General features: G+C 54.5%; 5 protein-coding genes across 14 annotated transcripts in view; 3 read left to right on the top strand and 2 right to left on the bottom strand.

The window, feature by feature from the left end:
• Positions 1-23,020: 23,020 nt before the first annotated feature.
• Positions 23,021-151,776, bottom strand: KDM4B (lysine demethylase 4B). 2 transcript variants are annotated; one of them, XM_033854605.2, is made up of 24 exons: positions 151,678-151,776; positions 127,989-128,095; positions 117,318-117,483; positions 111,257-111,446; positions 110,248-110,363; positions 103,340-103,533; positions 81,309-81,358; positions 77,236-77,339; positions 72,744-72,881; positions 55,804-56,000; positions 47,858-47,959; positions 47,309-47,508; positions 39,180-39,622; positions 38,623-38,743; positions 36,459-36,637; positions 33,960-34,182; positions 32,217-32,293; positions 31,874-31,929; positions 31,584-31,692; positions 27,216-27,401; positions 26,970-27,134; positions 26,404-26,523; positions 25,822-25,914; positions 23,021-24,852 (listed from the first exon to the last, which is right to left on the bottom strand). In XM_033854605.2, exons 1-24 carry the CDS (start codon positions 151,711-151,713, stop codon positions 24,676-24,678), a joined length of 3,549 nt encoding a protein of 1,182 aa, XP_033710496.1. In that variant the 5' UTR covers positions 151,714-151,776; the 3' UTR covers positions 23,021-24,675. The 2 variants fall into 2 exon arrangements, with proteins under 2 accessions (XP_033710496.1, XP_033710495.1); XM_033854604.2 differs by lacking the exons at positions 117,318-117,483; positions 127,989-128,095; positions 151,678-151,776 and having other exon boundaries at positions 111,271-111,289.
• Positions 151,777-165,055: 13,279 nt separating this feature from the next.
• UHRF1 (ubiquitin like with PHD and ring finger domains 1) lies at positions 165,056-197,877 on the bottom strand. Of its 4 annotated transcripts, XM_033854608.2 has the most exons (17): positions 197,722-197,876; positions 196,257-196,423; positions 187,559-187,834; positions 186,774-186,934; positions 183,957-184,172; positions 179,505-179,605; positions 179,226-179,412; positions 178,554-178,677; positions 178,355-178,462; positions 177,989-178,093; positions 176,816-176,922; positions 174,413-174,575; positions 174,203-174,340; positions 172,177-172,318; positions 171,930-172,075; positions 170,072-170,170; positions 165,056-166,570 (listed from the first exon to the last, which is right to left on the bottom strand). In XM_033854608.2, exons 2-17 carry the CDS (start codon positions 196,407-196,409, stop codon positions 166,424-166,426), a joined length of 2,373 nt encoding a protein of 790 aa, XP_033710499.1. In that variant the 5' UTR covers positions 196,410-196,423; positions 197,722-197,876; the 3' UTR covers positions 165,056-166,423. The 4 variants fall into 4 exon arrangements, 3 of the variants coding, with proteins under 3 accessions (XP_033710499.1, XP_033710497.1, XP_033710498.1); XM_033854606.2 differs by having other exon boundaries at positions 174,203-174,575; XM_033854607.2 differs by lacking the exon at positions 197,722-197,876 and adding an exon at positions 197,061-197,203 and having other exon boundaries at positions 174,203-174,575.
• A 3,263-nt stretch (positions 197,878-201,140) lies between these two features.
• Positions 201,141-212,701, top strand: ARRDC5 (arrestin domain containing 5). The gene is made up of 3 exons (XM_033855180.2): positions 201,141-201,490; positions 202,949-203,157; positions 212,174-212,701. Exons 1-3 carry the CDS (start codon positions 201,142-201,144, stop codon positions 212,699-212,701), a joined length of 1,086 nt encoding a protein of 361 aa, XP_033711071.2. The 5' UTR covers position 201,141.
• Positions 212,702-228,851: 16,150 nt separating this feature from the next.
• Positions 228,852-252,576, top strand: PLIN3 (perilipin 3). Of its 3 annotated transcripts, none has more exons than XM_033854610.2 (8): positions 228,852-228,947; positions 231,514-231,595; positions 235,379-235,577; positions 235,744-235,826; positions 240,549-240,846; positions 246,798-246,997; positions 248,795-248,920; positions 251,776-252,576. In XM_033854610.2, exons 2-8 carry the CDS (start codon positions 231,530-231,532, stop codon positions 252,118-252,120), a joined length of 1,317 nt encoding a protein of 438 aa, XP_033710501.1. In that variant the 5' UTR covers positions 228,852-228,947; positions 231,514-231,529; the 3' UTR covers positions 252,121-252,576. The 3 variants fall into 3 exon arrangements, with proteins under 3 accessions (XP_033710501.1, XP_033710503.1, XP_033710502.1); XM_033854612.2 differs by having other exon boundaries at positions 251,779-252,576; XM_033854611.2 differs by lacking the exon at positions 228,852-228,947 and adding an exon at positions 231,244-231,377.
• A 4,929-nt stretch (positions 252,577-257,505) lies between these two features.
• The window catches only part of TICAM1 (TIR domain containing adaptor molecule 1), a 27,549-nt gene continuing 1,844 nt past the window's right edge, over positions 257,506-283,210 (top strand). The window contains exons 1-3 of one of the 4 annotated variants that reach the window (XM_033854615.2): positions 257,506-257,660; positions 271,649-273,918; positions 279,392-283,210. The exon at positions 279,392-283,210 is cut by the window's right edge and continues 1,844 nt beyond it. In XM_033854615.2, the coding sequence (XP_033710506.1) occupies positions 271,791-273,914 (2,124 nt within the window). In that variant the 5' untranslated portion in view covers positions 257,506-257,660; positions 271,649-271,790 and the 3' untranslated portion in view covers positions 273,915-273,918; positions 279,392-283,210. Of the gene's footprint in view, positions 257,665-259,459; positions 262,684-271,648; positions 274,397-279,391 lie in introns of those variants that run through there. The other 3 variants (XM_073803393.1, XM_033854613.2, XM_033854614.2) reach the window with 3 other exon arrangements.

The raw sequence follows: 283,210 nt of genomic DNA on the forward strand, positions 1-283,210 counted from the left end.
TGGGTCCTCAGCACCCAGCAGAGGCCTGGCACATAGTAGTTGCACAATAAGTATCTGTTGACTAGGTGAATGAATTGTTACTGAACCGATTTTGGGTCCCCTCGCCCGTGCACAGCAAAGCCAGTCTACTGGGTTTTGGTTGAAACTGGCAGGACTCTCCTGGGTACAAAATCCCCTCTGTGTCCCCTGCTTCTCGTTTGGGAAAGCTCTAGTCTCCTAGGCTTTCCCCGAGTTCCAAAGAGCTGGCACAGCAGTTATTAATTAGGGAAGTAAGGGGATGCAGAATCAAAGGAAAAACAGTCAAGCAAGAAAAGTAATAATAGCTTAAACAATACTTCAGTGACAAAACAGTGTCTTCGTTCCTCCTCAAGGGATATACATAACAACCTGACACGATATCTTTGAGCTGTTTTGCAGAAACTAAGACCCCCACCCAGGTGGAGGATGGTGACTACATGCTGACCACAAGCACTAGACCCCAGACTGGCTGGAACCAGAAGGCTGATGACTGAAATTCCTGAAACATCACCCTGTTACCTCCCCACCAACCAATCAGAAGAAGGTCCACAAGCTGATCCTACACCCCACACCCCACACCCCTAACGTTGCCTTTAAAAGCCCTTCCCCGAAAGCCACTGGGGAGTTCGGGTCTTTTGAGCATGAACTGCCCATTCTCCTCACTTGGCACCTACAATAAACACTGTACTCTCCTTGCCTCACCATGTTACCAAATTGACCTTGGGTCCGTTTGCCTGCCACGCAGCAATGCCAATCTACTGACACCGGGTTGTGGCCCACAGCCAGCAAGGAACTGAGGCCCTCAGTCCCACAGCCCACGAGGACTGAATCCTGCCAACAGCCATGGAGGAAGCTTGGAAGCAGCTCCTTGCCAGTTGAGCCTTTAGATGAGGTGGCAGCCCCTGACCGACACCTTGTTATAACCCGTAAGACCCTCAGGCAGGGCACCTACTTGAGCTGCACCCAGAGCCCTGCCCACAGAGATTGTGAGATAAGAAATATTGTTTTTCAAGCTGTTAAGTTCTGGGATTACTAGTTATGCAGCAATAGCTGACTGATACACTGACCACAGTGTCAGATGCACAGAAGGGGGCTCAATGGTTTTGATGATTCCTGTCATTGTGGCAGTGATGAGCCCACTCCTGAGGAATAGATGTTCTGACGGGGGACCCCAGACCACCACAACCCTCCCTTCAAAGAGCCTGCAGCAAGTCCCACAGCAGAGTCGTCATTTGGGACCTAAGCAGTCATGTTTAATTGCACCTGGCTTCCATTCCAGGGAGCCTCTCGCTGCATGTGGCTTCAGGGAGCCATGATGCCCTCTTTCAGTGAAGGATCTGGTCCTCCCCGACCCCTTACAAAGGTGTGTGAGGAGCAGTCCTGGGTTGAGGCTGGGTCACCCTCTCCTGGGGCTTTGAAACTGGAACAGGTGACAGGAGGGGAGGGAGACATCATGAGGCCATGCAGCAAACCTGACTGCCCCTTATTTCCATTCTGTAAGTCCCCCTCCATATCCTACCACTCAATCCCATCCCCTCCAAGACAGCCAGAAGTGGTTTCTGTCACTTGCCCCCAAACAATCCTGTGAGATACAAGCCCATCCTAATCACAGGGTTCAGTGACCAGGAGACAGAAGCCAAGTGGACCCTAAATATTCCTGCACCATGGGGCTGCAAGTGGCTCTGAGGGAGGCAGGGGGCCCTAAATGATCCCAATCTGCAGAGAAGAAAGGGCATCCCCTGTGGCAGCACCAGCCAGTCCCAAGTCCAAGAGGCTGGCTCAGGGCAGAACTGGACACAGTCTCCTGCTATTACACTGCATTTTCTCATCTTGAGCCCTCCTCCTTCAGCCTCCTACATTTATTTTTTTCTAAATTGACGTTACTATTGCACCAGGATAAAAACAACCCCCAATGGTGGCCCAGGTTTTTTTTTTTAATAATCTAAATAATGTTTTGGATTTTTTAAGTGGGAAGAAAAAAACTAATTACATCTTTGAGGGAGGAAAATCGTAAATCACGGAGCTACAGTGACAACATGGGGGACCCAGGCCAGGACCGCAAGACGGCAACAACTTCTTATCTCATTACAGTTTAATTAAGAATTATGTTTGAGCATCTTCTGTTTCATTATCATCGGGCCCAGCTTACTTCTAATCTTTTTCTACCCGGCGTACAGGAGGGTCTGGTCCAAGATGCGCGCTAATGAATTTACAATTCTCTCTTTGGGGAACTTTAATAAAATTAGCCCGTGAAGAAGATGAACACAGATATGGTAAACTTCTGGAGGGAACATTTGCTTTCAATTACAGGAGTTCTGGAGTAAAGGGCCAAGGGGGTCCCCAGGGGGACTGTGGAAGCAGCAGGAAGGATGCCAGCGGGCCCTGCTGTGTGATCCGGGCCACACTTCACTCCCCTGGCAGAGGAAGGTAGGCGCTCATGAGTTTCCCTGTAGATTGAGCATCTGCTGTATACCAGGCCCCAGGCTGGGTGCCCCAGATACAGGGAGGCACCTTTGGGGGAGCAGGCAGATGAGACAAACGCTATTATCAAGTACAAATAATTGTATAAGCATGGCTATGAGAATTTCTCCAAAGGCGAGCACAGGAAGGATGCAGGAAGCTGGACCAGGGGGTTCAAACTGGATGGGGGCATCAGGAGAGGCTTCTGGAGGAGGTGGCATTTAAGCTGAGACCCAAAGGATGAGCTGGAGTTGGCCAGGAGAACGGGGGGTGGAAGGGGCTCCAGGGAGCAGCCCAGGGAAAGGCCTGCAAGGTGGAAGGGGCTTGGTGCCTTTGAAGAATTTGGGGGTGAAGAGTGTGGCGTGGAACAAGGTCCAAGAGGTGAAGGCAGTGGATGCTGGACCTTGAAACTGACACTGAGGAGTCTTTCCTAAGAAGAATAGGGGGCCTTGTGGAAGAGGGTGTGGAAGTCCCAAAAAGCACTATTTACTAGAACTTTCTGCAGTGATGGAAATGGTCTCTATCTGTGCTGTTCAATACAGTAGCTTCTAGATACACATGGCCATTGAACACATAAAATGTGACCAGCATGACTGAAGAGCTGGATTTTCAATTCTATTTAATTTGAATTAATTTGAATTTAAATAGTCACATGTGAGCACAGCGAATGGAGTCAATAGTTCATTGTAACTTTGTATGGAATATACTCTATAAAGATATCAAATTACTATGTGGTACACCTGAAACCAATATAGTATTTTAGGTCAACCATACTTCAATTTAAAATAAATAAATAGCGACTTCCCTGGTGGCACAGTGGTTAAGAATCTGCCTGCCAATGCAGGGGACACGGGCTTGAGCCCTGGTCCGGGAAGATCCCACATGTCGCGGAGCAACAAAGCCCGTGCGCCACAACTACTGAGCCTGCGTTCTACAGCCGGCAAGCCACAACTACTGCGCCCGTGTGCCACAACTACTGAGGTCTCAAGCCATAACTACTGAGCCTGCGTGCCACAACTACTGAAGCCCATGTTCCACAACAAGAGAAGCCACCGCAATGAGAAGCCTGCACACTGCAACGAAGAGTAGCCCCCACTGGCTGCAACTAGAGAAAGTCCACGTGCAGAAACAAAGACCCAATGCAGCCAAAAAATAAATAAATAAAAAGACATACATTGAAGATATGCACTCTTTACTGTATGGAAAGCCTCAGTTAATTTTTTTTTTGTTTTTGGAAAAAGAGAGTGATCTGATGCCAAAAAAGCACATGAAAAGATGTTCAGCATCATTAGACATTAGGGAAACGTAAACTAAAACCACAATGAGGGGCTTCCCTGGTGGCGCAGCGGTTGAGGGTCCGCCTGCCGATGCAGGGGACACGGGTTCGCGCCCCGGTCCGGGAAGATCCCACATGCCGCGGAGCGGCTGGGCCCATGAGCCATGGCCACTGAGCCTGCACGTCCGGAGCCTGTGCGCCGCAACGGGAGAGGCCACAACAGTGAGAGGCCCACGTACAGCAAAAAAAAAAAAAAAACTAAAACCACAATGAGATACCATTACACGTATTAGAAGAGCTAAAACAGAAAATGGTGACGATACCAGATGCTGGGGAGGCTGCAGGAAAACTGGATCTCTCACTTGTTACTGGTGGGGATGTAAAATGGTAGAGCGACTTTGGACCTCGGATCGGCAATTTCTTTAAAAACCAAACATGTGGCTGCCATACAGCTTGACAAATGCATTCCTGGGCATTTATCCCAGAGCAATGAAAACATATGTTCATACCAAAAAGTGTACACAAATATTCATAACAGCTCCACTCATACGAGCAAAATACTGGAAACCAAATGTCCTTCAGTGATTGAACGGGTGAACACATGTTGGCAAACCAATACCTGGAATATTACTCAGCCATAAAAAGGGAAAACTGATCGATACACACAGCAACCTGCACAGACCTCAGGGCAGTCACGCAGAGCAAAGACAGTCGATCACGGAAGGTTATGTGCCGTCTGATTTCATTTATACAATATTCTCAAAATGACAAAACCAAAGAGATGGAGAGCAGATTAGTGTTTCCTGGGGGCAGGGGAGCACAGGTGGGGTTAATATAAAAAACTGGCGTGAGAACATGACCCAGCAATCCCACTCCTGGGCATAGACCCAGACAAAACTATAATTCGAAAAGATACATGCACCCTTATGTTCAGAGCAAGACTGTTCACGATAGCCAAGACATGGAAACAACCTAAATGTCCATCGACAGATGAATGGGTAAAGAAGATGTGGTACATATATACAATGGAATACTACTCAGCCATAAAAAAGAATGAAATAACACCATTTGCAGCAACATGGATGGACCTAGAGATTATCATATGAGTGAAGTAAGTCAGACGGAGAAAGACAAATACCATATGCTATCGCTTATATGTGGAATCTAAAATATGACACAAATGAACTTATCTATGAAACAGAAATAGACTCACAGACATAGAGAACAGCCAAAGGGGAGAGGGGATGGGGAAGGGAAGGATTGGGAGTTTGGTGTTAGCAGATGTAAACTATTATATATAGGATGGATAAACAACAAGGTCCTAGGGACTTTCCTGGTGGCGCAGTGGTTACGAATCCGCCTGCCAGTGCAGGGGACGGGTTTGAGCCCTGGTCTGGGAAGATCCCACATGCCGTGGAGCAACTAAGCCTGTGAGCCACAACTAGTGAAGTCCATACGCCTAGAGTCCGTGCTCCGCAACAAGAGAAGCCACCGCAATGAGAAGCTTGTGCACTGCAACGAAGAGTAGCCCCTGCTCGCCGCAACTAGAAAGAGCCCGCGTGCAGCAACAGAGACCCAACGCAGCCAAAAAAAAAAAAACCAAGGTCCTACTGTATAAAACAGTGAATTATATTCAATATCCTGTGATAAACCATAATGGAAAAGAATATGAAAAGAATATATATATGTATAAATGAGTCACTTTGCTGTACAGCAGAAATTAACACAATATTGTCAATCAACTATACTTCCATAAAATTAAAAAAAAAAAAAGAAATATTATGAGAGAATTGCTTTGTGGAGTTGGAGAAGTAGAAGTCCTGGATCTTGACAGTGTTGATGGGTACACAAATCCATCTATGGAATAAAACTGCATACACACACACACACACAGGTCAAAAAAACAATGAGATCTGAACATCATCATCTAATTAACAGTACTATCCCAATGTCAATTTCCTGGATTTGATATTGCCCTAGAGCCATAAAAGATGTCAGCACTGAGGGAAGCTGGGTGAAGGGTACACAGGACTGTATGTACTATTTTTGCAACTTCCTGTCCATCTATAATTATTATTAAAAAAAAAGTTAAAAACCCAAAAGATTAGATCTGATTAGCAATGGGTTAAGAAACAGAGGCTCTTGGCAAGACTAATAGAACCTCACGTGTGTGTGTGTGTGTGTGTGTGTGTGTGTGTGTGCGCCAAAAGTCCCTGTGATTATTAGCACCATAAAATCAAAGAGGCAGAGAGAGGTGTGTGCAGAGAGAGGGTGCAATATGTTGGGAGAAAAATATGCCAAAATTGTCCCCAACAGTTGATGGTTTCTTTTACTTTACTTAAAGATTCGCGCATAGCTGAAGACTAAAACTGTACGGACCATAGGATAAAACAAATTGCATATTTTGTTTTCTAAGATAAATTCCTCAGTGAATGCCTGCAATTATGTGTTTCAAATTCTGGCACCTGATTTGTGTGGATGTTCTGTCTGGTGGTTGGTAGCATCTTGGATCCTAGATTGCTTAGGAAGGCTCAGAGCTCCAGGGGCTGGGAGCTTTCCAACTTGTCCTAGTCGGCTTGAGCTGCCATAACAAAATACCATCGACTGGGCGGCTTAATTCCTCACAGTTTTGGAGGCTGGAAGTCCGAGATCAGGGTGCCAGCATGGTTGGGTTCTGGCAAGAGCCCTCTCCCTGGCTTGCAGATGGCCTCTTTCTTGCTGTGTCCTCACATGGCCCAGAGAGAGAGAGAGAGAGAGAGCGCTGGTCCCTTCAGCTCCTTAGAAGGACACTAATCCCATCATGGGGGCATCACCCTCATGACCTCATCCAAACCCAATTACCTCTAAAAGGCTCCACCTCCAAATACCATTACACTGGGGATTAGTGTTTCAAAATAGGGATTCGGGAGTGGGGGATGGACACATTCAGTCCATGGCAGAATTCACCCTGAAATAGAATCACAGGCCCACATTCCCGCCCTCTTCCAAGGGCTGTCCCTGGGGCCCAGGAAACCACCTCTGAAAACAAAAACAAAACAAAACAAAACACCCTGGGATGTGGGGTTTCCAGGACAAGCCTGAATGGAGATCAAAGCCGCTCTGAGGGGCTTCCCTGGTGGCACAGTGGTTAAGAATCCACCTGCCAATGCAGGGGACACGGGTTCAAGCCCTGGTCCGGGAAGATCCCACATGCCTCAGAGCAACTAAGCCCGTGCACCACAACTACTGAGACTGCGCTCTAGAGCCTGCATGCCACAACTACTGAAGCCCGTGCACCTAGAGCCTGTGCTCTGCACACAACAAGAGAAGCCACCGCAATGAGAAGCCCGTGCAACGCAACAGAGTAGCCCTCGCTCATCGCAACTAGAGAAAGCCCCACGCACAGCAACGAAGACTCAATGCAGCCAAAATAAATAAATTAATTAATTTTTTTAAAAAAAATTTAAAAAAAACAAAGCTGCTCTGAGTACAGAGAAACTGGATCTCATGTTCTGTTGGTGAGAATGTATAATGGTACAGCCCCTGTGGGACACAGCTCAGCAGCTTCTTAAAACACAAAACACTTACCATACGATCCAGCAATTGTACTCCTGGGCATTTATCCCAGAGAAATAAAAACTTATGTCCTTGCAAAAACCTGGACATGAGTGTTTGTTGCTGCTTTATTCGTAATAGACAAAAACTGGGAACAACCCCGATGTCCTGCAACAGGGATTCACCCATTAAGCAAACCATGGTCCATCCACACCAGGGAATACTACTCAGTAAAGAAAAGGCACAGACGCTTAGATGAACCTCAAGGGCATTACTCCGAGTAAAAACAGCAATCTCAAAGCACAACGTACTGTACTCTTGCCTTTATACAACATTCTTGAAATAACCAAAATTACAGAGATGGAGGAGAGATCTTTGTGGATATGGAACAGATCTGTATCCAGATGGTGGTTACAAGAGTCAACACACGTGTGTGATACAATTGCACAGAATGAGACACAATGTACCCATGTCAGTTTCCTGGTTTGGATATTATACTAAGGGTGGGTTATGTAAGATACATATAATCATATACATAATTGTATACTGTTTCTCTCTGTACAATCTTGGCAACTTCCTTTGGATCTAGAATCATTCCAAAATAAAAAGTTAAAAAAAAAAAAAGAATGGGCTGAGGTCTGTGATCTTATATATGACAAATCTTCCCAGCAGCAAAGACCCACCCGAGATCACATGACTCCCTGGGAGACCCCAAGCACTAAGAGTGAGGCAGCTTGGGGACCTCTGCAGAAGCCACTGCCCCATCTGCCCATAAGGGGCGCACGGAACTTCAAGAGTTAGGAACCGACGCCTCCTGGATTGCCCATGACCCTGGCAGAAGCTGAATTGAAACAATCAGCCTTACCAACCACAGGTGGGCAGAAGCACGATCTACATTCGCTGACTGTTCTCACCATGCTCCAGGGCCCCGGCGAGCGGCCACGAGGCACACATGTGCAGTGTGATGGGGGCAGAGTGATGGGCACCTCCAATGATTCACGTGTGCTGCGCCCAGACACACGGAGACCATGGACCGCTTGCCCGAAAGCCTATTCTGGCAAGTCCTGCCTCCAGGCCTTTGCTCGGGCTGGTCCTTCTGCCTGATAGCCCTTCTCCTGTCCCACCAAGCCTTTTCTGGCTTGCATCCGGGTCTACAGATGCATCTTCCTCTAAGGATTTCAGACTAAGATTTCAGACCTTCGCACAGTCAATCAACACACCCACAGATTGAGATCTAAGCAGTGAACACAGCTGTCCTCGGCAACCAGGGCACACAGAGAGAAGGGTACATAACACAGCAAAATCAGGGGGCAGGGCAGGCTTCCTGGAGGAGGTGACCTCCAATTGAGAGCCAAAGGAGAAACAGGAGAGAGATAGGTAAAGATGAGGGGTCCAGCATCCCAGGCAGAGGGAACAGCAAGTGCAAAGGTCCGGAGGAGGTGAGTTTGGGGGCCTGCAAGTCTTGCCTGGAGTATAAAAGCAGAGAAACAGGGGGGTGACGCCACCCAGATAGTGACATAGTTCATTCCCGACTTTGCTCCCTGTCACAAAAACAACTAACAGCTATTCATGGAGAAGGAACCATTGAGAATATCCTAGAACATCCAGTTAAGGCTGAGCATATCCTGCGCCACAGAGACCAAGACAGGCTGCATCAGAGGGTAAGAGAAACAGCGGCATACCAACCGCATTGCCCCTCCCCCCAGCCAGCACAGTACCAACCGAGCGGGCTCCTCCAGTGGGCTCAGAGAACCCAGGGTGGACATCCAGCTCCCCCAGCGTTGTGGGTTGCTTCTTGGGAGCCCCCGCTTTGGTCTCGCCCCACGGAGACTGCAGGGGCCTCTTCGGGGCTTGACCGCGGGGAATAGGACCAAGATGGAGAAGGGGGGAGGGGCTTGCAACAATCAGCCCTGGGATCTTGGCAAACAGAGTTCCTACCTGCGGCGTCCAAGTAGTCATCTCAGCCAGCAGCTTTGCTCATCTGCAGAACCAGGATGGTGACAGTGTGACCAAGGAACTTAGCGGGATGCAGGTCTGCCTGACGTGGACCCTCAAAGGAGGAGCCCTGCGGGCCCTGGAGCTTGGTCTGGCCCCCTCCTGCTCAGGCAGGGATGCTAATTAATAGCCCCGCCCACCACTGCGTGGTGCTGGGGCGGGGGCCCTGTGGACCAGAAGGCCTGACTGGTAACAGCTGGGGGGCTGTGAAACCCAGCAAGGCTGGAGGGGAGGGTCTGGTAGGCAGAGCTGATGGTCTGCAGAGCAAAGCCAGTGGCCCCGTACATACATACAAGGGAACCGCCATAACACTATAGGTGGATATCTCCACAAAAACTTTTCAAGCCAGGAGAGAATGGGATGACAGATTCAAAATATTGAAAGAAAAAAAAAAATGTCAACCAAGAATTCTGTATCCGGCAAAGCTGTCCTTCAGAAATGAAGAAGAGATAAAGACACCCACAAAATGGACAACAGCTGAGGGAGTTATCACCGGGACACCTGCCTTACAAGAAATGTTAAAGGGAGTTAAGTGGCAACAAAAGCTACTAATGGGAAAAAAAAAAAAAAAAAAAAGCTACTAATGGGGCTTCCCTGGTGGCGCAGTGGTTGAGGGTCCGCCTGCCGATGCAGGGGACACGGGTTTGTGCCCCAGTCCGGGAGGATCCCACTTGCCGCGGAGCGGCTGGGCCCGTGAGCCATGGCCGCTGAGCCTGTGCGTCCGGAGCCTGTGCTCCGCAACGGGAGAGGCCACAACAGTGAGAGGTTCGCGTACCGAAAAAAAAAAAAAAAGATACTAATGAACATCATTAAAGCATAAGGAGGTAGCATACAACTCACTGGTAATGGTAAAAATACGGTCAAAGATTCTGTGATATGGTAAGGCTGTGTGTAATTCACATAAAAGTTGAGTTTAAAAATTAAAAAGCAAATGTAAAAAAATAATCACAACTATAATAATCTTTTATTGGATACACAATATAAAAAATATGTAAACTGTAACTTGAAAGGTGAAGGGGAAAGTAAAAGTGTAAAGCTTAGGAATGCTATCTAGGTTCAGTTATTTTCGGTTTAAAAGTAGCTGTTACAGTTTGAAGACACTTTATGTAAGCCTTGTGGTAATGAAAGGGGAAAAACCTGTCGTAGTTACACACAAGAACCGGATAAAGAAATCAAAGCGTATTGATACCAAGGCCTCAAAACACACAAAAAGACAGCTGGTTAAGAAGCAAGATCTAAAAAAGAGCTAGAAAACGATGAACAAATTGGCAATAGTGAGTCCTTACCTGTCAATAACGATTTTAAACGGAGATGGATTAAAAGCAGAGAGGTGGGGGGCAGGGGAAGGCCCATAGGGACCACATGCTGAAGGCCCTTTTAAGCTATGTTCATAATATCAATAGTTTGGACTTTATCCTGGGGGCAATGGAGAGCCAAGGAAGGTTACTGAGTAATGGAGGGGCACTACCAGCTTTGTGGTGTCGATGGCTCTCTGTCACTCTTGGGTTGTGGTGTACGCGCTTGACAGGGGGTTCAAGATACAGCAGCATCTCTGGCTGCTTCAAGCTCTGATCGCCTCACCCCACCTGACACAGCGGTATCTTTGTACCTTTGACACCACTCTCCCCAGAGAACTCCTGTCCTCCAAAGCCTGGTTCCTTCAGCAGCTCCCCAACCAGCCTTCTGGGGTCCCCACTGCAGTCTGCTCTGGCCTCCCCAAGCTCTGACCCCAAAGGACTAGAGGTGTCTGGTTCTAGCTTGATCTCCCCCAGTCTGGGGGCTCCACAGGAGCCAGCCTGAGGCCCCAATTTCAACCAGCACAGGAAGGACATAGGGGGACATGGTTATATAACTATTGCATAAAGAAATGACTGACCAGAAATTTGCCTGTTATTGTGTGAGCCAAGGAGGAGAACATTAGCTTTGTGACCTTGGGCACAGCTCTTGACCTCTCTGAGCCTCAGAGCATGAAGGAGGCCCACCCGTCGGGGGTCAGCAAACATTTTTTGTAAAGTGCCAGAGAATAAATATTTTAGGCTTGATGGGCCAGAGGGTCTCTGTCACAACTTCTCAGCAATGTCCCTGTCATTCGAAGACAGCCACAGATAATACACAAACAAATGGGCATGGCCGTGTTTCAGTAAAACTTTACTTATGACACAAAAATGGGAATTTCATACAATTGTCATGTGTGGTGATGTATTAGTCACCTCTTGGTTTTTAAAAATTCATTTAAGAATGTAAAAACAGGGCTTCCCTGGTGGCGCAGTGGTTGAGAGTCCGCCTGCCGATGCAGGGGACACGGGTTCGTGCCCCGGTCCAGGAAGATCCCACATGCAGCGGAGCGGCTGGGCCCGTGAGCCATGGCCGTTGAGCCTGCGCGTCCGGAGCCTGTGCTCCGCAACGGGAGAGGCCACAACAGTGAGAGGCCCACGTACCGCAAAAAAAAAAAAAAAGAGAGAATGTAAAAACAGGACTTGCCTGGCAGTTCAGTGGTTAAGACTCCGCACTTCCAATGCAAGGGGCGCGGTTTCGTTCCCTGGTCGGGGAACTAAGATCCCACATGCCAAGGGGCACGGCCAAAAAAAAAAAAGAATGTAAAAACACCCTTACTCCCCAGGCCATACAGAAACAGACATGGGGCTGGATCTGGCTGGTGGGCTAGGGTTTGCCAACCCCTGTTCTACTTGTTTGGGTGGTGGTAACCCAGGTGTCTCTCTCTATATGCAAAACCATCAAGTTGTACTCTTAAGGTTGTAGCATCATTTTATAGTTAAGTGATAACTCAATTTGTAAAAGCAAAAGGGAAAAATAAATGCGGGTAATTCTATGGGGATTTTCTAGAGAAACAAACAAGGAACAAGGCCAAATTTCATTAGAACTGAGATTTCATCTTCGTGAAAACAGTCTCAAGACAGTGACTGCATCTCCCTGGGGACGTGTGGACATCTGTCAACACACAGAGAACAGCGTGTAGGGGGGCCCCCCGCCAAAATGTGATAGGGTCTGACCTCTGAGAGGAGGGTCCTGGCTGAGGAAACAGGCAGGAGGTGGAGAAAGATTTAGCTTTATGCCTAGTGTTCAGTGGCATATTTGCATTTGATGTGTGCAATTAAAAATGAATACAGACCCAGGACAATTGAAAACATACATTCATTCACGAACTTGCCCACAAAAAGGAGAGGAGCCCTGACACTCGCTACAGCGTGGATGGACCCTGAGAACACGATGCTCAGTGAGAGAAGCCAGACACAGGATACACAGCGTGTGATTCCATTGATGGGAAACGTCCAGAACAGGCAGATCCACAGAAATGGAGAGTGGATTCGTGGTTGTCAGGGGCTGGGGGAGGGGGAAAGGGGATGATGCTAATGGGGACGGGGTTTCTTTCTGGGGTGATAAAATGTTCTGGAATTCGAGGCGATGGCTGCACAACCTTGTAAATACAATAAAAGCCACTGAACTGTACACTTTAAAAGGCTGAGCTTGCTGACATGTGACATATCCCCATATAAACTCTGAAAGGAAAACGGTGAAATCAGAATAAGCCTTGCGCCTGAGTTAACTGTATGATGCCAATTTGGTTTGGATAAGGTAGAACAGCTCCGTAACATAGGATGATAGGGGAGCTTGGGTGAAAGGGACATAGGACTTCTCTGTACTATTTCTGGTAACTTTTTTTGTCTTAAGCTATTTCAAAATAAAAGGTAATAATTATTATTATTATTATGGAAATAGATCTGAGATTCGGCCAGGTCTGTCTGTTCCCCGGAACAGCCTCTGGGCAGCGGAGGGTGAACCAGATCAGGAGGACAAATGGCCCCCAGACCCGCCCCCGCCCCGCTCACCTCGCCAACCCCCACCCCCTGCCAGGAACAGAGGACCCAGGACCTTAAAATGGAAACACTCAGACACGCAGCAAACACCTTTTAATGCAACAGCCCAAATGGCATGAGGAGATTATTAGTTTTCTGTAAGATTTGATTCAATTAATTAGTTCCCAAATATCTGCCTATCCATGCAAGCAAAGGCAAACAGAGATAAATCCCAGCCCGGCCTTGCTTCATCTTTTAAAGGCAATTAACTCTTCATTATTAGCTTTTAATTAGGGAGTAATAATGGCCTCATTAATACGCTTTATTATACTTGTCACCAGGCAGCTGTTCTGAACGGATTCTGTTATCAGATGGTCATGACCCTGGTGTCAATATGTTTAATCCAGCGGAGGCAGGGGTTCAAGGGCTGCTCTCCACCCCTTTCCCGGGGGATGCAGGGCTAGTCCATCAGCCGCGCCTAGTGTTTTTTTTTTTTTTTTTTTTGCGGTACGCGGGCCTCTCACTGCCGTGGCCTCTCCCGTTGCGGAGCACAGGCTCCGAACGCGCAGGCTCAGCGGCCATGGCTCACGGGCCCAGCAGCTCCGCGGCTTGTGGGATCTTCCCGGACAGGGGCACAAACCCACGTCGCCCGCATCGGCAGGCGGACTCCCAACCACTGCGCCACCAGGGAAGCCCCCCCTAGTTTTACTATCGTGGCCCTTCAGGGGATTCACAGGGTCTCCTGACTCCCACTCTAGGCTGATCCTAACATTTCCCCACTCAGAATCCTTCCAGAGATCCCAGTCCTCTTCCAGCAAAATGCACAAAACCAAGCTCCTCCCTGGGGCAAGCTCCCTCTGTCTCCTCCCGCCCTCCCATCACTCACCCTGTTCCAGCCGCACTGGTGGCTGTGAATGTCCCTGGCCCGCCCGTGCATTGTCCCTCCTCTGCTCTGCAATTAGACACAAGGTTAATCATTGCAACTTTCTTTGAAAGAGCTCCATGCTGGAAACCCCAGCTGGAGAAGGTTCAGTAAGAAGCAGTGAAAGCTGAGGATAATAGTCTCATGAAATACCCACAAGCGGCTGTGGGTATGAATGAATTCACGTGGCTTCACTTGCAATCACGTATGTCCACTGACTGGTGAGCATACAAAAGAAACTGTGGTCCAGACCTGTGTGGAATACTATACAGCTACGAAAAAGGAACTCCCTGCTGAAACACGCAATGAGGGTGGATCTCAAGTGCACTGTGCTGAGACAAAGAAGCCAGACACACATGGCTACATTCTGCAGGATTCCATTTACAGAAAGTTCTAGAACAGGTCACACTAATCTAGAGGAGTAGAAAACAGATCAACAGTTGCCTTGGAGCTTGGAGGGTGATGAGGCAATACTGTGGAGGGAGGGAGATGTTCTATATCATGTTTTGGGTGGTGGTTATTCATGAGAATGCATTTGCCAAACTTATAGAACTGTGAGAGTGAAGATATGTTTATGGTACGTAAATGATGGCTTAATAAAAAAGAAATTTAAAAATTGTATCAGTGGCTTGGAAGTGGTTCATTGAGGTGTAAAAGATGCTGTTAGCGTGAGTGGTAGTTACAGGTCAGCCCAAACAGGAAACAGAGAATCTGTATGTGCCAGGACTCATCAAGTCGCGAGCGTGAGGAATTCTCACAAGCACTGGAAAGAGTGTGAATGGAAAGTACAGCAATCGACTGGCATTTATTAGCTCTGTGGTCACTCGAGCCCTGTGCCTGGTGTCAGCGGTTAGGAAATGCTCTTGAAAGATGATGTGGGGCCCCTAGCAATCTGAGCCACAAAAAAATATAACAGAACCGGACGAAATACTTTTCAAACAAAACTCAGTGACCTTTGGGCTCAACCAAACGTTTTTATCCCACTCTCAAACTTGAGCGAAATAAGGCAATTATTGTTGTGAACTGGTTGTTAAACACAGCCATTATGAAAAATAAAATTACATAAACTTCCAATGAAATAAATTATATTAAAAACAAAGCAATAAATATTCAAAACTCATCACTTGCTACTTATTTTACCGTGTTTTGCTATCATGTGTGTTCTTCAGGTTTTTTATATTTATTGTATCTGGTGGAAACACTATAATGGTGGGCTACTGTGCTTCTTTTTATGATTCTGCAATCAGTGACATCAGGTTGCTAGCTTGAATTCAGCCATGGTGACAGTATTTACACCCTGTAAATAAGCAAATACTACCAATCTAAAGAATGAAGGAATGAATGAAGGATGTCAAGGACATCTCTCAGCCTCTCTATTGTAAAATGGCTGCTGTGGCTCTGGCCATCATGCCCACATTCCATATGGGAGGAAGAGGTAAGAGGAATGGGAAAAAAGGGCAGCACCAGCCTTGACTGTCCCTTTCACGAGGAAGTAAAAAACTTCTCCAGAATTCCCTGCCTATGTCTCATTGCCCAGAACCATGTCATATGACCATATATAGCTGCAAGGGAGGCTGGGAAGGCAAGTACTTTGACTTCCCAGCCTTTAATGTAAAGGAGGAGGACAAGGGAGAAGCAACTGGGGATGTCTGCTGGGTTTTTCCACCAACAACATCTGCCTTGTTTAATCACTAAAAACTTTTTCTCTAAGGAAGGATCTTTACAATTAAGTATTTCTTTGTGAGACACAGGGTAGCCAGGGGAAGGCGAGGTGGGGTGGGTACTCAAGGGCCACCAGCTTGGGGGACAACCAGGAGGAGCTCTGGCTACATAAATAGGTGGTTGCTCATAAACTACAAATTCCACACAGCTTTATACAGCAAAAACAGCCAGTAGCAGTGACTTGCCTTCTCATGGGGACACAGCAATGAAAATGATTATGAAACCAGTCCCATCACCCTCTTCAAGCTGTGCAGCGGCAACAAGACTCTGTCCACTGAAGGACGCAGGCATTCCTGGGAAAAAGGGCTCATGTGCATTTTTGAAACATGCTTATTGAGATATTTCTCTGCAACACTGATCATGCTGCCCACGTCTGCGGCTGTTATTTCAGACGGCTGCTCACCAGGAGTGTGACCGGGAGGTGTTCAGCCACTCGGGAAGCCCGGGGCAATCCCTTTGGGGCTGCCATTCCTAACTCTGAGAACAAATTGGGGTTTCTTAAGAAAACGGAGCTCCGTCACCAGAGGTCTGAGCCTTCGGTGATGATTTTCTTTTCCTGCTGGAGAAGAAGATGGATGATTCATCATGGGGGTATATTTTAAAGCCACATCTAAACACTTCAGCAGACACAAATGTGGGATTCTTTGCAGCGTTAACGCATCCAAACTTGGGGTGTGGAGTGTGTGGTCCTTCCCCAAATGGCAAGGACCAGTTTTTTCCAGCCTGCAGTGATAGACAGGGGTCTTTGGCAAGACATGCCTGCATTTTCCCCGTCCTAGTTTGAGTTGATGTCCAGCCACCAGCCGTTTGCTGACAGTCTCACTACTCAGTAATTATGGGCTTGGTTTTTCTAATTTCACAGAATCAAATAAGAGAAGGGTAAGCCTGGGTGTGGCCCCTGACCCACAGCTCAGCCAGTGACGCGGGGCTGGATGGATACAGCACGGTGAAAGATTGAACATCAAATCAGCCCTCTCACTGGCAGGAAATGGTCATCGGGGAATTTTAAAATACTGTGTTTCAAGACAGTTCTGACAAAAGGCTTTTAATCATCTGAAAGGATGCTCAACCTGACTCATTATAAAAGGAATAAATGTTAAGGCCATGATCAGATATAGCTTTTTACCGATCCGATAGATGGGGATCACAGGCTAGGTGAGAGCTTTCATCCTGGAAGGTACGGGGAGGAGGCATCCTCCTCCAATGCACGTCGGGGTGCACAAGGTATTTGGGGGGGGTCACCTGGCTGCAGGAATTAAAAGTAAAACGACAGAAGCTTCCACACATCAGTCCTCCCCTCCCCACCCCCGTTTTTAGATATTTATTCTAGAGAAACATGCACACGTGAGTAATAACAAAACTGCTTTGCTATAGCATAGCTCATAATTGGGAAAAATTGGAAATAACCTCCGAGTCCATCAATAGGGTATTGATTAAACAAATTAACAGTCCATCTGCACTATGGAATATTACTTTTTACCAAAGAACAGGGCAATTCTTTGTGTAAAAATGTGGACCCTTCTCCAACCAGTCATTCATGCCCCTGCTCTACCCTAACTGCCCCTTTTCAGGGTCAGCAGGGACCCCCACGCTGTTAAACCCAAAGAATGGTCATTCTGATTCCACCTGATCCAGCCCCCATCATTACCTATCTGGACCAACTCACTTGCCTCCACCCTGGTTCCAGGCTCCTGCCCTGGCCAACTACAGTCTGTCCTCCCCGCCGCAGCCACCAGAGGGAGCCTGTGGGCACCTGAATAAGGTCCTGCCCCTCCTTTGCCCCAGCCCTCCAGGACTCCCACCTTCCTGGGGGTAAAAGCCCGAGTCCTCCCCATGGCCCACAAGGCCCTGCACGACCTGCCCCGTCCCCTCCCTGCCCTCTCCTCCTCCCTCTCTCCCCCTCGCTCACTCTGCTCCAGAAACACGGGCCTCCTCACTGTCCCTCCGATGAACCAGTTACGGTCCTGCCCCAGGGCCTTTGCACAGGCTATGCCCTGCACGGGAGCTCTCTTCCCCTAGATGTACACCTGACTCACTCCCTCACTTCCTTCAGGTCTTTGCTCAAATGTCACCTTCTCAGTGAGACTCTGAACATTCTATATAAAATAGTAACCCGACTCTCCACCCTCATCTCTCTTACTTTCTTTTCTTCATGTAGCATTTATAGTCTTCTAACCTGTTCCATAGTTTGGTTATTCACACTATCTGCCTCTCCTGAGAGGCAGTGAGCTCCCATGGACAGGATTTTTTTTTTGCCTATCTTCTTCCCCCGTATAGCCCAAGCTCCCAGAACAGAGCCAGGACAGCAAAGGCCCTCCGCCAGCATTTGCTGAGTGACTGAATGTGAACGGTTTGAACGTAAACTTTCACCCCTACGTTAACTGATCAGAATTCATCTGTAAGGAAGAGCTGTCCCTTCTCCGCCAGTCCATGTATGTATTAATTCAGTTATTTATTCTATTCTATTAGGTTATAATCCAATACTATCATTTATTTTATTGTTCAAATTCTTCTAGTGTTGGTTATTGGGAGTGGCTTTGGTTTGAGTTCTGTGTCCCATATATATATTTATAAAATTTTTTAGTATTTCCTTCCTTTCTGGCAACTCAAGATGCACCAGACTTGTGTTTTGCCTGCCCCAGGCATAAAGTTAATGGCTTCTCCAAGGAGTTCTGGTTCCGTTTTTTAGAGAATGGTACTTAGAAACCAAAGTCCAGGTGCCAGGTGTGCTCGTTGCTATCGGGGCATCAGAGTATCCAAGCATACACACACACCTATATTTACTATTTACTTCTGTGTCTAACTGTACTATCTGACTCTATCTACCTACCTACCTATCTATCTATCTATCTATCTATCTAATCTTTCTCTCTATATTGAGGACCATGAATTAATACTGGGACTTCTGATTCCAGCTAGCACAAGGTTTGTTCTAGCTTCCCATCCTCTTGACTTCCTTGTAATTGCTTTCTCTGAGAGGAACCTGGCTCTCATCACCTACAATTTATTTACTCATTTGTTCAACCCCGGGATTCAGATAAATGAGCTACAGCATAGCTTACCTGGGAGAACCAGTTTCTACTGGAATACAGCATTGGTGTATAGGTATCTTTGTTTCTAGCCTAACAGTATCCAGTCAAAACACTGTTTTCCAAGTTACTTTGATCAGCTCCTTTCTCTCTCCCTCCCCCTTCATTTAGAGCACAGTTGGGTTCATGTGTTACTGTTTTCCATTTTTGGGGTTCCCACCACATTCTGGTTGACGTCAGTTAGTTATTGTTTGGGGTATGTGAGACAGGACCGTGATTGTAAGAGTCAGAGCTATTTCAAAAAGGTGTACTCAGAGCGAGTCACCCCACTTCACTCCAGCTACTGTTTCCCCTTCCCCCTAATTCTTTTATACCCTCTCCCACCAGCCCTTGTAGGTCACCAACCATGTTCCTCAGGATCCATCTGCCTGTCAGGCCCATGGGGGGTGCTGATGGCACCGAGACTGTGTCCTTATGCTCACGGGGCTCACGATCAAGTAGGGGGATGGTCATGGGACCAGAGAGCTACAGCAGGGGTCCCTGGGGCTGTGGTGGGGGAGGAGACCGGAGTGGCTTGCCTGGGGCCTCCCCCCCACAAAACACTCTCACACCCTACTTCCCGGAACCTGTGACTATGACCTTATTTGGAAAAAGTGCCTTTGCAGATGTAACTACGTTAAGGGTTCTGAGATGATGAGGCGGTCCTGGATTATCCGGGTGGCCCTAAATCCAGTGACTGGCGTGCTTGTACGAGAAAGGCTGAGGGAGATCGGAGACAGAGAAAAGACACGGACACATAGAGAGACGGCCGTGTGAAGACATAGGGTGGAGAGGGATGCGGCCACAGCCAAGGGACACCTGGGGAAACCAGAAGCTGCAAGAGGCAGGAAGGATTCTCCCCTGGAGCATCCGGAGAGAGTGTGGCCCTGTGACAGCTTGGTCTCGGACTTCCGACCTCCTCCAGGACCGGAAGGAATAAATGTCTGTTGTTTTAAGCCACCAGTTAATGGTCCTTTGAAACTAAGCTGGGGGCAACAGAGCAGTGGAGGCCACCTGGAAGAGGAGGGAGGGAGGCTGTCTTGCCTGGGAGGTCCCTCCCCATCCCCCGGAAGCTGCTGGGAGGGGAGCCATCTGTCCCCGTCACCTCAGGGAGACGTCAGGCACCCACTCACTTCTCCCGGCCTCGCCTCCGCCGGCCGCTGTGTCACCCCTCAGGCTGGCCGTCCGTGGCAGCAAATAATTCTTATTTTCTCCATTAAGGGAGCAAAAGCACGAAGTAATCTAACCCATAGATAACGCTCCCTAGCACAGGTGCCGGAGCTCCGAGGTGAGTCCCCCAGCCCAGCCGAGAGCTGCAGGGCTCTCTGAGCCTGGCTTCCAGGCCTTGGGGTCTTTGGGAGCTTTTCTCCCTGGTGGTGATCTCGGGGCTGTGACTCTGTGTCCCCGAGCAGGCTCGCCGGGGGGGGGGGGGGGGGAGCCGGAATGGGTGGCCAGGAGAGTAGGGGGGGACAGCTGGTGACGGGGAGATGGGGCAGCAGGCATGCAGATTTCAGCACTGTCATAAAAGCCGTGAATCGTGACAGCGGGGGTTAGAGCCAGGACTCGCAGGCCGCAGAGGCCAAGGGAGGCCTAAATTCGCTGTCCTTCTCTGCACTGGGGTGACCTGAGGGGGTGGGGGCAGTCTGAGGGGTTGAACACAGTGGGTGTTTGGTCCTCCTGCCAGCAATCAGCAGGATGAGCAGAGATGTTCCAGGTGTGGAGGAAACAGCCCCCAGTGGATGGATGACGATTGGATGGAAGGGCCCAGGCCAAAGTCCCTTTCTTCTCACTGAGCTCTTTGTGGGGTGGGGGTGGGGGGGGGGGGTGCGCTAGGTACAGAGCGCCTAATCAGGGGCCTTTGAGGGACAAGGTGGATCTGGGCACTGAGGGATGCCCCATGAGAGAACGATTCTGTCGCAGGAACAGAGCGGGTATATGGAGGCTGTCACCTCTCACTGTCTCTAAGTCTGAAATGAGCACAAATTTTTTCTGTAAAGGGCCAAATACTCTATGTCTAGCTTTTGGGCTGCCAGGTGGTCTCTGCTCAGCCCTCCCTTGTAGAGCAAAAGCCGCCATAGACGGTACTCAATGAATGGGCGAGCCTGTGCCAATAAAACTTTATTTATAAAAACAAGTGGAGGACTGGATTTGGACTGAGGGCTGTAGGTTGCGGGGACCTTGCCCTAAGAGGCTGCGGTATTCAACACCACGCACCCCTGGCCCAAATCTGATCGACCTCCCTTGAGGGGTCGGGTCTAAACATCACCTCTTTAGGATCCTGACATCCCATCTGACAGGTCTCTGAGACCACGGCTTACCCTCTGTCTCTGCCCTCCTCCTTGTCCTTTAGGACACATGTCAAAGCTGTATATAGGGTCCCTTACATTTCCATCATTTGCCTGCTTTCCTGAACTCTAAATTCCAGAGAAGCAGCGACCGTGTGCCCCCTCTTCCTCAGCCACCTTCCAGGTCCTGGCACAGGGCGGTTGATATTGGCCACCTGATAAATGACTCAAACTCCAGGGCTGGGCACAGAGCCCAGCACCACATGGACCCCACCGCTCCATGTGGCCGCACGGTTGGGGATCCAGCCTGGTGTCTTAGCCCTGGCCTCAGTCCACGATGGCCTGTCCCGAACTGCCTCCCCATTTTATGACGTTTCAGAGAGCGCTGGGAACAGCGGGCCATCTATAGCCTTGCTGAGATCACCTGGGTCAGCCACTTGCACTGCTGTTGTCTGTGGCCCCCTCCTTGGGGCTGAGGACCGACCATGTCCGCCAGGCCCCAGGCAGGCTCAGAACATGCTGACTCACCTGGTCGATGTCACAGAGACTCCCCCGCAGCAATGGGGAAACTGAGTCCCGGTGGCTCTGTTGAGGGCGCTGGAAGCAGCATCTCTATGAAAGGGGGTCTGGGAAGTGGGGTGATGGTGGCAATGACTGGATGGAGATTTCAGGACACAGCACCCTGAAGGACACCCGTTCTGCAGAAGAAACACCGAGGCCCAGGGGGGCGCCCTGTCCACGGCCCCATGCTCCTGACTTCCCCCACGTCACTGTCTTGCACAGACACTCCAGGGCCCACCTATCCAGTAAGTATATCCCCTGGGTGTTGATGTCTCCTAAAGGCCCTCCTCTGGCCCTCGGCCCCATGTCCAGCCATGTACCTTCATATGGGGGGGATCGTGCTCAAAGCTGAGCTCCTGGCCTCTCCCCACCCCGAGCCTACCCATCTCAGGTCATGGCAAAAGCCATCTATCCAGATGCTCAGCGCAGCCCCCTCTGTCCTGGTCCCCAGCTCCCACCTCACCCTACGGTCTGTCCTCCTCTCAGTAGCCAGAGGGCGCCTGTGAGCAACTGTCAGGCCCCGCCCCTCCTCCTTGGCCCACAGCCCTCCAGGGTCCCACCTCCCTGGGGGTAAAAACCCAAGTCCTCCCCGCGGCCCACAAGGCCCTGCACGGCCTGCCCCATCCCCTCCCTGCCCTCCCCTCCTCCATGTCTCCCCCTCGCTCACTCTGCTCCTGACACACGGGCCTCCTCACTGTCCCTCCAAACATCCAGGCCCGGTGCTGCCCCAGGGCCTCTGCACGGGCCGTGTCCCAAGAAGTCCCCATGGCTCAACCTCTCATCTCCTTCAGGACTCCCAGTTCTTCACATCACAGCCGACATCCCATTTTACGTACTGTCTAACTCTCCCACTGGTGACACACCTACTGCTGTATCCCCAGTATTGGCTGGACAAGCGACACGGTCATGAATACGGGGGTCCCAGCCTCACCCCACTGTGGGAGACCCCACTGTCTCCCATATGCCCAGCGGCCGCCCACCACAAGATACGCTCCCCGGCTCAGATGTCACAAGAACTGGGTTGAGGCTGGGAGGGCCGGGGGAGAGGGTGGCCGCAGGCCCCTGACAAGCAAGGGGTGGGTCAGACGAAGAGGGTCCCTGAGTGCCTCTGATGCTGGGGGCCTGTGTGGGGCCAAGCTTCAGATGTCCAGCTCAGGAAGGAAACTTCTTCCACCCTGGAGGCGGGGAGCAGGGGCTGCGGTGCCAGGCCGCGTGCCCCACCCCCCGCCCCGCCTCCGGGTAGGCTCCACGCCTGTTCCATCCTGGAGGGGGAGACCGGAGCCCACCCCTGCCAGAGAACGCCGACCGCCGACCGCCGACCGCCTTCCCGGCGCCCACTCAGAAAAGAAGACACTGCAAAGACCTGGAGCTGTAATTCGCAGTGCTCGCGAGCCTTTAATTCATTATGAACCTAGAGGCAGGGGAATTAGGCAAAAATACAGCGCGCATCCTTAATCTCAGGTGGGAAAAACACCAGGGTGGGTGGGTTTGTTTTTTGCTTTCGCACACAGACACGGATGTTATCTTCGTGGGGGAAGTGTGCGTTCCCCTTTGCTGTGAGACCACCTGTCTGCACGAGTTGTCTGGGAACCCACGACCGACGGACGGGGTGCAGCAACCCAGAGGGACCGGCCACGGGGGCCGGCCCACCGCCCAACCCAGGGCCGCAGGGGCGTCTGCCCGCTTCCTTTTATTCTCTTTACAATATAAATAGCATTTTCAAACTACATATGAACACAGTGACAGCGCCCTGGGGCAGGGGCTGCTGCATGCAGAGGAAACCCAGACATTCCGCCGACGCCCCTGGCACCTCCCGCCCCACCCGCCCCTCCGGGTCACCTGCCCCCTCCCCATCAAGGAAGTTGCTCTCCACTTCCCTTACATGGTTCTCTCTGGCCTGGCAACCGTTAGAGCCTCTTTTTTTAAATTAAAAAAAGTTCTATACAAGCAAATGACGCCCTCAATCCCCCTACAGGGGACAGCGGGGCAGCTGAGAGGCGGGGGGCTAAGAAGCACGTTTTTGCCTGGAAACTCAACCCACAACCCTTACGAGGCAGATTTCCTCTGAGCTGAAAACGATTCCCTCGCGCTCTCTCTCTCCTGGACACACAAATCCACGCGTCACGGAGAGGATACAGGATGTGCCAGCCCCTCGGGTTCCGGGGAAGACCCCCTGCACACCTGGGCCGTAGCCGGACCCCCCGAGAACCGCCCACCCGAGGCCTCAGCTGGGGGATGGGTCTCCCGAGGGGAAGAAGCAAAAGATGGAGCCACCAGAGGAGAGAGCATTTATTTTGCAAAAGGCCACGCAGACAAGGGGCAGGCCACCCAGGGAGCTGCCGGTCTCCTCCCATTGGGCGCTGGCGGCGGTGCCAGCCACCTGGACCTTCTCGATCTCACGACTGGGAGAGAGTGAGTGACCAGGCGCCACCGTCCGGGATCCCTGGGTGCCCCCAGGCCTCACCGCAGCTACAGTGCATCCCCGCCACTCACAGACCAGCGAGACCAGAAAACACAACAAACGAAAAGACGAGCTGCCTTCATCTCCCGCAGCAATCTTGGTTCTGAGAAAAAGGACATTTTGTCTTGTTGTTTTTAAAGCCACAAATCTAGAAAACAACTTTGGGGCTTGTTTTTCCGTTTCTTTCCTTCTCTTCTTGCGTTTTTTTTAAACAATAGGTATTTATAGAAAGAACCTCACAAAGGTGATTTATGTACAGAAGTCACAATCTCAAAGGCTGCTCAGGAGGCAGGCAATGCAGTAGCACCTTTTCGAGAAGAAGAGCTTACGTGGTTTACGAATCTGGGTTGAGGGGGTGGCGCGTGCCCCCGCCGGCCCCCCAGAGCCCACGTGGCCCTGCTCCCTGAGTCCGGGGGCGCGTGTGGCGTCCTGCTCGCTCCTGTCGCCGAGGTAGCCTCTCGGGCCACGGAGGCGAGGACAGGGATTCACAGCAAGCAAATGCCTGGGCCCGCCGCGCCTGCCTTGCTGGGCCAAGGGGTCGCCGGGCGGCCGGCTGTCCTAGAACGGGGCTCCGGGCCAGCACTGCGCCTGCAGGAGGCTCTCCATGAAGGCCGGGTAGTCCGGGTTCCGCCCCGAGTCCTCCGCGGCGCGAGGGGTGCCCACCCGCGGGCGCTTGGCGGCCTTCACCTCTTCTCCCGAGAAGACATTTTCCTGCGGGGCCCCCGTGGTGACCGACTGCAGGAGATCAGACGGCACTGGGGTTAGTGCGGATGGGGTGCTGTGGCCTTTAGGTCTGTGTCCCCCCCCCAGAGTCCTGTGTTGAAGCCCTACCCTGCCACAGTGTGATGGTATCAGGAAGTGATGAGGTCATGAGGGTGCAGCCCTTGCGAATGGGATCAGTGCCCTTATAAAGGGATCCCAGAGAGCTCTCTCTTGCTCTCTCTCTCCACCATGTGAGCACACCAGAAGGCAGGTGTCTGTAAGCCAGGATCCAGCCCTCACCAGGCGCCGAATCTGCTGATACCTTGATCTTGAACTTCCAGCCTCCAGGACTGTGAGAGATAGCTTGTCGTGTAAATTCCAGTCTGTAATATTTTGTTATCACAGCCGGAACAGACTGAAATACAGGCTCCGCTCGGGGGCCTGGCTGGAGGAGATGCCTGCCCTGCTGGGGGTCAAGGGCCCTGGGCTGCTGACCCTCAGCCAATGACAATGTTCTGAGAAACAACGCTCACTGAGTGAGCCCCCCATCAGGCAGAGGAGGGGCCCTAAGCTCCCAGTCACTGGCTCCCTAGCAGGACGGGCGCCCTGCCATCCACAGAGTGCAGGAGGCAAGGCCAGGGTGTATACAGGCCACTCGTCTGCCTGGCAGCTCCTGTCCGTCCCCCAAGGGAACCTGGCATCTGAGACCCCCACCAGCTCTGACTCAGCTCTTCCACCCATGGCCACAGCCCCCAATCCTCAAAACCTTGGATTAAACACAAAAGAAAGAAGACAGTGAAAGGCTGTGAGAAGAGGCCAGTCTCCCCTGTTCCTTTGTGCATTGCTGACCTGCAGCTCAGATCCATGTGCAGGCGCTTCTGTCTCCTCCTCGCCGGCCGGGCTGACCCTCCCATCCCAGACCAGGCAAAGGCCGAGGCAGGAGGTCAAGGCCACCTGACGGGTCACTCTCCCAGGCAGCAGCGCTCACCCCCAGCCACTTACCAGCCGGGACCGGACCCTCTTGGGGAGCTCCTCGTCCAGGGTGAAGATGTCACCACGCTTCACTGTCAGCTGGGACCCATCCTCGAACTCCACCTGCCAAGGGGACACAGTTCAGCTTGCTGGCTGCTCAGCCTGGCTGGCTGAGGCCCGACACCCGCACTCTCACGGCCTGCTTGCCAGACAAGCCACGGGAAGCAACACAGGGTCAGCAGCTATCATCTTTCCCGCTGGGATACGGGTGGTTTCTCGTCAAAGATTCCACCCCTTTCAATAATTTCTTTTCCACAATTACGGTGAGAAGCTCACAACCAACTTGGTTTTTAAAAAAAAACAAGGGCACTGAATTGTACGCTTAAAAATTGGTTAAAACAGTAGATTTTATGTTATGTATGTTCTACCCCCCCCCCCCACACACACACATCGGGAAGACACCTCCAAAGGGGATAATATTGGACAGTTGGACAACCTTCCAGCTTGTGCTGACCTTCTCAGTTAGTGGGCAAACGCCATCATCCCCAGCAGGACCTCTTCGAGGGCCCCGCCCCAGCCCATCCCTGTACCTGGTAGACAGGACCCCCTCACCTGGTAGATGTGACTGGTCACAGAGGAAATGAACTTGGCCCTGTAGATGTTGCCATCAGTCCACCGGAGCTCAACAAACTCGCCCTCAGGTGGGGGACCCAGCCGGGCACAGTCTCTACTCTGTGGAAGGAAGGACAGGCGGAGGGTAAGGGGCGCCCTCGGCCTCGGTCACCGCGCTCGCCTGGGCTAAGAAAGGTCCCATCTGGTAGATTTTGCCACCAGGAAGAAGGCAGTGCTCTCAGCTTGAACTATCAAGGGGAGCTGTGGGCAGGTGCCCAGGCCGGGGGTGCCGTGGCCATCCCAGCCCTGGGGTATCACCTGCCTGCAGGCGTATCTAGACTGGCCTGGCTCTCTGCTGTTTCTACAGAAACAGGTGGCGCTTTCTAGCAGGGGCCCTACAGCCTGGGCCTGTCCATCAGGGACAATGGTGACCCTGGATGCAGGGGACCCCTGTGAGGGATCCGGCTACCTCCCTTCCTAAGGGCAACGCTTGCCCTGCGCCTGTGCCCGCCCCTCGCCCCACCCACCGCCACTGGCCCTGCCCCTTTCGGCCCTGCGCTGCTCACCGTGATGCTCTCTGGGTACAGGTTATCGCTGTAAGACCCGTCGTCAAAGTTCACTTCGTAAAAGGTCTGCGTGGTGGTGCCGATGACGCGGCACCGGTAGTAAAGCCCGTTGCGGTTCTTGGTGATGACCACCTGCCCTAAGGACACGGCCCTCAGGATCTGGACCTGGAGGCGGAGGGGGTGTCAGAACACAGCGGGGCGGGTGGGCGGACAGGGAAACAGGGCGGAGGGCAGGAGGGCACTCACAGTGTGACCCCCCGACTTGTGCTTGAAGCAGGTGATGGAGACAACGTAGGGCCAGTCGTCTGGCTCCATGAGGACGCCAGCGGCGTGGGCGCAGGTCACGTGGAAGGAGGTGGAGCAGTGCTCGCAGGAGCACTGGATGCAGGCGCCCGACACCTTCTTCATCCGCTTCCGGCAGTACACACATTTCTGCGGGGAAACGGCGGTGGGAATGGGGCTCTGGCCGGTGCCTCTGCCCCCGCCCCCGCCCCCGCCCCCTGGGGCTGGGAGGCCTCCTGCCGGGCCCCCAGGTCTGTCTCCTGGGAGTGACTCTGAGACCCAGGGCTGGAGTGCGGAGTCCCGGCAGCCGGCCTTGAGTGGAGGCATCCTGGGAGAGTCTTGACCGCGATGTAGAGCCCCCCACAAACCACCCCAGGCCCACCAACCCGGCCTGCAGCTGCCCCCCAGGAGCACTTCCAAGACTGGAATAGGCACCAACAATTACACAGTGAAGCGTGATTCATCCATGAAAAGGAGACAGGCACTGACACTCGCTACCACGTGGATGGACCCTGAGAACACGATGCTCAGCGAGAGAAGCCAGGCACAGAAGGACACACAGGGTGTGATTCCACTGATGGGAAATGTCCAGAACAGGCAGGTAGATCCACAGAGACAGCCAGTGCGTTAGGGGTTGTCAGGGGCTGAGGGAGGGAGATGGCAGTCACCCGATAGGGAGGGGGTTTCTTTCTGGGGTGATGGAATGTTCTGGAACTAGATAGAGGTGATGGTTGCCTAACTCTGTGAATGTAGTAAAAGGAAAATGTTCTCTTTAAAATGGGGCATTTTTTTTTAAAGAAAATAAATATATAAATAAAATGGGGGATTTTATCTTAATTTTGAATGAGAGACGCTGCAGTGTAGCCCTTCATAAGGAGGGGCAGAGGGCCCACACCGTGGGAACGCCCTGCCGGGGTGACCTGCTCTGCTGGGCATCAGCTCCCAGGCCGCCGATGTGCACCTACGCCCACGCCCTGCCACCACTCAGCAACCACCAGCCCGTCACTCTGGGCGTTTAATAAGCGGGCCTTCACCGCTTTGTAAACCGCATTCAAAAGCCAGAGAAGCCCCACAGCAAAGGCGCTGCAGGAGTGCTGCCCGGCGCCAATCGATGGCAATGGTATCTCATTATTAAACCGTCGATGCCTGATGCTCCAGCCGGCCCGCGGGGACAGGTGCAGCAGCACAACACGGCCCTTGAGGACTGTGCTCTGCGTGGCTCCACGGGGAGCGGAAGGTGGAGCACAGCTGCCCTGGCGACCGGGCCGCGACCCCACAGCCGAGGCCCGGGAGAAACCTGACAGCCAGGCCTGACACGCAGCTCGTTCAATCCAGCCTCCGGGGGCAGCTCATTATTCCGAGTTTACACGTCATGAGGAATACGGGCCAGGCCCCCATCGGGCCATTTATCAAGGGCTGAGCTCAGGGCTGCCTTAAGGGTGAGTCCCGTGTCTGGGACTCCCTCACTGGAGGCAGTGAGGCGGGGGTGGGGATGGGGGGTGGTACAGGGTGGGGTGTGGACATTGGTGGAGAACAGTGGCCAAGAGGAGGCCAAGGGCTGCGGCTGGGTGTGCCATCAGCCATGGAGGCCGCAAGGCACCATGTCCTATGTCTCCGGCCTCCCCTCTTCCCCACCGGCCCCTGCCGTCATCCCTCACTGCCTGCCTGCCAGCCCACCCTCCCTCCCATCAGGATGTGACACCGGCCTCTACACCTCACGGCAGGGCCAACGAGAGGGCAGAGCTGGTTCAGGGCACCCGCCCCGGCAGCCTCGCAACCTGACCTGGCCTGGTGAGAGGGTGAGCACGAGGCTCAGGCCGCCGGCAGGCTGGGGCCACCCCCGCTCACCAGGACCAGTGGCCAGGGAGTCACGGGGACAGAAAGTTGGGCGGGTGACCAGGCGTGACCGTCCCCGAGCCTGCGGCCTGCACATGGCCCCAGGGAGGCAGGCGGGCGCCGGGCACGCAGGAGTTAACCACCGGCTTCCGTGCGAGGCTCCATTAGGCGATACAAGCGAGCCTGGTGTAAAAGGATTTTTAATTCATCGTTACAAGTGCTGGTAATGAAGAGGCTGCAAGCTGGAAATGTCAGATGGTCCATAACGCGTCTGGGAGGGAGGCTCTATCACGGCAGAGCGCACCGCACCATCACTCCACCTGAATAATGAGGCCTTTCCCGCCCGTGCTCCTGGAGGAATCACCCGCAGGCGCCAGCCTCTTCCTAACGCCCGTCCTTGCTGGGCGGGGCTGGCGCTGGCCCCAGTGTCCCCCGTTTCCTGACCAAGCCCCGTCCGTCCCCTCCCACATGGCTCCAGCTGGCTGCCCACTCAGCCCTGCCCGGGGGCCCCGCACCTGTGGGCTCCGCGGTCGGTGTCTCTGTGCCTTCGCTGGGACTCCCCGCTGGGTTCAGTGCCCGCAGCCCCATTTCTTTGCCTCCTGCCCACTAGAGGCCTGGAGGAGCGTCACTAGCCAGGCCTGCGCCAGGCAGCTGGGAAATAAACCAGGCAGGAAAAGCAGCCAGGATGCTGTCCATACCCCTGGGCCAAGGACCTAGCTCCCAGATGCCACAAGACACATCCCATCACCCACATGTCCCCCACATGGCCACCTGCAAACTCACAGGTGGTGATGACCTGAGAGCACATGCTGGTGCTCAGATGGCATGATTAGCGCTTTCTGTTGTGGCCCAGCTGATGCTCCCCACACAGGGGACTGTTAGCAGCCCCATTTTACGGAGGGGAAGGCTGAGGCACAGAGAGGTCAAGGAATCTGTCCAGTGTCACACAACTGGCTGGTGGCCAAGCTGGGAAGGGAAGCCAGTGTTTGCTCACTGTCTGCCTACTGCCCACTGAGCCAAAGGCTCTCCCAGATGGGGGAGGGGTGTGTGTGTGACCAGCAAGAGCGGGAGGCATGAGCCTTGCAAGACCACACCTGCCCAAGGATGGCCGTGCTCCTTAGAGGGGCCAGTGATGGTACTCCTACAACTTAGGAGCAAAAAAGCCACCAGCCCAGTTCAAAAATAGGCAAAGGACTTGAATAGACGTTTCCCTAAAGAAAACATATAGAGGGGGCTTCCCTGGTGGCTCAGTGGTTAAGAATCTGCCTGCCAATGCAGGGAACACGGCTTCGAGCGCTGTCCGGGAAGATCTCACATGCCGCAGAGCAGCTAAGCCTGTACGCCACAACTACTGAGCCTGCGCTCTAGAGCCCGTGAGCCACAACTACTGAGCTTGCATGCCACAACTACTGAAGCCCGTGCACCTAGAGCCTGTGCTCCGCAAGGAGAAGCCCATGCACCACAATGAAGAGCAGCCCGTTTGCTGCAGCTAGAGAAAGGCTGTGCGCAGCAACGAAGACCCAACGTAGCCAAAAATAAATAAATTTAAAAAGAAAGAAAACATACAGATGGCCAACAGGTACACGAACAGATGTCAACATCACTTAATCATCAGGGAAATGCAAATCAAAACCACCTGTTAGAATGTCTATCATCAAGAAGACAAGAGGTATTGTTGAGGATAGAAAGAAAAGGGAACCCACATGCACTGTTGGTGGGAATGTAAATTGGTGTAGCTGCTGTGGAGAACAGTATGGTGGTTCCTCAAAAAATTAAAAATAGAACTACCATACCATCTGGCAATTTCACTCCTGAGTTTTTGTCTGAAGGAAAAAAAATCACTATCTTGAAAAGACACCTACACCCCCATGTTCACTGCAGCATCGTTTTACAACAGCCAAGACCTGGAAGCAACCTAAGTGTCCCTTGACAGAAAACGGATAAAGAAGATGTGATGCAGAAATACAATGGAATATTACTCAGCTATGAAAGAGAAGGCAATCCTGCCATTTGCAGCAATGTGAATGGATGTTGAGAACATTCTGCTCCGTGAAAAAAGCCAGACACAGAAGGACCCATGCTGCGTGGTTCCACTTCCACAAGGCATAGGAAACAAACTCACAGAAGCAGACAGCAGAGTGATGGTCGCAAGGGTGGGGGAGGGGAAATAGGGAGCTGCCGTTTAACGTGTGAGAAGTTTCAGTTAGGCATGATGAAGACATTCTAGAGCCCTGCTCGATGACTGTAACTGGATTGGGTACTTAAAATTCTGTTTGGCGGCATATCGCAGCTTAGGCAAGAAAGAACTGGGCAGAGTGCGGGTGGCTTCCTCTGTGTGAAAAGCTGGAAATAGAGACGGGGAGGGGCGCCCTGCTTTTCTCCGGGTACCCCCATGGCTATTCAAAGAGTAACTGCTGGCCAAACTGAAATGCGACTTCTGCTTCCCTGGCAGCTACCCTGCATCCCTGGGGCCTAGGGACTCTCCAGGGCCCCTACCAGCTTCCACCGCTGCTCGGGGATGGCGCTGATGTCCACGGGGTGGCGCTCCATCACGTTCAGGAACCGCACTTCCGGGACGGCGATGGCGCAGATCACGTGGATCCATCTGGGGGGGGCGGAGCGGGTGGGGTCAGGGGTCACAGGTGCGCTCCGTCCCCTTGGGGTCATCTCACGATTGTGCGCACCGGCTGGCCAGGCCGAGGGGACCTCATCTGCTCCTGCCGGTCCGGCCCCCGCCCCGAATCGCCCCTCAGGACACCCCAGGAGGAGAGTCCCTTCTAACGCACCTCCTGTCAGTCGTCATCTGCAGGGCGCCTCCCCGAAGGTTGCACAGGCAGCACTCCTACAGGGACCAGACAACAGCCAGGTGAGGGGTGTGCAGGGCGGCGCCGCCCGCCTGCTGCTCCGGGACCTGCTCCGTCCCCCGCCCACGGTCCTTACATTTCAAACTAGCGGCCACAGGAAGCGATGGGCCGAGAGAGTGCGTCGGGCTCCACCCGAGACCCAGGGAGGTGAGGCCGCCAGCCCAAGGTCACCCTGCGGGATCGGGCGAGCCCGGGGCCCAGGACCGGCTCCCCCACGGGCCGCGCCGGCTTTCAGAGCACCACCCCAGCTGCAGGGGCGAGTTACCGCAGTCCAGGCGTGGGCCGCGCACCGAGAACACGTCCAGCCCTCGTTGACCAGCTCTGGGCGGATGCCGTAGCAACCTGGAAGACAGGGGCCAGCGTATCTGTCACCGCGGCTGCCCGCGGGCTGCACGGAGCCCCCTCCCGCCCCTGGGGCGGGGTGAAGGGCGGCTGCGGCACTGAGGGTAATTGTGCTCACCAACCGCTCTACCTCAATCCGGGCCACTGCACACAGAGCCGGAGAAAGTCTGGAAGCTGACGCGGGGAAGGAGAGCTGGCCCCCAAGCGGGAGCCCTGCCGGGTCTGGAGGCTCAGCCTGGCCCTCGCCCCCCACCCCAGTCTGGGAGGCTCGCCCAGGCTCTTCTGAGCTGAGAGAGAGGAAGGTGGCCGAGCGGTGGTGTGAGATGCAAGGTGGGCCTCGGGGAACCCCGAGTTCAGAGCAGCAGAGCTGGGCCCAGAGTCCACTGTTTCCAAAAGCGCAGCCGGAGGCTCTGGGTTACCAAGGTGTTGGCTTTGGGATGTGGTCCGGGTTTACAGTCGCAGAGGGAGCATGGGGGAGGGGGCATGGAGGAGGGGCGGAGGACCATGCCTCAGAGCAAGGGCAGAAGGCACAGCCTGCCCCAGGACCCTGCCTCACCCGGGGTCACTGAGCCAGCCGGGGGCGGGAGGGGGCCCCCGCTCAGTCCTGCGGGGACCCTGAGCCAGCCGGGGCTCGCTACCCACCAAACGGGCTCTGTGGGCTAGAGGGGCCATTGGCCAGTGCTGAGAGGTCCCTGGGGAAAGGACAGGGAGAAAGCAAGGCAGCGGGAAGGGGGCACCCTGAGGGACGGCAAGGTACCCGAGAGCCCACACCTGGCCCCCTGCTCCATCCCCTGGGGCCCTCAGCCAAGGTCAGGCCTGGGGGTGTCCCCCTCTGTCTGGTGCCAGGGCTCAAGGAAGATGCCTGTGCTGAGGACTCTGCCTCCCAAGGGCAATGAAGGAGGCTCCTCTCCCCCTGCGTGGCTGGACCTCAGGCCCCTCGAGAGCGGCAGGGTGGTGAGCTTGGCTGCTGCCCACCCCCTCCCCCCCAACCCCGACCCCGGGGGGCCCATCTGCCCAGGAGCACGTCTCACAGCCGGGCCCGGCCGGGCAGAGCAGACGGGTTCCCAGCCAAGAGACAGAGTGAGCTCCGGGCAGGCCTCTGCAGGGCGGGCGCTGGACAGAGATGTACACACGCAAAATTAAGCGGCTCCAGGAAGCTTTCTCCCTGTCCTGGGAGCTTAATCTCACATTCGCTGCCCCCTCCCACCCAAGAAGGGGACAGACATCCATCTTCCTGTCTCAGGCTATGGTTGGGACTTCAGGGTTTGGGGGAGGGTAGTCACCGATGGCAGAGATAAATCCGACCCCTGAACCACTCTAGAACCTCAGCTCTAGCATCAGTTCCAACTCCGGCCCCAAAGTGTGGAGTTTAAAAGCGTCACAGCCCCTGACAGGTACCTGATCTCCTGCGGCCTCCCAGGCCCTGGGCGGGGAGGGCAGGCCTCGGTGGAACCTCCCAGAAGGAGGCTGACCAGGCAGTCCTGCCTTGGCCAGGGGGAAGGGCAGGACACCTGCCCCCAAAGGTCAAGACCCCCACCCCATGACGCCAGGTCCCGCTATAGGCCCGAAGCAGCAGCCAGAGGAAGGGGCGAGGGTGGCCGTCTCGGGAGGGTGAAGCGGGGCTGTGTGGTGGACCCCTCGGCTCTCCCCGCTCCCTAGCACTCACTGGCATGGACCTGCAGGCAGCACTTAGCACAGGAGATCAGCAGGCTGGTCCCGTCATCGCCGATGTAGGAATTGGCGGGGAGTGGCTCTGTGTTCTCCCCGCTGGAGGTGAAGCACATCTCGGGGATCAGCGGCCGTGTCTTCTGACCGCTTTTGGAAGGCGGTGTGGCCGAGGGGCCCTCCCCGAGGGAGGCCTGGGGAGTCTCCTTCTCGGTCTGTAGGGACTGCAAGAGGAGGGCCGCCATCAGTGGAGAGCCCAGCGTGGGGCGGGCAGGGACCCCTGACATCCTTGAGTCTATCCTCTGCCCCTCCGTCCCCAAGCAGCACGCCCCAGGCTGCTCTTTGCCGCACTAGCACCCCTACCAGGACACCTGCAACTGCCCCACCATGGGTGTCCCTGACGTACCCTCCCAGCCCCCAACCCTGCTTCAGAAGCCCCCGAGAGATCCTCCCCAAAGGCAGTCAGACTCTGTCCCATCCACCCAGAAGCCCTCCCACTTAGGGTTACTTGCAGACAGCACAGACACTGCCCTGCTGCCCTCACCCCTCTCGCCCTCATCCCACTGCCCCTGGCTCGCTCTGCTCCGGCCACAAGGGCCCCCTCACGGTTCCTCCCAAACGCCAGGCGTGGTCCTGCCCTGGGGCCTTTGTATGTGCCGTTCCCACCGCCTGGGGCGCTCAGATCTCTGCTCACATAACCAGCGGGCCCCCAGGCCTTCCTTGCTCTGTCTGTCCTCGTGGTCCTGACCATCACCTGATGCCGTGTTATCTGTGTATCTATGTGGGGCGTTCTCCCCACCTGTGACTCACACGCGCCCCATGACGGCTGTACCCCAGTCCCCCCAAATCCAATCAGATGAAGAGACTGTGATGAAAACATCCTGCCCATGGCACCGGCATCCAGCAACACTGGGCCTGTCACAGGGTGGTGGGGCTCCCAGATGAGCCTCCCCAGCACCCAGTGACAGAAGGACTCTGACCGGCTCAGGGCATAAGGAAAGAGGCCACCAGAGACCACTGGCCTGATGCACTGTGTGTGTGTGGTGGTGGGGCCCTGGGGCGCCCCATGTGGCAACTTGGATTAGGGGACCGGCTGGTTTCCAAACAGGCAGAATGTCCAGCCACAGCCCTTCCCATGATATGGGACAAGCGAAGCCTGGTCCCCGACTCTGAGGGCTCCGGACTGCGGAAGCGGCAGCCCCGCAAGTCCCACTGATACCGTGGACGTGATTAAGCTGAGTCACAATGCTTCACTTAGCAACCGGGATTAAGGAGATTCGCCTCTTAAGCCAGTGTTCCCAGTGATGACTTCCAGCGGCGAGGGGGTGCCTAGAGAAGACGTCTATCTGGACGTTTCGTCTTACTTGTTTCCACGACCAGATGTTGGCTCACTTAGGGACCACAGGTCCTGGCAGCTCTGAGTGGCAGAGCCCTCGAGATGGGTGTGCTGCCCTCAGCATGGGGCACAGAGCTCGGCTAGCTCAGCTAATACGTGGAAGATGCCAGGCACTAGGCTGGAAGCCGGGGACCCCAAAACAAGTGAGACCCGGCCCTGTCCTCCAAGGGCTGATAAACAGAGGGCAGGAGCAAGAGCAGAGGCGGGTGGGGGAAGCTGGGGGGCATGCCAGAGTCAGCTTGGGATAGCAGGTCCAGGAAGGCTTCCTGGAAGAGGTGGCAGCTGAGTGGAATCAAAGAGTGAACAGAAATCCATCTGGCGAGGGAGAGGCCTGGGTGGGTGTGTGGGAGATGCTGGGGGACAGCACGGAGCATGCTATGTGTGCGTGCGGGGGCAGATATCACAGGAGAGGATGGCTGTGGGGCATGTGCAGAGGCCGGGGGCCGTGGTGAGCCTGGCGGGCTTTCCAGCTGGGCCCTGCGTGGCTGTGGTGAGGTGCTAACAGGAAGGGCAGGAGGCAGGCAGTGGTCAGGGCTGGGGGAGGGGGACATGGCAGGAAACCGGTTAAGGAGGAAACCGGGAGGACGTGGTGGTGGATGGTACAGGGCAGAGTACGGGGAAAGGCCACGATCACAACTTGGAAACTCAGGACAGAGCTGGCGGCCGCGTGGCGCCAGGCCATGCGTGGGTCTTCGCCCAGCCCCAGCCCCCCACCGCCAGCCCCTGTTCACCACGCAGGCGCCTACCTGGACCCACCCCCGGGCCCCCTGCCTGCGCTGCCCCCTGGGCTGGGCTGAGGGCCTCTCAGAGGACAGCCATCTGAGATGCTTCCTTGCACTCTCATCCTCTTTGAGGCACATTGATAAATTACCTTCCAATGAAACGCAGACCCTGGGCTCTCTCCCCGCAGCCCTCACAGGGGCCTTCCGTCGGGCTCTCCACCGAGCCCGCTGTGGCTCCAACAGCAAATGGGTTCTTGGTCCCCATCACCCTCCCTTCAGGGGGAAGGGACTCCCTTCAGGCAGAGCGAGCCCTGGCGCCACCGGGAGCAGGCGGATGCTGCCCGGCCCGGCATGGCCTGGGGGTCCCTCAGCACCGGCTCACCTGGCTGTACGGGTAGAAGAGGGTGCAGATGGCACAGTAGGGCTCCGTCAGGGCGGCCGCCGCGTTGAACTTCCTCTCAGCCTGGAAGCTGGCCGCCTTGTTCTTCCACTGCAGGGACAGCAAAGACCTCAAGGCCTCGGGGTCACCCACGTCCTCGTCCCCAGAGAAAGGGAAGGCTTCTGGAGTAAAGTGGGAGGGGGGAGGAGCTTCAGCACCCAGGGCCCCACCCCACCCAGTGCGCGCTCGAGGGGATGGGTCCCCGCTTCTCGGCCCCTGAGCCCCTCCGCAGGGAGGTGCCCTGGCCCCCCTCAGCTCAGGGCTGATCCCATCTGGGGACAGGAGATGGGATGGTCAGGCCTTGGCAGGTCAGGCACAGACTCCCCTGGGAGTCGGGCAGGGGCACTGCTGCCCCAATGTCCTGTAAGATGGAGGCCACTGACAGATGTCCCTCCCATCACCTGTCACCGTGCTGGCCTCCGCCGGCCTCGACTCCCAGATCACTGTCTGCAATCCCCCACATCCCATTCCTGCACTTCCTTAGGACACAGGGGTGCCATCTGCCCTGGCATCAGCGTCAGCAGTCCCCAGGAACCTGCCCAAGGAGCAGGGTCCTCATCCCTGGGGCCCCAACCTTCCCAGCAGCTGGGCCAGCATGGCTGGTACCACAGCCGTCCCAGCTGTAAGGCCAGAGGCTGCCTCAATGCACGGGGACCCTGGGGCCGCATCTGATCTCCAGAGAGGCCCCTCCTGCTCCCAGAGCTCCAGCCCGAGACCCGCTTCTAGAACCCTCCGCGTCCTCGCCCTCAAATTAGGTTCAGAATCAAAGAAGCCACCCAGGCACTTTTCACACTCCGCGTGCGTCTTAAACGGAAGGCTGAAGCGGAAGATGATAAATGGGCTTAGCAGGATTTCTGCACGTAAGACAATCACTCCGACTTTCAGCCGAGTGTTAAATAGAAGCTTCTCCGTCTCTGCCCCTCCAGCTCCAGTGCCACCGCCTCTTATTCCAACTTCTCCCAGGCGCACGCTGGCTTCAGGCAGGCAGGGTCACTTCTGTTGGGACTGGCCGCTCCCCAGTCCGGTGCTGACTTTCCCTGAGGGCAGCTTGGCCTCAGGTCAGAGATCAGAGCCCGGAGCATCGTGAGTCACAGGTGTCTGCGGGGTGACGGCCAAGGGCGAGGTTTCCTCTGTTCTCGAAGCAGCTTCTCCCACTTCGGGGTCACGCGGCCCTGTCTCCGGTGCAGGGAGCGCAGGGCCAGGACGTCTCTGCTGGAAATGGACTTGGAAATGGGCCAGTTCCGGGCCCCATGCTGCTCCATGATCCTCTAACTCTGAATCCATTTCTCAAGTCTCTCCCTGGGGGATGTGGCCGGCACCTCTACCATCGTTCGTTGCTGCCCTCTGGAAACGCTCTGCGCCAGGCATCCAAACAGATCCCGAGGCTGTGAGAGGATGAGGTGTGGTCCTCGCTCACCTGGAGGGCCAGGAAGGGACACAAACGCACAAGGGCCACGGCAAGTGTGCTGGGGGTCGTGGGCAGGAGCCTCTGCTGACGGCATCTTCTCAGTTCTCACAGGATAAGGAGGGGGCAGAGGTTACCATGGAGACTGTGAAAGCATCGCACCAGGAGCTCTGGGTGACAACTGGCCTCGGCGTTCCCAGCATTCCCAGCACCCACCGTGTGCCTGGCACTAGGCCACACGCTTCACAGGCCTCAGCCCCGTGCACCTCCCTGGCAGGACCCCTTGAGGGGGGCCAGAAGACCCCATTTTACAGATGGGAAAACCGAGTCACAGAAAGGCAAATGGCACCACGGTCCCCGGCTCCGGGCAGTGGGCTGGGGTGTGAGCCCAGGTGGCTGCACCTGCCCCTCAGAGGCCCCACTCGACATCTGAGGCCCTGGGCCCAGTAGAGCAAGCGCCCCCGGGGAAATGGAGCAAACAAGGGCAGGGCAGAGGCCTGGGGGCAGCCGGGCCTGACTCGGGAGCTGTGGGCTGGGCAGGGGGCACCTCGGCCCCACAGCATTTGGGGAGGGTCTGAGGCTGTGCCGGGGAGGGGTCTGCAGGCCCGACTTCGGCTGGGGGTGGCGGGAGTGAGCAAGCCGGGCGGGTGGCAGAGGAAGGCAGGGCAGGGGCGCAGCAGAGCCAGGGGCACCCTTGCTCACCCTCGTCACTTGAGGCCTCCTGCTTGACCACAGACAGCGGGGACCGGGTGGGTGGCCTGCCCAGAGGGTGGCGCCGGCTCTTCTTGATCTCCATCTTCAACTTGGAAAAGGTCGACGGAGCCTAAAATGGCACAGGAGGCCTCTGTGGGAGCAGCTCTGGGGCCGGAAGTAGAGGCGGTGGAGCCCAGCTCAGAGGGACCCCAGTGTCCTCAGTCAGGGGCAAAAGACCCCAGGAAGCGGGCAGCCAACACCCACAGTGGTTTCTTTTCTTTTCTTTTTTTTTTTTAATATTCATTTGTTTATTTGGCTGTGCCGGGTCCTCGATGTGGCACGTGGGATCTAGTTCCCTGACCAGGGATCAAACCCAGGCCCCCTGCCTTGGGAACGCAGTTTTAACCACTGGACCACCAGGGAAGTTCCCCCAACGGTGGTTTCTAAACCACGTACGTGCCGTTGGCCTCCGGGACAGGATCCACAGGGGCCGTTTGGATGAGCGGGGCTGTGGCCAGCACGTGGGGCAGGGGGACCCCCGGCCCCAGGGACCCAGTGCCCCCTACCTGCACCTCGCCGGCTCCGCTCTCCTCCTCGGGCCCCGTCAGCTCCATGGGGGCCACCTGCTCCTTCCAGGTGGGGCCCTTCTGGGCAAAGTGCTCAGAGGCCTGCTGGCAGGACACGCGGCCCTTGTCGCCTGCCGCCGGGCCGGGCCGCGGCACCACGAACAGCATGGGGATGATGGGGCGCGGCTTCACCTCTGGCTCCTCGCTGGGTGCTTCGGGGGGCACCACGTTGAGAGGTGGTGGCGGGGGGTTCTCCTCGGCGGCCTCAGGGCCGGTGGCCGGTGCCGGGATCTCTAGCAGGGGCACCTCTTCGGTGGGGAACTGGGTGGGCGGGGGCGGCGGCAGCTGGGGCATGAGCGGGTGGTGGAGGTGCAGAGGGCCATAGCTCTTCTTCTTCCGGTCGCTCTTGGCCTTGGCTGGCCGCAGCTTGCCCCTCCCGTCCTCTGTGGGGACAGAAGAGAGATGAGTCAGAGGCGGGGGCCGGGGCACCCCAGGGGCCAGTGGCCAGGCACCCCCTTCGAGCCCCCCAGCCGGAGTGGGAGCCGGCTGCACTAGTTGAGGGCCCCTTCTGGCCCAGACAGGCCTTCCCCCAAGGAACCCGGGCTTCGGGCAGTTGTCACTGCTGCCAGGTCCCCCTGCCAGGCGGCCGAGCCCTGGAGCAGCAGCACCCTGGCCTCAAGAGTCCTGCCACACGCTCAGAGCACCTTCTGGAATGAGCACGGGGCGCCGAGGCGAGCTGTCGGAAAGCAGCTGGGAAGAGACCGGCTCTGAACATCCTTTCTGAGGGGAGGGGGGAGGAGGTGGGATGCATTTTCTTTTCATGTGTCTGAGTTTCCTTTATTTCTACAGTAAACGCACACGGTTTGTGGAATTTTTAAAAAGCAAAACCTTAGACAACAAACCATAAACAAGTGGTTCTACTTGTGTGAAACAGAAGTGCCTGCAGGGCCCGGAAGACGCGAGGGCCGGCGCTGCGGGGCTTCCTGACAGGTGACGGGGTGGGGAGGGAGGTGGACAGGGAGCGTCTTCAGCAGCATCTTAATTCAGGACCACAGCGGGCGTGCAGCTCGTCAAATAAACGGAGATGGGCGGTGTGGTTGGAGGGGTCATGGCCCCCAAAGACGCCCACACTGTAGCCCCGGGACCTGTGCATGCGGAACCTGACATGGCAGCAGGGATCTGCAGATGAGGTTGAGCTGAGGATCCCGAGGCGGACCCCACATACTAATAAGGATCCTTAAAAGCAGGGGATCCAGCTGGGGCCAGGGGAGCCGTGACTACGGAAGAAGCCAGAGAGATGCGGCACTGCTGGCTGTGAGGATGGAGGACGGGGCCGAGAGCCAGGGATGCGGCACCTCTAGAAGCTGGAAAAGGCAGGGAATGACTCTCCCCTGGAGCCTCCAGAGGAGCCAGCCCTGCCCATGCCTGGATTTTAGTCCAGCGGGACCCATGTCGGACTCCTGACCCCTAGAAATGTTGGAGAATAAGACTTGCTTTCAGCCACTGGGTCTCTGTGGTCACATCACACAGCCACTGGGGATGCATGTGGGCGGGGGGCTCCACGAGGCCTGCTGTGCTCAGGGCGAGGTGTGCAGAGCCTCAGGGATGCCCGCCCACAAGGACCAGCGGCTCAGAGCACAGCCTTCGGGCCTTCCCTGCCCACCTGGAGAATGGGCACACGAGCTCAGGCCCTCACTGCCTGTCCCGGGTCCCCACAGGCTCAGGACGTCACATGAGGTGTGCCAGCAGCTGATACCCGGGGACGTACTGGTCATCCTACTGATGGTACCCATGAACCGTTGGTTCCAATGCGTCACAGTCTGGGTCTCTGAGGGCCGGGAAAGTAAGGACAACTCGCAGAAAAGCAGTGGTCCCTCTCCCGGCTAAACCTGTTACCACGTGACACGTGACAGGGTCTGCTGGTCCCCGCGGCATCCACACTTACCTCTTACTATAAAAACCTGTCCGTGTTTCACCCCCGTCCCTCAGCCAAAGATAACGACACAGGTGGGATGATGCTCCCAAGGGCAAGGCCATCACTTAGTCCTTGACCGGCCCTGACCCAGGAAGGGGTCAAGCAAGGGCCCTCCCTCCCTTCCTGCAGGCAGATCCCTGGCCCTGAGCGCTAGGAGGGAGCCGACCCCCACCCGCGGCCCCCACTAGGCAAGCTGCAGAGGCTTGAGCCAGCCTGGCCTTCGTGGAGGGGCCCCTCTGGTCGCTGCAGCCCGCAGGGTCCTGAGCAGGCAGCCGAGCTTTTCAAGAGAGGCTCAGAGGAGGGAGCGCTTGCCAGCGCCCCCCATGCCCTCTGGCCCTGAGCCTTCCAAGGGCAAGGGTGCAGTCAGGATCCCTCCTGTGCCTTTGCCCACCTGGAGGAGCCCAGCACGCTCCCCAGGACCCCCCAACTGACAGCACCCCAGGAACAGTTATCCGGCCGAGGAAAGGAAATGGGCATTCCGCAGACAAAGCTGCTTCTCCACTGCAGATGCTGGACTTGGATGGTCCTGGCCACTAAAGGTCACCTCCCTGTCCCAGGAGACGTGGGAGAGGGGGGATGGGGGGGCGCTGAAAGGTGGGGGGCGGGGAGAGGTGTGGGGTAAACACTGCTCATAAGGTTTGGTGACAGCAGCCCAGCCCCAGGAGGTGACCAAGGGCCCAAGAGATCAGGCTCCTTCCTGCCGCTTCTACTGATTTATAGAAATGGCGCTGAGGCAGCCCAGAGCCCCGTTCTGACACAGCAGCAGGGACTTCCGGAGAAACGGCTTTGTTCTCTAAGGAAATCCACTATGCCCTCCTCCCTGACAGTGCGGCCACCCGAATGGAAGTCCAACGACGGCCTCCCGGGCCTCAGGACAGCAGAGCCTGCGAGCTGCCCCGGCTCCAGATGCTGCTGGGGAAGGACACGTCCCCGGCTCCTTCCTCACGGCCACTAGGCCCTGGGAAGCTGACGGGGGCGCACCCAGAGGACCCTGTTAGAGGACAAGCCCAAGGGCACTAGGGACGCTGGGGGGCCCGGGCCCCATCTGTCCTCACGCCGTGGGGACCACCGCAGGCCTAGGGCAGGCAGGCCGCACTTGGAAAGCCCCTTGGTTGGCCCGCCTGAAGGAGCCTCGAAATGGAGCTGGAACGGTGGCTCGGACCCGAGCCGGGTCCCTCCCCAGCACACAGGGCCTCTCACCACCCCCGGTGTGCAAGGGGGCGCAGAATGGCAGGGAACCCCTCTGCCCCAGCAGGGTTGCTGAGGCCCGTCTGGCACTTGTTTTTCGCGGGGAGGCACAGCCAAGAATCCCCCCACTGCCGACGGATGTTACAGCCGCGCCAGCTTCCGGGGCCCCCATGCCTCCTCTCCCACCAAAGTTCTCCCAGGGGAGAGCAGGGGGCACAGGGCTGCTGCCTGGTTTAGGGACCCTGCCCTGCCTGGCCCAGCCAGCCCGCATCCCTCCTGAGCGGAGCCCAGGCCAGGCCAGGGGACTGTGGCGTGAGTGTCAATGCCCCGCCCAGCCTGCTGCTCACCGCTGGGTGCAGCCGCCCCGGGTCTTGTCCTAAAGCCGTCAAAAAAGGTGCGTGAGGGAGGGGGAAGTGACCCAGGGCGGCTGCACACCCATCCCCGGCCCTGCTCTGCCCTGCGGGGGACCACGTACTCTGGGACCAGCCCTCCTGGGGCCCTGCCGCTGCCCCTGCCACCCCCAGCTCCAGAGCTGCCAGAAGGGACAGTGGCCGTGCTTGGCCAGAGCTGGCCAGGGCCAGGCAGGAGGAGGGAGCCCTTGCGGTCCCAGCAAGCCAGGTGGACACGGGCTGCCTTCCCGCCAGGACCAGGGCTTGCTGTGCCGGAGGCTGCTGATCCCATCCTGGGCCAGGCCACAGGGCAGCTGCTCTTGCAGACCCCTGGCAGTGGGAGCTGGTGGGACCTGGCAGCCAGGAGGGGAAGCAGCCCCCCTCCCCAGGCCAAGGGACCCGCAGCCAGCCGGGCCCCCTCCTGCCCCTGTAGGGTCCGGGCACCTCCATCCTGCCCGCCTCCGCCTACTCCAGTCAGGGAGCTTCCTACGTGAGCAGCGGCGGCAAGCACACGCCCTCCCGACACAAACCTAAAACAAAATGTCCTGTCCTCGCGCCCGAACGCCCCTCACACTCACAGCTCTGAGGGGCAGGAAGCTGGCGTTAAAGGGAATCTAGAAACCACTTTAACGTCTTCCACTCGTTCCCCAGACGTGTTTGCTGTCACCCCCGACTGTGAGCACTTATTTATTTGATGCATTCAGAGCCATCTTCCTCCAAGGGCTTGAGGGACAGCCCCCGACTGGGGCGTGTGGCTCCCCAGCTGTGGCAGCCTCCTTCTGTCCCCTGAAGGGACCCCTTCCCCTCTAGAGGGGCTGATGTTCCGGGAGATGTCCCAACACCCCAACTCCTCCTTCTTGGGAACCAGGCTCTGGAGTGGAACAGGGACGGGGTGTCTGGAAAAGGGAAGCAGCCGGCCGTGAGCAGAGGTGCCTCCTTGGGAACGTCCCCGCTCTGCCTGGGGTCCACAGCCACGTGACACTGAGCCCACCACAGAGCACGGAGCCTGCAGGCCTTTTGGAGAAGCCCTGGGGGTCCTGGGCTGAGGCCCTGGAAGGGGGACAGAGTGGCTGCAGATGCCAGGAAGGAGGGCACACATCCTGCAGGGTTTGGTCTACAGCAGCATGTTTTACTCTCAGTGGACACAGAGACCACCCCCCACCCCGCCCCGTTTAGGTAACAATCTGCTTAGAAAAGGGAAAACCGGAGAGGAACCAGGCCTTCGCCGTGCGTGAGCCTGCGGCCACCTCTTGGGATCCCGAGACACCGAGGCACAGTGTCCCTGTGACGGGGCCGGGTCCAAGCAGGGGGTGACGGGGCATGGGGGTGCGGCTGTCTCTATAAACAGTCGATCGGTTTGGGCGAAGGTTCATTTTAACGCAACTCAATTAACAAAAAGAGAACCATTATTCCTTTGCTAAGTAGTTGGGTAAACAGTGCGGCTACTCTCGCTGGCTGCCCTGCATCCGGCCTCAGGCCGGCAGCCGCTTGCGCCTGCTCGAGAGGGAGGAGAGATGCCCGTGGTCGCAAGGCATCCTTCCCACCCTTCCCAGGAGGGGTCCCGCTAAAACCCTTGTCTCTCAGGACTGTCTGAACTGGTCGGGCCCAGGAGCCCCCGCCCTGGCTGGCCCCCGACGGGCTGACTCCGCTCCTGGGAAAAGCCGCTTCGGGCTGAAGCCAAGACCCTTGGGACAGGCGTCCTCCCACAGGCCCTGAGCGGGGTGTGCGTCCTCTCCTTTTACCCTCCAACAACCCCACTGGCCTGCCGAGGCGGCGTCCAGGGCCCGGTCCCCAGATTTCAACCTGGACTCTTTATTTCCACCTGCTTTTTCTCCCACTTACTCCGCCCCCGTGAGAGCACCGATGCCCCCTGGCAACTTTACAAGGTGCCACCTGGGGCGGCCCGGGTGCAGAGCCCAGCCTGTTCCTGCCCCGCCCCACGCAGCCCACCCTGGGGCAGGGCGGTCACCACCCCAGTCCTTGCCAGTCACACCAGGGACACCTGCCGAGTCTCCCAACCTCTTGGGCCAGAACCCCAACCTAGCCATGTCAACAACCACTGTCCTAACCTCCCTAAAGCTCACCTCCACGGCCTCTGGAGTCAGATGCAAACGCCTCACCTGTTGATGGGACTCGGGGCCCTGGATCCCGGAGCCCACAGCAGAGGGTCCATCATTCATTCACCCACCGCAGCCCATGCTCTGACTCGCCCCACGGAACTGGGGCCCGGAGCACTCACGACACAGGCACAGAGCCGGAAGGACCACGTGCCCCTCCCAGCTGCAGACCACCCGCTCCAAGGGAGCCCCTCTTGGTTTTGGCACGTTTACTCTGTTACAGGCTAAACTGTGTCCCCCAGATTCCTATGTAGAAGTCCTAACCCTGGGGCCTCAGAATGCAGCCACATTGGAAATAGTCATTGCTAATGTCATGAGTTAATAAGATGAGGTCATTAGGGTGGGCCCTCATCCAATGTGACCGGTGTCCTTCTGAAAGGCAAAATGCAGACAGACTGGCACACAGGGAGAGGCCGTGTGAGCGTGAAGGTGGCCGTCTACGAGCCAAGGAGAGAAGCCTGGAACAGACCCTCCCTCGCGGTCTCAGAAGGAACCAGCCTTGCCCACACCCTGACCTCGGACTTCCGGCCTCCAGACCGAGAGACAATGAACCTCGGTTCCTGAAGCCCTGTGTCGGGTACTTTGTCGCACGGCAGCCCCAGCAGATTCGGATGCTTCCCTAAACAGTCCAGTGTCTGCCTGGCGTGTTTTCTGAACTTTAAGTAAACGGGACATGGGGCGTGGGTGCCCGTGTGACATTTGGGGCTGCATGTGAGGGTCACCCCGGGGAAGAGCAGTGGCCTTCACTGCAGCCCCGGACAGTGTCCTTGCTCCTGCCTGCAAGCTGGCCGGTCACGTAGCCCTGACCTCTCCTGACCCCTCTTCCTCGGGCCTTGCTCCCTCCGGCTGCATCGAAATCAACATCCCCCAAGGCCGCTGGCCAGCACCTTTGCAGGGAGCCCCCCTAACACATGCAGCCCCGTATATGTTACAGCTCCTCCTTGTCTTTCAAAAACGTCTCTTAATTTTCTCCATAAAGGTCTTTTATCTTCTGTTAGATCTGCTCCAGCCTGCATCACCCTCTGGATGCTCTCATTATAGGTAGGATTTTCTTCAAAACCATGTGTTCTGTGAACACCCACATGTGACAAGTGTGGGGCGGCTCTGTGTGTCCAGCCCGTTTCTGGCAACTCCGCTAGCTCCCTGCGTCACCAGGCCTCAGCCTCTGGGTCCATTTCCATGGGGTGATTGTGCCTGCGCACAGACTGTGCCGACGCACACCCCCTCCCCGCCCCCCGCCGCCTGTGTCTTGCCTCCCCGGACTGTCCAGACCCTCCCGTGTGGACCGGGCTGTTTCGTGATGCCCACCAGGCAAGTGTCATGCCAGGCTGTCTGGGACAGGCCAGCACGCAATTTACCCAGGAAACTTTCCAGTCTTCCCTGCCTCCAGCTCCTGGGGGCCCCGCAGGGACACCCCCCCTTCCAGCCCGTGGGAACATCAGGGGCATGCGCCTGCCCCTCTCGGTGCCTGGTGGAATGCCACATCATCTGGGACACCAGCCACGAGCACCCCGGGGAGGGCCTGACCCCAAGCCAGGCAGAGCTGTGCCGGCTCACCTGCTCCAAGACACAGTCCCGAAGAGGAACCCTCCAGCAACCTATGGCCTGTGATGGGGGCCCGAGGCACTGCTGCCTGGCAATCTGCCACCAGCCCCCCAGCCCCGCCCGGCCCCTCCTTTACACCTGGGGGGGCAGCTGCTAGGTGCCAACGTGTGAGCAGCTGAAGCTGCAAATTAGGAAAGTGAAACCAGCCGTGGAAAAGAAAAAGGAGCACCATAAAACATGGGAGTGGGGAACGTTCAAACGCTCACGGAGTCATGTTCCGCGACTAACGGGCCCCAGGCAGTGTAAAGGGTACGGTTCTGAGACACACCCACCATGGTGCCCAGATACAGTTTTTTTGTTCAACGCCAGCCTGCAGGTGGGGCATCCCCACCGCAGGCACGTCCAGCATCTGGCTGCAAACAGCAGGCCATCCCCTTTCCCAACTGAGCAGAGAACACCTCTGTTACGGACTATGTCTGTCTCCCCCCAGGTTCATGCTGAACCCTGCCCCGCAGTGGGCTGGTTGGGAGGTGACTGGGTCATGAGGGTGGGGCCCTGGCTAAGGATCAGTGACCTTAGAGGCCAGAGGGCTCACTGGCTCTCTCTTCCCCCTGAGGACATAGTGACAGAGGGTCACATACAAACCGGGAGGTGGGCCCTCGCCAGCACCAGGGCACACCAGCACCCTGATCTCCCAGCCTCCAGCACCGAGGAATAAAGCCCGTTGTTTCAAGCTGCCCACCTGTGGATTCTGTTTCAGCAGCTGGATGGACTTCAGTTTCTGGGAGAAGAGGGACTTCTCACAGCACTCCCAGAATGCACATTTTTAGAAAACGCCCTCCCTGCCCACAAGACACATGGATGGGATTCTGAAGGCGCGGGGCCTGGCCAGCACAGGCACCGAGCAGGACTGACCTTCGGAGCCCTCGGCCTCCCGGCCCTGCGGCAGCGGCTGGGATTCCTCCTCCTCCTCCTCGGGGTCGGCCTCTGGTGTGGCCTCCTCCTTCATGCCGCCACCAGCCTCCTCCAGGAGGGCCGTCCCAGCTGCCCCCTCGCCAGGAGACTTGGGGTCGTCCGGCTTGGGCTTCTTGGGCTGGCTCCGCTTCCGGTGAGACCTGGAGAGGGAGGCTCATCAGACGGGAGGCGAAACAACGGAAGGCAGAAGCCCTGGGCTGTGCGCCCTGTCCAGCAGACAGAGCCCCCCAGGAGGCCCGGGGAAGCGGGGGCCCTGGGTGGGGTTGGCTCCTGGGGGCAGGGGCGGTGGAGGGAGAGAGGCCTGGGGGAGGGGAGGGGATGGCAAGGTGGGTGTCAAGCGCGTGCCGATGGCAGCTGGAGATGGGATGGCGGGACGGACGGGCTCCAGGAGCCTCTGTGTGGTGGGGCGGGAGACACGGGGAGCGTGGGCTCAGATGGAAACAGAAGCTCGTGGAAAATGCCTGCGCGACAGACAAAAGGTGCACTTACGACAGCCCCGGCCTCCTGGTCTGCTCTTTCTTCCTCTCTAGACTTGGTTTCCTCTCCTCCTCAGTCTTTTTCCAGTGTCTGTTTTCTTTCAGACTAATTTGTCTAGAACGTAAATGTCAGGGGGTTTTTCTCTAGGACTTGTGTTAACTCCCTAGACGCTTCGCCGCAGGGCCTCGCGGGGCCCCGGGCTCTCCCTGCATCCTCTCCACCTGCAGGAGCTCCGAGCCCAGAGCCCGCGGTGGCCCCTTCTCTAAGCTGCGCCCCGGCCCCCCTCACCTCCTGCCCACGCCGGCCTCAGGGGCTGCGACAGTCCCCGGACGGGATGGAGGGCGGTCCTCAGGCCCCAAGTGAGAATCCCAGCTGAGGCTGAGCTGTGGCTTCTTAGTGAAAATGAGGGGGAATTGGGATTAAAAAGGAAGAAAGGAAAGCGACAAAGGGAGGGGGGCTGCAGGTTAGTGGCCAGGGCACCCCTGCCGGGTCCTGGTGGGACGTCCTTGCCGGTTCCTGGAAACTTTCCAGGGAGGGGGCAGTGCAGCTTTGAGACCTCAGGAGGTGTGTGACTGGCCCGGGAGCTGATGCAGGGGCCAGGGCGGTGGAGAGGCTCAGCCTTGGGCAGGGGACACCAGGACAGCCACAGGCTCCGGGTCTCACAGCCGAGGGGTTGTTTTGGAGAGAGCTGTTGGCGCTGGCCGTGGCTTCCCTCCCCCAGGGAGCTCTCCATGTGGCCCCAGTGGGGTCAGACACCAAGACCTTATAGGAGACCCTACAGGGTCCCTGGCAGCCGCACCTCCAAGGACCAAGTGCTCACCAAGGGGAAGCAGGGCTGTCTGACTGGGGACGGGTGGGCAGGGAGGCCCCAAGGGCTCCAGATGCCAGGACCCGCATCTCCTCCCAGGGGCGTCTGCAGCAGGACGCTGGGGGCTCACGGCTTCCTTGCTGCCTCCCGGCCCGACGCTGCTGGCCCCTGGGGTGCCTCCTTCTAACTGTCCCCTGACGCTAACCGCTAACCACTGCCGGTCCCTTGCTGCTCAGCTGCCTAACTTGAGGGCCCCTGGCTCTGTGCCCTGAGCCCAGGCAATGCCCGGCACACGACAAGCCCTACTTGATGTCTGCAGCATGAACCACCCTGATGACCAAAGGTGGAAAGCAGGGAGCATTCCAGGGAGGGCGCGTCATGGGCAGAGGCATGGCATCACACACAGCATGGCGTGCAAGGGCGCACTGCGAGGGGGAGGGGTGCAGGAGGACAGGCGGGCGGGGACAGGGCGGGGGAGTCGGCAACAGATGGGGGTGGGAGGGGGCACGAAAGACTCAGGCCTCCCCTGGTACACTCTCCACACCGAGCGAGTTTGGGAAATGCCAGGTGCAGCCCCGACGCGGACACAGGCGGGAAGCTCCGGGCTTTTCCCCAGCTGTCATCGGGAGGCTTCTCTCGGGGTCTGGGAATGCTGCAGGGCCAGGTGCCCACAAGCGAACCCCCACGCTGGCCCCAGCACCCAGCAGAGGGGCATCCTCCTACCGTCAACTCACCTGGCCTCGGTTTCCGGCAGCTGCCCCACTCCTCACCCCCTCTCCGGCCCTCCCCCACCCCCACCAACCCGGAACTGGCCCGGAGGCCACTTCTGCCCCTGCCCGCCTCAGGGTCCCCAGAGAGCCCAGGCCTTCCTCGGCCCCCGACACACCAGTGGGCTCAGAGCTCTGCCCCCAGCACCATACCCCCAGCAACCACTGGGCCGCACCAACGCAGGGACCCCCCCAACCCCCCGAACGGGTGGAACTAGGTGCAGAGACGTAGGCGAAGGGACAGGCCCTACTGCAGAGGGGAAAGTGAGGTGAACGTCGGCATGCAAAGGAGGATCTGTTCTGTGAGAACATAAGCTGGGAAATAACACCGGGGGAATCTGGGGTTGACTTGCTGACAGCTGTGGGGAGCTGTGCGCACACCCTAATCGCAGTCTGGCCGTACAGCATCCTCTGGGCCCACTCCCCAGATGCGACGCCTTCCCCTCTTTTAGCCATTTCTTCTTGTATTGACTTGCATGTGTCTCCTCACGCTGCTGCTGTTTTTTGGTTCTGGCTTCTCTGCTGAGTTGCCAGCACAGACACTTAGGCTGTGGCCATCCTGCCCACCTCAACCCCTCCTGGCTTCTCTCCCATTTTGGTTGTGGTGAGATTCTATATTACATTTTTCTGATCCTGTAAATATAGTTCATCCGTGAGCAACAGAGCTGCTCACACTGCATTCTTTGCTCACTCCTTCTGGAGTCAGTAACGGGCCCCCTCTCTTAGACGCTTAGCTTTCCTGGTTTTCTCCAAGATCTTGGTGTGGCCTCCTAGGCAGGGGTCACATGCTCCTCAATGACACCCTGAGGCCCTCCTCTTATCTTGAGACTGCCTTGGACACTCCTGAGTTGGATCTGGTTTCCTTGATCCCATGTCTTCCTTGGTTGATGCCCTTGTTTAGCTGGAGCACATCCTCCAGCAGCTTTCTCAGAAAGGAGGGGGAACCTGGGACTTTGCTTGTCTCAAAAGATCTTTATTCCCTTCCCATACGAAGTTGGTAATTTGGCTGGGTATTCCTGGGCTGAAATGATTGCTCTCCTGACCTTTAAGACCCTTGTCCTTTGTCTATTAGCTTGTAGCATCATGATCGCCAAGTCCAGTGCTGCTTGGGCCCCGTTGACCTGTTTGTTTGTTCCAGAGGCTTTGCAATCTTCTGTTTAACCTGAGTTGTGAAAAGTCTGCATTCTAGATTTCCTCAAGCTGGCTCCCAACCCACCTCGGACATTTCTTTGCTCTTTTAAAGTTTTTTTTTTAGTTTCGTTGGGTCTTCATTGCTGTGCATGGGCTCCCTCTAGCTGCAGCGAGTGGGGGCCACTCCTCACCACGGTGCGCGGGCCTCTCACCGCAGCGGCCCCCCCTCGTTGTGGAGCACAGGCTCCAGGCGTGTGGATCTCAGCAGTTGTGGCTTGCAGGCTCCAGGGCACAGGCTCAGTAGTTGTGGCGCACAACAAGGCACAGCCTCAACAGTTGTGGCTCAGCTGTTCCGTGGCACGTGGGATCCTCCCGAACCAGGGAACGAACCCGTGCCCCCTGCATTGGCAGGCAGACTCCCAACCACTGCGCCACCAGGGAAGTCCTTTGCTCCCTTTTAAATGTCCAAGAGCCATCTCTTTCCTAAAAGCCTTTTTGTTTATACAGCAGGTTCTTCCATAAATGCCAAGTCACCTGCCCTCTCGCAGAAGTTAGTTTTCTTCTGCTCACTGCATGGCCTCTCCTGTGGGGTCCCGCTTTTTTTTGTTTGAGACTCTTTCACACTGAGTTTCTTCAGGGGTTTAGGGACCCCTGGCTATGACGTACAAGGGACTAAGATGTTCGCTGGTAGCTGTGTGTGAGCAGGGCTCCTAGAAGGGGAGCGGGCAGGTGGGAGCCCTGTCACTTCACGGGGGACCCCCAATATCACATGTGTGGCTTTGTTCCGTTGGGCCACTAGGACCCGGCCCTGCGGTTGGGGATATGTGAGGCTGGCACGTCTGATCTCCCCAGCAGTAGGGCCAGCGCCTTCTGCTGGGGGATGGGGTGGAGGAGGAGGCCCTGAGCTCAGCGATGCCTCCAGCACACCACGGTCCCCGCCCCAGCAGGCGCCCGTGCCTGAGTCCCAGGCCTTGTGGCCTGAACCAGCCCACTCCCCGTCTGCAGGTCCACGGACTCGAGTTTTCTCTGTGCTGCAAAGTCAGGTGTCACTTGCCCCTCTTTTCCTTCCTTCAGAGTCTGCCGATGCTGCTCGTACCCTCTCCTCTTCCCTGTCCCTCCTTTACAGTCGTTTTCATGGTGTTTCAGAGGAGGGTGGACATAAACGTGCACTTTACTTGCCAGGCTTAACGGGATGTCACTTGGCGAAGATGATAAGAATTAGGTATTGGTACTGAGTCCAAATCCCTACACTGATATTTCCAAGATGGGAGCAGGTGTCCTTGGACCTCAGGTGGCAGGAGAGGCAGAGTGAGGGGGCTCACTGAGGGGCCCAGGGCACACAGCCCCTTGGGCATCCCAAGGTGGGGCTGTTGCCCAGAACTTCTGACTCCCCGGGGAGGGATCTGGGGCTTCCTGGCCAGGAGTCGCAGCCCCTTCCTCCAGTGTTCCCTGACCCACGGCGAGTAGGTGTGGCCTTCAGTGGGTTTTCTGGTAAAGTCACAGGGACAACAAGCTCCTGGGGCCGCAGGGGCTGGCAGGCCCCATAGTCATGGCCCCTTCTGAGAGGACAGGAGCTGCACCGGAGGAAAGGGCTCAGGAGCGTGGCAGGGTCAGGGTGGCTGGAAGGAGTGGGTCGGAGGTGCAGTCGTGTACAGCCTGGCCAGGGCATCAGGTACAGGGGGAGAGGCGAGACCAAACTGGCTCCTGGTGGGTCTGGGGGCAGCAGAGGGGGCAGGGATGTGCTCCCTGGCTCCTTGTTTCCATGGTGACCGAGGATGGGAGGTGGAGAGGTGGTGGGCGGGAGCTGCTGGGCTGGGCGAGCAGGGCTAGCGGGCTCTAGCCTCCTGCGTGGGCAGCTGGAGGTCCCGCCAGGGGGAGCAGCAGAAGCTGGGGAGGGACGGGGCCCCGTGGGTCCGGAGAGGAGCACACTTCCCCTCCCCCACTTCCCTCCAAGCCCGGCTGCTCAGATGCTCTGCACAGAGTGCGTGTGAGTGTCCAGCAGAGCGCACACCTGCTGGAACATGTGGGCAACGCGGAGCATTCCTTGAAGCTCTCCTTGAAAATAATCAGGAGCCGAGAAGAAAACGCAGCCTGCATATGGAGGAAGGCTGCTCAGGCAGGCAGGCAGGAGCGGGGGAGGGGAGCAAGGCGAAGACGCCAGCTGGGCAGGGGACCCACCTGGCGGCGATGGCGAGGGGGCCACGCAGCACGGACAAGAAGGTCACAGGTGGCGGGGCCAGTTCACCTGACAAGATCTAGGCGTGGAAGGAAAATCCACGGGAGGGCATCCTCTTCTCCCAAAGGAGCCAACACCTGCCTCTGCTCTCAGGTGACATCTGGGGCGGGGTGCAGGGGGCCATCAGGAAGGCTGGGCCCTCGAGGGGCGGGGGCCTGGCTGAGCCTGTCTGATTGAGGACCAAGGAACGGATGCAGCATCCCAGAGGAGAAGGCAAGGCTGCACAGGGATGGGGGCGCGGGAGGGTGCCCACAGCAGGCGGACGAGGAGCCCACCCCAATGCCAAGCCCTTGGGGAGGGACACTGGGAGATGTCTGGGGACATCTGTGGTGGTCTCACTGGAGGGCTGCTCCTGGCATCAAGTGGGCGGGGGTGGGGAAGCTGCTCAACCCCCCACAGTGCCTGGGACAGCCGCCCACAGAAGATGTCAGCAGTGCCGAGGGGAGACCCTGGTCTAGGAACAGAGCCAGATTCGCCCCCATCCCCTATCCGGCAGGAGTCAAGGATGCTAGGGTGGTGCTGCCCCTCCCCCCAAACCAACTCTCCGACAAGGGAGGCTCGGGGGAGCCGGCAGCCCTGGAGACAAGGCACAGCTGGGCGAGGACAGGTTGGCCAAGTGGCCAGGAGAGAAAGTCACCAGGGACTCCTGAGGGCCACTGCCACTGGGGGTGGGGCGGGGGCAGCGGCTTCCAGCTTGGCATTGGGCCTCCAAATGTGAGTCCCCAGTCAGCCTCTTAGGAGGAAGCCCCCCCAACCAGTGACTTTTTAAAAAGGTGAGGGAGTCAGCCTTCTTTTACATACTAAAGGCTTTAAAGAAAATTGCATCCTTGGGAACACGACTGAATTTGTTATTCAGTCCCAGGTCTGCACACAGGGAGGGGAGGTGGGAGAGAGCGACGTTCCAGAAAGGAGGTGTGCTGTGCAACATGATGAGGGGACAGGGAGGGGGTAAGGGGCTCTTTGTGTACAGAAGGTTCCGGCCAAGGCCCGGCGGCCGGGTCCCGTCCTCTGGGCAGGCTCGCCTGACAGCCTCTAATCCCATTCCATCCTGGACTGATGCCCCAGTCCTTGGCTGTCACTCTGTTGACCAACTAGTCTGAGCCATCACCAGTCAACCATTATGCAAATGCAGGATCACTCTGCTCCCTCCCTCGGGAAAGACCGGGAAAGAGCGGGAGCTGCAGCAGATCAGCCTCACCGAGAAGGTGCTTTTCGTGAGGAACACACAGGAGGGCAGAAAGTCAAAAGGAGAGACAACAAAAGAAATCGGAAAAGAGAGACACCTTCAAGCGGGCTGCCAGGAGCAGATGGGAAAGCACCCTGGAGCTGAGAGAACATTCTCAGAGAGGGGCCTCGGGTGGGGAAAACACACGGATGAAGGTGCGCAGAGAGGAGAACAGGCCCAGCGGGGAGAAGGTTCTGGGCTGGGAGTGACCGCTTGGCCAGGATGATTTCTCCCAGTTTCTGCAGAGCGCTGGGGTGCCACCAAGGATGCACTGCCCAAGGAACACACTGGCCAAGGCCCCACCCCTCAGGGACCAGGTCCTGGGGGAGGCGCCGTCCTTGACCAATGGGAACAAGACCCGCCAGCAGTGACCAAGGGCTACAGATGGAAACCTCGCCCGAGGCCCAGATCCGACTGCAGCCTGTTTGTGCCGCCCACAAGCTAAGCATGATGTTTACGTTTTTAAATGGTTCAAAAGTTAAAAGAGGGCTTCCCTGGTGGCGCAGTGGTTGAGAGTCCGCCTGCCGATGCAGGGGACACGGGTTCGTGCCCTGGTCCGGGAAGATCCCACATGCCGCGGAGCGGCTGGGCCCGTGAGCCACGGCCACTGAGCCTGCGCGTCCGGAGCCTGTGCTCCGGAGAGGAGCCGGGAGAGGCCACAACAGTGAGAGGCCCGTGTACCGCAAAAAAAAAAAAAAAAAAGTTGAAAGAATAATAACACTTTGTGGCATGTGAAAATGATATGAAATTCCCACTCCAGTGTCCATAGATAAAGTTTTATTGAGACTCGCCATGCTCATTGTTTACGGAATGTCTTACTGTCCAGGGCAACCGCCGTGGAGCCAAGTGGTCAAGGGAGAGCCTCCTGAGCCCTTGAAGCCCTAACACCAACACGAGGATGCTCTGGGCCGCCCCGCCCACTCCAGCCATACCCCAGGCCCAGCGAGGACCTGCCGACCGTTCCTTGGGCACCAAGAAGGAATCTGTTTGAAACCTGTCCACAGACAGCTCAGGCCCTGAGAGCCTGGACGTTTCCCAGAGAAAGAGCATGATGGAGTCGGACGCTTCCGAGGCCGCACGGCACTGCCCCTCACTCCCCAGCTCCGCCACCCACATCCCTGTGGCCTCGGCGCAGATGCCAAGAGGGGCAGCCACTCTGCCCTCTCCTTCCCCGCCGGACACCAGGCAGCGGCCGGGCAGGGACCACGCTGGGTGGAAGGTGGGCCGGGAGGGGGGCCTCTGAGATGGAAAGGGGTGGCAGAGGGCGTCCGGGGAACAGGTCTCTGTAGTCACCTCTGCGTCCGCGGATTCAAGCAACACGTTATCCGAGGCACCAGAACAAGCATCTACAGATGCAAAGGGGCAGGGGCGCGGCTCTCATGGAGGGAGCTCGGTGCCTGTGCCCCACGGCTCCTGCCATAGCTCAGAGTCAAGAAGGGCCACGCGGCCCCGACGCAGAAATGGGGCTCTCGCACCGGGGATGGCGCGATAGTGAGCCGGAAGCCTGAGAGGGACAGTGTGTGGGGTCCTGAGAGGGCAAAAAGGGCCCACCTCCCAGGAGCTGGTAGACAAGGAGTAGGTGGGAGCCTGAGTCCCCTGACAACACAGGCAGCGACGGCGGTGAGTCCCCAACAGCCCGCGGAGGAAGTTAGACCTGAGAAACACTCTGCCTCTGAAAGAGGGAGAAGTGGAGGAGGGAGGGGAGGGGGGAGAGAGGAGAGGAGAGAGGTGGGCGACAGCCTGCAGCCCCACCAGCGGGGAACCGTGGGCTGGGCTCGCTGGGTGGCTCACCTGCGCAGGAGCTTGGCCTTGAGCGAGGCCCGGGAGGTGCTCCAGGTGCTCAGCTCGGGGCTGCTCAGGGCCGTGGGCCGTGTGTGGTCCAGCACCGTGAGGTCCTTGCCCTGCTTCCACAGCTCGTAGCGCTCCGGCTGCAGGATGCGCACAAAGACGTCCATGGAGATCTTGACCATGTCCTTCCGGCATGTGCACTGCATGTGGGCAGGAGAGAGACCACTGAGCCCGCGGGCCAGTCACCCCACACCGCGCAGGGCGCCTCGAGCCTACCCCATCCTCCCTAGAAATTCTCTCACGAGACAGGAAAGGGGGTCTTCTCACCCCGATGCGGGGGAAGGTGAGGCTGCTGCATCCCCGCAGTGGGAGCCTCTGGCCTTCCCCACGGAGTCGCAGCCCCCCACCTGACCGTGGTCCACCACGGTGCCCCCAGCCGCTCAGGAGCCGAGGCCACATGCTCTGAGCTTCGGCCGCCTCCAGTCAGTTCAAACCAAAATCTGCCTCCTGTCAGACATGCGTACCCCCGACCAGGTAAAATGCGCATGGAATGTCTTATAACAGCGGTAATTCCAAAGGTTAGTTAGGAAGAGAGAAAAAGCTGTCAGCCCCCAAAGAGCAAACAAGGAAACAAATGTGATCTGGAGAAGGTGCTCCCCCACCCCCGTGTGCCTGCCTTGGGCTTCGGGAGAGGAGGCTGGGGACCCAGGAGACTCAGCACCTGGCCCCAGGGCGCCCGGAACTCGCCTCAAGCCAATGCTGGCCTGGCTAGTAGAGTCCCTTGTGCCTGGGAGCTTCAAGCGTGGGACAAACAAGCATAACGAGGACGGGCTGAAATGGGTCCTTCCTCCCCCTCCTCTGCTGTCTAGACCCTGAAGACGACTCCACATGCAAACCCCGCGTCCCGGGAGCCTGTCCCTCTATGCCACAGGGTCACCGTGGCCCCCAGGACTGGGTCCCGTGCAGGAGGCACTGCAGCCATCCCAGAGGAGTTGGGAGCCAGAGAAGCCAGGCAAGGATTGCAGAAGCCAGGCTCGGGACGGCGAGCCTCGGTCAAGGGGAGGAAATCAGACAGCCCTGGTGTCCTAGTTACCTGCGGGCTAAGGCCAAGAGCGAGAGGAAGGAGAGACTGAGGGGACCACTGGTCTAGGGCAGGGCTGGCGAGCTGCCCACAAAGAACCAAGCAGTATAGATGCTTCCAGGTGTGCGGGTCACGGATCTCTGTTAACAATCTCTCAGCTCTGTCGTCACTTGGGAGCAGCAAGACCGACTCGTAAACAAATGGGTGTAGACGAGTGCAGATAAAACTTTATTTACAAAAAAGGCAGAGGGCCGGATGCGGCACAGGCCGAGGTTTGCCGGCTCTTGGTCTAGACTCTAGAGGACAAAGCATCACCTGGCGGTGGGCAGCCACCTTCTGAGAGATGAGCTTCCCCAGGGATGGCTCCACGAGGGACCTCGGGGTGGACCTGACCCTGGGGGCCGAGCTCGCCTCCCTCTGAAGGGGCACTGTCCTTGCCTCCTTAGGGGGACGAACCTGTCCTGAGCATCGCGACAGAAGGCCGAGGGGCAGTCGCCCCTCAGGGACACCCGCACTGCAGCCCCTGCAGCTCTGACTCTAAACACCCCCGTGTCAGATAAACAGGCTTATCCCTTTTTAAGCCGTTCCCCAAACCACAGCTTAAAAAGCGTCTCCGGGTTTTTTTTTTCCAGGCTGCGTGTGTGTGTGTGTGTGTGTGTGTGTGTGTGTGTGTGTGTGCGCGTGTGTGTGTGTGCACGCGCGTGTATGTATTTAGAATTGCGTATGTGTTCATTTTTCATCCCATGCAATTTCAAAGGACATTATGAACGTGTCTCCGTTTTAAATGCACATCTTGCCTCTGTTTACAACCACCCGTCACTGCCACTTTCTCAAAGGAAATGAAGGAAGCGGAAGGAAAAGACTTAATCGAATGCAGCGATTATGTATCTTGCCCCGAAGAGCCCCTCCCGACTTCCCTCAATTGGCTCAGAAACAGCAGATATTTATGACCCGGAGCCTGAGGCTGCTGGGGGCGGGTCCGTGTCTCCTGCAGCCCCAGTGCCCCCATCCTGCCTGCTCCCAGGCGCATCCGGGAGCTCCGCCTGGGGACAGCAGTAGCCTGACCACACCAAGTGGGAGGGAATATTTATGACCCAGCGACTCCCCGCAAACTCAATTCAGTTAATGAGAAACCTCGCAGCAGAGAAAGGCTGGCGGTGTAATTTGGCTGTGGAGTGGCGAGAGCACAGATGGCGCCCGGGTTCCAGATTCCTGGCTGGCCACCACAGCAGCTTAAGGGATTTGTATCAAGCGGCCTTGCAATTGCTTTTCCTTAAGTAATTAAAAAAAGCACCTGTGTGCGCCGTGGAGGGGATGGAGGGGACCCGGAGCACATTGCCTGTGTCCTGGAGCCCGGCCTGTACCCGGGCTGGGAGCAGGGCTGGGAACACTCACCCTCACGTCTCTGTGGGGTTCTGGCTGCGGTGGGGTTTGTTGCTGGTGGGGACCAAGGTGTGGGGGGCATGGGCACCAGGGAGGAAACGGTGGGAAGAAGCCAAAGCCCCTTGGGTCGTGGGGGACAGGAGGGACAGCCCCCGGTGCAGGACACAGCAACAGTCACCTTCGTGGGCTAAGCCGCTGAGCACCACAGACCCATTGCCTTGTTTCAGCTCACAGTTTGGCAAAAGAATTTGCTAAGACCAGCGAAAAGATCCGGCTACTTAAAAGCAACTTCCAGGGGCTGAGCGCGCCAGACCCCCGCCACGGACCCTGTACCACTGTCTTCTGATTTGTGGCCCCTGCCCAGCAGAACTGCCCCCGCCGCTGTTTCACTTCAGGCCTGCGAGTAAGCACAGGGGCTCTGAGCTGCAGGGCCGTCCTGGAAATGTGGCTCAGGGAGGGCGGGAGGCTGGAGGCTTGGGGCACAACCCTCGGGGCAGCGCCCAGGGAGGGACTGCGTCCTCTCCTCCAGCCCGGCGGGCTCCCAGACCTTCCTGAGGACCTGCTGGAGTCACTGCGGCTGAGTGTCTGCTGCTTGCTCTCCAGCTCCTGAGCTCAGCAGCCCCACCAGCCGGAGACCAGCCGGAGTGTGCTCTCCCTGGGACCTGGCCTGGCCATTAGTTCTGATGGGGAAACCAGGCTCGAAGGGGAGGGAGGAGGCCTGAGGGCCCCCTGCAGCCTGAGCGCACCCCGGGGCCCTCTGTACCTTCAAGACTCAGCCAGCAGAATCGCGTGGGGCAGGGCTCCCGCTCCACGAGCAACTAGGTAATGAGGACGCTGAGCATCCTGTTCAGATCAGCCAAGGCGGGGTGGCTGGTGATCCCATTAGTGCCGAGGGGCCATCTGGGGACAGAAGGAGTAAAGGAAGAGGAGGGGGACTGTGGCGGGGCGGGGGGGACATGCGCTGCACATGGCCTGGGACCCAGCACCAGCCTCTGTGGATGCGAGACAGGCTGTGCTCTCTGTGGGACCCCACCCTGGGCCTGCCTGCCTGGCTGGGGGTCGAGCTCCAGCCCCCATTGGCTCAGCCCCACCCCCAGATTCTGGGCCTGGAACGGTGGTCTCCCCAGGTGATGCGAGCAGAGGGAGGTGGCGCCCCGACGCTCAGAGCAGAACTGGCTCTCTGATGCAGCCGCTCATCAAGGGGGACCTGACAGCCCCAAAAAGTGCACCTCAAAGAGCCCCTGATGGGCCCCCCGTGGAGCTGCTGGCGCCAAGTTAATTAACACGGGAGGAACGAGCTGTTCAAAGTGACAGTGGAGAGGAGACACGAGCTCCGCCCCCGCACCCCCCACAAGAGGAGGGGGGACAGGATGCCCCCCAGAAGCAGACACCAGCTGCCTGCCGAGCAAAAGGCTGGCAAGCAGGGCAAGGGCGCAGCCCTGACAAGCCACGGGCGAGCCAGCGAGGCCCTTTGCTCCCCGGGGATCTCACCCAAGGATGTGAGAAATCCAGACAAAGACCGTCTCTGCTTCATCACAGAGAGAAAAACGTGCGCATGCACACACGCATGCACAGGCCTCAGGAAAACTCTAACCACAGGGCAACCTTTGTGGACCCCCTGGGTAGGTGACAGAGCCACCCGACGGCCCTGTGCGGGGCTGGTGATCCTTGGTCCTAAGCACCGATTCAACTACAGAAACGGTCTTACAATGGATCTGTTGTCAGAAGAAATACAAAACTCACAGTCAAGAATACATTAAAGCCCCAACTGCGACCAAAGACCTTTAGGGAAAGTCAAGGTTATTCATCAAAACCAACCACGGTTCTTTCAATGGAGGGGGGGGGGGTGTCAAAAAATTTTGTAGTATTTGTTTTTCTAAATCTCTTTACTGAGCAAGTATATCATTTAAGTCGGTTGGGGGTGGGCAGATTATGAAATCTGGCCCACCACCTGTTTTTGTAAATAAAGTTTTATTGGCACACAGCCCAGCACACGGCCCTGCCCACGGCCACACTGGTGCTGCTACAGCAGAGCTGAGCAATTACACAGCAACTGGATGGCCCCCAAATCCACAAATATCCACTATCTTGTCCTTTACAGAGTTTGCCAAACCTTGAGTAAGTCACAAAATCATTTTCACAAGGTATCTTGAAGCCCTGACCCCACCAGTGTATCTGTATCTGCAGAGAAGGAATTAGAAGGAGATGAAGGTTAAATGAGATCATAAGGGTGGAGCCCTAATCCTGTAGGACTAGTGTCCTTTTCAGAAGAGTAACAGAGACAGATCTGACCCCTGCCCCCGCTGCCCCCATGTGCGGATACAGCAGGAAGCTGGCGGTCCACATACCAGGACTAGAGTCCTCACGGGAAGCTGACCCCAGTGGCAGCCTGATCTCAGGCTCCCAGACTCCAGAAGTGCGAGGAATAAATGCCTGTTGTTTAAGCCGCCCAGTCCCTGGTACCGTATTTCTGCAGTCTGAGCCGACAGAAGACAGGTGTCTGCCTGGAAACTTACTGCAGTCCCGCTTTTTACTGAGCATAGCAAGCTGCACATCCCCACCACCTGCTGCCAGAATCTGACTCTCACCAGGTGCCAGGAAGCACCTAGAACCTGGCACATGGAGGCCTGGCCTCGGGCTCCACCTCCTCAAGGCTGCACCTGCTTTCACACCTGCAGCCCGAGCCGACCACTCTCAGGGGAACGTGCCCCCCACCAGAGCCCCTGGGGACCTGAGCAGTGGGCCTGGGCCAGCTATGCACACCCCCAGCCGGGCTGGGCCCGGACCCCACTTCAAAGGGGACCCGGGGGCCCAACAAAGGGACCAGCCCCATGCTGTCTGGGGTCGCCAAGTCTCCTTCCTACAGAGGTACCAGCTCCTAACCCCGAGCCTCGGATCTCACACGTTGTGCCGGGGACGGCCATAGGTTTTCTGGTTGGTTTTGGCCGCGCCGCAGCATGCGAGATCTTAGTTCCCTGACCAGGGATCGAACCCATGCCCCCTGCAGTGGAAGCGTGGAGTCTTAACCACTGGACTGCCAGGGAAGTCCCGGTTTTCCGTTTTAATGAACTCAGGTGCTCATAAATGGAGGAACGCGGTAATGAAGTTCCCTGAAATGACACCTAAGGAATGAAGGGGTCAGATCCTTGGTCACCTTCCCAGGGCCTATGGCAGGAGACGCAAAAGGGCCAGCCTTGGGGGTGACTTTCTCTTCTATTTTTCGTGGTGGTAGGTGTGCAGGTGGGCCCTTTTTCTTACTGAACCCATCCCAATACGCTACACCTACCAGCAGTCACATTCTGTACACAGCTCAGAGACACGTCTAAGATGTGGCCCAAGTTCCAGGCAGGATGGATATAAGACTTCCTAGAGTTTCCGAACAGCCTGGCCCGCAGTGGAAGCATACTTTAAGGGCTTCAATTTCCCAAGGTTTGGTTGTTTAAAAAGAAAGGCACCGATCCTAGATTGGATCCAGCAATTGAAACCATAAAATCCCGGAGCAAAATCGTTTCTCACTTTTAGCTCACAGAGTCTGTCTTCCACGTCTGAACCATTACATGCTCCGAACTAATCAGGTTCAAGGGCTGTGGCCTCACGGCCCAGAGCCAGGCCCAGCCCTGCAGCAGCTGACAGTGAGATGGGGAGAAATAAACACACATGAGGGGGCAGGAACACGGGAGCAGAGAAGGGCCACACCCACCCGAGGTCCGCCAGAGCCTTCCTCTTGGCTGCCAGGAACAAGCACCTACTGCGTGCTCTTCTGGTCCTGCTCATGTCAGATGGCAAAGCGGGAGAGAGGAGGCCCAGCAACCAGCCTGAAGACTATTAAACATGGTTCACTGAGATCATCCCCAACAGCTTTGTAGTTGGTGAGGCCGCAGCGCCGACTCCCTGCCCTCGGGGCTCCTGCCTGCCCTGCTGTGTGCGTGTGAGGCCAGCCGGCTGGGTCGGAGGCCTCAGGATCGCAGACCCGACGTGGGAAGGCCGGGCCAGGTGCGGGCCTGTCTTCCAGCCCACGGCTCGCTGCGGCTGGGCCCAGAGTTGCAGACCCCTGAATGTTCGCTGCCCGAGGCACCTCCACGAGGGGCCTCCTCGCACCGTGGAAATGTCCTACGTCTATGTTGTCCCCGAGATCACCACCGGCCCACGTGGCTATGAACTAGTACTTGCTGGTGTGACCGAGGTACAGGACACGTAATTACTTCACTTTAACTAACTTGTGGTTAAAGGGCTGTGCGGGCCGGTGGCTTCGTGCTGGGCAGCGCGGCCGGGCAGCCCCACATCCCTTCTGCTGCCAGCCCCGCAGGCACTGCACCTAAAACCCAGACCGAAACTGTCTCTCCCGTCCACCCCACTTTCTGCTCCTCGGTGTGGACTAACGCTCCTCCCCCACTGCTCCCCAGGGGACAGGGCTCAACAGTGTCCCCCAATGCATGTCCGCCAGGGACCTCAGAATGAGACCTTATTTGGAAAGAGGGTCTTTGCAGACAAGTTGGCCAAGGTGAGGTCACGCTGGAGCAGGGTGGGTTCTAAATCCAGTGACCGAGGCCCTTGTAAGAAGAGCGGAAGTGGGATCCCGACAGGGGGACAGGGTCACATGAAGATGGGCAGAGACTGGAGGGATGCGTCTACAAACCAGGGACACCAAGGATTACCGGCCACGCCAGAGGCTGGAAGGGGCGGGAAGGACCATCCCCTGGAGCCTTCAGCCACACCACACCTCCATCTCAGACTTCTGGCCTCCAGGGCAGGGCAGGGACGCCTTCCTGTTGCTTTCAGCACCCCTCCTCTGCTGATGGCATTTTGTGACCCGAATACACCAAGGTCTAGAACCGCCCCGCCCCCCAAGAAGCCCCTGCTGGTTGACGCTGCCTGCCTGCCCGCTGTGCCCTTCGCGGTCTCCCTGGGTCGGAGTGCTCCTGGGCATCCTGTCCCTCATCTGTGTCCTCTGCACCTCGCCGACTTGTTCCCGTCTCCCAGCAACTTGCCGATGACCGGTGCTGAGCAGATGCTGATGTGGGAGCGACACACATGCTTCCGAGGGAACAATCCCAGGGCCAGGGGGTGCTTCAGCCCACAAAGTGTTAAGCACCCAGAGACGGGGCAGAAACCACCCTCCCAGGAGCCTGCCATCTGTCAGGACCAGAGCCGGCCCCCTGTTTCTGATGTAATTACCCACACGGCAGCGGGGGACGCGATAACAAACCAGTTCATTAGGAAATCCACTGGAAGCCCTCGGAAGCGCTTCATAAACAAAACCATTAGGCACAGGGCTCCCGGGGGCTCCCCCATCCTGGCTGGCGGGGCTGCTTCCCAGGGCTGGGCAAGGTCACAGGCCTTTGATCTGCAGGATGCTGCCCACCACCCCTCCAAGGTCACTCTCTTTCTTCCTCCACACAAAGGAAGCCTCTTCCCTGCTGCACTGTGGCTGCAGCCCGGCAGCCTAGACGGTTCTCCCGCCTGCTGTGAAGGGCCCTCCCACCTCCCCCTCTGCGCCAATGATGCTGAACCCAGGCCCTAGGTGCCAGGCACTTCCCAAGGGCACTCTGCCCGAGGGCCCCACCAGCCCCTCAGCTCTCTCCCTTCACCCACAGCCCCTCCTGCTGACCAGGACCCATGGAGTCCCTCTCTGTTCTCCAGGCTCCGAGGGGAGCCAGCCTGCCTGACCTCTGTAACAACCTCGTCATCCGAAGCCGCAAGACGTTTACCACGGCCAAGAAACGAACTCCATTCACAGGCAGGACGGCAGAAAAGCCCAGATTGAGACTGTGGACTCAACACATGTGGTGTGAGGGAAGTAGAACGAAAAGGAAAAAGCAGGTCACTGCCCTCTGGAGCGGACCTGCAGGTGGCATCCCCGGGCGACACGCGCTGGAGACTGTGGCAGCGTGAAGGTGACCCTCGAGGAACCTCGCCAGCCCAGGGCTCTTACCCAGGGGGAAGCCGTCCCAGGGGACACTGGGCGATGTCTAGGAACACCCGTGGCTATCATGCTGGGGGGGGGGGGGCTCCTGGCATTGAGTGGGTGGGGCAGGGAGGCTGCTCCACACTCCGCAGCGCCCAGGACGGCCCCCAGAGATGGTTCAGCCCCAGGGTCCACAGTGCCGAGGGGGAGAAACTCTGATCTGTGGATTTGAATCACAAGCTCCCCGTTCCACCAGGAAACGTAGCAAAGCCATGTGACAAGGGGCAGCGGGCCCATCAGTGTGAGCGAGCCCGGCGGCAGCCAGCACCCTTCTCCCAGAGCTGTGTGGCCACGTGTCTGCCAGTGGGGACCCCCCAGCGCTGGGAACCCACCAGGGAGGCGGCCGGCGGAAGCTGTACCGTGATGAGTGGGCAGCACCCCCTCCAGAGAGACTGAGGTGCGAGCACTCGTGTGCATTTCCAGGGCCCACCCTCTGGGCGGGAAGCCTGAACATAGTTGCCTGCAACCCAGGCAGACAACCCCAGGCGCGGGGACAGGAGGGGAAGTAGGAAGGAAGAGACAGGGGCTTTGGGCCGAGGGGGCTGGGATGCCCACCCATCGCCCACCTGGGGAGAGCCGAGGTCGGCCACATGCTGAGCCACCGGCTCTCCCAGAACTACAGCGGGCGCCAGCGCTCTGCGGATGCACTCAGAACCCCGTGAAGCCAGGGGAGCAGGGAAGACGCGACGGGCTGGTGTGTTCAATTGCGGGGGAGGGGGAGGCCTGCAACTACGCTTGAGATTCTTTGCAAGCGTTTCCCAAAGAGACAAACAGGAGGCTCATCAGCTGCAAAGCTGTACTGGAGCGGCTTGGGCCACGGGCAACTCCCACCAGCCCTCCCAGCCACGGCAGCGGGGAGCAGGGTGGCCTCTGAACCCCGGCCCGGGGGAAGTCCCTCCCCGAAGGGGCCCGCCAAGCACTCAAGTCCTGCCCACGTCCGAGCTGGCGGGAGCCCCTCTCTGCTCCCAAGGCTGCTCCCCTAGACCCGTCCTCTAGGGTGTTTTCACTCGGGGGACACTGCCCCTAAGGGGGTGAAAACTCCTTCTTGGGGGCAGAAAAGCTTCACTGTCTTTGAACAGACATGTGGTGTACCCACGATGTTAGAATCTCACAGAGGGGCAATGAGAAAGAAAGTGTTAAAGTGTTCTGTGGGTGGGTGGGTGGGGGGTGACAGTGAAAAAGAAGGCGGAAGAACGGCCCGCAACCCGCCCTCTAGACCAGGCTCTCATCCAGGACCTGCCCCAGGGGGCACCAGGCCACGACTGGGGAAGCGAAGGGGCTCCTGGCATTGGGAGGGGGTGGGCCCGGGGATGCCAATGCCCAGGCCGCACGAGGCTGCTGTGCTGTGGGGAGCCCTTGCCTGAGACCCATCCTTCCAGATCCGGTAGCGCCTGTTCTAGATGGTCAGAGTTTAAGCCAACACAAAACCAAGCCGGAAGGCAGAGCCGTGGCACCGTGCTCTCCACTCCGACCCTCACCGCTATGCTACTGTACGCATCTGGGCTTGAAGCCACTGCCAGGGCTGCCAGGGACAGAATGACAGGAAGCTCTGGGGGAGGCTCCAGGGGAAGCACATTTTATACGGCAATTGACTGCGAACCCCGCGCACCGGCCACCACCAGCGCCATAAATCAGGGAGCCAGCAAGGCGCAGCAGTGCGCAGGCCGGCACCGCGGAGGCGGGTGGGCCCGAGGAGCGTCCGGGCTGCAGCTCTGTTCCTGCCCTCCTCCGCCCGGCCCCCACTGTCACCCCACCTTCTGTCACCTCCCCTCGGGCTCCAAGTTAATCGCCCAGAGCAGGCAGCAGCGTTACTGAACAGAAGGCACGCGGTCTGGAGCAGCGGAAACAGTTTGGTTCACATTTCACAGCAGTGAAGTTCAAGGTGGCCCAGGCTGAGGGGCGGGGGGCGATTTTCAGGAGAGGCCCCCCACCCTGGATGCGCAAGTGGGGGGACGTGGGGGCCGCCCCTGGAAGCGCTGCATCTGGGGACGGGCCTCCCCACCTTCCACGATCAGCAGAAGCCATGGGAGCGCAGACTCTCCCGGAGGCTGAGGGCTGGCAGGCGGCGGCCCAGACAGCTGGCGGAAAACCAGCTAAGTGCGCCGGGCTCCTGGCCATTCAAGCCGGCTTCTAAATCTCTCTCGCTCTGTTTAATCCGAAGTCATCTCCTGTACCTTGTGGGGTGGCCGGGATGCCAGTGTGCCCTCGGTGGAGGAAAGAGGCCCTTGTCAGGCTTCACCCGGCGCCACCCACCGGGGGAGCCGGGAGGGACTCGTGAGCTATCCAACGTGGCGTGCAGTCTTATAGGACTAATTTGAGCTCAGACCTAAAAAGGCTGATGTGTGCACACTTTATTTTCTCCAGTGAAGCCGGAGCATCCCTCTGATCTCTCTGGTTAGTAATCCCGCTACAGAGCCTGCCTGGCCGAGCATGTGCCTGGGGAAACGGAGCCCAGGCCTCTGGAGGTGGCCCCTGCAGCCACAGCGGAGCCCCGGACACCCGCCTGGGGGAGGCCGCCAGCCTGCGAGACACGCGCGGACAGAGAGAGCATCTCCCAGAACCCCCAGCTAATTCTCTTAACCTCCCTCTGGTCCTTGCAAGGTCACGAGGCCCAGAGTCAGAGCTTGATGCAGGCAAGAGCCATCAGTAAAGCTGGAGAGACAGAGCGGGGTGGGGGGAGCCCAGGGAGCGGGGGTAGAGGGAAGGGACCGCTCACGCTCTGATCTCAGGCCCTGTAGAGTCCTTGTTTTTAAGGTGTCCCAAATTCCACCCCACAGACCTAATATTGACCAACATTTTGGGCAAATCCCCCACCACACACACACAATGGGATTATACATTCATGATCGAAAACCTAGTTTTTCCACCCAAAATGCCATGCCCATCTTTGCACACCAATAAATAGTGAAACCATTTTTGTGGCTGCATAATATTACATGGTTCACCCAGACCACCAGCCATGGGTATAAATTTTCCACTGTGAAAATCAACGATGCAATCAATGACTGTCCCCATATGAGGAAGGCCTGAGGACCGGCAGAGAGAGACGCACGTGTCCCACTGACGGCAGACACCCTCTGGGAGCTGCCCCCACGGGTCCCCCCAGTGGCCCATAAAGGGGCCTCCCGGTTCCAAAACCCCTTTCCCAATGCTGTCTCCTGCTTCACAGGCTCCCTAGTGTTTGTGGACCAAGGAAGGGAGGTCTGCTTGGTGAGCACGGCATCCCCCGTGGACCCCGTGGACCCCCCCCACACCCTGTGCGCTGATAACCTGGTAATCCAGGCAGTAGGATTTCTTTAACAGCTTCACTGAGCTATAATTCGCATGCCCTACAATCCACCTCCACTCACAGAGCTGTGCATCCATTGCCACAATCAATTTTCGAACCTTTTCATCACCCCAAAAAGAAACCCTGTACCACTTAGCAGTCCTCCCCAGCGCCTGGCAACCACTAACCCACTGTCTCTGTGGATCTGCCTGTTGTGGACAAGTCCTGTCGATGGAATCACTCACTATGTGGCCTTTTGTGTCGGCTTCTCTCACTGAGCATCATGTGTTTGAGGTCCATCCACGGGGCAGCACCGTTCCGGACCAAGGGGGTGGGAATGGAAGGCCAAGTCGTGTGTGTTCTTCTTCCCACATCTCCCAAACTGGAGGATGAAGCCAGCAGGAAGTCCCCGCCCCCTCCTATAGTCTGTAAAAGCCTCCATCTGCCATCCTGTCCCTATAGCTACCGCCTCCTCCTCGGGGGCCCAGAGCAGCCCTGCAGCCTCGCCCCTCCCCCTCGCCCCACGGACTCGGGCGGTCTCTGCCTGCCCCGGCCCCACGGGCTTGGGTTCTAGTTCCTTCCACCGACCCCCACTGCACACGGAGGCCCAGCCCCAGCTCCACTACCAGCTCCGCCATGTGCCCAGAAGCCCAGGAAGCAAGGGGTTCCTCCACGTGCACGGGCTAGGGCCAGGCGGGCCAGAACCCTCGGGCAGCCCTGTCATCAGGGTGCGCTTTCGCAGGAGCTGTTGGGCGCTGGTTTGGGTGTGAGTGTGGATGCCGCCCAGCCCCGAGGACGCTCAGGGTCCACTCGGGACACGGCGCCCCTCCTACCCATGCGGGCAGGGGCCCAGCTCCCTCATACCCCGAACGACCCCAGGATCGGGGGCCTCTCTGCCCACGGGCTTGGTAGAGAACTTCAGATTCCTCGGGGGCAGTCACCTCTCCAACAACTAGTTCCTGAAAGAGGACCGGTTCCTACAGAGCAGATACATCGACGCCCTGCAGAGTCCCGGTTCCCACAACCCTGCTGTCGGCCCAGCCCCCCAACCCCTGCCCCAGAGAAGAGAGGCACGTGGAGATAACGTACCCACAGCCCCAGAGGTCCATCCCTCGCTCCCTGTTAAGTGCGGGTTGTGGCCCTGGCAACAGCTAGCATCTGTCATGCTTAAGGGACTCCAAAACCCAAGGCTGTGGACCACGGCCACGAAAACTGCCTTTCAGTAGGAAAAGGTGGCGGGCAGATGCAAGGGCTCGCACACATGCCCGGGGGAGAGGAACTAAACTGAGCTGACGAAGCCTCACTACCAGAGTCCAAAAAGCACAGCCATACTAACCAACCACCCTCTGCGCCGAAGAGAGAAAGGTCAGCCAGGGCCCTCAGCTAGGGCTGATCCTGTCCCCAGGAGACACACGGCAATGCCTGGGGATGTCTGTGGCTGTCACACTGGAGGCTCGTGGCATCGAGGGGGCGGGGCCGGGGAGGCTGCTCCACACCCCACAGCGCCCGGGACGGCCCCCCAGAGGGTGACCTGGCCCCAAGTGTCACAGCGCCACAGCGGGTGGGAGTGAGGGTGGGCCAGAGTCCGAGGGACCAGGGCCATTTGCACCCAGAGCTCTGCTGGATCCTTATCCATTTCACCCCCTTTGTAGGCGGGGATGGTCGCTGGCCACAAGGAAGGCAGGGCCATTCCCCCTGGCGCCGGGGTGGGGACACGGCGGGCGCCCCCCACTGCAGGGCGCGTCAGGCAGGGAGCAGGTGGCCACGAGGCTTTCCTCCCATGCACAGAGGGCTGATGAGGGTTAGCATCAGCGATGGGGAAGGAAGACCATCCTGGAGAAGAAACTCTACCTCAACTTGACAGTGAACACAGAGTGCAGACTGCAAGTGGGACGAGCGTGCTGTGCTCAGCAGAGAGGGTGGGAGACGGCAGCCCTCTGCAGCCTCTGTCAGGTAGACGGGGACCAGAGGTGCTCCTTCCAAGGGGCTCTGGCAAGAGGCCACAAGCCTATTTTCTCCAGAGTTTTAGAGCCAGGAGGATGCTGGGCACCCCTGTGGCCTGCAGGGCAGACCTGAGCCTGAGGACTGGGCACCCTGCCCGCAGTGGGGAAGTCGGGTGGGCTCTGCAGGGGGCCGGCAGTGGCACATCGGCACTTGGCCTGGCCTGCCGGGCACCAAAGCCACCAGCGCCCTCACTGGATCCTCCGGAACCTCCAGAGACAGTGGCTGGGAGCCAACCTGCTGGAGGGAACAGCCCCTCTGATGCCGGAGACTCTGTGGGCTGCAAAGAAAAGAGCAAAGGAGGTGACCTTCAGCCCTGACGGGCTGGAGCCAGAGCGCCTGCACCCTCGATTCTCTAGACCAGGGACTGCAAACTTCCTAGTAAGGACCAAACGGCAAATATTTTCCACTTTGCAGGCCAGACGGTCCTGTTACCACCACTCAATTCCACCGCTGCAGGCAAGCAGCCCTGCAGGGCACGTGAATGAATGGGCGCATCTGTGCCAATAAAACTACTTATCAACGTGAAACGTGAGTTTCATCTAGTTTTCAATTGTCACACACTCTTCCTTTGATTTTTTTCTCCCCCAGCTCTTTAAAAATCTAAATATCATTCTTTTTGCAGACCATACAAAAATAGTCGACCTGCCAGGTTTGGCCTGTGAGCCCCCGTTTGCCGACCCTGCTCTAGAAGAAAGCCCAGGAACACCTGAAATTCACACAGGCTGGCGAGCGTGAGAGCTTAGCCTTTAATGCGTCAGCAGAGGGAGAATGACAGAAACGGACGGTGCGGGGAGTGAGGGGCTCACTGGGTGCCTGAAGAGGTAACGAACCAACAAGTACAGAAGTCTAGAATCTGGGAAGTGGACGTTCTCTCCCTTGGCTGCATTCCGAGGAATGTGCTGGAAGGGGATGCAGACGGGACGGGGCACTCAGGCTGCAGGGAGAGGCCCCTGCTCAGCGGGAAGGGGCCCTGGTCCCCCCATGCCCCACCCCACCCCCCTCCATTAAGTCCACAGGCCCAGCACCCCGGGAAACGAACAGTCCCCTGCCGCCAATGCCCTCAGCTTGTCCCCTGCGAGGCCAGGCGCCTGGCGACCTCTCCAGCCCAGACTCGTTATGGGGGCAGTGGAGCTTGGAGGTCTGAACCTGCTGTCCCGTTCCACCACCTAAAGGCCTGGAGGCTGACATCAGGTGGCAACGGACGGGTGCCCCGTGGCCAGTGGCCACTCCTGGCAGAAGCCGCCAGGCACCCCAGAACCCGGGCCGGCTCAGAGCAACGCTTGTCACTTGTTCAGTAATTTCACGCTCCGCCGCCTGGCGATATGAGGGTGGAGCCCCATCTAAGGCTGCGCTTCCCAAGTGCCACTTGTTTGTGAACACATGGCTGAACCCAAAATTGCTTTCAATATCCGGGCAATCCCCGCTGGCCCCGCAGCAGGGTCGGCTCCAGCAGCGCCTCCGGGACCAGCCCCGGGGCCAGGCTGATAACTCAATCGCACAAAACTCCCTGCAAACATACCCCTGTGGATCTAAAGGGACAATCCTGACACCCCCGTCTCTCCTCTTGCAGCGAAGCCAGAGGCTCTGCCAAAGACAATCCCCCCACAGTTTCCTGAATTAAGTATAAAAAGCCCAGCACTTTAAATCCCGGGGCGCCTCTCCAGTCTTCCTGGCTACAAAACCCATTTCCTTTTCTCAACTGCACTGACAGCGAAGTTAAGAGAAACAGATCATTAGAAAGACAGAGACGAGCCAGCCCGTCTAGACCGCGCTGCCCAGTGGAGACGTGACGCAAAGCCACCTGTGAAGCTTAATTTTTCACCCCATTCAAACGTGGAAAGAAGCAGGTGACATTTGCTTTAAGGATGGATCTTGTTTAACCCCACCTGTTCAAAAGCATCAGTCTGTAACCCCCCTGAACACCCCTGGTGCGGGGTTTCCTGCTCTTTGCCACGTGCCCTGCCGTGGACTCGGGGTGTTGCACACCACCGGCTCCCCTCCACTCCATCAGGCCACGTCTCCAGGCTGTGACGCCCGATCGTCACGGCCTAGACCCTCTTTTGCAAGGGTCCAAGGTCTGTGAAACACTGAAGGAATCAGGATCCGGGCTCCAAGTCCTCCGGGTCCACACTGCTCCCACTTCCGGGCCTGGGAGAAACCCACCATCTGTCCCAACCCTGGGTCCTAAATCATAATGGCTGAGAAATTCCGCGGAGGAACCCCAAGGCTCTGGTTTGGGAGGCTGGTAGGAAGCTCAGCAGGAGGCCTCTCCTGTCCCATGACCCAAGTACCACACTGGATGCTTGTGAAGAGCTGGGCCCCCTTTTGCAGTGGAGAGAAGGTTAAAGGGACTGAAACCTGAGAGCCGGGGCCGCTTGGTCTGAGCCCAGCTCAGACCTGGGCAGAGCTCGCCGGCTTCCTCCACGGCATGCGTGCTACCAGTCTTGGATAGAAGGCCCCTGGTCCCGGCAGCCAAGGAAGGGCTGGGCCTGCTGCCTGCCCGACAGCCCTCCCAGCAGCTTCTCCCTCCCAGGGCCCTGCCCAGTGCTCAGCCGCTCCCTGGACTCGCCACTACGGGGCCTCGTGCCCCCAAAGCTGCCCGTCAAAACCACAGACAGGTGAGTGCAGGAGAAAAGGAATTTGAGAACGAGCGCTTGGCTCAGATGTCAAATCTATTGGCCAATAATCGGCCCTCTGGGACCAGAACGGCAAATTACTGAGGAAAATCAAAGGAGTCTTCCGGCCTTTCAGTGACCTCTCAATGTGGATAGCAAGGCAACAGGAAGCCCTCAGGCTCGAGCGCAGAGTCTGCTCTGCCAGGGTTCTGCGCCCTCTCTCTCTCCCCCTGTCTTTCTTGCACCCTGCAGCAGAAAAGCCCAGATGGGGAAGCTGGAGGGGGGCAAAGGCGCTGGGGCCCAAGCAGACCCCATGCCCGGCCAGGTGGCCTCCAAGGGGTCAACTAACAAGGAACAAATCTTCCCTGATCCCCAGACGAGGGGGAACACACCTGGGGTCTGCCAGGAGGAGGGGAGACCCGACCCCAGGCCTGCCCAGACTCCCTTACCCTGCCTCCAGGTGAGGAACATTCTGGGGACAAGTTTGCTGAGGATCCAGAAACAGACCCTTATGGAGAATCCCAGCCTCCGGTCGAATATAAACGGCTGCCATCCAGGCCCTGGGCTGGGTGAGCAGGTGGGGGCCGGCCCCCTTTAGACCCTTCCCCAGGGTCTGCGGGCACTCACCTGGGTGGCCACCTTGCCGTAATCAATCCACCGCAGGGTGGCAAAGTTGGTAGATTCTGCGCAGTTGAATCCGTGGTTGAATCCGGCGTGGTAGCCGTAGGGGAACGTGATCATGAACTCCCCAGCCTCCTGCGTGATCTGAGGGGCAAGAGGCCAACAGGTGAGGGGCGAGGCCTGACACAGGGCATCACGGGCTGATGGCAAAGCCACAAGAAGCCACCGAGGAGCACAGCAGGGGGACGTGGGCTCGAGGACATCCCAACAAGTGCCAGGGAGCCTGACTTTAGGAGCCAAGTGACAGGCTGTGGCCTGGTGCTCGCAAGGCTTGGGAAGTAGGTGAGGCGAGTGGCCAGGGCGGCAACTGGCTCCCAGCCCCGCCCCTCACTGAGACCCCACTGGGCCCCGAGGGGACAGTCTGCACTCTCCAGACGGGTGAGCAGCAATGCTAGGATTCTAGGTACTTCTCATTTGGCGGCGGGGTTGGGGGGGGGGGGTCTCCTGCTTTGGGGGTAGGTGGCCTGGCAAGCGTCCATCCACTGTGAGGTGTTCACACGGCGCTGGGGCTGGCGAGGAGGGCTGGTCGGCACTGGCGGAGCTCGGAGCCCTTGGAGCCCAGGGCGGGTTCGAGCCGGTAGCACGGCGCCCAGCCCTCGTGCGAGGAAGGAGCAGGCCCACCCCCAAAACGTCCCCAGAAGCTGTCCTAAGTGGCCCCGCCACTGTGAGCAGAGAATCTGTCCACTACATCCCAAGACATGGGTCCTTCCAAGTGAGGGCAAAGAGACTGAAGTGACACGTCAGTGGGCCGGGAGGACACGTGTCAAGGTCACGACACTGCAGGACGAGCGCGTTTCCAGGCCTATTCAAAATGGTCTGGACGGCCAGACTCTGGTCCAACCTCTGCGACAGAGACCCCAAACCAAGAAGTTGGGCGTGAGGGACCGAGGTGGGGGACCCACAGTGATGCCAGACAGAGGCTTCCAGAGGTGCCAGCCCGAGGCCTGGAGAAGGAGGCTGCAGCCTCCTCGCCGGGCCCCTCCCCACTCTGCACTGACTACCCCCGGCCATCAGCAAGCGCTCCAACAGACCAGTGTCCGGCAGACGGGTGACAAAGAGCAGCGGCCGCCACCCCCACTCGCTGTGTCCCGGGACGTGAGGCGGGGCTGCTGGACTAGAGGCTGTGACGCGGGAGTGACCCTCTGGGGTCAGGAGGGCCAGTCTTCTCCTAGGCTGAGCACGTGGTGCATATCAGGTTGTCTGGAGTTCTGAGAACGGGGCCCAAATGCACCCACCCCCCCGCCCCTCGGCGATGTTTCTCTCTAGGGTTTCACAGACACGGACCGCGCTGCCCATGCTCTGCGTCTGGCCTCTTCCGCTCGGCACATCCTCGGGGTTTATCCGTCCCGCCGGGCACATGGGTCGTCTGCTCCTCTTCGTTCCTAAAGGGGTCTCCTGCTGTGAGGATGTGTTGCTATTTGTTCATCTAGCCTCCTGCTCACAGGCCTGTGGCTGTTCCTGGTCTGAGGCTCTGTGAGCAGAGCTGGGGGCACCTGTGGATTCATCTTCTCCCGGTGGTTGCTTGCACTTCTCCGGAGTAAACAGACTCCGGAGGGGGCACCGTGGGGCCCCAGGAAACTGCCCAGCGGCTCTTCGCAGTGGCCGCCCGTTTTGCACCCACGTGGTGGGAAGGGCGAGTTCCCCCGCCCCCTCGGCGGCATATGGGGTATGGGGTATTCGCACGCAGTGGCCCTGTGGGGTGGGTGTGATGCTCCGGCCCCCTCCCTGAGGTCTGTGGATGCCGCCCACTGCGTCCTGCCGGCGCCTGCGCACGCCTCCTTCTGCAAAGTGTGTCTGCTCGAGCCTTCTGCCCCACTTAGAGGCTCTTCACCACTCTGTCGTAGTTTTCGGGGCCTGCTAATAACCCCAGAGAGAGGAGCAGAAATCGCTGGATTCATCTAAGTAACCAACGAGGAGTTAAACCCCGGCAGGGGAGGGTGGGTGGCGGGAGGTGGCGACCGGGGGTGGGGTGAGGTGGAGGTGGGGAGACTTCCAGAAGCCAACCACGGAGTCAGAAATCAATCAAAACTGACGTAGCCTGGAGAAAAGCCAGTCCTTAAGAACACGGAGATATCTTTCTTTGCAAATAATGAATTGTACCCATCAAGGGAAGTCAGCGTGCATTAAGTAATATTTTTAAATTCCTGTCCAAGTGACAGCCGCATGCGGGGATGAAGCGACAGCAGAAGATGGGGGAGGAGGGGACATGTAGTGTCCCCAGGGCCCAGCGGCCAGCATCCTCGTTCTCAGGAAGGGTCCCCTGGGCCAGCTTCTGCTGCAGGACTCGGAGCCTCGTCAAATGAGATAAGTAAAATTCAGGTTTGGGGATGCGCTTTTAAATGCAATTACTGATGTTCTTATCCTACTTGAGCTGATTCTGTAAAGTGCTATCTCGCTTTCCAGAACGCCTCCGTGCGTGCACTGGCCTGCTTGAGCTCAGGGACGCAGCAGGGTCCCCATCACCGAGCTGGAGCCCCCATGGGGAGAGGCACACTGAGGGCCTGGTCCCCCGCCCGATCCGGCCCATAAATCAAGCCCCAGAACAGGAGACGTGCTCACTTAGAGCAACAAGAAGATTATGTCCCTGTCAGAAAATCTACATCCTGGTGGCTCCATTTCAAACCCACGGTGTCTGTCCTCCGTGTCACCACCATCAACATTATCCCAACAATAAATTAGAGGGCGCTTGGGATGACGGATAGGCCGTGACGCAAAGCAATCAGGAGTGGAGGGAGCGCCAGCCCCAGACGCCAGTCACAGAGGAAGCCCGGCGGTCGGCTGCTTGTGCGAGCTCTCCAAGAATAAATGAGGAAGTCCGTGGCAGATCACAGAAATACACACTTTTAATTATTAAAAAGCTCTGCTATCGATCTGCTTTTTCTTCTAGAAGTAAATACCATTACAAAGATTTATAAGTGGAGTGCGGGGCGTCACTCTGAAGGCCGCCAGGAATTCAGATGAGGGGCTCCACGTGGAGCCTGACGCTGCAGGGCCCGGAGCCTGGTCCTGAGTGAGCCGGCGGCCCACGGAGGGCTCCCTGCTGCTGGACAAGGGCCTTGGGACGAAGCTCTGTCCGGGCCCCGTGGGCAGCCGCGGTGGCTGCGGAGCCTGGCCTCTCTCCAGTCACCAGCAGCCCCTCTGGGCCAGGAGGCCGCCGCCGCCTTGGGTCACGCTCAGGCATTTCGTATACAAGCTGCAGGGCCACACTGGCACTGACCCGGGAGAACGAGGGTGCCCGCCAGCTGACTCCTGCGACCAGCATCCCTCTCCAGGAAGCACCACTCCGGAGAACGTCCGCGACAAAGGGATGCGAGAGCAAGTACCTCTCACTTCCGTGAGCAATGCCGTGATCTGTCTGTGAGGTTCCTGGCAAAGAATGATGTTCCAACCAGAAGACGGGGGCGGGTGGGGTGGGTGGGAAGAGGGAAGCATGGAAAGCTGCGTTTCTCAGAGTGAAATATCCCGCTACCTAATAAGCATGAGCAGCAGCTGCGGCCCCGATAGAAAGGCGAATCCCCGATCTGTGTGCTGATGCTGCAGGCGGTTTGACTGAAACGTCAGAACAGTTTCTGACCTGCTGACACCCTTGGCCAGAGAGAGGCACGAAGGTCCGCCCCCAGAACTCGCTCCTGCGCCTGACGAAGCGCTCTTCGGGGAAACCTGCAGAAGCTGGATTCCCGGACAGTCTCCTCTGCCCCCTGCCCTCGGTGCCACGGCCCACACGCCTGTCCGGTAAGTTCCGGGCACAGGCCTCTCGCCTGGACCCACGCAGGGACCGGGGCGCAGACTCCGCCGTCCAGGAGGGCTGTCTGCGGGGAAGGACTGGCCTGGAATGACGACAGCTGGGCCCACTTCCGGGGCAGAGGCGGCCTGGCCCCGGTGCTCAGCCCCCACCCGCCCGCCCTCCGCAGGCAGTGGGGTCCCTGCCAACCCGGCTCCCAGCGTGGCCTCACCCCTCACAGCCCCACACGGACCAGTGGAGCAGCCTCTGGAGCAGGAAACTGCATGAGTTCACAGCCTTCACGCTGCGAGGGAGCCAGGCGTTTCATTTCTAAACAGGTATTTGCTCTTTCAAAAGCGTCTGCCCGGGCACGGGTGGGCGGGAAGGGACTCCCACGGGGAGCACCGGCTCCTCAGCGCTTCCTGCCAGGTCAGCAGGCGCTGCCCCGACCGTCCACTCCCCAGCCCGGCCTGCAGGACCTGCCGACATTCGGGTCTGGGCGGGAAGGAAAGTCAAGGCCCCTCCTGACGGCCCCTCTTCCATCCTCACTCCCCACCCTGGAAGAGCTGGAGGCTGATGGCCCTGCCCTGGCTTGCCATCGTCCTAGAACCTTCTCCAGGGTTAAGACGCCAGTTTCCTGGGGCACTCGTGGTCACCAGGGCATGGGCCCCAGAAGCCCCTCCACGAGCAGGTGGTCTGTGCTCAGCCCCTACGTACCCGGCTGAATGGGATCCCATACTTCTTGAGGATGATGGGCGAGATGAGGGTCATCTTGTGCCGAAGGAAAGCATCGCAGCCCTGGGAGCTCCCGGGGAAGAAGCCTAGAGCAGAGAAGACCAGCATCAGCCTGGCGGGACGGGGCGGGGCCTGCCCCGTGGGACGGGGCGGCGGGGCAGCCGGGACACCTCTCTCCGGGCAGCCCTTTCCTCTGAGGCCCCGAGGGAATGAAACACACAGGGGACTGCGGGACGGGGTCCTGGGTGACGAGGGGCGCACCCACAGCACACACCCGCGGTCGCAGACAGGGTGCGGCTGCCCAGAGACCGCTGCCCACCCCGAGCTCCCCTCAGACAAAAGCCACCGCGTTGCTTCCACACAGTCACTCGGCCACGTGAGAGCGCAGCCCGGACACAAGACAGGGGAGCTGCTGCTCTTGACCAGACACACGGTGACCACGGTGAGTGGGGTCCCCCACCACCCCCCAACACTGAGGAGTCCGCAACAAAGAGGGGGGCCGCCTGAGTGGCGCAGGCTCTCCACCCACGTGGTCCCACCGCCACCAGGCAGGTGAGGACACGGAGGCCCGGGAGACAACCCGCCCACCCTTGGCCCCAGACACATGGGGCCAACGCAGGCCGCGCCCACAGCCCCTAACCCTCTGTCTGTGCTCACAGCCCCTATGCTCTCTGCCCCACGATGCGCCACGTAACTAATTTACAACAGGGATAGCCTCCGCGAGCCTACGGAAAGCCCACCATCAGCTCTACCTACCCAGAAACCGTGCTTCACTAACGCAGTTCAGGGACGTTCCCACATCGCCTGTTGGCTGCAACTCAAGTCAATGACACGTGTGTCTCGTGGTTAAGAAAAAGCCTGTCCCAGGTTCTGCCCATGGTGGCCAGGCGCCTCAGCTCAAACCCGCACAGAGAGTGGGCACAGGAGGGCTGCCACATGGCTCCTCGAGGTGTGGGATGAGTCCCCACCACAGCGGCACCAGCACGCGCTCCCGAGCGGCCACCTCCCTCTGGGACTGATCCCCAGACGCAGGCAGCCCCAGGGCCCTTCTGGAAGCCGATCCAGACCGGGCCCAGCCTCCAGGCCAGCGCGCACCCTCGACGGGCTGCTGGTTAAAGAGGGCACGTGTGTGTGTATGCACGTGCGCACCCGCGTGGCCCCACCCACACGCCAAGGCTGCAAGAGGCTCCTAACCGCAAGGACACAATGGCAAGGCTCTGGAAGGTGCCAGGGCTGACTGAATCCAGCAACTCTGCTCTGCACTAGAAGCATTTCAATTAGAGTTACGGCTGCCTGCCGCCCGGCCCGCCGGCCTCTCTGCAGTTCCTCTTTTTAATGCACAGTTTAAGTGGCTCTCATTAAAGCTCTAATAAAGAAGCACATTTTAAGTGATTAGCACCAATAACGCGCCAACACATTAATGCTCTCCCCGTGGGCTGCACAACTCTCCCAGCGAGCCCATTCGGAGCACGGCTATTCATTTTCCATATTAATCACAAACCCATTCCACCCATCTCAGTAATGGAGCCCCTGATGCACACCCCCAAAAAGTTTGGAAGAGACGCCTAGGAGGGCAGTGAGTCACTTGCCTTGGAGCCTCCCCCATCCTTCCTCCGAGGAGGGGAGAGCAGTCCTGAGTGAGGGGCTGCAGAGGAAGCAGGAGGCTCCCGCCCCTCCTCCAGAGCTGACAGCCCCTTTCCTGAATTCCAGGAGCTGCTTGACTTAATGAGTCTGGATTTTTCAAGAAGCAAGGACGGGGCGGCCTCCCTGCTAGCCAACTCTTCCTCTCCCAGCCCCGGCCACTGAGCCTCCCTCAGATGCCCAGGAAGCGAGCCAGCATCCAGGTCAGGGCATCAGAAAGGACCCGGCAGCAGCTCCGGCTGCGGGAACGGAGCACAGGGCGAGCTCCAGGGAGAGCGGCTGTGGCACTGTCTGGGCTCGGCGGGGGGCCCCAGAGGATCCTGCATCTGGCTTCTCTTGCTTCTCTAGTTGGCGCTCCAATCACCCAAAACTTTTCTAGTAGAAAAGGCATACTGAGGGAGAACAGCCGGGCATGGCTAAGTGCAACCCCCTCTGAACAGGAAGAACAGAGAAGCTGCAGGCAAGGCCCGGGGGTGTCACGGACGTGGTCCCCAGAGAGCGCCCGCACTGATCCCCGTGGCTCTGCAGGTGTGGGGGGCTGAACAGTGGCCCCCAAGACGTCCATGTCCTGATCCCCGCAACCTGTGGAAGGTCCCCTCAGTGGTAAGAGGAACTCTGCAGACGGGATAAAGTTCAGGCCCCTGACATGGGGATGGGCCTGGACCACCCAGGGGGCTGGTGTCATCCGGAGGGTCCTTATAAGAGGGGGTCAGAGGGACACTCGACCACAGACCAGGGAGACAGAAATGAGAGCGACGCAGCCCCACGCCCAGGATGCAGCTCCTCCAAAAGCCATAGAAGCCAGGAATCGGGTTCTCCTCCGGGGCTTCCTGAAGGAGCCAGCCCTGCGGATGCCTTGACTTTTAGCCCCTAGAGGCTCACTGTGGACTTCTGACCTCCAGAAGTGTAAGAAAATAAATCTGTGGGGTTTTTTAATGAGGTTTTTTTGAGTAGTTTAAGGTTCGCAGCAAAACTGAGGAGATGTGTGTTGTTTTAAGCCACTGAGTTTGTGGTAACTTGTTACATCAACAGGAAGCTAATACAATAGGAAAAGACATTTTAAATTTGCATTTTAAAATACATAATGGGAACAAAATTAATTGGGTTTTATTTTCGAGCTCAGTAAGTAAGTTAAATCAGCCTTTGCCATGCCCGCCTGCACTGGAATTTCTCCCGGGAGAAGCATGTTCCTGAGAGCGGCTCCAGCCCTGTCCACGAGGTCAAGGTCCAAGTTTCCAACATAAAAGGTGACATGACAATGGCCTCTGCAGAGGAACTGGGCCCGGGGGCACCTGCTCAACTCACCTGACAGCCTCCCTCCCACCTGGGACTCTGCCGACCCCGCCAACCTGCTGTGAGAATCTGCTGGGCAGAAAGATGGGCCGTTCCCACCCCCAAGTCAAGTGCAGGCAGGGAGGCGCCCACAGAGGCCGGCAGCCGGCTGGCAGGGAGCCTCACCAACACCAGGCCATGGCTTCGGACGGTTCTGTGGCCACCTGGGGGTGCCAGCTGCCTACTGCTGCCACGGGGGTCGGGGTGGCCTGAGGCCCCGTGCTATCTCCGCGGCAGACTCTCACCCTCACCAGGGTGCTGCCTGAGAGGGAGGGGCTGTTCTTGGCTGCACAGCGAGGGCCCGCCCGCTGGGCCAGCGGGGTCTGTGAACGTCTGTCCAGGCACTGACAGCCGTCCACCCTCAGGACACGGGTCTCCATGGGGACAGGACAGGTGTGAGATGAGAGCAATGGGGGGAACAGCCTGGCCCCCAATCGGGGCACACAGAGGCCTCCGCGCCCCCCAGCCTGGGTGTCTGGATTGTCTCTAAGGATCCCATGCCCTGAGGGCCGGCCTTTACCCGGGTGGTCAGAGCCCCAGTCGCAGCCCGGGACCCTCTCCGACAAATCCTGTCAGCCCAAGAGGCCCTAGCGAGGGTCTCAATCCAGGTGGTGCAGGGAGCCTGGGTGACCCGACCCTGCACGGGATTAGCAGATGGCCCTGCAGTCCCCATGCGGCCGCACGGAACAGGTGCGGACCTCCAAACTGGACTTCTCGTGTTCTAGACTAAGCAAAGAGTCCATAAAGACAGAAAAGGGTGGATGCAGCACCAGGTGCTGGGGGGCAAGGGGAGCACGGGCTGCCCCCAGCCGGCAAAGCCTGCGGTCCTGTCCCGAACTCTGGGCCAAGAGGCTAGAAAATGAGAGTGTTGAAGCGACGGCATCCGTGTGGCTTTCGTGAAGTGACAGACCCACAGCGGGGGTCCACGACCTGACCGCCAGGGAAAGGAGTGGAACACAGCCAGGACACCTGGAGCACATCACCCTCCAGGACACCGACCCCCAGACAATAGCGTGAAGCCGGGGAGGGAGAGGCCGCCAGCCCACCGCCCACCCTGGCCCCAGTGGGCCCCAGGCACCTACCGATTGCCAGACGCTCCAGGCGCTTGCCATGCTCTGGGGGGATGGCGTACCTACGAGAGAAGGGAGGCACGTCAGAGGGGAGAGCGTGTGGCCACTGCACAGCTGAGGGCCCCAGGAGACACGCGGGCCCGGCACAGGGCAGAGCTGGGCGGCTGCGGTCAGCGTAGGGGAGGGGCTGTCGGGGTCGGGGGATGCCACACGGATAGGAAGAGGGGTGAGGTGGAGGCCCAGGACCCAGGACTTGGGGGACAGTGACACACCCTCGGAATGCCAGGAGTGGAGACATTCCCAGTTAGGCGGCTTCGAAAGCAAAGCATAAAGTAAAGAGCACTGGATTGGAACCAAGGAGGAGGATGGAAGCATCCCGGGCTGTCCCCCCAGCCCCAGGAGCCGAGGGGAAAGAAGCTTCAAGAAGGAGCAAGACTTCACTCGTCACCCACTTTCATAAGTTGTATTTTCACACGTTTTTACGTTTGAAAGATGATTGCGGCTGTCATAAATAAAAAAAGATGTAAGGTGAAAGTCTGCAAACAGATGAAGCGAGAGTGTCACCTGCTGATGCGAGCCAGCGTGTCGGGATACCAGAACGCTTTCCTGGCAGAGGGCGGTGCCAGGAGGGACAGCCAGGGGCCAGGGGTCCAGAAGCCCCAACCCAACCGACGTGCCACCCCCAGACCACCCGAGGGCACTTGGGCAAGATGGAAACCTCCAGTTTCTTTTTTTTTTTGGCTACACCACGAGGTATGCGGGGATCTTAGTTCCCCGACCAGGGATCGAACCCTCGCCCCCTGCAGTGGAAGCACAGAGTCTTAACCACTGGACCTCCAAGGAAGTCCAGGAAACCTCCATTTTCAAGCAAAGGCGAGGCATGGTAGCGCCACTGTCCAGAGGAGGAGGGAGGGTGGTAAAGTGTCCAATGATAGAGCTACTAGAGCATCCGAGTCCCGTCCCATCTGGGAGAAACTCCAGGATCCGGCAATCCTGCCCCCTGGGAACACTGGGCCACGTCTGACACATTTCTAGTTGTCATGACTGGGGGAGTGGTCTGGCATCGAGGGAGCGGGGGGGATGCTGCTCCACACCCCACAGTGCCCAGGATGCGCCCTAGTAGAGAATGACCCACCCGATGTCAGCAGTGCTGCAGGGCGCGGGGACCGTGCTCCAGAATAACAACGGCAATCTCTGGAATTCTAGAACGAGGCCACAGGAGGATGTTCCCCACGGCTGCGCCCTCCTCCCCCACAGGGCAGGAAGCCAAATGGGGAGGGACACGGAACATGGAAGATCGCCCAGGCTCGGTAGCTGGCTGAGTCCACTCCAGCTGAAAGGTTTATCGTTACTTTTAATAAAATAAAAGGGGGCAAGGGTAGGAGATAAGGTGAACATTGTGCTGTCTCTAATCTAACAGGATAAAAATAATTAATTTCTGGGCATGTTTCACGGCCCTGGAGGTGGCCGTGGCACCTTCAATTCTGCTGTCGTCAGAGAATTGCCCATTATCCAGACAAAGAGGAGGTGACTCTTTTTTAAATGGCCTTTTATCACTTACATAAAGATGATAAAAATTAATCCCAATCCAAAGCACCTCTGTGGGATTAAGGTCCCCCCACCAAACAGGGAAATGAAACATTCTGTCCCTTCTGGGAAGATGCCCGAGGACAGGAAGGAACTTACGGCTCCAAGGCTGTGATGATTAACGCAATATCGCCAGTCTACAATGCTGCTTTCACTTAATTACAGCCTGTAATTGGGAGTTGTAAAGATAAGATTAATTGAATCTGGTGGATGTTAAAAGTTTAAAACATTGGAACGTGGCTCCTCTGTTATCGGAAAGTACAAACTGCAGGACACTGGGCTGAGTGTTCAGAAGAGCAGCCCCTGGAGAGATTAGAAAGGACTCGTGGATGGGAAGCCGGCAGCCATGGGGGTCATCTGTACCCCGACGGCCAAGAGCACGCTGAGCCTCCCACGGTTTGGAATGACCCGGCGACAGCCTGGGAGATGCTGAGAGGCCCCTGTGCTCCCCCAGCCCACACCCAGGGACTCAGCAAGCTGAAAACCTCAGACTTTGGGGGAAGGCGGGCAGAACTGGGGTCCTGGTCCTTAACGAAACACACGCTGAGCGTGGGCCGTCCATTCAAAGGAGGCAGGGAGGGCGGCAGAGGCTCCAACTGTGCAGTTGTAACGGCTCCCCGAGTTCGGGCGGCAGGTGCCCACAGAGCCCCCTCTCTGCCATGGCCCTCCCCTCCGGGGCCCCAGGCAAGCCCAGAGCAATGGAGGCCCAGGTGAGCCAGCCTCCCAGCAGGGCCGACATTCACCACTGAAGGAAAAGTCCCCAGACAGAGGGGCCTCCATGGCAGAGCCTTGCATAGTCTCCAGCCTGGGGCCGGGGCGCGCTAACCTTGTTACAGCCCCACCTGGCGTCACACCACTGGGTCGGGGCATCCCTGACTCTCAGGCTTGGCTCTGGGAGGAAATAAAAGAAGGCAAAGCAGCTCTTTGGGTTGAGCAGGGCTGCTCGCTAACTCTCGAAGTAGGCAAGCATCTGTCTGGCCATTAGCGAGCAGGTTCTGGGGCCGTAAAACAGAGTCGGTTTTACTGGTCGCCAATATGGGGGCAGTTTGTCTCGCTCCCTGGGAACTCCGTCCCCATCACAAGGTCAAACCTCACGGCCAAAATCAATCTGCTTTGCCCGCCTGCGACCCCAGGCAGCTGCTCTCTGTACGTGGCAGCCCGGGTCGCCTGGGAGGCAAAGGGTGCTTGCATGTTTCCTTGGACAGACGGCCTGCCCAGGTCCACGTCCATCTCACGACTGGGCCGGTGCGAGGTTTCCCAGCCGGCGGTCAGCCCTGCCCAAGCCCACACAGAGCCCCCGTGGCTCCCCCATCCCGCTCACTGCCAGCACGAGGCTGGTTTCCCACGTGTCCTGCTACACGGTGGCCGTCTCCTTGGTCCACCAGCCCCCGCCTCCTCCTGGGCTGACCACATCCCACCCCCAGATGGCCCCCGTCACCATGCTCCTCCCCAGGGACTGGGCTGCAGCTGGGTGCCTCCTGGTGGTCAACTCACTCCAGGCCAGCACAGAAGTCATGGCAGAAGAATCTGGATGTGTCGGATACAGGAAAGGGCAGAGCCACTCCCAGAATCCAGGGAGGGATGGGAGGGACAACAGACCAGGGGCTTCAGGGGGCAGAGTCAGAAATGGGGGAAACCCCTTGGAGGAGTCTGCAGAGGGTCGGGCTGCCCACACGGGGTCACGCAGGTCCCTCCGGCCACAGCACACGAACCCCGGTCTTGAGACCGGCCAGGCAGGCCCCTCTGGACCTTCTCCACGTATGTTACCAGCCCATCATGTGCACCCCTCCCTCTGCCCTTTCTCTCCTCTGGTCAACGTTTTACACAAAGCACTTCTGGATGACACTCAACCAGAAAGTCGTGGAAAATTCGGCGCTGTCAGCTCGGTGTCCCTGGCAACCGCTCCAGGTGACCCCGCAGAGGCTGCAGCAGGACTGGACAGGCTCCATAACTCCGGGTTTAATGTTGTGGAATCGCCGAGGAGGCCGAGAGAGACGAATTCAGGCATCGTTTGCCAGACGCCTTTTTCAGAAAGGCAGTCGTCTGCAAATACCAGGGGCTTCAGCGAGAAAATAAAGCAATCTTAGATCCTCTATACAGCCCAGGAGGTAACGGCAGAGGACACGAGACGCATGCAAAGCCACACAACGGTAAAGAGACCGTCCCAGTCCAGCAGTTTCACTGTTCAAACGACCGGCAGACGGGAAGGCTTCCGGAGGTGACCAGAGTCCAGAGGCCACGTTCCAGAAGGAAGTGACCCCCTGGTCTGGGGAGAGATGGGAGGGCTGGCCCTGCCAGGTGGGCGTCCCCCAGCCTCTCCTTTCCAGGTTTCTTCTTTCACACTTGATGTCTGGAGTAGTGGATGCACCCCCTCCAATCACAGCCACCCCAAAAAAGGCAACGTGGAAACCCGCACACCTGGCATAGGCCAAGAGGGAGGCCTGGGGCCAGAGCGGCCAGCGATCGCGTCCAAGACCTGCGTCCTGACACGTGTGCAGGGGTCGGACATGCTTACAGGGGGCCAGGGACGGACTGAGGCTGGACGCTGGAGGGGTGCAACCCTGGCCAGAGGTGGGCATCCCGCGGGCCCTGCTGAGGCCAGGCCGGAGTCCAGTCACGAAGCTCTGGAAGCCAGGGGGCCGTGGGTGCTGTTTGGGCAGAGGCCTCAGTCCAGCAGGAGGGAGGCTCTTGGGCCCAGAAGCAGAGGTAGTTGAAAGGAAAACACATCCTCTGCGGGCAGGCTCTCGCCTTGGGCAGGGGACAGGCTGAGTCCATCCTCCCAAGACGCTGCCCTGGGAAAGGCTTCCTGTCTGCAGTGGAGGATGCTATTAATGGTGTCATTTTCTTGGTGTTTTGTTTATTCCCCTGGAATGGCTTGATGGATGTGAATAATTATCAGACTATAAAAGCCAGCAAATGTGCTATTTTCTATTGCTCTAAATCATCAAACAAATAAAGTGTGAAACAGCATTTCTGAATATAATTTTCCCCTCTAATGGCTTAGAATTATTATCAAGAACAATGAAAATAAATAAGTAAACGCCTTGTGAGTTAAAAATTAAATGAGTGTGTCAGGAAGAGGAACATGGGCCATCGTGGAGAGCAGGGACCTGCTCGGGGCCATTGGTTCTGCAGAAGAAGCAAGGGGCTTCAGGCTATGCAGGAGCCCGGGCCTCTGGGTGTGGACTCTCACCGCCCAGTGCCCTCTGGCCCAGGGAGTGGGTGTCCGGGACCACCTCCCAGGGGGGAGGGCTGTGCTGAGTGAGGGGTGTGCACCACGGTACCTTGTGCCCAGCTGACCCCCGGGAGGTCCAGGGAGCCCGTGTACCATTGCCCTGAGACGGCCACATGAGACCTCGGGAGGCAAGGTGGGTGGGGCTGGCCGCTGCCCTTCCTCTCCCGGGCCAGGGACAGATAATGCCAGATGGGCCGCTGCCTCTCAGGCCAGCAAGAAAACCTGTGGTCCCAGGGCAAGTTGTCAAGACGAGGAATGGGACACTCCAGTGGAAGGCATCACACCCCCGACGGGGCCCGGTTGCTCAGCTGGCCGGCCACCCTGGGCTACACGACCCGTCAGAGTGTATGGAGTTCCCTGTGAGGAGGGTGTGTTGCCACGGTAACGAGGTAATTCCCACACGCTCCCGCCAGCTGCAAGGGTAATGAGAGTTGATGGGGTCCTGACTCTCAAACCCTGCTGCTCATCCCCGAGAGGCCCCCTTGGCCTCTGCCAGGGCCCTGCAGAACCGTTTTGCTCAGAGCCAGGTATGAAGCGCTATAATACGGACTGTATCTGTTCCCCAAGATGCGTGTGACTCTCCTCCGGGTGACAAGAGCACTCAGGACTTCTTCCATCGTCCAGCCTGACAGCTTCCACCGGCGCGAGGCTCGGCTCCCTGCCCTTCCTCTCTGCTGAGGAGAGCGTGCCAAGAGCAGGGGTCCAGCCAGGAGCCCTTTGGAAATGTCAGTTCAGCCCGACGCGAGTTGGAGGGTGAGGAAGTTAATTTCACAGTGTCTGCACAAGGCCGGGGCAGACAGGCCCCTTGCCGTTTAACATGCTATAATGACAGCGACGGAAACAAGAAGGCAGAGTCCACGGGAAGTGCCGAGACCACATGTCACGTTGGAGGCCACCTGGCACGAGTGAGCCGCCGGCACGGGCCCAGGAGGCCATGGCAGCTCCGAATGCCAGCGGCCCCCAGCACCCCGTGGGCTGGGCATAGGGAAAAACCGTTTTTACTGCAATCCTCAAACACACGCCCTCTCTAGCCATGCGTCAGTGGGACAGTCCTGGCGCGCTGCCCCGTGGTCTGGGCAGCCAAGCAGAACGAGCTGGTCACAGAGCAGGCTTCCCCTCGCCCCCGAGTTGCCCAGGTGCCATCTCTGCGCTGGTTAGAGATGAGCTGGGCCAGAGCAGCCTCTCGCTCTGCTCCTCCGCAGGGAGGAGTGAAGGGCCCAGAGAAGCACAGTCACAGGCGGTCTCCCCTAATGTGATCACCACGGAGACGAGCCACGACCCGTCCAAGCACTGCAGGTGCAGCATTCACATTAAATTCCAAACCATTCTGTATAAAAAGTTCTTAGGACTGCCCTGGTGGCGTGGTGGTTGGGAGTCCAGCTGCCAACGCAAGGGACACGGGTTCGAGCCCTGGTCCAGGAAGATCCTACATGCTACGGAGCAACTAAGCCTGTGCGCCATAGCTACTGAGCCTGCGAGCCACAACTACTGAGCCCGCGTGCCGCAACTACTGAAGCCTGTGCACCTAGAGCCCATGCTCCACAAGAGAAACCACCACAGTGAGAAGCCCGCGCACCACAACGAAGAGTAGCCCCTGCTCGCCACAACTAGAGACAGCCCGTGCACAGCAACGAAGACCCAAAGCAGCCAAAGATAATAAATTTAAAAAAAAAAATTTTTTTTTTTAGAAGAAATACATTAAAAAAAAAAAATTCTTAGCCATCCAGGACTAGGAGGGACCTTCCCACCATCACAGTTCAGAGTGAGGCAGGAGAGGTACTGTGGAAAGTTGGGGGCAAGGCAATCCACAGCACGGCGCTGAAGACACTAGCCAGTATGATAAGTTAAGAAAAAGATATAAGGGGACTAACAATCAAAAGGGAGGAGACAAACTTTTTCATGTCAAGTAGTATAACCTTCTACCAGGGAAAACTAAAAGAATGAGCTGGTGAATTAAGAACTAAACAGTCCAGCAAGGATGCAGAATTAAAAAAATAAATAAAAATCAACAGACAGCCAGGCTTCCTCTGCACCAGAAAGACATTCACAGAAGACTATAAAACCCACTAAGGTGAACCTATCCCTTGTCTAGCGGTCCAGAGGCAGGAATTCCTCACCACAAACGAAGGCAAACATAAACCTGGGCGCGTGCTGGCCACTGACAGAATCGCAGAGTCTGGTCCAGGAGACGGAAGTGCTCTCTGGGAGGCTGACACCGCCGGGAGATGCAGCCCCTCGGTGTCTCTGTCTGGAGTAGGACAGTGCAACAAACACACAGGCAGGCCTCAGAGTCGCGACGGGCTCAGTTCCAGACCACCGCAATAAAGCGAATGCTACAATAAAGCGAGTCACACGAAGTTTTTGGCTTCCCAGTGCATAAAAAAAGTTACGTTCACAGTACTGTACCACACCATAGTCTAACAGTGTGCAATAACAGCATTATGTCTAAAAAAATAGTGCTTTACTGCTGTAAAGTGCTAAGCATCATCTGACAATGCAGGGTTGCCACAAACCTTCCGTTTGTAAAAAATGAAGCATCTAAGAAGCGCAATAAAACAAGGCATGCCTGCACAGCAAAAAAAACCCTTGCCCCTGCCCACATCTTTCAGTAAAGGAGGTAACAGGTGTGACTGTGACATCGCCAGGTGACTCCAGGTACACACGTGGCAGGACTAGTTTGTCAGGTACGAGCAGGCCTCACCATGACAGTTCAAACGTGAAAGACGGACAACTAACAGTCACGCTGACGGCAGGGTTAAAGGGGCACAAGTGGTCACCCGGTACCAGGCTGGAGAAATAAAAGATGTTAGAAAAAGCAGACAGGCTCGTCCTTGAAACATGAGGGAGCAGGTCCGAAGGCCGAGTAGGACAGCCCTGGGACCACCAAGATACCCCGCAGTCCCCTGCCCCACAGGGAGGGGAGGAAGAAGAGCTGTCACCTGCCCAGTCTGCCCGGGAGGGGAGGCTGCAGGGCACCTGGCCCAGGGGAAGAAGGGGAGACTGAGCCCTTTCCTAAATGCTCAGGAGAGCAATCCAGCCTGGTGGGGTGGGTCCCCTCTGCGTCCCCCCCATCCCGTGCACCCCAATCTGGCCACCACTGCACAAAGCTCGACCTGGGTGGCATGGCTCCCTCCCTGAGAGCGACTGAAACTGCCTGACAGCAAAAGGATGCCTGCCCTGTTTCTACCAGGAAATCCCATCTCACCCTCCAAGGAGGCTGTTCTGCAGGGGGCCTCCCCCCTCATTTGTCCAAGTGCCGGGGCCCTTTATGTGACAGATACGAACACTCGCTGGGGAGATAGGATCAGCCCAGGACCAGGGTGGCTTGTCTCCAGGATAGAACCTTATTGAGCTGCGGTGGTTTTATCTTTAATGGATCGTTTTACGGGACAATAGGTGATGGAATTTGGTATCTCACACCAGCAGTGTCAATGATTTCAAGTAATGACATTTTTATTGAAACGTGCAAGAGATAAACAGAGTCCAGGGAGCATCCACTCAGAGAAAATGGGGCGTCTCAGATGGGGATGCCAGCTGACGGGGATGCCAAAGGACCAGCCTGCTGGCAGGACTAGGTGCTCTGCAGCCAGAGGGGCCGCCCAGGCTTCTCAGGGGGCTGGGGAAGGGGGGACGGGCCCTGGGGTCCACACTCGCTGGCTCGCAGGCTGCCCCCACCTCCCCGAGGTTCCCAGGGAAACGGAGTGGGTGAGCATCCTGAAGGCCCCCCAGCTCTAGGGCCCAGTTCACGGGAGCCCATAAGCCCACTTTAATTAAGGAACAGACTTTACAAGGTGAGCAGTGTCGAGCTGCAATGAAATGCTGAAGTGGAGGTACCTGATCCCTGGCCCGGGTTTATTTCAGGCCCGTGAATTCTTTTTGTTATAGATAGGACCGAAAATGCCAAGTCACGTGTGGGCTGGGTTTTGACGTTGCTTTTGAAGCTGTGGGGGGCGCTTCTCAGGTGAGGTTTTAAAAGGCAGGCGGGGGCTTCCCTGGTGGCGCAGAGGTTGGGAACCCGCCTGCCAATGCGGGGGACACGGGTTCGAGCCCTAGTCCAGGAAGTTCCCACGTGCCGCGGAGCAACTAAGCCCGCGAGCCACAACTACTGAGCCTGCGCTCTAGAGCCCGCGAGCCACAACTACTGAAGCCCGCATGCCTAGAGCCCGTGCTCCGCAACAGGAGAAGCCACCGCACAACAACGAAGAGTAGCCCCAACTCACCACAACTAGAGAAGGCCCACGCGCAGCAACGAGGACCCAATGCAGCCAAAAATAAATAAATGAATAAATTTTTTTTTAAAAGGCAAGCACCCATCAACACAATCAAAGCAGCCTCTAGTGGGAGCTGGGGAAGGGCCTTGTGCTGCCAGCGGGGGGGTGGAGGGGTGCGTGCAGGGGGTCCATTTGTGGGGATGCAGTGCCGGTGAGCGCCCGGTGCTGCTGGTAAAGCCACCACTACCTCCCCCTCGTCGAACTGGCCTCAATTGCCACCTGTAAACTGATGGGCAGGCAGCTCCCATTTCGCCCAGGGCCCACGGCCTGCTTATGCTCCCCCGCCCCAGATTTCTTTCTGTTGAAACACACAGGAGGGTGGGAACAGGAAAGAACAGAGGGTGGTCCGCTGAGAGTGCACGAGCAGGACTTAAACAGCACGGGCGACGCCGGGACATGGGGGCTAGCTGCGGGGAACTGGGGAGGGTGGCTGGGAGTCCAGGTCTGCCCTCGGGCTGAGAGAGCCAGGGCAGCTTCAATGCGGGGAGGCGCCAGGCCTATTAGATCACTTCCCGTGTCCTTGATGCTTTTGTGCTCACCAGCATGCACACCCACAGATGCACGAGGCCGCTGAACCTCGTGTGGAGACACACTGACAGTGGAGGCCCCCGGCGATCGGGAGGACAGGCCCGGAACTCTCCCTGCCCCACCAGAGGGGGCCCTGGGTGACCGTGACTTGCCCCTTAGCTACGGGACTGGCTCTGGAGAGCACTCAGGTGACGGTATCTTTACAAGCAGGTCCCGTGACCAGCAGTTCCAGTCTCCACGTGTAAGACCATCAGGGTCTCAGCTGACTGCCAAGAAGGTGAAGGGCACAGGGCCCTCGGGGTCACTCTCGGGGTGGCTCTGGGCCCTGGTGCTTTGAGGAGGGTTAAGCTCACACATGGGTTAAGCAAGGAAGAGCAAACAGACCAAGCCGGAGGGGAGCTGCTGAAAGAGGGCCTTCAGCACGTCTCATCCTGGTGATGAGCCTGCTGGTCCCCACTCCCCAGCTCCCGCTGCTGCGCCCACATGAGGGGAAAACACACCCTTAGCCAGATTTTGAAGCAAAGCTAACAAAGACTCCCTCAACTCACAGATTTGCAGGAATTTCCCTTCTGGGGAGCTGAAATCGGCCGACAGCAACCTCTCCAACACGGGAGAGATCTGCCATGAAAACCAGACCCTGCGCACAGAGCAGGAATCTACAGAATGGAGGGGGAGGGGGAGTGACTCCAGGCCAGGACCGCACCGGCCACAGACCCCCGACACTTCAAGCAACCCCTCATCCAAACACAGCCAGTGGGAGGATCTCAAGATGGGAACAATGCCCGGCGAAGCCACTTCTCTCAGAAGAACTGACGGTTTCTTAGAGTGGTGGGATGGGGAAGGATTCTGGCGACTGGCCTGGTGCTCCAGACTGGAGCCAGGAACGCCGGGTGGGCTGGTTTGGCTCCTGCTGCCCTAAAGCAAAAGTCCTGCAGTCTCACAAGCGGCCTGAGCCAGCAGAGTGCTATATCGTTCCAACCCCAAAGCGCCCACTTTGAACAAAAGACTCCAAAATGAAGGGCCATCTGCTCCTGCCAGACCAAGACAGCAGGCTGTGTGACAGGCCAGCCACGCCTGCGGCCACGAGTAACACACACACAGGAGACGACGGCGCCCACAGAGGCAGGAGGGCTACCCCGACCTGCCTGCCCAGGGCTCCCACACCCATGCCCTGGACCTTCCCTCCCGCGGCTAACATCCCCCTGGAACGGTAGAGTAACATGCGTCTCCCTGCTCCTGGCCTGGCCACCTGCCCTCCAGCGGAGCCCCTCCACGGGCTGCCCTGCTGCCTCTCCTCCCACAGGTCTCAGCCCAGCGCCTTCCCTGCCTCCATCTCGGGGGTCCCGCTGCCGCGTGCCACCCACCTGGCCCTCCATGCCCACTCGGGGGGGGGAGTGGGGGGGCACACCATAAGCTCCTGCCCTGACACACGGTGTCTGCCCTGGAGTGGTTCACGCTGGGTCCAGAGCGGGCACTTGGCCACGGTTTGAGCTGACCCATCTCCTTCTACAACCTTGAAGCCACCTTCGTCCAGCACAACCACGGTAGCAAAGCTACGGCTCACCTGCCCCCTTCCAGCCCCCCTACCCCCGTACACGCAGTCAGACTACGTTTCCCAGGCTCCCGTGCTGGAAGGTGTGGCCACGTGACCTGGCGCTGGCCAATGAGATTGGGCAGAAGCCACGGGCCTGCCTCCCTGGCCCGCCCATCAAAGTTTCAGGAACACGGCCTCCCCCTGCCCCAACTAGACGCCTACGCCCAGGGTGACCTCGGAAGCCGGAAGCCGTGCGCTGAAGGTGGCAGAGCCTCTGGTGGCCTGGGTCCCTGGGTTTCTGCAGCATCTCCTCCATCTCCCACAAGAACCTGCCGTCTTTGATTTCAGCTCGGCAGGGCTTCGTTCAATGATGTTTTGGGGACTCTAAGAAAAGGGTCCACCCTCTCCCACACCTGCAAGCTCAGGCCACCTTTGCCAACTGGGACGCCCCCTGTCCCCACGGGGGAGCGCCTGCCCAGGCACGCACTCCCAGAACCCGCCGCCCCTTTTGATTTGCAGGAGGACACTCCGAGGGGCAGGGCGAAGCAGTGGTCAGGAATGCGGGCTCGCACCCGTAGCCTGGGCCCAGCCCTACCACTCCCCAGCTCTGCGGTCTCAAACCACGGTCTCGCCAGTCTGGTCCCACGTGTGAAGGAGGACGGCGTGGGGCAGTGGGCGAGACCAGGAGTCACTCCAAGCATAGCCTGGCACACAAGCAGCATCGGAACGTGGCCACTGCTACCACCATGTCTTCTCACACTGTCACACTGTCACGTACAGTGACAGATTCTTACACGAGCAGCAGGTAAAAGATGACACGACGTGTGCCCCAAAGTGGAAACGGCCCAAATGTCCACCAGCAGTGGAACACGTAAACAGGTGGAGGCGTGGTCACACAGCAGAAAACGCTGCAGCGTGAAAACGGATAAACTATCACCACGCACGGCAGGGACGAATCCTCCTCGCAGACAGAGCAGAAACGCAAGAGACAAACCAGTCCGTGTGCGTGGGGTTCAAACCCAGCCAGCACTCAGCCGTGTCTCCCAGGGACACAGACACACAAAGACAACGGCCCAGAGAAGCAGTGACACGCGGGCCATCAGAAGCAGCTCTGTGGGGTGGGGGGAATGGGGCCGCAAAGGAAGGGGGGCCGGGACAGAGAACGAGGGGGTTCATTTCCCAGCAGCGTTGACTGGGGAGTCATTCGATAAACTGTATGTATGTATCCATCTTTCAGCCAAGCACAATATTTCACGTATTTTTCTGTACCACGTAACGTCTTAGGATAAAAACATTTACCGAAAAGGGAACACACCATGACAGACATAGTCCTCAGGTGCCCCTGAGGCTCACATCCCTGCTCTCAGTCATTCCAACGTCCCTCTCGGTGCTGCTGGGAGGGGATCTGGCTGTTATAATTAAGGCCCCAAATCAGCAGATCCTATAATGGGAGGTTACTCTGGGTGGGCCTGACCTAATCTGGTGGGCCTTGGAAAGGCATCGGTCCCTAAGTCAGAGGGGTTAAGTGTGAGGGGACCCTCGGTACCAAATGGACCTTCCCCAGAGCTCCGGGTACGGGTCCGGCCCGCCGACACTCGACTCTGCCTCTGAGGCCCTAAACCGAGGCCCTGGCAGGCCCATGCCTGGGCGCTGAGAGCCGGTCACCTCAAGCCGTCTGTCTATGGGATCAGCTATGCAGCAGCAGAGAACTAAGACTGCCCAGCTGGAGGGAGGAGCAAAGAGATCAAAACTACCTGACAGAAGGACGCCAGATCGTCCACATCTGCCCAATTTGGGTACTGGGCACTGTTCTGTTAATTATTCTCTTTCCTTTTCCGAAATTTGAAGTATTAAAAAAAAAAAAGAAAGAAAGAGTACACTCCAAAGAGGACAGTACAGAAAGGGGGGAGGTGTGACTTTCCAGTAGAGACACCTGAGCAGCACGACCTCAGCCAGGGGACCGAGGTCGACACCAGCAGTGATGAGTCATGTTGACGGCAGGCACCCCGAGACAATGGACGAGATGGCCCCTCATGTGTGGTCCTCCTCCCAGCACCCAGAGCCCCAGCTGTGGGAGAAAAACACCAGACAAGTTCCCACTGAGGAAGATTCTACAAAATCTCTGACCACAGTCCTCCTCAAACCCATCAAGGGCATCGAGAACAAGGAAAGTCTGGGAACCCTCCTACACAGCTGGTGGGAATATAAACTGGTGTAGTCACTATGGAAAACAGTATGGAGGTTCCTCAAAAAACTAAAAGTAGAGCTACCATATGATCCTGCAATCCCACTCCTGGGCATATATCCAGAGAAAACTCTAATTCAAAAAGATACATGCACCCCTATGTTCATAACAGCACTATTCACAATAGCCAGGACATGGAAACAATCTGAATACCCATCAACAGATGAATGGATAAAGAAGATGTGGTACATATACACACTGGAATATTACTCAGCCATACAAAAGAATGAAATAATGTCATTTTCAGCAACATAGACGCAACTAGACATTATCATACCAAGTTAAGTAAGTCAGAAAGAGAAAGACATACCATACGCTATCACTTGTATGTGGAATCTAAAATACGACACAAATGAACTTATCTGTGAAACAAAAACAGACTCACAGACATAGAGAACAGACTGGTGGCTGCCGGGGGTGGGGGGGGCGGGGAGGGAAAGATTGGGAGTTTGGGGTTAGCAGATGCAAACTATTACATATAGAATGGATAAACAACAAGGTCCTACTGTATAGCACAGGGAACTATATTCAATATGCTGTGATACACCATAATGGAAAAGAATATGAAAAAGAAAATATATATGTGTAACTGAATCATTTTGCTGTACAGCAGAAATTAACACAACATTGTAAGTCAACCATACTTCAATAAAATAAATTTTAAAAAATTAAAAAGAACAAGGAAAGTCTGAGGAACCATCACAGCCCAGAGGAGCCTGAGGAGATGGGATACCTGAATGTCACAGGGAACCTGGATGGGGTCCTGGGACAGAAGGCGACACCAGGGACAAACAAGGCAAACTGAATGAAGCAGGACCCTAGTCAACAAGAATGTACCCATAAGGTTCATTAACTGCAACAAATGTCCCAGCCTCATGTAAACTAATAAGAAGGCTGGGTGTGGGGTGCATGGGAACTCTCTGTACTGTCTTCTCAGTTTTGCTGTAAAATCTAAAACAGTTCTGAAAAATAAACTCTTTCAAAAGGAGAGAGAGGGAGTACACCACCAAAACAGTGGATAAACAGACCAGCCTGTGACAAACACAGAAGGAACAAGGAAACAGTGCACCGTTCGCACCGGGCACCCTCCGTCATGAACCCTCCCACCCCTGCTCACCAAGAAGCCAATTTCCAAATCCATCAGCTGCACCGCTGCCCGGCTGCCCAGGCTCACGGCAAGGCATCAGAGCATCGGGAATATCAGCAGATCCCCCCACTCAGCCTCATCGGCTCTGGAGGAGAGCATATGGTGAGATTTTCCGTCGCAGAAGGCTGACCTTCCTCTGCCGAGCGGGATGTTAAAATCACTTTGTGTTCCCTGAACAAACACCAACTGTGCCTGTCCCCACCAGCACTGCGAGATTCAAGGAGGCAGCCTGCGGGAACGGACCCTGCTGCCTGGTGAGCGGAGCCCTTGGGGGAGCACTGGGATTCCCAGGTCCACAATCTGCCCCGAGCTGCACGCAGCACAGGTTGTCACCTGACGCAACTGTCTGGCTTTGCTGGGGCAGCACCAGGCTACTGAGTTTAGTGTGGGCGAGGCTGGCAAGAAGCAGTCAGATGTTTGGGCTGATCTGTGATTCAAGCCATGCTGTGTCACGCTGCACAAAAATCCTCTGAAGTTGCCTGTTGTCGCACCCGCCAGGTTAATTAATGACGCAATCCTATCCTCATAGCCTGATGACACAATGCCCCAATTTGAGACTCCAGCATCAGGAGTTAATTTTCAAATGCCACAGCCAGCTTCCAGTTTCAGATTTCCGGCACAATCCTGACAAGCAGAAAGGCTGGGCTGTTGGCATCGGGGACGACAGTGTGGTCCCGACAAGAGCGGACCGAGGGCTCTATGAGGAGGGCGGGGAGGGGTCCCGGGGTGGGGGGGGTAGTAACACGGCTGTGCTTCCCATAAGCCCCCGGGTGCTCAGGCCCTCCTGGGCACGTGCTAAACCACTTCTCCCAACGCTGCGCCAGCGTCCCCGTGCTGCTGAGCTCCAGGGTGTGTGCGCGGCTGCAAAGCCCAGCTGGAAGTGACAGCTCCCAGCAGGGGCTCTCGGTCACCTCGCAGAACGCCAGGTCTCCAGTCTTCTGGGCATGGTCCCCGGGGGTGGCGGACGGGACCCTGGAGGCCAGACTCACGAACTGCCTGAGTGAGGAGACACACTGTCCTTTCCTGACTAGATGCATGCATGTGTGCTGCCACACACACACGTGCACACTCCAGGGTGACCAAGCACCGAGGGCCCCCCGGGTCTGAGAGGGCTTCCAGGATGTGAGACTTCCGGCTCTGAAGCTAGGCAAGTTGTGCTGGTCACCCTAACGCCAAGGTCACCACGCACCCTGGAAGGAGGCAGTGGGCACACGGGTCAGGCACACAGGGAATAAACGACAAGCAGGCCTGCTGCTGTCGCCAGAGCCACCGTCAAAAGAGGTGACGGAGAAGGTGCCCCTTGCTGCCCACAGCCCTTTGCATCAAACAGTGAGTGCACAGCAAGCTCCGGACCAAGGACCCATGAGCCGGGAAGACGGGACTCGGCTGGTTGTGCTGTTTAGGACAACAGCCATCTTCTCTCAGAAGGAGGATCCTTCTGCAGAGACGCGACCACCCCCATCATAAAACCTCCGACGAGCAGCTTCAGGCAAGGCTGCATGGACGGAGGACAGACTCCGCCAGGGATGCTGGGTCTGGTATCTCCGCAAACAGATTCAAGAAAGCTCGGGGCCTTGGACAGCACGACCCTGCCACCTTATCTGTTGTCTTTTAATAAACAGGGGTCCTGACACCTCTCTACTCTCCGGCAGTCTGCTCTCAGGAAGAGCTCTCTGCTCAAAAACATTCTTTTTGTTGCTGGATTTCTGGTCACCATGGCCCAGGAGGCAGGGCAGAGGAAGGAGTCTGCTGGTCTCCCCAGTGTGTTCACGAGGTACACCCCGAGCCTCCCTGCACCATCCCGACGGTCTCTTCCCCCGGCCCCCCAGGTGCTGCGGCCACGTGGAGCTGCTGAGCGAAGCCGCTTGGCTCAGCTGCGGCGCCTCTCCCCCCAGAGACCGAGGAGGACAGGAGGCAGCGCCTCTATCCCACGCTGGCATCCTGTATGGGGACGGGGCGCAGTGCTGGGAAGCTAAGTACCAAAGCCAATCTGTGCAGCCGTCACACTCCCACCAATCTCCACTCCAGACGGTGCCCAGCCAGCCCTCCCGCCGCCGTGGGGCAAGGCGGGGCCGCGCCTGAGTCAGGGAATGGCCCTGCTCCCCGCTGTGCCAGGCTCTCAGAAGCCACGAGGTCACTCAGGGACCTCCTCTGGGAGTCACCAGCGCTCTCCACCACGGGCCTCCGGAGCTGCTGCCTGCGGTCGCTTTGCTCGGCTCCATCAATCACCAGAATTCCCAATTCTGCCACCGGGGACAAAGCAGAGGCCCTGGTGGCCGCCCGGCATTGTGGTCCAGCAGTGCCACCTGTAGCCAGAGCCAGGGAGTCTACGGCCGGGAGGAGGGCGGGAGGCGCCTGTCCCCTGGGGCTCACTGGGGTGATTAATCAATGCCCGCAGGGAGCATGTCTGGGCAGTGGGCTGAAGCCGCCTGGGGTGGGCCTGCAGGGAGGTCCCGAGGGGCCGGGAGGGCACCCATCAAGGGGGAAGGGAGCAGCCCAGCAGTCTCACCCCGCCCCCAAAGGAGCAATAGACCCCTGAATCCTGAGGCCAGCACATCCAGCCTCTCTCCCAAGCTGCAGCCAGAGGCTGCAGGGGCTGGACCACATCTGCACAACAGCTCACGCCCCTCCCGTGCCCCACGGCAGGGAGCACATGCCCTCAAACGTGCACGTGCGCACACACACACATACCCATGCCCACACACGCACACACACTCACACACGCGCAGGCACACCTCCGAAGTACCAAGTGCAGGCTGAGATGACTGCCTGCTGGGTGTCAAGTTTCCCGGCAGCAAAAGAAAGGCTGCCCGTTCCCTCTCCTGTGAAAACCCCTGAGTGAAAATGCCGAAGAAAAACTGTAGGTGCAATGGAATCAAAAGGAGAAATTCTCAACGCACCCTGGTGCAGTGCTCAGGCTTCTTAAAGGTCAGGGAAGGAGCGAAGCTCTGGGAAAGGCTCCCCGGCCCCCTCACCAGCAGCCCCTCCACCGACTGCCCTCAGGGATCCGCCCATCACACCCCAGGACCATCCACGTGCCCTTTGTGGGAGCACAATCCGAGAGACCCTCTCCCCTGCCCCCGCCTCAGGGCACCTGACACCCAGGCCAACAGAAGCCAGAGGGCGGGAGGGGCTGGGGAAGCAGAGAGAAAACCAACTGCGGGACCTGCCTGACGGCCAAGGTCACGGCCCAGACAATCCCCGCGGGGAACACTGTCTGTCCCATCCTGGGGCCCTCTGGTGGCACGTCCTCCACCCACCCGCATGTGGGCACACGGCAGCTGCTGCGTGTGGATACGGAGCCCTGCGTCTGGGCAACAGCGTTAAACGACCCCAGGTGGGTGTGTCACGCGCTCATCTACGGATACAGTTCCTGGTGACATGCTACCCACAGGGACCCGAAGGGGCCGTACCACGGGTGGGTATCGAGGGAGGCCCGGCAGACGGAGCAGCCCCGGGACGGCTGACCCAGCGCCACCCACGGGCTCCAGGGGGTCCTCGGCCCTGCGGGAGGAGGCACTCTGAACCAGGCGGAGCTGCTCTGCCTGCCTCCCCAGGCCCACGACCTCCTGGCCCCGATGACCAACCGTCCGGGCCGCTGCAAGGCTGGGTCTATCTTAAATCCCCGTCTCCAAAGCGATCTGAAGCTCCCACGTGCTGCGGGTATTCTTAGCCTGGCTGCCAGAGAGCGCCGCACAATGCCGGCCTTTCGGAGCAAATGCCATGCTGTTATCGACACCGGGCTGTGCGCGTCACTCTGACACACAAATCACACCACCAAAGTAGCAACAGACCCAGAAAGGCTCCAGAAGACGCCGTAAACCTGAGTAACTCGACACTTTCAAAAAAAAAAAAAGTGCTACTGAAATACCCCGGAACGGTTGTGATCAAGCTACTGCAGACGCAAGAGCATGGTGTGATTCGGGAGACAGACGTGGGAACGGATCTGCCCGAGAGCCCCGCCCCACAGGGTCCAGGGGAAGGCAGGGAGCAGGGGCACCACCTTCCCGGGCATCCTGAGTGGCTCCCTGCACCCCCAGCCCAGGGACAAGAGGACACCTCACCAGCCCCCGCACCCCACCCCTGCAGAGGTCCACGTTGACCCAAGAGGGAGTGCGGCCTCCACACGACGTAAACCTCTGTGCACGGGGGCTCCCAGGGGCTACGGGGTCGCTGTGCTCCCAGAACCCCAGTCTCCTAACAGCAGGGGCCACCCGAGCAAACCAGGGGTGCAGCTCAGGGGGCAGGGGTGCTGCGGGCTGTCCTGGGGGACAGGCAAGCGAGGGGAGCAAGGTGCCGGCCCTGTCACCCAGGGGCCGCTGGCCCTCATGTTCCCAGCACCCTCTCTCTGGGGGACATTCCTCAAACCCAGTCCCACTGTCTTCCATCCGCCCTCGGTCCCAGCCGCTTCTCAGAGGCCCCCAGCCGCTCACTCCTCCCTGCCCCCCCAGAGAACACACAAGGGCCCCAGTCTCCCGAGGCCTCCCCACCCCCGGGCAGGCCTGCATCTGAAAGCCCAACCTTCCTCGCCCAGCAAGTGCGGGGACCCAGCAGCGCCTGCTTGCATACTTGTTCTTTCTTTCTTTTTTTTTTAAGGAAAAGGTGGGTTTTCTCCCCTTTGTACCCCTCTGGCTGGGAGGCCCTGACCAAACCCAGGGCTAAGAGCTCCCACCGCCCAAGGGCAGCGGCTCCGTCTCCCCCTGCTGCTGCTTCCAGGGGGCCTTCAGAATATCACTGCCACTGCCGCTCAGAGGAATCTACGAAAGGATGAAAGAACCTGGGAAATTTCCAGCAGCGCACAGAGCCAAGCCAGAGGGAAGGGCGGGAGCGCCATCTAGCGGCCCTCGGGGGAGCCGCGCTGGGGCAGGACTGGGACAAGGCCACTCAGAGACCCGGGCAGACGTCCCTCCTGCCACCACCCCACCCCATGAGACACGGCCCAGGCCAGCGAGCTGGGCGCAGTAGTGTGCGCGCGCGCGCGCGCACACACACACACACACACACAGGTACCCCACACAGATATCTGACACTCGTCGCACACTGGTACCTGATCCACACATATACACACTTACATACACAATACAAACATATAGATACCTGACAAACACACACACAGATACATCACACACACAACACACACACAGATACCTAACAAACACACACTCACATACACACACATAGGTACCTGAGACACATATACACACTTATACAACACACACATACATACGCTCATATGCATACTCAGACACACACACCCATGTATATACACACACACACTCATACACACTGACACACTCATTTGTATACACACACAAACACAAATATACACACAAACACACACACATACATATACGCAGAAACATACACTCACATACCCCCTCGGACACTCACACACACACACCCTCACATGCACGCACGCAGCCCCAGCCTGCAGATCTATCTGCACGGGGAGCCCGAAGGCCACTCACCGGCACTCAGCCCGCCAGGCCCACGGGGAGGACGCTGCTGTGCGGAGCGGTGGGCAGAGCCCCCAGGGAAGCACCCCACAGGTGTGGGCCTGGCGCAGAGCAAGGTCCCCTCCCGCCAGGCCTGGACTGGGGCCTCCATGCTGTCCCGGCCCAGCCTTGCCATGGGGAGTCAGGGGGACGGGGCGGCCACGCAGTCACTGGGGCCTCCTGGGCAGCTCGGGGACGGCACCCTGACCAGGAAACCCCTCCACTCGGTGCGCAGGACCACACTGCAGGCATGAGGCTCAGGCCTTTGTTCAACCACCATCACCAAATATACCAATCTCTCTCCAAATCTTTCCCCAAAAGCAAATAGTTCCCCACCCAGAGGTTCCAATGATCAAGGGCTCACGTAAAGCCACAGAAGGCCACAAAAGGGGAGGAGTGGACTGAAAACAGGAAGCCCGTGGAATTGTAACAGGATCCCAGCCAACGCACAAAGTAGCACCACGCGAAGGCCAGGGGGTCTCCGGCCAGCAGAATAACGGCCCCAAAGATGGCTGCAGCCTAATCCCAAGACCTGTGGACATATCACCTCACGTGGCAAAGGGGACTTTGCAGGAGGCATTAAGTTAAGGTCCCTGAGACAGGGATGACCCTGGATTACCCGGGGAGCCCGGTGTCATCACAGGGTTCCTCATAAGAGGAGGCAGGAGGGTCAGAGGCAGAGGGAGACGGGAGATGCTGCGCTGCTGGCCGTGAGGATGGAGGAGGGGCCGCGAGCCAGGGATGCGGCGCCTCTAGAAGCTGGAAAAGGCGGGCACCGATGCTCCCCTGGAGGCTCCGGAAGGACCAGCCCTGCCCACGCCCGGATTTAGCCCCGTGAGGCAGTCAGCCTCCTGGCTCCAGGACTGTCAGAGAACCAATGTGAGCTGAGTTAAAGCCGCCAGATCTGCAGTCCTTTGTTACAGCAGCCCTGGAAAACTCACACGTGTCCCCAGCCTTCCCTGCCCATCTGAGTGGGAACCGCTGCCAGACAGCGGGGCAGGGGCTTCACTCGGTCCACGGCAGAGGCGAGGAGAGGGTGGTCACACAGCCGACGGCCGACAGGGAGACCTGGCTTCCCACCCGGGTCCGCTGCTCAGAGGGCCTGCTCCCGCCCCTCAGCAAAGGGCCCCAGAACATCCCTGTTGACTTAAGGGGGTAGGGGGCCCTCCCCCAGGCCGGCAGGCACAGGCTCAGCCACGTGGGGCTCAGCTCTCTGTTGGGACAAGACAGAGGCGCCTTGGCCAGGGTCCGCCTGGGTCCCTGCTGGGTGGCCCCCCCAATACAAAGGTGAGGGTTCACTGGCTGAGCTCCTGAGCACCTCTCTGCTCCCCTGAGCCGCGATGATTATTGTGACAACAGAACCTTCTAACAGCTAGGGAGAGGCAGGGCGATGCGAAGCCCCCGGCTCAGAAGTCTCTGCTAGAAACACAGCGAACAAAGACGGCCTCCTGCCGGCCCCCTGGCAGAAGCTGCGTGTCAGGGGAGTGCTCAGCTGGGAGATTCCAGAACACGACCGCCTTGGCAATCTGCCCCAGCCTGGGGGGCCCATTGCTCACAGAGTGCCCTGCAGGGCCCAGCATGCCCGCCCACACCCTGCAAACGGCTAACACCACCCCCCAATCTGGAGGCCAAGAGGGAGGCGAGGGGAGGCGAGGGGAGGCTCAGGCACAAGGCCGCCCACTCCCCAGGCCCGTGGCCCCAAAGCCCCCAGCACAGCGCGGCCCTGAGAGGCGTTACCGGAAGCCTGGCAGCAGCCACGTTCAGTGTAAGGTGCTCTGAGCGCAAACCACAGGCTCCGGGGATCCGTAAGCGCGTTTCTGGGGGGCGTGCGTGCCCTCAGCTAGCGGGGGCTGGGCCGGCGGAGCCCCCAACCCCGACCTCTGCCTGCCCTGCCCGACAGCCCCAGGTGCAGCCCCAGGAGCCACTACAGCCCCCACCCTCGCCCATTGGGCAGCCCCGCCTCCCTCAGCAGCGGCCGGCGGGGCTGCGGCCGCCCCTCACCAGGACTTGGGCTCCCCGAAGTGCAGGTAGTTGATGCTGTACAGGTCCATGTCCTCCGTGTGCCAGGCGAAGGTGGTCTTCCACATGCCGAAGTACAGGTAGGGGGTGTTGACGCCCTCGATGATGGTGCCGCACTCGCGCTCCACCATGTCCAGGATGGTCCGCAGGTTCCCGATGTTCCACTGGGCCACGTCCTGCATGGCGGCGAGCACACGGTCAGCCTGCCAGCCACCCCGGCCCCCAGCCTCCCCCACCGTCACTCGCCCCCAGACGCCGGCAGTGAGACACCTGCGTCATTCCCTCGGAGCCCGGGCTGCGGTGTGACCCCCTGCCCAGGGCCCAAACAGCATTCTGCCCCACACCTGCCTGCTTCCGAGCCTCGCCCACCCCAGGGGTCCAAAACCCACCCTGGGCGGCGCACACCCGACAGGCACAGGCCCCCTGCCCTGGGCCAGGCGGCCAGGCAACGCTTCCCCTGGACCCCACGTTGAGCTGTGTGTGAATCATGGGCGGGGAAGGCCTTGCTGCGGCCACGCTTGGCGGTGAATAATTCACGTGCCGGGAAGTCAGTGACACAGAGGAGGAAGAACATGCCGAGCGGGGCTCCCAGCGACGTGCCAGACAGGCCTTCCCGCACCTTCCCACAGCGGAGACGGGGACGGCACTCAGAGCCAGGCAAACGAGCGAGGGATCCCCACCCACCAGGCTCATCTATTCCTAACGCCACGAGCAAACAAACCCCGTCTTGTCATAAGAGCTCGTAAAACATGCTTTCATTGACTTCCAGTCCCCGGGGAAGCCTCGGGGCTGCTGAGATGCTGAGTGCATGGCAGCGTTCCTTCATGCCCCAGATCCACCCAGTGCCACCCACCGCGTCCACGTTTTAGGCCCGACTTGGCAGGTCGGTCTTTGCAAGGTGAGCTGTGGCCAGAGCCCAGGACATGGAGGAGGGCCACGATCAGACCCCCACCGCGAGCATGAGAAGCCCAGGGTCGCCTCAAGTGGAAGATGCCCAAGACTGGGGGCACCAGCAACCAGTCGTCTCCCCAAAGCCCTGTCCATTTGCCACCCGCCCCCATCCAGCCCGCATGGACAGGGGACCCGGGGTCTAGACTAAGCTGGGCGATAACTCATCATGGGCCAAGGCATTCTCTGCTCTGGGCCTCAGTTTCCCCTCAGTACAAGGAGACTGTGGTACTAGGTCAGGCACAGCAAACACATGGCGCCAAAGCCCCAAATCCTCTTCCAGAACCCAGGGCAGGCTCACCCACTGAGCTTTGCCTCGGCCCCGCTGAGCTTGCACTGGGCCTTGGAGCCCTTCGCGGGGCCGTCACTACAACCGTCGGCAGCACGTGAGAGCAAACCCAGAGGTTCTCTAGGGACAAGCCTCCAATTTTTGAATTTTTATTTAAAAACAAAATTTGGGGTCCTCAAGAGAATGAGAATATAAGCCATAGACTTGGAGAAAATCTTTGTAAAACATAAACAACTGTTGTCCAAAATATACAAAGAACTCTTAAAACTCAACAATGAGAAAGCAAACAACCCACATAAACACTGGGCCGAAGACCTGAACAGACACTTCACCCAAGAAGATACACTAATGGCAAATCAGCACATGAAAAGATGCTCCCCATCATCAGGGAAATGCACATCGAAACCACAATGAGGTACCACCACACACAGATAAGAATGGCCAAAATCCAGAACACTGATGACACCAAATGCTGGCGAGGATGTGGAGCAACAGGAACCCTCATTCATTGCTGGTGGGAATGCAAAATGCGCCAGCTACTCCGGAAGGCAGGTTACAAAACTAAACATACTCTTACCATACGCTGCAGCAATTACGCTCCTTGGTATTCACCCAAAGGAGTTGAACGAAAACTTATGTGCACACAAAAATCTGCAACGGCTGTTTACAGCAGCCTTATTCGTAATTGCCCAACCTTGGAAGCAACCAAGATGTCCTTCAGTAGGTGAACGGTTAGAATAAACCACGATATATCCAGACAATGGAATGTTATTCAGATCTAAAAAGACATGAGCTGTCAAGCCATGACAAGACACGGAAGACCCGTAAATACTGGGTTGGCCAAAAAGGTCGTTTGGGTTTTTCCATAAGATGTTACATGTGACTAAGTGGAAAAAGCCAATCTGAAAAGATTATATACTGTATGATTCCAGTTATAAGACATTCTGGAAAAAGGCAAAACTATGGAGACAGTAAAAAGATCAGTGGCTGCCAGGGCTTGGGGGAAGTGGAGTGACGAACAGCTGGAGCACAGAGGCCTTTTAGGGCAGTGACACTATTCTGTATGACACCATAACGGCAGAGACTTGCCATTATACACCTGTCCAAAGCCATAGAAGGTATGACACCAAGAGTGAGCCTGAATGTCAACTACGGACCCTAGGATCAGAGTCGCAGACAAGGGACCCAATGTAACAAACACACGGACAAGGCATCAGTGTAGCAAACGCACAGCTCTGGTGGGGACGCTGACAGAGAGCGAGGCTGAGGGTGCAGGGGAGCAAAGCACGTGTGGGGACTCTCTGCACCCTCCTCTCGACTGCGCCGTGAATCTGAAACTGCCCTAGAAAAGATACCTATCTAAAACTAACAACGATTATTATTATTACTATTATTATTCAGGATCCCACCTAGCACCAAGACTACACAGTGGGGGAAAGAACAGTCTTTTCAATAAATAGTGTTGGAACAAATGGTTGTCCACATGAAAAAGAATGAATTTGGACTCCCTCTTCATACCATATAAAAAAACTAACTCAAAATGGATCATAGACCTAAATGTAAGAGCCAAAATTATAAAATTCTTCGAAGAAAACATAGGGGCAAATCTTCACGACCTTGGAACTGGCAAAGGATTCTTAAATAAGACACCCAAAGCACAAGAAATAAAAGAAAAAATAACAGAAAAATTGGACTTTATTAAAATAAAAACTGCCGTGCTTCAAAGAACACAACCAAGAAGGTAAAAAGACAACCCACAGAACGGGAGAAAATACTCACTAATCATTTATCAAGTGAGGGACTTGTATCCTGAATGCATGAAAAATTCTTACAACTCGATAATGAGAAGACAAATAACCCAATTAAATATGGGCAAAAGATCTGAATAAACATTTCTCCAAAGAAGACATACAAATGGTCAATCAGCACATGAAAAGACCCTCAACATCATTACCACCAGGAAATGCAAATCAAAGCTACAATGAGATACTACTTCACACACACCAGGATGGCTAAAATAAAAAATACAGAATATAACGAGTGTGGGTGAGGATATGGAAAAATCACAGCCCTCAGGCTTGCCTGGTGGAAACGGAAAATGGGGCAACTGCTTAGGAAAAAAGTCTGGCAGGTCCTCAAAAAGTTAAACATGGGGTTACCATGTGACCTGCAATTCGCCCCTGGGTAGCTGTCCAAGAGAAATGAAAACACATGTCCACACACAGACTTGCACGTGAATATTCAGAGCAACATTATTCCTAATAGCTAAAAAGTGGAAACAAGCCAAATGTCCATCAGCTGGTGAATGGATAAAGAATATATGGTCCATCCATACAGTGGCATATTATTTGGCCATGAAAAGGAGAGAAGCACTGATACTCACTACAACGTGGGTGGACCCCGAGAACACAATGCTTGCTCAGTGAGAAAGCCAGACACAGAAGGACACACAGTGTGTGATTCCATTCATGCCAAACGTCCAGAACAGGCAAATCCACAGAGACAGACAGTGGGTTCGTCATTGTCAGGGACTGAGAAGGGGGATGGGAGTGACTGCTAACGGGGATGGGGCTTCTTCTGGGGATGGTAAGAATGTTCTAAAATTGTGGTGATGGCTGCACAACTCCGTGAATATACAAAAAAACACTGAATTACACGCTTTAAATGGGCAAATTGTGTGGTATGTGAATTATATCTCAATAACGCTTAAAAAAAACAGTAAGTATGATAATCAACAAATAAATAAAACCAATCCAACTAGCACTAACTTTCCAAAACTCTACATGGAAAAGGACAGGTCATTTGACAATCAGGCATCTGACTCCACGCCCACCTGTACACGAGCACATGAACTTCAGTTATTCCATCCCATCAGGCTGCTGGGGTCTAATTCCCTTCCAAGAAGTCACGATCCATAAACCGAGCAGCAGAGCCGCAAGCTGGGATCGGGCTGGCGGGAGGAGCTGGGCAACACCAACCCCCAGGCACCAAGGTCCACACTGTGGCCAAGTCAAGAGGACAGCTGGCCGAGGTCACAGGGCATAGCCAGCTGGGGCCACCGGTCAGACAGCCTAGATTCTAACACCTGCTTGGGACTGGACACAGAGAGTGGGACTCAGCAAGTTTCCCAGCCACGGAGCCTCGATGTCCCCACTTGGAGTTGCGGGGAAATCGCCTGGTTGCTCTAAGGACTAAACATGGTGTTTAAAGAACAGAGGCGCGGGACTTCCCTGGTGGCCCAGGGGTTAAGAATCCGCCTGAAAATGCAGGGGACACAGGTTCGAGCCCTGGTCTGGGAAGATCCCACAAGCCTTGGGGCAACGAAGCCAGTGCACCACAACTACTGAGCCTGTGCTCTAGAGCCCGCAAGCCGCAACTACTAAGCCTGCAAGCCACAACTACTGAGCCTGTGTGCTGCAACTACTGAGCCCACATGCTGCAACTGCTGAAGCCTGCACACCTAGAGCCCGCGCTCCGCAATGAGACTCCACCGCAATGAGAAGCCCGCGCACCACAACCAAGAGTAGCCCCCGCTCACCGCAACTAGAGAAAGCCCGTGCGCAGCAACGAAGACCCAACGCAGCCAAAAATAAATTAATTTAATTTAATTTAAAAAAAAGAACAGAGGTGCCTTCCTGCCCAGGACTGTGCCAGGCCCTGCCTGCAGAGGCCCAGGGGAAACAGCCCTCCTTGTGTTCAGAGACCAGACGTGTCCCTGGGGACACGCACAGCGGTCCTCCTGCCCGAGCAGCTTCCAGGAGGAGCCGCAAACACAATGAAACCAGAGAGGGTTGGAAGCCCAGCACTGATCCTGGGCTGCCAGGGAGGGTGGTCCAGGCCTCGGCGGCCTGGCATGGGAAATGGGGGCCCTGGAGGTTGGCCCCTCTCCCCGGGCCTGGAGGCCCTTGAAGAAAGCAGAGAAGCAGGGGGAGCAGTAGACAGGCCCCAAGAGGCCCCAGAAAGCCCTGGGGCCACAGCCCCGCCAGGCGCCCCCGTCAACCCGACCCAGGAACTTCTGCACTGGCCCAAGGGCGAGCTGGCCCACGGTGCTAAAACACACCTGTGTAACCACAAAACCTGCCACGAACAAGGTGACCAATCCTGGCATTCAGAGGTGCGTAGCCGGGAGATGGGGGAGGTGCGCCCGGGTGCGGGTGCAGGTGCCGGTGGGAGTCGACGGTTAGGGACCTGGGCTGCAGAGTGTGCAACAGGGCCTCTGGGGCCGCGTCCTCCGAGCAGGTGCAGGCCTGCTCCCAGGGGCTGTGTGCTCGCTGGGAGAAGGCCTGGCCTTGCAGGTCATCTGACCCTTTGGGATCAAGGCCAAGAGTGTGAGCTCAGGGTCCGGGACACACCCACTGAAGGACTGCCATGCGCCCGCCAGGCCCCATGTTATTGATGGGGAAACCGAGGCCCAGGAAGGAGGAAGCAGGACAGGGGCAAACTCGGTCTGGACCCCCGGGGTGAGGGCATCTCCCTGTAGTTCTGGGGGCAGTGGGTGAGCTCACTTCGAGCTTGACCTGCATCTTCCAGGTAACAAACTAATGCCCTCGGCACCATGCACCACAAAGTGGACCCACTAACAGAAGGTCCGGGCCCAGGTCAGCTGGGCTCTGTGAAGCCGGTGAAGCGAAGCACTGGCAGCGATCCGTGCTGGGACCTGAGCGGCAGTCGTGTGTTTCCCACGCCTTTTGGGAATCACAAGCCGCCTGTTCTAACAGGCTCCTCCCCTGGGCGCCAAGGAGGGTCCCAACCCTTCTCAGGAGGGGACTTTATTCCTGCCCCCACCTCCCCGCTACCCAAGAACAGGTGGCAGCTGCCCTCAGGGGAGAAGGGCTGAGCCGACAAGAGTCTTCCCCTCAGGCGACCTTCAGGGGAACAACCGGGGGGAGCACGCAGGGAGGCAGAGGGGGCCCCCGGGGAGTGGAGAGGGCCAGATCCTAGCCCAGGGTACCCCGTGCAGAACGCACCCAGGAGAGATTCAGGCTTCAGAGCTTTGAAATTAACCCCGGTAGATCCATCCCAGGGCTATCCGAGGTCCCATAAATATTTATAAATTGTCCCCCCCAAAACACGGTCCCACTCAAACCTCCCTCTGCTTGATGCCAGCACCCTCGGGGACCTCGGCATCAAGCCTCGACCAGGGCCTGTCTCGCCCTTGGACAGGCCGCGGGCGGCAGAGGCCCAAAGGCCGAGGAGCAGGGCCCTCCCAGCCCAGCAGAGGGACTGGACGTGAGTGGACCCAGGGGTGGCCTGGATGGCTGAGAACTCGGGCTCCCAGGTTTCCAGGAAGATGGAGTGACAGAAACTTGAGAAGAAAAGCACTCAAACAACCGAGAATTTAGAGAGGCCCCTGGGAGAAGGGACGGAACGCTCGATGTCATCTTTTTAGAACTGCGTTGTGGCCGGGCCGCTAGGTCAGCGGCCGAGCGTGGGATCAGGGGCAGGGGCAGCACTATGACCTGGCAGGGAAGATTCTGCAAACCTCTGGCTTCTTCCTTTCATCCTGAGCTGGCACGTGCCTGCAACCAGAGCCCAAAGAGAAGGCCCCGTGGAGCATTCCGTGTCACCCCAGCCTCTGTGGTCCAAGGTGGAGCCCGCTCGCCCCCTCCACACCTCCACATCCACCGGGACGCCTAGGGGCCTCAGTACTTACGTCATCATACAAGGAGCCACTGATGTCAGCCCCATAGATGGGCGACACGAAGGTGAGGTTCTTCCAGTACTTGCGCTCCAGGTCATCGAAGTCCTGGTGCCGGGGGGGTGCAGTACCTGGGGACAAACCGAGCATGTGGGGCTCAGGGCACCTGCCAGACACACCGAGGGAGGGGCTCCACTCAGATACCCGCCCTCCCGGCAAGGGCACGGCCCCGGAGCCCACGGATGAGCTGTGGTGACTGCCAGGCGGTGAGGTGGATGGACGGCGGGGGGGCAGCCCTGCCTGGAACGGTACCCAGGGGTCCCGTCTCGCCAGCTATCAGGGCCTGGGGCCCCCAGGTCAGACCACACGCCAGGGCCACGGGAGCCGGAGGAGGGACCTGGGTTTTGACGGTTCTTGTCCTCCTACCACCCTGCAGACACCGACAGGCACCGTGGTGGCCAGGGACAGCGCATGAGGGGACAGACAACGCCTGCTCTCACAGGACGCTTGTTTGAGAGCAAAGAGACTGCCAGAGATGCACAGAAGACCTCAGCGACTGAGGGGGGCTGGGAGCTACACAGAACAGGGGGAGTGAACAGCGGTGCTGTGTGCCAGGGAGCGTGCCCGCGTGCCATGAGTGCCCACGACGCGCCGGTGAGCTCCCGGGAGTGTGTGCGCATGCCCAAGTGTGCCATGGCGAACCAGGCACTTGGGGAGACGTGCCAGGAAGCCCCTCTCTGGGGAGGTGCTGTCAGAGCCGAGACGTCCTGGGGCGGGGAGGTGCTCCGGGGACAGGGGACACGGGCAGGCCCTGAAGGGCCGGCCCCGCAGCCAGCGCTGAGGGCAGCGTGAGGTGGACAGCGTGGCCCTGGGTCGGGCGAAGGTCTGGATTTTGCCCCTAAGAACCGGGGGACTGTGAACTGGGGGTGCTGAGGCCCACCCAGGGCACACAGAGCGGGCTTTGTGGGGGCTGCGTGCGCCCCGCCCTCCGCACCCCGAGCTGGCGTTTCGCCCGCCACACCACCCAGGCCCGCGTACTTCTCGCTATTGGCCAGGCGCCGGTACTCCCCAACCGTCATGGCCTTCTTCTGGATGTTATACTGCGTGAAGAGGCCCGACTGGCCCGTCACCACCTGCTGGATGGGCGCCGGGATGACCACGTCATCAATGTCGTCGTATGTCTGCCGTGGCTTCCACTCCTTCGGGGGGATGATCTGCGAGACGGAGCGGGAGGGTGGTCAGCGGCGCCTCCCCTGGGCTCGGCCGCTTGGGACTGGGTGAGGGGCAGGGAGAGCCTGGGGGCACCTAGCACCCCCTGTCCGTGTCACCGAGCTCCCAGGAGACCCGGGGCCAGGCCTATCTGGGCACCACCCGGCAGGGTAGGGGGCTGTGCCTGCCTCTGCACGGGGCCAGGGCCTGGAGAAGTGGGAGCAGCCCCAGAGGACGTGCGCGATCACAGAGTGAGCAGATGTGGGCAGGCTGGGCTGTGTGCGCCCCTCGGCCTGGGATGCACTCACTGTGTCCCAGGGGCTCTGCTACCGCGCCCTCTGGCCACCACGTGCCCGGCTCGGGACTCCGCGCAGATGAGGCCCCAGAGCAGAGACCCTGGTGCCGCAGTGCACACTCATTCCAGCGCCCTCGCTCCAGTGACACCTACTGGGGGCGATCGCAGCTCTAGGTGGTGGGGAGACATGGGGACACAAAGGACTCAGGCGAGGGCCTGAGCCCTGACTGGAGGGCGCAGGTGATAAATCCCAGCGAGAAAAGGAAATTGTAGGACAGTAATAAGGGTAAAGTGGGGCTGGGTGAGCCGCCCAGAGGCAGGAGGTGGGGGGCGGGCAGTGGGGGGTGACAATTCCAAGTGGGAGGAGGCCTGAGAAGGTCACACTGCAGCCCCCACCACAGCAGGCGCCACCACACCCCTCCCCCAGCAGGTGGCGGCAACCCGGCCCACCCACCCCACCCCAGGAGGGTGCCACGGATGGGGATGGACCTCCCCCTCCACGTTTCCTCTCCACCAGTCGGGGGTGACCTCTGTGCAAGCCCCACGGGCCCAGGTGGGTGTTTGCAAGCCCCGAACCTCCTTCCAGGGCGTCCAGTGGGCCACCCACCCAACAGCTCTGGGAAAAGGAACTAAACCAACCCATTTTTGGTGCATTAGCCACGCACCCTGGGGGAGCCGAACCCTCTCCCAGCTCAGGGCCACCAGGGAAGCACACGGCGCTGAGGCCCGAGTTGGCCGACAGCTCGGGAGCGGCTAAGTCCACTCACCATCCCCAGGATCCCGCTGTCACATGGGTGCAAAGAAATGTTTTGCTTGGCGACGAAAACACTGACTCTCCAGTTCCTGCTAAAAAGGGTGCTGCCCACCCACAACTAGCACACATGGGGGTGTCCACCCACATAAATCAGTAACAACGACAGCAGCGACGATGAGAAAGTCAGCGCTCCTCACCCGGGCAGTCCCGCCCCACGGGGAACACTGGGCCATGTCTGGGGACGTCTGTGGTTGTCAGGACTGGGGGAGCTCCTGGCATCGCGGAGGTGGGGGCAGGGAGGCTGCTCCACACCCCACAGCACCCAGGACGGCCCCCCAGAGAATGACCTAGCCCTCATGTCAGCAGTGCCAGCAGGACCCTCATTTAGAGTTAGATGGGGACGAGCCCCCTCCCAGAAGACACAGCTGTTCAGTCACAATGCCACAGGCGCCTGGCGTGACAACAGGGTGCTGGGCTCAGCCTGCCCGTCGACCGTTTTGTTAGATTCCCAGTGAGAAATCTGAGGAGTCAGGTGATGAACTAAAACACTCAAGGCTAGAAATGCAAAAAATAAAAAGGAGAGAGGGGGACTTCCCTGGTGGCACAGCGGTTAAGACTCCACGCTCCCAATGCAGGGGACCTGGGTTCAGTCCCTGATCATGGAACTAAGATCCCACACGCATGCTGCAACTAAGAGTTCGCAAGCCACAACTAAGGAGCCCACCTGCTGCAACTAAGACCCGGCGCAACCAAATAAATGAATATTTAAAAAAAAAAAAAAAAAGAAAAGGAGAAGAGGGCCCATGCCTCCAGGATACGGGATGTTCTTGCAGGGAAACGGGTTGTGGGCTGAGGGATCCGGGACCCCGAGCTGCTCTTTAACTACGTGGCTGATGCCTCCTCGTTGCAGAAAAGCCTGAGTTTCCTCCTGGGGAAAGCGCAGTGACCCTGGACCGGCTCCCCCGCCCCAAGTGTGTTGGAGAAACGCCTCCCTAACCAGGCTGCGGGATGAATGGACCACTCCTCAGCCCTCCGCTCTCAGGGGAGAGCCTCGGGCTCAGTCCTGTCCCCTCGGGCTCTGCTGTGTGACATCTGGACACTGGGGAGGAGCCAGCAGATGCTCCCGACACCTGGCTCACACGTGTGAACTGCACTTTCCCAGGCACATGCTAAGCGGGTTCTGGAAAGGCGCATGAACAGAAGGCCACTGGTCTGGAACCCGAAGCTTCTGGAAAAATCCCACGGCCTAACACCCTCAAGTCTCCGCAGAGCAGGATTTGAAAGGAGGCTCTCCAAGCAGAGGACACCTGAAGGATGTCCCCTAAAGGCCCATGAGCATCCCCACTGTGTGGCCCTGGACGGACCCTGACTCGAAGCTGCTAGGGGGCAAGACTCAGCCAAGGCCAGGAGGACCGAGAGGCCACACACCCAAGGGAGCGGCGTGACACCAGGGAGGTGGCCAGCTTGGCGGGCAGCTGGGGCAGGTGTGGGAGACCCTTCTAGAGGGAAGGAAGTGAGGGGCCGGCCTCTGCCCCCCAGAACCAGCTGGACCCAAAGCCATTCTGCTGGCAGCAGGCCTGGAGGCTAAGAAGAGCCAGGGCACCGCCTGGCTGCAGGGCACTGAGAGCACTGACGCCCCTTGACCCCTCCCCAGGACCCTAAGCCACGCCCCTTCCTGGCTCCCTCCCTCCCCCAGCCCTTCCCAAGCAGCCTGAGGGGGAAGGAGCCCAGCTGGACACTGGTCCCAGAGCACACTCAGGGTGGGTGAGGAATGTGACCCACCACCCCGATGGCCCCAGGGTGGGAGCCCCCGTACCCAGAGCCCCCTCAGCTCCGGGCCCCGGCCCAGCCGTGCCTGCTGAGTGCCCACCCCGACCTAGCTGCCCCAGGCCCGACAGAGCTTTTGTCGGGGGGCTATCAAATGTAGCTTTGATGAAAAAAGAAACCTCAACAACACACACACACACACGCACACACACACACACAGAAGGGCGGTCAAGGCTGATGAGACCGGGGTGAGGGGGACCCCAGCAACTACAGAACTCGTTCAGGCCAGCAGGACACCGTGTCCCTTCTCCAAAGAGGCTGGCAGCCCTCAGGGCTGACGGCCCGCGTCGGAAGGAATTGGGGGCACCGAGGGCCGTGGCACGTGCCTCCCTGGACCCGTCTGTCCCCGCAGTAGCCGGGAGGCCCCAAGGGGCTAGAGGCACCTACACGCCGTCCCTGCCTGACGGGAGCAGGGATGCTGGTGCACGCGTGTGTGTCGGCGTGACTGTCCCCACAGGATCTCTCAGCGACAGCGGGGGAGCTGCTCCCAGCAGCCCCTGCCCGCCCTCACCGTGCCCTTCCAGAGAGAATTGCCCTTGCCAGAGAGAAAACAGCAAAGAAAATACCACTTAAGAAGAGTGGAATGGAACATGCAAACAAAGGGCAGAGGGGGACTTCCCTGGTGGCACAGTGGTTAAGAATCCGCCTGCCAATGCAGGGGACATGGGTTCGAGCCCTGGTCCAGGAAGATCCCACATGCTGCGGAGCAACTAAGCCCGTGCGCCACAACTACTGAGCCCTCGTGCCACAACTACTGAAGCCCGCATGCCTGTGCTCCGCAATAAGAGGAGCCACCGCAACGAGAAGCCTGCACACCTCAGCGAAGAGTAGCCTCCGCTCACCACAGCTAGAGAAAGCCCGCACGCAGCAACGAAGACCCAACACAGCCAAAAAAACAAACAAAGGGCAGAGTGAAAATGTGCCCTGAAAACATCTGCCTCACAAAAACATCCAGTCCGAATGGTTTCCCGTCGATTCAAGTAAGTTAGTGGAAAACTGGTCCACGGGAATTAAAGGCTTTAAAGCAGAGGCATGGGGCTCAAAGGAAAGGCAGGAGCCGGCAAAGGAGAAGAAAAGGGAAGGAGCAGAGCCGGGGCGAGGACGTGCAGGGGAGACTCGGTGACGCCACACGAGGCTGCACCCAAAGCAGCCCAGGGACAGAAGGTGCTGGCAACAGCCCAGAAGCCGAAGCCGGAGATGGCAGAGGAGGAGGGAAAGGAGAGGGGCCGGGGGAAGTGGCAGGTGCTGCCAGCGGAGCACTCCACGAGGTTACCAAGACTCCTGGCACAGGGGACAACTTGGATCCAAAAACAGAACTGGCGCTGCATCCCGGCAAACGCGGAACGAGGTGAGGGACAGGACACATTCCAGGTGAACGGGGGCCCCCCACGCCCAGCCCCACGGGCACCAGGCCTCTGAGTCCCCCGCACCGCCCCCAGCTGGGGCACCTGAGGGAAAGGGGCACCTGACAACCGACCCCAGCCAATCGGTCCAGCCCAGAGGGAGGCTCCGAACCTGCAAGAACCTAGGCCCGGGGCTTCCAGAGCCACAGACCCCGATGAGAAGGCTCTGCTGGGTGTGTGCTGTCATGGGGCCCAAGGAACGAAAACCAAGGAGAGGGGAGAGGAGGTAAGATGTTGCAGGCCCACCTCTCTCCTCATCTGCGCGGCTGAGATTAAAGGCATGGATGTCACACAGCCAACCAAACCCGGCAGGGGAGGTGGGCAGAGGAAGGCCAGCACACCTGTCCCCTCGCTGCAGACACCGTCTGGGGACAGACCACCGTGACGCGCGGCCCAATACCACCCACCACCTGCTTCCGTCCAGCCACGGAGCTGATGCTGGCATTCTTTCTGGGTTTTTTTTCATTTTTTGAAAAGAAATTTTTAAATTCTTTTTTACTTTTTAAAATTTTACTTACTTATTTATTTTTTGGCCACCCCATGTGGCTTGTGGGATCCTAGTTCCCCGACCAGGGATCGAACCCAGGCCCTCGGCAGTGAAAGTGCAGAGCCCTCACCACTAGACCACCAGGGAATTCCTTTTTTAAAATTTTTAAATGGTTGAGGGAAAATAACAAACGAAGACTGTTTCAGGACAGGTGAAAATTCTACGAAATGCACATTTCGGTGTCTATAAATCAGGTTTCATGTGCTCACAGCCATGCTTGTGGGGTTGTGGGTCATCCCCGGCCGCAGAGCTGAGTGGTGGCCACAGACAGTCCAGCCCAAGAAGCTGAAAATATTTACTATCTGGCTCTTTGCAGAAAAGGCTTAGCAAACCCCAGCTTAAATAATAGAGGGCTGGATATTAGATAAAGTGCCGGTCATACAGGAAGCAACTAGAAGAACCCAAATCAGGTGACAAATCTCCCAGATTATGTGGTGAGCAGACCCTCACACACACAGGTTCACGTGCACATGAAGAAACTCGGCACCCGTCCCCAAGGTCTGTTCCCCGCACAGAAGAGGCGTGGGCAGGCATGCTATCTGCCGGTGTTCACACACGCACACACGCACATGCACGTCCACGTGTGATGCTCCGTGAAAAGAGACACGAGGAATCAGTGCCGTGCCGCTCCAGGCAGAGGAGCCGGGGTCAGGGTGGGTGGAGGGGGAACTCATTCTCCCTCCTACCCTGTCGCAATGCTTGAACTCGCTTCATACGTGCATTACAGTCTCAAAAAAAATGTGTTTAAGTAGGAATATAAAGGCAAAAAGTAAGCCCTCCCCAGCACCGACTCCCCTGGGACCCCCCTGATGGGGTGAGACGGCTGCTGGTCCCACCATGATGCTCTGTGTCCCACCCAGGATCAGCGCCCCCGGGGACCCCGGTGCCCAGAACTGTGCCTGGCTTGGGGAAAGAACATATGTTCATGGATAAATTAGGTCAGAGGGGCTCAATGAGCAGAGTAACGGGTGCCTCTCGGGCCCCTTGCCCCTGGGTGGGCACAGGGTAGGGGCCGGGGAGAGCTGCACGGGGGCCTGGGGCATCACCCACCTTGGCCAGGCCCGCCCGGTGGGCCCCCTGGGACTCGATGTAGGCCACATATTTGTTGAAGTCCTTAAACTCCTCCATCGTTGGGCGAAACGTCATGATTTTACAACTTGGGTTCTGGGCCCCGTGATCCTCGGACCCCATGGCTGCAGCAGAGAGACGGCCACACCTGCAAGGGAGACAAGAGAGCGTCAGCACCTCCATCACTGCCACGGGCCGGTTCCCTTCTCCCCAGGAGGCACCCAAACTACCCGGCCCCAAGGACAGAGGCCAGGCAGCCGAGCAGGGCCAAGGGGAGCCTGGGGGCCACTTCATCACTCTCTCCGGCACAAAAGACCAAATGACTGCAATGAATTACTAACAGAGGTAGCCCGTTCTAAGAGCCCATGCGATGCTGGAGGCCAGAGCACACATTTCAAACAAGGGGTCTCGGAAATAAAACCTTTTCTTATCAGGGCCTCATCCAGATTCACTGGCATTGACCTCACAGCTGGAATCCAGAGGCAGAAGCACGGGAGGGGCTCGGAAGGTGAGTGAGGTCCTGTGTGTTTCACTAGCAGGGAACCCCTCCTCGGGCGGGGCCGCCACAAGCAGGGGAACAGTGTGTGGGTCCCTCCAGTACTGGCCCGGCTGCTGTCAGCGAACCCAGGCCCCAGTGACCACAGGCTGCCCAAGGCCGGGACCTGGAACCAGGAGAGCAGGAGGTCCGGCCAGAGAGGCTCGTTTCCCGCCGTGTTTCACCCTGGGCTATAACCACGCCTGGCTGACCCAGCACAGAGCGTGGCACGGAGCATGGCGGGGATCGGGCTCCTCTAGGGGACAAGGCTGCAGGCTGGAGAGGCCCCCGCCCGTGCCAAGAGTTACGAGAGTTAGGGGGGCCCAGTGGGGTAGCTGGTGACCCACCCCCATGAGGAAGAGGCTTAGGGGACAGACTCTAGGGAAGGGTCCCTGCTGGGACAAGAGGAGACCAGACTCCCTCCAGGACTGGAAAGAGGTCAGAACCCAAGTGCACGCAGACCCAGAACTTGGAGGACAATTAACCAAGTCCACCTCCCCCCACCCCAAAGTGAGCTGGGGAGTGAGAAAGGCAGGAAGCCCACCAGTCCAGGAAGTAGAGAGTGGGGGGGGGGGTCCATGTCGCCAAGACGCAGCCACTGGCTCCCCAAAGGCGCTCCCCCGGCGGGCGCTAGAGGGCAGCACGAGCCCGGGAATGGGAGCCGAGGCGGGCAGCTGCCTGGGACAGACCTGGAGGCCCAGGCGGATACCAGACCAGGTCCAGGTCCTGACCTCAACCACCCCATGCCTGGGCGCACAGGGCAGCGGGCAGGCAGCTAAGGCCGCGCTCTGAAGGTCACACTCACGGCTGGACTGCTGGGGACCCCGGAGGTCCTGGCACACACGGGGTCACCACTGCATCCGGGCTGGGACCCCTGGGCCCCTCCACCCTGTGTGCACAGGAGCCTCTGTCGCTCCTCCTCGCAGGGCAGCCAAAGCTGCGGTCCACAGGGCAGGCCACGGGTGCCCGGGACCGTGTGACAACAGCTCTGAGGGGGATCACAGGGAACCACCGAGGTCACACGGGTTTATAAAGGGGAAGGGTCATCACAAACCCCCCTGCGGACCAGCAGGCACCAGAGGGCCCAGGCTGCGGCCAGGCTGACCAGCCCTCGGGATGGACCACCACGCCGCCCCCCCCCCCCCCGCTCCCCACCCCACAGCCGGGGCCCAGCGCCTGACTCCCCACCTGAGCCCCCAGAAGCCAGCGGCCCTCTCCCCTCCAGCCCAGACCCAGCCACACGGGGCTCACCCAGGGCCTCTGCTGTCCTGAGGGAGCTCAAGGCCCCGGGGGGACAGGCCCGACCCGATGATCTGGGAACATGGGTGTGGACCTGAGCTGGGCTAAGGGCTGTGAAGGGAGGCACAGGGGCGTAGGGAGGGAGGCCTCCCGGGGCAGGGACCCGGGACAGGACACAGCGGGGACAGGACAGATGACCAGCCACAGCCATCGCTCGCCAGCCTTCCTCGTGCGCCTGCCACCCGAGCTGCCCAGTCCTGTCAACCCCACCTCCCCACCCGCCCAGATTCCCTGTACCCACCACCCCTGCCCGCACAGAGCAGCAGAGGGGGTCCGTGCCGCCCACCCGTCTTGCATGGCCATCAAACCCGTCCTCTGAGGCCTGCAGCCGGAACACGATCACCCGGGTCTCAGCTCCTCGTCCCAAGCCCCCGACGGCCGGGCAAAGGGCCAGAGGCCAGCTCCGCAGCCCACCACGGATGGTGCCCAGATTCGGAAGCGGCGGACACATCAGCGCTTAACAGCCCCGGCCCTGTTCTCCACGTTTTATGTGGGTGGTGTGTCCACTCTGCACAGTTCACGAGGGGGCATCGCGCATGCCTGGAAGCCCGGCTCTGCTGCGACCATGCCAGTCTCCCAACACATCGCCACCCGCTGTGGGTGATGGGCACCAGGACCACCTGCAACAGCAACTCTCCTCTTGGCCAGGCCGGTCCCAGCAGGGGAGGAGGACACAGGCTCCCCCTCAAGGCCAGCTGTGTCACCACGAGAGAGGCCCACCCTGCCACGGATGCTGCCGCCTGCCCTCCCACAAGGCACTGTTGGTGGGAAATGAGGTGGGGCAGGACACCCGTCTCCCCCCCAAGACCAGCCTGTCCTGGGCAGACGGAGGGCAGCCCCGGGGTCCTGCCCACAAGAGTTCTCTCACCCATTAAACATAACCGCAGGAGCGCTTTTCCCTGGGGGGCAGGGGGAGCAAGCAGGTGATACGACAGCAGGTAGAGTTTCCTGCACTGCACCTGGCATGATATGCTCCTCCAGCCACCGCTGTCATCCAGATTCAGCTCAGCAGTGGATCATGTGCAGTTTTCTTTTTTTTTTTTTTTTTGTCTTATTCATGCCGGTTGCAGTAAAGTTTTTAGTAGGTAAATATAAAGAAGAAAATTCAAATGGTTTATAATCCCAACACTCCATAACCCTTGACACGTTTTTTGAAGGAAGGCAAATAAAAATCAGACGTGCACATACTTTAAAAATAACAAAAGGAATGTGCTCTTAACCAGACAGTGCCACGCCCAAAATGCGAGGTTCTAACAACTTCATCGTAAAAAGACAAGCAGCACAATTAAAAAGTGGGCCAACGACTTGAATAGACATTTCTCCAAAGAGGAGACTCAAACGGCCAGTAAGCACATGAAAAGATGCTTGAGGTGATCAGCCATCAGAGGAATGCAAATCTAAACTAGAGTGACACACACCTCCCCCAACTGGGGCGGCTAGAGTGAAAAAGCAGATAACAACAAGTGTTGGTGAGAAACTGGAACCCTGACTCCCAGCTGGTGGGAACGTAAAAATGGGGCAGTCCCCCAAAAAGTTAAACATGGAACTGACCACACAAGCCAGCAACCCCACTCCTAGGTATACATCCAAGAGAAATGAAAACATATGTCCGCACAAAAACTTGTACACAAATGTTCACAGCAGCATGATCCCCAACAGCCAAAAGGTGGAAACAACCCAAGTGTCCATCAACAGATGACAGTACACAAACTGGTCCCTCCACACACGGGCACATCACTCAGCCATAAAAGGGAGAGAAGTACTGACACTCACTACAACATGGATGGACCCTGAGAACACGATGCTCAGCGAGAGAAGCCAGGCACAGAAGGCCACCGCAGGCTAAGAGGTCTGGGTTTCTTTATGGAGTGATGGGAATGTTCCAAAGTTGATTGTGGTAAAGGCTGCAGGACTCTGAATTCGCTAAAAAAATCGTGTGCTGTAAGTGGGAGAACTGGTTGGCGGGTGGATTCTATCTCAATACAGCTGCTACCCCCAGAAAAGAAACAGAGATTAGGGTAGGGGAGAAGGAAAGAAGAAAGTTCTGCACTTGCCAAAAAAAATAATAATAAATAAACAAAACCTCTGGCTGCCTGGCAGCGTGGGCGCCTGGAGCCTTCAACTCCTCAGCCCGCAGAAGGGCTCCCCCAGAGCCAAGCCCCCACCCCATGAGAGACGGAGGACACCCCGCAGCCCGGCCACGGAGGAGGCGTCTGCTGGGTTCCTTCTCTAACAGGAAGTGCGGCCTCCAGAGACACTTGGTGGGTCCCTGTCCCCGCCCCCGCCCCGGCCCAGCCCTTGAAGCCTCTAACAGGAAAGAGAGCGGCCCTTTCTTCCCACTCCTGATTCTGAGGCTGAGCGCAGGCATGCCTATAGGCTGCAACCACTGAATTTTACACATTCTAAATGGATGGAACTGTCTGCTTTGTGAATTACCTCTCAATAAAGCGATGATTTTTCTTAAGTTCTGTGTATGGGGAGACCCTGCACGCCTTGGCCTTCCCGGCCTGACGCTCGCCCAGCCCTCGCAGTCCGCTGCCTGGGACGGATGAGCGTGATCACGCGTGGAGGGGCAGTTCCCCAGCTGTCCTGGACGGCTCCTCCTCACCCAGAGACAGGTGACAGGAGGGCTCCACCCGCTCTCTGGGTCCCAACAAATGAGTCCAGCCCAGAGAGGCCCTCCTGGGCTGCTGCACCGGCACCTCCCCCAGCGGCCTTCAAACTGGGGGACTCACGGGCTGGGCTATGGGGGACACTCTGGCCACCCCCGTGGAGGCTACCACCCGACCTGTGCTGCAGCACGGTGACCAGGTGGGGGGGTCGTTCCCGCCCCAACCTGACAGCTGCTCCTCCCGGGGGCAGAAGGCTCTCCTGATCTGGACTCCGGCCTTGGGCTGATGCCCCCCGCCAGGAGCCCGACAGAGCGAGGTGCGCTGAGCCTGCGAGCCTCAGGGCGGGGGGGGTGAGAGACACCCCAAGGCGTGGGTCTCCCACAGCCGGGTGCACTCTGTCTGTCCGTCCGTGAGCCAGAATTCAGAAATAAGATGACTGGTAAGGGACGCCATTTCCCCAACAGGCAGCCACATCCTCCTGGCTGAGGGGCTCTGGGGACTAAGGGTTTCTGAGGTCCAATGGCAGATGTTTTCCAGAAACTGGATGGCTGGAATCTGCAACTCTGGGGTTTTGACAAGAATACAGTATTCAATATGCAGGACGGTGCGTCCTCTGAAAAGAATGTCACCCTACTAAAAGCTTTACTCTGAGGGGTGCACTGTTTTTGAAAAGGATTCGGGGGCTCTCTGAGCACAAAGTGCCCCCAGTTCTTCTCTGCGGGGCCTGTGCCCCAGCCCCGGGGGCGTCTCTCCCCCAGCTCTTTCCTCCCAGGCCCTCCCCTCCACCTGCCATCAGGTGAAGCCCCAAGCCTTCCCGTGACTCCCAGCCAGCCCCGGGCCCTGCTCCCATCTCAGCCCAGTTCCTGCCACCACAGCCCAGTTCCCAACAGGAGACGATGACTGAGGGGCCCCTGAGCGGGCTCAGGCCCCAGGAGGAGCCAGCACCCCTCCACCAAGACTCAAGAGGAAACCCACCGTGAAGGCAGCACGGGAGGCCCCCAGCCCCTGTCCCCGGCCCCCGGGTGTGGGCCTGGCACTCCATCCCCGTGTCCCGAGAGCAGCTCATCAAGTGCCCTCATACAGGGAAAAGCTTGGCGGTAGAACGTCCTCCACTTCATCCTTCTCTGCTGGGAGCACCCCCTACGCCCCAGGTTCCCTGCAAGCTGGGCATGCTCCCTGATCACACAGAGCCTGAAGCCCAGGGGGCGCTCGGGGCAACTAGTGCTGCCCCACCGTACCCGCCAGCCCCAGTGTCAGAGAACACTTTGTCCCCCCTGCCCCCTGGCCTGTGGAGCCAGATCGGCGTTGGGAGGGGGGTGTCATCGTGCTGGCCCCACGGAGCAGGAGAGAACGGGCCGGGGGTGGAGCACAGGCTCCAGGAGCAGCCCGCGAAGGACGCAAGGATGCCAGCCTTGATCTGGCTCTACCCCATGGAACTGGCTGGACTGAAACAGCCACAGTGACGAGAGGGACAAAGCAGGCAGAGAGCCCAGACCCAGGAAGGCGGGAGGCCAAGGTCAGAAGGGCCAACTGAGAAATGTGAGGACAAGAGATGTGAGGAAGGCAGCTTGGCCGGACGGGCTGTGTGGGCACGGCGGGGAGTGGATGGGTAGCCCCGCGCACAAGGCCAGGACCATGCTAACATTTATCTGAGCAACGCCGACTCCGAAAGGCACAAAGGAAGAATCGCCCGCAGCCCTGCACGTTGGTTCCCTACTGCTGCCGAAAGAATCTCCACAAACCTAGTGGCTGAAACAGCACAACTTCATCTCCGAGTTCTGGAGGCCAGGAGTCCCTCCCGGATCTCAAGTGGGCTGTGCTCTTTCTGAGGCTTCCCGCCTTTTCCAGCTTCTAGAGGCGCCGCATCCCTGGCTCGAGGCCCCTTCCTGCATCCTCACAGCATCTCCGGTCTCTCTCTGCCTCTCTTCTCTGACCACTGCTTCCATCACCACATCCCCTTCTCTGACTCTGACTCCCCTGCCTCCCTCTTAGAAGGACCCCTGTGATGACATTGGACCGCCTGGCTAATCCAGGGTGAGCACCCATCTCCAGATCTTTAACTTCATCCAGGCTGCAGAGTCCCTCTCATGTCAGGGAGCATCTTCACAGGTTCCACAATTAGGGTGTGGGCACCTCAAGGAGCGCTATTCCCTCTGCCTCAAAAGCCACGTGAAAAATCCATCACACAAAGAGATAAGTAACAGTCACCATGCCCCTCCCACAGGGGACCGCTGCTGTGAGATGCGTCCTGGAAAGACAAGCACATCTGCCTAGTCGCTCAGACAAAAGCACAGTTTCGAGAAGAGGACGAAGGGGACCAAGCGATACCCAGTGGGCTGCAACATGACCCCCACGTCCTCCCCACGACTCAGACATGCATAGCGCTCCAGAGCACAGAGCCTGGAGCCACCCTCTGGCTGCAGAGCTGACTCATGGGCACAGCCAGAGGCCCCAGTGATGCCGAAGGAGCCCTTTCTGGCCGCTCGCACCCCAGACAACCTTGGCCTGCATCTTCACGTTGGTGCCAATGCTCACACCTCGTCAGCCCCCAAGACACTCGGCCGAGCTGTGGGGAGGAGCCAGGAGGCGTGAACCACAAGCTGGGTTGCATGATGGCCTGGGGAGCCCCCGGGAGCCCCATCCCCAGGAGGCCTGGGCATGGGAAGGGCAGGCCCTGGGAATCCCCAGGGGCCCGGCTCGGCCCAATCCCCTCACACTGCCAGAGCCCCTTCACTAATCCCAGAGCAAGTGTGCGACACCTGGGGACCACGACGATCAGGGCCACGCTTTTGGAAGATGCCGCAGGGCCAACAGCGCTGGCCACGGAAGCCTCAAGAAGCCACATGGGGCAAAGTCCCGTGAATATCGTGGTCTGAGTCACAACCTCGCGTGACTCTAAAATGACAGTGTCCTGGTTCAACACCCAATCCTTCCACCTAGGTACCCCCCAAACTGCAGAGAGAGAATGAATGAATAAATAGCAACTTGTCCCCCGTGGTCGGGGGCCTTGCTCAAAACAGACGGAGGCAAACGAGGAACATTTATCACGCCTCTCCTCCTAAAAACCGGCGCTGAGGCCACCTTCTTCTCTTGATCTTTAGTATACCTTTGAACTTTAAAGAAAAAAGCTCTCTCTGTCACAACCCTCCCGGAGGAAGTGCCCACGGCGGGGCCGCCCACAGCCCATGACAGGGGCATCTTTTATTAGCCCGGAGACGTCACCTGTCTGTGCTCACAGATGCAAAACTGGGTGCTTTTTTCACACACACAAAAAAAAAGGCAGGAAAAAGCTACCAGACCTGAAAAAACAGGCCAAGCAATATGTTGAGGAGGAAGAAATCCTTACAATGAAGTAAATGAGCGAAAAAGCAAAGAGCCAGGAGGGCTCGGGGCAGGAAGAAGGCTGGGTGAGAAGCCCACCCACGGCCTGGGGCGGCCTGCACTCTCCCTCCCGCGTGGAGCTATTCTGCTTGGAACTGAACCCGCATGTCTCCAGCTCAGATCCTGCTCCTAACGAGACAGGGTGGAGCGGGACCTGCTGGGAGAGGCTTCTTCACACTCACAGGAACCCAACCACGGGGGCCAGGAGCATGAAAGGCGAAGCATGGAGCCACCATCTGACCCAGCCATCCCACCCCTAGGTGTCGTCCACCCAGACACCTGAACGTTCACGGCAGCGTCATTCATAAAACCCCAAAAGCGGAGACAACACGACTGCCCATCTACAGATGACAGATACACCAAATGTGGTCCCTCCACACACGGGCACATCACTCAGCCATGAAAAGGAGAGAGGCACTGACACTCACTGCAACGTGGATGGAGCCTGAGAACACAATGCTCGGTGAGAGAAGCCAGACGGAGGAGGACACACAGCGTGTGATTCCAATGATGGGAAACGTCCAGAACAGGCCGATGCACAGACACAGAGAGTGGCTTCCTGGTTGCCAGGGCCTGAGGGAGGGAGGGGGGGTGCCTGCTGAATGTGCAGTGGTTCTGGGGAGCTGATAACGGTGTTCTGGAGTTAGATGGAGTTAGACGGTGGGGTGGCAGCACAGCTCTGTGAACGTACTAAAAACCACTAAATTGCATGCTTTATTTTAATTAATTAATTAGTCCACTCCATTGTGTGGCTTGTGAGATCTTAGTTCCCTGACCAGGGATTGAACCTGTGCCCATGGCAGTGAAAGTGCGGAGTCCCAACCACTGGACCGCCAGGGAATTCCCTGAATTGTATACTTGGAGGTGTGACCATTATGGCATGTAATTACATCTCTATAAAACTTAATTTTTTTGAAGTCCAAGGCAGCCTGTTTGGCACCTGCCAGACCGCAGTCAACCTGTCCCATCTGTCACGAGCACCCTGATCGCCGCGAACGCCCGAGGCCTTTTGGGGAAGGTGCCCGTGGCCTCACTCATTTCCACCTCCCACTCTTCCCCCAGCCCAGAACATTCTCACGCCTTTCAGGGCTGGTGCTCAGTCTCTCCAGCTATAAAATGGGTTGACAGAGGGAGATGACTAGCATCCTTGTGAGGGATTACTAAAAAGTTAACCGCACAGGGCGAGCTACGTACGCAGAATGTGTCGTGCAGATGGGGATACAGAGAGGATAACCGAGTTTCAGGGACTTGACGGTCTTGTAAGAAAGCATAAGCTTTAAGGGTAAAGCAACGCTTTGGGACACACAGTCAGAACTGACCATTTCTAAACCAGTCGACGAGGACCTGGTCCACCCAGCCCCAGACAGTGACAAGCTGGCAGGGACTGGGGACGGCCCACCTTCTCTGTGCAGGACCACACGGTAAACATTTGCAGCTTTGCAGGCACGCGGCCTCTGTCACAACCACGCAATTCCACCACCGTGAGGAGGAAGGCGCAAGTGAACAGAAGCAGCTGTGCGCCGATAAGGCTTTATTTACAAGAACACACAATAGGCCGAGTGGGCCGAGTGGTCCTCGGGCCGCAGTTTGCCGGCCCCGGACCCAGATGCCTGAAATCTCCCCTTTAAGGAACAAACCCTGCACTCCACCGCTTGTAAAGGGGAACCTGAGCTCCACGGCCCAATTCCTGGGTTTCTAAATCATGGCAGAACAGACAAGGTCACGTTCTAGTCCACACTGAGCCCTCATTAGCCACGTGGCCTTGGGAGGAGGCTTCGCCCAAGGTCAACACTGAACACAAGCCCTTCTCGTTCAGCCAGCTCTCCTCGCTGTGGCCAGGAGCATGGGAACTGCTTGTCCCATGCTGAGCGCCCCTCCACCTGGGTGCCCCTGCCCGTGGGTGCCAGCCATGAGGGGCTCAGGCTGCTCCCTGTTTTCTTACCAGTGACCCCCCTTGGGCCACCTCCAGAGGCCACCTCTGTGAACCCTCTGTCCCTGCTTAATTAGAAAAGTCCAGGAGAAGGGGGACACCCTGGAGCTGAAACCCAGAAGCAGCTGGGTCATGGGATTCTTTTCAAAGCATTGAAAAATAATCCTCCAGGGTCTCCCTGGTGACACAGTGGTTAAGAACCCGCCTGCCAATGCAGGGGACACGGGTTCAAACCCTGGTCCGGGAAGATCTCGCATGCCACGGAGCAACTAAGCCCGTGAGCCACAACTACTGGAGCCCACGAGCCACAACTACTGAAGACCGCACACCTACAGCCCGTGCTCCGCAACAAGAAGCCACCGCAGTGAGAAGCCCGCGCACCGCAACGAAGAGTAGGCCCCGCTCGCCTCAACTAGAGAAAGCCCGCACGCAGCAACGAAGACCCAATGCAACCAAAAATAATTAACTAATTAATTTTTAAAAATAGTAATAATAATCCTCCATTTTTGAAGACCCTCCCCTCTCCCTGTGACTGGTCATCATCTCCCACAGGGTGTGAGGTGGGGTGAACATGCCCCCTGGGGTGAACACCACTTCTGAAGCCAGAAGTGGTGTCCTGCCCAGGGACACGACACAGATAGGGCAGCTCATCCTGGGCCATCCTGGAGTCCCCCCAAACCCACTATGGTTCTCAGGGCTTCTAGAAGTGAGGGACAGGTGTTCAGATGCTGAGGGGCCAGAGTGCAGACGCGGAGAGAAGGCACATCCAGCACAGCCACGCTGAGGGGTCCAGGCTCCTCTAGAGGCATCTGGCCCCTGGACACCCCAGGAGCTCAGAACCAAACAGGGCCGCCTTCTCCACCAGCAGCCCTGGGGCCGGGGGCCCGCACACGTACTTACTGCAAGGTTCCTGGTACACAGTGGGGAGTGAGGCTGCAGGGAGATGGTCCAATAACCGGCTTCTGTTAGGGTTTCTGTCAGGTTCCAGCAATAGCGATGGTTCCTAAAATGTGCAAAACAAAAGCACAATTAACTAAAACGATGGCCTGATTAAGTCTTAACTCCAAATTACATTCATAGCAGCAGCGTGCAGCCCAGGGATGCCTGCCTCTGTTGCGATGTTTCCAAGAACATGAAAATCCACAACCATGAGCACCCGCCCCACTAAAGGCTTCCAGCGATGGCCCATTTTAAGCTCTCAGCTCCTAAACATCGGTAGCTGAGGAAGCAAGAGCCTCCAAACACAATCAAATCAGACCAATGATGCTTCTGGAAACCTTAAGGTACAGGCACTCCTGGGAGGTTTACAGGAAGTTCTGCCTCTTCCGAACCCCCCTGCAGGCAGGGAAGGTGCCGCTCCAAGGAGGACAGTCGGACAGGAACTGCTGCGTGGTGACCGCCATCTACACTCCCGGGGGGCAGAGAGCACAGGGCAGAGCGTGGCAGGCGCCGTGCAGCTGAGACCCCACGGGGGGCAGGGTCCCCACCACGGCATTCACAGCCAGGCTCAGGGTCACTTGCTGAATGCACACAGGACAAGACTCTAAACGTGGGGTGTGGCCCCAGGGCCTCTGACAATCTGGGCTCCAGCTGCCCCGACTCACTGGGCTCCCCGCCCCTACCTCCCGCACACCTGAGCTGAGCTGACGGCTCGGCTCGGCGTCTGCCGGACCCTCCCTGCCCCTGTGCCTTTGCACATGCTGCCTAAAGCTGGACTAGCTGCTGGGGGCGGACCTGGCTGCAGGGCAGCTCAGCCAGGGTGCCCTGGGGGTGTGGAACTTGGTCCTGCACACCTTCCCTAACTCACCAGGAGCTCTAAATAGCACGAGTCCCAAAAACAGGCAACGTGTGCTGACCTTTTCTACCTTTTTTTTTAATCAGGTTTTTAAAATTACTGGGCACAACCCACTACGTTGATTTCACTGTCTTCTAACAGGTGCCAGCCCCCAGGCTGAAAGGCCACACTGAGCTGTGGAATGACTGGCCCTCGGGCATTCGCCTCTTCCTCTGGACCAGCTAAGCCACCCAGGGCCACATGTAGTCCCAAGGGCTCCTCGGCCGCTGCCACCTGCCCTGCTCCGCAGCCCCGCCAGCCCCTGACAGCGACGAGAGCAGAATTCTGGGGGTTCAATTAATCTGGCATGTCTCCACATGGCTGTGGCTGGTGGAACAATGGCCCCCAAGGATGTCCCCATCCTAATCCCCGGGAGCTGTGACTATGCTCTCCTTGGTGACAAAAGACTGCAGATGGGATGAAGTTAAGGATGGTTTTTTTTACATCTTTTTTCTTCTTTTTTTTGGTCGCGCCGCACATGGGATCTTAGCTTCCCGACCAGGGATCAAACCCGGCCCCCTGCATTGGAAGTGCGGAGTCTTATCCGCTGGACCGCTGGGAAGTCCAAGTTAAGGATCTCGAGATGGAAGATGATCCTGCGTTATCAGGGGGCCCAGTGTCATCGCCAGAGTCCTTCTAAGAGGGAGGCGAGAGGGTGAGAGTCAGAGAAGAACTGATGACAGAGGCAGAGGTCAGAGCAATGTGCTCTGAAGACAGAGGAGGGGCCACCAGCCGAGGGTGCGGCGCCTCTAGAAGCCGGAAATGGCGAAGAACCGATTCTTCCCTGGCGCCTCCAGAGGATCAGTCAGCCCTGCCCACACCTTGATCCTAGCCCAGTGAGACCCATGTCGGACTTCTGGCGGCCAGGGCGGTGAGATGATAAACGCGCATTGTTTTAAGTCACTGAGTCTGTGGTCGTTTGTTACCGCAGCAAAGGGAGACTGATCCGGCGGCTTCCACGTACATCACCCGATGACAGAGGAGAAGGACCTTCTCACCCCCACTGCCCACAGGCCTCCCCGCTGAGAATAGCTGGCCTGACTTTCACTCACATCTGATGGGGTCATGTGTCTCCCTGGTCACTTGTCACTACCTCTTTGCACACTGTCTCCCCAGGTGGACGATGGGCCACCCCACGCACAGCACGTGGGCTGCAAGGCAAAGGCCACCCGAGCCTGTGGTCCTCGGCTGGACAGACCCCAGTCTGCTGCTGCCCATGGCTGCGGGGTCCTCCTGCCCTCGTGCTCTGGGGGATGACAGCATTGACCCCAAAATAGGAGGCTGGAAGCTCTGGGGTTGAGGTTAAGGCTCAGCCCTCAGGCCACAGCCAAGGCAAGGCCTCTGTCCACCCTGACCTATGTCCACGCGGGGCTAGGTTCACCCGCCTCCCCTGCTCCCGCAAGGACTGAGGGCTCCCCGTAGCCAGCCTGTCACCACCCTGGAGGCCCTGAGACACCAGGGGCCTGGCCACAGCCCACTTGGCACAGGGCAGCCAGGGCTGAGGCATCAGGGGGCCCTTAAGTGTGGGCTGGGCACAGTGACTTCCTTTCAAGAGGGACAGTATGGAAAGGGGGGAGGTGTGACCTTCCAGTGGAGACACCTGAGCAGCACGACCTCAGCCAGGGGACCGAGGTCAACACCAGCAGTGATGAGTCACGTTGACGGCAGGCACCCCGAGATGAAGGATGAGACGGCCCTTCACAGGTGGTCCTCCTCCCAGCACCCAGTGCCCCAATGTAACCGTGAGAAAAACAGCAGACAAGCTCCTACTGAGGGAGATTCTACAAAATCTCTGGCCACAGCCCTCCTCAAACCCGTCAAGAGCATCGAGAACAAGGAAAGTCTGAGGAACCATCACAGCCCAGAGGAGCCCGAGGAGACGAGACACCTGAATGTCACAGGGGTCCCAGATGGGGTCCTGGGACAGAAGAGGACAACAGGGGCAAACAAGGCAAACGGAATGAAGCAGGACCCTAGTCAACGAGAATGTACTCATAAGATTCACTGATTGCAACAAACGAATCTGCCTCATGTAAAACGGAATAACGGGAGACTGGGTGTCGGGGTCAGGGGGGTAGGGAACTCTCCCTAGAGCTCTCAATTTCTCTATAAATCTACAACTGTTTAAACGATAAAGTCTATGTAATTTTTAAAAGGAAAACAAAACAGAAAGGCCCTGGTGCCTCCTGCTGCCCAGGCTGGCAGGGCTGGGCCGCTGGCCTGGTAGCGGTTCCCAGGAAAGCCAGGCACCGAGAAGAGAACTCGGGGTGGGCAGGAGGCGTCCAGCTGCACTGAGGGGACAGACTGAGCGGCGACCCAAGGCCTCAGACAGCACCACCCCAAAGAGGCACACTCTGACCATTTCTCCTTTAAAAAGGCGCCGTCTGACAGTCGGATGATGTCGCTCTTCCGAGGTGCCCGCCCCGCAGACGCTGATGGCTCCTCCACCCTCTGCAAAAGGCAGGCAGGTGGGCCGGGAAGAAGCAGCAGGAACAGGGGGAAGAGCCAGCTGTCTCCACACGCTGAGGCACCAGGAACTGCCACCGGCTGCTGGTACCGGTGGGACCCCACAGGCCTGGCCTCCCCACCCCGGGCAGGGGTAGCTGGGCCCCTGGTCCTATCAGCTCTGGGCCACCTAGGGCTAGCCCTCGGGATGGGTCCACCCACACCGCCCACGGTGGCCTGGGAGCTGGGCCCGGGGTCCGAGAGGCAGAGAGCTGACGGGCAGCTTCTGCCCACAAAGGCAGGGAGCCCCTCCTCGCCTGTGTATGTTATCTGATCCAGGAGGGCTCAGCACCCAACTCGGCCTGCTCCCCGCTGCTCCCAAGGTGAGCTGGAGCCCCTCGTGGGAGTAGGGAGGGTGGAAATACTCATAGAAGATGGGGACTCCCAGGAGGACGTGAGCGCCGTGAAGGGGCACCGGACGACCAAAGCGAGGACAGCGAGGCCAACAAGTGGAAGTGACAGGCCCGACTATAAACCCACAGAGTGCCATAAACACACGCCGGCCCTCACTGGTGTGAGAGTCAAAATGTAACGGAAGTGGGGGAGAAGGGATAGCTCTCTTCCACAAAAAATTCTAGATCATAATGCAGACGGAGTGAAGGCAACATAAATGCGCCGTGAGATCTGTACGGTAATCCCTGCTGCAGGAAAGATCCACCAGACGCTGAAACTGACAGGCAAATGTTTATGAGAAGCAGGTGTGCTGTCGCGAGGTCCCAGAGGAAGAACCTGCAACCTTCCGGCAGAGGCTCCAAGCAGGTGCCACCTTAACCGAGGGGTGAAGGTTGACCCCACAGGCAAAGAGACACATCAGCACATCGCCCTGGGGCAGCCTCCCTCAAATGCATAACCTTCGTGTCACCATGAGAAACAAAGCCAAGGAGAGGGACGCTACAAAATCCCCCACCAGTGCTCTCCGGAAGTGTCAAGGTCACGACACACAAGGAAAGACTGAGACACAGCCCCAGTCTGGAAGAGCCTAAGGAGCCTGACGCCTGCACCGTGTGGTCCCGGGTTGGGTCCTGGGCAGAAAAGGGGCTGAGAGGGACAACCAGTGGGATCCTAATAAAATCTGTTGTTATTACTTCAGGTCATCCTTCCGCAGTTACGTTAGGCGTTAGTATCAGGGCAACGTGGCTGGAAGGTACGAGAACTCTTTGTACTGTCTCGGCAACATTTCAATGCCTCTTAAATTATTTCAAAATAAAATATCAAAAGCAAAAAAAAAACTAAAACAAAAAAAACACAACAACCTCTATCTCCGTCCTCTGAAGTTCACTGCACAGCAGGTTTTAGCTGGAAGAAGAGAGTCTGGCTGTAAAAAGATCCAAACCGATAAGAAAAGAGAAAGCAAGTTGACGCCAGCCTGCAATCCAGTTTCAGGACTGATTAAAGACCCAACCTGCCGAATGCAGGTTTCAGATGCTTCCTGTTTGAGAGACCTGAAGAGCTGACATTTTCATCAGTCTTTACAGACTGGGAAAAGAGCCTCTCGTTTACAAATATCTCACCAAATCCTCTGTATCCTCACAGACAACAAAATCCAACTGCGGAAGTGGCAATGGCTCAGCTAGGGAGGTGGCGGGCACCCTGGGCTGTCTGGATCCCAACCCCAGGAAGGCTCTGATCTCATCTCCTGGAAATGTAAGAACCATATCATTTTTCTTTAATGTCCGCCCCAGAGACTAGATATAAAATAACTCGGGGTGACAAAGCTACAGTGATCAAGCCAATGTGGTCCTGGCCTCAGGATGTACAGAGAGCTCAATGGATGAGAGAGGGCAGTCCAGAAATAAACCTGCACATTTAAAGTTAGCTGGTTTTCAGTGAGGTTGCCAAGACGGTCCGAGGGGTAAAGAGCAGTCTTTACCACAGTGGTGCTGGCACAACTGGATGTCCACGTGCAAAAGAAAGAAGCTGGACCCCTACCTCACACCAGACAGAAATTAACTCACATACCTAAACGTTAGAGCTAAACCTCTAAAACTCCTAGAAGAAAACACACGAATTAATCTTTGTGACCTGGGATTAGGCAACGGTTTCTAGATACAACACCAAAAGAACGAGTGACAAAAGAAAAAATAAATAAACTGACTTTGTGCTTCGAAGGACATAATCAACAAAGTAAAGACGACCCACAGGATAGGTGAAGATATCTGCAAACCTTAGATCTCAAAAGGGACTTGTATCCGGAATAGATAAAGAACTCTTATGGGTCAACAACAACAAAGACAACCTAATTCACAAGTGGGTAAAGGAACTGAATGGACACCTCCCTGCAGGAGATATACAAACAGCCAGCAAGCACCTGAGAAGACGCTCAACGTTATAGCAATGGAGTGAGGGACAAAAAGAGGCTAAACCCCAGAGAGGGGGCCTCCCAAGCCCGCTCCCCAGTGGCAGAGCCTCACACACAGTTCTGTGATCACATTTCCCATGGTACATCCCACTCCATTCTCTGGAGACCATGGCGGTGCTGCAGAGACCAGCACAGATGCCCCCGAGGGGTCCCAGCCGGCCGTGTGACCTGGGGCAAGTTCCTAACCTCTGCACCTCGGTTTCTTCATCTGTCAAGTGGGGGTCACCGTGCCCTACTGTGGGGTTGCAGGAGGTTAAACAAGGCCACAGACAAAAGCACCGGAAGGAGACCCTGGCACACAGTAAACCCTCGTATATGGCAGCTGTCATGGGCTTTGTCATTTAAGAGCTTCACTCGGGCAAGGAAGGCAGATCTGGTGACATGCCCCCAGTGCCCACCCAGGACTGCTCCCAAGGGCAGTCTGGCAATGTCTCTTTTTAAAAAAATACCCGCCTTCTTCCACCGGCTGTTCTTAGGCCTTTATGCTCTGGACACACAGCCCACCTGTCCACCCCAACTCCTCTGCAGGACCTGCCTCTGCAGGGTCGGGAGCACCGGGATGGGAAGGTTCCAGCTGGATCTTGAGAACCTGAGATGCCTGGAAGCGATCAACCATGACCTGTGGGGCGCACTTCGGATCAACCATGTCCTGCGGGGCACACCTATCACGCTGGAAAGGAAAGCATGTGCATGTGTCTTTCTAAAGCCTGACCTCCTCCAGGGGCTGGAGGAATCACAGATCAGGGAGTGGGGGGAGACAAGGGTGGCACCTCAAAGCACTGGGTAAGGGTGGAATTGAATCAATGAGGAAACGTCAAAAATCCAACTGAAAAGTGGGTGAAAAGCATAAACAGGCTATTCACAGAAAAGATATCAAACTGGCTTTTAACACATGAAATGATGCTCGACCTCACTCCTAATTTCAGAAATGCTCACTGAAACTACACTGAGACCCCGGGACCACCCTGGTGGCGCAGTGGTTAAGAATCCGTCTGTCAATGCAGGGGACACGGGCTCGAGCCCTGGTCCAGGAAGATCCCACATGCCGCAAACAACTAAGCCCGTGTGCCACAACGACTGAGCCTGTGCTCTAGAGCCCACGAGCCACAACTACTGAGCCTGCGTGCCACAACTACTGAAGCCCGCGCGCCTAGAGCCCATGCTCTGCAACAAGAGAGGCCACCAAAATGAGAAGCCCGTGCACCGCAACAAAGAGTAGCCCCCGCTCGCCACAACTAGAGACAGCCTGCGCACAGCAACGAAGACCCAATGCAGCCAAAAATAAATTTTAAATAAATAAAAGTAACTACACTGAGACCCCATCTCTCACGGCTCAGATCAGCAAGTACGTTTCCACTAGAACAGCACACCCTGCTAGTGAGCCTGTGGGACCAGACCCTCTCGGTGCTAGTGAGAGTAAACCCATCCGCCACCCCAGGAGGGAACGTGCCAGAAGCTATCACACACCTTGGCACTTATCTTTTGAGCCAGCAATCCCACTTCTAGAAATCGACCCTGAAGATACTCTTCCAAGAATATGAAGATACCTCTACACCAGGGCATTCACTGCTGCACCATTTGTACCAGCAAGATACTGGAAACAAGCCCAACGCACGTACAGGGGAGAGGCTGGGCTAACTGTGCTGCAGCCCCCAGTGGACACCACACAGCTGTGCAGGAGGGCGGGCACATCTCCATGGCCAGATGAAGCTGTTTCCAGGACACGCTGCGCAGTGAAAAGAGAAAAGTGCAAGAGTGATCCCCACTGTGCCACCTTCCATGTATAAGAAAACATACTTGGGACTTCCCTGGCATTCCAGTGGTTAGGACTCCGTGCTTTCACTGCCGGGGGCATGGTTTCAATCCCTGGTTGGGGAACTAAGATCCACAAGCCGCAAGGCGTGGCCAAAAAAAAAAAAAAAAAAAAAATATATATATATATATACACACACACACACACACACACACACACACACACAATTCTGCATTTCTGAGACATAAACTAATGACATCATTTCCTGCAGGAGGGAGGGCGAGGAAGGGTGATGATGCATCTCTCCAGACACCTTTCTGACCCTTGAACCATGCTAATGTCCCACATACTAAATGAATGAGGGAATGAATGAAATCAATAAGAACTGTGGGGGGCTGGGGGGGAAGAATCCTACAATGAAATACAAACAGAAGCAAACCAAACGGTATTTCAAGTACATAATACAACCACAATAAAGAGGAAAAGAAAGAACTAAGCCATGTCACTTTTAAGCATGGTTTTGGAACTATGTGCTTTTGAGATAAAGATAAAGCAAATATTGACTTACTCCAGGGGCTTCTTTTACTGTGGGTGACGCAGGGCTCTCACTGACAGAGACAGAGTTACAGAAAAGGGAAGGGGAGGCCGGCAGGCAGCCTGCACGAACAAAGGGCTGGAAGTGGAGGTGTCGGTGTGAACTCGTGGCACTAGTGTATATAGGTAGAAGCAGAAATGGATGTGGGTGTCTGTGCGATACATGTACAGACACACTAATGTATGCACATGTGTATTTATTTACACACCTATTTCCCGGGCAAAAGGGCCCAGAGGCAAAGACACCCCCTTGGCAATGAGCAACTGAACACCCAGATCTTGGTTTCTAAATGCACTGTCCACAAGAAGAACCAGGGCTCCTTGGAGAAGCAGTCAAGCCTGGAGCTGACGTGGGAGCTCACAGCATGGGCCTGGACCACCTCACTGTGCCCGAAAGTAGGGAAGTGCCCAGAGACTGGTGGGCACGTGCCTGAAGGACACGAGGAGCCAGCGGGAGGGAGCTCTACCTCTGGATAAATCTGGGACCACTAGAGCATCCGAAAACAATGACAGCAATGGATTACAATCTACTGAATCAGTTAAGGACCCATGCGTCCTCACTGATATAAATAAACAGATGGGGAAGAAGAGACAGCTGTTCTTCACAGTAGAAAGCCAACTAATAAATGCAGAAGGAATGGTGGAATTAGACGATCCCTACTTGGCGAGAATCAACAACGGCTGCCCAAACAAACAGTGAATGTGGGGGGAACAACGGGATGTTTACAAGGTCCCCAAGGACCTCCTGCAAGAAACTTACCAATTACAAATGGTAAAATTGTAACTTCAGGGTGGAGAAATCTGGAAGACACCCCGTTACCCAAGTGGGCCAGGTTGATGCCACCAGATGTGGGCCCCAGAGACAATGCTCCGAGAAGGACACCAGACTGCTTCTGGGATGTTCCTGCCAGACGTGAGAGGACCACCAGACAAACCCACACCGAGCGACGCCCCACAGGATAACGGGCCTGTACTCTCCCAACGTCCAAGCCACGAGCCAGAAGGACAGACTCAGGAACTGATCCAGATAAACAGAAACAAAAGCGACGTGACGTATTAACGCGGTGTGTGAGCCTGGACTCTGAGAATTTTGAGAATTAACTTCCTGGTTCTGATAATTTGATAAGAGAATCCCTTGTTCAGAAGAGATGCCCACTGAGGTATTTAGAGGTAAAGAGGCATGTATGTGGAACAGTTCAGGAAGAAATGCGCAGACAGAGAGGACGAGAGAGAGAAAAGGAACAAGAGCAGCTGCAGTGAAAGGTTAACTCCTAGGGGCCAGGTGAGAGGTGTCTGGGAATTCTTCGTGCCATTCTTGCAACTTTTCTGGAAATCTGAAATTACGTCTCTGAAAGTTTTTATTCAAAAAGGACAAAAAAGAGAAAGGAAGCACTTGGATTGAAAAGACAAAAACAAACAAAAAAAGGAAGCACGTGGGTGAAAGGCCAGGGAGCCAAGGAGGCTGCCAGCACCTGCTTTTGGAACATCGTGGACAAGAACAGGGCCTGCCAGCCCACCTACGTCTTTACTAGGCTCAGGGGGTCAGGGACGCAGCCTGGGCAAAGGTCACCACCTGTCCCCAGCCCACAGCCCAGGCAAGGGGCTGGCGCCACACAGAGAGCAGGGCGGACACCGGCACCCTGGGAGGGGGTGTGGCACCGCAGCAAGCTCCCCACACGGCCAGAAGGCCACCCCTGCAGACGCTCAAGACACCAGCCCATTCTTTACTCGTGTGTACAGGTCTTCAATGTTCCATGACTAACCATTTAAAACCATAATCACTGACAAAATAATCTTCCTATTTCTCTGCAAAGGTACCTCGTAATTTTGTGGGGCCGGACAATGCAGGTGTGCTCACGTTCTGAGCCCGGAGAGGACCCTGCCCCTCACCCACGGCTCTGGGGACCCTGGACAGGTTCCCTGACCTCCCCAAACAGCGTTGCCCTTCTAGAGCTTGCCTGGAGCTTACCCTGGAGCTAGTGCACGGGTCAGGGATGACCAGGACAGATAAAAAGGCCGATGATGGGGGCACAGGTCACCATGTGCAGGCCCGGTTCTAAGCACCTGGCATGTCTGATCAGCCCCAAAACCCTAGGAAGCAGGTACTGCTCTCACAGCCCATTTCACAGATGAGCAAGCTGAGGCACGGGGCAGTGATCACACAGCTAGCAACAGGGGAGCCCAGCTCGAGATCCGTGTCCCAACCACGAGCCTCACCAGCCTGTGCAGACTACAGGAGAGCAGCGTGGAAAACACACAGCTCTGTCCCCACCCGGGGCCTCCAGACTGTGGGTCCTTCTAAAACCCATAAAAATGCAGGAGAAAAAAAAGTGGGCCAGTGTTTTGGTAATCTCAGGGAAGGGAAGACCTCTCTGGGCAGGTCACAAGACCAGGCGCTTTAAAGGAAATGACAAATTTGGCAATAAGCTTTAAAATATTCTATGTAACAACACATCAGAAATAAAGCCGGGAGATAAATTGAGAAACTGAGAAAAAACGTATAATGCTGAAGATGCTAACAGCCCTAATATAGAAAGGGTTATAATAAAACACTGGTTCTCAACCAGAGGCGAGTCTGTCCCCCAGCAGACACCTGGTGACATCTGGGGACATCTGTGCTTGTCAGGACTGGGGGAGGGAAGGGGCTCCTGGCATCGAGGGGGTGGGGGTCAGGGATGCTGCTCAACACCTCCCCGTGCCTGGGGCGGCCCCCGCAGAAGGATCCAGCTCAGAGATATCAACAGCGCTGAGGGTGAGAAACCCTGTTATAAGTCAAGAAAAAAACACCCCAGTGTAACACATGGGCGAGGGCTATGAACTGGCATTTCAAAAAAAAGCAGTGACTAGGAGGTGACAGATTCGAAGGAGGCACAAAAGCGGGGGCTGTCGCCAGGATGATGAGGGCCCCCAGCTGTCGTAGGAGCATCCAAGCAGACCACCTTTCTGGGGATAACTGAAAAACACCCTTCAAAATAGAAGGGTGTCCGCTGGGGAGTGTGGAGTCAACAAACTAGAAAGACCTCCACCTGACACACGGCAATGACCAGGGAGCCTTCACCACGATGTCAAGAACGGTTCTATTCGGGTGGCAGGATCTGGGGAAATCTGTAATTCACACAGGCTTCTGTCTCTGCTGACAACACTTATGTACCACTTTTATAAAAACAAAGGGGACGCAGAGCCGCCTCGAGAGCCGTGCCAGGACCCAGAGGTCCCACCCCTTCAGCTCCATTCCCAGAGGTCCCATTCCCAGCAGCTCCCTGGCTGGTCCATCTGGGTGGATGGGTGCTGATCTCAGGGCAAAGAGGCAGCGCATCCTGGGATTAAACCATCACCAAAATGATTATGGTCCCCAACCTAATTCAAATTTAAAAATACCAAGCCACACTGGAACCCTCGTACACTGCTGGTGGGACTGTATCACAGTGTAGCCACTGTGAAAGACAGTCTGGCAGTTTCCTAAAGCCTCAAACACGGACCTTCCGTCTGGCCCAGCAATTCCACTCCTAGGTGTCTACCCAAGAGAAATGAAACGTGTCCACATAGAATCTTGTACATGAATGTCCATATTATGCATCATAGGCATTATTCACAATAGACAAAAAAGGTGGAAACAGCCCTAACGTCCATCGATGGATGAACAGATAAACAAAATGTGGTCCATTCATACGGTGGAATATTACGCAGCCATGGAAGGAGTGAAGCACTGACCCTCGCTACAACACAGATCCTCTGAGAACATGATGGTCAGGGAGAGAAGCCAGACACTGAAGGCCACACAATGTGTGACTCCCTTTATATAAAGCCTCCAGAACAGGCAAATCCAGAGACACTACAGCATTTGGTTGTCTGGGCTGGGGAATGGAGAGCGATTATTTAATAGGTATGGGGTTTCCTTCTGGAGTGATGAAAATGTTCTAGACTTCAATGGTGGTGATGGCTGCACATCCTGTAAATATACTAACAACCACTGAATTGTACATTTTAAAAGGGTGAATTGTATGGCATGTGAATTATACTTAATAAAGTTGCTATTAAAAAAATATACACCAAGCCAGAAAAAAAAATAGCACGAGAGCTCCTCAACGTTTGATCAAAACTTTGATGCTGTTTTGAAGCTTCAACTAAATGCATCCAGAACACTGGGGCTGCCCACGCTGTTGGTGACCAGAGGCACCCACTCGGTCTGCTCCTGGTTCTCTGCCCGGTGCCATCCTGACCACCACCCCTCAGGCCGCCCACCTGGGCTGTCACAAAAAGAGTGACAGCTAACAACCAAGTCACAGCCCAACCATCTTGCTGGCCTTTGCAGACTTATCTCGAGGCTGACCTGGGCCTCCCTGCACTGGGTACTCCTTAACCCCAAAGACCTCCCTCCGAGTGGGCATGACACACTGACACAGATTTGGAATCCTGAGGCAGGATCAGGGCTACAAACCAGTCAGCTTAGATGGGGCAAAGGAGAAGAAAAGGCCAAACTACAAGGAGAGCGATGACACAGGAGTCGGGGCCTTCCCAAGCCTGATCCTGAGAAGGCAGAGCTTCACAAATATTTTTGATCATTACAGATCCTTTGAGACGTTCATTTCACCAAATGTGAAAAGGAATAAACAAAAGAAGGGCGCCATTGAGGCCAACAGACACATCAGCATCCTTGAAAAACCCAAGTCACCCAAGCCATTTCATTGATCAAATGAGTTTAATCCTAATTAATCCTGTTCAAATGGAATCAGTATAAACTTGCTTCAAATAATACTGGGAATCAGAAGTAGATTCTGGTAAGTTAAGATGTATATGGTAAGACCTAGAACAACCACTAAGAATATACTTCCAAAAATATAATGAAAAAAATCATTAAAGGAATTAAAATGTTACACTAGAAAATATTCACTTAATGCAAAAGAAAGCAGTAAAGGAGGAAGAGAGAAACAAAAGACGTTGGACAGAAAGCAAAAAGGAAAATGGAAGACGTAAATCCAACTATATTAATAATGACTTAAATGTAACTAAACAATCCAATCAAAAGAGATTATCAGATTGGAAAAAGAAAAAGATCTTACTATATGTTGTCTATACTCTTTAGATTCAAAAACAAAAATAGGCTGAAAATAAAAGGATAGAAAGGGGTCTAACATGCAAATAGCAACCATAAGAAAGCGGGAGTGGTTATACTAATATCACACAAAATAGACTTCAAAATAAAAGTGTCATTAGAGATAAAGATGGCCATTTTATAAAGATAAAAGGGCCACTCCATCAGGAAGATATAACAATTATAAACATATAAGAACCTAATAACAGAACCCCAAAATAAATGAAGCAAAAACTGACAGAAATGAAGGAGAAAATAGACGATTCAATAATAACAGTTGGAGACAGCAATATCTCACTTTCAATAATGAATAAAACAAGGAAGATAAACAAAGAAACAGAAGACTTGAACAACACTACAAACCAACAGACATCTATAGAAATCCCCACCCAAGAGCAGCCAAATATCCTTTCTTCTCAGGACATATGGAACATTTTCCAGGATACACCAAATACCAGGCTACAAAAAGCCTCATCAAATTAACAAGAATTCAAATCATACACAGTAGGTTCTCTGACCTCAATGGAAATTAGAGGTCAATAACAGAAGGAAATGTGGGGAGTCACAAATATGTGAAAATTAAACAACACACTCCTAAATAACCAATGGGTCACAGAAGAAATCAAAAGTGAAATTAGAAAATACTTTGAGGTGAATGAGAATGAAGACACGACAAACCAGAACTTATACAGTGCAGCTAAAGCAGAACTGAGAGGTAAATTTATAGCTGCCTATATGAAAAACAGATGAAAGCTCTCAAATCAATAATCTCAATTTCTACCTTATGGCACTGGAAAGAGAAGAGCAAACTGAACCTAAAGCAAGCAGAAGGAAGGAAATAATAAAGATCAGAGCAGAAATTAACAAAATAGAAAATAGAAAAAAATTAACTAAACCAAAAGCTGGTTCTTTGAAAAGATCAACAAAATGGACAAACCTTTAGGTAGAATGATCAAGAAAAACAAGAGAGAAGACTCAAAGTGCTAAAATCAGGAATGTCAAATGGGACATTACTACTACTACCCACCTTATAGAAATAAAAAGGATGATAAAATAATATTGGATAATTAGAGTTACTACTGAGCAATAAAAAGGAATAAACTGTTGATACACACAACAGGTCAGATGGAACTTATGTGAAAAAGCCAATCCCATAAGGTTACATATGATTCCCTAACACTGTCAAAATGACAAGGTTATAGAGCTGGAAAACAGACCAGTGGTTGCCGGGGGCTGAAGGTGGGAGGTGGGGGTGACTTTAAAGGCGGATCACGAGGGAATTGGTCTGTGTTGACAAGACAGGTCTGTATCTTTTTTTTTTTTTTTGACAGTTCTGTATTTTTATTGTGATGGTGGTTACACAAATCTACACGGCTGATAAGAGATCACACAGACATACCAAAAAATGAGTGCATACTAAAACTAGTGAAATCTGAGTGAGGCCTGTAGTGTACTGTGCCAACATCAACTTCCTAGTTTTGACAGTGGACTGTGGTTGTGTAAAATGTCACCACTGGGGGAAGAGCGCGTGGGACTTCTCCATACTATTTTTGCAACTCCTTGGGAGTCTGCAATTCTTTAAAAACAAAATGTTTTGGGAATTCCCTGGCAGTCCAGTGGTTAAGACTCAGTGCTTCCAGGACTTACCTGGCGGTCCAGTGGTAAAGAATCCGCCTTACAATGCAGGGGACACAGATTTGATCCCTGGTCAGGGAACTAAGATCCCACATGCTGTGGGGCATCTAAGCCTGTGCGCCGATCTCACGCACCTAAACTAGAGCCCGCGTGATGCTAACTACAGAGCCCACGTTCTCTGGAACTCGCGCACCACAACTAGAGAAGAGAAAAAAACCCACACACCACAACTAGAGAGAAGCCCGCACACCGCAACAAAGAGGCCCACGTGCCACAACTAAGACTTGATGCAGCCAAAAATAAATAAAATAAATAATAATAAATCTTAAAAAAAAAAAAAAAAAAAGTCAGTGCTTCCACTGCAGCGGGCCCAGGTTCAATCCTCCCATAAGCTGTGAGGCCTAAATAACTTTAAAAATAAAAAAAACTAAAACCAAAATATATAAAAAACAATATGGGGGATATTTCATCATGGACAGGAGGGCATTCTGCCATATGGGCTGATGGTTTGGGGCTGGGTGATGAGCATGTGGGGTTCTTTACCCTATTTTGTCTACCTTTGCGTGTGTTCAAATTCCCCATAATGAAAAGTTCAAAAAATAAACAAAGGGAACCAGCACAAGGATGGCCACTAACAAGTGCCTTCCCCATCCAGATTTACAAATATGCTTCAGAATGTTCCATCGTCAGGACTGCATGCCATCTTGTCTGATACCCTCCCCAAAACGATGGCCAGAGAGGAGACCAGGGCCGCCTGAGTGTTTTCACAACACAGATCATAACAAGACGCAGGACTGTCCAAACACCACCTTGAAGAATGGAAGTATTACAAAAAGCATTTGAGATGGGGCGGCGGGGGGGTGGGGGGGCACCCTGGGTTCTACAAGAGGTTTCTCCATTTCAAAGTCCTTGTTTCTGGGTGGAAATGATCTGCTCCAATACCAAGGTCTTGATTCTTTCCAAACGGGAAGCTTAAAAAGGCAGAACAATAAAGAAAGAGAAGACCAGTTGACACAACCAACAGAACGAACTAATACGGTCCAAGAACCGGTGCTCCCCCCGGACCTTCTACACTGGGCCAGTCACCCGAACCACAACACGAGCACTCAAGGGAGCTGAGCCCATCTCTTCACACGTAATCACTCTCTTCCTCTCTGGCATTTCCGCCTCAGGACCTTTGCACGTGCTCCTTGTGCTTCCATGTGGAGCTTCTTGTACCTTCGAGTCATTCAGACCTCTGCCCAAACGTCCCCTGGGAGAGGCCTTCCCTGTCTGCCCGTGAAGGAAGCACTGCTCCCCCAGTTCTGCAATGACACCCCTCTCTGGTCCCCATCACACAGGCGCCATGGCTCCTTGCTGGCTCCTGGGCTCCTGGCCTGCAGGATAAACACGGAGCTGGCTGACAGCACAGAGCCCAGGCTTTGGGGGCTGCGGCGAGCCTGCTGTCTTCTCTGCCGCAGTCCACTGTAAGCCGAAGCTTCTCGCTGGCAGCTGGAGTGCGAGCCGAGCACTTATTAACATACGTGCCCCGTTTACAGCTCACTGGCACCTAACAAGGAGAGCGGGAGAGGACACCGAGGCCCCAAGTCGGTGGCAGTGACAGGGTTCGGGAGCTCGGGTCCCATTCTGAGCTCTGGCTCTAGACTCCAAACCAATTGCTGCCTGGGGCAGAGGCCCGGGAGAGCCCTGGAGGCTGTGGAGAGGCTGGTCACCCCCAAAGTCCCCTGGTCTTCCTGAGCGCCCAGACAGCTGGTGGGGGTGGTCCCTGTAAGGCAGGACTAGGGGACCCCAGCGCAGCCCCGCTTTCCAGGGAAGCCTTTATTTGCCATCAATGCCTCCCGTGCCAGCCTCCGCCGATAGCTGCAAGGGGGTGAGCACCTGAGGGTGCGACACCGGCACTTAGGGGACCCAGGCGAGGAGCTCCCTACCCCAGGGGAGGGGCGTGGAGCCACTCCACACCCAGCGGGGACATCCCGAATGCAGATCCATGGAGGCAGACAGCCGAGGGTTGAATGCAGATCCATGGAGGCAGACAGCCGAGGGTTCTGGCAGGTGCCCGAGACACCCATTCTAGCCAGGCCCATCTCCACAGTCCCGACCCAAGTTCACAGGCTGAGCCCCGAGCCCGGCAGGGCTCAGACGAAACCACGGGTCTGGCGGACAAACGTTCTCAGCCGACGCTGCAGGCAGACGAAGGGGAGAGTGCGTTCAGGCTCTCTCCCCTGTGCGGCGCGGGGTGGGTCACTTAGCAACGCCCACTCCCTCGCCCTTGACCAATCCCAGCCACGCTGGGGTCCCAGCCCTCCCAGGCTCCCAGCCTGTGTGACAGGACCCCTGTCTGTCGGTCACAGGGCCGCAACGCAGGTCCCACACTAGGGTCCTTGCATCCCCGACTACTGCATCAGCCTCTCGGGGTCCTATCACCCCCGAGCCGACCGCTGGACCCCAGGAGCACACAGAGACCCTCACGAATTCCACACCACTTGGACACACGTCAGGGGCTCAGCAGGGACCACAAGCAGCCTTCACTGTCTTGGTTTTGCCTCCAGTAACTGCTGGTTTTTACACCGGGAGGATAAATTATTTTTACAGTGAATATCCCTCTAGCAGGCTTGTTAGGAAAACAGCCACTGCAGCTTGGTCGATCCAAAGTTTTCAGGCCTTCTTTTGGCTAAAGGCCAAATTAACACACACAGGGCCTCGGGAGCACAGGTGCTGGAACCCAAGGCAGCAGCTCCGGGTCCCCCTGTCTCGGCGGCCGCACGGAGGACACCTAACCCAGTCCTCCTCCCCACCCGGAGCTGATCGGCAAACTCCACTGTCCCGCCAGGGCCCTGGCGAGGGTCTGGAGCACCGCTCACCCCAGGACCACGGTCTTCCAGCAGGTGGCCCACAGCAGACCCCAAGTCACCAGAGGAGGACCCCGAACGAGGCATGCAGAACAGGCCGCGGGGCTCTGAGCTCTGGACTGGCTGCTCCAGTCCAGCCACCCCCAGGACCACCACCCTGGCAGCGTGGTCCACAAAACCCCAGCCAAACCCTCTGACCCACCCCTTTAAAATAAAGAAGCTCCAGGAGAAGAAGAAACCAGCTTATTTTCAAGGTGCCTTCTAATAACCCTGCTTGTTCCCCAACTCTCTTCCCTGGACAAACATGGAACAGCAGCGTAAAAACCGCGGACTATTCTGGAATGCAGAGTGATTTCAGAAACTCCTCTTGCAACATCTTGATTCACATTCAAGGAAAGACAGAAGCCCAGAGAAAAATCACCCCTGTAGTCTCTGAACGCTCTCCCTGGGCCAGGGAGACACTGGGACATCAGAGCCAGGTCACTCTCCATGCAGGGCTGTCCTGGGCGCTGTGGGGTGCTGAGCAACTGCCCCAGTCCCCCCCCGATGCCAGGAGCCCCCCCCCAGGTTGTGACAACCACAGATGTCCCCAGACACTGCCCAGTGTCCCCTGGGGACAGAATTACCCCCAGGGTGGGAACTACTTCACTCAGGGATTTTCACGGATTAACTCAGTTAATCTCATCCACCCTTGAAGCAGAGATCTCCACTGTCATCCCCATTTTGGAGATAAGGACACACACCCAGCAGAGGCGGGCTCTGAGCCCAGGCAGGCCAGGCACGTGGGTACCAGCCTCCAACTGCCGACCCCACTGGCCATTGTACCTTGAGACCTCAAGCCATTTAAGACCATCTGCAGCTGTGGGATGTTATTTCCAAACTATGCTTGTACACGGGTCTCAGCTTTCCTGTGGCCAAAGAAGCATCCCAAGTTCCTGCAAGTCCCTTCACAGAAACATCTCAGGTCCCAAATTCAGAGCCCCCCAGAACGGCCAGTATCCATGCCACAAACGCACTGCCCTGAGCTCAGCCACAGGACCCATCAGCCTTCACAGCCAGGCCAAGGTTTCAAGCTCCCGTTAAAGATGAGAGGCTGCATACAAGGCTCCACAGGAAGGATTGAGGCCACGGCCACACCACCCTGCCCATTGGGGCTGGCCCTCCAGTTGACATCCTGCAGGCCAGGCTGGTGCACTGGCCCCTCACATGGCCCTAGCTGCTTCATGTTGCGTCTGTCTCGTCTCCCCAGCTAGAGGCTAACAGATCCATAACTTCTGATGGGCTGGGCAGGCAGGCGGGAATGCGATGGGGGGATGGCGGGGCCCAGCCTCCACTGAGCACCAGGCATCCCCTTTATAGCATTCCCGGCCCCAACACAGCACTCAGCTCACCCAGGACCAGCGCTAGGTGTGAAATGCACATAGGATGTCAAAGACAGCGCCACAAAAAAAAATTTAAAAAAAAGAGTGGAAAATAACTCATTAACAACTTTTATAATGATTACACGTTGAAATGATAACATTTTGGGTATACTGGGTTCAATAAAATACATTACTCAAATTAATTTCCCCCGCTTCTTTTCACCTTCTAGAAAACTTTAAAGGACACATGGGGCTTGCTTTGCGTCTTTACTGGGCAGCGCTGCCTTAGAAAAGCTGTCGGTTTACACTTTCGCCTGTTTTCTTCTGAGGGTTTTGTCGTCTCAGTTCTCACATTCAGGTCTTAGATCCACTGGAGTTTGTTTTGGTGCCTGGCGGGGAGGGGCGGGGGGCACCGTACAGAGCCTGACGTTTCACCAGGTGACATTCCGTTAGCGTCCACCTGTGTCTCCCCTGGTGTCCTCCCGGTGCCACGAGCAGCTCCCCGGCACTTGGGACCCCCCCGGGTCTCCCGTATCCTCTGCTAAGGGGACAGCAAGTCTCTCACACACGTCACTGTCCTCAACACCAGTGGGAGGACCAGAGCTGGCTGGGTTCTGCCCTGCTATGAGGCCACACCCCATCTGTCCCCTCACGGTCCCCGGAGAGCCCAGCTGCATTTCCAAATGGCCCAGCATGGTGACGGCACTTCCCCTGGAGGGCAAGGGGGCAGCCGGCTGCCTCTTCATCCACTGAGGATGCTGGATGCCTGGGCAGGAGCCATGGCCACCTGCAGAACTCTGCTTGGTGGCTCTGTGGGGATGTTCACAACCCGGTGGCTGCCTTCTAAGGTACAACCCACAACCGTGCCGGGGCCGGGCAGACCAGGGAAGGGAAGTGGCCCAGGAGGCAGCTCGCGTTCAGACCTACTGGCCAGACACGTGGGGGCTTGCGCGGGGGTGGGGCTTGGAAAGGAGGGCACGTGTGGTCTAATCCCGAGCCACGTGAAGCTCTCGGGGAGCCCGCTCAGGGCTTGGACCACACTCAGCCAATCAGGCCAGCAGGGGGGCAGGCAGCAAACAGGACACCCCCTTTCTGGCCCTGGGGGACTCTGGGGCAGGGAGCCCCAGCGCTGCCCACCGGGAGGAGAACGCACAGGAAACAAACAAGCCCAGGCGGCGGGGGCCGGGGCCACGCTGCTCCGCGGAGCGGACGCACAGAGAGGTACTACAGGGGACCGAGCCACCAAGCGAGGCTAGGCCAGCACAGCCCAGCACCAGTTGGAGGCAACGGAGGGCAGAGAGGTGAGGATCACTGGTGAACGCTGGAGTCCAGAACCTGCGCATGCAAAGGGCGGCCTGAGCGCCTCCTGCAGGTGAGCTGGGGCAGCACGCCTGACGGTCGGGCCTCCTGACTCTGGCCTCCCTCTCCGACCCCTCCCCACCCCAGCCCTCAGGCTGTAGCCTCACAGAGGGTTTTGGTGCTGCCTCTGCTGGGGGCCGACTGGATGAGCATTCTGCACGCCACAGCCCTGGAATTCTGGAACTCCAGTGCGGGGGGGGGGGAAGAAGGGGCAGGAAAACGTAGAAACTACTAGATCCCCACAGCAGGTAGTGGATACACAGCATGTCCACCCACACACGGGCACATCACTCTGCCGCGAAGAGGAGAGAAGCCCTGACACTCGCTACCATGTGGACGGACCTTGAGGACACGATGCTCAGTGAGAGAAGCCAGACACAGAAGGACACACAGTGTTTGATTCCATTCACATGAAACATCCAGAACAGGCAGATCCACAGACACAGAGAGTGGGTTCGTGGCTGCCAAGGAGGACGGGGAATGGTGAGTGACTGTTAAATAGGTATGGGGTTTCCTTTTGGGGTGAGGGAAGTGTCCTGGAATTTGATAAAGGTGATGGTTGCACAACTCTGTAAATGTTCTAAAAACCACTGAACTGTCCCCTTTAAAAGGATGAATTTTATGGTATATGAATATTATTATACAATTAAAAATATATTTTTAAAAAGGCAGGGCAGGAGCATTTGAAGAGGGGCTGTCCTAGAAAACTTGGGATCTAGTCGTCAGCACACCAGAGCCAATCTCTGGGCAGCCGTCCGTGGCTCCCACGTGACTTGAACACCTCTGGTCTGGCCTTGCTGACTAGGCTCTACGCTCCTTGAGGGCAGAGCTGCTGGCCCCTTCCACTTTACGCCTTGGAGCCTGGCACAGGGGGGCCCCAAAGCTGCCCGAGAGACAGACTGGAGGGCTACCCCGGCTTCCCCTGCTTCCTCCGCGAGGGTATCCCAGGCAGTGCGCTGAGTGTCCCCTCCAAGTCCTTGCTCCTCTGCCTGCTGTTCACCTCACCCATGACGACAAGGCTCGGCCCAGGTGGCAACTCTTCTGCCGCTCCCGGGCCACCACCCGAGCCAGCAAGCACGGCCCCGGCCCTGTGTTTGGTTTGCATCTCTCTCGGCAGTTCTGCTCCCCCAGGCCCTGCCGTCCCCACTGCTCTCGGGATCCCGGCTCTAGGCTTTCATCACAGGCTGGGACCCGCTGTGGGCAAGAGACACTGAGCCGCTGGCCTCGTGCATGCGGGCCAGACGACTGGCGCTCTCCGCTGGGTGACAGCAGACGCACTGATAGGCCCGGGCTCGGCGCACGCCCGACGGCGGCAGATCTGCTGCAAACTCAGCCCTGGTGGATCGCGCAACCAAGCTGCTGACCACCTGGCCGAGAGCCACATGGGAGGCCTGCTGGCGGTTCCCAATTTCCTATCTTCACCTCGAGGCTGGCGGACAGCATGGCTGGGCATTTACAGAGGCCACTCCACCCCTGCTCCCCGCCGCAGCCAGCCTGGATCTACCTACGCCACACACCCCAGCCGCAGCTTGTCCACCGGCCGGCTGACCACCCTTCCTTCCGTGGGGCCCGGCACGGGGGTCTGGATGTGCAGAGAAGCCCATTTCTCGAGGACAGCGCTGCCCCTCAGTCTCCAGCTCAGAATGGGCTCAGGTTGCCCATGGAGCAGCCAGGACACGAGGAGGCGGGCAAACCAGAGCCTTCCTTCCCGAGAGGGTGTCAGGGAGCTCGCTTTCTTCACCGGCTCCCTCCTCTTCCTTGGGGGAAGGAGCTGGAACGAAGCAGGGAAGCCGGAGTTTCAACTCCAGGGCCTTCACTCACACGCAAGCTGGAGACAGCAAGGCTCTCTCCCGACCCGTGGCAGAGATAATCAGATCCATGCAGCTCCAGGGCCGAGGTAGGAAGCTGGCCCGCGGATGCTGGCCTTTCTGATGGAGGGGGGTTTAAAGCACAGAACGGAGGACTTCCCTGGCGGTCCAGTGTTTAGGACTCCACGCTTCCATACCAGGGGCCTGGGTTCAATCCCTAGTCAGGAGACTAAGATCCCACAGCCGAGCGGTGTGGCCAAAAAAATAAGAAATAAAATAAACGACAGAACGGGCAAAGAGTGGGATCTGAAGGGGCCAGCGGCAACTCCCAGTCCAGCTGCCTGGCCAGGGTCCTGCATGCATCCTGGAGGCAGCTCCCAGGCTGCCGCCTTCCCAAGTGGGCCGCCCAGCACACGACCCCTCTCCACCCGACGCGTGGTCCGGGGCACACCCGGCACAGCCCTGTCACCGTCACTGCGCCGGCTGGCGGCTTCAGGCTGGCTCCTGCTCAAAGGAGGCCTCCGGGATCCCTGCTCTCCTTCTGCACAAAGCACAATTCCGGATCCCCTGCCAGCTCATCCTCCACGAATCACTTCTCTCCACGTTCTCTCCCCTGAGACTGGAGCGAGCAGCCACGAAACCATGAAGGTGGGCCCACCTCCACCCCTACCTGCCCAGAAGGTGCCGTCACTTGGGTGCAACTGCAAACACAGGAGGGAAGTGGGTCCTGGGACAGATCCTGCCGCCCCACCCGCAGATCACCTCTTCACAGCTCGCTGTACAGGTTCATCTGAGAATAGGAGCCATGATCGCTAGTGCTGGCAGCCGGGGCCAAACCCACATTAGCTCTGGTTCCGCTCTGTACCCAGAGACCCATTCGGGGTGCAGCAGCCCTTGGCGCCTTGCTTTCTGATTCTTATTCTTTGTCCACTGAACAAAACACACCCGAGGCCCAGAGTGACTCCGCTTGACCAGAGCTACAGGCCTCCCGTGGGGCAAAGACGGCAAAGCAAACTTTTCATCAATGCCCTCGGGTCCACGGGAGCCACTGAGGTGGGATGAGAAAAGAAAAGAGGGGAGGGAAGGAAGGAGGAAGGGGGAGATGGAGGAGGAACAAAGAAAGACAGAGACCAGCAAAAAAAAAAAAAAAGGACAGCAACTTTGGAAAGCCAAGAAGTTCTGAGTAATCCTCTCCAGGTTGTTTATTTCAATCAGCTAGAGAAGGCATGACCGTAAATTAACGGTATGCTTCCTTGACAAGTCAGAACACTCCTGGGACAGACCCAGATCTAAGACGCTAACAATCTGCCTGGCTGGGAAATCACTCGTCAGCCAGTGTCCACGGTGGGGAGCAAGGCCAAGGGCACGAGGTCGGCACAGTCCCGCTCCCGACACAGGCCGGCGCACTGCCCCACAGCCGTCTCCCATCCACTCACCCCACAAAGCTCAACTCTCACACACACGAGAGCCATCACTCCACGAGTGTTCCCGGGCAGGCCAGCGGCCGGAAGGCCGCAGCAACCTCCTCTCAGGACTCCGCTGCCCCTTCGGAAGGGGCGCTGGTGTTGGTAAAGAGGATGGGCCAGATGCTTACAAAACAAGAGGATTGGGAAACAGTGTCTTCCTTTTAAACCCTCAGCTTCTGTGAGGTCAAAACAAACTCCTTAGGCCCAGAACACTCCTCAATCTTCTGCTGCCTGCGCAGGTGCAATACAAAGGGGGCATCACGGAAAGGTGGGGCACTGCCAGCAATGAAGTATTTGCCCCTGTTTACATCTACTTTTTTTTTTTTGGCCGTATCGTGTGGCACGAGGGATCTTAGTTCCGCGACCAGGGATGGAACCCACACCCCCGGCAGCTGAAGCGCAGAGTCCTAACCACTGGAGCACCAGGGAAGTCCCTACATCTACTCTTTTCTCAATTTTGAGATTGTTTTGGTGAATGGGATCATAGCATTTTCTTATATTCCCTGCACTTTAAATTTCCTCAAAACAATCCAGGATCCGTTTTTTAACATACAGAGTATGATTCTAAATACTTGGATGCAGGAAAGATGGAAATTCATTCATCCAACAAATGAATGCTTACTGAACACCCGTTGCGGGCAGGAACTGCCTGAGGTGCTGGGGATACACACAGCGACCAAGACAGATGTCGCTCCCACCGCGGGAACCTCACACCCTACTGCAGGTGCTCCCACACTATGGCCCACAGGTCAAATCCAGCCCACTGCCTGTTTCCGTATGGCCCACAAGCCCAGAATGGTTCTGACGGTTTTTAATGGTTCGATGGGGGGAAAAAAAAATCAAAAGAAAAATAGTTCATCATATGTGAAAAGTATGTGAAATTCACATTTCCGTGTCCATAAATAAAGTTTTATGGGAACAAAGGCACAGTTGTTGGTTTCTGCACTTTTGTATTACAACAGCAGAGCGGAGAGGTCAGGTCTGAGACAGTCCCACCTACAAAGCGGAAAATAGTTACTTTCTAACTCTTTACAGGAAAAGCTGCTGCCCTAGTGGATGAGACGGACAATAAGTACATAAACAGATTGATACAAATTTCTGGTAGTGCTGAATGCAAAGAATAAAAGGCAGGTTGGGGAGAGAGAGTGGATGGAAGGGTGAATTTGGGCAGTGAGGTCAGGGATGGCCTCTCTGAGCCGAGACCTGAGTGACAAAGAGACCTGAGAGGACAACACTGTGGCAGAGGGAACAGCAAGTGCAAAGGCCCTGAGGTGGGGAAAAGTAGGCAGGTAAAGTGGTTTCGACTGAAGGGAGCAGGCACGGGGCTTGGGGGGGGGAGGGTGGTGTGGAGAGCACCTCATAGGACAGAACAGGGAGGCCATGGAAAGGGTCTGCAGCCTTTCCCAAGGACAACAGGAAGCCACTGGAGGGTCCGAGCAAAGGAAGACCGTTTTTCAAGTTTTTAAAAGTCCCTTGAGGGAGCAGTAGTGAGAACTGACAGATTAGTCAGGACGCCTTATCCAGCCCCCAAGATGCTCCCAGAACAAATCAAAGCAGGGAGTAAACTCAAAAATCAATCCATGGGACTTCCCTGGGGGCACAGTGCTTAAGAATCCACCTGCCAATGCAGGGACACGGGTTCGAGCCCTGGTCTGGGAAGATCCCACATGCCGCGGAGCAACTAAGCCCATGCGCCACAACTACTGAGCCTGCGCTCTAGCACCCACGAGCCACAACTAGTGAGCCCGTGTGCCACAACTACTGAAGCCCCCACAGCTAGAGCCCGTGCTCCCCAACAAAGACAAGCTACCTCAATGAGAAGCCTGCGCACTGCAAGGAAGAACAGCCCCCGCTCACCTCAACTAGAGAAAGCCCACGTGCAGCAACAAAGACCCAATGCAGGCAAAACTCAATCAATCAATAAATATAAATAAATAAATAAAATATATGATCGCCTTAAAAAAAAAAATCCATCCAACCCCACAATCATCAGTTCATGGATCCGCTCAGGCCTTAGTCTTGAGGTGGCACAGGCTTTTTTAAGTATTGTAGTTAAATTCATTTCATTATGTAAAAGTACCTGCACCCGGCACAGGAACACTCCCGTGACCTCAGGCATCATTGCTCATGAAGAGGGAAGATGAAAGGGGCGAGTCACCTCAAAGCCGACTTGAAGCAAACTGTTAAAGCCGATGGACAGGCAGGGGTCACACAGCGCTAAACCTGCCCACCACGCTTCCAGATCCCGGGAGCATGTTTCCACATGGCCTGTGGGGGGCCCTGCAGGGGCTCGGGAGACCCCCACACCACGCCTGACGGCCCGTGGTGGGCCCGTTTGCAGGCGAGCACCTCTCCTCCAGGAGACAGAGTAGGAAAGACCTGGACAGCCAGGCCGAGGAGTGTGCGCCAGACATAGTTTGCAAATATGAGCCCCTCCCTTTTAGACGGGGGAGGGGAGGAAAGGGACAAACGGACCTGGAACTTGAGGTCAATCAGGGTCATGGCCAAATATCAGGCTGCCGTGGGCTTAAAGGGGGCTTAAAGGTTAAGTGAGAGAGGGCCACCTGGGGGCAACTGCACCCTCCAGGGGACACTGGGCTATGTCTGGGGACATCGGTGGTTGTCACAACTGTGGGGGTAAGGCTGCTCCTGGCATCAACAGGGTGGGAGCCAGGGATGCTGCTCCACACCCCACAGTGCCCGGGACAGACCCCCACAGAGAACGACCCAGCCCTGAACGTGAATGGGGCAGAGTAGGAAGGGACCTGACGTTAGTAAGAAATCAGCGCCAGGTTCAGAGCACCCTGTCACTGTGTGAAGCCACAGTGACTCTCATCCCCTTTGACCCCCTCAATGACCCAGCATGGGCTCTTATTATACCCATTTTACAGATGAGGAAAGCGAGGCCCAGAGTCATGCCCCAGAGGAGGGATGTGAACCCGGATCTTTCAGACTCTGTTTGGGGAATGGAGTCAAGGACAGGAATCCAGGGGCACCAACAAGAACACAGGTCAGAAAGGAGTCCAGGTTCAGCCCCTCTCCTCCGTCCGGTGTCCTCAGCCAGAAGTGGAGGGACCGGGGCAGGGCAGGTCAGAGCTGTGGGGGTGAGGTCCCACTGAGCAGCCCGGGGGGTGGGGGGACAGGTATCTGGAGCGCAGCCAGGAACCCCCCGGGAACTGGCAGAGAAGCATGGGGTGGGGGCGGAGGGGGTGACCTCACAGTCGTGCAGTCTGCCCGCAGTTCCTTTGCTTTCTGCGCCCTTCCCCCAGCCCCTGCCCAGTGGGCTTGGGAAGGTTTAGTGACTGCCCCCCCGCCCAGCTTTGTTCTTGAGCAAGTGACTGGCGCAGGGTCTCACAGCTCTGAACCTGCCCCCCACAATTCCAGATCCCGGGAAGAGAGACAGCCGGAAATGGTCATTTGCCCACACCTCGGCCCTCACCCCTCTCACCCCGTGCTGCCCACTCCCTGAGCCAGGCCCCTTGGGGCAGTGGGCACCACACCGCCAGCACAGTTGTGCCCACACCTCGGGACACCCATCTCTCCCTTTCCCCCACTAGACCCAAAGCCCCCTGAAGTTAGGGGCTTCCTGCAACCTGCCCCAGTGCTCAAAACTCAATGTCCGCAGGCCAGGTGAGTGTCAGATGGAACCAAGGAACAGATGGGCTCCCCAGGGCTGAGGCCCCGGCTGGGCCGGGCCAGGGGAAGGGGCGGGGCTCAGGAGGGCAGGGGCAAGACGCTACAGAGGAGGAGGGGAAATGCAGGGTCAAGTATAGCAGAGCAGCCAGGCAGGGAGAGAGGGGCATGGAGGGCCACCCGACCACCCCAGAGGCACTGGGGAAGGGTCTTTACTAGGAGACAGAAAAGTACAACAAAGGCAGGGCGGGGTCCTAAATGACTGATCAGCCACACCTTTAAGCTCTTAACACCTCCTTAGCAGCCCACTCCCCAAAGTGGCAAGGATTAGAAAATGCGAGAAAAACAATTGTTACTAAGACCTGTATAGAAATTGTCTCGACAACGACACACAATCGCGCGCGCGCGCACACGCACGCGCGCACACACACACACACACACATGCACACACAGCGCGTGACACAGTATCTGCTTGAATCACCGCAAAACCTGGGAGCATTTATGCAACTGCACCTCTGCTCGCGGAGGTGACCTCCCCCAGGGCAGGGCGGTCTGACCGCGGAGGTGCCCCCGGCACAAAAGGGGAGCACCAACGTTTGCCAAGCGTCCAATCAGAAACACGGAAAGAGGGCCAGCGAGTTTCAGAAACCCTCCCCTCAGATGATCACAAGTTGACTCCAGACTTTTACACTCTGTCCTTTGGGATTCCAAAAAGCAAACTACAAAGACCACAGAGGCTGCCCACTGCTTTTGCGAGGGTGGTGAGGAAAAGCTGACCGGGGAGTTGACAAACCCTCCCGACGCCTCATAAGGAAGCTATTATTGGAGAATTAGGGGAGTCACCGGCTCTTGCACGGCAGCGCGGAAAGCCCAGAGGAGTCATGGAGTGAGCCCCTTTTAGGGGCTTTCTCCAGCCTGGGGACAGCCGGATAAATGGCTGCTGAGGCAAAGGGGTGAGGCAAGCAACCTCAGACCCTAAGACAGCGCTGGCAGCCAGTGGGAGCCACGGGAGCTTGCTGAATAAATGCCACGGACAGAAACACATGGAAAAGGACACACTCTTTACATATCACAGGATTGTTGGGCTCCATTGCACAGAACAACCTTCTCACTAGTTTCATAACTCGGGAAACAGTTCCCAGGTGCACCTGAATCATTAAAACAAAAGCATCCTCCCCCAACCAAACAGATGGGACACACCAAGAAGCAGTCCACGTCTCCCCAGACCCCAAGGGAAAAAAATCCCCTATAAAACCTTCCACCCTGGCCCCGGCAGACGCGCACCCCATTCTGCCTGGTGTCATTGCGCCCACTGGGCGGAGACCCAGGCCCTTGCAGATCTGGGGCAGGTCCCTTTCAGAATGAATCCGTCCCCCAGATCCCACGGGGCTGGAGAGGACAGCCCAAGGGGTCCCCGCGGGAGCGACACCAGGATTTATTTCTACAGAGAAGGGGCCTTCGAGATGGCGATCGGGCAGAGGGGAAGGCCGTGGGGGCACGCGTCTGGAAACTGCTATGTGCATATCAAGTGGATAATTTTTTTATAGGAAATTCTGATTGCATGCTTATTTTGGGGGGGCTCAGGGAAATGGGGTGCGAGTTTGGACGCCGCGATGGCACGGCGGTTGACTCGGGCAGTGGGGTGGGATGCAGTGATGGACATTTCGGGGGACACCGCTGGGAAGCGCCCCGTTAACCCCACCAGTGCCCAAGGGGCCGGAAATGGAGGCGGGTTTCACCCAGGGCCTGGGATATCTCTCTCTCTTTCTCTTTACTATTATTATTTCTTTTAATTATTAGGATTGTTGTGAATAATGGAAGGTGAGGGCCCCGCCAGGCAGGGCCAGCCGGGCCGGGCCACCCACGCTGTCATCTTTTGTGCGGGGCCGGAGGGGACGCCCCGGCCCAGCCCCCGCGCGCCCCCGGCCCGGGCAGGGCGCCCCCGCCTTCCGCCCCCGGCCCCGCCATTGTCCGGCCGCGCCGCCCCCGCCCGAGGCCCGGCAAGCGCCCGGGGTCGGGCGGTTAACGCCCCCAACCGCCTCGCGGGCCGGGACAAAGCACTGCGGCCGCGGCCCGAGCAGGCCGCGCCCGAGGCCTGGGCCTCGAGTCCCGGGCGCCCGCCCGCCCGCAGCCCCAGGCGCGGCGCGGGGGCGGCGGCGGCGACGGGGCCCGCGCTCGGACGCGGCGGCCGCCTCCCCGCGGGCTCACCTGAGGCGGCGCGCGCGGCCCGGTCCGGAGCTGCGGCGCGCGCTCCCCCGCCCTCGGCGTCGCACCCCCAGGCCCTGCTCGGGCCGGGCCCCGCTCGGTCGCTGGCGGCCGAGCCCTCCGCGAGCGTCCCGGGCGGGGCTTATAAGGCCGCTCGCCAGCTCCGCCCCGGCTGCCATTGGCCACCGAGCCCACGCCCGCGCACCCATTGGCTGCCGCTGACAGCTCCGCCCCTCCCCTCCGCGGGGCCCACCAACACCGCACGGCCCGCCCCCTGCGCGCCTCGATTGGGCGGGCGCAGGCGCCGGTCTCGCCTCGCCACTGGCCGGCCGGCTAGGACACGGCGGCGCCCACCCACGTGCCCGCTGACCGGCTTGGTTCTCATTGCAGGCTGCGCACGCCAGACAAGAGGCCGCGACCAACAGGACGGCGCTAGGCCTCAGATTGACAAGGGCGCCTCGGGGACCGCCCAACGACCGCACGGGGGCAAGAGAATATTGGCTTACGGGGTCAGCCCCAGGCGCGGACTGGCTGGGGCTGGTGCCAATCACGGTCCGGGCCCCGCCCTGGTTATCAGGCTGCAGCTGAGTACGTGAGACCCAGCACAACATCAGCACCGCGCCTGGCAGGCTCGAAGAGGGGGTTCGAGACCCAGAGCCGGAAATTGGGTTCAGCGTTCTCCAATTCGCAAAGTCCCGAGTTAGGAAACATAGCTCCAACGTAACTCAATTTGCAAAGGAGGAGAACTGAGAACTGGTGAAATAAAAGTCAAGCAGAAAAAAGAAAAAAAAGTCAAGCAGCAAGAGCCCCTGCCTCCCCTTCCCCCCTCCCCCCCAAAAAAATTCCAAGTTCATTTCCGTTGCAATCGACAAAACTTTGCAAAGGCGCCAGGCCTTCAGGGTAAAGCTAGGTGACCTTCGCCGACTTCCCTAAAACGTAAGGGAGGCAAGGAGTTTGGTGCCTCCTGACTTAGGTCCAAAGCTCAGCTGGGCCCACATGCCTCACTGTGGTTGGCCTCCAGCGAAGTAACCTCGCTGGGCCGCAGTTTCGCCTGTGAAATGGATATGACGGCGATACAACCCCTCACCGTCGGCCCCTCTCCTGGGAAGTTTGCGCGAATTGGTGAGAGGAGGCACGTAAAGCCTTTGACCATGTGACTTCGCGAAGTGAGCATTTAATTAAGGTTTGCCATTATCATCATCATCATGATTATTAATTGCATACCAGGCAGTAGGCTGGGCACGCCCCCATTTCGTCTGCAGGAATGTAAATCGGACAATTCGATATTTCCCAGTAACGTGGCGAGTGCATCTACGCTCTATTCCTGGAGGTCCTGTACCCTGAGAAAGGGTCCGGAGCGTGGAGCTTGCCTGGTTCAAGTATGCGGCTGCAGCGCTGTACACAATTGTTTCCAGATTATATAGATAGCTTGTAGCACAGGGTACTCTGGAATACTTTTAACTATGTAGCGGTTGAAAAGGGGGTAGATCTACATGTACTGTCATGGAATGATTCCCCTACAAGCCATGTGGAGAGCTGCAGAATGGTCCAGAATTCTGAACAATACCGTTATGGAAAGGAACGCAGAGCAAATATCCTGTGGTTTCTAAGAGCCCATACCTGTGGCAATGCGCAGAACAAGGCCGTCCCCAAACTGAGTAAACTAAATCTTTGTGGAGAGGAGGGATCCACGTTGGTAAAAAGTGTAGTTGGTGAGGAGTTTAATCTGCTCTAGGGTGATTTACATCGTCATGGGGCCATATTCAGATATTCCCTCAAGCAGTTAAAATTTAACTTAAAAAGTAGGAACCAGTAACTGCTCCCAAGGAACTCCCTAACCCGTGGGAAAGACAGAAATGTAATCTGGTAGCAGTAATATAGACTCAAAAGTGCAATTGTATGGGGATCCCCCTATCCCAAGCCTTTTTCTTCTCTACTTCCCAGTTAACCCCGTTAGACAGTGAATTCCAGGTGTTTGGATTTCACAGACTCTGGAATTTTTTTTTTTTTTTAATTGGGGGACCTAAATAGGTTGTCAGCTTTCCAATTTTGCTTAGGGGGACTTTTTATAATTTTTTCTCAAGTTCCTTTTTTTTTTATTTTAATTCCAGTATGGTTGATCTACAATGTTATATTAGTTTCTGGTGTACAGCGAAATGATTCAGTTTTAATGTGTATACATACATAAATATATATATATTCTTTTTCATATTCTTTTCCATTATGGTTTATTACAGCATATTGAATATAGTTTCCTGTGCTATACGGTAGGACCTTGTTGTTTATCTATTTTATATATAATAGCTTGTATCTGCTAATCCCAAACTCCTAATTTACCCCTCCCCCACCCCCTTTTCCCTTTGGTAACCATAAATTTGTTTTCTAAATCTGTGAGTCTGTTTCTGTTTTGTGAATAAGTTCATTTGTAGCATATTTTAGATTTCACATATAAGTGATATCATATGTTATTTGTCTTTGTCTGGCTTACTTCACTCAGTATGAGAATCTCTAGGTCCATCAATGTTGCTGCAAATGGCATTATTTCATTCTTTTTTATGGCTAATATCCCGTTGTATATATGTACCATATCTTCTTTATCCATTCATCTGCCGATGGACATTTAAGTTGCTTCCATGTCTTGGCTATTGTAAATAGTGCTGCTATGAACATTGGGGTGCATGTATATTTTCAAATTAGAGTTTTCTCTGGATATATGCCCAGGAGTGGGATTGCTGGATCATATGGTTAACTCTATTTTTAGCTTTTTAAGGAAACTCCGTACTGTTCATCACAGTGGTACACCAATTCACCAATTTACATTCCCACCAGCAGTGTAGGAGGGTTCTTAGGGGGACTTTCTTAAATGCCATCTATATGTTAAGAAACTTCACAGTTGTGGAATCCAGACAGGAAGTATATTTGACGGTTCACCATACAGTCCTTTCAACTTTTCTACATTTGAGAGTTTTCATAACAAAATGTTAGGACAGAAAACTATAATCACTGTCATTTAATTAAAAGGTGTCCTATGCAAAGCAGGAAGAACTCAGTCTCAGAATTTTCAAATTAACTTGAGAACAACTCACTAATCATTTTCCAGTCTTTGCAGACAGGTGCAGATCTCACAAAGGGCTGGGGCTGGGAATCACAGGCATCTGTCCCTAAGTAAGGTCAGGAGGACCTCTGGCACTGGCCTTCAGATGACCCAAGGCCAGCTCATTTCTAACTGTTCTTCACATTCCTCTGCTTTCCTAAAACTCCCCTCCAGCTTCCGCTTATGGGCTAGTCTGATGCATAAAAGATAGAGATGGACAGAAAAATAGATCCTCCTATGTCTTTATTTTTATCTTTTGGCTGCACCACATGGCTTGCGGCTTAGTTCCCCGAGCAGGGATCGAACCCGTGCCCCCCTGCAGTGGAAGCACAGAGTCTTAACCACTGGCCTGCCAGGGAAGTCCCTAGATCTTCCTATGTCTCTAAAAAATAAATTTTTAGAAATACATTTGGGGGGTAGATCCTTGGTGGTCCAATGGTTAGGACTCGGCACTTTCACCGCCGTGGCCCGGGTTCAATCCCTGGTCAGGGAACTACGATTCTGCAAGACACGTGGTACAGACAAAATAAACATAAAAATTAAAAAAAAAATTTTTTTTAACAAAAAAATTTTTTAGAAAACAAATACATTTGGAGGAGGAATGCTAACATTCCATTTCACGCCAAGCAGATATCGCTAGACACGTGTAGTATACGTTTCACTTTTATGAGCACAGACACATAATGCAAACACCAGACCACGGCTCATGTGTTTGTTTAGGTGCTAGACAAAGCAGGCTACCCCACCAATGAACTGAATAGAAAAGAAAAACCGGCACAAAATAGTATATACACTACTGTCCTAATGTCATTCTTTAAATTTGTATATAAAACAAATACTTGGAGGGACTTCCCGGCGGCACAGTGGATAGGACTCCTCTATCCCAATGCAGGGGGCCTGGGTTCGATCCCTGGTCAGGGAACTAGATCCCACATGCATGCTGCAGCTGAGAGTTCACATGCCACAACTAAGGAGCCTGCCTGTCGCAACTAAGACCCCACGCAACCAAATAAATAAATATTTAAAAAGTAATAAATACATGGAGAAACATCTTTAAACAAATATGTACCATGGCTTTGCCGTGTCCTCGAGTAAGCCACTTGTCTATGCCTCAGTTGTTCTGAGGTTGAATGCCGCAGTACCAACACACATGTATAAATAAAGCCTAAAAATATTAACCCTTTCGGGGGCAGGATTATGTGCTTTGGCTTTTTCTTCACATATTCAGTTTCCAAATGTTCTGAAGGGATTATGTATTAATTTTATAACGTGGGGTGGAGGGAGAGAAGGAAGTTTTACATTAAGAAAAAAAAAAACAACCAGGTAGATTTTAAAAGGTGGTCCATCCACACCCTGGAATATTACTCAGCCATAAGAAGCAGTGAAGTGCTGACACTTGCTACAACGTTGGATGGACCTTGAAAACACCAGGGTCAGTGAGAGAAGCCAGACACAAAAAAACTATGTGTTGTATGAATTTATTTATATGAAACATCCAGAACAGGCAAGTCCACAGACAGAAAGTAGGTTAATGGTTGCCAGAGGCTGGGGAGGGGTGGGAAGTGACTGCTAACGGGGATCGGGCTTCTTTCGAGGGGGGATGAAATTCTGGAACCAGACAGAGGTGATGATTGCACAACTGTGCAAATATACTAAAACCCACTGAACTGTACACTTTAAGTGGGTGTTATGGCATGTGCAATATATCTCAATAAAACTGCTTTAAAAAAATTAAAACTACCAAAAGTCTACCAGGAAATGAATACACCTTACATTGTGATTATTTCTGCATAGCAGTGCACATACACTTTTCTGGGGTTTACTCATTTTTAACAATGACACTGTTCTTAACTTTTATGTGAGAAACAAAAAAATTCCACAATCTCCACAATTAATGCACCTCAGGGTGTTCTGCCCCTGTGTGCGGCCCACTTGGGGACACTTATGGAGTTCCCTCTGATCCTCATAGCTGGGCATCTTTCCTATTTTTATTTCATGTTCACACTTTGATTTTTTTTTTTGAGATATAACTCGTATACTGTACAGTTCAAAGGATTTTAGTACCTCCACAGGTATGTGCAATCGTCACCAAATTTAGAACATTTTCATCTCCCCGAAAAGAACCCCGCACCCTCTAGCTCTCACCCCCTCTCCCTCCCTACTGGCTAAGCATCGCTACACTAATCTGCGTTCTGTCCCCACAGATCCCTGTGTTGAGCATTTCATGTGAATGAGATCATACCACATACGATCTTTTGTGATTGCCCTCTTTCACTTAGCATAATGTTTTCAAGGACATACTTGACATATTTGAAGGTCCAAAAGAGGCAGAGCTTTATTGTTTTTGTTTAAGATTTTTTTTTTGACGTGGACCATTTTTAAAGTCTTTATTGAATTCACTACAATATTGCTTCTGTTTTACGTTTTGGTTTTTTGGCCATGAGGCATGCGGGATCTTAGTTCCCCAACCAGGGATCAAACCCGCGTCCCCTCCATTGGAAGGCTAAGTCCCAACCACCGGACCGCCAGGGAAGTCCCTGTTTCTTAAATCAGATCTGCCCACGTCATTGTCTAACCATCCGTACAAGGTGCCAGTGATAGGTTGGTGTGAGTAATGGCATCTGCAGAACTCGGCACTATCACCTTCCCTGGAGTTGATTGTTAAACTTGCCTCATCCTTGGGGAATTCCCTGGTGGTCCAGTGGTTAGGACTTCACACTTCTATTGCAGGGGGCATGAGTTTGATGCCTGGTCAGGGAACTAAGATCCTGCAAGCCAAACCGTGCAGCATGGCCAAAAAAAAAAAAAAAGAATGAAAGAAACAAGACAACAAACAAAAAAACAAACAAAAACCAAAAAAAGCCATAAACGAGACAAAAAGACAACCCTCAGAATGGGAGAAAATATTTGCAAACAAAGCAACGGACAAAGGATTAATCTCCGAAATATATAAGCAGCTCATACAGGTCAATATCAAAAAAACAAACAACCCAATCAAAAAATGAGAAGACCTAAATAGACATTTCTCCAAAGAAGACATACAGATGGCCAAGAGGCACATGAAAAGCTGCTCAACATCACTAATTATTGGAGAAATGCAAATCAAAACTACAATGAGGTATTACCTCACCAGTTAGAATGGGCATCATCAGAAAATCCACAAACAACAAATGCTAGAGAGGGTGTGGAGAAAAGGGAACCCTCTTGCACTGGTGGTGGGAATGTAAGTTGGTACAGCCACCATGGAGAACAGTATGGAGGTTCCTTAAAAAACTAAAAATAGAACTACCATATGATCCAGCAATCCCACTACTGGGCATACACCCTGAGAAAACCATAATTCAAAAAAATACATGCACTCCAATGTTCACAGCAGCACTATTTACAATAGCCAGGGCATGGAAGCAACCTAAATGTCCATCAACAGAGGAATGGATAAAGATGTGGTACATATATACAATGGAATACTACTCAGCCATAAAAAGGAATGAAATTGGGTCATTTGTAGAGACGTGGATGGACCTAGAGAATGTCATACAGAGTGAAGTAAGTCAGAAAGAGAAAAGCAAATATCGTATAATAACACACATATGTGGAATCTAGAAAAAGGTACAGATGATCTTATTTGCAAAGCAGAAATGGAGACACAGATGTAGAGAACAAATGTATGGATACCAAGGGGGAAAGGGGTGGGGTGCGAGGAACTGGGAGACTGGGATTGACACATATACGCTATTGATACTATGTATAAAATAGACAAATGATGGGAACATGCTATATAGCACAGGGAACTCTTCCTAATGCACTGTGGTAAATGCGAAGGAAATCCAAAAGGGAGGGGATATCTGTATGTGTGTGGCTGATTCATTTTGTGTGCAGCGGAGGCTAACACACCATTGTAAAGCAACTATACTCCAATAGAAATTAATTAAAAAAATAAAAACAAAAAAACCTTGCCTCATCCTTGGTCTCTGACTCCTGCTGGAAACAGCATTTCAGGTCACCAGCCTCCACACCCCCACGTACCCCCATCTCCCCAGGCCTGCAGAGGGCCCCCTGGGGCCAAGCAGCTCCTTAGTTGATGATTCAGGCTGCTGACACCCACTCAAGGCAGAGCCAGTCTCCTAGTGGGGGACCACAACAGCCTCCGTTTCTTCTAATGTAAATGGGGACAGTGCCACCCACCTTGGTGACACTAAGTGACGTCTGGCTCCAAGCTAGAAGGCCTGGTTTGGCCCCTATGGACCGCTGCACGTCACTTGGACCTTGTGGGCCTCAGTTTTCTCATCTGCAAAGTGGGAACGATGTCACCTGCCTAGTCTGACTCCGGGGTTTTTGTAAGGAGAAAATGTGTTACTAGCTATAAAAGTGCCCGGTGGGCTACAAAGCACTTTGCAAATAGAAGACACAACCAAATTCATCTGTAAAAGGCATTTATTCTGAGAATCTAAAACCTGGACAGAGAATATTGAACTTCATAGAAAAAGCCTACACAGGATTTCGTCGTTTATTCCTAATACATTAACCACCTAATAATAAGGAAAAAAAGAGAAACTTTTAAAACAATATCGCTCCAGTCTGTCTGCAGTTATGTGATTTAAAATATCCCTGTTCTGTTGAGGTATAAGCTGCAAACTTTGGTCAAGTTAGAAACATTAACAAATCATTCCAAAAAACACAAAACTCCCCCCCCCCCAAAAAACACAACCAAACCCTAAGTTATTAGCTTTCTCGGTACATATACAGTAACTACAAAAAAAAATTTCATTTAGAAAGGTTTTTTTTTTTTTTTAAAGTTTCCCTCTTGTAATTCCCAATTGGCAAGTTGAAAATTCAACTTCGAGGATCGACAAAAGTCCCATCGTCCCCACTCGCTCACCCGGGGTCTCCAGGGAGGCGCTGGAGGACCACAGTTTGAGATTCTGGTTGGCACCGTCAACAATTCAGTGCTGAGAAAGAGCCCCGTGTTGAAGAAGGAAGGAGGGACCAAAGGCACTTGAACGTGGCCCCAGGCGTTTGCTTCCGTGGCGTCCAGAGGGGACGTCGCTGGGCCGCCCATCGGCCCCCATGGAGGGGAAGAGTCCAGCGGAGGTAGCTTCAGTGTGGCCCCAGCTCTCTGCTCGGGTGGCCGGTGGGGACGCAGAAGCAGCCCAGTGGGGGATGGCTTGGAGGCGGTGGGGGGGGGTTCAACCGGGCCCAACGGGACTTCTTCGCTTTTCCTTTGAACAGCTTTTCCTTTGAACACTTTCCTGCCGGCAATGCAGGGCCAACACCATACCCAGGGCCACCGCCAGGCGGGATTTCACCTCTGGGGGCCTGACCCACCAACCTTGAAAAGATTGTTCTAGGCAGCCCGGCGCCGTCTTGCGAGTCAGCGGCCAGAACAGCTGAGAACCTGATGCTGGGAATTTCAGTGGCCTTCACGCCAAGTTGTTTCTAATTCCATCCTCAGAAGAAAAACAATTTTTTTGTTTGTTTGTTTTTGTTTTTTTCCGCTGATAAATTGCAGGCTTTTTATTTATTTCTTTCTTTTTAAAACCAAAATAAAAACATGGAGAAGTCCGACTTTCTTCCTTCCTTTGAGCCATAATACAAATTCCTGAAAATTTTATAGATTAAAAAAAAAAAACCCAAACCGGGAAGACGAGGCTTTTTTTTTTTTTTTAGGGAGTGGAGGAAAAACTACATGTTTAAGTTAAGCTCACTAACAACAAAATGGGGGCCACAGACCCCCCCCGATAACGTTTTTTTTAAAAAAAACACACGGCGAGAAGTGCTTGAGGATCACCGTCCGCTCCCGTAGCCAGGGAAGAGCTGGTTGAGGACGGCCTGCAGTGGCTGGTTCACGTGCATGGTGTAGCTCCGGCCCAGGTCATAGCGGCAGGCCGGGCAGCTGAACACCTGGGCCCGGAAGGACCTGTCCAGGCAATCCTGCGGGAGAGCGGGTGGTGAGAGGTGCTCCCGGCCACCCACTGTCCCCCCGGGGCGGTGTCGGCAGCCCAGAGGCCCCTCCTGACCCTCAGTCTCACTTGCCACTGCTGGCTGCCCATCACCAGCCCGGCTGCCCCAGGCTCAAAGACTCCAAGGTCGGGAATTCCCTGGCAGTCCAATGGTTAGGACTCCGCACTTTCACTGCTATGGGAGCGGGTTCAATCCTTGGTCAGGGAACTAAGATCCCACAAGCCGAGCGGTGTGGCAAAAAAAAAAAAAAAAAAAAAAAAAGACTCCAAGGTCATCCCGGCCACCAGGCCCGTGTACCTGCAGGTCACACCACCTGACAGGTCCATGCCCTGGCTCTCTTGTCACCGTGCCTCGGCTCAAGTCCCCTCCTCAGAGGACCCCTCCTCGAAGCCCCTGGAACATCCCCGCCTCACCTCACCCTGTCTGCTTTCAAAACAGTACCTTCCGCCTTCTGGAATCATCTTGTCGACTAACCTGCTGGCGTGTAACACACCAGACACTCCCCAGGATGGGGGCTGTGTCTCCCTGAATCTCCCGGCACCAAGCACAGGACCCAACCCAGAGTAGATGCTCAAGGAACATGTGTCGGTGAGAAGACGGGAGAAGAGGGAGGAAGGAGGGGGTCTGGATGCTGAGCCAGACTTCTGGGTTTGAACCCACTTGTCAACCCAGTGACGCCAGGGGAAGAGCCAGGTGGAGCCCGAGCTGTGAGGCTGACAGGCCCTACCTCCCCGTCGGAGCCACAGGCCGAAGACACCATGGGGAGCGGGCACCTGCACAGGCGCACACACCTGAAGGATGGCGCCAGGCAGCTGGGTGAGGGGCAACACCAAGCTGGTGAAAACCTGCTGCTGCCACGTCACGCTACCGCTGGACGCAGACGGCTGCTTTTGATCCCTGTTTTTAAAAAGTCCTGGACTTCCCTGGTGGTCCAGTGGTTAAAAATCCACCTGTCGATGCAGGGGACACGGGTTCGAGTCCTGGTCCGGGAAGATCCCACATGCCGCGGAGCAACTAAGCCAGTGCGCCACAACTACTGAGCCTGTGCTCTAGAGCCCGCGTGCCACAACTATGGAGCCCACGGGCCACAACTACTGAGCCCGCCCTCCTAGAGCCCGTGCTCTGAGACAAAAGAAGCCACTGCAATGAGAAGCCTGTGCACCACAACAAAGAGTAGCCCCAGCTCGCCACAGCTAGAGAAAGTGCAAGCACAGCAATGAAGATCCAGCACAGTCAAAAAAATACAACAAAGACAAAAAAAAATAAACTCCTGTGTTCTTGTCCAATATAAAGTCTACAGCCTAATCCCAGGCACGAGAGGTAGTGCTTTCTGCTCAACACACTAAGACTTGGGTTCAAAATCAGGTTCTGGATCGCTGCATGATTCACAATGGCCAAAAGGTGGAAACACCAAGAGTCCATCCACGGATGATGGCTAAACACAATGTGGTCCATCCACGCGCTGCCACGTGACTCAGCCTTCAAAAGGAAAGAGGTTCTGACACATGTGACAACATGGATGAGCCTGAACACGATGCTCAGTGAGAGAAGCCAGACACAGAAGGACAGACACTGTCTGATTCCACTCATGCAAGGTCCCTAGAGAGTGAGATCCACAGAGACAGGAAGTAGATGGTTAGGGGCCAGGGGCTGGGGGAGGGGCTGGGGAGTGAGTGTTTCATGGGGACAGAGTTTCAGTTTGGGAGGACGAGAAAGTTCTGAAGATGGAGGGTGGGGACAGTTGCACAACAATGTGAATGTACTGAATGCCACTGAGCTGTGCACCTAAAAAATAGTTAAAACGGTAAAGGTTATGTTATCTGTATATTACCACAGAAAAAAATATTTTAATAGAGTAAAAACAAAATCAAATGCTGGGACGTCAGGGTGGAGGGTCAAAGCCACGAACGACAGTCGTGAGGATGCCCAGGACAGACACGCACTCACCAGGGCCACCTCCTTCGCACTGGCGGCACAGCGGCCGCAGGTGTGGTGACTCCCTGAGCCGCTCGGCCTGACCTCGCACGCGCCCCGCGTCTCAGTGTCCAACTGCGCGCTGGCCGGGTACACCTCAAAGCCAGAAGGGTGCTGTGATGCCCCTTACCACGGGGCAAAGGGGCTCAGCACGGTTACAGGCTTTCCAAGGTCACATGGCCAGAAAGGGCAAAGCCGGAGGTCAAAGCCACACTGCCGACCCCGACGATGTGTTCTCACCCCGCCCCGCCAAGCCTCTGAGCCCCCTCGGGCTCCACACGGCCTCAGACACTCAGGGGCATCTCTCCTGGCCACACAGCTGAAGGGCCTCGGTCAGGCCACATGGCACGACTGCTGCCCAAGTGTCCATGTTCTCAGAGTCCATCCCCTGGTCTGATAAGTGACCCGACGCCCTGGACCAAGACGGCCCCGAGGCGAGAGAGCAGCTCAGAGACCCAGGGTGACCAGGAGGCAGGGACAGTCCCTTCTAAATTACGTGCCTACACTGCCCATGAGTTCCTACTGACCGACTCTGGCCAGAAGGCACTGCACAGACACCATACACGCAGACCAGTGCTTCCCAAGTTGGGGGACCCCTGGGACCGAGTGGGTGGGGCCTCAGATGCTGCTCAGCCCCCCAGCACTCAGGACACCCCACGGTGTGTTCACTCTGGTGTCGTTCACCCCACGACAGAGAACGATCCGGCCCCAAACGTCAGCACTGCTTGGGGAGAGACCCTGGTCTGGCCCAATCTCAGCCCCTCCCAATCTCTTCTTTCAAAAGCATCAGATCAGGTACTGTTTCCCTCCTAAGGCTGACCACTGGCTGGAACCCTCCAGACCCGCCACCCGGCCCCCCTCCCCTGCCCTTGTCCCCAAGAGGCCCTGGCTACTCCAACATGCCTGTGGGTCTAAGCTTCTGCACAGGTCACTCTGCCTACCTGGGATGCTGCCCCAAGGACCGCCTCAGGTGGCAGGTTAATGCCACCTCCTCCAGGAAGGCTTCCTCCCTGCTCCTCTAGGGGATAAGCGCCTCACGCATCTCCAGCCCAGCCCACTTAGTCATTTAGTATGACCAGATCCCAGGCCAGGACCAATAGCCCAACCTCTCCCACACCGGACCTCCAGGCATCTAAGAGGCTGGAGAGGACCAGTGCGTGGCCCCCAAGGAAAGTAGGCGCCGACCTGTTGAAGGCACAGCAGAGGGCCGGTGTGGCTGGAGGTTCGGGACGATGGCAGGGTGGGCAGTGGCTGGGCGAGGAGTTTGCGTTGGATTCCGGGGCACCAGGAGGGTGGGGAGCAGGGAGCGAGTGATGGGCGCCTGTGATTAAGGCTGGGGTGCTACTGTAACCCAGGTCACCTGGAAAAGAGACCCTCAATCCCCTCGAAGGGCCGGGGGCGGGAGGTGCAGAAGCAAAACCGGCAAGCCCAGGTTGGCAGCGTGGGTCCGATCACCCCTCCAGGACCTCCCGTCTGGGGCCCTCAGTGCCCACTCACCTTGCACACGGTGTGCTGGCACACGGTCGTGATCGGGCGGTACACCAACTCCTGGCAACAAATACACTGGAACGCCTCCTCCACTTTGCTTAGGAATTTCTGGAAGCAGAGGAGAGGGTGCATGAGCCCGGCAAAGGCTCAGTTCCCCAGAGTGAACGAGCACGACGGGTCCCCAGACTCCCTGCTTAGCCCTCGCCCCGGCCCGAATCTCATCCTGCGGCACCGGAGCACACGCAGGCTGGAGATCAAGACCGCACTCCATGAGCGCTTCTCTCAGCACAGAGCCCAGCCCTGCAACACACGGCACCGCCTGCCTGCCGCCCACTGCTCAGACCCCGGGCTCCAGCAGCGGATGAGACAGAGAAACGCCTGCCTTCTTGGAGCCTGGGGCACAGCGGGGAAGACCAGAGATTAAGCAGGTGAAAGACAGAAAGGTCACAGCAGTGCTGGGGAAAGGACAGCAGGGAGCCCCAGAAGGAGGGCGGTCAGAGTCCCCCTGTGGAGAAGGTGACCTGTCAGCAGAGAGACCCGAAGGACGTGGGGCGGCTGAATCACAGCCTCCTAAGATGTCCACGTTCGAAGCCCGGGACCTGTGGACGTGTCACCTCATGGGGCAGAGGGGACTTCGCAGGTGGGGTTAAGGTCCTTGAGACAGGGATGACCCTGGATTCCCCAGGGAGCCCAACGTCATCACAGGGTCCTTATAAGAGGGAGGCGGGAGGGTCAGAGGCAGAGAGAGACGGGAGATGCTGCACTGCTGGATACGACAGAGATACGAGGATAGAGGACGGGGCCGAAAGCCCGGGATGAGGCGCCTCCAGAAGCTGGAAAAGCCGGGAACCGATGCTCCCCTGGAGCCTCCGGAAGGACCAGCCCTGCCCACACTTGGACTTTACCCCTAAAGGCTCACTTGTTAGGGCAGCCACAGTGATTTCATGCCGGAGGGAGACTGAGCCGGGAGCGCTGGGGTGGAGGGTACTTCCCCAAAGAGAAACCCACGAGGGCAGAGGCCGTGCAATGGCATGACCAGGAGGAAGAGTCCAGAAGGAGAGGACGTCAGCAGTAACGGGCCACTCGCCCAGGGCTCAGAGGATCTGGGTTTGACCCTGACCGTGAGCCATGGAGAGCCAACCCCCACCAGGCAGGGGCAGCCAGAGGACGCTGAGCCACTTACTTCCAGTGACCCATCAATGTCACTCACCCCACTAAGGCAGGAGGATCAAAAAAAAGACAGCGCCGGTTTGGCGGTTCCTCAGAAATTTGAACACAGAATGACTTCATGATCCGGCAATCCCACTTCTGGGTTTATGCCCAAGAGAACTGAAGACAGGGCCGCAGAGACTTGCCCACCTGTGTTCACAGCAGCACTGTTCACAACAGCCAAAAGCTGGAAGCAACCCAAGTGTCCACTGAGAGATGATGGATAAACAAATTCCATCTGTACAGTGGAATATTACACAGCCTTAAAAAGGAAGGAGAGTCTGACACCTGCCACAACACGGATGGACCCTGAGGACATGATGCTCAGTGAGAGAAACCAGACACAGAAGGACACACACTGTCTGATCCCACTCATGTGAGGTCCCTAGAGGAGTCGGATCCACTGAGACAGGAAGTAGATGGTGGGGGCCAGGGGCTGGGGGAGGGGCTGGGGAGTCAGCGTTTCATGGGGACAGAGTTTCAGTTTGGGAAGATGAGAAAGTTCTGGAGACAATGGTGGGGATGGTTGCACGACAGGCTTAATGCCACTGAGCTGTGCACTTCAAATAGTTCAGATGGTCAGTTTCATGTTTTCTCTATTTTATCACAATGGAAAGAAAGAGGCCCCCGCCGCCCGGGCGAGGGTAGGGGGGCTCACCGGCCCGTCCTTGAGTGACTTCAGGATCTCCGTCCACAGCTTTGTGTTGCTCTTGTCCTCCTTGATGAGGCTGCTCTGCTGGGTGGTGAGGCTGTAGGGCTCCACCTTGGTCTTCTTGGGTGCCCCTCGCGAGGACCCGTCGCCTCCTGGGACAGAGCAGGGCGGGTGAGGGTGGAGGCCCCCCCACCCCGCCCCCCGAGCACGAGGATGGGGTCCCGAATACGAGGACGGCCGCTGAGACACCCACCAGCCGACTTGCTTTTCCGCTTGCCCTTCCTGGGGGACGCGAAGTCCTCCTCCCCGTCGTCCTCCTTCTCCAGGGCTTCCGTCTTGCTGTTTTCCTTCTCCTTCTCCCTCCTGGCCAGGGCCTCCAGGTAGCCTTCCGGGTACTGTGAGGAGAAGACAGGACGGTCACCCCTACCCGGTCCCCAGCCGGGCCCCAGAGACGGACTCTGTGCTCCCTTGGCCTCAGCTCAGAGGCCTGCACCAACTTAACTCTGGAGCAGTAACTAAGCACAGAAACGCACAGGAACAAACGTTAATGGCACAGCGGCAGTGAGCGAGGTAACGCACGGTAGAGGCCCACCACCAGATCAAGCAAAGAAGACAGTCTTTTTCCTTTTGTTTTATTTTTTGGGTTTTTTTGGCCGTGCCCCACGGCTTGTAGGATAGGATCTTGGTTCCCTGACCAGGGATTGAACCCTCGGCCTCGGCAGTGAAAGCGTCTGAGTCCTAACCACTGGACGGCCAGGGAACTCCCAAGACAGTCTTGGTATCTTTCCGTTTCGATAAGAAGTAGGCAAACTTTTCAAGCCAGGGGCCAGGCAGTAAAAGTTTCGGGCTCTGTGGGGACAAAAGCTGGCCCAGCCCCTGTGAGATTGAATGGGCGTGGCTAGGCCCCAGGAAGACTTCGTTTACTCACCACTGGCCCAGGGCCTTAGCTCCACAACCCATTCTGATGGGTCTTGGACTCCTCTGAGCCCCATCAGGCATTATCTAATTAGAAATGGGGTTCTAAGGCACCTACAACCACATCCGATTCTCCAGTGTTTCATCAAGAAACCCTCAAGCTTTTCTAGCAACACAAACTTGCAACGAAGGCCTAAGTTCTAAATAAAACATCCTCCTCTCACCAAACAGTGACATGCCTGACCCATGGCTGGCTCTCACCAGTTCCTCCGCCTCTAAAAGTCCCTGTGTTTGTGACCACCTAGAGGGGTGGGACAGGGAGGGTGGGAGGGAGACGCAAGAGGGAGGAGATATGGGGACATATGTGTATGTATAGCTGATTCACTTTGTTATAAGGCAGAAACTAACACACCATTGTAAAGCAGTTATACTCCAATAAAGATGTTAAAAAATAATAATAAAAAATAAATAAATAAAATAATATAAAATACAATTCCCTGTGGAACAACCAGTGTGTTCAAAAGGCAACTCTTTGTGGCCTCCCGGTGGGGGGGCAGGGGGCAGGGCGGGGTAGGTGCTATCAGACTCTCAACAGCAATTAAGATTCCTTAAATAGTCCCACCACGACTTATCAGCTGGAAATCGGATCACCAGGAGGAACAGAAAACACCATAATTATAGTGCAAAAAAGCCGTACTCTGCACACACTGGGCGAACTCTTGAAGACGGAGGATTCTGCTGCTGTAAAGAGGTGAGTGATTGCTCCAGGCGATCAGTCCACCCTATCTTTACATTTAGACCTTGCTCTATTCTATATTTAGACCAATTTTATTGGTTTGTCTGCTTTGGGGGTAGGGAGAGGTGATGGACAGACAGGAGAAAGAGAGATGGGGGACTGCCCTGGAGGTCCAGTGGTTAAGACTCGCCTTTCAATGAAGGGGGCACAGGTTCAATCCCTGGTCAGAGAGATCCTGCATGCTGCAAGGTGCGGTCCAAAAGAAACAAAAAAACAAAGAGACAGGGAAGAGGGGGAGGAGAAGAGGGGACGGGAGGGGACTGGCCAAGAGAGAGGAGACCGGACTCCAGATTGATTTCGGATAAGCTCTTCAAACACAGCTCAGATAAGGAAGGCCAGCTCTCAGCTCTAACATCACAAAGCAAAGACGCAAACCTGCCTGAGCCACCCCTCCCCTATATCCACTGGCTGAAGGACAGGGATGGTACAGCCAGCGAGGTGTCACCAGCTCACAGCCTGGAAATCGTCCGGGATGAGAAAAACCCCAGAGAGCATGGCTCCCCGCTCAGACGCTCCCGGCCCAGGCCCCGGGCACGAGCTCCAGCTGTGAGCACAGGCCTGGACGCACCTGCATGGTCAGCCCCAGCTTCTTGATCCGGTCCTTCCCCTCCTTGGTCCAGGGCCCCGGCTCGACGTCATCCCTGCGCAGGAGGAAGCGCCACACCAGGAAGCCGGACTTGCCCTTCTCGGGCCAGTACCTCACGACCTGTGGGAAGAAGCGCGGGGTCAGTGACCTGGGGGCCAGGGGTGGGGGGCAGGCACGGGGGCCCCCACTCACCTTGTAGATGCCGTCATACCGGTTGCCCTCGATGGGGGCGTACTTGCTGTGCTTGCGGCCCTTGACGTTCCGCACCACCCGGACCGGCTTCCCCGACCGCCAGTCCTTGGCCTCGGCCCCTTTGAGGTCGTTGATGGGGGCAAAGCAGTTCAGAGCCAGCGCCCTGCGGGGAGAGCCGGGCCCACACGCTGGACTGCATCCCCCAGAGAGAGGGGGTTGCGGCGTCCCAAGCCCCCCCCCCCCACCGTGAACATGTGACCTTTGGAAAGTCAGTGCTTGCAGATGAAGTCAAGTTCGGAGGCGGTCAGAATGGATTAGGGTGGGCCCTAAACCCAATGACGGGTGTCCTTATAAGGAAAGGGAAACTGAGGGAGTTCCCTGGTGGGAACTCGGCGCTCTCACTCTCGAGGGCCCGGGTTCAATTCCACGTCGGGGAACTAAGATCCCACATCCCACAAGCCACACCGAGACATGGCCCCAAAAAAAAGAAGAAAAAAATTTTTAAATAAATAATTAAAAAATAAAAATTAGGACTTCCCTGGTGGCGCAGTGGTTAAGGATCTGCCTGCCAATTCAGGGAACACGGGTTCGAGCCCTGGTCTGGGAAGATCCCACGTGCTGCAGAGTAACTAAGCCCGTGCGCCACAACTACTGAGCCTGCGCTCTAGAGCCTGCAAGCCACAACTACTGAAGCCTGCGTGCCACAACTACTGAAGCCCGCGCACCTAGAGCCCGTGCTCCGCAACAAGGGAAGCCACCGCAATGAGAAGCCCGCGCACCACAACGAAGAGCAGTCCCCGCTCGCCGCAGCTAGAGAAAGCCCACGCGCAGCAACGAAGACCCAACACAGCCAAAAATAAACAATTTAAAAAATAATAAATAAATAAAAATTAAAACTAAATAAAAAAAGAAAACAGACACACTAGGGGACAGGGCCCCATGAAGACTGAGGCAGGGCTTGGAGAGTCACATCTACAAGCCAAGGGACGCCAAGGAAGGACCCTCCCCTGGAGGTTCCAGATGGAGGACGGCCCCGAGACACCTTGACTTTGGACTCTGGGCCTCCGGAATTAGGCAAGAATAAATTCCTGTTGTTCTAAACCACCCAGTTGGGCAGTGTTTTGGTACCAGAGCCACAGGACACTAACACGATGTGGGGGAAGACGTCACCCAGGAGAAAGCAGGTGGCACACAAACGCGGCCTGGGCCGGCAGGCCTGTCCCGACAAGGGGCACAGCAGCCTGGGGTTGGTGGACCGGGGAGGTCAGCTCAGCATCTGATGCAACGCCGCCACCTTCCTCAGGTGAGCAAGAAAGAGAGCTGCCGCCGCACAGCTGTTCTCCGTGCAGATGGTGGTTGGTAAAGAACGGATTTCTTAGAGTTTTAAGTCCAGACTTTTATCATTGCTCACGAGCAGTTCCTCACACTGTCAAATCTCCTCCGAAAATGAGATTTTTTTTAAATGGCTAGCGAAATTTAAATATTCTACTAGACTAATACGTGCACGAAAATGAACCCTTCCCTCTTTTTTAAAGAAAGATATTTAGGCAAAGAGCTTTCTGGAAAGAAATACCAATTTGTATTTCTCCCAACAGTGGAACGCTAGTCTATGCCTTGGCATTTCTCAACACTGGAGAATTTGGGGCCAACTTTACAGGGTAAATAAATAGTATCTCATCATTAGTTCAATGTGTTATTTCTTTGATCACTAAAGGTGAACAAATTTTCATGGCCACTGTAGATCTGTGTTACTTGGCAGAATGATTTGCACGTCCTTTGCTTTTTTCTGTTAGTTTTTCTTATTGATTTGCAACACAGCTCTTTACATATAAGGGCATAACCATCATCAGGTGTCATGTTTGTGGCAGACTTTTCCCCCAAGAGTCACCTGCCTTTTCATTGTACTTATGGGTTTTATTGGTATAATTTATAATACTTAGGTCATCAAATCTCTCTTTTCCTTTGGGCTCTGTGATGCTGTATCCCATCCTGTAATCGAGGCTCAGCAAACTCCTGCCCACCTTGTGGTGTTGCAGATAAAGTTCTACTGCAACAGAGCTGTCCACACTCTTTTACACGTGCTCTGTGGCTGCTCACGTGCTATGACGGCAGAATTGAGTGGTTGCCACAGAGACCGTGCGGCCCACAAAGCCAAATACGTTTATTATCTGGCCTTTTGGGGGAAAAGTTTGCTTCAGTGCATCTGACTGACTCACAGGTGGACAGAGTAGGGAAGAGATGGACATTCGTGGTCCCTACGTTCCATCACAATCTTAATGGGAATCTAACTTCCTGCACATGAAAGCCCCAAATGGGACCCATCCCCTCCCCTGTGAAGCCACCAGAGGACAAGGCAGACAGACACGTGCTGGTGAAGATATAGGAACACTCGATTCTGCAAACCTGTTGGTGTTGGTGAGTTTCTGATCACAAGACTGCTCTGCAGTCCGCTTGTTACCGGAAAGGTCTCGTCCACCGCTACCTGTGTACGTGAACGAGTTCCCGTGGTCCTGAAACAGATACGGAGGGCAGGCTGAACCCTCCGCACAGAGGAGAGGAGAGACCCACTCAAAACAAACCCACACACACCCGTCAGGATGTCAACCGTCAAAGAACCAGGATGTCAGGATCAACTACCAAAGAAACAGATAATAACAAGTGTCGGTGACAGTGTGGAGAAACTGGAACCCTGTGCACAGCTGGTAGGGATGGAAAATGGTGCAGCTGCTGTGGAAAACAGTATGGAGGTTCCTCAACAAACTAAAAACAGAATCACCATATGATCCGGCAATCACACTTCTTTATACCCAGAAGAACTGAAAACAGGGACTTGAAGAGATTTTTGCAGATCCAGGTTCATAGCATTACTCACAGTAGCTAAAATGTGGAAACAACCCAGGCATCCACTGATGCATGACTGGATGAACAAAAATGTGGTCCGTCCACACACTGGAATATTGTTAAGCCTTAAAAAGGAAGGAGATTCTGGGCTTCCCTGGTGGCGCAGTGGTTGAGAGTCCGCCTGCCGATGCAGGGGACACGGGTTCGTGCCCCGGTCCAGGAAGATCCCACATGCCGCGGAGCGGCTGGGCCCGTGAGCCATGGCCGCTGAGCCTGTGCGTCCGGAGCCTGTGCTCCGCAATGGGAGAGGCCACAACAGTGACAGGCCCGCGTACCACAAAAAAAAAAAAAAAAAAGGGAAGGAGATTCTGACACATGCTACACCGTGGATGGACCTTGAGGACATGATGCTCAGTGAGATAATCCAGACACAAAAGGACGAATACTGTGATTCCACTCACAGGAGGTCCCTAGAGAATCAGATCCACAGAGACAGGAAGTAGATGGTAAGGACAGGGGCTGGGGGAGGGGATGGAGAGTCAGCGTTTCCTGGGGACAGAGTCTCAGTTTGGGAAGACGAGAAAGTTCTGGAGATGGACCGTGGGGATGGTTGCACGACAGTGTGAACGTGCTTAATATCACTGAGCGTGCTCTTAAAAATAATTAAGATGGTTAAGTTTTACACTGAGTATTTGCCACAATTACATAAAAACAAGACCAGCTTCCCACACTCACCACGTCGTCCTCATACCCTCCAGCCAGGACCAGGGAGTACGCCCCATCGTTGCTCCGGCCGTGGATGCCTGCCACATGAGGTCGATGGACCCCAGACTCGCTGACCTGTGAACACCACCGAGAAATAAGTGGCACCTCCTGGACCAGCCGCTGCTCGACGGCCCTCTTCGCTCCCGCCTTTGGAGCCAGCGCCTGACTCCTTCCACTGAAAGCATCACTTCTGTTATGAGAACCTCTGCCCCCAAGAGATCGAGTCCTGGCCATGCCAGGGAAGGACCTGGCGTGAATCCCCAGCCTCCTGCCCTTGGGATAGCCCTCCCCAGTGGAGGGGCTCCTGGAAGGCCGGGGCCCGACGTCTGCAGGTACCTGGACTCTGAACCTCCACATGGTGCCCACGGGGATGCCCGGGATGGGGCCAAAGTGGTTGGACGGCACGATGGTGCACTCCTTGGTGCGGCCCACGCACGCCATGCCCTGTCCATTCCAAAACAGAGGGGAGAGCAGCGTGAACGGCCGCAGGGGCGTGGGGGGCGGCAGGGGCGCACGGGGCGCGGGGGCCCCTCACCTTGCCCCAGTCCCGCTGAGAGGACGACGTGGCCGACGCCATCTTCGCCTTCTTCTTACTCTCCTTCAGCTTCTCGCCTGCCTGCACCACCTCGCTGGAGTCGATCCGGCACTCAGGGCAGTACCTGTGACCACAGGGACGTCACCCTCTGCCCGTGGCTGCACGGCCACCTCCTTCCAGCCCCCTGCCGTCCTGTGCATCCAAGACCAGGGCGGCGGCAGGGGGCTGAACTTGAATCCACGAGCGTGACATAAGAAAGCGAGTTCCTCGGTCGCACGGGCCACATCTGAAGTAGCCGCGTGTGGCGAGTGGCGCCCGTGGTGGACGGTGGACCCTGACCCCCTCCCGCTGGTAATGGCAGTGCCTCCCATGGCAAGTCCAAGTCCAGCCAGCACGTGGCAAACTCACAGGGCAGCTCGACGGCACCTGCTCCCTGCCGTGGACTCGGTTTCCCCAACTCCACAGGGAGGGGACGGTGCAAACGACAGCCACTGCCGTTAGCAGATCGGGGTCCTCAGACCACAGCCCAGTGTCACAACTGTCCCCTCCAGCGCTGGGGACACCCGCTGCATTCCTGCCCGCCTTGCCTCCTCCCTGCAGGGAGCCAGGGCCCAGGCCTCGCACCCGCCCCCACCGTCATCGCGGGGTCACCGGCAGCCTCCGGGCACTCACCACTCCTCCTCGGTGGGGATGCTGCTGAGCGGCGGGCACAGGCAGTACGTGTGGAAGGCCATGTCGCACTCGTCGCACAGCAGCTGCTTGTCGGGGTCCTGCTTGCCCCCGCACAGGTGGCAGGCGCACATGCGGCACGGCTTCCGCTCGTCGTCCTTGCAGTGCTTGCAGGAGGGCCCGCTCTTCCCTGGACACGGGAGGATGGGGTCAGCTCGGGCAGGACCCCGCCACACCGGGCGCCCTGCCCGCCCACTGCAGAGGGGCGGGATCGGAACTCACTTCTTGTCGGGTTTTCCACCATGGGGTTCCCCTCGCCAGGGCGCTCAATCTTGAAAACCTCGTCCACAAAGATGATCCGACAGTCGTTGAGAGAATCGTCCCTGCGAGAGACGGGCCGTTAGGACATCCCACGGGGCCAGCCCTGCCCAAGCGCCCGAGAAGACTTCGCCACGTCAACACAGTTCTCAGAGCCTGTGAACAGCTCCGCCTCTAATTGCATCAGAGAAGAGGCTTTTGCAGGGCACTGTGAACTCGATTAGCTACTCCCCTTGCAAATTCAAGTCCTACCAAATCAGGAACAAGGTGAAAACAACAGACAAACCAGAGTTTCATCACGCGATGCATTTGAGAGAATCATTTCTAACTTGCGCGTAGACAAGGCCCAATTAACAAGGCCCAACAGGCAAAAGCAACAAAGTAAGGTCTGATCAAAATACAAAAACTCCTCTAAGTTAAAACGACCCCAGGGATCATCTCACCACCTCCATCAGATCATCCCACCACCTACATCATCGGCAACCATCTAGGGAAAGCAAATGCAAGTCAGGTGTATAATTTCACACTGTCTGAGAACCACATTCAAAAAGTAAAAGCAGATGGAATCAATTTGAGGATGTTTTATGTAACCCAGTGTATACAAAATATCATTTCAACATGTAATGAACATTAAGGAATTATTAACAAGCTAGTTTGCATTCTTTTTCAGCGCTACATCTTTGAAATCCATTGTGCATTTTACACTCACGATGCATCTTAATGTGTCCTGGCCACATTTCAAGGGATAGGCAGCATGTGTGGCTCGTGCCTGTGAAGCTAGATGGGAAGGTCCAGATCTACCCACCAGTTCACAGGAAACACAGGGAAAGAGGAACAGAGCAACAGAGGAAATGACACTGTGAGGATGCTGGTGGGAAATCCAGACTGTGCAGATTCTCTGGGACAAACAACCAGGCTTCCCCAACAAATAAATTAGTCTGCCTGCCAATGCAGGGGACAGGGGTTTGAGCCCTGGTCCTGGAGGATCCCACATGCCACAGAGCAACTAAGCCCGTGCACCACAACTACTGAGCTTCCACTCTAGAGCCCACGAGCCACAACTACTGAGGCCCACGTGCCTAGAGCCTGTGCTCCACAACAAGAGAGGCCACCACGGTGAGAAGCCCGTGCTCGCCGCAACCAGAGAAAAGCCCATGCGCAGCAGTGAAGACCCAACGCAGCCAAAAATAAAATAAATAAATTTTTTTTAAAAAAAGAGAGAGATATCTGCCAACCTAACTGAAATCCGTGGACGTTACTTAGATCTTAAACAAATAATTTAAAAAAAAGAGTGAGCTAATTGGAAGACTGAACAATGACTGGCTATATGTTAAGAAATTAATTTTTATGTTGTAATAATAGCATTAAAACTATGTCCCTTTTTTTAATGTCCCTTTAAAAGAATCATTTTGAAGAAATATACTTGAAAATATTAACAGATACAATGAGTCGACGTTTGGGAGTTACTTCAATGTAACGGTGGTGGTCATAATCTCAGATGAAGGAAAATTAAAAGAATTCATTTCTAGCCAACACACCTTTATAGAATAATGAAGTTCTTCAAATAGATAGGAAATTAAAAAGGAAAGCATCTTGGAGGAAAAAGAAGGAAGAAAGAATAGAAAGAGCAGAAATATGGGTCCATACAATAAATTATGCAGGGCTTCCCTGGTGGCGCAGTGGCTGGGAGTCCGCCTGCCGATGCAGGGGACACAGGTTCATGCCCCGGTCCGGGAGGATCCCACATGCCGCGGAGCGGCTGGGCCCGTGAGCCATGGCCACTGAGCCTGCGCGTCCGGAGCCTGTGCTCCGCAACGGGAGAGGCCGCAACAGTGAGAGGCCCGCGTACCGCAAAAAGAAAAACAAAAAAACAAAAAAAATAATTTATGCTCCTTACGGGTTTTCTAAATCATATATGATGATTGAAATAAAAACCATAACACCATCTGATGCTCAAGGCAGTGACTATAAAGGAATGTGAATGGAAGAAAGATTTCCACACTTCCCTCAAAGTGGGAAAAGAGATACCAGTATGTCACACGTTTATATGATAAAATCCAGAGAAACCACTGAGAAAACCGTATAAAGCAATACACTCCAAAAGACCATCAATAAATCAAGACAGAATCCTAAAAAATGCTTACATAACCCACAGGAAGGACAGAAAAAGAGCAACAGGAAAAAGAAACAGAGAAAACAAATAGAAAACAAATAACAAAATGGCAGGCTCAAGCCCTAACATGCTAATAATTACCTTAAATGTAAATGGTCTAAATACAACTGACCCTTGACCAACATGAATTTAAACTGCACGAATCCAGTTATAGGCAGATTTTTTCAATAGTAAATATGGCAGTACCACACAATCCCCCGTCGGTTGAATCCTCAGATGCGGAACCACAGATACAATGGAACCGCAGAGATGGAAGGCAGGCTGTAAGTTAATGCTCAGATTCTTATTAACTGCACAGGGGTCAGCATCTGTAACCCCCGAGTTGTTCAAGGGTCAACAATGTATGCCAAGTGGGACTTCCCTGCTGGTCCAGTAGTTGAGACTCTGGCTTCCACTGCAGGGGGCACAGGTTCGATCCCTGGTCAGGGAACTAGATCCCGCATGCATGCCACAACTAAGAGTCCACACGCCGCAACTAAGAAGTCCGCACGCCACAACTAAACGATCCCGCGTGCCACAACTAAGACCCAGCGCAGCCAAAATAAATAAATAAATGTTTAAAAATAAATAAATAAATGCTTATATCAGACCTACAATAATCTAAGTTGCTACCTCAAAAAAAAAAAAAAATTACAAAGATGAGACCAGGGAATTCCCTGGCGGTCCGGTCCAGTCCAGTGGTTAGGACTCCGACTTGCACTGCAGGGGGCATGGGTTCGATCCCTGATCGGGAAGCTAAGATCCCACATGCTGCAGCTATAACTAACTAACTACATAAATAAAAATATTTAAAAAAAGAGAGCAGAAATCAAAGAAATGGAAAACAAGAAAACATAAAAAAGAAACCAAACAAAAAGCAGGTTATTTTTAACAATCAAATCACTGTACCAGGACAGAGCCCTGGGCCCTTGCCCCTCAACACCCCCATCGGTCTCCTCCCTGGTCTCCCTGCGGCTATGCTGCCCCCTACAGTCCATTCCCAGCTCGGCTGCCCGAGTGATGATTCCTAATCATAGGTCGAAGCCTGTGGCTCCAGTGCTTTCAGATCTGATGGCTGCCAGCAACAGAGAATACACACCAGTTCCGCACCACTCCCGGCCATACCCTGAATGCTTCCTTCCTCCCTCTCTCCCTCCACTCCAGCCCACTGGCCTCCTCGCAAGGCCACAAATGCACCAGGAATGGTCCTGCCCCAGGGCCTTTGCACTTGCTGTGCCTATGCTCAGGACACTGTTGCCCCGATAATCATGTCTATATACAATACATACAATGGAGTATTACTCAGCCACCAAAAAAGATGTTCATCATGAAACATGGACGAACCTTGAGAACATTATACTCGGTGAAAAAAGCCTGACACAAAAGGACAAATCCTGTGTGGTCCCACTCATAGGAGATGCCTAGAGTCATCACATCCACAGAGACGGGAAGTAGATGGTGGGGGCCAGGGGCTGGGGGAGGGGCTGGGGAGTCAGTGTTTCCTGGGGACAGAGTTTCAGTTTGGGAGGATGAGAAAGTTCTGGAGATGGATGGTGGGGATGGTTGTCCAGCAATACATATGTACTTAATGCCACCAAGCTGTGCACTTAAAAATGGGTAAGATGGTAAGTTTTCTACACACACAGAGGCAAGGAAGAACAGGGCTCGGCAAACATTTTCTGCAAAGGGCCAGATGGTAAATATTTTCGGCTCTGTGGGCCACACGGTTTGTTTCACAGTTACCCAGCTGTCCTCTTGGTGTCCTCCTAACACTGAGCAGCCACAGTGAATCAGTGAACAGATGGGCGTGGCCTGGTGCCAATAAAACTTTATTTGCCCATCAGGGGCGGGGCCGGCTCTGGCCTGCGGCCAGCAGCCTGCTGATCCCTGATGTGAAGGGCACCTCCATGTGGGTGTGTGTAGTTCGGTGTACGTTCAGGCCTGTTTATGCACAGAGTAGCCCTGGAAGGCGCCGGGAACCATCATGTCTCCAGAAAGAGGAGAACCAGGTGACCAGGGGACAGAAGAGAAGGGAGAATATTAACTGTGTGGCCTTCAGTACTTTCTGGATTTTGCCCCTTTTAGACTTTTCACCTGTTTGCAAAATTCAAAACGACAAACAAAAGAGAACAAGGAAGCTTGAAATCTCTGCCTGGGGCCCAGAGACAGTTCCCTAGGCGGGGTGAGCAGGTGGGGCGTGGAGACCCAGAGAGGAGGCAGAGACCAGGCAGAGGCCAGGCAGAGGCCGGCAGGCACTGACTCACCCGATCCTGACGTTGGCGTGCAGCTCCCGCACCGTCCGGGTCTCACGTTTCCGCAGGATCTCCGCATCGTACCAGAAGCCGCGATCCTTGGGGTTGTCAGGGTTGTAGTTGACCATGACCATCTGGCCCACCTCCAGGTCCTGCCATTTGATGATGTGTCGGGCGCGAGCCCGGACGTTCCGTGAGTTCATCTGCACCACTCCGTTCTCCGGGTAGCTGGGGGAGGGGGGGAAAGCCCCACACTCAGACCCCAGGTGCCAGGGGACCTCACTCCCTTGACGAGAGAGAGAAGCCAGGCGGAGAGGGCCGCCTGGTATATGGGTTTGGGTTGTGCTCATCACAGCAGACTGGAAAGCCCCCTCCCCATGATCTCATTTGCTGGTGTCAAAAACACACAGCTAGGGCTTCCCTGGTGGCGCAGTGGTTGAGAGTCTGCCTACTGATGCAGGGGACGCGGGTTCGTGCCCTGGTCCGGGAAGATCCCACATGCCACGGAGCGGCTGGGCCCGTGAGCCATGGCCACTGAGCCTGCGCGTCCAGAGCCTGTGCTCCGCAACGGGAGAGGCCACAACAGTGAGAGGCCCGCGTACCGCAAAGAAACAAACAAACAAAAACAAAAAAACCAAAAACACACAGCTATAGTGACACGTTCCAATTACAGAAGGTGTTGTGGGTTGAACTACATCCTCTAAAAACCTATGTTATGATTCCAACCCCTGGCACCTTGGAGTGGGACCTAATTTGGAAATAGGGTCGTTGCAGATATAAGGAGTTCAGATGACATCATAATAGAGTGGCCCTAAACCTAGTGACTGATGTCCTTACAAGAAGAGAGGATGAGACGCAGACAGAGGAGAACGACACAGGAAGAGGAGGCAGAGGCTGGTGGGATGTGGCCACAAGCCAAGGACTGCTGGTCCCACCAGAAGCTGGAAGAGGCAGCAAGGATTCTCCCCTTCAGGTTCCAGAAGATTCACAGCCCTGTTGCCACCTTAGTTTTGGACTTCTGGCCTCCAGGACTGTGAGAGAATAAACTGTCAGAGCAATGCTAGTGGTACTTTGTTACGGCAGCCATAGGAAACTAAGACAGCAGGAAATGCGGGGAGGGAAGAACTTAACTTCTTCCACATACATGTGTTGAAAGTGATTTTTGTAAAGGGATATACATTATTTCGTTTATGTAAATGCAACATACTAGAGATTAGAAAATGATAGGAAGTCATTATTCTGGATATGCAGGAATATTCCAGCCGCCTCAAAAAAGGCATAAAATAATTGAGCTAAAAGTAGCATATTCTATTAGCAACAAAGTTAAGCCTCAGCTGTGAGGGGGACAACCCCAAATCTATTGAGACTAGCTCTATAGCCTGGTACTCATTATTTTTCCTAACAAACCACCAAGTACAAGGGCTGCCCAGCTTTTCCTGTGAAGGACCAGATAGTCAATATTTTCGGCTTTGTCATCGGAAGGTGTCTGTTGTGAACATTCAACTCGGCTGCTATTACCACGAGAGCAGTCACAGACAAGGTGTAAACGAATGGGTATTGGTGTGTTTCGATAAAGCTTTATTTACAAAAACAGGCTGTGGGCCAGATCTGGTCTGAGAACTAGAGTTTGCAACCCCTGACCAAGAGGATGGGAATGTTGCAAAAACTGCAATTCACTCATCCAATTACTCCCGTAATTCTTAGAGCTAAGCTTAGGATGTGCCAGAAACCGATGTAGACAGTAGGGACCCAGCAGAGAACCACAGAATGTGAGCTCCCTGTAGGCAGGCACGCTTGCCCTCTGTTAGGTACTGAACTGTATCCCCCAAATTCATACACTGAAGCCCTAACACTCAATGTGACTGTATTTGGAGACAGGGCCTTTAGGGGGTGTCATCAAAGTTAAATGAGGTCAAAAAGGCAGGGCCCTAATCTAAGGGGATTGGTGTCCTTATCAGAGGAGGAAAAGACATCAGAGCTCACTTGCTTGCACTCTCTTTCTCTCTCTCTCTCTCTCGCTCACTCGCTCGCTCCATGCACACAAAGGCCATGTGAGGATGCAGTGAGAAGACAGCCATCTACAAGCCAGGAAGAGAGCCCTCACTGGAAACTAACCCTGACTGCACACTGATCTTGGGACTCTCAGCCTCCAGAACCATGAGAAAATAAACATCTGGGCTTCCCTGGTGGCGCAGTGGTTGAGAGTCTGCCTGCCGATGCAGGGGACACGGGTTTGTGCCCCGGTCCGGGAAGATCCCACATGCCGCGGAGCAGCTGGGCCCGTGAGCCATGGCCGCTGGGCCTGTGCGTCCAGAGCCTGTGCTCCGCAATGGGAGAGACCACAACAGTGAGAGGCCCGCGTACCGCAAAAAATAAAAAAATAAAATAAACGGCTAAGGTTGAAGCCGCCCAGCCTGTGGTATGGTATGTTGTTACAGCCGCCAGAGCCCACTCAGACACCCTCTGTGTTCACAGACAGGGATCCCCCATGCCTACCGCAGGGCCTGGCACACAGTGAGTGCTCCGTAAGTACTGTGTATTCCGGAGAGGGAGAGAGAGGACACCTAAGATGGTTTCACACAGTGCTATGTGGTATGAAGAAGACGGCACAGGAAACAGGCAGACTGCAACCCTGAGGGGACGACTGGGCAGGGTTTCCCGACGAGGTCCCCACGACGCTGGTCCTCAGGGTGGGGGGGCCTCTGTGTGGTTTGGGAGCACAAGGGTGGGGTCTCGAATTCCGATCATCACCCCCAACGCAGTTCCAAACTCCAGGTCCCACGTCCACGGAGCCGCTGCCCCAGGCCCGCCTGCCCCGCGGATACTCACTCGTCATATTTCACGTGATAGACGATATCGTCCTCCAGCTTCGGGCTGGAGGTGGAGCTGCAGGGCTCGTCCTGGGCCGGCACCTTCCTCGTCACCCTGATGACCTTGGCCTCAAACCACGCGCCCATGTTCGTGTCCCTCGCGTCCACGTACTCGCCAGCCTGCGGGGGCAGAGAGCTCTCACTCGGCCCAGGGAAGGGATGCCTGACGAGCAAAACCGCCAAGAGCCTGCTTTGGTTCCTGGGCCCGGATGCTTCTCACTGTGGCACTGAGGACGCGGGGCCTGGGTCGTTCTCCAGAGGGAGGCGGTCCCGGGCCCTGGGGGGGTCGGAGCAGCATCCCTGGCCCCACCCACTCGATGCCAGGCGACCCCCAAGTCATGACAACCACAGATGTCCCCAGGCACCGCCCAGTGTCCCTGGGGGCAGAACACCCCTGCCGCGTGGCCCAGGGAGGCCAGAACTGCCCATTTTTCCGTAGAAGCTGGGAATCCAGATCCTTCCGTGAAATGTCATGATCTTAGAGGGAGGATGGCAGCGGATCAGGACTTTGACAGCCCCTGCGAGGACCACAGGGAAGACACCCACAGGCCCGGACACGGGATTCTACTTTAGGGGTTAGGAAGGAATCCCTGAGTACCTATGTTTACACCAAGGAACCCTGGGGAGATGGTCACGACAGGACGGGGGTGCCCAGCCTCGGGGATGGAGGGCTGGGGGGCGCTCCCGGGGTACAGGCGCCAACTGGGCGGAGCACATCGACCCCGGCCTCCGCGGGAGCCCCACCTTGTAGAGGCCCAGCTCCGTCTCATCCCACTCATCCTCGTCGGCCTTCCCTTCCGGCTCGGCCGCGGCCTCGCCACTGTTGGAGGACTTGTCAGACTCGCTCTGGGCCAGGCAGCAGCCAGAGTCCGTGTCGGAGAGCTCAGAGTCCCTCTCCTTGCTGCCACCACCGGTGCCACCGCCGCTGGGGGCAGGCAGCACGAGGCTCTGCCGGACCAGCAGCTGGATGGTATCGTTCAGGCGGACGTCATAGTCAAACAGCGTGTGGCCGTCCTCCATCTGCAGGGACACAGGACTAGGTCAGCAGACACAGAGAGCTCACCATGGGCGAAAGACCGCACCAGCCCTCGCGGAGGCCCCGCCCTGGAACAGACCACCGGCAAGTGAAACCTGCCCACGCCCCGGGGTGCCCAGTGACCACTTCCTCAGGGTCCCCAGGCCCTCTCAAGTGAGGACGGCTGCTGCCACTTGGGGAACGTTCCCCGGGAGCACACAGCCTAACCCCGCTGTGCCGTGGCTACGCATCGGGTATCAGGGGAGGTGTTAATACTTTATGTGCTTTGGAACTTCTGTTACAGTAAACACACATCACCTGTACCCCTGGCTCTCAATCGAGGGTGATCCTGCCCCCAGGGGACGCTGGGCGATGCCTTAGGGACATTTTTGGTTGTCATGATGGGGTTGGGGGCGCTAAGGATCCCCAGGATGGCCCCCACAGAGAATGACCTGCCCTGATGTCCACAGTGCCGGGGAGGGCGAGGGGGGGAAGCTGGCCTGCATGAACCAAAGGGTGGGTGCCCCGTGACATCCACCAGGTGCCTTATAAGGCTCTAGCTCAAACCTCATCCACTCAGGCCGCCTCTCTATTAACTCCTTTGTGCTAATGAATTCCACCCACACTAGTCACTGGCTGATGGGTAGCCTGGGAGCCGGTGGGGCATGACTCATCTGGTGTGTGAAGGAGTTTGTCTTCTGAACTGCATCTCTAGGGCATCCCTAGGGCACAAAAGGCTTTGCACTGGGGCTTTTATTAGAAGCTGCCCCAGGGCACTCCACCAACACCCAACGATGATCCTCGATCCTCGGCCTCCAGAAGACCCTAAGGCAGGCTCTGCTGACCTCCGGTGATCACTCTGTTGGTGGGGGGGGGGCCCATCATGGACACCGCAGGGGGTGAAGGTTGAGCAGCACCCCCTGGATGCTGGGAGCACCCCCCACCCCGGTCGTGACAACCAACTGATGGCCTCAGACATCACCCAGTGCCCCCAGGCAGAACAACCTGGTTCAGAAGCGGTGCCCTAAAGGAAGGAAGAACACACAAAAGATCGGCTTTCCCTCCTTCCCACTTTTCAACCCAAAGCTGGTGGTTCAAAGGGCTGATTGCCATTGATATGCAAACAACACCTGGGGTCACAGGGAAGACAAGTTCCAGGGCACTTGCTGCAGTAGTTGTTAATCCTTATTCATCTTATTCATTGCAAACCTGAGGATCAGATGGCTGATTGACCCCTCTTCCGGAGAAAGGCACATCTGAACACGCCAACACTTGCCTGCAGCTGCAGGGGCCACCAGGGTCCCTCCAAAGCCCACCCTAGACATCCGGGCCCGCGCTACCTGTTCACCCGGAGCCCAGCAAGAGCCTCCAATGTGCCCACCACTGCCCAGATGTCAGAGGGGGCCAGGGAGTGAGAGAGCGCCAGTCCTCCAACACGGGGCCGACCCAGGACAGCCGTGACAGCGGGGAGAGATGACACGTGTGGTCACAGCAGCATGACGCTCAGAAGCCCAAGGGTGGAGCAACCCAGGGTCCACTGACGGGTGAATGGATCAACACAGGGTGGCCATCCTCCCTAAAAAGGGGTGAGGCACTGACACTTGCTACACTGTGGATGGACCCTGAGAACACGATGCTCAGAGACAGAAGCCAGACACCAAAGGCCACACACTGCCAGAATCCACGGATAGGACATCGCTAGAGGAATCAAACAGAAATTGGATTCGCGGTGGCCACGGGCTGGGGAGGGGGGTAAGGGAGTGATCAATAAACGGTGCAGGACTTCCTTTGAAGGTGATGAAAATGTCCCCAAATCGACTGTGGTGATGGTTCAAGTCCCCGTGAATACACTGAAAACCAGTGAATTGCACACTTTAAATGGGTACATTGTATGGTATGCAAATTATATCCCACTAAAGATTTTTTTTTTTTAAAGAAGCATCTGAAAAGGCTACAGACTGTATGATGCCAACTATAAGACGTTCTGGAAGAGGCACGACTATGGAGACATTAAAAGGATCAGTGGCGGCCAGGAGGTAAAGGAAGGGAGGAAGGGAGGGAGGGAGGGAGGGAGGGACGAACAGGCGGAACACAGAGGCTTTTCAGGGCAGTGACACTATTCTGTATGACACCATAACGGTGGCTACACATCATTACACATTTGTCCAAACCCATAGAGTGTACAACGCCAAGAGTGAACCCAAATGTAATCTATGGACTCTGGGTGATGTTAATACGTCAGCATAGGTTTATCAGTTGCACCAAATGCACCATCTGGTGGGAGACAACTGTGCACAGTGGTGGTGGGGGCGGGGCAGGGGGTATATGGGCAATCTCTACCTTCCTCTTAATTCTGCTGTGAACCTAAAACTGCTCTAAAAATATAAAGTTTGTTAATTTCTAAAAAAAAAAAAAAAAGTAGATGGAAAAAATAAAAATAGATGGAGAAAGACAAGTGTCTCCAGTACCAGTATCATAAGGAAACCAGCAGAGAGTAAGCCAAACGTCATTAAAAACGATGACAGGATGCAGGCACCCGGTGCCCAGTGCCTCCACAGCCGGGGAGACACCCCTCAGCACTGCGGACATTCGGGGCCGGTCATTCTCTGTGTGGGGCTGTCCTGTGCACCGTGGGGTGTGGAGCAGCCTCCCTGGCCCCATCCACTCGATGCCAGGAGCAGCCTCCCAGTCGTGACAACCGCAGACGTCCCCAGACACCACCCAGTGTTCCCAGCGGGGCCGCATGGCCCCGGGTGAGAACCACTGAGCTAGAGGCCCTCAGGTGCGCACCGGAGGGACAGGTAGCCCAGCGCCCACTATGCTCACGGCAGCATCGTTTGCAAGCAAAACCGTGACTGGTTCCTACCAAGGCATGTTACACAGCTGCGTGTGACAGTTAAACGCAGGAAAGTAGATGCGTCTGCCACACACGTCAAGGGAGGGAGGATGGCTTCAGAGGATGGGAAATAAACAGAAGCACCCGGGGGGGGGGGGGCGGGGGGGAGAGCCGGGGCCGGGCTTCTGTTTTGCAAGGAGCACTGGGACGGAGGTCAAGTGGGAGATGAGGCAGCAGAGCTAAGGGGGGAAGCGGAATGCACCAGAATGGAAGCGGGGGGGTGTGCAGGGAGCAGCGGGGAGCAGGGGTGGTCAGGACCGGGCCAAGGACCCGCGGCTAAAGACGGGGGTGGGGGGGGGGAGGAATCCTGAGGGAGCCATGGAGGAGCCGCGTTGCATACCCACTGGTCTCCTCTCTCCCGGCATTTTCTACCCATGATACCAGCCCCACACGTCTGTGATGGGTCTGAGAGCCCGAGAGACAAGAGGCACTCGCACCCACACACCCGCACACACACACACTCCCCCCTCCCAGTGCACACTGGACAGAGGCACAAGCAGGGTGGGCTGGGTACGGAAGGGGCCACGCGCTGGAGCAGGCTGGCCCAGGGCTCTGCCTACAGGACGGAATGCACGGGCTGGTCTGACTGCTTCCTGGGACCACCTCTGGAACATTCCAGAAGGGCCCCACAGTGGGCAGGAAGGCACTCGCACACCGCTTGCCATGGTGAGAGGGTGTGTGTCGGGTGTCCCTCTCCCCAACGCTGCTGGCCCGAAGCTGTGCACAGCCCCTCGGGAAGCGCAGCGGGGGAGGGCTGGCCCCAGGCAAAGGGACCAAATGTGCCGAGTCTAGGTTCCTTCTAAGACCCTAAAACTCCAACTGAGGCTACAGGCATTAATAAAAGCTGCGCAGAGTGAATGGCAGGCGAGCAGTACCTGAGGTTGCAGGTTCTCACGTTAAAATTAAACGTGCAGTTAAAATCCTGCATAACCAAAATTCCAGGTGAAAATCCCTTAAACTGCCTGTAGTAAAACATATACACATGGTTTGGGGCAGGTGACCCTGCTCCGCAGATTCAGGTGTAAAGGCAAAGCCGCCCAGGGCATTTAGATCACATCCCTCTCTTTTAATCGGGAAGTTTCCCGGACATTGGGAAGTCTGGGCACACGCATGGCACAAAGTGGAATAAAACACAGAGACCGCTTTACAACACAGCTTCCTCTCCGAAGCCTGGATTCAAAGCTCACCACAGTGACACTTCCGGCTCACTTTCTGCCCCCTCGGGGCATTTTGTGGGGATACTTTTCAGGCGCTGAGTGCTGCCCAGAGGTAAAGAGCACAGGCTATAAACACCCCTGGGCTTGGCAAGGGGTGGTTCTCCTGCAGGCTTAGAGGCGGCCATCAAGAGCAGTGGAGGGTGTAAACCAGACCGCAGTCCCCCTAGGAGGGCGCGTGAGCTCCAGGCCAAGACGGACCTCCGGCCAGAGGAGGGCAGGGGGGTCTGTAACGCCTGATGGCCGGGCTGGGAGAGAAAGCACGTGAGACACCACGCGGCCTCCCCTCCTGGGGCTATGGCCCCAGCCCACACCTTCCCATCTAGACCTCCAGGCCTCCGCAGCAACCTGGGGTTCAGGCCAGACAGACTGATGGATGGACAGGGAGGGGAGGGAAGAAAAGGTACGAAGCAGGACCCCGGCCGCGGCACAGGGGCACATTTCCCACCAGGGCGGGGTGGGGGGACACGACACAGAGGCACAACCCTCTCTTCACGTCCCAGCCCATCCATGGGTAGGTCCCGACAAGTGAACTCTGCTCTCTGACCCCGCCGGGCCACAGCCGAGGCTATGCCCTGGAGCGGCATTTCGGGGGTCTGCAAGGCCTAGGCTCTCTATCGCGTGGTGACATCGTGATGTCACTGGCCATCTTCGGCCTCGTGATCCTGCAGGGGTACCAGAGCCTGTGCCTAAGGGAACGTGCCCTCGTGTTTTCTCGAGCTGTGAACTTTTCTCAGCTTCCAATTTCTAATAGGATAGGTGTTTTGTAAATAAAGTTCTACTACGACCTGAATCAGGACACACCCATTCATTTGTGCTCGGGGTTCAGTTCAGGACTTTCGATGGCAGAGGTGAGTGGACAGATCGCACAGCCCACAAACAGTTACCACTGGGTCCTTAACAGAAAGGGTTTGCTAATCCCTGACCTAGAGGGCATGTCTCCAGCCAGGAGCTCTGGGGGTGGGGAGGAAGGGACCCTCCCTCATGCAGCCCAGCCGGAAGGACAGGTCTCCAGGAGGAGACTGTCTTATTTGCCGCCTAACCCTGTCCTTTGGGAAAACGGGCTGACATTCAGGAAAAGCCAACCCAGCAGGGACATCTGGTGAGGCACTGTGTCATGAGTGACCCTACAAAGGCCATTCCTAGGATGCCATTTCACCTGATCTTTCAGACTGCTTTCCTTAAGTAAATTACCTACTAAATCATCAGTTCTCAACTGGGGACAATTTTGCCCCCAGGGAGCACTTGGCAACATCTGAGGACTTTGTGATCTTTATGACTGGGGGAGGGTTCCTGGCATCAAGTGGGTGAGACCAGGGAGGCTGCTCCACACCCCACAGCGCCCAGGACGGCCCCCCACGGAGGATGATCTGGCCCTGATGTCAGCAGTGCCCAGGGGAAGGCCCTGCACCAAATGATTTATTGCTCCTTTACCGTGAACCAGGCGCGAAGCTCAAACACCAGCCCCCTCCCCGCACATCCCTGCATCCATGACCTCACTGAATTCTCACCGTGCACATGTGGTGGGTCCGCAATTAGCCCCACCTGATGGGAAAGCACAGAGACTGACCCTGGCCAGAGACACTTGGCCAGGGCACTTGGGAAGATTAAGCGCAACCATTGTACCTGACTGCGTTAAAGGCACCACAAACGACAGCTACTGCTATTTTTCCGGGCAGCCAAAAAAAAAAAAGAGGCGCCAGATGCCTCTCGCCTTCGCCCAGGCTGGGCCGGCCGCCTGGCGTCCCTTCCCCCATTCGGCTCCCTGCATTTCCGTCAATCAAGTGACATAACCGCCAACCTATTCAGCCTAAGTGAGCTGCCACGAAACCCTCCCATATCCTGGAGAAAGACTCAACTCTTGTTCTGCATTATTGGCTCCATCGACCTCACTACAGACCTTGGACTGAGATGCCGTTTCTTTATAAAGGAAAAACAAAAGAAGGGAAAGGATCTCGAACACTCTCTAGAACATTCCGTAAAAACAACAGCTCTCTTGCACCCGCTGGAAATTGCACTGCTTCCTATCGTGACTAGCCCAGTCTGTTTGTAGACCTGACTTGCTTCAAGGTGCTATTGCTGCGTGCCTTTGTTCCCCACCCTCCTGGCACCGTCCACACCTCCGGTGAGGCTGGGCCACTTCCTGGTCGCGCAACCTTGGGGAAATTGCATCACGGCTGAGGCCTGGCCTCCTTACCCGGAAGACAGAACCGGCTACGCATTGGCCCGCTGAGCGGGCTGAACGCAGAGTGAGCGCAGGGAAGGGGGTGAGTGGCAGTTAGAGGTCCCGTGGGAACGTGGAACCTTCTGAGAACTTCAAAAGCTGTGCTATGAGGAGAAAGGCAGGGTTCAGAGCTGTCTCTCAGCGCCGATATCCTGATGATTAGAGGCACGATGCTTATCATCACACTTTTTAACTCACACAGACGTTACGAAGGCTTTCGTTAGCCTTCGTGTGGATCACCTATTATGTTCCTGATGCAGGGAGGCAGCGGTTTGGTTACATGGGTGTAGACGTTTGTCAAAACTCCAAAAAGTCCGCTTAAGACGTGTCTCTCACTATATGCAAATTACATCTAAAGAAACAAGAACCACAAACATTGTACTCTAGTTAAGGACAGGCAATGCTGAAGGGTTTAGGGGGTGACGTGAACCAGTGCCTGGAACTTTCTCTGCAATGCATCCCCCAAAATAAGATGGATTGGTGGACGGATAGAGGCAAGGGAGACAGCTGCAGTGATAAAGCAAACGTGGGAAATGTCAGTGCTAAGAGCCACGGGTAAGTGTTTAGGTGTTCATGGCTCTTTGAACTTTTCTGCATGTCTTTGAATGTAAAGATTAAAATGCACGGTGCCCAGCCCACAGCAGGCACCCAGAAATATTCACTGCCTTGAACTTAAGGGAACTCGATCCAACCCGCCTTTGGATGATGCCACGAACTGTTTAGCCGGTGCCCGCAGGCGGTCTTCAGAAACACGGTGGAAGGACCTTCTGCTGAACACAAAGACTGAGAGGCAAATCAAAATCAGTTTGGATGCTGCAAAGATGAGCCCCCGCTGGAGGAGAGGGGAGAGAAACAGCATCTCAGGGGAGCTCCACTCGCGGCCCTGCCTTTTCTCCACCCGCGCCACGCACGTGACCACAGTCAAATCCCCCAGTTCGCCAGCTCGGCTTTCCCTCCCCAAGGCGGGGAGCGTTAACTCAGATGCTTAAGACATTCAAGTCCTCGTATCTCGCACAGGAAGGAGGTTAAAGGTCTTGGAGGGCGCCTCAAGCCCAAGAAATTAATCATCAGGTCTCATTTTCAGGAGGCAGGCAGGATCCTCCCAGCCCTCAAAAAATCCTGGCCAGGCGGGGAGCATTTATTTTTCAATCTAGACACCAGATGGCGGCAGCACCCAGTTCAAAACGCGACAACAACAAAGTCAGAGAGCCCGACTGAACACTTTTAATCCCATGCGCTGTCTATGCCGAGGTCCCTACAGGCCACCCAACTCCAGGGTGGCCCCAGCAGATGGGAACAACACTTTCTGTCAGACCATCTCCCACTCAGGGAAATCCCACTCACAGCCTGGCCTGCCGTCCCCCCTGCCCACGCACCAACAAGAATGGACACCCTCAGGGGCGCCACTAGAGAAAATGTCCCCAAAGTGGGCAGCCCACAAACCAAGGGTGGCCATTTTCAATTGCTACAGGGGCTGGGGGTGGGGTGGGGGAATCTTGAAGAAAGGAAACCTAGGAGCAGGGCCAGCTGAGCCCGCGGAAAGCACAAACCCCTGATCAGGGGCGGCCCCGCTGCCGCCAGAGAGGAGGCCCAGAAGTGGCGGAAATTCCTGATTAGCAAGCACCATCTCCGACTCTGAATAAGCTGATCCAAATTTCTAGAAAACCCTGTGGGGGTCGGAAGCTAAATAGGTGCAGACCGTGGGCCATCAGCGTGCGTGTTTCAAAGAAAAACCTGGTCCCTTCCGTCCTAGCGTCTCAGTATTGATTCTAGGCTCTTCCTCGAGATTCATCAGCCCTCCATCGGCCACCTCCAACTTATTTTTTCTAGAAATTATTTTGAGGGGAGGGTAAAAAAAAAAAAAAGGCGGGGGTGGGGGTGGGCTGGGAGTTTAAAAGCCCCCAGACGCAACAGATTCGAGTGCCTGATGTGTCAGTCTAGGAGTCGAGAGCCTTTGTTCCTCGCTCAGACACTGGAGGTTTCTGTGGAGAAGCGGACCGGACGACAGGGGAAGAGTGTGTGTGCGGTGCCTGGATTGAGGCAAGAACAAAGGTGCTGGGCGGGCAGGCGGGCAGCCTGCAGGGCGGGTTTACCTGCTTGCCCCGGTAGAAAAGCCTCTGCAGGCCTGGCTCCACATGGAACAGCTCCTGGATCTTCTTCCTCAGCTCTTCCACTTTAGTCAGCCTGGACAAGGAGTCCACAGTGTGGGCCACCTTCCCATCCATGGTGCGAACCTGGATCCACATGGTGCCTGCTGGTGCTAGGAGGACAAGAGAGCAGGACCCCTCGGTCAGTGCTGCCGTCACCACCACCACCGGGCTGTACCATACTCAGGTCATCCTTTCTATGAATGTCCAGACTGTGGACACCGGGCAACTCTTGGAACGCCCTCCCAGCCCCGTAATCCCCCTAGACTGCCGCGGCTGGCCCAGTGCCTGGCTGAGTGAATTAAGGAGTTAATGCATTAGTACCGGTGGAGGACTGAGGAGGGAGAGGAAATTAGCGGAGAGGAAAAAGCATCCCGGACCACTCAGTCAACCCACCCTGCCTTTCACAGAGGGAAAAAAAACACCAGCGTCCAGAGGAGGAAGGGGGACACAGCCAAACGGTCAGGGGCCGAGTTTGTTCATTCATCCATTCATTCATTCCCTGGATGAATACTGACGCAAGAGGAACCCAAAAGTCCGGCTCGGGTTGGAACTTCAGAAGTCCCAGGGAACTCAACTAAGTGTGACCGAAGGGGAAGGAGCCCACCAGAGACCCGGGAGCTCGGGACCCCCGGTGCTCGCGGCCCCCCGCCGCCGCCCCCGCGCGCGTGCGCGACACACCCGCCCCGCGGTGGCCATGGCAACCGGCCGCCCCGTCCCGGTCGCCCCCGCGCGCGCAGCGCTGCTCACCTCAGCCCCACGGCTGTCCCGAGCTCCAGCCTGCGTTTCCCGGACCCCGAAGCACGGCCCCGGAGCCCCTCTTGTTCTCCCGCCCGCCCGCGCGGGCCAAGCCGGCGAGCCCACGCCCACCCCCACCGCCAGGACCTGCCGAGGGGCCCGCGCGCCAAGTCCCGCCCCCTTCACTTGAGCCGCCTCGATCATTGGCTCCGCCGCGGCCGGCCGCCCCGCCCTGCTCGCTCCCCATTGGCCCAGACGCGCCCGGGGACCTAAGGGCGCGCGAAATCGGGCTCGGGCGCGACAATTGAATCGCCGGGCACCCCGCGCGCAGGCGCGGAGCCTGACATCCTCCCCCGCGGCTCGCCGGGCCCTCCCCCACCCAGCCGGCGCGACCCTCGCGGGGCGCCAGGGGTGTTCCGCTCGCCCCTGCCCGAGCCCGGGCTGCCAGGGGCGACTCCTAAGGGCCGGCAGGGCTGGGGGCAGAGCCCGAGACCGCGTGTAGGGCAGCCCTGGCGCGGGGGACGCGTGCGCCCGTGCTGGCCGAGAGTCCCGGAAAGTTTTGCAAAGTCAAGGCGCCGGGTGCGCCGAGTCCTGCCCGCCCCCCACCCCCGCCCACCCGCGCCCTGGCCCGGGCTGGCACCCCAATCCGCCTGACTGCTCACGATTCACTCGCCTGATTTTGCGCCGGCCCTTCTGAGGATGGCAAAGGAACCGCGTGTGTGGCTGGGACCCCGCGCGAACGTGCGTGCGATCCCGAGCGCCCGGACGGCCACCACTGCCCGCTGCGCTGCCAGCTGCTCTGATTTTTTTCCCGCGAAAACTTGGCGTTTGGGAGTTGCGGGGCCACAGGAGGCCGCGCCGGGGGCGGGCGCCTGCCTGGTGATTGGCCGCCGCAGTGGCGGGAAGCGAGAAAGGGGGTGGGGGGCGCCCCCGCCTCTGTCCACCCCCCCCCTCCGCCCAGCGGGCCACGGCCCCGCCCAGCCCTGCGCGCTCTGCTGGGCGCGCCCAGCGTGTAATGGGGTCGGGTGGCGGGACCTGAGTCCCCCCCCACCATGGGTGCCCTTCAGGAGCCCTAGGGATCCCCCCGGGGGCAGGGGCCCCCAGCGTTGAGGCCCCCGACCTCCTAAGTCCGTTGCTTCAGCCCCTCTCCCCAGGCATGCAGTGACCAGTAGGGCAGGAAGGCGGGAATCAATGTCTAAATTCTGCCGGAGAATTTGAGGGGACCCCCCCCAGGAGACCGCCTGCACCCGATGACGGGCCTCATCGCCCCAGCCTGATTTCCTAGCGTCAGGGCTCGCCAGCGCTCCCCACCCTACCCACCCGCAGGGCTTGTTTGCTGGTTTTTCCCGCCTCGTTTTCCCGCCTTCTCCGGGCTGTCCAGGCGGGCAGAGCTGCCCTCCCCCCTCCGCCCTGCCTGCTCTGCTCTGGCCAGTCTTGGCGGGCATGCAGTGACCCATGCTAGACACCTACAAAGTGCCTGAACAGGGTGCTCAGAGCTGGGAGCGTAAGAGTGGGCAAGGTCGACCCTGTTGGTGGTCTCCCGGGACGTTACATTCTTATCTGGGGAGACCAGCAAGAAATGAATAAATAAAGCAAATCATTTCAGATACCGCACATGCAATGAAGACAGGACAAGAGCTGGAGAGTGACCAGCGGCCGTATGGGGGGTGGGGAGAGAGGGTACTCTGGTTAAGGTGGAGAGGTGGGCCTCTCTGAGCAGATGACATTTGAGCTGAGATCTGAGATGAGAAACCAAGGACAGATGGGTCAAGGCGGGAAGAGCAAACTCAGAGGCCGGAAAAGGCTTAGCGATGGACAGAGAGCAGGGCAGACACAGCAAAGGGGAGGGCCGGTGGGAGCTGAGGAGGTCAGAGGGGTGTCTATAAGACCTCGCAGGCCACCAGGAGGACTTTGGTCTTTCTCCTGAGAGCAGTGTGTAGCATGGGAGGGCTGTGAGCAGAAAAGCGATGAGCTCCAATTTATGTTTTTACAAGGCTTCTCTCGCCACATGTAGAGTTCCTTCTGTCTTGGCGCTGGTACTTCTGCTTTTGTTTCCCCTGGCGGTAGACAGATTAATGGCCCCCCAAAGATGTCCACATCTTAATCCCTGGAGTCTGTGAATATAGAAACTTCCATGGCAAAAGGGACTTTGCAGAGGGGATTAAATTAAACATCATCAGATGGGGAGATTAACCTAGATTATCTGTACTGGCCCAATGTCATCACAAGGGTCCTAATAAATGACAAAGGGCGGGAGGGTCGAGTCAAAGACACAAGGATGGAAAGAGAGGATGGAGTGATGAAACTTAAAGGCAAGGAATGCGAGAAGCCTCTAGAAGCTGGAAAAGGCAAGGGACAGATTCCCTCCTAGAACCCTAGAATGTGATCCTGCCAACACCTTGATTTTAGCTCCATTTCAGACTTCTGACCTCCAGAACTGTAAGATAATTAATTTGTGTTGTTTTAAAGCACGGACTTTGTGGACATTTGTTATAGCAGCCAGAGGAAACTAATACACGAAGTCCAGGTGCTCCTGTTAATTTTCTCCACCTTCAGGACTTCCTCAATGCAACTGATTGCATTTCTGGGTGCTCAGCCATCAGCCACATGGAGACCACGTCACAGAACGGGTAGGCAGGCCTCCCAGAGCTTGTGAGGCAGATGAAATCTTCCACATTGACAACAGCTGCCCCAGGAACCCAGCCTGCTCCTGGCGTGAGCATAGCATCCATTTGTGCCGGCTGTTGCTAAAACTCAACGTGGCCGAAAGAAGAAATAGACCATATATTCTTCATATACATTTGGTGCAGGGCACAGCCCAGGCTCCTTGGATGAGGTTAAGTGACACAGAAAGAGGTGTCTGGCTTTCCCTGAAGAAAAGACCTGGAGTGGTGGGGATGCAGGGCCCCATTTCTCTAGTCATTTCGAGAAAGTCAGAGGGGTTGCTTGGGTTAATTAACTATGAGCAAGAGACTATGCCAAGCATCTCCAAAAGAAGTTTAGTAACTAGTTAGGAAGACAAGACATCGATGTCTGCAAAAGACATCACATCCAATAAAGCAAGATATGACAAAGAGTAAATGAGGTCTGCCAGAGCCTGGAGAACAGATACTTTGTAGAGCCTCTTCTGCTTCAGACCCTCCCCCTGCTTAGGCACCGGCCCACGCGCGAATTGGACACCACGAATAACTGCTAGGGTGCCAAGGGCCCCAGTTTCCCTTTTGCAGAACGATATGCTCTCGACAGTCATTAAGTCATTCAACAAACTTTAATTGTCCTCCCTTGCCTGAACCAGGCTCTGGGTTTGGCAAACAAATTCCTGCCCTAGAGGGACTTCCCAACCAATGGAGGAGACGCTGGCATAAAGATGAGTGTCAACTGTGCAGAGAGAGAGAATGCTTCGTGGTGGCATCCGCGTTCACATGGAGCCCACCGCGCTCTGAGCATCTTCAAGACACAGCAGATTCCATGTCCTGGCCATGGCTATCATTTTCCTTCTAACACACACTGATATAAATATAGAGCTATTAAGGTGGAAACGACTGGGAATTCCCTGGCAGTCCAGTGGTTAAGACTCCGAGATTTCACTGCTGAGGGCACGGGTTCAATCCCTGCTCTGGGAGCTAAGAGCCCACAAGCTTCATGGTGTGGCCAAAACAAACAAACAGACAAAAGGTGAAAACGATTATCTGTGTAGGACCCAGCATCAATCTGTGAACCCTGAGAAGGGGGTGCACACACCCACATTTGGGGACCATCGGATGGGGCAGAAAATACCCCTGGGCTCATGCCCTGTGCCTCTCCATCTGTAAATAGAGCTCACGATGCCTGCCTCACCACAGGGCCTGGAAGAATTCTTCCCACCCAGGCCCCTAGACCTCTGGCAGGATGACAGTTGTTCCCTAGTCACCAGCAATGTTGGGATCTTGTGGTTTTCTTGTTCGTTTGTTTGTTATTTCCTAGGAAAAAGAGGTCAGGCTACCATTTCACCAACCAGTGAGGACTTTGGGATTCCCAAGCAGCCGCCCACTCCCAACAGCCTTGCCTCTCATCCTGGCCATTGGGAAACCCTTCCCGGAACCCTGGCTGGATGATGTCACAGACAGATGACGTCACTGTGGCCAAGGAACCGGGGATCTCAGTGACATGGGGGAGAGGGGAGGATGTTTCTCCGTCACCCCAACCCCCTATGTCTGTGGTGAAGTCCATTGAATTAGTGCTGCCCAAGGATGCGGTCTACCTGGCCGGCTCCAGCATAAAAGGGCAGGTGGTTCTAACTCTGAACAGCACCCTGGTGGACCCCATCGTGAAGGTGGAGCTCGTGGGAAGAGGTTATGTGGAGTGGAATGAAGAAATTGGGGCATCCCGCGATTACAGCCGAGATGTTATTTGCAACAACAAGGCTGACTATGTGCACAAGACAAAGACATTCCCAGTGGAGGGTAAGGACAAGGCCAGCCGCCAACCTTAGCCAGAATAGGAACCGGGGTCTGGAAGGTAAACACATCTGTTAGTCAATCAACAAACCCCCGGGGATATCAGAAATGGGCAGAGGCCTGGTCCCCCTGGTCACAGGGAAAGAGATAGGAGGGAGAAGGCTAGGAAAGCTCTCCGTGGGAAGGACTGACTAGTCCCCAACTCTGCCAGGTTCAAATCTAAAGTCTGGACAGACATCAGGAAGCCTAAGCTACCAGGAAACTATATGTCCTTTCCAAAATATGTCCATGGGGGTGTTTCCGGGTAGTCCACAGTCAAGCAGAACACTTGGCCAATGCTTGACTGAACAAAGTTCAATTGTAGATTTTTTTTTTTTAATTTTAGATAGGGTAGCCTGGGAAGGTCTCTCCAAAGAGGTGACTACCAAGCTCAGATCTAGTGATGGGAGGGGGACCTGCCCAGATATCCAAGGGAGGAACGGCAACCTGCTGGGCCTTCATACTCAGCAATTAGGCCGCCTCTCTGTGTCCCAGTTAACCCACCTGGAAAATGGGAATAGGAAAAAGTCCTGCCTCCTAAGACTGCCTTGAGGACTTAATGATTTAATGGCATGTCGAGGGGAGGGCTCAGAATAGTGGGGCGGGGGGGGAGGGGTATACAGTAATGTTTGTTAGGTGTTCGTTTTTTCAACCAAAACACTCCCCCACCCCTCACCACCCACATTATCAGCTATCACCCTTCTCCATTTCCAAGGGAAGCATCCTTTCCCCTCAGAAGCATCAGCCCCAAGCCTGCGATGGGTTCACTCATTTACTTCACAAACATGTATTAAGCACCTACTGTGCACAACAACCATGGCAGATGCTGGGGATACAACAGCGAAGAAAACAGACAGGGTCCCTGGCGTCGCTGGGGTTGCCATCAGGCAGGGAAAACGCTCTAATAAGGGGGTTTTGGAGAAGTGCAAAAAAAAAATAAAACAGGGAGGTCACAGAGATGGGGGGTAGTGTGAGTCCCTCCCCGGTCTTCCATCACCACTCAGTCAATCAACAAATATTAAGCACCTACTGTATGCTGTGCACTGAAGGCCAAGCTCTGCCAGGGCAGGGAGATTTGCCTGCCTTGGGACCCAAGGTGTGTTTGTTGAATGAATATGCGATCGAATCCTGCAGCCAGACCTCCAGTTTCCCAGGCCCAGAGCACGGGTGAGCAAGTCCTGGTCAGTGGTTTTGAGTGACCACCCCAGTCGCATCACCTACCCAGGGCATCGGTCTCCAGCGTAGCTGAGACCTAATATTTATGGGCCTAGGCTTTTTCGATCCCTAAAAATCACAGAGCTAAGCCTAGCTCAGGGACAAACAGGCCAGGTCCAGAACAAGCTCCCTGCCAAAACAATAAAGAAAGAAAAGAGGGAAGAAAAGATTCTAGAACCTTCTGATGGCATCGGTGTGTTTTGCTTTCAGATAATTGGTTAAGTGCAGGCAGCCGCACCTTTGACTTCCATTTCAACTTACCTGCCAGGCTCCCTTCTACCTTCACCAGCAAAAGTGGCCATGTCTTTTACTTCGTGCAGGCCTCCTGCATGGGTCGGGAGCACATTCTAGCCAAGAAGAGAAGGTACTTGTTGGTTCAAGGGACTTCTTCGGATTTCCACGCAGAAAACCCATTGCAGGTAGTGATGCAGAAGGAGCAGGGGTAGGGCATGTCCTCAAAGCTCCCCGGAGGCAGGGGGAGGCGGGCAGCCAGGAGACGGGAGGCCGTGACCTGGAAGAAGGGAAGGTGTTGGCCGCTCCTCCGGCCCAGTGATTTCGCAAACGGGGAATCAGAAACCAGGGCAGGAACTAAACCAGCGGCTCTCAACTGGGGTGATTCTGCCCCTGTGGGGGACACTGGGAGATGTCTGGGAACATTTTTGGTTGTCTCAACTGGGGAGGGGTGATGAGTGGGATCAAGAGAGTGTGGGCCAGGGATGACGCTCCACACCCCGCAGTGCCCCCCACAGGGAATGACATGGGCCCTGAATGTCCTTGACATTCAAGAATCAAGAGTGAGCAGAGGGACTTCCCTGGTGGCGCAGTGGCTAAGAATCCGCCTGCCAATGCAGGGGACACAGGTTTGAGCCCTGTTCCGGGAAAATCCCACATACCGCGGAGCAGCTAAGCCCGTGCGCCACAACTACCGAGCCCACGAGCCACAACTACTAGCCCGCATGCCACAACTACTGAAGCCCTTGAGCCTAGAGCCCATGGTCCACAACAAAGAGAAGCCACCGCAATGAGAAACCCGTGCACCACGATGAAGAGTAGCCACCGCTCGCCCCAACTAGAGAAAGTCCACGTGCAGCAACGAAGACCAAACGCAGCCAAAAATAAGTAAATAAATAAATGTTATTAAAAAAAAAAAAAAAAGAGTGAGCAGAGGCCCCTCTGTGACCCCTGACTGAGGGTCCTGGGTGCTCGGTGACTCTCCAGGAACTGATAATGGAGGTGGTGCCCCCCACCAAGAAGCACGGAAAGGGGATGCCCTCCATTCAGGGGGAAGGAAGGGCCTTGTGGCATCAGTCACCTGAGCGGAGGAAGTTTTTGGACAGCTTCTGGAGGCCAGGTGCAGAGGTGGAAGTAAGGGAGGGTGGACTTACATTGGCCAAAGTCACTTCACCTCCCTGGGGACCCATTTGTCATCAGAGTGTTGTGGCTGAGAGGGCTGGCATTTTAGTTTTCAACGTCCAAGTTAAAAATCCTAGCATCTCCACCTACCTGCTGTGTGACCCTCTGCAAGTGATGTGGCCTCTCTGTGCCTGCATTTCCTCATCTGTCAAATGGGCACAGAGATGGTGCCTGTCCCCTAGATCTCAGAAGGAGCAGTGAGTGGACTTCATGCAAGTTCTGGACCTTGCACAGTGGCCGGCAGTGGTGGTAGGAGAGAGCCCCAGAATATTAAGTCCCCATAAATCTTGTCACTGCTGCTGCTGTCACAGGTAGCCTTTTTTTTTTGGCTGCACCACATGGCATGTGGGATCTTAATTCCCTGACCAGGGATCAGACGTGCACCCCCTGCATTGGAAGCATGGAGTCTTAACCACTGGACTGCCAGGGAAGTCCCGGGTAGTCTTATCTGTGTAACAGGGATCATCTCTAGCCCGGCCTACTTCAGGGGGGTAGATGCTTGGAGGGGTGGATCAGATGAAGCAGACCTGAGCTCAAGGCCCGCTTGGCCACCTGCTCCCTGTGTGACCCAGAGCGGGCTCTGGCCCTTCTCTGGCTCTTCCCTCAAGAGTTAATCTAGGGTGCAGGGGGCACAAGGCAGGAATTGGGGCAAAATGCTGGTATGGGACCACACCTAGCTTGAGATCTCTGCCGCCAGATCCTTCACTAGCCGATGGCCTTGGGCAATTAACAGCACCTCCCAGACCCTCGATTGTCCTGATCTGTACAATGGGAATACTACTACTACTACTACTACTAATCTTTCCTCGATTGTGGGGATCACAAAGCACCCAGCACGATGTGTACACATAGGGGATGCCTAGTAAATGGGAAGAGCTCAAATCGTTATTATAGCAGCAAAGAGAGTTATTACAGATATGTTTTCCTTTTTATTACCTATTTATTTATTTATGGCTACACTGGGTCTTTGTTGCTGCACACGGGCTTTCTCTAGTTGCGGCAAGCGGGGGGCTACTCTTCAGTGCGGTGTGCGGGCTTCTTACTGTGGTGGCTTCTCTTGTTGCGGACCACGGACTTTAGGCATGCGTGCTTCAGTAGTGTGGCGCGCGGGCTCTAGAGCGCAGGCTCAGTAGTTGTGGCACACGGGCTTAGTTGCTCCGTGGCATGTGGCATCTTCCCGGACCAGGGCTCAAACCCGTGCCCCGTGCACTGGCAGGCAGATTCTTAACCACTGCACCACCGGGGAAGTCCCTACAGATATGTTTTGAGAGTACAGAAATATGGTGTTTTCTTCAGCTACTCAGTACTGTTTTAATCAGATTGTAGGGGGCAGGGTGAGGGCAGGAGCTGGTGGGCCAGGGCAGAAGCTACTGCTCTGGTCCAAGTAGACACGGAGTCTTGACTCCTATAATCTGTCCTTCTCATAGCAGCTGAAAGGATTCAGGTGATGACCCTGCTCAGCCTTCCAGGGCTCCCACCTTCCACGGGGTAAACGCTCAAGGCCTCCCTGCGGCCCCCAAGGCCCTGCACCACCTGCCCTGTCCCCTCCCTGCCCTCCCCTCCTCCCTCTCTCCCCCTCACTCACTCTGCTCCCGACACACTGGCCTCCTTGCTGTTCCTCCAACACGACAGGCATGGTGCTGCCCCAGGGCCTTTGCACAGGCTGCGCCCTCCGCCTGGAACCCTGTGACAGGATCTTCCTATCCCTCCCCCTCATCCTTCAGATCTTTGCTTGGAAGCCAGGTCTTCAATCACCGGCATTGCTGATGCCCCCATGAACCGCCACAACCCCCACAGAAGGCAATATCCATATTAAAATGAACACGCACTTTGCCTCATCCATTTCCCTTCTAGAAAATTCTCCCATCGCTATCCTTTCACGTGTGTGACATGACCTCTCACTGCACTGTTTGTGGTGGCCAGAAACTGGCAACAGCTTAAATGTTTGTTGCTAAGTCAATTAAAGTAGCAGTACACAAAGGTCAACTCTACAGATACAGCAAAGAGAGAAAGAGAGAGAGACCAAGACACAGAGACAGAGAGTGAGGCAGCTCTCCCTCTCAGCACCTCCAAGTTACTGGGTTGAACGAGTAAAGCAAAGTTCAGAACAGCGTGTCTAGCCGTTGGTGGTAAAAACAAAAACTGCACAGAACTTCCTTGCAGGTGTAACAAACAGACGTCTCTTTCCAGAGACCAGAGAAACCGGCAACAGACACTGCCTCCTGGGAGGGAGCAGGGGAGGGGCAAACTTTTCCCCTTCCACTTTTTTTTTTCAACATCTTTATTGATATACAACTCACACACCTTATAATTCACCCCTTTAAAATGTCCAAATCAGGACTTCCCTGGCGGTCCAGTGGTTAAGGTTCCATGCTTCCAACGCAAGGGGCGTGTGTTTGATCCCTCATGGGGGAACTACGGTCCCATGTGCTAAGCGGTGCGGCCAAATAAAAAATAAATAAAAATAAAATAAAATGTCCAAATCAATGGCTTTTAGTGCATTCACACAGTTGTACAGCCCTCACCACAGTCAGTTCTAGAACACTTTTATTATCCCCCAAAGAAGTCTTGCATCCCTTAGCTGTCACCCCCAAACCTCTCCGTCCCCTCCCCCAGCCACCACTAAATCCATTCTCTGTCTCTGTGGATTTGCCTGGTCTGGACGTCCCTCCCCTCACCTCTTGATGGACCTTGGATTGTTTCCACATTTTGGCTATTAGGAACGATGCTGCTGCTAACATACGTGTGCAAGTTTTTACATGGACGCGAGTTTTCATTTCTCATGGGTAGACACCTAGGAGTGGAACTGGGAAAGATGGTAACTCTGTTTTACCTTTCGAGGAGCGGCCAGACTCTTTTCTACGGCAGCCACCCCATTTTACATTCCCACCAGCCATGAACGAGGGTTCCAATTTTTCCACATTCACTCCTCTCTGTGTACCTTTAGAATTTTGAAAGACGTGACCCGTTGCCTCTTCCAACAAGCAGTACCATTGGGTAGAGGACATGTCGCCAAGACCTTTCCTAACCAAGAAGTCTGAAAGAGTTGGCATCCTGACTCCCCTTACCTCACCCCCTTGCCTAACCTCATAGCTTATCCCTATCAGAAATGTACCATTAGGGCTTCCCTGGTGGCGCAGTCGTTAAGAATCCGCCTGCCAATGTAGGACACCTGGGTTCGAGCCCTGGTCCGGGAAGATCCCACATGCCACGGAGCAACTAAGCCCGTGCACCACAACTACTGAGCCTGCGCTCTAGCGCCCATGAGCCGCAACTATGGAGCCCATGTGCCTAGGGCCCATGCTCCGCAACAAGAGAAGCCACAGCAATGAGAAGCCCGCGCACCGCAACGAAGAGTAGCCCCCGCTCGCCGCCACTAGAGAAATCCCGTGCACAACAACGAAGACCCAAAGCAGCCATAAATAGATAAATAAATAAACAACAACAACAAAAAAAGAAATGTACCACTAAAAAAAAAAAAAAAGGAATGTACCATTTATATGTCCATCTCCAGACCAGAGCAGAGACTGGACTGGTCTTCACTGCTATGGGTTTTCCTTGAACTTTGCACCAAGTTGATACAAACGAATACTGGTTGAATGAATGAATCCCCCCAAAGTTTCATATATGCCAAAGGAATATGGGGTCCCAAAAAACTCCTGGGTATGGAAAATCAATGTTGAGTTTGTGCCCTAATATTCTTGGAAATCAGAGCCCTGTGGCCACCCCACCTGGCCTGGTGCGGGGGGCGGGGGGGTCTCTCTGATGGGCCACCCCTGATGCCTCTCGGCACTTCCTTCAGGACCAGGACAGAACTGCTGGCTTGGCCTTGAGTTAGGGCAGTGAGTCCTTTAATGCCTGCAGGGTCCTAACGCATGCAACGAATTTTCGAATAAGACTGGAGGGGTTTAGAATGAAATGGGCTGCAATTAGCCTTCCAAGAGGAGGGAAAGAGTGGGAAGGCTGAAGATAGGCAGAAGCCAGAGGCAGAGGGTAGGAGGTGAGGCTGAAGGGGTCGGGGGGGTCAGCCTGAGGTCTCCAAGAGGAAAGGCATTGAACCTAGAACAGTGTTTTTCAAACCTCAGGTCATGACCCGCTAGTGGGGTGCAAAGCATATTTCTACAAAATGAAAGGATAGGCAGGACCAAAATAGAAAAATATCAAAAAATATCAATTTTGTAGGTTGCAAACGTTGTTGTTCTTAATATAAAATAAGAAAACAGAACAGAGAATAAAATAGGTAGAATAGAAATTATCAGAAAAAGTCCACTTGGTGGGTTGCCATTAATTTTTAAAAATGAAAACAGAGAATAGAATATATCAGAAAATATAAATTTGGTGGGTTGCAACAGACTTTGTTTTTATAAAATCAATGTGTAGGACTGAATAGAATAGTATTGAATACGTAAAAGGGGATAGAATTTACCAGAAAAAATAAATTTGGTGGGTTACAACGTTTTCGTTGTATATAAAACAAAATGATAGAATAGAATAGCGTAAGTAGACTAGAAATACCAGAAAAATCAATTCAGAGGGTCCAATCAAGAGTTTTTAAAAGAATAGATTAAATAGAATAGAAGAGGATAGAAGAGGAATGCTCAGCAGGCATGTAGCAAGGATAAGCATTATTTCATGAAACTTATTTCTCTTTCATAGATTTAGATGCCGATGGATATATAGATTTGTGCTTTCGCCACAATATTAAAATCTACGTTTCAACTATGACTTGTGGTGTTTTTTTTTTTGTTTTTTTTTTTTTTGCGGTATGTGGGCCTCTCACTGTTGTGGCCTCTCCCGTTGCAGAGCACAGGCTTAGCGGCCATGGCCCACGGACCCAGCCGCTCCGCGGCATATGGGATCCCCCCAGAGCGGGGCACGAACCCGCGTCCCCTGCAACGGCAGGCGGACTCCCAACCACTGCACCACCGGGGAAGCCCCGAGTTGTGGTTTTTTAAAAAAGAATAATATGTAACAAATACTCTATGTGGCCTGCAGAGTCTAAAAGATTCATCATCAGGCTCTTTACAGAAAAAAATTCATCAACTCTATGTCCTAGACCAACTCTTTCTTTTAAATTGTAGTATAGTTGATTTACAATATTACATTAGTTTCTGGTGTATAACAGTGATTCAATATTTTTATAGACTATACTCCATTTAAAGTTATTACAAAATAATGGCTATATTTCCCTGTGCTGTATAATATATCCTTCTTAATCATTTACTTTGTATATAGTAGCCTGTGTCTCTCTCTTTATTTTTAGTGGAGTATAGTTGCTTTACAATGTTGTGTTAGTTTCTGCTGTACAGCGAAGTGAATCAGCCACATGTATACATGTATCCCCTCTTTCTTGGATTTCCCTCCCATTTAGGTCACCACAGAGCACTGAGTAGAGTTCCCTGTGCTATACAGCAGGTTCTCATTAGTTATCTATCTTATACCGAGTAGTGTATATATGTCACCCCTAATCTCCCAATCTGTCCCACCCTCCCCTTCCCCCCTTGGTATCCATACGTCTGTTCCCTACGTCTGTGTCTCCATTTCTGCTCTGCAAATAAGTTCATCTATACCATTTTTCTAGATTCCACATATATGCGTTAATATATGATACTTGTTTTTCTCCTACTGACTTACTTCACTCTGTATGACAGTCTCTAGGTCCATCCATGTCTCTGCAAATGGTGCAGTTTCATTCCTTTCTATGACTGAGTAATTTTCCATTGTATATATGTACCACATCTTCTTTATCCATTCCTCTGTTGATGGACATTTAGGTTGCTTCCATGACCTGGTTATTGTGAGTAGTGCTGCAATGACCATTGGGGTGCATGTATCTTTTTGAATTATGGCTTTCTCCAGGTATATGCCCAGGAGTGGAATTGCTGGGTCATATAGTAGTTCTATTTTTGGTTTTTTAAGGAAGCACCATACTGTTCTCAATAGTGACTATATCAATTTACATTCCCACCAACAGTGTAAGTGTGTTCCCTTTTCTACACACCCTCTCTAGCATTTATTGTTTGCAGACTTTTTAATGATAGCCATTCTGACTGGTGTGAGGTGATACCTCATTGTAGTTTTGATTTGCATTTCTCTAGTAATTAGTGATGTTGAGCATGTTTTCATGTGTTTGTTGGCCATCTGTATGTCTTCTTTGGAGAAATGTCTATTTAGGTCTTCTGCCCTTTTTTTTTTTTTTTGGCGGTACGCGGACCTCTCACTGTCGTGGCCTCTCCCGTTGCGGAGCACAGGCTCCGGACGCGCAGGCTCAGCAGCCATGGCTCAGAGGCCCAGCCACTCTGCGGTATGTGGGATCTTCCTGGACCGAGGCATGAACCCGTGTCCCCTGCATCGGCAGGCAGACTCTCAACCACAGCGGCTGCACCAATTTACATTCCCACCAACAGTGTAGGAGGGTTCCCTTTCCTCCACATCCTGGCCAGCATTTGTCATTTGTAGAATTTTTGATGATACCCATTCTGACAGGTGTGAGGTGCTATTTCATTGTGGTTTTGATTTGTATTTCTCTGATGATTAGCCACGTTGAGACTTTTTTCGTGTGCCTATTGACCATCTGTATATCTTCTTTGGTAGAGCAACTCTTTCTTGTATGTAAGCCCAAGAAGTGTCTTCAGATGCTCCTTCCAGCTCTTTTATGATGTCAAACACACATGGAAACAATATAAATGTCTATCCTTCCCTAGCGGTCCAGTGGTTAGGACTCCATGCTTCCACTGCAGGGGGCGCGGGTTCAATCCCTGGTCAGGGAACTAGGATCCTGCATGCCGCACAGCACGGCAAAAAAAAAAAAAAAAAAAAATATATATATATATACATAAAATATGTATATTATATATATAGATATAAAAATGTCTATCCTGGAGGGGGAAGGGTAAATTAACTATTTTGCAGCACATTCCATTGCCATCGTGGAAACAAATGAATCAGAATGACAGGCACCAACATGAACGCCTTTCAAACACAGGATGTTAAGCTAGAAAAGCAGGTTGCTGGAAAAGATATGAGGCTTGATTTATTTAAAACATTCAGATATGTCAAACAATACTGTGTACTTCTACCACAAATAAATAAATGTACTCCTAAACAATACAAACATTTGCATGAGCATGACAAATGCCACACACACACACACACACACACACACACACACACACACACACACACACACGCTTGTAAAAGTATTAAGTTCCTCTGGAAGAAGATACAGGAAGTCAGCAGAAGTGGAGAGCAAATCATTGGAAGCGCACTCCACCTCACAACAAATCTTTTATTTTATTTCATTTATTTATTTATTTTTTGGTCACATGGCTTGCAGGATCTTAGTTCCCTGGCCAGGGATCCAACCTGGGCCTCGGCAGTGAAAGCGCCAAGTCCTAGCCCCTGGACGGCCAGAGAATTCCCTCAAATCTTTTACAGTAGTACCCACAAATAAAAAGCCAAATGTTACCCAAGCCACACATTAAACATAACGTATATGTGACTTTATTTGCAATCCAGCAGCTAACCAATTGATATAAAGGCTGCTTTTTGAAGCCTTTATTTAAACACGTTACATAATTTCAACTCTACAGTTTTCATGATTCAGAGCCCATAATATTTTCTCCTTAAGTCTGAACTACTTGGGTAAGCCCTAGGTCTGGGCTTAGACCATAAGACATTCCCTGTCTTCCAGAAAACTAAGACTCAGAGAAGTCAAGGCACTGGTACAAGGTCACACAGCAAGTGAGTTATGGAGCTGGGGATAAAGCCAGGGCCTTGTGAATTTCTTAGGTCTATTTTACAGACAAGGAAATTGACAGTCAGAATGGCAAAGGATTTTGATTAAATGGCAAAGCTGGGAATGACTTTGGGCTGCAAAATCCCCAAGACTCCAGATTCCATCCCAGTGCCTCTTACTAGGAGAGTCCCAAAGGCTCAAGGCTTTGGTGGACTGTTGGGTGAGCAAGTGGATCTTGTGGCCGCAATGCCTCACAATTGTCCATTCCCCCCACCCCCTTCTAGAATCCTCTGGTCGTGGAGGCCAAGAAAAAGATCTACTACAATTGCTGCAGACAGGGCACCATCTGCCTGCAGATCCAGATGGAAAAGAACATCTTCACGCCAGGGGAGAGGGTCATTTTCACCACGGAAATCAACAACCAGACCAGCAAGAGCATCAAGACGGTCATCTTTGCCCTCTACGCCCACGTGCAGTACGAGGGCTTCACACCCAATGCAGAGCGACACTCAAGGGTGGACAGCAGTGAGCTGCTTCGGCAGGAGGCCAACACCCAAATCACACCCTTCAACACCACCAAGATCGTCAGCACTTTCTACCTCCCGCCCGTGCTGTCCGTGAGCTGCAGCACACGGGACAGCGAGATCATGAACACCTACTACGAACTGGTCAGCACCGTCCACCTGCCCTGGTCCCTGACCAGTGTCAAGGTCAAGGTGCCCATCATTATCACCAGAGCCCCCGTGGACTCAGACAGCTGCGGGCTGCTGGACGGGAGCAGTGTTATCGTGAGCCTGGATCATCAGAATTAAATGCCCAAACGTCTAAATATTTCAAGTTTTATCAAACTCTAAGGCAGGTCCTTCCTTTGCCTCGTGCAGATGGCCTTCAGATGAGTCCAGGCTTGGGCAGCACGTAGTCTGAAACTTGCCAAGCTCCAGCCGTGCGGTCCTCCATTTCTCCCATCCCAAGAAAGATCACTCAATACCAGTAGAGGACAAAGCCTTCCAGGACCGCACCCCAGTTAGCAGCCCAGACCCATCTGCTTGCTGGCTCTTACAGTGCCAAGACCAGGGATCCCCAACTGGGAGCGACTCTGCCCTCCAGAGGACACTGGCAAAGCCTAGTTGTATTGGTTATCCCAATTGAGGGGAGCAGGGTGCGCTCCTGGCATCCAGGGGGTGGGGGCTAGGGATGCTGCTCTGTGCCGCACAGTGCCCAGGACGGTCTCCCACAGAGAATGGCCCAGCTCCAGATGTCAACAGTACCGAGGTGGGGAGACCCGGGCTGGGGCCATGTATGGGGACAGATGGTTGCTGAGTCCCCAGGCTGGGTCTGGGAGCCTCTTATCCAAGTCGTATCCCTCATCCACTCACAGTCCCCCTCCCCGGCTCCCCCACCACATTCAGGGTAAAAGCCCAAGTCCTCCCAGCACATCCACCCACGTCCAATCCATCAGCAAGCCATAGGGGCCCCTCTCCAAAATCTCCCCAGAATCCGCCTATTTCTCTGCCCTCCTCTGCATCCAGCTTTCCTCCCATCCATCCCCTGGACCAGGGCGGTCACCTGCACCTGGGTCTCCTGACCCCTGACCTGGATCCCCACGTTCTGTCCTTCCTGCAAATAAAAATCCAGGACCCCCAATTAGACTTGAATTTCGGAAGAATAATTTTTTAGCATAAGTATGTCCCTCACCACAGTTGGTATCTACTTATGCTTTAAAAAATCATTCGTTGTTTACCTGATATGCCAGTTTAACTGAACATCCTGTATTTTATCTGGTCATCCGATTCCCCAAGCAACTAAAAGACTCTCCGCACAAGTCGGGCCACCATACTCCTCGGCTTAAAATCTTTTAAACCTCCGGCGGGTCCCCAAAGCATCCGCTGCAGCCCACCAGGTCCTGGGTGGTCAGGAATGAAGGAATGGGCCAGAGTGTTTATTCTGGGCTAATGACTCTGAAATATTTCTCCAAGCACCCGCAGGCGACAAAATACTCGCACCTGCCTCACCCCTGCCGCGGGCCCTCCATAAACCATGCAGAGGGGAGGCATATACACTTGAATGGCGGGCCCAAGGCATCCCGGAACATTCTGAGATGCTGTTTCAGATCAAACTTTTTTGAGGGGAGGCGGTGCAGATAGAATGCACAGATTTAATTTGCTATTTCTCTCTTTAAAAAAATTTTTTTCATGAGAGAGATCTCTCACTTTCAGCCATGTTTACAGGGTGTCTCCAAAAGAGCTTCTGTGGCAGTCCTGGCTCCCTGGCAGGGGTCACTGCTGGGCCTGGGTGGGGATGTACCCCTGCTGATTTGGGTATGTAATCTTCCTTTTGCAGTGGACAAAAGGATCCAACCCTGAGGCGGTGTCATTCCGCTGCCCTGCTTCCCGAAAATTCAAAATGGTTTATTTTAGGGAGGCAGAGGATGATCTTGCTTGCCATAATGTCCTTGGCCCCAGCCTGAGCATCCTTGAGGCTCTGGAGACCAGGTCTGGGCCATCCCCACCTCTCCAGAACTAGATCCAGAAGGGCTGTGCTCTTCAAAGCTGCAGAGCCAATGTCGCCTCCTCCAGGAAGCCTTCCAGCCATGCCTCTTGCCCTCCAAAGGGCTCCCCAGTCCCAGACCCTTCCTCCATCTGGTCCTGACCTCATACACCACAAAGGCCTTTGTCCAGCTCTGTTCCATATGGGGGGGGAAATTAAGGTGGGGATATCACAGCAGAGTCCTCCTCAGGGCCCCGGCACCACTCCAGCCCCCAAGTGGTTGTTTAAAGATATAACAAGCGATTGTTAATGTATAACAACAGTGTTCGGGACTCTACTCCTTTTGGATGGTGGGACAGAGCGTTTCAAGAATCCCAGAGGTGGATCATAAGCCAGCTGGTGACTACCCCTCACAGCTGGGGTGTCATCAGGCCGGAAGGGGGCGTCTGTGAACCCGGGGTGGGGGGCCTCCGATTCTTTCCCACCATACTATCCTTACTTCCTTCTGTTTGGGACAAGGGATTTCTCCTCTCTGGGCCTCAGTTTCCCCATCTGTAAAATGGAAAAAACAGAAGTTGTTAGCCCTAGAGTTTGGAGAAGATTAAAAGGATTAGGGACTTCCCTGGCAGTCCAGTGGTTAAGACTCCATGCTTCCACTGCAGGGGGCAGGGGTTCCATCCCGGTCGGGGAACTAAGATCCCATATTGCTGTGCGGCCAAAAAATTAAAATAAAAGGGCTAGTATGTGCACCGCTTTTAGGAGAACTTCTGGAACACAGTAAGTGCCAGCCAGATGCTAATTATGAGTTTTAGGATTTATTTCCCTTCCATGGACTTCTCCAACTCCAACAGCTCACCAGTCAGGCCTCAGTGACCTCCAGGTCACTGCGCCTAGGGACACCTCACTGTCCTTGTCCTTCTTAGACTTCTTATTTGGAAAAATTCCAACTCCTATGGAAAAAGCTTGAAAGAATTATACAACAGACAGGTGATCATCCACCTCGAGCCTCCTGTTGTTGATTTTGGCCATATTTGCTCTTTTCCCCTTTTTCTCTCTCCCAGATTGTTTTGCAGTAAATTGCAGCATCACGGTGCTGGGTCCCTGTACTTTGCACTTCTTCCAGTACCCTGAGAATTAGAAGCGTCTAGATAATCACAGTAACATGGTCACTCCCAGGGTAGTTCCATCCTCTCACCTATATATACTCCATATTCCAATATCCTCACTCTTCCGATATGTATCTTTTTTTATTGTGGTAAAATACACGCAGCATCATTTACCATCTTCACCATTTTTTAGATGTACAGCTCAGTGGCATTAAGCACATTCACACTGTAGTGCAACCACAACTAGCTTTCCTAGCTTCCCAAACTGAAACTCTGTCTCCATTAACCATTAACTCCCCATTCCCCTCACCACCAGCCCCCCCTTGTTTTTAAAGGCTGAATAATATTCTGTTGTCTGTATACGTCACATTTTGTTTATCCATTCACGCATCGGTGGACATTTGTTTCCATCTTTGGGCTACTGTGAAAAACGCTGCTACGAACACGGTACACACATAAATATCTCTTTGAGACCCTGCTTTCCATTATTTTGTGTATATACGCAGAAGTGGCCTTGCTGGATCATACGGCAATGCTATGTTTAATTTTTTGAGGACTTGGTATACTGTTTTCTTTCTTTTTAAAAATATTTTATTTATTTATTTTTGGCCGTGTTGGGTCTTCATTGCTGCAGGCGGGCTTTCTCTAGTTGCAGGGAGCGGGGCTACTCTTCGTTGCGGTGTGTGGGCTTCTTATTGCGGTGGCTCCTCGTTGTGGCGCGTGGGCTTCAGTAGTTGTGGTTCGCGGGCTCTAGAGCGCAGGCTCAGTAGTTGTGGCGCACGGGCTTAGTTGCTCCGCGGCATGTGGGATCTTCCCGGAGCAGGGTTCCAACCTGTGTCCCCTGCATTGGCAGGCGGATTCTTAACCTCTGCGCCACCAGGTAAGTCCCGACCATTTCCTCTTTATGCAAACATCCACTTCCCTTGATTTCACTGATTCCACACCCTTCTCATTCTTCTCCCGCTCCTCGGATTTCGGATATGGGGCTTCTGCTTTCTTCAAAGTCACAGCACCCAGGTCTCCTCTTCCAGGAAGCCTTCCAGTCCTGCCGAGCAGAGCCTCTCACCCTCCTCTACCAGGTCCTGAAACATAGATGAGCTTCAGGGTTCATTTCTGCAGACATCCATATCCCACTGCTTGGTCAACATTTTGAACTCTGGAAATGCTAGGTCAAGGGCATTGGACTTGATCCTATGGCTTATGCAGAAATGTTTGGAGTACTTTTCTTTGGAGACGGGCTAGAGAGTGAGGATTTGAGAAAGGAGATTTGAAAAATCGCTCCACTGACCCTGTGGATGGAATACAATACATCCAGGAAGCCGCTAGTTCGGAATAACATCAGAAATAATGAGGACAATGATAATAATACTGTGGCACAAACCGGCTCCTTTTCCCTCCGTTTCCTTCTTCCTCCTGGGGACGTGGCTGGACTACATTTCCCAGCACCCCTTGCACTTAGGCAAGCCCATGGGACTGATCTGGCCAATGGGGTGTAAGAGGAAGTGATAAAAGTCACTTCCGGCCTGATCCTTTAAAATCTTCCCCTGAGAGACTTGTTTGCTCTTTCCCCTTTTGCCAGCTGCTTGGCGAAGATTGTTTGGAGGCGAGCTGCCCAGGAAACTCGTTCTGTACTTGATTGTTGCATATCCAAGAAATAAAACTTTACTGAATAAACGACCTCCACTGAAGTTTTTTTAATTGAACTATAGTTTGTTGTGCCAGTCTCTACTGTACAACAAAGTGAGTCAGTTACACACATACATTCTTTTTTTGAATATTCTTTTCCATCATGGTTTATACCAGGATGTTGAATACAGTTCCCTGTGCTATAAAGTAGGACCTTGTTGTTTACCCATCTTACATATAATAGTTGGCATCTGCTAATCCCAAACTCCCAATCTCTCCCTCCCCCACCCCGTCCCCCTTGGCAACCACCAGTCTGTTCTCTATGTCCGTGAGTCTGTTTCTGTTCTGTAGATATGTTCATTTGTGCCATATTTTAGATTCCACATATAAGTGATATCATATGGTATTGGTCTCTCTCTTTCTGACTTACTTCACTTAGTATGATAATCTCTAGTTGCATCCATGTTGCTGCAAATGGCATTATTTTGTTCTTTTTTTTTATGGCTGAGCCGTATTCCATTATATATACATATACATACCACATCGTAGATTTTCTTATTCCAGCCATAGGATTTCTCCACCTCCATACAATTGACAGTTGAGGTCAGATAAATCTTTTTATGGGGAACAGCCCTGTGCATTGTAGGATGTTAAGCAGCATCTCCGGCTTTTAGCCAAGAGACGCCAGTAGCATCCCCACCCACCCTACCCCACCCCCACCCGGCCACAGTTGTGACAACAGAAATTTCCCCAGATGTTGTCAAATGTGCCCTGGGTGGGCAGAGTCACCCTTAGTGGAGAGCCTCTAGTCTATTCTTATCATGCAGGTAGCTACGTTTATGGACACCCGTGTACATTTTGGGGACATGGACTCAGTGTGGCCACAGCTAAACCTGCCATCATATCTTCCTCCATCCCTGCCTCCACCTGCGTTTCATTGAAGACCCCACCTGAGGGTCATCACTGACCTTTTATTCTCCCAAGTCCTGTTTGTCTTACTTCCCAAATAACTATTAAATCCGTCCATCTGATTCTCTCCATCTCCTCTGCCACCATCAAGGCTTCCCTGGACTATTGCAGTAGCCACCTCCCAGGTGGCCCTGCTTTCATTCCTGCCCCCTACAGTCCATTCCCCACACAGCAGTCAGAGAGACAGCTTTTCTAAATGCAGTTGTGATTATAGGCTCAGCTGGGTCGGGGAAGCTGCTTCCAAGAAGACTCCCTCACATGGCTGTTGGTGGGAGACCTCAGTTCTTTGCCACCTGGGCTTCTGGGGTATCCTCGTAACATTGCACCTGGCTTCCCCTGGAGCGATTGACATGAGAGAGAGAGAGAGAGAGAGAGGGAGAAAAAGAGAGAGCAAGAAGGCTATGGTGCCTTTTATGACCTAGTTTCAGAAGCCTCACGGGTATTGGACACAATCACTTCTGCCATATTTTGTTTGTGAGAAAGAATTCACTAAATTCAGCCCATACTCACAGGGAATAGACTTAGGCTCCACCTTTTAAAGCAGTGTCCAAAATGTGTGGACATATTTTTAAAAACCACATTCCCTTCACGCAGATCAATATCAAGAAAACAAACAACCCAATCCATAAATGGGCAGAACACCTAAATAGACATTTCTCCAAAGCAGATATACAGATGGCCAACAGACACATGAAAGGATGCTCAACATCATTAATCATTAGAGAAATGCAAATCAAAACTACAATGACGTATCATCTCACACCGGTCAGAATGGCCATCATCAAAAAATCTAGAAACAATAAATGCTGGAGAGGGTGTGGAGAAAAGGGAACCCTCTTGCACTGTTGGTGGGAATGTACATTGATACAGCAACTATGGAGAACAGTATGGAGGTTCCTTAAAAAAACTAAAAATAGAAATACCATATGACCCAGCAATCCCACTACTGGGCATATACCCTAAGAAAACCATAATTCAAAAAGAGTCATGTACCACAATGTTCATTGCAGCTCTATTTACAATAGCCAGGACATGGAATCAACCTAAGTGTCCATCAACAGATGAATGGATAAAGAAGATGTGGCACATATATACAATGGAATATTACTCAGCCATAAAAAGAAAGGAAATTGAGTTATTTGTAGTGAGGTGGATGGACCTAGAGTCTGTCATACAGAGTAAAGTAAGTCAGAAAGAGAAAAACAAATATCGCATGCTAACACATATATATGGAATCTAAGAGAAAAAAAAAGGTCATGAAGAACCTAGGGGCAAGACGGGAATAAAGACATAGACCTACTAGAGAATGGACTTGAGGAAACGGGGAGGGGGAAGGGTAAGCTGTGACAAAGTGAGAGGGTGGCGTGGACATATATACGCTACCAAACGTGAAATAGATAGCTAGTGGGAAGCAGCTGCATAGCACAGGGAGATCAGCTCGGTGCTTTGTGACCACCTAGAGGGGTGGGATAGGGAGGGTGGGAGGGAGGGAGATGCAAGAGGGAAGAGATATGGGAACATATGTATATGTATAACTGATTCACTTTGTTATAAAGCAGAAACTAACACACCATTGTAAAGCAATTATACTCCAATAAAGATGTTAAAAAATAATAATAAAAAATAAATAAAAACCACATTCCCCAACAATTCCTCGGCAAATTCTATTGAATCCACTTTCAAATTCCTTCTAGACTATTACCCTTTCCCTTAACACCACCCTGGTTCAGCAAGCCGAGTGTCCATCAATGGATGAATAAATAAATGCTGTCCATCCATACAATGGAATATTACTCAGCTTTAAAAAGGAAATTCTGACACCTGCTACAGCATGGATGATCCTTGAGGACGTGATGCTCAGAGAAATAAGCCAGACACAAAAGGGCAAATACTGTGTGATCCCACTCACAGGAGGTCCCCAGCGGAGTCAGATCCACAGAGACAGGAAGTAGATGGTGGGGGCCGGGGGCTGGGGGAGGGGCTGGGGAGTCAGTGTTTCATGGGGACAGAGTTTCAGTTTGGGAAGATGAGAAAGTTCTGGAGATGGAGGGTGGGGATAGTTGCACAACAATGTAAACGTGCTTAGTGCCACTGAGCTGTGCTCTTTAAAAAGGTTTAAGTGATACATTTTATGTTCTGTGTATTTTACCACAGTTAAAAATTTTCTTTTTTAATATCCGACCCTTATATGGTGCTTCCCATGTCCCAGGCACCATGCTAAGCTATGTGTTACCTCATTTGATCCCCTCCATCATCTGTGAGTTAGGGACAATGATTATCATCCCATTTTACAGTTGAGACAACTGAGGCTCAGAGAAGAGCAGTGATTTGCCCAAGTGCTTGCAGCCAGGATTAGATGCCCTAACCCTTGTACATGCTGCTTCTCCCTGAACCTCAGTGGTTATCATTACTGCTTCCGCTGAGAAGGAAGACACACAGCGGAGGCTGGTGACATTGCCTGCTAGGGTCCCTGGGTGTCAGTGAGTGGCTGAGCTGGGATGGGGACCCTGGAGAGTCTGAGCCCACACAGCCACTGCAGGCTCGATTTGTGAGGAGCAGAGGGGCCTGTGCTGGGCTGTGGGTTCCAGTCTTCACTTATATCTCCTCTCTGGGCCTCAGTTTCCCTTACTGCAAAGCTTGAAAGGACAGTAAGGAAGCAGCCAAGGGAAATGGGTACCTGGGGTCCAGGAGTCCAAAACACAGGCTCTCTGGGCCTTGGTTTCCTCATCTTTAAAGTGAAGACTAAGGGGACCTCCCTGGCGGCCCGGCGGTTAAGACTTCGGCTTCCAGTGCCGGGGCTGCAGGTTTGATCCCTGGTCAGGGAGCTAAGATCCCACATGCCTCGCAGCCAAAAAACCAGAACATAAAACAGAAGCAATATTGTAACAAATTCAATAAAGCCTTTTTTTTTTTTTTTTTTGCGGTACGCGGGCCTCTCACTGTTGTGGCCTCTCCCGTTGCGGAGCACAGGCTCCGGACGCGCAGGCTCAGCGGCCATGGCTCACGGGCCCAGCCGCTCCGCAGCATGTGGGATCCTCCCGGACCGGGGCACGAACCCGTGTCCCCTGCATCGGCAGGCGGACTCTCAGCCACTGCGCCACCAGGGAAGCCCCAATAAAGACTTTAAAAAATAAATAAATAAAATGAAGGTTAGCAAGTTCCCTGGTTGCCTAGTGGTTAGGATTCTAGACTTTCACTGCCGAGGGCTCAGGTTCAGTGTCTGGTTGTCAGGGAACTGATATCCCACAAGCTGTGAGGTGCGGCCCCCCCAAAAACAAACAAACCTTGTTTAAAAATAAAATAAAATGAAGATTATACTTAATAATACTTAATAATATTATTATTACTTTTCACCTCAGCGAGACTACATTTGGGGCTGGACCGTTTTCTGTGGGAGGCGTCCTGGGCACTGTGGGGTGTGGAGTACCATCCCTGGCTCCCACCCACTGGATGCCAGGTGTACCTCCAACCGAGACAACCAAAAATGTCTCCAGACACCCCAAGGATCGCCCTGATTGGGACCCCCTGTCCACACTATCAGGTTGGAGGCCTATGTTGAGTTGTTAGTATATCTGATCCTAAATGCTACTGAGATTCCCAGCTCTGCGGTTTCTGTGCTGTGTGACCTTGGGGGAGTCACTTCTGTGTCTGAGCCTCAGTTTCCTCATCTGTAGAACTCGGATTCATCAATAGCCCCTCCCTCCCGAAGTCTCTGGATTAACGTCTATAACCGGTATCAACCGCAGTAAGCACTCGCTCCAGAGGCACCGTTGCTACCCCAGTGGGGGGGGTCTTCTGGAAGATTCTGGCCCACAACAGCGGGCCCCTGCACCCTCCCTGCTGGCCGCCTCCCCTCCGGGCCTCCGATTGGGGGACCATACAGGCGGGCGTTGGGAACACTTCCTGTGCGGTGGCCGCCAGTGCCCGCTGGGCCAGGTGTGCCAACGGGAGAACGCAGCTGGGGCCGCCCCACTTCCTGCCCTGGGTGGAGGCGCCTCTCACGCTCCTTTGCTGCCACCCCCAAAATAACATGCCCCCCCAAACCAAAGCCACCCGCGCCAGCTGCAGCCTCCAACTTAGGGGACGCAGGACAGGCGGGGGCCAGCAGCTGTCATCACGGCGCCTGTCCCGCTGGGAATGTCCCCCCCCAACCCCCCCGCTGCTGCCACCTCCGGCATTCCAATCCCGAGGGGGTGACCTGGCCTCCCCCAAGGTCCGGACACAGGAGCTCTGAGCAGGCAGGGCTGGCTGGGGGGGAGGGGACTCCTCGGCCATGCTGGGTGACAAGGGACCCTCTCCGGCCAGAACCCCCAGACCCGAGGTGCCTCCGATCTTCACCTCAAGGGACCGTTTGAGGGGGGAGGGGCTGGCTGCCAGGACAAAAGCCCCCTCCTCTTCCCGGGAACAAAGGGGAGGCCGGGAGAGCCAAGGACTGCGTGTTCTTTCCCCAACAACGTGACATCCTGGCAGCTGGCACTCGGAGGGCTGGGCCAGAGCCTCTGGGCCTGGCCACCCGACACAAGGCGACTCAGTATGGGGGCACTGGGATGGAATGGCTGCGGTCCCGAGGGATCTGGTTCCTGGTCAGCTGCCCGTAGGCCTCTGTCCTTCCAGTACATTCTGACAAGGAAGTCTGCCGGCTCGGCCTGCAGAACTTCACAGAAAGGCCAGGAGGCCTCCGCTGTCGGGCTCCGAGCTGGATGGGCCACCAGGATGGAGGGGGACAAAGGCCACGTGGAGGCCTTGCTGCTGCCCGCACCCCTGGCCCTGCATCCCGGGGCCGGGGGTACCCAGTGGGACCCCACACCCCACCCCACCCCACCCCACCCCATCCCGGCCCGGGAGGGGCCGGCCCAGGGGACAGTGGCTCTGGGAGCAGCTCCCCTCCCCCAAGCCACGCACGGGGCAGCGGGCAGCTGGCGCCACCAGGGCGGGGTGAGGGGGGGCGGGGACAGGCCAGGGCCTGCATGTTAAAAGACCCCCAGCTTCCTGCGGCGAGCGGGACAAGGAGACAAAACCTTGTCTTCCGGCCATTGGGGCCACAATCGGTCAGGCTGTCCACCCACTGGCCGGAGTTGCGGTTTGGGGGGACATCGTGGGCAGATCTGTCCTGGCTGGGGTAGGGTTGCCAGAAAAAAGTACAGGTCCCACAGGTAAACAAGTAATTACTCAGCGTATGTCCCTTGCAATACTTGGGACATACTTACGCTAAAAAAAATTTCACTGTGCATCTGAAATTCACATTTAACTGGGGGTCCTATATTTTTACTTGCTAAATCTACTACCCGAGGCCAGGGGCTCTGGGAGAAGCAAAACTGCTTACCAACATCCCCCCAGACTTGCTCCTCTGCTGGTCCCAGCCTCAGGGGTGGTCCCACTGTCCCTCCCCTCACCCCTCACTGGATTCCCAGCCAGAGGCCCGTATCAGCCTCACCTTCCAAACCATGGCCCGTCACTCTCCCGCTGCAGTCTCTCTCCCATCTGCCCCTCATCCTCAGCAGAGGGGGCCATGAGTTCCTGCCTGCCCCCCAGATATCCGGCCCCCCTTCCCTGAATCTCAAAGGTTCCACGCCTCCATCCCCAGAGATCTGAACGGGGCCCCTCCTCTGCTCTGAGTCCGACAGCTGCTCCCCACTGCTCCCACAATAAAGGCCCAAAACCTCTGCTGGACATTGGAAGCCCCGTCCCCAGCTCCAACAAACCCCTATACCCAACCTCCCAGCCCCCCTCTCCTCAAATGAGCTGTGGTTTCCCAAAAGCTGCCTGTTCTCTCAGGTCCCCAGGTATGGCCCGTCACCCCCAACCTGAGTCAGGTCCCATCCTTTCTCTGCCCACAGGCCTCCATGGCTCCCACCTTCCTGAGAGTAAAAACCCAAGTCTCCCCGGGGTCCACAATGTCCTGCACGACCTGCCCCTGTCCCCTCCCTGTCCTTACCTCCTCCCTCTTTTCCCCCTTGCTCTCTGCTCCAGACACACAGGTTCCTTGCTGTTCCTCCAACACACCAGGCATAGTCCTGCCCCAGGGCCTTTGCACATGCTGTTACTGCTGCCTGGAGCACACCTCGTCCTAAAAGCTACACAGTCCAACAGCCTTCCCTCCTCCAGGTCTCGGCTCAACTGTCACCTCCTCGGTGAGGTCTCCCTGGTCTACCTTTAAAAATATATATATATATTTAATTTGGGTGCGCCGGGTCTTAGTTGCAGCACCTGGGATCTTTAGTTGCGGCATGCAGACTCTTAGTTGTGGCATACATGCAGGATCTAGTTCCCTGACCAGGGATCGAACCCAGGCCCCCTGCATTAGGAGCGCAGAGTTTTACCCACTGGACCACCAGGAAAGTCCCTGGTCTACCTTATTTAAACCTGTAAACCACCCCGACTCCCCATCTTCCTTTCCTGCTCTATTTTTCTCCACAACTCTTATCATCTTCTAATATACTATGCATTGACTCTTGCACGTGGTCTGTCTCCCCAACTAGGACATCAGCTCCGTGAGGGCAGGGATGTTCTGTCTGGTTCACTGCTATATCCTGAGCAGGGTACACAAGGGGTGTTTAATAAATACTTCCGGAATGAATAACCATCACTGTTTCTGGAACAGCCTCCTGCACACCCCCCTTCCACCTTTCAAGACTTACCTGAAGCAGGTGGGCTCGTGTTCCTCTCCCAGGTTTCCTTTATCCACAGGATGGCCCAAGATAGCTTTCGAATGCTCCAACATGCCCCTGCTGACCTTACTGCAGAACCTTCTGTGGCTCCCCAGTGCCCTCAGGACTCTGTTAGCCTGGCCCTTGCCAACCTGTCTGGATCCATCTCTCCCCCACCAATACTCCCCATCCCCTGGCCACGGTCTACCCTCCAGCCTCACTCTGCACCTTCACCCTCTCTGCTCCCTCAGCCTGGAACAGCTTCTCTAGTACCTTCACCTGACTTCATCTCTCAGGCCTCAGATTAGACATCACCTCCTCCTAGAAGCCTTCCAGGACCACCACCCACACCTAAGTCCAGCACCTCTTCTGGGCTCCACCATGCCTGAGCATCCCCATCACAGCCCTGACCACTTCTATTTTAACCACCTGGTCACCAGAGGCAACTTGTCATCAGACAAAGGAGACCCCGGGTCCACAGCACTTTCAGGAACCCACAAAATGGCTTCATTTTAATTTCTCTTAAAATCAAAAGAAACAATGAATAAAATAATACCAATTCAATTGTAAGAGATCATTTGTAGTATCTTTTCATGAAGGGAGGCGTCAAGTGCCTCAGGCCCGTGAAGGTTTTTTGTTGCTGTTGTTGTTTTGTTTTTTTGGGGTTTTTTTTTTTTGGTCGCGCCACGTGGCATGTGGGATCCTAGTTCCCTGACCAGGGATTGAACCCTACAGTGGAAACCTGGAGTCCCACACACTGGACCGCCAGGGAATTCCCCCCGTGAAGTTCTTAAAGGGGCCCTGCTGATCCCATGTGGGTCTCCCCACTGGACTATGAGTGCTGCAAAGGCAGAGGTCGAGACTGGGTCCCCACGGCTGCCTGGCAGTGGCCTGGCATACAGCAGGCACTTAATAATTGTTGTGTTGAATAACTGAATATCCAGTGAATCGCTGGGTCCTCACAGCCAGGCCTGGCTCACACATCATAGGAGATGCTTGATAAACGGATGGATGGATGGATGGATGGTGGATGGATGGATGGATGGATGGATGGACGGAGGGAGGGTCAGAAGGCAGATTGACCAGGACACCAATCTGGGACCAGCAGCGCCGCCTTGTGGCACACTGCTTGCCTGCCTCTCCCTCTCTTAGGTTCCAGTGGAAAAGTTCTGGGGAGTTTTCAGAGCCTTTCCACTGGAAGGGGATGGAGAGGAGGAAAAGGAGGAGGAGGAAGCAGTAGGCAGTGAACTTAGAAACAAAGACCTTGGGTCCAAATCCCGCAGCCACCTGTTTGTGGCTGTGTGTCCCAGGGAAAACTACATCACCTCTTAATTCTTCAGCTTCCTCATCCAGAAAATGGGGGAAATCCAAATCTGGCCTCTGAATAACGTAATGAAATAGCTCAGAAACAGCAGCTATTTCTTACCTCCCACCCTAGGACTCCTGGACAGGTGCTGTCCTCAAGGAGTCCCCCAAGGCTGGGAAGTGACAGAGTTTTCATGAAGACATGGCTGGGGCAGAGAAGTGGACATGGGTTTGGGGATAGGGTTGTCAGGTTTAGTAAAAACAACAAAATAAATAGGATGCCCAGCTCAATTTGAATTTCAGATCAACAATGAATAATTTTCTAGTATAAGTATATACCAAATATTGCATGGAATACACTTAAACCCCCAAAAGGTATTTGTTGTTGACCTGAAATTCAAATTTAATCAGGAATTCTGTATTTTATCTGGCAACCTTAGCCTGGGGGAGCCTGGGGAGGCAGGCAGGAAGGCTTCCAGGAGGAAGGGGCAGTGGTGCTAAGAGCTGATGGTGTGGCCACCTTTCCTTCCCCTCCCCCACCTACACATGCACCCTTGACTGGGTTCACAAGGGACTGGAGGTGGGGTTGATCTCCACACCAGGGAAGAAGGTGAGTGAGGCTGCTCTCGTTTTGTTCAGAAGATGTGGGGCAAAATCATCAGGACTTTATATTCCACATCAAAATTGAGTTACATCCCCTTGACCAGGGATATTTTGACCACATCCCAGCACTGAAGGCCACTTGGAAGCTGAAGGCTACCAGGCATATCTCCTGGTGACTTTCCAGCTGTGTGACCTTGGACAAGTCACTTTACCTCTCTGAGGTCTACACATCGCAGACCTGTTCTCCTCCAGTGCTCTCCCTACCTCTCACTCTGCCTCAGCCACATAGGGTTTTGGCTGCATCTCCAATTCACCAGGCGTGGTTCAGCCTCAGGGCCTTTGCACGTGCTGTTGCTATCATGAGGAATACTCTTCTCCGGATCTCTATGGGTCTCCCTCCTCTCCTCCCTCATTTATGTGCTCAAACGGCACTCTGAAAGGCCACCCTTGACCACCCTACTAAAAAGTGTAGCTCCCAGGGCTTCCCTGGTGGCGCAGTGGTTGGGAGTCCGCCTGCCGATGCAGGGGACACGGGTTCGTGCCCCGGACCGGGAAGATCCCACATGCCGCAGAGCGGCTGGGCCCGTGAGCCATGGCCGCTGGGCCTGCGCGTCCGGAGCCTGTGCTCCGCAACGGGAGAGGCCACAGCAGTGAGAGGCCCGCGTACCACCAAAAAAAAAAAAAAAAAAAGAAAAGAAAAAAAAAAAAAAGTGTAGCTCCCACATTCTCAATCCCAGTTCTTTGCTTTTCTTGGTAGCATTTACCAACACCAGACCCGTTATGCATTTCACTCATTTATCTAGTTTATCATCCATTTCCCCACTGGGTGGTTAGCATCACAAGGCTGGGATCTATTTTACTCACTTCTGTGCTCCCCTCCCCAGCACAGCAGCTCAGTAAGAATTGTTGAATGAATGAGTAGGAAAAATGAATGAATGAGTGAGTGGGAACAAAGGCCTGCCGCAAAAGTGAAATTTGTATCTGCTATAATTTTATATAATTGCTTTAATCATTTGGGGGTTTCAGAGTCACTTAGGAATCGGACAGGCTGCATGTGGTTACTTAAATATGTATATTCAGTTTCTTAGTGGGCAACAGCCGTATGGTGCCAGGGGCCACTATACTGCGTGGCACAGAGTTCTAGAACATTCCTCTGATCTCAGAAAGCTCTATCACACAATGCTAGTATAGACCCTTTCAAAAAAAAGAAAAAAAAATGCACTAGTCACAGACACCCCATTTTTTCCATGTTCTTTCCGGAGGTTCCAGAATTCCCACCCCAACACAAATAATTTAGCAGAGGTGGCAAACTTGTGGCCCCTGGACTGGATATGGCTCCATTGGGTTTTATTTGGTCCAGAGGTTTTTTTTTTAAAGAGGCAGGACACTTTGTCTACAGTCTGGAATCCCCATGGATCTGTGAATACGTGGGTGGGTCTCCCCCAAGGTAAAGCTCTGCTCCCTCTAGGCAGGACATGCTGTCACTTTTTTAGCAGAGGCATTTACCTCCTGCCTGGCCCTTGGGGCCATCTGAGTTTGAGATCTTGGTTTATAGACGAAGAGAATAAAGGATTTTTTTTTTTGGTGGGGGGTGGTGAAAATCCAAGTGAGCACCTTCAGGAAGGGGTTGATCCAGGAGTCAGAGATCCAAGAGTTGGCCCCTGCACTGTCCCTGGATGACTGTCTCTGGGTCTCGGTTTTCTCATCTGTAAAATGGGGATGATAAAGGGATATACACAGTGTTGGGAGGATAAAGTGGCGTGACGCTGGTCTGGGCAAGTTGCTCATAATGCTGGGTCCAGGTTGGCTCCATCACCCTCTCGCGGAGTGGGGAGAGGGGGAGGAGGGGCAGAGGGGGAGGAGGGGGGGAGGGCTGGCCCCTGACACGCAGGAGGCATCACGCAATGCTCTCTGAGTTCCCACTCCTTGATCTGGCCACTGGAGAAAGAAGGGCGGGGGACCCCAGGATCGCACTCACCTCCCAGGGCCGAATTCCTAGGGTCCCTGGCAGGGAGGGGCGTCCCTTGGCTGGATCCAGCGTCGTACAGGTTTCGCCCACTGGGTGCACAGTTGGCAGGGCGCGCGCCCGCGAAATTCCAGCCCTTCCCGGACTTCACTTGTTGCTCCAACGTCCGGAGCCGGGCGAGGGGCGTGGCCTAGCGGCGGGCGGCCCCCCCAACCAGATTGGTCCTTCAGCCCGTCAGTCCCGGGTGCCCGCCCCCAAGCATAAAAGCCTGCCTTGGGCTGGCCCAGGACGGTTTTGGAGCTGCCCTTGGAGTAGTGGTCACCGTACCCTGGACGTCCCGTTGACCACGGTGAGAGGCGAGGGCCCCCGATTAAGTGGGGGCGGGGGCCACCGAGTCCTGGGGTGCCCCAGAGGAGGAAGGGCAGGAAGGGTCTTCCTGGGGGCTCTGCTTGTCTTCGCGGCCTGGGGAAGGGTCTCCAGCCTGGGCTGAGCACACCTCCCCACCCCAAAAAATACAACTTCTGGAACAGGCTCAGACTTTCAGACTCTCTTCTCTCAATATCTAGGACTTTCGGGGTGGGGTGCGCGAAAGAGCCCCCTAGAAGTGGCAGTATCAAGCGGTGGGGGAGGGTTAAGTCTCCAGTCCCAACCACATACTCTTGCTTTGCAAACGCACTTTGGAGGCAAGCCACAGCCCATTCCGCCCTCTCTGGGTCTTCAGAGCGGGCCCTCTCCCTCCCCGCACCAGGGGGCAGTCCCTCTGCCTAGCAAAGCCCTTTCCCTTCCAAATAGTTTTGCCGCCTGGGGACTCGGCCCCTCCCTTGATCTTCTGACACACCCAGCTGACCCTGGCGAGGTCTTGGGGCAAATCCCGCCCCCTTTTCCTGGGTGGGTATGGCCAGTGGATTGCACAAAGTGGTGGTGGGAAGGCCTATCCCCTTATCTGAGTCCTTGGGACCTTTGTAAAACCAGAGCCTAGGCCTGGGGTCCGTCCCTGGGAACTTCGGAAGTTGGATCTTCACATTCCCTGGCTGCAGCTGGACGACTGCGTGACTCCAGCCAGCTTCAGCCAGTTCTTGCTCTCGCTGCTGGGGCCAGCTGCAGGCAGGTTGCTGACCCCAAGGACTTTAATGGGGGTGCTGACATCTGCAATGGGTGTCCTTGGTTAAACCATTTCCAAAGGAGTTGATGGACAAAAGGGATGGGAGGGAGGACCTCTGAGCTGCCCAGGTGAGCTCAGGCTGCAGGGAAGGTAAGGGGAAGAACAGGGGTCAGGTGATGATCACTAGGGGTAGGTGTGCCTCCTTGCCCCACTTCCCAGTTGGGGGACCTTTGTACCAAGCAGAAGCTCAATCCTGGCTAGTTTCACCCATTTCTTTGTGGCAGGCAGAGTGGTGTGAAATGGATCTGTTTATTGAGCACCTACTGTGTGCCAGGCACCAAGCTACGTTCCAGACTCTCCTCCGGTCTACAGGGACTCTGTGCTAGGAACGGTTATATCCCCATTTCATAGACGTGGCAAGTGAGGCTGCGGGAGGGGGTGCTACCTTCCCAATCTCCCACAGCTAGGGAGTTGCAAAGCTGGGATTAGAACCCAGTTTGGACTGTAGAACTGGTGCTCTCAAAGCATCAGTTTGCTGGGTTCCACTTGGGGGATAGCAAAACACGGTGTCTGGAAGGAAATGCTCAAACCCAAGGTCAGGGGTTCACCACAGGCTTATCCCAGAATGATCTGGGGTGGGCTGGCTTCCATGGCAGTCCAGTGGTTGAGACTCTGTGCTTCCACTGCAGGGGGCATGAGTTCGATCCCTGGTCAGCTAAGATGCCACATGCTGCGTGGTGCAGCCAAAAAAAAAAAAAAAGGACCCGGAGAACCAGACTTAAGGCAGGTTTAGCCCCATTTTACAGATAAGGAGACTGAGGCTAGGGGCGAGGAAGCTCCTTGCCCAAAATAGCACAGCATGGGTGGAGCTGGGACTCCTGAAATCTAATCTGACAATGCTCTAGGTGTCTCATCTCATTTGGCCAGGAAAATGGAGCATACCTGTGGCTGCCATCTTGCCTGCAAATGTGTGCATTAGATTCACCCAGGGAGCCTCCCTTGCCTTCCCCACATCCCTGAGACTGACTTGACTGTCTGCAGAGGGGCCAGGAATAGTCTCTCTTTTTTTTTTTATTTAACTTAAAAAAAAAAAAAACTTAACTTTTTTTTGAACAGGTAATGTTATCTACCTGGCTCAAAAGTCAGAGGCCTGCCCCAGCTACCCGATCTTCCTCCCTGAAAGGTGGCCACTGTAACAGTTTCCTGTGTCTCTTTAAAGATTCTGTCAAATACAAGCAAAAACTTTAGCCCCACTCCCACCTTTTTGTCTCTTAATATCTTGGTCCCAGTCAATTACATGTAAGCTTCCACACTTAAGCCACTGCCCTGGGCTACCACTTTAGTCCCCTTCTGTTGGGCCACCAGATTGTTTCCAGTGTCTGTGGCCAATACAGGTACACACATCTCTGTCCACGTGGCAGTACCAGTGTGGGACTGTCCCCGCAGTGAGGTTTCTGGGTCAAAGGCAAGATGCCTCTTAAAACCCGGTAGTAATCGACAAATTGCCGTCTACAGGGGTTTTGCACCATAGTATTGATAGAGGTGAGCCCTTGGAGGGCCGCACACAGGCCTTGCCCTTTAAGGTGTGGCCCCCGGGATCAGATGCATGAGCAGCAGCTGGGAGCTTGTTAGACTTTTGCTCTGCTGAATCAGCACCTGTTTTGAACAGGCTCACAGGTATGTGTCAACAGTTGAGAGGCAGGGCTCTAGGAAATTGGGGGCGGGGGTGGTCAGAGGGCAGGTGTGAACCCGGACATCCCCCTGGAGGGAAGAGAGGAGCAGGCTGTACCCTGACTGGTCCTTCTGTTCACAGTGCCTGCTTCTGAGAAATGTCTACCAACGAGACAGAAGCCACTGCCAGCACCCAGGTGTCAGCGGAAGAACCGGTACAGCAGGTGAGGAATTTCTGAGATCTGTGGGATGAGGCTTCCCACCTGGTGGTGCCTTGGCAGGGAGCTGATGCCAGCACAGGGCGGGGGTCAAGAGACACCCTTCTGAGTGGGTTGGGCAGAGCCATTATACTAGCCCCTAACAGGTGCCCCTCTAATAGGTGGAGGTGGGAGAGCTGGGGATTCCAAGGGCTCTTGGGAGAGCAGGGGTACAGCTCTGTTTGAAACTGCCCGGCTCCCCCCAGGCAGACCTTCCCTGTCTCTGCAGGTTCTCTTAGGGTCCTCCTTTTAGGAAGCCAGTTTCCATCTCACCTCCTTTCCCCAGTTTAAATAAAAGCCCATTTTAATAAACAGCTTTTCAAAAGTTAGGTATCATTCACATACCATAAAATTCACCCTTACGAAGAGAACTACGCAGTGATTTTTCAGTAAACTGCCCAGTTACGCAGCCATCACCACCACACCGGAACTTTTTCGTCTCCCCCCAAAGAGACCCCATACCCGTTAGCAGTTGCTCCCCATCTTCTCTCCTCCTGGGAACCCCTGGGTTCTGTCTCTGTGCATTTGCCTATTTTGGACATTTCATAGAAATGAAAACATACACGACGAGACCCTTTTGTATCTGGCTTCTCTCACTGAGCGTCATCTTTTTGAGGTTCATCTGCATTGTAATGTCTGTGGTGCTTTGTTCCTTTTTTATTTATTTTTATTTTAAAATTAATTTTTATCGGAGTATAGTTATTTTTACAATGTTATGTTAGTTTCAGGTGTACAGCAAAGTGATTCAGTTATACGTATACATAGATCCCCTCTTTTTTTAGATTCTATTCCCATTTAAGTCATTACAGAATATTCAGTAGAGTTCCCTGTGCTGTACATTAGGTTCTTATTAATTATCGTGTTCCTTTTTTAAACTTGTGGTAAAATACACATAACATAAAAATATACTATTTTAACTGTTTTGAAGTGTGTAGGTCAGTGGCAGTAAGTATATTCACAGTGTACAACCATCATCACTATCTAATTCCAGAACTTTTTCATTACCCCAAATCAAAACCCCATATCCATTAATAGTCACGCCCATTCCCCTCTCCCCCAGCCCCTGGCAACCACTAATCTGCTTCCTGCTGATGGGTTTACCTTTTCTGGACATCTCATGTAAGTAGAATAAGTGGAATCATTTTATAAAAGTAGAACCTTCTGTGTTAGGTACCACGTAAGTGGAATCATACAGTAGTTGTCCTTTCGTGTCTGGCTTAGTTCACTGAGTATAATGTCCTCAAGGTTCTTCCACATTGTAGATCTTGTCAGGAGTGCCTTTTTTTAAATAAATTTGTTAATGTATTTATTTTTGGCCGTGTTGGGCCTTCATTGCTGCCCACGGGCTTTCTCTAGTTGCGGCAAGCAGGGGCTACTCATCGTTGCAGTGCGCGGGCTTCTCATTGCGGTGGCTTCTCTTGTTGCAGAGCACAGGCTCTAGGCGCGCAGGCTTCAGTAGTCGTGGCACACGGGCTCTAGAGCACAAGCTCAGTAGTTGTGGCACACGGGCTTAGTTGCTCCGCAGAATGTGGGATCTTCCCGGACCAGTACTCAAACCTGTGTCCCCTCCATTGGCAGGCGGATTCTTAACCACTGTGCCACCAGGGAAGTCCCTACTTTTAGTTTTTTGAGGAATCACCATAATGTTGTCCATAATGGCCGCACCATTTTGCATTCCCACCAACATCATACAAAGGTTCCAATTCCTCCACATCTTCACCATTACTTTTTAATTTCTGTTCATTTGATAGTGGCCATCCCAGCGAGTGCGGGGTGTGAGGTTGTAGCTCATTGTAGTTTTGACTTGCATTTCCCTAATGATCTGTGATGTGGAGAATCTTTTCTTGTACCTGTTAGCCATTTGGAGACTATATATTTTTAAAAACATGCTTTAGACCACATTTTCTTTATCCATTCACCAACTGATGGACATTTGGGTTGTTTCCACTTCTTGGCCATTGTGAATAGGCAGCTACAAACATTCATGTACAAGTCTTATGTGGACGTGTGTTTTCCTATCTCTAGGGTAGAATCTTAGGAGCAGAATTGCTGGATTGTGTGGTAAGTTTGTCATTCATTTCTGAAGAGACCTCCTGGGCAAACACTGGAGGAGGACTGCCTGAGTCCAAGGTCCAGCTTTGCCACTGGCTTGTTTTGTGATCTTGGGTGGGGGGTGACTTCCTTAGCCTCTCCATGCCTTAGTTTACCCTTCCATAATGTTGGAATAATATTCCCAGTCTCCTGGGACTGGCGATTAAGTGAGCTAAAACAAATTCTACAAATAGCCCCTGTGAGAGTTAAGTCTTCTGCCTGCGTCTTCACACGGGTCATCTTTGCAACTCCTTCAGGACAGAAATGACTTCCCATTTTATGGATTGGAAACTGAGGCTCAGAAGGCCTGTCCTGAGTACTCAGTCCTGCTCTTGTAGGGTAAGAGTGGCCATATTCAATATGTAAATGAATGGGTGTGGCCATGTGCCAATAAAACTTTATTTACAAAACCAGGTAGCATAGGATATTTTTCAGCCATGTAACAGAATGAAGTACTGACACACAATGCAATGTGGATAAACCTTGAAGATATGGTCAGTGAGAGAGGCCAGACACAAATGGACAAATCTTGTGTGATCCCACTCACAGGAGGTCCCTAGAGGATTCAAATCCATAGAGACAGGAAGTAGATGGTTGGGGGCCAAGGGCTGGGGGAGGGGCTTGGGAGTCAGTGTTTCATGGGGACAGAGTTTCAGTTTGCGAAGATGAGGAAGTTCGGGAGACAGATGGTGGGTGGTTGCACAACAGTGTGAATGTACTTAATACCACTGAGACGTGCGCTTAAAAATGATTTGAATGGTAAATTTTAAGTTACGTGTACTTTGCCACACTTTTTTTTTTTTTTTTTTTTGCGATACGTGGGCCTCTCACTGCTGTGGCCTCTCCCGTTGGGGAGCACAGGCTCCGGACGCGCAGGCTCAGCGGCCATGGCTCACGGGCCCACCCGCTCCGCGGCATGTGGGATCTTCCCGGACTGGGGCACGAACCTGTGTCCCCTGCATTGGCAGGCAGACTCTCAACCACTGTGCCACCAGGGAAGCCCTGCCACACTTTTCTTAAAAAAGGAATGAAGCACTGAGACACGCTACTACGTGGTGAACCTTGAAAATGTTACTCGGTGAAAGGCCATACACAAAAGGCCACATGTGTGATTCCATTGGTGTGAAATGTCCAGAACAGGCAAATCCAGAGACAGAAAGTGGATTCATGGTTAGCAGGGGCTGGGAGGCAGGGGCGTGACAGCCAGTGGGGACAGGGTTTCATTTTGGAGTGATGAAAAAGTTCTAGAATTAGACAGTGAATGTTGCACAACCTTGTGAATACACTAAAAACTTCTGACTTGTGCATTTCAAAATGGTGAAATTTTATGACGTGTAAACTAGATTTCAATAGTGCTGCTAGGAAAAAAAAAAACAGGCAAGAAGAAAAAAATCAGGCGGTGGACGGGACTTCGCCCCCAGGGGTCCGTAGTTTCCTGGCTTCAGTTGTAGACCCTGAGCTCCAGGACAATGGGGTTCTTGTGTCATGTCACTGCCTGGCGCACGGTGGGTGGCAAGGTCATGTTCAAACAAGTGGGCTGTGGGGACCAAGATACAGGAAGTGCCCGGCGGAACCCCAGAGTTCCTGACTTGTGCAACCGCGTGGGTGCGAGGGAGGGGAGGCGAGCTATTTCCCTGGCCTGAGCTGCCCTGCCCGTAGCCCAGCGTGGTGGACCGCGTGGCCGGCATGCCGCTCATCAGCTCCACCTGCCACATGGTGTCCGCCACCTACATGTCCACCAAGGAGAGCCACCCCCACGTCAAGACTGTGTGCGACGCGGCCGAGAAGGGCGTGAAGACCCTCACAGCGGTCGCCGTCAGCGGGGCGCAGCCCATCTTGTCCAAACTGGAGCCTCAGCGTGAGTGAAGCCTGGGAGAGCCTGGACCCGCCCCTCCTGGCTATTTCCCAGGCCGGGGTGGGCGGAGGAGGAGGCGGGCGGTGGGCTGAGGACCTTCCCACCCTGGAGGGATGCGCATGCGCGGTAACATCAGCTGTCTGTCTCCCCGCCCCCCGCTGCTCCGCAGTCACATCGGCCAGTGAATACGCCCACAGGGGGCTGGACAAACTGGAGGAGAATCTGCCCATCTTGCAGCAGCCACCGGAGAAGGTGACCGCCAGTGGGGGGAGGTGAGGGGGGTGGGATGCTCAGCTGAGACGGGGGCCTGCCTAGGTATCCAGTCTGTGGTCCCACCTTAACCAGAGCAGATGAGTGGGACAGCTTCCTCCCTGACCCCTTCTCTGTCTGTCCCCAGACCCCCACCAGGCAGCTGCAGGAGCATTCTGAACACCAGCCAGATGGGCCCTAAACCCCCTCGTGTCTCCCAGCTGGTGCAGAGCAAAAGCTAAAGCCTTACTCATGGCCCTGCCAGATCTGGCCCCGCTGCCTCTCTGCCCTCCCTGCCCACCTCACTTGCTCCATTCCATCTGCGCTGGCCTCCATCCTCCTGTTAGTCACATCAGCGCCCATAGGTACCAGACACGGTGATGGAAACAGAGTCCTTGCCCTCATGGAACTTTCATACCAGGGAAGCAGGGAAAGCAAATACAGTGAACACACCCATCTCAGTGCTACCCGAGGATCTTTGCACCTGCTGTTCCTTCTTCATGGACCAGGATTCTGGGACTCTCTTCTAATCTCACCTCTTCAGAGGCCTTCCCTTCCCTCTTAAAGAAGGTCCTTCCAGTTCAGCTCTGCCCAGTAGAACTTTTTCTGTACACCTTCTTTCTGTGCACCATCCAATATGGAAACCAACAACCATATGTGGCTTCTGGGCCCTTAGAATGTGGCGAGTGTGACTGAGGAACTCGAATACTAATTTTAATTATTTTAATTATTTTTTTTAACATTGAGATTATTCTCTTTTTTTATTTTTATTTATTTATTTTTTTGCGGTCCGTGGGCCTCTCACTGTTGCGACCTCCCCCATTGCAGAGGACAGGCTCTGGATGCGCAGGCTCAGCGGCCATGGCTCACGGGCCCAGCCGCTCCACGGTATGTGGGATCTTCCCGGACCGGGGCACGAACCCGTGTCCCCTGCATCGGCAGGCGGACTCTCAACCACTGCGCCACCAGGGAAGCCCCATGCATTAACTTTTAAAAAACGTTTCAGACAGTGTGTTACATAACTGCTTATTTGTCTCCCCAGCTGGGATGCGGGCACAGACTGTCTGTTGCTGTGCCAAGTGCCCATCATACAGCCTGGCATGTAGGAGATGCTTATTAAACACCCACGTACTTCATCGCCCCTTTTTCCTGGTGGGACGGAAGTGCCGCACTAAGGCAAATCTGTTCACGTTGAGAATCTTCCCACCGGAAATAGGTCGGGGGCAGTGGGACACGCCAGCCACTCCTCCGGTTCCCTTAGGCTTTCTGCTGAGACCACCTACTTTGTCAGGCAGCTTATTCACTCGCTAGCTCTCAAGCGCCTCCTGTCTGCCAGGGACCACGATATGTCCCCCAAGGGCAGCCCCGTTACACAGAATCGGAGTGGGCTGGGGAGAATTGGAACAGAACCTGAACCCATGTCTTACCACAAAGGATGTTAACAAGTTGGGCATGTGGAAGGTGAAAATGGCCACATCCAAAGAAGGATGGAGAATCATCGCCCAGGAGCCACCTCCTTAGGGCTGAGTGCTTGCATTCTCCTCCTGTCCTGCCGGTGTCACCAGGCCAGCATTCCTTCTGTTTATAGACGTGATGAGCTCAGGGTGACATTGGACAAGGTTGTCCAACAGAGCGGGAGCTCTGAGCTCCTGACTTCCTGGGAGGCTCTCTTCTTTTTCTTTTTTTTTGGCCCTGCCTTGCATTTTGTAGGATCTAAGCTCCCCAACCAGGGACTGAACCCAGGCCCTTGGCAGTGAACGCCCCAGGTCCTAACCACTGGACCGCCAGGGAATTCCCATCGTGGGAGGCTCTCCTGATTCTGGGCCTTGTGAGGTTCCCCTTCAGAATGAGGTAGCTCTCCCTGGTCCTGTGGGACAACAGTGTTGTCAGAGCTGGGATTTGAACCCGGGCCAGCATGAGCTACGTGACAGCCCCACTGTGTGCTCAGTGAGCTTAGGGCTGGTGTTCAAATCTGACAACCGTGCCCTCTCCCCCCAAAAAGTGACTGATTCCCATGAATAGGAGGGTTTAGGTGTTAAGAGGGGCGCCAGCTTAGAAGGGTAGGATGGGAGGGGGCATGGTTTTTAACTTTCCAGAGTGCTCTGTGGGTAGAGATCTATTTAAAGACTTAGATTCAAGAACACCAGGCATGGATCAAGCAGTACCCACTGTGTGCTGAAGCGGCTTCTCCAAGGATGCAATGCAAAGCTAGTCCAGAGGAGGGCAAATCTGGCCTTCTGCCTGCTTTTGTAAATAATGTTTTATGGGCAAACAGTGGCTTACGCATCGTCTCTGGCTGCTTTTGCCTGAACACCGGCAGGTTTGAGTCGTTGGGACAGAGACGCTCTGGCCTGCAAAGCTGAAAATATTTACCATCTGGCCTTTCCTGGAGAAAGTTGCTGACCCCTTTTAACCAGTCAGGGTTACAGGCAGGAGAATCAAAATACCAGGTTAAAATTCAGGCTCTGCTCCTTAGCAGCTGGACAGCCCTCAACACAAGCTGTTCAGCCTCTCTTGGCCTTGCTTTCTCTTCTGGGGAATGTGTACACTCCTGTGTCTTGGAGATTTGCTGAAGTGGGTTCATCACCTGAAGGCCGAGAACATACTAAGTGTTGGTTCTTTTTTTTTTTTAATTAATTTTCATTGGAGTATAGTTGATTTACAATGTTGTGTTAGTTTCAGGGGTACAGCAAAGTGAATCAGTTATACATATATCCACTCTTTTTTAGGTTCTTTTCCCATATAGGCCATTACAGAGTATTGAGTAGAGTTCCCTGTACTATACAGTAGGTCCTTACTAGTTATCTGTTTTATATATGGCAGCGTGTATACGTCAATCCCAATCACCCAATTTATTGCCCGCCACTGAGTGTTGGTTCTTAACGTCTTGATACGAGCTTCGGGGTCCACAAAATGCTCTGATGTTTTGGGCACGTCACCAGTTTACAATGGGGAGTTTAAGGTAGTCAACGTGTTAAATTGGCAGTTAATGGAGACAAAACGTTTGGTTATTTGGGCATGTGCATAAAATCCCTCCTGTTGCTTTATTTTTGTTTGTTTGTTTGCTTTGGGTTTTTTTTTTTTTTTTTTTGCGGTATGCGGACCTCTCACTGTTGTGGCCTCTCTCTTGCGGAGCACAGTCTCCAGACGCGCAGGCTCAGCGGCCATGGCTCACGGGCCCAGCCTCTCCACGACATGTGGTATCTTCCTGGACCGGGGCACGAACCCGTGTCCCCTGCATCGGCAGGTGGACTCTCAACCCCTGCGCCACCAGGGAAGCCCCTGGGTTTTTTTTTTTTTTTTGGGGTTGCATTGGGTCTTCGTTGCTGCACGCGGGCTCTGTCTAGTTGTGGTGAGCGGGGGCCACTCTTCGTTGTGGTGTGCGGGCTTCTTATTGCGGTGGCTTCTCTTGTTGCGGAGCACGGGCTCTAGGCGTGCGGGCTTCAGTAGTTGTGGCTCGTGGGCTCTAGAGCGCAGGCCCAGCAGTTGTGGCGCACACGGGCCTAGTTGTTCCACAGCATATGGGATCCTCCCAGACCAGGGCTCGAACCCGTGTCCCCTGCATTGGCAGGCAGATTCTTAACCACTGTGCCGCCAGGGAAGCCCTGCTTTTGCGGTTTTTTTGACCGCACCATGTGGCTTGTGGGATCTTAGTTCCCCAGCCAGGGATTGAACCTGCCTCCTCGGCAGTGAAACACGGAGTCCTAACCACTGGACCACCAGGGAATTCCCCTCCTGTTGCTTTAGTGTAGCTCTGAGCGTCTCACTCTAAAGCGGGGTCCCTCTCCCTCAGCACCACTGACACTGGAGCCAGTCATTCTCTGTGGGGGGCCATCCCAGGAGCTGTAGGGTGTTGAGCAGCATCCCTGGCCCCCACCTGCTCAATGCCAGGAGCCCCTCCCCCCCGCAAGCAAGTCGTGAGGACCACAGATGTCCCCAGACACCGCCCAATGTTCCCTGGGGGCAGAAACACCCTGGATGAGTAGTGCTGTCCTGAGGGACTTAACATACTGATTACCTGTTGAAACAGGATTGCAGTTCTTAGTACAGGATTGGAGTGGTCCCTTCTAGGGATGTCGCTAGTTTCCGGTGTCACACAGGTTCAGTGCTCGAGCCAAGCACTGTCTAACCCTGTGATTTAGCCGATTAGGGCTGCTGTAACAATTACCCCTAACAACAGACGTTCACGCTTGCACAGTTCTGGAGGGTGGAATTCCGAGACAAGGTGTCGGCAGGGCTGGTTTCTCCGGGGCTCCTCTCCTTGGCTTGTAGATGGCCATCTTTTCCCTGTGTCCTCACGTGGTCATCCCTCTGTGCGTGTCTGTGTCCTAATCTCTTTGTATAAGGACACCAGTCAGACTGGATTAGGATCCACTCTAATGGCCTCATTTTACCTTAATTACTGTTTTAAAGGTCTCATCTCCAAATACAGTCACATTCTGAGGTGCTGGGGGTTAGCGCTTCAGCACTGTTCAGCCCATAACACCATGGGAGAAGAGGTGGAGGCCCAGAGAGGTCGAGTGACTTGCTTGAGGCCACACAGCTAGGATATATCAAGCCAAGGACTCTAACCAGGCTGTCCGGCTCCAGAGCACATGATCTTAACTGCTTTCACCCTTCAGGGTCATCCTGGAGCTGGAACTCCTCCCTTCGGCCGAGGGTGCAGGGTGGGGGTACCCAGGTACAAAGGGAGGACGGAGATACTGATGCTGTCCTTTCTCGTAGGTCCTGGCAGACACCAAGGAGCTCGTGTCGTCCAAAGTGTCGGGAGCCCGAGAAGCTGTGTCCAACACCGTGTCCAGCGCCAGGGACACCATGGCCTCCCGGGTGACCGAGGCGGTGGAGGTGACCCGGGGTGCTGTGCAGAGTGGCGTGGACATGACCAAGTCCATGTTGACCAGTGGCGTCCACTCGGTCATGGGCTCCCGCGTGGGCCAGATGGTGCTGAGCGGGATGGACACGGTGCTGGGCAAATCGGAGGAGTGGGTAGACAACCACCTGCCCATGACGGACGCTGAGCTTGGTGAGTGCAGCCCACAGGGCTGGGACCCTTCCCCAGACCACCCGACGTGTGGTCCCTCTCAGCCACGAGGAGTCAGTCCATCACATGCTGTCATCTCATCCCTGCCCCCTCTTCCCGTGTCTATCTTAGCCCACCTGGACCAGCTCCGTTCCCTCTGCCCTGGTCTGTGGTGCCTGTCCTCCCTGAAGCAGCCTCCAGAGGGCGCCTGTGAGCACTCAAGTCAGGCCCCTCCAAGCCTCCCACCTCCCGTGGATAAAAGCCCAAATCCTCCTGGAAGCTCCCTTGTACTTAGCTGCTTGCCCTCATTCATTCTACTCCAGGCACACTAGCCTTCTTGCCCATCCTGGACCGTGTTCCCACCCCAGGGCCTTTGCACTGGCTGTTTCTTCTACCAGGAACTCTGCCCTGACATCCAGATGTCTCGTTCTTTCTACCTCCAGCTCTGTGCTCAAATGCCACCTCCCAATAAGGCCTCTAAAATTGCACCGTCCCTCATGCATGTTGTGTCCTGAAACCTCTCCCCAGGCCCGGCTCTGATTTTTCTCTTCAGCACTGGTCGTCAGTTCCACAAAGCAGAAGCTGTGTCCTTTCTGAGTCTAGAACGGGGCCTGGCACTTAGCAGGTGCTGAAATCCCCAAATAAAATCACTCAAACTCTTCTCTATCATTCCCCCACCACACCCTAGGCATATATTTGTTTGTTCAAATGTTCCTTGAGCACTGGCTGTATGCCAAGCCCTGTCTAGGTCCTAGGGATACGTCAGTGAACAAAGTTCTGCCTTCATAGAACCTAAAGTCTAATGTGTTCAGAAATCAGATTTAAGGAGATGTTTCTGAGGAGGTGACCTTTCCCTGTCGTGCATGGAGGGAGGGAATGAGCTGTGCAGATGTCAGGGAAGAGACACAGGGAACACAGACCCGGGTGCAGGGGCGTACCTGGTGTACGGAGGGACAGCAAGGAGGCCCGTGTGTCTGGAGCAGTGAGCGAGGGGGAGAGAGGGAGGAGGGGAGGGCAGGGAGGGGATCGGGCAGGTCGTGCAGGGCCTTGTGGACCACGGGGAGGACTTGGGCTATTACCCCAGGGAGGTGGGACCCTGGAGGGCTGTGGGCAGGGGGCGGGGGCGGCGGGGCCTGACTCGGCACTCACTCACGCCCTCTGGTGGCTGCTTTTGGGAGGATAGACTCTGGGTGAGGAGAGGGTGGGAGCCAGGGGAATCCGGGTTCAGGTGAGCTGTGATGGGGCTGGACCAGGTGGTGGTAGGAATAAGGAGAAATAGACAAACTGGGGATAAAAGTGTTGAGACAAAGCAGCCAGTCTTATTCATGATCTCATACCCATGGCTCTTGGGGTTGGCCTTGACCCCGCCTTCTAGACACGGCCTTCCTTTGCATACGTACTGGGAACTTCCAGCCTGGCCAGCAGCTGCAGACTCCAGTGCCCACAGCAGCAAGGGCCCACGAGGGCCACGTGTAACCAGACACCATGCTCCGTCCAAAGGGAGCAGCCTCTCGGCTCCGGCCAACTTTACCCAGAGCTGGTTTGTTTGAATGAGATGCCAAATATTTGGGATGACTGGAAAGAAATGACGACAGACTAGATCAGAATTTCCCAACTGTCATTGGAGTCAGGTCATCCTCTGTGGGGGGCTGTCCTGGGCACTGTGGGGTGTGGAGCAGCCTCCCTGACCCCACCCACTCGATGCCAGGAGCACCCCCAATTGTGACAACCACAGATGTCCCCAGACATCGCCCAGTATACCCTGGGGGCAGGATCACCCCCAGGTGAGAACCAGTGCTTTGCCTGTTCTAGAACTTCATATAAAGGGAATCATGGGAATTCCCTGGCGGTCCAGTGGTTAGGACTCCACGCTTTCACTGCCGAGGGCGTGGGTGCGATCCCTGGTGGTCGGGGAATGCTACAAGCCACGCGGTGCAGCCAAAAAAAAAAAAAAAAAAAGGGAATCGTGATTCCCTCATGGGTAGACAGCTCCTAATCATTATCTCTAATCTCTTTTCCCATTGGGATTGCAACGTGTCACTGTTCTAGCTGTTAGCTGGAAAACTTCCATGGACAAAGTTCTCTGTTGCAATCTTGATTACCCCAAGGTACGGTTTATAGAGGAAAAGCAGGGCAAGTAGTTAACGTTCCCCCTTTTTATTTATTGTGGCATCACAGGCTGGTTCACCAGCACCCTCCAAGAGTGCGTAGTGAGTCTTTACATTATAGGTTTGAACACGAAGATTAACACAACGTATTGCGATCCGAGGTATTTATTTTATTGACGCTTCACTTGTCCTATTATTTTCGATTGCTTGGAGCCCTCCTTGAGCTGACTCTGAGACCCCATGATTCTCCCCGGGAATCCTCGGCAGAAAGTCATGGTCCCTTGCTCTCTGGAGAACCTCGATGTTCTAGGTGGGGTGAGGTTCCTGGTGGGGCAGGATGGGACAGTGTTCCCAGTGGGGCGACGTTCCAGGCAAAGGATCTTAAGCCCTGCAGTGTGTGGCTTGAGCATCGCGTGTCGCTTGTCCTTTGTGTTTTCAATACCTGACTCCAAACCTCTTGAAGGAAGGGACCTGGCTGATGTCTTCCGTCCTGTATCCCAAGTTCAGTGCCTGCTGGCTTCTTGTAGTGCTCAGACCAAGTCACACTTAGCTATGGGTCTTGGCCCCCAAAAGTAGGGGGAGAGGCAGGGTTTGCTGGGAGGCAGGTTGTGAAGCAAGCCTGGGAGCCACTTCAGAGAACAGGTCTGTCTGAGCAGCTTTGACTTTCCCCTTTCCTTTGTGTCCATCCACTAAGGGTGAAATCACTGTGCACAGTGGTGCTTGAGGTACTGGGGAGGTCTGTGAGTAAAGGTGCTATGTTAGAGCTAGGATATTACTCGTGGGCTCGGGGCGGGAGCACAGCCCTGCTCCCCCTCTCTCCCAGTTCTCCCCTTTGCCAAGGGCACCGCCCCCTCCAGGGGCCCTGCCAGCTTGCTCTGACATGCCTAGGCTCTGCCAGACATCCTTGGCCTAAATAACAAAGCTGCTTTCACTCACAAGGGCAGAGCTCCTGGGTTCCCAGAGGGCTGTGGAGAAGTTCTGGCCATTAGGATGGGTTCAAAATGTTGCTGGTTTGGGTTTAGTCTTTGCAAACCTGCCTTTGGTGGGAGAATGGGGCAGAGTCTGTTTTTCCCAAGATTCCAGCTTTTATTTTCGCTGCCTCTAAATGTCCCAGGTGTTTGGGGGTTTTGTTCAGTTTTTAATTTATTTTTTAATCTTTTTGTAATTCATTTTTTTTAACTAAAATAATTTTTTAAATTGAAATTTAGTTGATTTACAATGTTGTGTTAGTTTCAGGTGTACAGCAAAGTGATTCAGTTATATCTATTCTTTTTTAGATTCTTTTCCATTATAGGGTGCTACAAGATATTGAATATAGTTCCCTGTGCTATACCGTAGGTCCTTGTTGGTTATCTATTTTGTTCAGTTTTTAAAATGTCATCATGAAATGACCCTTCTGTGACATCCTTGTCCCCCAGTCGACTATGTTAGACTACCTCCGGCCCACCGCCTGCTTTTGTAAATAAAGTTTTATTGGCACACAGCCACGCCCATTCATTTACATTTACTCTATGGCTGCTTTTGAATACCAATGGCAGAGTTGATTAATTGCACAGTAGAGCCTGCAAAGCTGAAAATATTGACTGAACTGGCCTCTTACAGAAAAAGTTTATTAATCCCTGGATAAGAGTATGTTCTTCCAAAATTTTTAATGTTTATAGTGTCAACGAAAATCAATAAACAGCCAATAATAAGAAGAGAAAAGAGCTTAATTTGAGCCAAACTGAGGACTATACCCCGGAAGCCTGCTTCCCAGATAACTCTGAGAAACTGCTCCTGAGAAGCAGAGTTTTCAGCAGTTTTTTATCTTGTCAGAACAAAAAACATTAAACAAGTCAGGGTTACATTTCTTCAAGGTTTCAAAAAAAGAAAGAAAAAAAGGAACAGACCAGCATGTACACGAGTCAGTATGGCCTTGGCACCTAGGAAGGAATCTTATCATCAAAGGAGGACCAGCATTTTGGTGTCCCAGGAAGGGAGGCATTTAATCTTGATTTTGAACATGGACATTCTTTACTTCTGGCCAATGTGCCCTTTTCTTTAATAATTGAAGCAGGTGTACAATGTAGGTTTGATAGGCCACAAAAAGGCTATTTTAGGTAGCATCAAATTCAAGTTAACTCAGGTATAAGCCAGAATGACTTCCCTATCTATATCTTAATATGTGAAAATTTCTTTTTATCAATAGAAACAACCGAATTCCCCTGACTGAAGTCTTACCTTGATCGAGCAAGGGGTCGATGGCACCATGTGGGATTTTGTTGCGTGATTTTCCCCTTTCTTTCATTTCTGGAACAGTGCCCAATCCAAAGGAGAGGCATATTTAGGTGGCTAAAGTGGAGATCTCACTCATCAGACCAGCCCCACTGTTCCTGCCTGACCAGAGCACATTTCTTGCGTTATCTTGGTCATGTGTACTCCCTGTTCTGTTTATTTGCTGTTCTTTCAATCAACTTTGCCAGATTCTTTTAGAAAGGGAACTTTATCACTTACTATAAACAGATAAACCACAAATAGGTAATAAGAACAGCTAAACACTCGTTCATTTGCATGCCTTTCCGAAGGCAGTGAAATCTCGGAGTCCTAACCCCTGGACTGCCAGGGAATTCCCCAGATTTCGGGAAACTGAGGCTTATTGGCCAAATCACTTCTGCATCCAGGGGGCCGCAAACATTTTCTTGACAGGCCAGGTAATAAATAATTTTGGCTTTTTTGGGCCATACAGTCTCTGTCGCAACTATGCAATTCTGCCATTGTAGCACAAAAGCATAGACAGTAGGTAAATGAATGGTTGTGATTTTGTGTCAATAAAACTTTATTGATAAAGGCAGGTGGCATTCAGCCCAGGGGCTATAGTTTGCAGACCCTGCCATAGGGCCTTACAAAGCCAGTGATTTATTAGGACCGGATTTAAACTCAGATCGGGTTACTTACAAAGCTCGAACTTTTATCACTACTATAGTAAAGTCTAAAGGGAGCAGGATAAGATAGGATCAAATTATCAAGACAGGTGGATTTCCATCCTGTTGCCTTGTAACTTTATGAGTATTTTCTGGACTAGATAGTCTGGACTTTCCCTTAACGGCTGTGAAGATGGTTCTCCTATGGCTCAGACTTCTCCTCCCGTCAAGTATCGTGGTTAAGAACATGGGGCCTGGCTTCAAATCCTGATTTGTGACGTCCCAGCTGTGTGCCCTTCGGCAAGTCGCTTAACCTCTCTGAGTCCCTGTTTCCCCGTCTGTAAAAATGGGATAACGGTGTCTCCCTCTTAGAACTGTTATGATTTAACAAGAATGCCCGCAAAGCACCTAGAACATTGTGAAAGATTGGCCACTATTAATATATGTTAGGCGCTAATACAGGCAGGATTGGCAAACTTTTTTCTGTAAAGGACCAGATAATGAATATTTTAATCTCTGCAGGCTAAGAAGCCACATATTCCAGAGGCCACCTCTGTTGTTTGAGAGCAGCCATAGGCAACATATAATAAACATAGACGGTTGTATTCATGGGTCGGATTGTCCCGAGGGCCGTAGTTTTCAGACTCTCACGCCAGTCTCAGGCCTTTTTTTTTTTTTTTTTTTTTTTGCCATGCCTCACAGCATGTGGGATCTTAGTTCCCTGACCAGGGATCGAACCCGTGCCCCTTGCGTTGGAAGTGTGGAGCCTTAACCACTGGACTGCCAGGGAAGTCCGTAGTATAAGGCCTCTTAATCCTGGGATATTCAGTCCCTATCATACCCATTTCGCAGATGGGGAAAACCAAGGCAGGGAAATCCTTTTACACTTGCAGACCCGGGGCACAAACTCGGCCTTCACAGTGCTTCTCCTGCCTTCCCCCCGCAGCCCGCCTCGCCACGTCCCTGGAGGGCTTCGACATCGCCTCAGTGGCCCAGCAGCGGCAGGAACAGAGCTACTTTGTGCGTCTGGGCTCCCTGTCAGAGAGGCTGCGCCAGCGTGCCTATGAACACTCTCTGGGAAAACTGCAGAACACCAGGCAGAGGGCCCAGGAGGCCCTGCTACAGCTCTCACAGACGCTCAGCCTGGTGAGGCCCGCGGTGACGGGGGCGCTGGCCAGCAGCGTGTGTGCCAACAAACCCCTCCGCAGCCTGGTGGCTTATTCCTCCCCACACATCCGCCTGGGCTCACTCACGGGGCCGCGGCCCTGGATGAGTTTGCTGGGGCTGCTGTAACAAAGTCCCACACACCGGGCAGCTTAAACACAGATGTTTATTGCCTCACAGTTCTAGAGGCTGGGAGTCCAAGATCAAGGTGTTGGCACAGTGGTTCCTTTTGAGGCTTCTCTCCTTGGTGTGTGGACAACTGTCTTCTCTCTGTGTTCTCACCTGGTCATCCCTCCATGCATGTCTATGTCCTAATATCCCCTTTTTATAAGGACACCAGTCATATAGGATTAGGGCCCACCCTAAGGACCTCATTTTAACTTAATCACCTCTTTAAAGACCCATCTCCAAATACAGTCACATCCTGAGGTCCTGGGGGTCAGGGCTCCAACCTGTGAATTTGGAGGGGTCACAGTTCAGCGCATGACAGGTTGGCTGGAGGCTGGGTCTCTCGGTCTGGTCTCCTCCTCCATTAGGGTACCTCAGGCTCTCCCCTGGCTGTGGCCTTAGGGATCCAGGTACAGCGGGAGCACGTGAGCACTTTTTTTTTTTAATTTATTTTTGGCTGTGTTGGGTCTTTGCGGCACGCGGGATCTTTCGTTGCGGTGCGTGGGCTTCTCTCTAGTTGTGGCACTCGGGATGAGCACGTTTTTTGTTTGTTTAAAGTCAGTTTTATTTGAGGTATAACTTACATTTTACATACAATGAACATCACCCCTTTTAAAGTATACAGTTTGAGGAATTTTACAAATATAAACAGACATGTAACCACCACTGCAGTCAAGATGTGGAACATGTTCATCACCCCAAAAAGTTCCCTCCTGCTTCTTTGCAGTCAAATCCTGCCCCCTGAAGTTTTTAATTTTTCTGTTCTCTAAAGAGGGAAATTTCTAATTTCTTTCCCTGTTTGCTTAGCTTCTACTCAGTATTATCTCCTGTCTCTTTTTTAAAAAATTTTAATTGTGGTAAAACACACATTTTTAACCAATTTTTAACCGATTTTAAGTGTATAGTTCAGTGGCATTCAGTACCTTCACATTGTTGTGCAACCGTCCCCACCATCATCTCCAGAACTTTCTCATCCTCCCAAACTGAAACTCTGTCCCCACGAAACACTCACTCCTCAGCCCCTCCCCCAGCCCGTGGCCCTCACCATCTACTTCCTGTCTCTGTGGATGTGACTCCTCTAGGGACCTCCTGTGAGTGGAATCAGACAGTATTTGTCCTTCTGTGTCTGGCTTCTCTCACTGAGCATCCTGTCCTCAGGTCCATCCATGTTGTAGTGAGTGTCAGAATCTCGTTCCTTTTCAAGACTGAGTAAAATATTCCATTGCAAGTGCTTTTTAAGCCTCTGCTTGGGCTCCATCTGCTTGTGTCCCATTGGTCAAAGCCCGTCACGTGGCCAGGCCCACTTGCAGGGCGGGGTGGTGGTGGTGGTGGGGGGAGAAACAGGCAAGATGGGAGGAGCTGCAGAGAATCTGTGGCCACTTTCTTTGTAAGTACCACACGGGGCACAAGCATGTTGGTGACCCTGAAACCCACAGCCTGTGGAAACATTCTGAGAAAAGCAGTATGCCTCCCCCTTCTCTCCCCATCCCAGATGAAAGGACCACCCCCGCTCCCTCTGCAATCCCACATCTAGGATTCCTGTGGATTCCCATGCGCTCTGCTGGTTTTGGTCAAGGGCCAAGGCAGCCACCCTCTCTCTCTCTGCTCCAGATGGAAACCGTCAAGCAGGGTGTCGACCAGAAGCTAGTGGAGGGTCAGGAGAAACTACACCAGATGTGGCTCAGCTGGAACCAGAAGCAGCTCCAGGGCCCAGAGGAGGATGCAGCCAAGCCAGAGGTACCCACCGTGGGGGAGCATGGGATACCTGGGGCCCTGACTTCCCTCTCCCCACCTCTGCTTGATGGACCTACCTGCTCGGAACGCTTTCCCCAGCCTCGCCTCCCATTAACTGCCTTCGGGACCTGATGACACCTCCTCCAGGAAGCCTGCCTGGATTTCCACTCTTGGGTATAGACGTTGCTTCTGAACCATGGGACGCCTGATAGTGATGGGTCTCAACCTGCTGAATTCTAAGCCATGTCCCATTTACTTGAGTCCTGACTCCTTCCCTGCCCCATCCCAGTGTCCCGTCACATCCTTCAAATTCACCTGCCCGGTTCCGAGTGTCAGCTTCTCACTAACGTGCTCTGGCCCCTCCAATCTATCCCAGGCATTGGCCTGTTGAACGAGCCCTGACTTTTGCCACCTGTGCTGTCACTCATCTAAGCTTTCACTGAATCAGTGCCTTAGACAATTCTCATGCCTCATTCTGAACCATAGTCCCTCTCTCTTAGGGACTCATAATATCCTAGCACAATAGCTTCTCAGCTTTACCTCTCTGGGCCTCGATTTCCCCATCTGTGAATGGGATATAGGACCGTCTGCCAGGTTGTTAAGGTGAAATGAACACGCATGTTCACAGCAGCATGAGTCACGTCAGCCAAAAAAGTGGAAACGGCCCAAATGTCCATCAACAGATGATGGACAAACAAATGTGTCCCTCCACACACGGGAACATCACTCAGCCACGAAAAGGAGAGAAACCCTGACACTCACTGCAACGTGGTTGCAGCCTGAGAACACGATGCTCAGTGAGAGAAGCCAGACACAGAAGGACACACAGGGTGTGATTCCATTGATGGGAAACGTCCAGGACAGGCAAATACATAGACACAGAAAAAGTGGGTTAGTGGTTGTTGGGAGCTGGGAGAGGGGGGATGGAGAGGGAGTTTCTTTTGGGGTGATGGAATGTTCTGGAATTAGAGGTGCTGGTTGCAGAACCTGGTCAACGTACTAAAAACATGTACACTTAAAAGGGTGAATTTTCTGGTATGTGAGTTATTTTATACACACACACATTGACATGTAAGGCACATAGTAAGTGCTAAAAAATAATATTTATAAGGTATGGTGAATGTCTCTATAAATGCAAAACTGTTCAGCATTCAGACCCCAACCGCGGAAAACCGTCTCCCTTCCCCCCTCAACTGCTGAACGCAGCAGCCAGAAAATAGATATTGATTCTGTCGGCACCTCATCCCTGCCAGGTCCAAAGCCAGAGTCCTCAGGTGAGCAGGCTCAGGGCAAAGTCTTGCCTCCCAGCCTGCTTTGATCTCCTCCCCGGCCCCGGCGAATTTTCAAGGACCCGATCTCAACTGCAGTCTCCCCCACTGCTTACAACTTCTGCCTAGAAAGTTCTTCCACACCTCATTTTTTACACTTAAAAAAAACCAACAATTTGGGCTTCCTGGTGGCGCAGTGGTTGAGAGTCCGCCTGCCGATGCAGGGGACGCGGGTTCGAGCCCCGGTCCGGGAAGATCCCACATGCCGCGGAGCGGCTGGGCCCGTGAGCCATGGCCGCTGAGCCTGCGCGTCTGGAGCCTGTGCTCCGCGACGGTGAGAGGCCCGCGTACCGCAAAAAAAACCAACAAAAACAATTTTATGGAGATATAAAAGTCAGAATCTTGTACTTTAAAAAAGTTTTGAGGTATAATTCACACACGGTACAATTGACCCATGTAAATTATACAATTCATGGGTTGTGTGACTATCACTGTAATTCAGAACATCCCCATCACCCCCAAAGGAGATCTTCTCCCCAACAGCAGTCAGGCCCCATTTCCACACCCTCCTCCATTCCTGGCAACCACAAATGTACTTTGTCTCTGTGGACATTTCATGTAAACAGAATCACACCCTGTGTGTCCCGTGTCTGGCTTCTCTCACTGAGCATCGTGTTATCAGGGTCCATCCACGTTGTAGTGAGTGTCGGTGCTTCACCCCTTTTTATGGCTGAGAGATGTGCCCGTGTGTGGATGGACCACCTTTTGTGTCTCCATTTGCCAGTTGATGGGCATTTGGGTTGTCTCCACTTTCCGCTACTGTGAGTAACACCCCTTTAAGCCTTTGTGTACAAGTCTGCATGGACGTGTATTTTCATTTCTCTTGGGTGGATGCCTAGTGGAGTTGCTGGGTCATATGGTAACTCTACAGTTTACCATTTTGAGGAACTGCTAGACCATCTGCCAAAGTGACTGCACCACAAGATACAAGGGTTCCAGTTTCTCCCCAGCATGGGGGTGAGGGGGTATCTGCCTGTGGGTTTGAGTTGCACTTCCCTGATGATTAACGACGTTGAACATCTTTTCACGTGCTTCTTGGCCATCTGCATATTTCTTTGGAAAAATGTCTATACCTGTTTTTTTTTTTCTATACCTGTTTTTCAATTTGATCAGTGATTATCTCACACAGTTTGAAACTCAAAGAGCCCATATTCTTTTTTTTTTTTTTTTTTTTTTGCGGTACACGGGCCTCTCACTGTTGTGGCCTCTCCCGTTGCGGAGCACAGGCTCCAGATGCGCAGGCCCAGCGGCCATGGCTCACGGGCCCAGCCGCTCCGCGGCATGTGGGATCTTCCCGGACCGGGGCACGAACCCGTGTCCCCTGCATCGGCAGGCGGACTCTCAACCACTGCGCCACCAGGGAAGCCCCAAAGAGCCCATATTCTGAACCACCTGTGCTCGACATCCTCTCCTGGGGAAAGGTTTTCCCCAAGGTGGGTGGTAGAACCCCCATTTTCTCTTTCCCGGGCTTTGGGTCCAGTTACCCCCCAACTCAGAGGGCCCTGATGGTCACCCTCCACCCCTTCTCAGCAGGTTGAGTCCCAGACTCTCACCATGTTCCGTGACGTCGCCCAGCAGCTGCAGACCACCTGCGCCTCGCTGGGCTCCAGCCTCCAGGGGCTGCCAGCCCACGTCAAGGATCAGGCGCTGCAGGCTCGCCGCCAGGTGGAGGACCTCCAAGCCACCTTCTCCGGCATCCACTCCTTCAAGGACCTGTCCAGCAGCATCCTGACACAGAGCCGCGGGCAGGTGGCCAGGGCCCGAGAGGCCCTCGACCACGTGGTGGAGTATGTGGCCCAGAACACGCCCATCACGTGGCTGGTGGGACCCTTTGCCCCCGGAATCACCGAGAAGGCCCCAGAAGAGAAGAAATAGGAGAAGCAGGAGGGAGGCTCCTAGGGCCCGGGACCCCTCACTGGGAACACACGTCTCTAACCCTTCCAGCTCACCTCAGCTGCCACCTTGGGAAACCGAGGTCCTCAGAACCAACCAGTCCCTCACCCTGTCTGAGCTTGGAGGAAGCATGTCCTGAGCATCACAGCGATCATTAGAACGAGATTTCCAGGAAAAAAAATTTTTTTTTCTAGAAGGTTCCAAAGCTTTTTTTTTTCTTCCTCCAAAACCAGGAATATAGTTCTTATATCCACTCCTTTTTCTACGTCAAGGCTCCTGGATATCAGCCTTGAGCTAAGGGACTTGGACTTCTGTGAAGCGGGCCTCCTGGGGATGGGGTTAGGGGTAGAGCAGCTGATACTCATTCTAGAGCTGAAGGGGGTGAGGCCTGCCTGGTGGGGCTTCAGTGTTGCCTTAATAAATTTTACCTGCAGCTAAGTCCAGGGGGGTGTGTGTGTGTGTGTGTGTGTGTGTGTGTGTGTGTGTGTGTGTGTGTGTGTGTGTGTGTGTGTGTGTGTGTGTGTGTGTGTGTGTGTGTGTGTGTGTGTGTGTGTGTGTGTGTGTGTGTGTGTGTGTGTGTGTGTGTGTGTGTGTGTGTGTGTGTGTGTGTGTGTCCAGGTGTGTGTGTGTGTGTGTGTGTGTGTGTGTGTGTGTCCAGGTGTGTGTGTGTGTGTGTGTTTATTTTTCAGCAGCTAAACAACTCTGGAGTCTCTGTGTGACCTTCTCAGCCCCTTCTTTGCTTTGCTCCCAAGGGCGTGAACGGGACAGGGCCGGACCTGAAGGTCTGTACCCAGTGCCTCGGACAAGGCCTGTCTGGGTTGTCAGAGATGCACTCACCACACTTGCTCGGCTTGGAGAGAACCAGGTAGTGGGGGTCTTTCATCTCCCCCCGCCCACGTGCCAGAGTTTTACCCCCGTGTCGTGTTCTGTTCAGCCAGCAGAAGCGAGAAGCCTGCTGCTTTTCCTGTCCTGGGCCTCCCCGGCCATGTTGGGGAACCGTGTGGCAGGCCGACCCCCAAAGATGTCCACGACCTGATCCCTGGGCCCTGTGACGACATTCCCTCACGTGGCAAAGGAGATTTTGCATGATGAGATTCAGTTAAGGATCTGGAGACAGGGAGATGGTCCTGGATTATCTGGGTGGACCCTAAACATCATCACAAGGGTCCTTTTAAGAGGGAGGCTGGGGGACTTCCCGGGCGGTCCAGTGGTTAAGACGCCGTGCTTCCAATGCAGGGGGCGCAAGTTCGATCCCTGGTCGGGAACTAAGATCCCACATGCACACCGCAACTAAGAGTTCGCATGCCACAACTAAGAAGTCCGCGTGCTGTGACTAATACCTGGTGCAGCCAAAAATAAATACGTAATAAATTAATTTTTTAGAAAAAGATGAACGAGTCTGGGGTTATAAAGTACAGCTTGGTGACTGCAGTTAACAGTCTTGCATTGTGTATTTGCTAATTTTTTTAAAAAAAATAAATTTATTTATTTATTTTTGGCCATGTTGGGTCTTTGTTGATGAGCGTGGGCTTTCTCTAGTTGCGGCGAACGGGGGCTACTCTTCCTTGCGGTGCTCGGGCTTCTCATTGCGGAGCATGGGGCTCTAGGCATGCAGGCTTCAGTAGTCACGGCAGGCGGGCTCGGTAGTTGTGGCTCATGGGCTCTAGAGCTCAGGCTCAGTAGTTGTGGCGCACGGGCTTCGTTGCTCTGTGGCATGTGGGATCTTCCCGGACCAGGGCTCGAACCCGTGTCCCTTGCATTGGCAGGCAGATTCTTAACCACTGCGCCACCAGGGAAATCCCTGCATTGTGTATTTGAAAGTTGCTAAGAGGGTAGGTCTTAAAAGTTCTCATTTCAAGAAAAGAAATATTTGTAACTATGTGAGGTGATGGATGTTAACTAGACTTATTGTGGTCATTTCACAGTGTATATTGAATACATATATCAAATCATTATGTTGTACACCTAAGACTAATGCTATGTTGTATGTCAATTACATCTCAAAAAAAACAAACAAAAGGTTAAACATTTGGGGGAAATTGTATGAAAAAGCACATGCAATGACAAATTCAAAATTAGGTGCCACAGAAAACCTGCCTGTCGACACTTAGTGATAGATACTTGCTGTATGTCAGGCACTGTGGTAAAATGATCTAGACTAAAAGTCTGCAAACTATAGCCTGAGGGCCAAAAGTACCCAAAGAGTTTTTTGTTTGTTGGCATGGCTAACAAGCTAAGAGGGTTTTAATGCAAAGGTACACAACAGAGACCTCCTGTATCCCGCAAAGCTGAAAATATTTACTATCTAACCCTTTATAGGAATAGCTTGCCTACCTGTTTTGAGACCACTGTACAGGACTTCTTCCTGTTACATCTTACTGCTTAGACTTAAATATTTCTCCCAGTCCATAGAAGATGTGAACAAGGGTGAATTACTGATATTCACAACAATGTGGCTGAAACTCACAAGCATGATGCTGAGTGAGAGAAGGCAGACACAAACGCACCCGCACGCTGATTCTCCTTTGATGAACAAAACTAAACTATGGGACTTTCCTGGTGGTGCAGTAGTTAAGAATCTGCCTGCCAATGTGGCAGGGGACATGGGTTCAAGCCCTGGTCCGGGAAGATCCCCCATGCCGCGGAGCAACTAAGCCCATGCGCCACAACTACTGAAGCCCCCTGGCCTAGAGCCCGTGCTCCGCAACGAGAAGCCACCACAATGAGAACCGCTTGCACTGCGACGCAACAGAGAGTAGCCCCTGCTCGCCACAACTAGAGAAAGCCTGCGCACAGCAACGAAGACCCAATGCAGCAAAAATAAATAAATAATTCAATTAATAAAAAAAATAAAAACCTATACTATGATGAGAAACCAGAAGGGTGGTTTCCCAGTGGGTAGGGATGGAAAAGGGGCCCTTGGGGAATTCTAGGGGATGGAAATGACCTCTATATCTCAATCAGGGAGTTGGCTACAGGGAGTGTGTACATACCCAAAAAAAACCACTGAGCTATCTGTCCCTTTAAGCTTTATAGACTTTGGTGCCTATGAATTATACATCAATACAAATTAAGACAGAGAAAGTAGCATGAGGTGGCGGTGGGGGAAATGAGCCTTTTTGTTCGCTTCCGGGGGGAGTGCAAACAGGTACACTGTTCTGGACAAAATCGGGCGGTGTTTAGTAAGAGTGAGAATGTACTCCACGTCTGAAAAGTCCTAGAAGTTCCCTTTCTCTTCAGCCACCCTAGAGAAACCCTGTCAACGGAGTCACATAATCCTTTTTTTTTTTTTTGGTCCCAAGGCATGCAGGATCTTAGTTCCCAGACTAGGCGTGGGACCCGTGCCCCCTGCAGTGGAAGCACAGAGTCTTAACCACTGCACCGCCAGGGAAGTCCCATCACCTAGTCCTTTCTATCAGCTCCAATAGGCAGGTGCTGTAATGATCGCTGTGTTACAAGAGAGTGAAACTGAGGCAGGGTTCAGCGGGCCCCCCTGTGGCCCCACCTCACGGCAAGTGTCAGAATAAGGATTTGAACCCAGCACTCAGACTACCCTCCCCCTCACGCCATCCCCGCACTGTTCATAACCACCAACTTATAAGGTGTTAATGCCTGCCTGGGGGGAAGAGTGGCAGGAACCAGCATGTCCAATGACAGGGGACTCAACAAACTGTGATATGGCAATGCTTAGTGAGACCATAATACACTTAAAAAGAACAACGTTGGGGGACTTCCCTGGAGGTCCAGTGGTTAGGACTCCATGCTTCCAATGCAGGGGGCACGGGTTCGATCCCCGGTCAGGGAATTAGGATCCCTCAAGCCGTGTGGCACAGCCAAAAAAAGAAAACAAAGAGCAAGGTCGGGCTACATATATTGGCTTAGAAAAATGTTGGAGACATCTTCAACAGAATAAAGCTAAGTATTGATAACATCTATATCCAGGGTCAGCAAACCAGCAAACCACGGCCACTGTCTGGCCTGCGGCGTTGGGTCTTTGTTGCTGTGCGCCAACTTTCTCTAGAGCAGGGGCTACTCTTCGTTGTGGTGTGCAGGCTTCTCATTGCAGTGGCATCTCTTGTTTCGGAGCACGGGCTCTAGGCGCGCGGGTTTCAGTAGTTGTGTGTGGCGCACCAGCGTAGTTGTTTCACAGCATGTGGGATCCCTAGGGATCAAACCTGCATTGGCGGGTGGATTCTTAACCACTGCGCCACGAGGGAAGTCCCTGCCACCTGGTTTTGTAAATAAAGTTTTATTGACACACAGCTGACACCCATTTACTGAGGTATCACCTGTGACTGCTTTGGGGCTACAGCGGCAGCATAGGTAGTTGTAATAAAGACACTATGGTGCCTAAGACCGATAATATTTTATATATTTATATATAGTAGTGTGTATCTGTTAATCCCAGATTCCTCATTTATCCCTCCCCCCACCCCCTTCCCCTTTGGTAACCAGAAGTTTGTTTTCTATAGCAAACGGTATTTTGACAAGAGGTTCCGGGTGACAAAGGGGCCCAATCAAAGGTATATTATTTATGGCTTTTGTGGGCCTCTTCCTCCACTAAAAAAAAAATTAAATTACATTTTACAACTGTGTTGGTATAAAGACACATATAATTCAGGCTGGATTATATTCATTTTCTTTTTTTTTTTTTTTCCTTTCTGATTTTAAGAGAAATGAAAACATTTTCGTGGGTCCCAGAAGTATGACGGGCTCTGAGCACCGTGATTTAACTATGCCCAATAGATATGTAAGCCCTGGGTTCAGGACCCCTGTGAATTTTATTTTATATATATATTTATTTTTTAGTTACAGGCTTTAGTTAGTTCTGCTCCCTGTGAATTTTAAAACGTCATGTTTGCAGCTTCAAGATATGCCATCTTGGGAATTCCTTCCCGGTCCAGTGGTTAGGACTCTGCGCTTTCATTGCGGAGTGCCCAGGTTCAATCCCTGGTGGGGGAACTGAGATCCCCCAAGCTGCACTGCGCGGCCAAAAAGGTATGCCATCTTGCTGTCCCTTTTCCAACCACATGGGCGTCCCCAAATCCCTGCAGGGTGGCCATGATTCCCACCCCCGTTCCCCCCAATTATCCCATCCCCTCTGTTCGGTGTCCTGGAAAACATTAATTACTAATTGAGATGAACTAATTTAAACGCTGTGGTTCTTTCTCACTAGACGGTGGGCTTTCGAGGGCTGTCGTCACCCTTGACCCCTGTTGTGGTCCCCAGCGCCCGGGCACCCCGGAGGTGCGCAAACGTCCCCTAAGGGGCAGCCGGCGGAGGGACAGAGGGCGTCGCTCGGGGCGTCTCAGGGACTTTCCCGGTCCCGCTGGGAAAGCGTGATCTCATCCCCTTCCTCCCTCCCCTCCGGACGCGGAAGGGGCGGTCGGAGGCCGTGCGCCTGGAGGCACCAGCGTGCCTTCCGCGCTCTGCCATCCGCTGGCACCGCCGCCAGGCCGTCCGGCCGCCAGCCCCAGCCCCGAGGACACGAGCGGCGCAGCCAGCCGCCCCCGCGATCCCTGGTAGGTGAGGAAGGGGCGAGGGCCGGCTGGGGAGGGGCAGGGGACCCCCGCAGGCCTGCAGGGGGCCCGGCTGCCCACGCCCCTCGCCAGGGTTCGAAGCCAGCTGCCCCGCACTGGGAGCTTTGGACGTCCTTGCGCCGCGTGTTCAGTGCTCCTCGCCCCCCAATGCTCCAACACCCCTTCCTGGCCCAAGTCCTCCCCACCCCCCCCAACTCTTCCCCAACACCCCGAATCCTCCCCAACATGACGTACTACTTTCCAATACTGCTTTCCTCCTCCGCGTTTCTGATTTCTTCCCCAAACTGGGCACTCTCTCTGCCCCAGCCCCGGTTCTTCCCGCCCGGTGATCGCCACCCCCCACTGCCGCTCCCCCAGCTCCTCCAGGGCCCCGAATCCCCACTTTATCCAGGGGCTTCCGTGACCCCCCTCCCACTGGGGGAGTGCACTTCCCTCAGCGGGTCCCATCCATCAGCTGAGATGGGTCTCGGGGAATCTTCAACCCCCTGTTCCCCACCCCTTCCCGTGGGGAACGGGGTTGGTTGGTACCTGCCCAGGAGTCGATCCAAGTCTGCCCAGGCCGCTGGTACCACTCGGCTGGGCCCAGGACTTCTTCAGGGTACCTGTGTTCCTTTCCGCTCCTTGCGGCTGAGGCAGGGGTTTGGGGGAGGGGACACCACAGTGTGACCCGGGCAGGCTGAGGTCTGGGTTCCAGAGTTTGGGGGAGGGTTGCCCCAGGCTGCAGAACCTGCCTGGGCCTCTGTGTCCTCCTCCGAATAAGGGCCATTCATTCATTCCTCAGCAAACATTTATGGAGCACCTGCTGCGTGCCAGGAGACACTGTTCAGTACACTGGGCACACAGTAGGGGCCAAATAGTGTCCTCATGGAGCCACAGGGAGCAAAAGTGCGACCTGTCACAGTAATGTGTGCCAAATGCAGAGGGCAGCTATCCGGTACCTTGGCCAGGCTTGAGGATTCCTCAGATCCAGGCATGGGAGGGGTACTGCACATAGTAGGTGCTCAGTGAATAAAGGCAGGGGCCCTGCAGCCACGCTGCCCTGTTTAAATTACTGCCCCTTTACTTTCTACCTGTGTGATCCCGGGCAAGTCACTCTACCTTTCTGTGCCTCCCTTTTCTACTGGTAAACAGGCAGTCAAAATAGTCTTAACTCGCAGCGTTGTCCTTTGCTTTGCACAGTGCCCGGCACATAGTAGGTGCTCAGTAAACACTTATTTTTTAAAAAAATATTTATTTGGGTGCCCCGAGTCTTAGCTGCAGCACATGGAATCTTCATTGCGGCGTGCGGGATCTTTAGTTGTGGCATGAGAACTGTTAGTTGTGGCATGCATGTGGGATCTAGTTCCCTGACCAGGGATAGAACCTGGGCCCCCTGCGTTGGGAACATGGAGTCTTAGCCACTGGACCACCAGGGAAGTCCCCTGGAACATTTCTTAATTAGCCAAAAGGAGTGAAGTGCCCCTACTATGTGCCAGTCCTGGTAGGAGCCGATTAGGCTGTCTTCTTGGGGAGGAAGGATTCAAGCGGAAAACATTTATTGGGTGCCTACTGTGTGCCAGGCACTGCTCTGTCCACTCACTGATTTATTCAGCCAATAAGTATTTATTTATAAGGTATACTTATTTATTTATGTAAGTATACTGTGTGCTGGTCTCCAGAGATCCTTCCTGGAGATCACCACCTGGTCTGGATCCCATCATTGCTTGCTTGAGCCAGTGGTCACCTCCACCCATGTCCCCTCCCCACCCTCTCTCCTGCCCTCACCACCCCACCCCCGAATCTGTCCTCGCTGAAGTAGCCAGAGGGCACCTGTGAGCACCTGAATTAGGTCCCCTCCCAGCTCTGCATGCAGCTCCCCAGGGCTCCCTCCTCCGTCTCACAAGGCCCTGCCTGACCTGCCCCATCCCCCCTGCCCCGCCCTCCCCTCCTCCCTCTCTCCTGTCGCTCACTCTGCTCCAGACACGTGGGCCTCCTCGTTGTTCCTCCAACACATCAGGTCCAGTCCCACCCCAGGACCTTTGCACATGCTGTCCTCACTTCCTGAAACTCTCTTTCCCCAGATATGCACCTGAGTTGCTCCCCCACCTCCTTCAGGTCTCAACTCCCGTATGTCACTTCCTCCCAGAGGTCTCCCTTGATCTCCAGTTCTCGGCAGCGTTTCCCCCAGTCCTTGCCTTTCTCCCCCACCCTGGCTCATTTTCTTGATGGCTCTATCCGTTCTCTGCAATGAACTACTTTCTCATTCATCCCGGGTCTCCCCCAACTAGACTGTGAGCTCCAAGAGGGCCGGGGGTCTGCAACAGCACCTACAATAGCTCTTGGCACACAGTAGGTGCTCAATTAATATTCCCTCTGTGTGTGAAGAGATTGCCCAAGAGTGTAGACAGGAGAGGAGGGGGTAGGCAGATTCCAGATTTGGTGAACAAATATAAAAGAAGAGAAAAAAGAAATTCTGCCAGTATTTATTTCTGATTTGTACGGTTTCTTATATTGTTATTCTGAACTCTCGCTCAGGACGAGGTCCACTCTCCTGCTGGTTTTACACACGAGGAAACTGAGGCTGAGAAAACAGGCTCCGCCAGCTGGCAGGTGGCAGAGCCGGGTCCCTCACCCCAGTGGCTGCTTCCCCACCCCCACCCCGCTGTCCCCGGCACCCACTGTCAGGTGCAGAGTGGACTTTGCCCTGGAGGCTGTGGAAGGTGGGCAGAATGAAAGCCAGGTTTCCAGAAGGTTGGGGTGGTCGCTGGGCAGGGCAGATGGAGTGGACGGGGGACATGCCAGGGCACAGTGTCTGGGGAGGGGGCGCTGCATCGGGGCTCAGGCTGGCCGGCGGGGAGATGGAGGAGAAACACGGTGTGACTTTAGGCAGTTTGCCAGGAGTGCAGGCGTGGGAGGGCCTGCCTGCATGATTCTTTTTTTCTTTTAATATTTATTTACGTGGCTGCACTGGGTCTCAGTGGCGGCACGTAGGATCTTTAGTTGCGGCACGCGGATCTAGTTCCCTGACCAGGGATCGAACCTGGGCCCCCTGCATTGGGAGCGTATTTTTATTTATTTATTTATTTATTTATTTATTTATTTATTTATTTATTTATGGCTGCGTTGGGTCTTTGTTGCTGCGCGTGGGCTCTCTAGTTGCGGTGAGCAGGGGCTACTCTTTGTGGCTGTGCACAGGCTTCTTATTGCGGTGGCTTCTCTTGTTGCGGAGCACGGGTTCTAGGTACACAGGCTTAGTTGCTCTGCGGTATGTGGGTTCTTCCCAGACCAGGGCTCAAACCCGTGTCCCCTGCATCGGCAGGCGGATTCTTAACCACTGCCCCACCCGGGAAGTCCCCGGGAGCATAGCGTCTTATCCACTGGACCACCAGGGAAGCCCCTGCTTGGCTAATTCTGAGTCTGGCTGTGAGCTTTTCCACAAGCCCAGCCCTGAGCCTCTGCTGCGGGGGCCTCCAGCTCGGGTACTGCTGGGGGCAGACAGCTGTCAGGTACCCTGAGGCTCACGGAGCACCGAGGGTGTGGTAGCCACGGCTCTGTACCATTTCTACACGGATTAACTCATTCGACCTATGGCAGTCCTCGCAGGAAGAGGTCATCCTTGTACCCAGTCCACAAAGGAGGAGACTGAGGCACCAATGTGCTTGTGGCCTGTCCAAGGTCACAGCCTGGAAGCCATACGGCTGAGATTTGAACCCCAAGCGCATGCTCCCACCCACTGCTCTCTCTTACCCTGGAGCTGACTCATTTCGGGTGGGTGTCCCATAAAGGGGGGAGGCTGTGGCCAAGGGCAGGACAAGGGCAGCTGCCACTCTGTTCTTGTTGACCGTCTGGATTCCAAGAGAACCCAGAACACCAGAGTTTCACACAGCACCTCCTCTGTTCAGCGTTGGCAGCTAACTCAAATTTTCTTCTCACACTGCTGCCCGTGGTGTAGTTGCGGGAGTTGGTGAACTTTTCTTCCTTTTAACATTTTATTGACCTAGAACCTGAATTCAGAATAGGACACAGATCCTAAGTACTGAACTTGAATTTTCAGAGTGAACAGTGCGTGATGAACTTAATGTCTGGCCCCGTTCATGCCCCGTCCTTCACGCTTTATCAGCTGTGCCCTTTATTCGTTAAAAATTGGAGGGTGCATGTCACCAGGTGATTGATTTTTCTCTCTTTTTTTAATTGGAGTATAGTTGCTTTACAATGTTGTGTTAGTTTCTGCGGTGCAGCAAAGTGAATCAGCTCTACGTATACATATATCCCCTCCTTTTTGGATTTCCTTCCCATTTAGGTCACCACAGAGCATTGAGTTCCCTGTGCTATACAGTAGGTTCTCATTAGTTATGTATTTTTTTTAACTTTTTTTTTTTTTTGGCTGCAACACGTGGCATGCGGGATCTTAGTTCCCCGACCAGGGATCAAACCCGGGCCCCCTGCAGTAGGAGCATGGAGTCTTAACCACTGGACCACCAGGGAAGTCTTAGTTATCTATTTTATACATAGTAGTGTCTATATGTCAGTCCCAATCTCCCAATTTATCCCACCTGCCCTGCCCCCTTGGTGTCCATACATTTATTCTCTACATCTGTGTCTCTATTTCTCCTTTGCAAATAGGTTCATCTGTACTATTTTTCTAGATTCCACATATATGTGTTAATATACATGTGTCTTTGTCTCTCTGACTTACCTCACTCTGTATGACAGTCTCTAGGTCCATCCATCTTTTTTTTTAAATTAATTTTTATTGGAGTCTAGTTGATTTACAATGTTGTGTTAGTTTCTGCTGTACAGCAGAGTGACTCAGTGATACATATACATATATCCCCTCTTTTTTCAGATTCTGTTCCCATATAGGTCATTACAGAGTACTGAGTAGAGTTCCCAGCGATTTTTTCTTTTTAAGTTACTATACACGCAGCTGTTCCCAGGAGCCACTGAGAGGTGGAAAGAACAGTTGATCTGAGGGTGATTGCTGTAGAGGGAGATATCTGATACTTCAAGGAGTTTTGATAGTTCGGTAAGTTTTGGCTGACTTGTGGTCCCACCTGATCGTCATCGTTTTTATGCCATTTTGTTGCCGACAGCAAGCTCACATCAGAGATGGGAGAAACTATACACTTTGCCTTTCTCTCTCTTTTTTTAATTAATTTATTTAATTTTTATTATTTATTGTTTGGCTGCGTTGGGTCTTCGTTGCTGCGCGGGCTTTCTCTAGTTGCGGCGAGCGGGGGCTACTCTTTGTTGCAGTGCACGGGCTTCTCACTGCGGTGGCTTCTCTTGTTGTGGAGCACGGGCTCTAGGCTCATGGGCTCTAGAGCGCAGGCTCAGTAGTTGTGGTGCATGGACTTAGTTGCTCCACGGCATGTGGGATCTTCCCGGACCAGGGCTCGAACCTGTGTCCCCTGCATTGGCAGGCGGATTCTGAACAGCTGCGCCTCCAGGGAAGCCCCACTTTGCCTTTCTGTTACTTGTGCCTGCATTATGGCAACAACATCTGTCCTCCACTTTCTTCCAGTAGTCTGGCCATGAGCTCATTTCAGGGGCTGTTTCAATTAAAACTAGATAAGTCTGTTTCTCAGGCCATATAACCAGGCCCATGTAAGCTGGAATCTCTGGCGGTACACTTTGGAGACCACAGGCTCAGTGGGTTCTAGGGCCAGGCAGCCTGGCTTCCAATCCAGCTGCGGCCTTTACATACCTTTTCTCGACTAATTCTTCAAGATCTGGTGTGTATTTTTTCAGATCTCAATTCAGATGCTACATTTTTAACAGTTTAAGTGAAATCTGATCCTACCAAAACAAAGTTGGGTCTTTTTTTTTAAAGAGGAGATAACAGTACTTACAGAATTTATTTTTTAATACATACAATTATTTAAATGCATTGTATTTTACCTTGATAATTATTTTTTTTAATATCTATTTATTTATTTGGTTGCACCGGGTCTTAGTTGTGGAAGGCGGGCTCCTTAGTTGCGGCATGTGAACTCTTAGTTGCGGCATGCATGTGGGATCTAGTTCCCTGACCAGGGATCGAACCCGGGCCTCCTGCATTGGGAGCGTGGAGACTTATCCACTGTGCCACCAGGGAAGTCCCCAAAGTTGGGTTTAATGGGGAAACATTTTTTTTTTTACACTGACCCAGTTTTTCCATTTTAATGAATTAAATATGAATAAAATTTAATATTTACGTTCTCCCCGGTAGCTGTAGCCACATTTCCAGTACTCAGTAGCCACATGGAGCTGGGGCTGCCATAACAAAGTCCCACAGGCTGGGGGCCTTAAAAACCAGAAATGTATTGCCTGACAGTCTGGAGGCTGGAAGTCCAAGATCAAAGTGTCGGCGGGGTTGGCTCCTTCTGAGGCCTCTCTCCTTGGCTTGCAGAAGGCTGTCTTCTCCCTGTGTCCTCACGTGATCCTCCCTCTGTGGGTGTCTGTGTCCTAGTCTCCCCTTCTTATAAGGACACCAGTCTGGGCTTCCCTGGTGGCGCAGTGATTGAGAGTCCGCCTGCCGATGCAGGGACACGGGTTCGTGCCCCGGTCCAGGAAGATCCCACATGCTTGTGTACTGCAAAAAAAAAAAAAAAAAAATGGACACCAGTCTTATTGGATTAGGACCCCATCCTTATGACCTCATTTTAACTTGATTACCTCTGTAAAGACCACATCTCCAAATGTAGTCACATCCTGAGGTCCTGGGGGTTAGGGTTTTAACATCTGAACTTGGTGAGGGGGGAACCCAGTTCAACCAATAACAGCCAGTTATCCCCCGTAATAATTACATGGGCTGGAGAGACAGGCATCTGGTCTTAGGGTTACAAACATGGGTGCCATAGGGCTGTTCTGCCCGTCGTTAGCTGTGCAATCTAAGTTTGCCCCTCTATGGAATGGGAAAAAAAAAAAAAATCATATGCCTGTTTCGTAGGCCAGGTGTTGGCAAACTTTTCTCTGGAAAGGACCAGAGAGTGAATATTTTCATCTTTACGGGCTACATGGTGTCTGTTGCAGCTACTCAGCTCTGCCACTGTAGCCTCAAAGCAGCCATGGACCCTGTGTAAATGAGTGAGCGTGTCTGTGTTCCAAGAAAACTTTATTTACTAAAACAGCCCATGGGCCATACTTTGTGACCCCTTCCTAGGGAGCTGTGCGCAGTGTCATCAAGGGCAGGCTTGACCAAAAATTTGAAGGAAGGTAGGGAGTGAGCTGTGGGGATACATGGGGGAAACAGTGTTCCAGGCAGAAGGAGCAGCCAGTGCAAATGCCCTGAGGCAGGACTGTGCCTGGCAAGTTTGAAGGATAGCGGGAAGGCCAGTGGGGCAATTAAGAGATATGATATACTAGGTTTGTATATTATATATACATATACCCACTTTGTTGCCGTAAGTTGCCGTATATTGATATTTGTTTTTGAAAGAAGCAAAAAAGTTTACGAAAAGAAAAAAGGAACTCTTCTCTGCAGTAATATATGGCTCGCATTTAGTCTTTCTTTATGGAAAAATAATTCAGGAGCTAAGAAGGCACTTAAGCAATAATGATCTTCCTTCTTTTTTGCGGGGGGACTGTCAGCTCCAAGAAGGAAGAGTATTCCTGTTTTATTCTTCTCTCTGTCCTGATACATTCAGTGTCCAATACATGGCAGATGCTGGAAAATTACTGCTTGAATGAATGAATGAATGCTGTGTATGTATAACTTTCGCCTCTTCACACACTTCCTTTATTTATTATTTGCAACAAATATGTTCAGAGTTTTTACTCTGCGGATGGCACATTGGCTTGCTTTTTTTTTTTTTTCTTTTAAGCTTATAAGGTCTCTTTAAAATATTTGAATCGATTGCTAACTCGACACAACTGAGCAGATTCCTGAAAATCTGCGTTTCTGGCTTCTCTTGAAAAGTTAGCAGATGTGGTCCCACTGAGCCCATTTTCCTTCTCGGCAACACACATGAGGCAAGACCACGGCATTTAGACAGGTCGAGGTGGTTCTAGGTTTTCAGGTAAAAGCCCAAGTGCCCCCCTTTCCCCCTACTCAGGCCCACAAGTTCCTGCACGACCTGCCCCGTCCCCTCCCTGCCCTCCCCTCCTCCCTCTCTCCCCCTCGCTCACTCTGCTCCAGACATACAGGCCTTCTCGCTGTTCCTCCAACACACCAGGCATGGTCCTGCCCCAGGGCCTTTGCACGGGCTGTTTCCTCTGCCTGGATCTCTCTTCCTTCAGATGTCCCCACTCTCTCCCCATGTTTATGTCCTGTCGAAATCTCTCTTCTCATCAAGACATTCCTAAACTACGTTGTTTAAAACTGCACACAGGGACTTCCCTGGTGGCACAGTGGCTGGGACTACACGCTCCCAGTGCAGGGGGCCCAGGGTTCCGTCCCTGGTCAGGGAACTAGATCCCACAGGCATGCCACAACTGGAACTTTGTGTGCCACAACTGAGGAGCCCACGTGCCGTAACTAAGACCCGGCAAAACCAAATAAACAAAACAAAAAACCCCAAAACTGCACCCCTCCGCCCCCATTCTTGGAGTTCATGACTCTCCTTCCCTCCTTGTTTCTCCGCGGCACTCATACTGTGATATATCATGAATTTCACTCCTGTATCCGCCGATCATTTGTCCCCGCATACTAGGAAGTCAGCTCCATTTTAGGGTCTCTGCTATTTCCTGGTGCCTATCAGCATTTCAATATGTCAGGCCGCTTTCAATTTCGAAACAGCCAGACAGCCGCTCATCTCCTTGCGTCCTTCTTCCCCCCCGCCCCCCCTCCCCCTCCCCCTCCCCCCTCCCCCCTCCCCCTCCCCCCCCTCCCCAGCACCGCCTCTCTCTCTGATGCTTCTCGGCCACTTCTCTTCTGCCCACTCTGCTCGGTCACATCCCCGTCACACCTCTGGAACCATCGACCTTGGTCCTGGGCCATTTGACATCCGCTCAGAATGAATTAAAAAAAAAAAAAAAAGTTGAGTCATGTATACAGTGCCGTCTGTGATTTATCAGCAAAGGGGGTTGACGGATGAATCAGCTCTTCATCTAGACCAGGCATCCTCAACGTCAGCGCTTAGCAACGTCTGCGGCTCGGTCATTCTCTTGAAGGGCTGTCCTGGGCACTGTGGGACGTTGAGCTGCATCCTGGCCCCCACCCACTCAATGCCAGGAGCACTTTTCCCCGCAGTCGTGACAACAGAAATGTCCCCAGATGTCGCCATGTGTCCTCTGGGGGGATAGAGTTGTCCCTGGTGCAGATGCACTGTTCTTGGCTTGGGGGTGGGGCGGGTCCCAACGTGGACACCAGTGGGGAACAGGCAGTAGGCCTAGCTGAGGGGCAGAGAAAGTGTTCTCGGCCCCTTGGACTGGACGTGAGGCTATGCTTTTTCCAAGTCTGAATGTGATGTAAATTGAGCGCCTGGGGATTTAAATTTGGGGGTTTGGGACACTCTCCATGGTGTCTTTGTTCTGTGTCCTTGGGAAAGACCTTTTCTCTGTGTGTGTTTTCTTTCTTTCTTTTAAATTTTTATTGGAGTGGAGTTGATTTACAATATTGTGTTACTTTCTGCTGTACAGCAAAGTGAATCAGTTATACACATACATATATCCACTCTTTTTAAGATTCTTTCCCCATATAGGTCATTACAAAGTATTGAGTAGAGTTCCCTGTGCTATACAGTAGGTCCTGATTAGTTACCTATTTTATATATAGTAGTGTGTCTATGTCAATCCCAGTATCCCAATTTATCCCTCCCCACCTTTCCCCCCTGATAACCATAAGATTGTTTTCTACATCTGTGACTCTATTTCTGTTTTGTAAATAAGTTCATTTGTACCATTTTTTTAGATTCCATGTATAAGTGATATGATATGGTATTTGTCCTTCTCTGTTTGACTTACTTCACTCAGTATGACAATCTCTGGGTCCATCCATGTTGCTGCAGATGGCATTATTTCATTCTTTTTTATGGCTGAGTAATAGTCCATTATATATATATGTACCACATCTTTATCCATTCCTCTGTTGATGGACATTTAGGTTGCTTCCATGTCCTGGCTATTGTAAGCAGTGCTGCAATGAATATTGGGGTGCATGTGTCTTTTCAAATTATGGTTTTCTCCAGGTTATGCTCAGGAGTGGAATTGCTGGATCATATGGTAGCTCTCTTTTTAGTTTTTAAGGAACGTCCATACTGTTCTCCATAGTGGCTGTACCAATTTACATTCCCACCAACAGTGTGGGAGGGTTCCCTTCTTCTCCACACCTTCTCCAGCATTAATTGTTTGTAGATTTTTTGATGATGGCCATTCTGACTGGTGTGAGGTGATACTTCATTGTAGTTTTGATTTGCATTTCTCTAGTAATTAGTGATGTTGAGCATCTTTTCATGTGCTTTTTGGCCATCTGTATGTTTTCTTTGGAGAAATGTCTATTTAGATCTTCCACCCATTTTTTTGATTGGATTGTTGGGTTTTTTTTGTTATTGAGCTGCATGAGCTGTTTGTATATTTTGGAGATTAATCCCTTGTGGGTTGCTTCGTTGGCAAATATTTTCTCCCATTCTGTGGGTTGTCTTTTCGTTTTGTTTATGGTTTCCTTTGCTGTGCAAAAGCTTTTGAGTTTCATTAGGTCCCATTTGTTTATTTTTGTTTTTATTTTCTTTAAGAAGTGGGTCAAAAAATATCTTGCTGCGATTATGTCAAAGAGTGTTCTGCCTGTGGTTTCCTCTAAGAGTTTTATAGTGTGCGGCCTTACATTTAGGTTTTTAATCCATTTTGAGTTTATATTATTTTATTTTTTTAAGGGATTGGGTTTTTTTGTTTGTTTGTTTTAATTTAGTTAGTTATTTTTGGCTGGGTTGAATCTTCGTTGCTGTGCGCGGGCTTTCTCTAGTTGTGGCGAGTGGGGGCTACTCTTCATTGCAGTGGGCGGGTTTCTCATTGCAGTGGCTTCTCTTGTTGTGGAGCATGGGCTCCAGGCGTGTGGGCTTCAGTAGTGTGGCACGCGGGCTCAGCAGTTGTGGCTCATGGGCTCTCTAGAGCTCAGGCTCCGTAGTTTTGGCACACAGGCTTAGCTGCTCCGCGGCATGTGGGATCTTCCCGGACCAGGGCTCGAACCCATGTCCCCTGCATTGGCAGGCAGATCCTTAACCACTGTGCCACCAGGGAAGTCCCTAATTTCATTCTTTTACATGTAGCTGTCCAGTTTTCCCAGCACCACTTATTGAAGAGACTTGTCTTTTCTCCATTGTATAGTCTTACCTCCTTTGTCATAGATTAGTTGACCATAGGTGTGTGGGTTTATCTCTAGGCTTTCTATCCTGTTCCACTGATATCTATTTCAGTTTTTGTGCTAGTACCATACTGTTTTGATGATTGTAGCTTTGTAGTATAGTCTGAAGTCAGGGAGCCTGATTCCTCCAGCTCCATTTTTCTTTCTCAAGATTGCTTTGGTTATTTGGGGTCTCTTGTGTTTCTATACAAACTGTAAAATTTTTTGTTCTAATTCTGTGAAAAATGCCATTGGTAATTTGACAGAGATTGCACTGAATCTGTAGATTGCTTTGAGTAGTATAGTCATTTTGATAATATTGATTCTTCCAGTCCAAGAACATGGTGTATATCTGTCCATCTGTTTGTGTCATCCTTGATTTCTTTCATGAGTATTTTATAGTTTTCTGAGTACAGGTCTTTTGTCTCATTAGGTAGATTTATTCCTAGGTATTTTATTTTTTTGATGCGATTTTAAAAGGGATTGTTTCCTTAATTTCTCTTTCTGATACTTCATTGTTAGTGTATAGGAATGAAACATTTCTGTGTATTAATTTCATATCCTGCAACTTTACTGAATTCATTGATGAGCTCTAGTAGTTTTCTGGTAGCATCTTTAGGATTTTCTATGTATAGTATCATGTCAGCTGCAAACAGTGACAGTTTTACTTCTTCTTTTCCAATTTGGATTCCTTTTATTTCTTTTTCTTCTCTGATTGCTGTGGCTAGGACTTCCAAAACTATGTTGAATAAAAGTGGTGAGAGTGGACATCCTTGTTCCTGATTTTTTTTTTAAGCGTTTTAAAATATATATATTTATTTATTTTATTTATTTTTGGCTGTGTTGGGTCTTTGTTCCTGCACACGGGCTTTCTCTAGTTGTGGCGAGCGGGGGCTACTCTTCATTGTGGTGCACAGGCTCCTCATTGTGGTGGTTTCTCTTGTTGCGGAGCATGGGCTCTAGGCACGCGGGCTTCAGTAGTTGTGGCACATGGCTCAGTAGTTGTGGCTCGTGGGCTCTAGAGGTCAGGCTCAGTAGCTGTGGTGCACGGGCTTAGTTGCTCCGCGGCATGTGGGATCTTCTCAGACCAGGGCTCAAACCCGTGTCCCCTGTATTGGCAGGTGGATTCTTAACACTGTGCTACCAGAGAAGCCCTGTGCCTGTGTTCTTATCGACAGTATTGGAAGGAAATATTGCTGGCCCCATTCATACATTGATTCATTCATTCAACAAGTATTTGTTAGGTACCTGCTGTGTGGTTCCACAAACCCTATAATGCCCAAGGTGACTGGGAGGCAGACAGATGTGGAAGGTTTAACACACAGGAAAAGGTCACCCAGTGGCCAATTCTGTTGTGGGGGGACATGGAGAGACAGACTGGGATAGAGAACCGGGGTGGTCATGGAGGGCTCCCTGAGGTTGCACCATTGTACCTGGGGGCTAAGGATGAGCTTCAGGTCACCCAAGCAAAGATCTGGGGTCAGGTGCTCCAAGCAGAGGGAACAGTGCATGCAAAGATCCTGAAGTGGGAACCAGCTTGGCATTTTTCAAGAAATGGAGAGAAGAGGAAAGAGCCTCCAAAAGGCTTAGCAGCAGTGTTAGGCATAGATCTGGCCCTTGGTCATGGTTAACTCATTATAGTAATAATGCAACCTGTATCAGTTAGCTATTGCTGTGGAACAAATTACCCCAGAACTTCGTGGCTTCGAAACAACAAACATTTATTATCTCATATAGTTTCTGAACATCAGGAATCTGGGGGCAGATGAGCTGGATGGCTCTGGCTCTAGGTCTCTGATGAGGCTGCAGTTAGGCTGTCTGCCGGGGCTGCCTCATCTGAAGGTTTAACTGGGGCTGGAGCCTGAGATTGGCGCCCCCATGTGGCTGGAGGTGGGGAGCCTCAGTTTCTCCCCTGGTGGGCCTTTCTAGAGGACCACTCACATCATGGTTTACCCCCGACAGAGTGACAGAGAGAGTGACTAAGAAGGAAGCCAGTGTCTTTTATAACCTAATGTCACAGGTGACAGCCTATCACTTCTGCCATATTCTATCAATCTCACAGAACTCTGGGACAACATTGGAAGGACCACCCAAGGCTTGAATACCAGGATGTGGGGTCACTGGGGGCCATCTAGGAGGCTGACCCTTCCTGAGTGACTTCCAGTCATTGGGCTCAGAGCTTTCCATACGTTAACGCAACTCAGCTCCCTGAAACAATCCCATAAGTGGGCTTATTATCATCCTAATAGGCAGTATAGTCTTGTAGTTACGCACATAGCCTCAGCCTCTAGAGCCAGACAGCTTGGGCTCAAATCCCAGCTCTGGGAATTCCCTGGTGGTCCAGTGGTTAGGACTCCATGCTTCCACTGCAGGGGGTGCAAGTTTGATCCCTGGTTGGGGAACTAAGATCCCGCATGCCTTTTGGACAAAACAAACAAATCCCAGATCTGTCACCGGCTGTGTGACTTGGGGCAAATGACTTCACTTCTCTGGCTCACCTTCTTCCTCTGTGAATGGGGAAAATAGTAGCAGCTACCCGCTGGGTGACACCAGGCAGGTACCTCTGCTGTCCTCTTGCAGAGGAGGAGAGGGAAGGTGGGGGAGGTGAGAAGTCTTGCCCAAGGTCAAGGTCTGGTGATAGGTCTGGTGAGTTTTGAAGGCATGGGGGGGGCGTTGTCTGGGCCGCCTCCCAGAGCCCCCTTTCTGGTGATAACCATGTCTTTCTGCTTCACAGGTCTGCTCTGCAGCCCCCAGGGGACCTAGTACCCGTGAGCAGGTAGGGACACCGGGCCTGCAGCGCAGGGGGGCGGCGTGTGGAACATGACTCCATCACCCAGTGCTTCTCCCGCCACCGGAGGCCACACCAACCTGTGCCCATGGCCAGCACAGGGCCGTCGCTTTCTGGCGCCTTTGACATTCTAGGCGCGGTGGGCCAGGATAAGCTCTTGTATCTTAAGCACAAGCTGAAGACCCTGCGGCCAGGCTGCCGGGGGGCGGACCTCCTGCATGCCCTGGTGCTCCTAAAGCTGGGCCAGGAGACCGAGGCCAGGATCTCCCTGGAGGCGCTGAAGGAGGACGCCGTGGCGAAGCTGGTGGCCCACCAGTGGGCTGGTGTGGACAGCACTGAGGCCCCAGAGGAGCCCCCAGACATGTCCCGGGCCGTTGCCAGGATGTACCACCTTCTTGCCGAGGAGAGGCTGTGTCCAGCGCCAATGCGGGAGGAGGCCTACCGCGCAGCCGTCCGTGCTTTCAGGTCCAGGGACGACCCACAGCTGGGGGAGCTCCAGGAAGAGGCACGAGACCGGTGCGGATGGGACGTCCTTAGGGACCTGGAGGCCATCCAAACTCTCCACTCCGATCTGGGGTGCCTCCTGCCGTCCTCGGCATCACCCTCCAGGACCCGCAGCGATCCGCGGCCCATCGAGGACCTTTCGGACTGGAGCAGAGGGCATTCCCTGAGATCCACCGGCAGCCCGGCCTCCCTGGCCAGCAACTTGGAAATTAGCCAGTCGCCCACTATGGCCCTCCTCAGCACTCACCACAGCCCCCACGGGCCCAGCAAGCTGTGTGACAAGCCCCGGGCCAGCCCGGTGCCCGAGCCTGCCCCTATGGGCTGCCAGGAGCCCGAGGAGATGAGCTGGCCCCCATCAGTGGAGGCTGCCGGGCCCCCGGTGCGGCCAAACAGCCCAGCCCCCAGGCTTCCCGAGGTGGCCGCAGATGCATGCCCCGCCAGCCTGCACGACCCCCCGGAAGCTCCAAAAACCAGCAGTCACTACTCGGTGGAGTGCACGGATGTGCCAGCAGCTCCCAAATCTCTCCCCTCGCCTTCCAGAAACGCCTGCCCTGTCGCGGATCAGACGCCAATCCAACTTTCAGAGGAAGACACCACTTACCCGGCGGCTCAGCCACGCCCACCGACTCCATCGGCCCCCAAAACGTCCCCTCCCTTTTCGTCTCCATCGACCCCTCCTAAGGCTCACCCTACCGTCTCGAAGCCGGGGCCCCCTCCTCCTGAGCTGGAGTCGCCGGAGCAGAAGTTCTATAACTTCGTGGTGCTGCACGCTGGCGCTGACGAGCACATCGCGCTGCGCGTGCGCGAGAGGCTGGAAGCCCTGGGCGTGAGCGACGGCGCCACCTTCTGCGAAGATTTCCAGGTGCCAGGGCGCGGCGAGCTGCACTGCCTGCAGGACGCCTTAGACCACTCGGCCTTCACCATCCTGTTGCTCACCTCCAACTTCGACTGCCGGCTGAGCCAGCACCAGGCGAACCAGTCGCTGATGAGCAGCCTCACGCGGCACGGGTGGCAGGATTGCGTGATCCCCTTCCTGCCCTTGGAGAGTTCCCTGACCCAGCTCAGCCCCAGCACGTCCAGCCTGCTCACCGCCCTGGTGTGGCTGGACGAGCACTCCCCGATCTTCGCCAAGAAGGTGGCCAACACCTTCAAGTCCCAGAAGCTGCGGGCCCGCAAGGCCAAGTGGAGGAAGGAACAGGATGTCCGGGCCCTGCAGGAGCACAGCCAACACCTGGAGGGTGAGCGGCAGCAGGCAGCGGCGTGGAGTGCCGCACAGTCAGCTTACTTCCATAACTACCTGTCCTACCAGAGGCAGATGGAGAAGCTCCAGGTAGCTTTCAGGAGCTACATGCCATTTGAGACTCTGCAGCCTCCTGTGCTTCAGGCGCCCTTTGGGAGACCGGGGCCCCTCGGAGGCCCACCACCAGCCTTTCCCACCCGGCCGGGCCATCAGCCGCCATCCCTGCCTCCTTGGCTGGCGGGCATGCCCCCACCGGCTTTCCCGCAGCCCCCCATGGCTTTCCCGCAGCCCCAGGCCTTCCCGCAGCCTGCGGACTTCCCACAGACTTCACCTGTGCACCCTCAGAGCTCTGGGCTGCAGCCCCTCATCATACATCATGCACACATGGTACAGCTGGGACTCAACAACCATATGTGGAACCAGAGAGGGACGCAGGCGCCCGAGGACAAGACGCCAGAAACGGAATGACCAAGTGAGTGGACCTGATAACCTCGGCCTTGATTCCCCATCTCCAGGGGTCAGTGGAACATGGGGTCATTTGCTACTTTCAGGACACTGCCGAGAAAATTGACCCCATGACTTTCTGGCCCTCCAGGTAGCCAGAATTGGATTTGTTTACAAATTCTCAGTCAATCCCTCCCTCTCTCTGGACCGTGGTGGTGGGGAATGGGTTGGGGGTATGGGTATGGTGGTGTTTTTTTGTTTTTTTTTTTTGCTGTACGCGGGCCTCTCACTGTTGTGGCCTCTCCCGTTGCGGAGCGCAGGCTCGTGACGCGCAGGCTCAGCAGCCATGACTCACGGGCCTAACCGCTCCAAGGCATGTGGGATCTTCCCGGACCGGGGCACGAACCCGTGTTCTCTGCATCGGCAGGCGGACTCTCAACACTGCACCACCAGGGAAGCCCCATGGGTATGGTGTTTTAATTGTAATAAATATTTATTGAATGCTTTGACAGCGCCATTGTCCTCTGGGAGACCTCTGCCTGGCCATCTGTCAGGATAAAAACGTAGCTGCTATTGCCATAAAAGGGACAGGAGCCAAACAGTTGCGCACGTTTGCTTTCATTTCATTGGTCAGGATGTAGTCACATGGCCCATCTCCGGCTGCAAAGGAAGCTGGGAAATGTAGTCCTCTGATGGGTCACGTGCTTTGCCAGAAGTGTTGGTTCTAATGCCAGAGAAGGTGGAGAGAAAAGACATTGTGAGTACATTTAGCTGTTTCTGTTGCAGCCCTTTTTGGGGGAAGCGGGGGTCTGCTTTGATGCTCCCACCAAGGCTGGGCTCTGATCACACTGTGTAATCTTCAGCAAGTGCCTTCACCTCTCCGAGCCTCTGCTTTCTTATCTGAGAAATGGGTTTATGAGGCCATTGTTCCAAGGTCATCATCAGATCGTGTGCGATAACAGTGAAATACCAGGGACAGTGTAAGTGCTCATTAACTTTGTGCCCGGTATGAAGGGGATTAATCTTTTTCAGGGTCTCAGACCTTTTGAGAATGAGAATAGAATTAATATTTGTTGAGCACTCACCGTTTATCCGTCTTGGAGGCTTTAAATCTAAACCTTTTTTTTTTTTTTTTTTTTAATTTTTGGACTCACTGCACGGTATGCGGAATCTCCCTGACCAGGGATCTCCCCGACCAGGGAATCGAACCCGCGCCTCCTGCAGTGGAAGTGCAGTCTTAACCACTGGACCATCTAAACGTATTTTAATCCTCAAAAATGACCCCCCCCAACGGTAGAAGCGTCTGTTGCTGGTCCCCATTTTACAGATGGGGAAAACTGAGGCAAAGAGAGGTGAATTCTGGTCCCCAAAGTCACACAGATGGGAAGTGGGGAGATTGCAATGAAGTAGTCGGATTTCCAAGGGAGGGAATGAAAGCCAGCCCAGGAAGGGCTATGTGGGCCAGGTGATCCGGGAAGCTGCAGGCCTCCTCTCGCCCAACAGCGTGATTTGAACACTGACTTAGCATGCCCTTTCCTCCTCCACCAGCCACCCCAAAGGGCGGGCCTGGTGTGAGTCACCCAGACTGTCACGCAGCACTTACTATTTTAGTCGCTGACTCAGATTTTGTCGAAGGTCTGCTTCCGGCTTCCCTGCCATGACATGAAACTTGGGGAGATTGGATTCTCCGGGTGGGGTTGTGGAAACAGTTTCTTTTCTTTTCTTTTTGGCCGCTCTGGTGTGGCTTGCGGATCTTATTTCCCCGACCAGGGAACGAACCTGGGCCACAGCAGTGAAAACGCCAAGTCTCAACCATTCGACCACCAGGGAATTCCCAAACAGACGGCTTCGGATCACTAAGGCTAGAGTCAGCTGCAGTTAACAGGGCATTTTTGCAGTTGACCAATATTTATTGAGCTCCTACTGTGTGCCAGGATTGTCCCAGACACTGGGGTGCAGTGGGCGCGAAGACAGATGTGAACCATCCCCTGCTCTCTTTTCAATCGCAGGTAGAGGTGGAGGGAAGGGAGTGGTGAATGAATCATCAAATGAGGAAGCAAGATAATTTCAGAAACTGAGGAGACTTCAGAAGAAATAAACTGGGCATGCACGGTGATGGGGTGCCTCAGGAGGAAGAACTTTGGCCTAGGTGGCCAGGAAGGCCTCTCTGAGGTGGCATTACAGCCGAGACCTGGAGGAAAAGCTTGGGAAGGAAGGGTTAGATCTTCTGGGCAGAGGAAACAGGCAGTGCAAAGGCCCTGGGGCAGGACCGTGCCTGCGTTGTTGCATGAACAGCAAAGATGGGCAGAATGAGTGAGGAGGAGAGAGGGTGGTGAGGACCGGGAGGGGGAGGGGACGAGGCAGGTCGTGCAGGGCCTTGTGGGTTTCAGGGAGGACTTGGGCTTTTACCCCCAGGGAGGTGGGACCATGGAGGGCTGTGGGCAGAGGAGGGGCGGGGCCTGACTCAGGTGTTCATGGGCAACCTCTGGCCGGGGCGGGGAGGGCAGACTGGGGAGCAAGGGTGGAAGCTGGGAGCCCAGAGGGGACTGGTCCAGGCCAGTGAGGATGGGGGCCGGACCGGGTGGAGGCAGAGGAGGGAGAAGTGGGCCCATTCAGAATGTGAGCCCCTATTTCATCCCTGAGATGTTGTGAGTCGCAAGTCACAGCCCTTTTCTGGGCCTCATCTTTCTCACCTGTACCATGGACATAGTGACCTCCAGTCTGGAACTCCAGTACCTACATGTCCCTGTGTCAACCCAGTATATTTATCTATTTTTATAAATTTATTTATTTATTTATTTAAAATTTTTGGCTGCATTGGGTCTTCGTTGCCGCGCATGGGCTTTCTCTAGTTGCGGCGAGCGGGGGCTACTCTTCATTGCAGTGCACAGGCTTCTCATTGCGGTGGCTTCTCTTGTTGCAGAGCATAGGCTCTAGGCGTTCAGTAGTTGTGGCTCGTGAGCTCTAGAGCACAGGCTCAGTAATTGTGGTGCACGGGCTTAGTTGCTCCGCGGCATGTGGGATCTTCCTGGACCAGGGTTCAAACCCGTGTCCCCTGCATTGGCAGGCATATTCTTTCTTAACCACTGTACCACCAGAGAAGTCCCCAACCCCGTATATTTAAAGGATGATCATTTTGAAATCCCTGGGCTAAGGTCTTTACGTGCTGGATGAACACACTTAATCCTCTCAACAGCCCCAGGAGCTAGAAACAATGCTCCCAATTTACAGATGAGGAAACTGAGGCCAGGAGGGGTGATGTCATTTATCCAAGGTCACACAGCTTATAAGTAGCCTTCTGGGGCAGGAGAAGGAGCCAGGCATCTCTCTACTGGATTCTAGCCCATATGGAGACTCTCCAGCCTGTTAATTGATGACCTCCGTTTTTTATTTTTATTTTATTTTATTTTTTGGCTGTGCTGCACAGCATGTGGGATCTTAGTTCCCCAACCAGGGATCGAACCGGTGCCCCCTGCACTGGAAGTGCAGAGTCTTAACCACTGGACTGCCAGGGAAGTCCCTAGATTTTTAAAATTCTTTGAAATATTCCTGTTCATTTTGTTACTTGTTAATTTGTGGCTTCTCCACTACACCCTGCCCACCCTGAGAGAGCTGGGGGCCCATGTGTCTTGGTCACTGCAGTATTTTCAGAACCCAGCACAGGATGTGGCACACAATAACTGTTCAGTAAAGTAAATCCTTCTGACAAACAATTAGTGAGCACCTACTGTGTGTAGAACATGCTGGGTGCCCTGGACACAGAGCTGGTCCCTGCCCCCATGGAGCTCACTGGGCAGTGAGTGGAGAGGACATGGATTCCTCCATCCATTTAGCCAACCAACATTTATTGAGCTCCTACTGTGTGCAGGCCCTTGGGCACAGGGATGACTGAGTAGTCACCCTCTCAGGTGACCTGAGACACCCCCATTCTGTCCTCTCAGGGCTCACTGTCTAGTGCCAGAGACAGAATTATGGGGAGATCAGGCCTGTGATGAAGTGTACGGGGCTGTGGAGGCCCAAAGGGGACCCTTGACCAGCCTTGGGGGAATTAAGAGAATCTTCTGGAAGGAGGAAGTAAGCTGACACCAGAGGCCTAAGCCGGAATGAGCCATTGGTGGGGAAAAGTGTCCCTGGGGATGGGCACAGCATGGGCAAAGGCCTGGAGGGGAGACCACGTAGGGAAGGGCAACTTCACACACGGCCACAATTCCTGCTGCCCCAGCGCCCCCTGGTGGCAGCCACCACCTCGGAGGCCAGCCTATCCCACATGGCCCCCTGGGCCTGGGGTATTTCCTGGAGAAGTCCCATGCCCCCTCTTGGCCAAACAGCCTTAAAGAAAAATAGGGGGAAATTTTTTGAAAAGTTTCCCCTTTTTTCTTTATATATTTTAGATTGTGACCTTTTTTTTCTTGGCCACGAGGCATGGCACCTGGGATCTTAATTCCCTGACCAGGGATGGAACCCGGGCCCTTGGCAATGGGAGCACAGAGTTCCTACCACTAGACCACCAAAGGAATGCCCTAAAATCCGTTTTAAATTGCACTTCTCCAGTCTTCTCCTCTGCTCTGACTTACGTTATATAAGATAATAATAATAACAAGCACAAACACTTCGATAAAACTTACTATGGGCCAAGGATTGCTCTAAGAGCTTTAGTGTAATCCAGACCATATCCTTACAATACCCTTAAGAGGTGGATTTCATTATTCCCATTTTACATATGAGGAAACAGGCTCAGAGAGGTTAAGTAATCTGGCCAAGGTCACACAGCCTATAAGGAACAGAGATTCTAATGAAAAATATAACATGAATTTTTTTTGTTATGAGAATTATGTTATTTTTTAAGTGTACACTTCAGTGGTTTTTAGTATATTTCACTATATTGTGCAATCATCACCACTGTGTAATTCCAGAACATTATCATCACTCCAAAAAGAAGCCAAGTCCCCATTAGCAGTCACTGGGCATTCCCCTCCTCAGCCCCTGGCAATCACAAATCTGCTTTCTATCTCTGTGGATTTACCCATTCTGGACGTTTCATATAAATGGGATCACACACTATGTGGCCTTTGGCGTCTGGCTTCTTTTATTCAGCAGAACATAAACTTGCATTCCTAGGCCACTCCCATTATCGGGAGCACTGGTCACCACTCTGTGTGCCCTCATTCTTTTTCATGGCTGCATAGTATTCCACCTCCAGAGAGCCCCTTCATAACCAGTATGAGAAACACCCTTGGAACCTGCATTGCTAGAGCAGAGGGGTGCCTAGGGGTCAGTTAGGCAATCCACTGCAAAGCAGAACAAAACTATGAGAAATCCTACTTTTATTTTTATTTTCTGGTTGCACCATATATACCTGGTGTGCCCAGGCTCTCGGGTCAGTGAGATTATCAATCAACAAACACACATCTGGGCAGAGTTGTTTGCCAGGGTGCTGGTGTGGAGGTTTGCAGATGGCCCGCGATGAGGCAGTGAGCGTCTGTTTATTCTCTTTCTTCTAGAAGCATCTGCTTCCTACCAGAGCCTGGCGCTTGTGCTGGGCCTTTGCCAGGGGTCGTTGTGACACTGGAGCTCAAGGTTACCCTGACCCAGACCCCGGCCAGGCAGGGCCTCGGGAAACTGAAAGTCCAGTGGAGCCAGAAGGAGGAAGTTTCTGCAGGCTCTGCAGCCGACACCCACCTCCACCCCCTACTCCTCTGCCCATGCTAATAAAGGGCCTTCTGAAAGGTAGGGTCAGCCCTGAGAAGGGCCAGTGTGGGATTTTTCCTGCAGCGTTTGCTCCAGTATCAGCCCTCTTTCCTCCCAAGGCTGCAGAAACTGCCCTGGTCAAAGTCATGGGTACCTTTGAGTTGTTAAGTCCAGAGGTCACTTCTCTGTCCTCCTCCCCGTCTCGGAGGCGTCTGACCGGGCCAGTCGGCCTCCTTCTAAGAACTGCATTGTCACATGGTCCCCGGGCCCCATACTCCTCCTCCCTCCCGCCTCGCTCTCCCTCCCACCCACTTACCCACCCACCCACCCACCCACCCACCTCTCCCGGACCCCCTCGGGCTTCTCCCCTACCCCACCCCACCCCACCCCTCCCTGGCGGCCTCGTCTATGCCCTCAGCCCTGTCTCCAGCTCGGACCTCCTCTGAGCTCCAGACTCAGGGTGCAGCTGCCCCTCTACGTCTCCACTTGGGGGGTTCACGGGGGTCTCACATTCAACACCGCCACGCGGTGTCTGACCATCCTCGCTAACCTGCTCCTCCCACGTCTCATCTTTGCTGACGGAAGCTCCGTACTGGCAGTTGCTCGGCGAGAACCTGGGAGTCACCCTAGACTGACCTGTCAGCCAGTCCTGTTTCGGCGTTCAAAAAACTGTGCAGAACCCACCCACTTCTCTCCCCTCCTCTGCCCCCACCTGGACCAGCGCTGTCACCTGCACCCTGGTCCCTGGGCTCCCATCCTCGTCCCTACAGCCTGTCCTCCCTGAAGCAGCCACCAGAGGGAGACCGTGAGCATCTGAGTCAGGCCCCGCCCCCTCCTCTGCCCAAGGCCCTCCAGGGCTCCCACCTCTTTTTTTTTTTTTTTTTTTTTTTTGCGGTACGCAGGCCTCTCACTGTTGTGGCCGCTCCCGTTGCGGAGCACAGGCTCCGGACGCGCAGGCTCAGCGGCCATGGCTCACGGGCCCAGCCGCTCCGTGGCATGTGGGATCCTCCCGGACCGGGGCACGAACCCGTGTCCCCTGCATCGGCAGGCGGACTCTCAACCACTGCGCCACCAGGGAAGCCCGCTTCCACCTCTTTTGCGGTAAAAGCCCAAGTCATCCCTGTGGCCCACAAGGCCCTGCACGACCTGCCCCGTCCCCTCCCTGCCCTCACCTCTTCCCTCTCTCCCCCTCGCTCACTCTGCTCCAGACACATGGGCCTCCTCGCTGTTCTTCCAACACTCCAGGCATGGTTCTGCCTCAGGGCCTTTGCACATGCTGTGCCCGCTGTATGGTGTCTTTCCTCCAGATTCCTCCATAGCTCCCTCTCTCACTTCCTCCAGATCTTTGCTCAAATGTCATTCTCTCAAGGGAGGCTTCTTTGAGCCCCCATTTAAAATTCATTTACAGTAGCACCCACCAATGCCCCTGACTCTGTTTTATTTTTTTATTTTTTTTAAGATTCATTTATTTATTTGTTTCGTTGGTTGGTTGTTCTGGGTCTTAATTGGGGCACGTGGGTTCCTTTGTTGTGGCAGGTGGGCTCCTTAGTTGCAGCATGCAAACTCTTAGTTGTGGCATGCATGTAGGATCTAGTTCCTTGACCAGGGATCGAACCCAGGCCCCCTGCATTGGGACCGCGGAGTCTTATCCACTGCGCCACCAGGGAAGTCCTGCTCTATTGTTTCAAAACACTTAGCACTTTTGGACAAATATAAGTCACTTATTCATTGCACACTTTGTTACTGGCCTTCTTCGCGAGGACACGAACTTTGTCTGACTTCACTGCTGGATCTTGGGACTGGCACACAGTAGGCGCTCAATAAATGAACAGGCATACCTTGTTGTATTGTGTGTCACTTTATTGCCCTCTGCAGATATTGCATTTTTTCCATATTGAAGGTCTGTGGCAACTCTGTGTCAAGCAAGTCTATCGGCGCCATTTTTCCAACAGCATTTGCTGCCTTCATATCTCTGTGTCACATTTTGGTAATCCTTGCAAAATTTCAAACGTTGTCATTGTGAATATATTTGCTACGATGATCTGTGATCAGTGTTCTTTGACATTACTGTTGTAATTGTTTTGGGGCACCATGTAAGATGGTGAATTTAATTGATAAATGTGGTGTGTTCTGACCGCCGCACCCACTGGGTGTTCCCCCATCTCTCCCCATCTCCTTGGGCCTCCTTATCCCCTGAGACACAACCATACTGACATTAGATACGTTAGTAACCCTACAATGGCCTCTAGGTATTCCAGTGAAAGGAGGAATCACACGTTTCTTTAAATCAAAAGCTAGAAATGAGGGACTTCCCTGGTAGCGCAGTGGTTAAGAATTTGCCTGCCAATGCAGGGGATATGGATTCGATCCCTGGTCCGGGAAGATCCCACATGCCGCGGAGCAACTAAGCCCATGCGCCACAACTGCTGAGCTCGCGAGCCACAACTACTGAAGCCCGCGTGCCTAGGGCCCGCGCACCGCAGTGAAGAGTAGCCCCCGCTCGCCGCAGCTAGAGAAAGCCCGTGGGCAGCAATGAAGACCCAAAATAAATAAATAAATTTTTTAAAAGAGCTAGAAATGATTAATCTTAGTGAGGAAGGCATGTCGAAAGCTGAGACAGGCCAACAGCTGGGCCTCTTGCTACAAATAATTAGCCAAGCCGTGAATGTAAAGGAAACGTTCCTGAAGGAAATTAAAAGTGCTACTCCAAGTGAACACGTGAACGATAACAGAGTGAAAGAGCCTCCCTGCTGATAGGGTAGAAGTTTTCGTGGTCTGGATAGAAGATCAAACCAGCCAGAACATTCCGTTAAGTCAAAGCCTCATCCAGCGCAAGGCCCTAACTCTCTTCAGTCCTTTGAAGGCTGAGAGAGGTGAGGAAGCTGCAGAAGAAAAGTGTGAGGCCAGCCGAGCTGTGTTCATGAGGTTTAAGGAAAGAAGCCGTTTCCATGACATCAAAGTGCAAGGGGAAGCAGCAAGTGCTGGTGTAGAAGCTGCAGCAAGTTCTCCAGGAGATCTAGTTAAGACCATTCAGGAAGGTGGCTACACTAAGCAGATGTTCAGTGTGGATAAAACAGCCTTCTATTATTGGAAGAAGATGTCATCTAGGACTTCCATAGCTAGACAGGAGAAGTCAATGCCTGGCTTCCAAGCTTCAAAGGTCAGGCTGGCTCTCTTGTTAGGGGCTAATGCAGCTGGTGACTTTCAGTGGAAGCCAATGCTCATTTACCATTCCCCAAATCCTAGGGCCCTTTAGAATTATGCCCAATCTACTCTACCTGTGCTCTGTAAATAGAACAACAAAGCCATGAAATGCAGCAGGACCCTGTGGTCCCTCCCCCCACCCCCACTCCCCGCCATGTCCTCAGCCTGCCTTTGTCTGTGGAAAAACTTTAGCCAAAGAATAAGCTTATTCAGAGAAGTGAGAAGATGCAGAAACAAAGGAAAACAGTCCAACAAGACTAACTAATAATAGTCATTAAGCATAGTTAAGGACTTTTAGTTCCTTCTCAAGGGCTGTAGATAATATTTTGAGCCCTATCCCGTGAGCTGTCTTGTAGAGACTGAAACTCCCACCAGGTGGAAGAAGTTAACTACATGATGACCAGACTGTGGCCATGACATAAGCTGCC

Source organism: Tursiops truncatus, chromosome 3, assembly GCF_011762595.2.
Source record: "Tursiops truncatus isolate mTurTru1 chromosome 3, mTurTru1.mat.Y, whole genome shotgun sequence".
NCBI lineage: Eukaryota > Metazoa > Chordata > Mammalia > Artiodactyla > Delphinidae > Tursiops > Tursiops truncatus.

Bases quoted from the DNA above. Each gene is read 5' to 3' on its own strand.
- KDM4B (XM_033854605.2), bottom strand. From the start codon at position 151,713: ATGGCTCTCGTGTGTGTGAGAGTTGAGCTTTGTGGG. The intron at 39,623-47,308 runs GTCAGTCCTGCT...CTGTCCCCACAG, and splicing joins GGAGGCCGAGGGCTCCGAAG to AGGACGGGAGGGGCAAGCTG. The intron at 31,693-31,873 runs GTGCGTTAGAAG...CGCCCCCCCCAG, and splicing joins CAGATGACGACTGACAGGAG to ATGGATCCACGTGATCTGCG.
- UHRF1 (XM_033854606.2), bottom strand. From the start codon at position 196,409: ATGTGGATCCAGGTTCGCACCATGGATGGGAAGGTGGCCCACACTGTG. The intron at 176,923-177,988 runs GTGAGTGTGGGA...TATCTGTTTCAG, and splicing joins GAGGGTATGAGGACGACGTG to GACCACGGGAACTCGTTCAC. The intron at 166,571-170,071 runs GTGAGTGGGCAC...GCTCTCCCGCAG, and splicing joins GCCAGCACACCGTGTGCAAG to GATTGCCTGGACAGGTCCTT.
- ARRDC5 (XM_033855180.2), top strand. From the start codon at position 201,142: ATGTCACAGACAGATGACGTCACTGTGGCCAAGGAACCGGGGATCTCA. The intron at 201,491-202,948 runs GTAAGGACAAGG...TTTTGCTTTCAG, and splicing joins AAAGACATTCCCAGTGGAGG to ATAATTGGTTAAGTGCAGGC. The intron at 203,158-212,173 runs GTAGTGATGCAG...ACCCCCTTCTAG, and splicing joins ACGCAGAAAACCCATTGCAG to AATCCTCTGGTCGTGGAGGC.
- PLIN3 (XM_033854610.2), top strand. From the start codon at position 231,530: ATGTCTACCAACGAGACAGAAGCCACTGCCAGCACCCAGGTGTCAGCG. The intron at 231,596-235,378 runs GTGAGGAATTTC...CCCTGCCCGTAG, and splicing joins CGGAAGAACCGGTACAGCAG to CCCAGCGTGGTGGACCGCGT. The intron at 235,827-240,548 runs GTGACCGCCAGT...CCTTTCTCGTAG, and splicing joins TGCAGCAGCCACCGGAGAAG to GTCCTGGCAGACACCAAGGA.